A 288,358-nucleotide genomic window follows, 5' to 3' on the forward strand; every position below is an offset into this window, starting at 1 on the left:
AACAGAGGTGCAAAAGATGCAGACCTAGGTGTTATTGAGCCTTCACATATCCCCTGGGCTAGTCCTGTGGTACTTGTCCCAAAGCCCCACTTTCAAAATGGTAAAAGAGAGATGAGGTTTTGTGTAGACTATAGAGGCCACAATACTGTATCTAAAACAGATGCTCATCCGATCCCTAGGGCATATGAGCTAATAGATACACTTGCTCCTGCCAAGTATCTGAGTACCCTTGACCTGACTGCTGGCTACTGGCAGATCAGGCTGTCAGAGGATGCCACACCAAAAACTGCATTCTTCACTCCTAGAGGGCACTATCATTTTACAGTAATACCGTTAGGACTGAAGCATGCTCTGGCAACATTCCAAAGGCTTGTGAATAAAGATCTTGAAGGCCTGGAAGGTTTCAGTGCAGCTTATCTTGACGATACAGCTGTCTTTAGCTTCACCTGGGAGCATCACCTGGTCCATCTTGGAAATGTATTGGATGCTCTGCAAATGACAGGCCTCACTTTCAAAGCCTCAAAGTGCCATATAGGGCAGGCACAAGTGGTTGACCTGGGCCTCTGGTCCCTGCTCTGGCGTGAAACTGGATAAAGGAAAGGGGACTGACCACTCCACTGTCCATCACCACCCAAGGGGTGGTGCCCAGAGCTCCTCCAGGTGGCCACTTGATTCTGCCATCTTGAATCAGAGGTTAGCAGAGGCCCCTGGGAGCATCTGAGTGGCCAGGTCAGGTAGGTGATATCACAGTCCCCTCCTGATAGGTGGTCACCCTGCTAGGTGACCAACCCCCCTTCTTGCGCTATTTAGGATCTCCCTCTTGGGTGGGTCCTCAGACTCGACATGCAAGATTCCAGCAGGACTCCTCTGTATCATTTACTTCATCTTCTGGCCACTGGGACTGCAACTGGACCCTTTATGAACCGACAGTCTGCAACTTCAATGACGACTTCACTCTGCAACATTGTTTCTCCGACTCTTTCAAGCAACTGCAGTATTTTGCCGGCCTTGCACCCTCTGAGGGTGGTAAGTCTTCAGCCTGCACAAGAAGTAAGAAGGAATCTCCTTTGGAGTGAAGTAGTCATTCTCTGCATCTGCAGGCACCAACTGGCTGCGTGGATCTGCTCTACTCCCGAACTGTGCAGATCCTGTATCACAGGTGCTGGTCTGGAGTGGTCCCTTTGGTCCTCTCTATGAGCTTTCCAACTTGTGAGACGGTAAGCCCTTGCCTTTCTTTGCAGGACAGTACCCCTGTGCACCGCGACTCTTGCAGCTACCAAGACTTGTTTGTTCCTCCTCCAAAAGAACTTCAGGCTCCATGTAGCCCCAGCCCACAGCACTCCTTCCTGCAAAGCAGTCTCCTGCCTGCTGCTCCAGCGACGCAGGACTCCCCCTCAGGTGTGCTGAGTGGGCCTCACTGTGACTCGTGTGCCTGCTGCCAGTGGGTTGCCTGTGGGGGCTGCCTCCTCTTATTGTGACTCTTCCAGCTGCTGAGGGTCACACCGGACTCCCCTTCTTGGGTCAAATCCCCAGCCTTGCTGGTCCTCTTCAGCCGTGCAAAACGTCTTCTCTGTCTCTTGCATTTGCCAAGGATTCTTGGTGGTTTTTCAGCACCACTGACCAACTGCTTCTTGACGGCCAACATGGGACACCAGTTGCATCACTCCTAGGACGTCTCTTCATCTCCGGGGCTGCACAGCTGGCCTTCGTCCACCGCCGACCTGGTCCTGCATGCACAAATGGGACCTCCTGCCACTACCAGACACTCCAACATGAACTGGACTTGGCCTCCTTCCTTTGCAGATCCTCTTCTGTCAGGATCTAACTTTGGTGTTTTCCAGTCTTGGTTGGGTCTTGCATAATCCTCTTACAAAGACCTCCTGTAGGTTTTGGGGAAAACCAATCAATCAATCAATCAATTTTTGTAAAGTGCGGCTACTCACCCGTGAGGGTCTTAAGGTGCTGGGATGGGAGGGGCCTCATCCGAAGAGCCACATCTTAAGGTTCTTCCTGAAGATGGGGAGCGATGGGCTTTTTTAGAGGTGCAGGAGGGAGGTTGTTCCAGCTCTTTGCTGCGATGTAGGTGAAGGATCGTCCTCCAGCTGTGGTTTTACAAATGCGAGGGATGGTGGCCAGGGCCAGCTGGGCAGAGAGGAGGGATCTGGCGGGGATGTGGAAGGAGACGGGCAGTTCAGATAGGCTGGTCCTGCGTTGTGTATGGCCTTGTATGTGTGGGTGAGTAGCTTGAAGGTGATTAGTTTCTCGACCAGGAGCCAGTGGAGAATTGACTCAGGTATTGGGGATATGTTCTCAGCATGCGAGGTCCAGGATGAGTCTGGCAGCGGTGTTCTGGATGCGTTGTAGTTTTTTTATGTTTCCAGTTGAGGTCCGACATAGAAGGCGGTGCCGTAGTCGAGCTTGCTTGTGACTAAGGCGTGGGTCACTGTCCTGTGGAAGTCTGCTGGGATCCATCTGAAGATCTTCTGAAGTTTGCGGAGTGTGTGCCAGCAGGAGGAGGCGACTGAGTTTATCTGGCAGGTCATGGATAGGGAGGAGTCGAGGATGATGCCTAGGATGTAGGCATGTCTAATTGGTGTAGGAGGGGGCGCTGAGGGATGTGGGCCACCAAGGGTCATCCCAAGCTGAGGTGGCGTTTCCAAAGATGATGACCTCAGTCTTGTTGGGGTTGAGTTTGAGGCAGCTTTCTCTCATCCAGGTGGCGACGGCCTCCATTCCTGAGTGGAAGCTCTTTTTGGCCGTGTCCGGATCTTCGGTGAGGGAAATGCTGAGTTGTGTGTCATCGACATATGACACAATGTTCACACCGTGGCTGCTGACGATGGCTGCAAGAAGGGCCATGTATACGTTGAACAGTGTGGGACTCAGTGAGGTTCCTTGGGGGACTGTGCAGTTGACTCCTGTGAGTCTGGATGTGTAGGGCATGAGTCTGGCGCTCTGAGCCCTCCTGGAGAGGAAGGAGTGGATCCATTCCAGGGCTCTTCCGCAGATGACTATGTTGTGGAGTCTGGTGCGTAGAGTGCTGTGGGAGACCGCGACGAAGGCTGCTGACAGGTCAAGGAAAATTAGCGCTGCGGTGTGGCTGCGGCCTAGGAGTAATAGGATGTCGTCGGTGGCTGCCAGGAATGCTGTCTCCATGCTGTGGTTGCTGCGGAAACCGGACTGGGGGCTATCCACGGAGGTTGCTGGTCTCGATGAAATTCCATAGTTGTGCATTGATTGCTTTCTCCAGTACCTTGAATGGGTAGGGTAGCAGCGAGATGGGCCGGAAATTTATTTGTTCTGATGGGTCAGCCGAAGATTTCTTCAGGAGAGGGCATATTTCTGTCTGTTTCAGGTCCTCGGGAAAGATGCCAGTGTTGATGGAGGAGTTCATTGTGATTCAGAGCTCGGGGCGATGGAAATGCTGGCTCTGATGTATATGTGGTGTGGGCAGGGGTCCGTGGGTGCTCCGGTCTGAATGCTGTTCATGATGCTGATTGTTCTCTCTGTGGTGAGCATGGACCAGCTGTGGATGGTCTGGGTGGGTTCTGGTGGGTTGGGTTGGTTGCAGCTTCTGGTGCCAGGTTTTTCCAAGAGGAAGCTGTCATAGATGTCCTGGATCTTGCAGTGGAAAAAAGTGGCGGGTTTGTCACAGAGGTCCTGGGACAGAGGGATGCTGGTGGCTTCGGACAGGGGATTTGTGAACTTGTTGATGATCGAAAATAATTCCTTAGAGATGTGTGTGGATCCTGGAGTGCGTCCTTCCTTGTGTTCTTGATGTTCCGGCGGTGGACGGCGGTTGCGGCTCAGAAGGAGGCGAGGTCTTCACTGGTTTGGCTGTCCCTCCATTTTTTCTCTAAACGTCTGCGGGTACGCTTTGATTCTTGGAGTTTGGTGGTGAACCAGCTGGCTTTCTTAGGTATTCGTTTGGCCAATGTCAGCTGGAGGGGGGCTAGAGTGTCGGCATTCGTTGATCCATGCATTGAGATTACGTGCTGCTGTGTTGGCGTCATCAGAGGGAGGAGGGAGGGATTTGGCGAGAGATGATGTGAGTTGCTTGTTGGTGATTTTGTTCCATTTCTTGTGGGGGGTCCTGGAGGTGTGGGTATAGGTGCTGGGTGCGGTGATTGTGAAGTGTATGCAGTGGTGGTCGATCCAGTCTGGGGTGGAGATGGTCTCAATGGTGATCCGGTTGCTTGAGGTGAAGGTGGGGTCCAGTGTGTGTCCTGTGATGTGTGTGGGTACAGAGACCAGCTGTCTGAGACTGAGGGTGGCAAGGTTGTTGAGTAGAGCAGTGGTGTTTTGTTCGGCGCCGTCCTTGAGGTGAAAATTCAGGTTGCAGAGGAGAAGGTAATCGTCTGATTCGAGGGCCTGGAGGGTAGCGATGTCTACAAAACCATCTATGATTGCTGGGCGGGACTGGGTGGCCTGTACACCAGGGTGCCGCTGATAGAGGAGTTGTGGTTGAAGTGGACCAGGAAGTGAAGATGTTCCATGGTGGTGTATTTTTATTCTGGGACGGCCTTGACACGTAGTGAGGACTTTTGTACGATGGTGAGTCCTCCGCCCGGGCGGGAGGGCCGGTCCCTTTTTAGGTTGCTGTATCCGTCGGGAATGGCGATGGCGATGTCTGGTTCCGAGATGGGGTTGGTCAAGGTCTCGGTAAGGAAGGCAATATCCGATCAGGCAATGTCGATCAAATCTCAGAGTTCAGTGGCGTGTTTGTGGAGGAAACGGATGTTCAGGAGCAGGCAGTTGATGGGGTTGTGGAGGATGTTGGTATCTCCTTGTGTGGAGAGTACCTTCAGCTTGTTGAGGCTGGCTCTGAAGTTGCAGTTCCTGAAGGTGAAAGGTCCGTGGGTGTCGTTGGGGGAGATGGTGCAGCAGTTGCTGAGACGTCCAGTGTTGAGGCGGAGGAGGGTCTTGGCATCGTAACGAAGGCTGGCCAGGGGTGGTTTAATGAAGATCCAGGGTTCCTGGCGCTGGGTGCAGTCCAGGCGCTGATGGACGCAGATGGGCTTGCCTTTGGCCCGTGAGCAGTGCTCCTGCTGGGGTTGCCATTAAGGAGGGGAGGGGGTTGGTGGAACAGTCAGCTGGGAGGCGGGAAGTCGTGAAAGGTTCTTTGCAAGGAAGGAGGGCGGGGCCACAGGGTCCGGAGCAGCGCGGGAGGAGGGCAGAGGAAAGGAAGGGAGATACATTGAAAAGGAAAAACAATTGAAAAAAGCCATAAAAAGCAAGAGTGAAAGAGAGAAAATATTTACTTGTGATGGCCACTAGACCACCCGGGAGGAGGTGCAGGGACGAGCCTGCGGATGGAGGAGGGCCTCGAACTGAGAGTCATGAGGCTCTCAGTTCGTCCCAGGCAAAAGGCAGAGGCAGCAGCCAGAGGAGCTGGGGAGGGCAGCAGACGCTAACCAGAAGGTCAGTGCAGTTGCCCTCTCACAGCACTGCGGTCACCATTAAGAAGGGGAGGGGAGGTGGGGGGAGCGGTCAGCTGGGAGGAGGAAGGGCAGAAAAGGTGCTTAGAATTGGGTGAATGTGAATGGCTGAACAGTTGAATGCACAGTAGGAATGTACTTATCTATGCTCTTATCACCCGACTGCAGGTCCTTCCTTTAAAGAAATCCCAATAAGAATAAATGTGCAGGTTTTCAGAGACACACACTGAGTATCCCATCTTCAAGTGGGACACACAGCCTGGGACTGGGTCTGGAGGCGGTCTCTCTTTTTCTATTCCAATTCCCCTTTCCCCCTAGCGGATGCAGGGTTCAGATAATCATCTAAAGTCTGAGCACGCATCTGTTGGAGGGAGTTGGGTAAAAGGCATCTGCTCCTTTGGAAGTTTGATTTAATGGGTAATCTTCTGACGGATTTAATTGACTAAAAATACTTATTTCCACCTGAGCAGAATGGCTGAAGGTTTAGATTTTAATGCCTTGGTGGCACGTATGAACGAAATGATAAAACAGTTAACCCTTACCCTAGATGAAAACAAAAACTTGAGAGGGAAATAAAAAGACCCCATGTTGAGACCCAACAGCTCATGGACAAATTAAATAACTTCACTTCTGGGAATACCGCAGGGAATTGTGGGGTTTCAGGTAATACCTTTCCTACCTCTACCTCGGAAATATCCACACAAGTCATTCATTCCATCTCCCCTATCATTACCCTGGCCCCACCTGAACGTTTTAGTGGAGATCTTTACAAAGCGCAGATATTTTTAACACAGTGCTCCTTACATTTCCTTTGTCGTCCTGTTATTTTTACAGAGGATCGGTCAAAAACAGCGTTCATCTTGTCTTGTTTCAGTGGAGATTTGACTTCATGGTCCATGCCTTTGGTGTCACGAAATTACCCTTTATTATATGATTTTGAAGTCTTTAAAATCAAATTCCTTTGAATCTTTGACCGCAGAACAATTTCACAAGCCACAGATAATGAATTACTAGACTTAAAACAAGGTAATAGGGATTTGGGGCCAGATGTAGCAACTTCCCAAATTGCGACTTGCAATTTGCGAGTCCCTGCGACTCGCAAATTGCAAGTCGCAATTTGGGATGCAGAAAGGTGTCTCAGACACCTTCTGCGAGTTGCTATGGGGTCGCAAAGACCCACCTCATTAATATTAATGAGGTGGGTTGCAATTTGCGACCCCATAGCGAGTCAGGGCACTCACGGGATGGAGGCCTGGTGTAGTCAGCAGACCTCCATGTCCGTGACTGCTTTGAAATAAAGCAGTTTTTTTTTTTCAAAGTGCAACCCGTTTTCCTTAAAGGAAAACGAGCTGCACTTTGAAAAATAAACCGAAACCTTTTGTTTCAGTATTTTTCAGGGCAGGTAGTGGTCCATTGGACCACTGCCTGCTCTGAAAAATTATTTTTTGGTCCAGTCACAAAGGGGAAGGGGTCCCATGGGGACCCCTTCCCGTTTGCGACTGGGTTACCATCCACTTCAAGTGGATGGTAACTGCGAATCCATTTGCGACCGCTTTCGCGGTCACAAATGGAATTGCATACCAGTGCGAAGCGCAAATAGGAAGGGAACACCCCTTCCTATTTGCGACTCTGAAATGCATTTTGCGAGTCGGTTCCGACTCGGAAAATGCATTTCTACATACCAGATGGGCTTTAGCGACTCGCAAACGGCGTTTTTCGCCGTTTGCGAGTCGCTAAAGCTTTCCTACATCTGGCCCCTAATCTCTTATCTGGCCCAATTCAACAAATTTATTGTGGTGGAGACTGGTTGGCCTGAGAGCAAAAGGGCTGTGTTTTTTTACTGAGGTTTCCAAGAAGAACTAAAAGATGCACTAGTCCAAATTCCAGATCGACCTACTGATGTGTCAAAATTAATTGATCTACTTTTACCGATCGATCAGCGTCTGTTTGAGAGAAAAGCTGAATGCAAGAGAGAATTTCATCCTATCCCACCAAGTTTCGATAGGAGTAAAGTGGAAAGTATTAAGACCTCCGAGACACACTCTTCGGAAAAGCCAATGCAAATCTGCAGTGTTAGAGGTCCCCTGTCTAAAGAGGAAAAGGACAAGCGAAGATCTAAGAATCTATGTCTCTATTGTGGGTTGTCTGGGTATTTTGTAAAAGAATGGCCAAAGAAGCTCAAACAGGATAATTCAGGGAAAGAGAAAATTCATTCTACCAAGAGAGTAGCCCTGGTTGACTTACAACACCAACCAGCCCTTGAAACCCAACTAGTGTGAAACATCTTACAGTCTGCTTCCCCTCATCTTACCATCTCTTTCGACCTCATTTTCAGAGAAAAGAAGCTGCAAGAGGTTTCAGTGATGACTGGCTTAGGCCCTAACGGAAATTTCTGCGACATCCAGTATGCCACAAAAATGGGAATACATTTTGTAAAAAAAAAATGAATAGCAGAGCCTTTTTGTATGGTGGATGGAACAAACTTGTCTTCAGGTCCAATCACAGATGAAACTGAACCTATAGTTCTGAAAGTTCATCTAGGACATCAAGAAAAGATATCTTTAAATCTGATAGATGCTCCTCAATTTTAGCTGATCTTGGGCTTACCGTGGCTTACGGAACACAACCCTGAAATTAATTGGGAAAAGAGGACTGTCCAATTAAATTCAAGTTACTGTCAGAAGCATTGCTATGGTCCTCAAGAGATAAATAGTGCACCATCTCCCGCTCAAGTTTTAGCTACTAAATCCAATGAGGTTTGTGCTCTGGAAAAGGTTGTCATTCCCCCAGAATATAAAGAATTGTCTGCAGTGTTTTACAAAGCAGAGGCAGAGAAGCTATCTCCCCACAGATCTTATAATTGCAGGATCAAATTTGAGTCAGGTGCGAATCCACCTTGCAGTAGAATCTATGCCCTTACTGAAAAGGAGAATAAGTTCCTAAAAGAATATTTGGAAAAATATTTGGCAAATGGTTTTATTTGTCCCTCTCAATCCCCAGTCTCTTCCCCCCTTTTTTTTGTCCCAAAGAAGAAGAATGAAGAGTTAAGAACTTGTACTGATTATAGAGCGTTAAATCAAGTTACGGTGAAGAAAAATCTACATCAAACTAGATCTTCGCAGAGCATACCATTTAATTTGAGTTGCTAAGGGAGACGAATGAAAAACGGCCTTCCGCACCCGGTTTGGTCTATACGAGTACCAAGTGTTGCCTAATGGGCTATGTAATGCGCCGGCCGCTTTCGAGCACTTTGTGATCGATCTTCTGAGAGAGTTTTTTGATCAATTTGTAGTAGTCTACATTGATATTTTAATCTTTTCCTAGACTTTCCGAGACCATGTAGATCACGTAAGAGCAGTTCTAAAGAAATTGTCGGAAAAGAACCTATATGTGAAGTTGGGAAAGTGTGCGTTTCATGCGAAGCAAGAAGAATTCTTGGGATTCGTCTTATCAGAAAATTGAGTTTAATAGATCCTGCTAAAATTCAAACAATCCTGGATTGTCTTTCTCCTAAAATGGTGAAGGAGGTGCCAAGTTTTATTGACTTTGCCAATTTATACCGCAGATTTTTAAGAGTTCTCTAAAAAGGTGGTCCCCTTCACAAAACTTTTGAGAAAAGGAGTACCCTTTCATTGGTCAACTGATGCTGAAGAATCTTTTGAGTTCCTCAAAACAGCCTTTACGACAGACTCAATCCTTCTCCATCCTAACCCTTAGGAGCCATTTTTTGTGGAAGCTGACGCCTCTGATCAAGTGATTGGTGGTGTATTTGTTTCAGAGGCACAAGGAAACAGGTCTGCTTCACCCAGTGGCATTTCGATCCAGGAAATTAACTGATTATAGAGCGTTAAACCAAGTTACGGTGAAGAAAAATCGACATCAAACTAGATCTTCGCGGAGCGTACCAATTAATTTGAGTTGCTAAGGGAGACGTATGGAAAATGGGCTTCCGCACCCGGTTTGGTCTATACGAGAACCTAGTGTTGCCTTATGGGCTATGTAACGCGCCAGCCGCTTTCCAGCACTTTGTGATCAATGTTCTGAGAGAGTTTTTAGATCAATTTGTAGTAGTCTACATTGATGATATTTTAATCTTCTCCCAGACTTTGCGAGACCATGTAGATCATGTGAGGGCAGTTCTAACAAAATTGTTGGAAAATAACCTATATGTGAAGTTGGAAAAGTGTGCCTTTCATGCGAAGCAATTAGAATTCTTGCGATTCGTCTTATCAGAAAATGGAGTTTAATGGATCCTGCTAAAATTCAAACAATCCTGGATTGGCTTTCTCCTAAAACGGTGAAGGAGGTGCCAAGTTTTATTGGATTTGCCAATTTTTACCACCGATTTATAAAAGAGTTTTCTAAAAAGGTGGTCCCCATCACAAAACTTTTGAGAAAAGGAGTACCCTTCCATTGGTCAACTGATGCGGAATCTTTTGAGTTCCTCAAAACAGCCTTCACGACAGCCTCGATCCTTCTCCATCCTAACCCTTAGTAGCCATTTTTTGTGGAAGCTGATGCCTCCTATCAAGTGATTGGTGGTGCATTGTCTCCGAGGCACAAGGAAACAGGTCTACTTCACCCAGTGGCATTTCTAGCCAGGAAATTAACTCCTCCTGAAAGAAATTATCCAATTGCTGACAAAGAGCTATTGGCAGTGAAGGATGCCTTTCAGAAATGGCTGCATTATTTATTAGGGGCACGTCATGTAGTCACTGTGTTCACAGATCATAAGAATCTTCAGTTTTTAAAGTCTGCTAAGAAATTTACTCCAAGGCAATTGAGATGGTCCTTGAACTTTGCAGATTTAAATTTTATCATTATCTATCGACCTGGTTCTGCCAATGGTAAAACAGATGCGTTATCAAGAATGAATAATATACCTGGAGCCGGAGAAGCTGAAAAGATTCCAATTATTCCAGCAGACAAATTTGTTTGTACCTTATAATTTTCCAAAATAAAAAGGAAGGTTTGAGAATCCATGTCTGACCAAGAAATTTCAGATTGGGCCAACAAAAAAGAAGGAAGAAGGGATTTAGAAAATCTTCATTTTGTTGAAAATGCTTTATATTTGCCAACTTGTGAGTTGCAAGAACTAGCGCTACAAGCATGTCATGATGATCCTTTAGCTGGTCACAAAGGAATTTTGAAGACTTCCGAAATAATTAAGAGGTATTTCTGGTGGCCTGCCACGATACCTCAAATAAGACAATGCGTTCAAACCTGTGATAAATGCATTCGGGGAAAAACAACACAATTAGCTCCTGAAGGTGAGCTTCAGCCTCTTCCCATTGAACCATATTCCTGGCACACCAGTACTATGGATTTGATTATAGATTTACCTTCAAGTCAAGGTTTTGACACAATCCTAGTTTTTGTAGATACCTTTTCTAAAATGAGTTATTTCATCCCTCTGACGAAGGTTCATCGAGCCTCAGTTAGCACAGTTATTTTCATAGCACATAGTGAGAGCTCATGGCATTCCAGTGGTTGTAATCTCAGATCAAGGTACCCAATTTGTTTCCCAATTCCGGAGGGCCTTTATGAAACAACTTGGAATAGACTCATGTTATTCTACCAGTTATCATCCGGAAACGGATGGACAGACAGAGTTACCCAGGAGATAGAGCAGTACCTACGCTTATATCTCCTGGACCAAAATAATGATTGGCCAGATTTCATTTGGACATCAGAATTTGCATACAACAATGCTATTCATGCCTCCTCCGGTTAGTCTCCTTTCTATTTGAACTCTGGGAGGCACCCAGACATTAGCTTAGGAAGGTCGGGAGGCTCGGTCTCAGCTGCAAATAAATTCAGTAAGAAAATTCAAAAGTCCTACCAATCTGCTAGCGAACACTTGACCAAGGCAAAGGTTTCTTACAAGAAACATGCAGACAAAAAGAGGAGAGGCAACCCTGGTTATTGCGAGGGTGAGAAGGTCTGGCTATCCACTCGACATTCACATTTTAAAGGGAACAAACAATTCCATCCTAGATATGTAGGACCCTTTAAAATAAAGAAAATTGTAAATCCAGTAACACTCAAACTTGCCTTCCCCCCTCAGATTAAGGTTCATTCAGTATTCAATGTCTAGCTACTTAAAGGAAACCCTCCCAATGTTAGAACAACCACCCCTCCAGATCTTATCCAAGTAGATTCACATTTAGAATATGAAGTGAACAGAATTTTAGACTTAAAGTTTAGAAAAGGAATATTATATTATCTCATTGATTGGAAAGATTTTGGCCTAGAAGAAATGGCCTGGGAAGCCTTCCAAAATGTGCATGCTCCAAGGTTGATACAGCAATTTCACGACATTTTCCCCAACAAACCTTCTGCAGGAGGGAGTTTTTTGGAGGGGGGTACTGTCAGGAAAACTATTGCCAGCGTTGTTAAATTCTTCCCTCAGCAAAAACAATTCCCCTTTTCCTTGTACCAACGTTGGTTGCAGCGGTGTGCTCCCTCCCGGTTGCTATTACGGAGGCTGTTCTTAGAACTAGCTTCTTCAGGTTTAACTGCCACTCAAGATGGTGAATGCAAATCCTTGTGAGGTCAGCGCTCTAGAGTTTCTACCTTAGTCTTGTGCTGAAGCTTCCCTCCAGCTGTTTCCCTCTGGGAGCCCTGCACTTCAACTGTCATCTTAAGGAGAATGAGCAGTGTTCCTGAGGCGCTTCGTTTCATAGAGAATCCTTCCAGTTTTCAGTAATTAATTCTTTTTCTTGTTAAGGTGAGCACACCAGCTGCTTTTTCCCTTTTGAAGAAGCTGAATGTTTTCCTTCTTCCAACAACTGGCTATCGGCTATCTGAGAAGAAATCATTTTAGCCTCATAGAACTTCAAGCAACTGCAGTAAGGAATCCTTTTGTATGATTTCCAGACTTGCCAATATATAAATGTACATATATATTCAAGAACTCTTTACTTTGAAGACTTGCAAACCTCAGTGCTCAGACTAACTCCTAGAGACTGTGATTGAGAAAAACTGAACCTTGAGAAGGAATTTTAGTTTCCCGTTAAAGATATTAGTAGTTTGTATATTTGTGAACTTTTGAACTGTTCTCCAAAGAACCTTGGAAACCTCTGACTTCTTGAGGAAAGAAGATATTAAGTTAACATTGTTCTCTTAGAAAGAGGCTAGTCTCTCAAAAGATCCAGGTTAGGAGAACAATAGAATTGGGTGAATGTGAATGGCTGAACAGTTGAATGCACAGTAGGAATGTACTCATCTATGCTCTTATTAACCGACTGCAGGTCCTTCCTTTAAAGAAATCCCAATAAGAAGAAAGGTGCAGGTTTTCGCAGCCACACACTGAATATCTTATCTTCAAGTGGGAAACACAGGCTGGATCTGAATCTGGAAGTGGTCTCTTTTTCTATTCCCATTCCCCTTCCCCCTAGCGGATGCAGGGTTCAGATAATCAGTTAAAGTCTGAGCATGCACCTGTTGGAGGGAGTTGGGTAAAAGGCATCTGCTCCTGTGGAAGTTTGATTTAATGGGTAATCTTCTGACAGGATGGGGCACAGGTACTTACCTCTGCTCTCCTGGTAGCTGGAGGTCACTCACCTCCTGGGGTTCCTAGTTCCTCCAGCTCCCTTCTACTGATTCCACTTCCTTGGGTGGGTGACTGTCTTTCACATACCACTTTCTTAGTATATGGTTTGGCCCTCCCCTAGGGCCCCTCACTGTTTGCCTATACTTTTACCAATGCTTATTGCTTTCTATGCTCTTTACTGATTGCTAATGTATATATAATAGTGTGTTTACTTACCTCCAGTTGGGGGATTGCCAATTCAGTATCTAGTATTTGTGTTACTATAATAAGATACCTGTATTTTTGTAACACTATATGGTTCTTTCATGTGTGATAGTGCTGTGTGACTATAGTGGTATTGCTGAAGCTTTGCATGTCTCCTAGATAAGTCTTGGCTGCTCATCCACAGCTACCTCTAGAGAGCCCTGGCTTCCTAGACACTGCCCACACTTCACTAATAGGAGATACCTGGACCTGGTATAAGGTGATAACACCATAGGTGCTCACCACATACTAGGCCAGCTCCCTACACTAGGGACACCCACAGGTGCCACTCTATTTACATCTTCAGTTGGGGTAGCAAGGTAGCCCCTGCTCTAATTGTATAGCTGGTGGAAGTAGTCATAGTATTCAGTTTGTCTGCCCTGGCCAACCATTGTCAATTTTGCTAGACGTCTATGCCTTTGACATGATAGCTCTGCTTGAAATTTGGGAAAAACCTATTTCCACCATCATTACTCTTTGCTGTTTCTCATACTATTTTATTGATAGCATGTGTTAATCTTCTCCAATTGCAAGGAGATGAGGAGCCATCTGTGACATGCAAATCTGGAATTTTGCCCACATAATTAATAGAAAACACCAATTTCCATATGATTGAGCTTAGGTCTGAATAATGCAGTGTGAACCCCCAAATCACTCACCTCCAGCTCAAAGTCTGTGATTTCCTTTAAACAACTATTTATTTATCTCCTACACCCTGGTGGGTAAAGGCATCTAACGTAAGCAGATAACAGGCATCATGCATTGCACAGTTTGGAAAGCAACATGGGTCATCTGTCTTCTACATATTAGCATCTCAGACAGTTTAGTATGGTGGAGCATCAATGCAATGTATTCATGGTGAAACAATATTCCTTTTAAGGGGTGCAAATTAAATCACATAATTGAAAAAGTTCTGTGACATTTGTTATAAGATTAGTAACTTTAGAGACAACAAACATTTGTATCAGACCTAGGCCCTAATTATGGCTTCGGCAGTCTGCTGCAACCAGCATATCACCAGTGTTGGCTATATGCTGGCCGCCCTGTTAGGAGTTTTCCGCTGGGCCAGTGGAAAACTCATCACAACACTGAGGCCGACTTGTAATCGAGCCAGTGGCAATGTTGTGGTGCGTCAGATGCAACAGCACCCATCGCGCATTTCACTGCCCATAATTCAGGCAGTGATAAGTGCGACGGGGCTGTCCACAGGGTCTCTGCACTGCTCATGCCAAGTCCATAGGGGCTCCCGAAGCCTCCTTTGCAAAGGCTGGCGGAAAGGGGACTAGTAATCCGGTGCTGGCGGTCAGACAGTGGCCCATCTGCCACGATCATAATAGAGCGGTCGGACTGCCATGTCCACGGCGGTCCACCCGCGATCATGAGTGTGGCGGTCTTGAGACCGACACACTCTGAATGAGGGTCCTAATGTTGAGGAATTACCTCTATCTCCTCCAATTCCTTAAGGAGGGAGTAAACTTTTGTCATCTGATTTTCCTGACTCAGAGATATCCTTAAAAGCACTTCCAGACTCTTTATCCATGAAACCACTTACAGAAATGTAAATATTGAAAATTTGGTCCCAGTTAAGAACACACAGTTCTCACCAGATGTGAGCAAAGTGCAGGGTACATCAAAAAGTTTTCCATATAAAACAATATTTGTCCTCTGTGAATGTTATTCCTAAAATGTCTGTCACTAATTCCAGGAGACTGACAGTATAAACAGTGGAGGACATGATAACCATTCCAAGACCTCATCTCATGCTTTCACATAGTCATTCAACAAGCAACATTAAAAAGATGTTTGGAAGAGAATGTATAAAAATACCCTGGTCTTTCTGCAGATGTAGTTATTACCCGCCAGTTTTCCTGTTTGATGGTATATTGAGGACATAAAATGTGACAATTAAGATGCCTATTTAAATATACGCAATAATGTGGTACAGCACATCCTCCCTTTAGCAATAATCTCATCACTACCATTCTGAACCCCATAGCTGACATGCTGCTTTGCTGCCACTTCAGAGTACTAGGAGATCTGAATACTTAAATCATGTATTTCTACGTACTGCAGTGCTATTGTTTTATATACACCGTATGACACAATGTATAGCAATATATTTTATAATTAAATATGGATTTTGTTTCTGATTGATTTGAAGTATGCTTTAACTTCAAATATGCTAGTTATGTTTTATGGTTCTAGTACGTCCAGAAGACATTTTATTGAGAGTAGTACATTTGTACATTTCTGTATGATGTAACCTTATTGCATGCATTGGCAATTGGAAGCTGGATTTGGGAGAATAATGAGCTCAATATTGTGTTCATGAATGATATCTTCTCAATCCTGCCACCTGCTCATTAGATAAGGTTTTGATGAAAGTAACACGTTTTTGTCACAATTACATTCCACAGAGTTGTAATGAGATAAAACATATATAAATTGTCATAAAATGCATATATTTTAGCATTATGTTTCGAAAGACCATTTTTAGGGAGAACTCTAGTCAGTTGAAACGACAATGGTAATGAAATTATTTTCTGCACTGCTTGCTATTTTGCATTAAGCCCAAGGGAGACTTTGGGCTTCCTGACATGTTGGGCCAAATTTACTAAGGACTTGTCTTGTCCTTTTATGACCAAGACACCACAAGACAACTTCAAGTCCTTACATGGTACTTACAATGCCATGCAAGGGACTATGGCAATGCCTTGAGCGACTTTGAAAAGAAAAGTAATGCAACACAGCATGTTGCGCTGCATTCCTTTATTTCATTGTGGCAGGCATTCCTTGGGTGAAGAATGAACTTTACTATTTGTCCACTCGTGGACTTTGATGCAATCTTCGACTTACTAAAGTTTATAAACTTGGGATTTTGCTAAAATGGTGCACCTACCACAAAGAGTTGTAATGAGGAGAAGTATCTTTAGTTCTCCTCAGTATTTCCTCTTTTCAAATCTGCTGCATTCTACAGCACATATAGAAAGAACAAATTAGCTCGAAGAATTGTTATTGTGCATGGTGAAGGGTAGCTTCAATTGGCACTAGGCAGCCAGCGTTAGGAGGGAGCAGCAGTGCACCATATTTTAGTAGATATGGTGCATTTCTGTTCTCTCCATTTCACACAACACAGCGAAGCAACTTTGCTTTCTGCCCTGCATTGTGTGAAACATTAGTAAATATGCCTCCCTAGTATTTTATTTTTAACAGATATAACAATAGTGGGTTAGGAACAGGACCAGACTCATGGTCGTGATGACACAGTTCAATAGTGTGGCCTGCACAAACAACAAACCGAGGGGCACAGGTCTGCCTGTGAAAGACAGAATATCTGCGTCCTTTTAGCAGGGATTAGGGCCTGGGCCTAGTCCTTTTCATAAGGGAAGGTGGGTGGCAGTTTCGTGAAAACAATGTGATGAAAATATCAATAAAAATGAACATAAATAAGTACATTGTTCTGAATGATCATTTGATAACAAATGCCATTGTGACAACATTTTATTTTACATCTTTAATCACCAACGTAAAAAAAAAAAAAAAAAATGTTTTTAACAATATATTTTAAAAGTACACACATTTTCAATCAGAAATAATCTCTCTCCAAAAATAGTGTCCCTTGGCAGTGCAATGCAGTGCTCAGCTTCATTTTTAAAATTTTTCTTGAACCCAACATTTTGCGTGATCCAAATGTGGTGTGGGCCTGGTGGATCCTTGACTTGGTCCAAATGTTCCCTGCCTCCCATAACAATGGTAATGAATATCATTTTTCTGAAGATAATAAGGTGGTACTCGGGTACAAAATGCAACTTAACTTTTGCCATGAAGTTATACATGCACATTGATTAGAAAACTTGGTCCAACTAACGTAAGATTTATTAATTGGTCCACATTTATTTTCAATGCAAACACACACATGCACAGATATACATACACAAACTCACACATGCAAAACATGTAAAGTCTTAAATTAGGTGCAGCTCTTAGAATGCAGCATGACTTATTAAAGGAGGATTTTCCTCATCCCTCAAATAGGCATTTGGTAGGACATCTTAGAAAAACAGGTGTTAAACTGTGGTTGAAAGTACAAATATCCCTTTAAGATGAATACAGCAGCGGCTCCTCCACAATGCGGAGGAGCGCTGCTCAACTGGCTCAGAGCCAGCAGCTGCAAAATAAATCTATATTTTTATACTGTTTTATATTTCAGCTTTTGGCTGAGCCAGCATGTGCAGGGAAGGGCGGGGCTGGGCCATGGGAGGGGGGACGAAGAGTGGAATGCACTTAAGGGCGCTTGTCAGTTTGGCCGGCCGTCTTAGGTTTCATCAACCCATCTGCATTTGACAGCCGGGTTGGAGAAACAGCACAGACTCGCTGTGCCTAAGAAAGCAGTAAACCAGCCCCCTCAGGCCAATCACTTTGCTGCTCTCATGCGTGGTAATAGCATGAAAGCAGCACTGGGATTGCACAGGGAGTCTCTGAAGCTGCTGGGACCAGGAAGAGGAGTGTGAGGCAGCCAAAAGCACCAGGTAAGTTTTATTTTTTTAAATTATTATTTTTTTTAAAACATGCGCTCCCCCACACCCTTCCACCAGCCCCACTACTTTTAAATTGCATTGGCCGCCACTGGGAAAATGTACATTTGCATGGCAGCATTAAAATTCCGTTGTCATATAACAGTGGCACTTTTTATATAGAGATGCCGTGCACCAAAATTATCAACTTTAAGTTCAATGCCTGTCTTAGAAATGTACTTGTTAGAGTTCAGTGCCATCTATATGTATAGGCGTACCCACAAAATAAACAGCAAAAGCATGTATTTCCCCTGACATCAGAATGGTGGCCCCAAAAACATAAATTGTTTCTTTCATGATCACGGATGTCGAGCTTGATGTGATGTGAGGAATGAACACTGGAAATGTAAGGGTTATATTGCTTACCATAAGTGGCCAATTACAAATATTGTTCATGTAGCCATAACGTTCCTTTTGATAGGATTTGAAAGTGAAATTCTAAGGTCTGTAATGAAGCGCTGTGTACTGGTCATACGCTTTCTATAACTTTTCATTTTTTGTTCATATTTGTAGTTCAGAATAAATTAATTGTGTACCAAGAGAGGTCAACGTCACTCAGAGGCCTTGCGAGCGGACCATTAATGGGTGTGATGTTTATCGCGCATGATAAAATGCGACGACCTGGCCAACTCAAATTTTATCAGGTGCGATAGATACTACCCAATTATGAGATTTTGGTGAGTAACAAAACAGTTTTGGTGCTTGCCTCACCAAAATGTTTATGTTCCTGTAAATAGCAGACATTTTAACTCCCATAAATACTAGCACCCCTCGCCTGCCGAAATTCATCACAAAACTCATAATTGCGATATGTACAGTAACAGGAGTCATGCACATAAAACATGTAACAGGGCCGCTCCTAAGTATAAAACTCGGATTTAAATTGTGTGTATAACTTTATAAGTAAGCCTTTCAAATTTGCACATCTTGACCCAATTCTTAAAAATACTTTTCGATAACATGAGGGCCAATCGAACCTCAGTCCCCCTCACACCCATGGAATAGCGAAGGGGCACTAAAGATAGTATGATTGAAAGGATTTCATTTTCAGGGCATGCACCAACGTAGATTCGTGAATCAGTCATTTACATTTGTGATTCTCCCTTAAAGGATTTTGACCTATAAACATGCCACTATAGTAGTAACTGACCCACAAAGATGTATTATTTTGTGCTTCAAATGGAAATATAGAAGTGAAGGTACTCACTATTTAGAGTAGCTGTTTGCTCCTGAGAAGTGCTGGTACCCTCCTATTAAAAGTATCAAAGCAGTGCTGAGAAGTGTAGATACTCTTCCTTTCAAATTAAATATGTGTAGGTACACAGTGCCGAACAGTACTTGCCCATTTAAATCACTGTGGATAATACTAACTATTTATTTGGGGAATTTAATAAAAGTATAAAGGACTTACACTGTCCCCTTCAAAGTCTGAGGTAAATTTGTTCAATAGCTTTTGTTCTATGCTTGAGCAAAACACCTGTGAAAGTTTTAATGTTCACAAAAATATACTCGTTTTCAGACCCCCTATAACTTTGTCTCGCTTCTGAGCTTTGACTAAGCCATGTAAAATTTGGAAAAAGTTTCCAAGGTGGTCAAATGTTTTTCTTCTACAAATTTCCATGTAGAATGGAAAACGGGCCAATGCCATTATCCTCCAAAAATAGTTTTCCTGCGTAAATGTAACTTAACCATAACTACATTCTAAAACGTTTGATACAAGGACACAAGCCAATACATTTGCCGCTATAGAACACTTGGTGCTCAGAATATTTTTAGTCTAAAGCTCGTGAGAAATGTTTTTCATCTAAAATCATTATAAAACAATTCATCGAGATGGACTGAGAAGTGGGCAGTGTGCACTCTTTAAACATTCTGCGCACACTTATTTTCCGGTAGGGTTTCCTAGAACAAATAGGACACAAAACACTACATTGATGTCCTCGACCCCAATGTTGATGTCACTAAAAAAGAGTCATCATCGTTGTCAACTATAGTTACATGCAAGAATCCAGCTTCCCGTTGCATTATCCACAAATGCCTCAAGGCAGTTTCTAAAGAATTTGTAAGAGGCTGCTGAATGCTACAGCATGTACTGCAGTATTTGCCTGAAAAGGGTACCTAACAAAATGAAATGGTGCCTCTGCCTTCCACGCTTCATTGTATAAAAGGTTTTGGTTTTCCTTCTTCTTGCACAGGTGGTGGTGCCACACCAGGGCTGTAGTACATTTTATTGATTCCTGGTGATTCTGCTTGAACCGTAGGCCTTAGGCCTGTCTCAAAGTCTAATGATGCTCTAGGTACACCGTCCTCCTCGGGGGCTTCAACACATTTCTCCTTGTTTTGCTGAATGTTCCCAACAAAGCTATCACAACGACTCTGGTTTTCCTCTTGCACTGGATTTCCTACATTGTCATCAGTTGCTCCTGCGGTACTCGGTGCTTCCTGGGAGTTCTGAGTCACGTAAACAACAATTATATCTCCCTTAAAATTCATGACTTGTCCACTTGAAATGAAGGTAGAGTTACTATTTCCAGTCACGTTGCCTGAAACGAAAATTAGAAAAAAATCAGATCAGCTGTTTACAAATGGAGCATTTACTGATCCCAGGCAGATATATAATCCAGGTGAGGGTAGCATTTTTAGTGCTTGCCAGAAAGTACCTGGCACTTCAAGAGTAATACTGCTACTTCGTGTCAGTGTTATTTCGATTGCACAGTTTGCATGTCATTGACTTGATTGCCAAACAGGAGTTCTGAATCCCAGAGTATTCCTGGATTTCTGTCTGTATGTTTTATGGTTGATGTTTTGTGTGAGTGTTGTTGTATCAAAGGTTCTTGAGTCAGCCAGTGCAGAGCTCAACAGAATCAACAGAATTTAGGTAATGAGGTTAAGTGAATGTGAGATAGTCCACTATAGGAGGCTGGACAAGTAGCAGGGCCTCATTACGAGGCTGGCAGTTACAAGACCGCCAGCCTTGCGGTGGCAGTCAGACCGCCGCAGCTGTGGCCTTCCGATCGCCACATTATGAGTTTGGCGGTCAGACCTCTATCCGACCACCATCTCCGACAGGATCCTAGATCCTGATTGGGTGAGGGCGGTCTTGATTGAAATCCACCAGGACGGCACTGAGCTCATCACCACCCTGCTGATTACAACCTTGTTTTACGCCAGCCTTTTCATGGTGGTTTCCCCATCATGGAAAAGCTGGCAGAGAACAAGTGCAGGTGGGCCCCCTGCCCAGCACCACCGGAATGCGCACTGTCTTCATTGCAGACAGTGCACATTCCGAGGGTGCAGGATGGCCCGATTTGTGCTATGAGATACTCGTAACACTGTTCCCACTGGTCACTCCAGCAGGAATGCTCTATTTCAAGGTCTCTGCCAGTCAGCCAAGTCAGGCCAGCGGAAACCTTGTAATGGTGGTGGTGTCCTTCCCATGAGTTTGGCAGCCCCGTGTTGGGACTGCCAAACTGGTAATGAGCCTTGTAATCAGAAGTAGCAGCAGAGAGGGTGTGAGGCAAGGAGCCACAGTTAAACATTGTTAGCTGCGATAACAGCCTTCATGCACATAGCTCTTGGAATGACTAACATTATGAGGCATATTCACAAACTGAATTTTGTAGTACATTTAGTAGTACTACAATAGTAATACTAAAGTAAAATAAAATATTATTCACTAACCCCCAAGTGTAAATCTCCACCGCCACCTCTCCCATCTTTTCTATGTGGGTATCCTCACACATTTAAGTTTACTACTTACTAGTAAATGTGAGAGGGGCCAGGGGGAGTGACTGGAAAAAGAGGCATACTTAATACCGAATGCAAGGGACTTAGGGAGGAGTTAGGAGAGTTTTAAAGAGGGTTAGGGAGGGGTTTTGAGAGCAAGTCCATTGTTACTCACTAACTTCACTTCTAAAGTCAGTACAGCCAAAAACGGATCCAAAAGAACTAGTAAATTATTCAAGTTTAGAGCTGGAGTGAGTACAGCATCACACATGGCCAGCGACTAATACTACATCACCCTCCCATTGAAAATATTCGAGGTAGGGGTCTTAAAGTAGAAGTCTATAAAAAATAATGTGAAATTATAATATTTAAGATAGTTACAAATATGAATAAGTATAATTTAATGTTAACAAATCTAAAAACAAGCATATTTATTATTTATTCCTAAAATGTTTTAACAAACATTTTCGCGTTTATAAATGATTGTAAAATTAAGTTTCATCAAAACTACTTGTAATTACTACTTACTTACTCTTAAGTAATTCTATAGATCTCATTTAATTATTAATGAATAATAAACAAAATTTAGGGCCTCATTACGTGTTTGGCAGTGAGACGAGCTGACTGCCAAACTAGGGGGATGGATTCCACCACCATCGGGGCAGGGTCCGGGTGGGTCACGGTATTTTTAGTTTTTGGGGGTGGGGGGTCGGGGTGGTTTAGGTTTAGGGGTGGTGAGGGGGGGTCGGGGTATTTTTAGTTTTAGGGGTGGGGTGAGGGGGTCGGGTATTTTTAGTTTTAAGGGCAGAGGTGGGGGGTCAGAGTATTTTTTGTTTTAGGGGCGGAGGTGGGGAGTCCGGGGTATTTTTACTTTTTGGGGGTGGGGGGTTGGGGTAGTTTAGGTTTTAGGGGTGGGGAGTAGGGGTGGCTTTAGGTTTTAGGCGAGGGGTTGGGGGGGTCGCAGTAATTTTAGGGGTGGGGTGGGGGTTGGGGGTTCGCGGTAATTTTAGGGGCGGGAGGTTAGGGGGTTTTAGGTTTTAGTGGAGGGGTTGGGGTAATTTTAGAGGCGGGCTGGCAGGTTGGGGTAGTTTTAGGTTTTAGGGGTTGGGGTAGTTTAGGTTTTAGGGACGGGGTGTGGGGTTGGGGTGGTTTCAGGGGCAGGTGTGGGGGGTTGGGGTAGTTTAGGTTTTAGGGGTGGGGTGGGGTGTTGGGGTGGTTTTAGGGGCAGGGGTGGGGAGTCACGGTAATTTAGGGGCGGGGTGGGGGTCGCTGTAATTTTAGGGGCGGAGGGGTTGGGGTGGTTTTAGGGCAGGGGTGGGGAGTTGCTGTAATTTTTAGGGGCAGGGGTGGGGGCCAGGGGGGTCACATGCTGGAACCATGCATGCCGTTCACTAATGCCTTTACCAGGAATGCCTTTGCAACGGAAAATTGTTGTTAAGGCATTCGTGGTAAAGGCATTAGTGGTAACAACACGGTTGTTGTTCCAACCGCATTGTTCAGGCATGTGTGGTTCCAGCATGCATTGTTCCGACATACATTCATAAAAAATATTTTTATATGTTTTTCTGTTAAAGATTTTTTTTTTGTACTTTTCCCTACAGTTTCTCTTAGGGAGACTCCACAGTCATGGTGTAAATGCCCCCCTATAGTAAAGTAGAGGGAAATTAAAATAGTTTATTAAACTTTATAATAAATCATTAAAAATTGGTTTATGATGAATAGTAATGTAAATCATTTTTATGGATGTATTGTCAATTTAAAACAATAAAATATGCTACAGCACCAATTTCTTAATTTTGAATTAAATCTTTAATTGATTTAAATTAAATACAAATAATTTACAGATGCTTAAATTAAAAAATACATTTCCACCGAAAGTATTTTTTCAATTAGGAATTATAAGTATTAAATGTAATGTATAGCATTAAATAAAATTAAGTTAATTACATTTTAATAAAAAAAGAGATTTATTTGTAATGATAAAAAAGGTTAAAATATTTTATAATTTAGCAATAAATAGGTTTTATTTTTATTTATTTGTTAACATTACACTTTATTTATATTTTTACCTATTTTAAATGGTTTAATTTAATTTAACATTATTTTCTATGGGCTTCTGTTTTAAAGCCTTAGCACCATTATTTTCTCTAGGCGGGTGTCGCAATAACAGTCGTTAGCAATGTGTGGTGTACCGTTTCTTTTTTGGCAGAGGTTAGAGGCATGCACATCTACCCTTTTTTAGTAACTTAACATTCAGATTTTGTAAATAGTCAAATGTAGAAATGTTGCTGAAAATAATAACAGTAAATTACAAATATAAATTACTTACACTTGTAAATTCCCTTTTGAATAACTAATTCAATTCCCTCCTTAAAGAGATCAAAGATTCCTACCAACCTTATGTGTGTTTTCAGTGAACCAACTTCACTTCTTCAGCATGAGTGCTTGGATGACAGGAAGTCCCTGTGTATTTTAGAAGAGCTACCAGGATTCCACCTATTAAACAATACCCTTATTACAGAGTTAAGTGCCTTATTACGAGTCTGGTGGTCCGAAGACCGCCAGCCTTGCTGTGGCTGTCAGACCACTGCGGCTGTGGTGGATTGACCGCCACACTACGAGGTGGGTGGGCAGACCTGCCAATCTCCAGCCGTCCCAGTGGTACTGGTTGGAATCAGCCAGGGCAGTGCTGAAGTCGGCACCACCCTGCTGATTACAACCTTGTCTCCGGTTGAACTGACATGAAAAGGCTGGTGGTGAACAGGTACAGGTGGCCCTGCCCTTCCCGTGGCATGTGCAGTGCAGGAGTACCCCTGCCCAGCACCCTCGAAATGCGTACTGTCTGCTATGCAGACTGCACATTTTGAGGGAGCTGTTGCCCCCTGCGTGCAGCAGAATTGCCGTTGGCTCTATTTTGAACTGGCGACAATGCTGCCACCCCTTTCCCACTGGGCAGACCGGGGCCCAATGGGAAAGTCATAATGGGGCCTGCAAGGAGGTCGCCAGTATAGCGACAACCACCCAGTCATGAGTTTGGCAGACGTGTGTTCTCAAGCGTCAAACTCTTAATATGCCCCCTAATCACTTAAGATTATGAAAATGGATTTGAAAGCATTTCACGAATGACTAAAAGGGGGTGGATGAATGTAAGACACTTGAACAGGAATAACATAAGAGGGCCCTCCAAATACACTTAACAACAGAGGCACCCTTTTGAGAAGAGAAAAAGGAACTATTATTTTGTGTTAGAACAAATTTGTGACCATCAAAGGTGGGTCAATGAGACCTAAGCTCTACAGGAGACTCATTCTGTTTCTCTTCTGATCTGGATTAAATATAAATGTAAATTAAATGTGTTACCTGTATCATATTTCACTTATTCAGGAGAATGCGAATAATGCAGACACCACCTGAGGATAGTACAGTGTGAGGTTGTGAGAAAACAGGGGTAATTGCATAGGCCCCCTAACTTGTTGCCCCCATTTTCACTTTTTGCTGGTGTTTTCCTGACTCTGAGGGTGCCCTGTGTACTGATAACGACTCCCAGGGCCTCTGCTCTGTGTAAAATGAGTATGCAAATTAGGCTAATTATAATTGGCTATGTCAATCTACCTATAAGTTCCTAGAATATGATAGGGCATGTAGGTTTAGGCACCTCAGCATAAAGTAGTGCACCTATAGGTGAACTGTTGAGGTGCCTATGGTCATTGTAAAGGCAGGCCTGTCTTGCTGGCTGCTTTTAAATTAAAGTTATATGCAAATTCGACTTTGGAATTAAAAGTACTTCCAAAGTCTTAAGCTCCTTATTTTTAAATATAAGTCAACCCTAAGTGCCCCTAGGGTTGGGGTGCCATGTAACTATAAGCAGGCACCTTATAAAATATGTTTTATAAGCCCTGGTGAGATAAAATAGCCAAATTCCTTTTTCCCTCACTGTAGCGAATGGCCTCTGTAGGCTAAAATGGGGAGACTTTATTGTAACTAACAAAGTCCTCATAAGAGACAGATACCTTGAGTTTGGTATCAAATGAATAGTTATAATAAATCCCACAATTTGCCATAGTTGGATTTAATATAACGATTTGAGGTAAAGAGTTTTAAAACTCTACCTGAAAGTTGCCAACCTCAACTCTGTGGTGCCCTTCTCTGATTGGCCAGCCTCTGGCAGCCTGGCCAGGATGCCTTGATGAGGTGTGAAGTGGCCTGGGCTGAACACAAAGGATGTGCCTGGGGGAGGATATCTGCCTCAGCAGATGGTGAAACAGGATGGGGGGAGAGCAGCCAAACTGATTTTCAAAGGCAGGAAAGGGCATTTGGAGCAGCACAGGCCCTCCCCCATTTCCTGCACCCCCAGACAATTAGGTGCCTCCTTGATTAGATTAGGAGAGGGGGGAGGATTTTTACCCACACTTCCCAGGACGTGGTCATCCAAGTGGGAAGGAGCGTGCCTGTGACTGGACAGTCAGACCCGGTGTTACCTCATGGGTGGCCTGAACTCTGGACTTTGTCCCCGTCCAGTGTCATTGGAGTGCTAGTTGTTTCTTTGTGCTTGAAAACATTAATTATTTAAAATTCATATCTCCGGATCTCCTTATCCGATTTTGATTGTTTTGGTGTCATTTCAAAGATACAAATATAATCTATTTTTTATTATATTAAATTGGTATTGGATTTTATTGTGTTTTCTGTTTTACTTATTCACTGTTTTGTGATTTTTAAATGCTTTACACACTTGTCTCCTAAGTTAAACCTTGTCGCTCATTGCAAAGCTACCAAGGGTTGAGCTGGGTTTAATTTATTGAGACTTGACTGGACTTAAGTGGAGATTAATGGCCTATTGATACGTGTAGGTACTTACCTGTCCTTACCAATAGTCCACTTTCCAACAAAGGTCTGTTTAGTTTCAGTTGTCTGATTGAAATGTATTAAGCGAATAAATGTTTTATACTCAATGAGATGGTTTGGGCAGTGGTTTATTTGGCAATACTGTGCATCTTAGCTCCTTTATGATTACCCCCACTCTATTCCTTCCTTGTTACTCCTCCATTGTTGCCCTAGTGGAAATTGAGGAGGGTGGTTTACTAACTGCAGCATAATCTTAAATTAAACAGCGATAGTGGTGATCTTTCTTGCAGTGTTGATCTGGCAGGACATGGGGGACATCTGCAGCGAGTGCATAAGAGCAGCACTCACTGTCCGCAGAATAGGACATGCTCAACAGGACTACATTACCCAGAAACCTCATCTGCCAAGAGTAGGGGTAAACCAGCTGCAGATGCATAAGAGCAGCACTCGTTGCCTGCAGAGCGGAAAGCGCCTTGGTGTGTATCTGGGCAAAGACTGAACCAAGAGCTGGCCAGCCTGTGACCATCCGCAGCTGGACACGGCTGGCCCCCAATCTTGGTTCAGCAATAAAACTCCACCTACTCTGTCACTTTGAGGTTTGGGGAAAAGGAAGTCTAGTGCCCACCCAAAAAGTGGTCTAGGTGAAATGCCTAGGTCAATAGTGACATTTTTAACTAGTGCTATGAGTGTCATTGATAGAGAGATACTGAACACTGAGGTGAGATTAGAATATGTCCAAATGTGGTGGTTGACACACTGGGGGGAGTGCTATTTCTATGAGGTGACACAGAATCCAGTAAACTAGTGATTCAATATGCCTTTGTAGCCAATGAGCATTGATCTCCTCTCAAACCGTTCCCAAAGAGTTTACCTCCCTCCGTTTCGCTCAGAACCCACCGAGATCATCTGCGGCGTACCCCAAGGCTCATCACTCAGCCCGACACTCTTCAATGTCTACATGAGCCCCCTCGCCAACATCGTACGCAAGCACGACATCATCATCACCTCCTATGCCGACGACACCCAACTTATACTCTCCCTGACCAAGGACCCCACCAGCGCCAAGACCAACCTACAAGAGGGTATGAAGGACGTCGCAGATTGGATGAGGCTCAGCTGCCTAAAGCTGAACTCTGAAAAAACGGAAGTCCTCATCCTCGGCAACACCCCGTCCGCCTGGGACGACTCCTGGTGGCCCACGGCCCTCGGCACCGCACCGACCCCCACAGACCACGCCCGCAACCTCAGCTTCATCTTGGACACTCTTCTCACCATGACCAAGCAAGTCAACGCCGTGTCCTCTGCCTGCTTCCTCACCCTCCGCATGCTCCGCAAGATCTTCCGCTGGATCCCTGCCGACACCAGAAAAACCGTGACCCACGCCCTCGTCACGAGCCGCCTGGACTACGGCAACACCCTCTACGCCGGGACCACACTCCAAAATCGCCTGCAACGCATTCAAAACGCCTCGGCCCGCCTCATCCTCGACATACCCCGCAGCAGCCACATCTCCGCACACCTGAGACACCTGCATTGGCTCCCAGTCAGCAAAAGGATCACCTTCCGACTTCACACCCACGCACACAAAGCCCTCCACGACAAGGGACCGGAATACCTCAACAGACGCCTCAGCTTCTACGTCCCCACCCGCCTCCTCCGCTCCTCTGGCCTCGCACTCGCTGCTGCCCCTCGCATCCGCCGCTCCACGGCGGGTGGGAGCTCTTTCTCCTTCCTGGCGGCCAAGACCTGGAACTCCCTCCCCACCAGCCTCAGGACCACCCAGGACCACTCCGCTTTCCGGAGACTCCTAAAGACCTGGCTGTTCGAGCAGCGATAACTCCCCTTTTTCCCCTAGCGCCTTGAGACCCGCACGGGTGAGTAGCGCGCTTTATAAATGTTAATGATTTGATTTGATTTGATTTGATCTTTAGAAATCCTTTCACAATCCAATGCAGCCACAAAAGAGGCTCCGCCCAACCAAGTTAAAAACAGGAGGTTAACAGTTAAAAATCTAGATAAAGGATTAAGACACATAATTATATAAGGTTGTAAAGTTGTAAGGTGGCTTTACAACTGGCTAAAGATAACTCTAAAAAATTACAGTTTAGCCCCAAATCTACTGAAGATTAATTAATTGTTGCCTTAAATTAAGAATTAGTTCAAACTACAATGGATTTAATGATGTCTAGACTTCAGGTAGTTGAAGATACTGCAAGCACCTGTCTGGACATGTGTCAAGAGATAAAAGCAATGGTAAAAAATCAAGGGAAGCCACAGATGTCTAACCAAGATGAAATATGTGTGCCAGTACTCAAGCAGAGGTGTGACTTGCCCATGTTCTGTGAAATAGGTTCTGGCACACAATATGAGGTCTCCGAGTAGAGCAGCTCAAACCATGCCCCACACCCCAATTGTACGTCCATTAGTGCACCTGGTCATAGAAAATAAGAAATTGTGGATCTAGCACCACAAGCAATGCCACATATAACTGTTTTGAAAAATGTCCCCCCGTTGAGGCAAGATCAGCGAGATTCCTGGGGAAATTTGAAGAACAGATCCATTCACTGGGTATTCCAGAGTGTAGGTTTTATATACCAATTATTTGAAGATGTCAGCATGGTCCACAAGGTGAATTGGGTGGGTAGAGGATCTAATGTTGATCAAGGGGACTGTACAGTAATGAACTTTAGAACACCTAGTCTTGTTTAAACACTCTTGCACAGTTTGGTCTCCCTTTCAGCTAAAAACTCAAGAATCATGGCAGTCCCACTTTGATATTTCTACAAACCCACGGATTTGTAATGGTTTGCCCAGTAGCTGAGTTCCAGAGGCTGGGGGGTTGCTATCCCCATAATTCCCACCAAGAACCAATTCTCTCCCAGTGCTCAGCTCACTAATAAGGATGAGTGATAAACAGTCAAACTGCGTGCCTTTTACATCCTTACCAACAATACAATGGGATAATGAGCAGTATCACTCAAGCAACACTTTAACACACAGGTCTGGTCAACTGATGTCAAAGGCTTAAATGGGGGAAAGCATGGCAACACATATGTCCAAGACGAATATAATTAATATCCCTGGTAAATATAAAATCGCAGATAACCTTGGAGAGCTAAACAAGTACAGTTTTATGTTTTGTAATTTTGCAGTCCTTACAAGGAAAACTCAAAACCTAGATTGGTACATGTTCATTACCAGGTACAAGATAAGTTGTTTATAGGAAACGTGGTATTTGATCTGCCCTCACATAAATGGTTATATGACATTCTCCACCCCAGCAATACCTTCAGTTGCAGGGAGAGCTAAGGGGGAGGTGGGGTAATGTTGTTCCCTGGTAGTGTGACATATAAGAGCCTGGCTTCTCAATATTGGCTTTAGTGTGCAATGGAACAGTCAAATCTACATAATTAATTCTTATAGCATTGATTTTACCACAGAGAAAGCTAATGTGATTGATTACATTGATAGAGTTATGGATATAATTCACACTGGAAAACGTGGTTCTGTGTACATGACTTGATGGGAGGGACTTCAACACCCACTTATGCTCACTACTGGCAAAGGAAGTCTGTGGCTACGATGATGGGTTAGACAAAGAGATGACACACTTTTCACATGAGAGGTATGGAGAGCTGATCAACAACATGATGTCTAAATATAATACGGTATTTGCTAATGACATGAGCATTCCGTATGCACCCCTTGGACACACCTTTTGAAGCAGAGGTTGTAAGACCACAATTGATTATCTGTTAATTACTAACACAGTGGGACATCGGGTCACAACTTTAGGACACACACAACATGGATTAATGACCATGATGCCCAAAGTATTGAAGTCATTCCTTTTGTTATCAATGGAAAACCTAATGACGTGGAACAAGCCACAGATGTAGAACTAGCCTCTGCTAAATGTTTGTCTACAGTGATGTATGACGTGGGCATCTGAAGGCATGTCAAAGTGGCCAAATTATAGTTGGCTGAGAACGTGTGTTTGAGAAATATCTGTCAGTTCCACAATGTACTTCTAACTACCAGTGTCAAAGGGATCTTTTGGAAGATTCTATTAAGATTAACCCAATCCTTCTGGAGCATAGGATCTGGCCAAAGGCTGAGGCCATTTTGAACAGAAAGTTAATCATAGACTGCCTAATATTAGATCGATGTGGGAAAATTCCTTGGGTTAGTCACATAAAGAAATTCTGTTTTAGATTGGGAAATCTTCAATGAGCCTGCTTCCTTAGGTAGTGTGGGAAAGGCAGAATTAAAATCTATGGCACTGAACATGTTGGAGGAAGAGCCGTATAATAGGGTGTCTAGGAAACATAGTGTAATCTATCATGAATTGTTAATAATGGCTTTCAATTTTATTTGGAAAACGTGTGCAACGTCCTACAGATATGTTATAACAAGATTAAGGTGTAACAATATTCATCGATTAGTATATTTTCTGAAAACAAATGATTGGTCACCTAGGCTTCCTAGGTGCCCATGTGATAATATATCAGAGCAAAGCACAGAGCACTTTACTCTTTTTTGTATGTATTATGATACCCAGAGTAACTGTTTGATTTTACCTATATTGTGTGAGTACAACTTCAGACGCTACAAACCAGTTATGATCTTTCGCCAGAAATTAGATGGCGCTCCATGACTCTTTCCGGAAAGGAATAGCAATTAATTGATTACTAAAATATAGATCATGGAAACTATGGAAATGTATTAACATAACATGAACATTTATATTTTTTTAAACTTTTTATATTTATCTTAGTGTATGATACATATTATATGCTTTTTAACTTTACGCTTTTTCACTTATTAATCTGATTGTATTTTGTGCCTTTATGATCTTGAATACAAAATCAAAGAAAGCTATATTTGAATTTGATTTTGGTGAGAATAGGTTTTTCAGAAAGCTGTGCTGTCAAGCCAGACCTAAAACTGGGGTTATTAGTGATCTAAATTACTATCTTCTTTTATAGATAATTAACGTGCCCACTATGGCATTTTTTCATATTTTTGACTGAGTTAATCACTTGGTTCAATACAAACCTTGGGTCTATACTGAATACATTTCAGGGTTCAAGGAGAGTTATTCCATGCTCCACAACACTATGGTGGTAGCTTTTGGCCATAAGACCACTCAAGAGTGACGTGCCTCTTCTACATCACACTTTTATGAGTTTCAGGAAGGTAATTTACTGTGTGTACACAATGCTGCTATGGTCCAAAATGCTGAAGTTAGGTATTCCTAAGGACTTGTTTACCAGATCTCCAAAATATACTGTTTCTTGTCTATCTGGCAAAGACAGGCCAGTTTCAAAGTAAGAGTGTCAATTAGAGGTTGATGAGTGCCCCGTCCACAAACCTTTCAGTTCTCTCACACCATCGAGAGGTGGGGGTGTAACTGGCTTTCTGCCAGAAAAGCCTCAGTTGACTCAACTGGTGGAAGCTCTTGACTCAGCAATTCATCTGTCAAAGGACAGCTGGGTTACAGTGACAGTCGTAGTTATGGCGAGGTGACCATCACTAGATATCCCTGCCCTGGAGCCCCGTGTGAGGCATGGAGGATTTGGTCAAGGAAAACAATCATTGACCATAACAGGCAAAGCGTACCTCCCTACACATCTAGGCCATGGTTGTTTTGCTTTTGGAAAGAAAATTCTACAATGAAAGAAAAACACAAAATGCTGAGCGAGGCCAACAAACACAGAGCATCAGCTTTTCATTCTTCCCTGCCCGAACAGCATCAGTCACACCAGCAGATAATATGAAGGCTAAGAGATCCTAACCATGCATGGTGGAATCTCTAAATATGGAAGGCTATCCTCCATAGGTAAGTGGAGGCCAGGGATGTTTGCGGCCTGGCGGGCCATCCACTGAGCCATAATTAAGGCACAAGACATATTGCTATTCTTTGAATTGAAAGGGATGTCTGCCTGAACCATACCTATGTGACATATTTCTTTGTTCTCTTGACTCATCCCAGACCCAAATTTCCTTGAACTGCCCAAACTGGGCAATCAGCGCATCCATAAGTTTTGTTCTGCAAACAGTTATCTCATGTTTGATCAGACAGCAATGACTGCACAGCAAGCTTTCCATACATTAGCTGTGTATGTGTTAAGTCATATGCTGAAGTCAGATTTAGACAATACCCAAGTCAGGTTGACGAAAAGACATGCTTCAAGGGGCACTGGTCAGAGCACAACAGATACCTAGTGGCTGTTACTATCAAAATTATCTTGAAATCATAATTAATAGCAAAATTAAATCACATGTGCACTGTATCAAATGCTGAGGGTCCCCTATCATTGTGACTCTACCGTAAAAAGCAACTGTTTGAAAAGTCATTCCAATACTGACCTAAGGTTATCCTTTTTGGTCTCCTGTGATTAATACAGCAATTGGCAGCTTCTAGGCCCAAGATGGTGCCATTTTATGGACCTCATGCACTCTCCTCTGCAAAATCCATCATGGGCACCTCACTCCAAGTAACTTTAAATTGATATTTGCAGTCTGTCCTGTTCCATCAGACTCTGTATTACATTGGACATTGGATATTGAAGGATCTGGATAAAGTGGAATAGGTTCTTAACTTGGATTAACCCATTCCTTTCACAATTTTATGTTCTTATTCAAGGGGTCCAAGGAACGTCTTGGGTATTCAGTCAAACATCTGTCTAGTCAAGTAGATTTATTGAGATTTTAGTTGAAGAATTCTTATACACTGTGCTGCTCAAAACTTGATAATATTTCATTCATGTATCTATGTGATGACATTTTAAATCACCCAAAATTATTAATGTACAGGGTTTTAAAAAATAAGGGGTATTTTTACAAGCCCCTTGCACCACCAGTGTGTCACTTTTTTTGGTGCTCTGCGGCCCAAAGTGCAGACCCATATCTATGAGGCCACAAAAAGCCACTTTGTGTGGCTTTTCACAGCCTTCTGAATTTGGTGTAGGGCAATGCAACGCAAGTCACTGGTTGCCTTACACTGCGTCAGGGGGGCATTCCATGGGTGTTGTAGTGGGTTTTCCCATGCAACATCCATGGGTTTTGACGCATTGCCAGATTTACAAAGACGTGTAAACCTGGGAATGTGTCAAAACCCTCCTCCTTGTTTTGTCTTCTATGTGTGCTGCATTGTGCAGCACACACTTCCTGCACAAAAATAATCCTGCCAACAACGCAGACACCCTTGCACCATGGTGCAAGGCTGTCTGCATTTGTGGGAGACATCAAATTATGCACTGGCACTTGCTGAAAAAGAGTGCCCCGATTCTTGTAGATACGGTGCATTCCTGGCCTTTCAAATTGGTGCATGGAAGCACAGCAAAAAGATGTGCAGCGCTACCCTACACCATTTCTTTTAGTAAATATGCCCTTAAATGTACAAGTTGAGGCCCAGATTTTGCATTGGTGTTGCACACTTTTCATGCACAACCCCAATGCAAAATTTCATTTGTTGAATCTCATAATGTGCTTAAATGTACTTATGATAGATCTGCTAAACATGTGTTTGAGGTGTTAAGATCTAATATCACTTATTGTGATATTACTTCTTGTGAAGTCAGGGGTTGTGATGCCACTTCCTGTGATGCCACGTGTGCTCTCACGCACCATGATGTCGCGCACTATGATGTCACTTACATGCTGCCTAACTTGGTTAGTACCCCACTTCTGTTTTTGGGACATGCGCCCTGGGATCCCTTAGATATATATGTATGTATGCTTTTGGGAAAACTTGACGCATGCTAAGACTAACGCTATTTCAACGCCGAACCTAAAAATGCAACATCTAGTTGTATAAACTTTATGCCACTAGGTGGAACTATTGTCTTTACAAATTGCAAGTTTTGGGCTTGACGCGCTTGGGCAGTCTTCCTTAAATGTCTTTTGTCTATATGCCCGGATCGGGAGGTATTTTTAGCGCGATGATTAGAAACAGCATTTAACACGAGAGAAACGTTGACTCAGTGGACCAGCTAAGAAAATAACTGTAGCGTTTATATGAGCTCTGTCCCTGAAAGATAATCGCATTATTATATCTATTAACAAAAGCCAACTTTCCGATGCAATGCTAAAAATGAAAATCATGCAGACCGGAAGAAGTGTCATTACGACGACGGCCCCGCACCTACATGAAGAAAGTGCACCACAATATCTCTGTCCAAAAGTAAATACAACCTAAAAATGTTTCATCGGTTTAGGAAAAAAACATGAACATTAACCATGTTTCAAAGTGAGTCCAATAAAATATGCTCAAAAACGAAGGTCTGACAACACCTGGAAGCGTAAAGCATAAGGTGCATACGTATATTAGCAATACTCTGGGCCATTTTGCTACAAACAGGTGTGGGATCCTGTTTTATAGTACTTACGGATTACTCCTCACAAGGAAACCAGGAGTACTACAAGAGTAATTCAGAGCAAAGTCCAAATTCTCCTCAGAGTGCACACCATGAGAGGTGAATCTCATCTACACAGAGACGCCTGCCTGCCCCTCACCCTTTATGTATTATTAAAGGAGATCCTCTGCTATAACTTCTTCCCCAACGTAAATAAGTGTCAATACATGCCCATATGTCTTGTATAGATCAAACAGGAACTGTGCTCGTAACACGCAGGGGCAGCTCCTCCATATGGGCAGAGGAGCGCCGCCCCCGCCAGCAGCCACCGCTGCAAATCTTTTCACGAGGAAGGGATGATAAACTGTGTTTATTATTCCTCCCTTGTGAAAGGGGCAGGGCCACGTGGGTGACAAGAACAGGGGAGTGTACTGTGCACTCCCCTCACTGCGCATGTATGTTTGCCCGGCCGTCTCCGGCCGGCCAAACATACATGCACAGTAGGCTGTCTCCAGCCCGGCAAGCGAGAGCCTGCACAGGCTCCCAGTCTGCCTGGGAGCGTCCAGCCAGGCCACTCCCAGCCAATACTGATGCTGCTTTTAGCAGCGTCAGGATTGGCCGCAGGGCAGACTTAGAGCCTGTGCCTGCAGCCTTTAATGGAGCGAGGAGCAGCGCGGCGCAGAAGCCGAGGTAAGTTTTTTAAAATTTGATTTTTTATTATTAAGGGACCCCGTCATCCCCCCAAACCCCTCCACCCCACCCCCCAGGAATCCCCGCGAGCCTGCGACTGGTAACACATTCTGGACTTTGGAGAGCAAGAATGCAGGGACTGCAATCAGTAACACTTGTAGGGTCATGCATCCATATTCTGTATCACAGCCTTTACTAACTGAAAAGATGCCCAAGCAAACCAGGGTTACAAAATCGTAGAGTACAGAAGTCTAAACAAATAAACAACGACTTAAGTCATGAGCCTCGTCCATGAGACTCACCATTACCATCAGAAGCTGTTACGACGAACATGAGGCAAAGGCATAAAAAGTCTGAAGACTGAGCACTTAGGGCCATATGTACTAACACATTTTCCCATAGACATAGAATGAGTAAAACCCTTTGCTACATCTGGCCCTTAGTGCACATACTAGAGCAGAAAGGAGTTGACCTTTGATTTCAACAAAAATATCTCACATCACAGCCCAGGGGCAGTCGGGACCACAATCCGCGTTTCACAAGAGGCTTGCAGCTTTTTGAGGCTCTGATGCAACTCTCAAAAAGTGATTGCACCAGGAAGAACAACAACCTCTAATTAGAAAAGGGGAGTTTCAAGAAAAGAGGGACTGGCACAACACTCAGATACTGTAACTACTGACACTGGAGACTGAATGAGAGGTCATTACCACTGGTCCCAAAACTGCTCACCTAATCCTGCCAGGGGTAAAACAAGCGGTCACGGTCCAGCAAACGAACAAACAATCAGAGAAAGCAGCAAGGTGAAGTCACAGTACCCACACTCAGTTGCATGATGGCCAGAAGCAACGCTTTAAAAAAGAACAACAAGAAAAGAGAGGATAGGATACCTGTAATCAAGAACAACATTATTCAGTGCCCAGTCACCAATAAGTCCAGGGCAAGAAATGCTCCTGCTCAAAACCAATTATATTAAAAACAATGATACAATCTGTCAATGCCACTGGAAAGCAATAACCTAGGTGCAGGGAACAATGAAACATAATCCCACAGAGACAATATAACTTCTCTCAACAAGAAGATAGAAATTATAAATTGATTATCAGTGAAGTACATTGGATGCCAAGTTTAGTGTCAAAGAAGGATCATTAGACATATGACCTACCATATGGAACTGCCCCAAAGGGTTAACAAGACCCATGATAGTTGTGTTATCCTAAATCATCTAATATCAAGAAACGCTCAATATTACATATCGAAAATAAAGAAGTTAGTCCATCTGTCTCCTGTATGCTAAGTGGGTGCTCTGAACATGTTACTGAATTCACTTAATGCTCTGGGTTCATAATACGAAGATAATCTGCTTAAATCTTCTGAGATCATTGGAGAAACCTGGATGTGTGCACATGCAACACCAAACATGGTTTCAAAACAACAGAACACTGTCTGTACCTGCAAATTATAGTGATTCCCTGCTGGGAGATCTTCATCCTCCTGTGGACTTGGTAACATGCATCACATGGCCTGCCAGTACCTGCAGCAACACTTCAAAGTTTCCAGGTGGGTTAAGGAATCATACATTTCTACCTATCACTACCTAGTCACACTTCCTACATTCCTGCTTTGTGCTGGTTGTTGTCTAGAAAATTGAAGACCTGGGCAGAGTCTGTCTGCTACTGGTCAGAGAGAATAGACAAAAGCCCAACTGGTTTATAGCCAGCTGCTTCCTCTCCCTGGCATGTCCCCTACAAAGACCTGGGAAAAGGGAGCTTTACCAGAATAGAAGACTATTGTCATTTTACATGTTTCTGCCTCTTTGACTGGCCTAAGCCTCCCACCAGCAGCACTAAATAAGGATAAATATTAACATCATTCAGTCAGAACTTGTACTGTATCTGGACTTCAACAGGGTGTTTGCACCATTTCAGAGAGATATCTAGCAATAACAGGACCAAGTTGGTTGATCCTGTCCACACCAAGGCTAGGTATCAAATGTGGAAATAGTCTGCTGCTGCGCACTGTCCTACAACAGGAAGAAGCTGGACTCCTTATTGTGGCAATGAGGATAAAGATAAAGAGTCATTTGACAGGAGCTAGTGTGGAGATCGTCTTAAGTGACTGAACTACCCAGGGGGCATGAAGACCCTGCAGCCTAGCTGGCCAAAGTGAACCAAGAACTATCTAGATGAGTGAAGGTTGAGGACATGCAGAGTTGCATTCTCGAACTGAGTGTGTGGTGAGCCTACATCATCCATGACATACCCAACAGGATCGCTTACTCCAGGAGAGCCTTTATCTCTCTACTTCCTGCTTCGTGGACCACAAGGGTCTCTACTCTTCATCCAGGGCCTAATGGCTGGCTGGCACTAGTTGTTCTGATAGTGAACCATTTAAATAGCATTTGAACAACCCTTACCATTCCAGAGTTATTGACATCTGAAGATGTGATGCGGCTCTAATGTTAAATCATAATTCTCTCCTCCAACTAGTGTAGTGCACCCAGTCATATGGGTGCAGGACTCAATTGAAAATATTGGTAAATATCAACCAGTCGTGAAATAAGGACCCCTGAATTTGTCCTTATGGGTGCTTGTGCTTATCCAGCAACCATTACTTCACGGAATTGGGAGAAGTTAAGCTTCTAACTGTGAATTTAATCTTCGGTAGATACTTACCACCGTACCCCCAGTATCCCTGATGAACTGAAAATTCAGACAATATTTGAATAGGCTATTACCATGTTATGAAATATTTTGATCTTGGGTGGCATCACTGTACCAGTCTGGGTTGTGAACATTGGGCTTACTGATTTTTAGGATGGCCTGTTGAGAAAGCAGCAATACCTACCTCTCAAGTTTTGTGCTGAGGGCCACCAAACCTAGTACAAAGGACATATGTGTCATAATAAATTCCATGCTTTCTATCTTCTGTGTGTCTTATTCCTCTGGAACCACCGAACTCCTGAAGGCTGCCAAGAATATCTAAACCCTTTCCCATAAGCCAACCTTGGCCATAGGTCCCCAGACTATTTGATGTATAGCATCCTGCTGCGTGAGCACTATAGTAATTTTTGGGATACTATCTCACCCCCGAAGATGATAAAATCCTCCCTTATTTTAGTTGCATCAAACCTTTCCTACATATAAATAAATACTTATTTTTCTAACCTGCATTGCCTGATGTCACTAACAACCAGAGGCTAAAAGCCACAGCCAAATGTTAAAGAAAAGACACTCCTCTAAACCCTAACAGTAAACAAATGCCTCAGTGGGCAAACAACTGCCTGAAAGACCTGTGGATTGGGTAACAAAGTCCTTCTGAGAAGGTGCGTCCCACTTGCTTACCTGGGCTGTTTTGCACCTGCTGCTTATCGACCGAACTAGTGCATAGCACACAGACTTCATACTCAGAAATAGTAAGACAGATGCAAATTAAAATGTAGAGTTTGCACCCTTTGCTGACATTGGGTAATTCACAATTGTCATGTTTTGATTAATTGAACAAGAGGGCCCTGAAGCCACTAAAGAGCTAAGAGTAACCAAAGAGGAAGCTACTATCCCTCTTGGCTTTTTGGTATTCTGGGATGGTGTTCTTTGACTGCCCAATGAACTGTAAATATGTGTGACAGCTTGAAAGGCCAAGCAATATTCAGATGGGCTGTTGGATAGAGCCTGTCAGAGTAGGGACACCAGACTTCCTGACCTATATAGAGTGGAGGGTCTGATGGTTTGTTTTCTGTCCACCCTGCCAGATATAACCTTGTGGTACCAGACACAAAAAAAAGAAAAATGGACATCACACTCAGAATACTCCAGGGTGTGTGGGTCATTAGATTTTTGTCCATCAGGGTAGCAGATATAATGTGCTCTACCACCCTGACTGACACCGAACAAAGTTGAAATCAAGCCGTAAGTCTCCTTTCGGAGTACCCTAACAATATCTACATGCGCCCATATTAAAGAGGAAGCCCCCGCCACCCGGATAGCACCAAGATTAGAGAACAGCTGCATCTAAGAGTATTATTTATTTATTATGTGAATCAGGCCTACAGTGCTTAATTCTATGCTATCCTAGTGTTTTCACGCACTGAAATGCTAATAGTTGTAATTTGAAAGGATACTGTGATGTAACCTCCGGTAAAGTGCTGCGTTACTGTCACCTGGCCATCATAAAATGGTAATAAATGCTATGTATATACTAGTCATTTCTGTGTATTAGATCACATATCTTTTTAGGTTAACATGCGTCAGTCTCTAGTGAAGTGAGCACGGAAATACATCAGCAATAGCTATAAGAAATCAACACAATGAATGTTACACAACTAAGAAGACATCGATTTCCAATATTTCTATTGACATTTTTCTTCATCTACTGGTACCCTTATCCTGGGACTACAAGAGGCCAACCGGACTGACCCCTGGGAAGCATTTCCAAAGCTCAGATACAAGAGAAAGCAGGATCTAAGGCCTCAGCCCTTTCCCTTCTCTGGACGTCTTTCAAGATAGCAGGGTCTCTGTGTCAGTATGTGGAGTGCTAAAGTCCCAACCAGGGTCTGTCTTATTAAAAACACACAGGTCACTCTCCTAGAAAAAGAATCATGGCACTCTCTGACCACGTACCATCCTGCTGTAAGTGGAAACACCTTGGTTGGAGGGAAAGACCATCAAAAAACAACTTTTTTATAAAAATGCCACCTATCGTGGCCCTGGTTGGCCTTTGTGGTGCCTGTTTGTTGTCCTTCTCTATTCCATTCTCCCACATTCCAAGAAATATAGGGGTAGATTGCCTGGAATTCACCTCCCTTTGCATTTGTGCCAGAGAGCTTCTGACAGTCCAAGCATGTTGTTCATTCCCAGAAATGTATTTCACAAATCAATACTACCAGCGGAGAAGTCAGAGAAGTTACAACCTGACAGAAATACGGTCTAGGTTTCCAGACAGAGAAAAGCAAGTTTTATTCAAATCATCTTTGCAGTATATTTAACACAACTATTTGTTACTCAAAGAACTAGACTTACACTAATGTCAAAATAGGTTTTTAAACGTGTATACAATGATGTCCTTCGACAGGTGCTTCCTGCTCTTTCTTGCAGCAGTGTTGGGCATCACTGGCTAGAGTCATGCTTTTAAAGTCACTCATGTGAATGATGTAAACTTATGTTGCAGCCCATCTGTAATATTTGACTTGTATGCCACTAGTGCAAGTGTGGTTGACCACCCTTTCAACATGTTTAGGGGCGTGGTCACATGCTCTGGGAACTGGTTAGCAGTTTTGAAATGCTTGAAGTTAAAATGTGACAATAAATCAAGTCCAATGAAAAGAGAAAAGCAGAGACCTCTAAGTGAATACCTCACAGGGGGTCTTATGATGAGAAAAGGTACAAATTTACTCACATGCTGGATCACAAATTGTCAGCATTTGGAAGTGATAATAGGAACCATCTCGTTTCGGAAATAAGGGCAATTTAGGAGTTAATGCAAAGCACAAATTAACCTCCAAGGTGAATCCAGAGTGTATGCTTGGGATTTAAGGACTCATTAAAGGTTTGATCTGGTTAGAATTAGTAAAAACAACATGATAACTCCTACTCTCAATTTAGAGATTTTAACTACAGTACAATAAATTTAAAGTTTTTCTAAAAAGCCCATGTGTTCCTAAACAAACACTTCACCCATTTAAATACTAAATCCAGATGCCCACCAAACATTTTTATGTAGGCTGCACTAGTTTACGAAACCTTAAAACAGATTGAGGATTTTTTAGAAAGCTGAAAAATCCATAACAACTTTTTTAACTATTGCTACGTTTTGCAAACATTTTGAAAGAAGCATTAATTTGTGTGACTAAAAACTGCCACTTTTTAAAACTATTCTTAACATATTTTATTATATAACTAACAATTCAACTATGCTAATGTCCCGAAAAAAACATTAAGAAGAATACTCATGTTTTACTAACTTCCAAAGAAAATGAGAACCGCTTAACTAACAATTCTAACTTTGAATACATTTTAATAAGAGTTTTAATTTACACTAAATTTATTTAAAACGTTCTACCTAATACTTTTAACTTTATAAAATATGTAAAATAGTTGCGCAGTGGCTCTAATTTTTATGTTTATGTTTTTTTTTTATCTGAATGCCAATTCCATTTTGGTCGTGCCCTATCCCAAGTTTCCTCCAAGTTTGTTGGTCACAGGATTGTTTGCTGGCAGTTAATCCTTGGACGTTTCTCTCTTTGTGGTCAGCATTTACTATGACTATTTAAATGACCTTGGATCTTATGATTTCGAAGTCCACTTCAGGCATGTATGGCTATTATCATTTCCTCTGCAAATTGTGTTTAATGAGTCCATTCAAATCCTGGTCTGTTGCTTTATCACGTTACATAATTATCATTGTTTGCTGGCCTGTTATGGTGGTCGCTACTCCTTTCACATGTTCAGTCAGGTGTTTCTTCCTTGGCTGCAGGTCAAACACATCTCTGTAAATCTCACTACCAATCTTGCAGCTTTCCTATGTGTATGAAGGAAATTCCCCTCCAAGGAGCACCTGAGGTAATCTTGTGACTACTGACATGCAGAGAGATGAGTGGTCTATCTGGTCCTAAAGTGTAGATGGTGTGGGAGAAAGCAACTTATTACTTCTTCAATCAGATTGATTCACTGGGGGTGGACGACCTTTCTGTTCAGATCAGTGGTGTCCTGCCAAACTTTCTTTTACATATATTTGTATAATTTGTTGATGTGCTTTTAATGTGTTTCACAGTGCTGGATAGTTCCAGACATCGCAACTGCTGAAGGTCGGAGCGATTCTATCTGCCAGCGTACTTTGTGGTACAATGATGAATGGTGAAGTGTTTTTGTGTATTAGGGGCAGATTTAAGAACCCCTAGTCCCTCCTTGCGCCACATTAGAGTCATTTTTTAAATGTTATTGTGGCTCAACGAGGCCAAAATCGCTGCAACAATTTTACAAAGTGGAGAAATGCATGCTTTGCACCACTTTGTAACACTTAACGCTACATAATGCCTGGGCCAGGCATAATGTATGCAAAGGTGGCATTCCCCCATTGGGTGGGGGGGGGGGGCGAAAAAATGGCGCAAAGAAAGGTAAGAGATTTCTTTGCGTCATTTTTGTTTCTGCACTTGAGCTCAGAGCAGGCATAAAAAGGGGGCACACCACTGTTTACAATGGAGCCCTATGTGCTGTTCAGGGTTAGCGCCAAAATGTTGGCGCAATCCCTGAACAGTGCATCAATAGCGTCAAAAATGTTGATGCTATTGCCCCCTACCCTGCACCATGGTGTGCCGTGTCTGCACTAAGAGTCGCAAGGAAAGTGGCAGGGCACTTGGTGCAGCGCCACTTTTCTTAAATCTGCCCTGAGTTTTTTCTCTCCTTTATGGCAACACTTTCCTCTTACGAGTGGAAGGCTCTGAAGGCTGTGCTCATTCGCTTTTGGTAGCAGTTCATTTATGTCCATTGTATAACTGATTTAACTATCAGTCATTACATTTCCTTGTTACATACCTTGGTATACATTCTTCCTCCTATCCCAAAAGTAAGCTGTATCTCTGGCCATTATGGTATTCATGGGTAGCACAAACATACATTTTTGGATGAGAGCACTGTTATATATGTAGGGAAATAAGAGGAGTAAGGCCCTTGTTGCTGAATTTAAAGGACTAGCTTGTTTGCCTTCCTGTTTCCTTTGTTCTGTTAGCTCTCAGAGAGGAAGCTTAGGGCTGCATTTATTTACTGTTACCTTCTTTAACTAGAGCATACATATACTATTTAGATCAACCAAACAGGAATAATGAAGCACAAAAAAACATGCTTTGCTTTTTTGGACTGGTTTGATATCAGACGAAGAATACAAATATGTATATTATGCAAATTAAAAATTAATAGCAAAATATAATGGTGGTTACAAGGAGAATCACAACCAAAGTAATGTAATATTTGAAGCAGCAAGTACATTTGAGAGCTGTATATTAGGAACACGTAAAAACTGGCTAGTGTGGGCACTACTACAAGAGCAAAGAAGGAGCTTTTGATTCGAAGGTTAAAGAAATGGTTGTCTAACGTCGAGCATTCCAAGTGAAAGCCAAGGGGAAACCTCAGGCTGGACACCTCCCTTGTGTTCTTGCAGTTATTTTACACAGTGTGTGGTCTCTACAATTGCCGCTAAGTTCAACTCGGTTACAAAACCCAGAAAGGCAGCCAAGACTAACAGTTTCCAGGGCGCAAGCTTATTAAAGTATTTTGAGTCTGTCTGGGGCGTTTCCAGTACCCTCACTGTCATTCATTTTTCCAGATGACCATAATAAAAACATATGTAGTTATATATTTCAGTGTCTGAGCACTGGAAGAAACTTTTAGTCAACTCGATATTCAGTCTGGAGATTGACAGGAAAACCCATGCAGTGGAAAAATCTTGCAGAGTTAATCAACAAGTGTCCTGCCCTCTGTGTAACCTTACTGGGCCTCGACTGCTCCCACAGGAAACCAGGAAGCAGTACCCGACCATGGTTCTCTTATGGTAATTCAAACACGGCTCAAAAGAAACGTGCATTTCTTGTACAGAGAAAGATCATTTTCTCTGGTCTCTAAAGTACAAATATTTCTGGAAAGAAACACTATTAGTTACCCCTAGCAGTGACTTTGATAGCCTTAGTCTCAGAGGTCATGAAGACAGATGAAAACATAGAAAATACAAGAGAATCTAGAAATGCTCTTTATTTTTGTTATTTTCCCTCCTAGGCTTTTCATTACTTCCTCATCAGCTAACAGGAAGCTGTTACAAGGAAAAGCAGGGGACAAATGGTTAACCTTTTAATGTTATCAGGGCCACATCAGCTATCCGTGACATTTTGATGAATCAACTTCGTTGTGAACACCATATATGGCAATGTTTCCAAACCTGCAATTTCAGTACTTACCAGAGGGGGTTGGAGATGCAGAACTTGAGCTGCTTGAGGTGCTGCTTGAATGGGAGGTGCTCCGTTTTGTGCTCTGATGGTTTGTCTCAGAACTGTCTTGTCTCAGGGACTTCTCTCCGATAACATTGGCAGAAACACAATCTGGCCCACAGACATATCTGGGGTTGTGTCCATGCTCAAGCGCTTCACCACTAATGTTATTTCCAATGTCAAAATGTTCTATCTCTTTACTGTAAGAGTCCCTTAGCAGAAGATCATAGGAGTGGCAAGTGGCAAGGTTAACATAGGAGGCACCTAGGGCTGTGCCTTGTGCACCTTGAAATGCTCCCATGGAATTGCAAGCCATCTGCACTGAACTGCCTGAGGAAGGATGAGCATAATCGGCTCCACAGGAATGGTCTAAGGTATGGCTGTCTTCAGAGTCAAAAACACATTCTGTGCCCATGAAGCACTGGCTGAAGCGATCATTCTCCCCAACCTCCAGTGGCTCAGCAAAGGGAGGTGCAGACTGATGCTCCAGCTGGCTGTTGGCAGCCGTGGACCAAAAGGACCTCTGATGGCCACGATCCACATACTCGTCTTCTGTAGGCATGTGCTTACGCTGGTCCTCGTTGGACTCGGTGGATGAGGATAGTGGAACATCTTCTTCTGACTCACTGTGACCACTCTCAAGCCCTGTATCACTGCTCAGGAAATGCCCCTCTAAGCAGCACACGCCTTGCTCACAGAAACTTTTGTCATCCAGTGTTAATAGAAGTATGCCATCAGATAGCTGGAGACAGGTGTTTTCCAAATGCTTGTTATTAAAGTTACTGCAGTACTTGTCCTGAAACAACACACAAACAAATCAAAACATAACTAAAGGGACAACGCTTACACACTTTTCAGCGTACGTTAACTACAGCTCATACTATGGTGCCCCAATGACATGTATAAAAGCTGAAGACGCACACTGATCACAAGTGTTCCACACCTCAGTGCATTCTGGTAAATCTGTCGAAGCCCTCCTTAGAGTATTCTGGTAAAGGCTGTTCAAAAAAGTCCATAACTCTTAGTTTTTTTGTGGTCGCTTGAGTGTTGAAGCGCAGCCAATGCTGGCTGGCTGCACTTTAACACTCAACCCACCACAACTAAAATTGTGAGTTAGAGGCTACCTTGGACTGCCTTTACCATAATGCACTGGGGAGGGTTTGGACAGATTAATGACCAGTGTGCAACCTTATGCCGCAAAAACGTAGTAAAATAGCCTCATCTTAAATATGTCCCCAAAATAATTTTAGATTTTAAAACAAGAAGAAAGCTAAATTCTAATTTTAGTTTTAAAAAGCACAGCTAATTGTACATACATTTGCAAAGCGATTTCCCTCATTTTTGTTGAATTAAAGTGAGCAAAGCACATTGTCTACTACAGAAAGATTCATATTTATTCAGTTGTATATTATTTAAAATATTAAAATATTTTCTGACAAAAAATACATTGTATTTTACCCTACCAATCTTGTGACCTGTCCTTTCTTCTCCAGTTCTGTTTCTTTGCCTCCAATTTAAAAATTAAAAACACAGACTAAAGGGAAAGGATGGTGGCATGTTTATTAAAGTAACTGAGGCTGAATGACCAAGAGAACAGAAGACACTACAGGGAATAATTTGACCTCACTGCTACACACTCTGTCCGCCATTCCTTTTACAAATATGAAGGTTCTGATGTTTAAGAAAGACATTGAGAATGGGTATCAGCAGTAAAAAGTTGTAAGGTTAACCAAAGATGTTACCTAGAGCCATCTGCCCAAACAGAGCACTGGCTCCAGAGCTTGTCTGACAGATCACATTCATAAGAACACGTCTCTGATTTTGGAAAACCTTTGACATTATCTCGGCCGTAAATAAACAGGCACAAGTGTCCGCTAGCGGAGGATATCTCTGCACAGGGTAATAACAGAGTCTTCATCTCAGGATTTTGACCATCAAGACTAATAGTCTATCTGATAAACATATAGGTTTGGATGGCTGGCATGGACACAAGGCATTCCTAACGTTAAAACTGTGAAAGGTCTTTTTTGTGCCAAAAACCGATTAGGGAAAAGTAAGCAGCAACCGTTCCTGATGTATCAGAAGTCCAAAGAAAAAACAGAGAAAGAGAGTCCGGGGCAAAAAAAAAACACTGCAGAGGGCTATGTTATGTACAGGTACGCTATTTATTTATTTATTTCCAGTAGTTTGGATTGAACTGCTCCATAACTGCAAGTAAAATATGCGTTGAGCAGACTAGACCTCTAGTAAAGGCTACTGCACAATCTCTGAAACACTTTTCAAATACCAGAGTGGGTGGGCTACGGATGAAACGATGCAGTCAATTAAATGAAAAATAAACTTTTTTTCAAGTTTCTGTTTTCAATAAATCTAGAAAGGAGTGACTGGCAGGACTAGCAAGATTTTACAATCAGGAAAAATCAATGTCCAGGGAGAAGGGCACCGTGTTAATTTTGTTTGCCCAGAAGCTAATGAAACAAGCATTTGCAATGCAATAGGGTCCCGCATTTCTCCGAGTTAGAGCTGTCAGCAGTAGTAAACTTCCAACCGGATTTATCCACCTTAGCCACTCACGTTATAAGTCTCTCCTTAAGGAAATGTATACTTGCTGCTGGTAACTTACTGGATATTCAGCACTATTATCCTTGAACAATTCCAAGCAACAGTAGGTTCAGCGTAGATTAAGACCTCAATTAGCAGTCTGAAAATCTAATGGATGGAGGATAAGGTTCAGAACCTGCATGCCCTGTTGATATAAGTGATCCAGTAATTTAGAAGAATATCAAATTCTTGTAAACCATAGCATAGTCAGACACGAAGGAGCAAACAGGATGATTCTGTGTTAAGACCTGTTAGAGTTACCTTTGGGATTATGGCTTTTTGTGGAAAGGCCAGTGCTTAATTTGTGCTTATTGTTTCCGGTCCTGAGCACCAGCACTTATTTTTGAGGGCCGGAGCTTATTCCTCTGCCTCAAGCATTTGCTGCGAGCAAGAGACACATATGGGAAAGACGAAGGAAGAGAAAAACGAAAAAGCGTCACAAAGGGAGAAAGTAGAAAGCTGCAGAGTGAGCTGAAGGGGCAGGGAGTGGCTTTATATGGATTGAAGTGGCCCGCAATGGCTTCCCTTGGGTATAGATAGGGAAATGTTTCATTGTGTGAAGGTTCACTTAGCTCCAATTTAGAGTTATCTATAGAGTGGCAGTGCTGCACCTAGAGCAAACTTTTTTTGAGAGTGCTGGAGTGGCTGGATGGTTCGGCGGACTCATGACTGGCCTGGCAGTAGGCCCACATGACTTACTACAATAGCAATCTCTAGGGCACTGTTGTATTATTTTTTCTAGTACACTGATAGGGCAGATGTCTGCCCCAATGTGGCAGATGACTCTCTGATCCAAAAAAGAGTTACTCAGACTAAAAATATGAGACATGTGCGTGTTCTCTCTGTCAGATCAACCCAACCCCACATTTTACTGTTAACACCCAAATGGCCACCCTAACGTGTGTCTGGGTTACTCTGGGTGCAAAGGTGCGAGCCACTACTCGTATGTAAGTACAGGAGACAGCTGTGGGAATCTGCAATATGTTGATGTGACTGCACATCGGTGCTCAGCCCAGACTCTATTTGTTGCTTCTTTACTTACATACCACAACCATGTAACCAAGACAGCACTATGCTATTCTCTTCCCTTGACTTTGACTACTAGCCATGGAAAGCACGAGCCTTCTAAAAAGCAAACTATTATATTGCTTTCTTCACCAGGATTCATGATTCACAAATACAAAATAATAATGGCAGGTAAATTGTCATCATTTATCAGATCGAGAAATGGTTTCTCATACCTTCTCTCCTTGGCTGCAGTATTCATGAAGCCAGCGCTGCAGGGTAACTGTGGTAAACACATAGAAGACAATGAAGCTTAGCAGCCAGCCTTTGGCAATACGGACATTTTTCGAACTACAACCACACCCTCCTGCCGGCACCTACAAGTCTCAATTTATTTTAATAGGCTGTAACATTGAGAACAAACCAAAATATTGACTTTCTACATTTCTGAAAATGCAATTTACTTAGTCACTCCATTTGTGGTACATTAAGGGAGACATCAAAGCGCTATGTAACTTTACCATGCGCTAGTTACCATACATCAGCTGTCCCACGCAGATGTGTGTGTGGGGGGCTTTTTTTTAGTGTGCAAGGATGGGTAGAGATAAAGGGTAGTAAAGAGTTTTTTTAGGGTTCACAAGGTGTGTATATATATATATATATATATATATATATATATATATATATATATATATATATATATATATACTCACTGAAAAGCCCAAAGGTAACAGGGACATTATAGTTAGGAAATAAAAATTAAAAAGGCATGGAAATTCACTTAAAAACACAAAGTTTACAGGAACATAATAGTTATGCTCACATTTTAAACGTACCAAACCATAGCAATTCACCTGTTTTAGTAAGTTATTTCAAGTAACTATAAGTCATGCCCAGCGGTAACTATGACATGCGCCTCTGCCATGCACAGGCTTTTCGTCCAAAACTTAACTGCAAATATTACATTGATATTATCAATGATTTATCAAAGATGTTCTGAGTGCCATAATTTGTGGGGCAATTAGCAGTGCATGGTGAGAGCGTGAGTTATAGTTAGCTTAGGGCAGGGGTTCTAGTTACTTGAGATAACTTTAACAGGTGAATTTCTATAGTTCTGTACGATTAAAATGTGAGCCGAACGATCACGTCCCAGTAACCTTTGGCTTTTTAAGTGATTTTTTTTTTTTTAAATTCTATTTCCTAATGATAACATCCCTTTGTTTGTTTTTTCTCAGTGAATTTCTATGTTTTTTTAACGTAAGTAATTTTCATTACTATATGTTAATCCAACCACTGCTGCGCATGGCCTTTGGCCGAATGTGGCGACAGTTGGCCACCAGACCTGCAGTCAACCCCCTAAAACCACTCAACTTTGTGCAACACACAGCTATGCGTGGTAGGGCTGCCACCCTGCGCAAGGCCTTTGGCCATGGACAGTTACAGTTGGCGCAGGTCCGCATTGCCCCCCTCCCCTATGGATTTCAGCCCCGGGGACCCCATCCCCTGGGGCTCAGCCTTCAAAAATTTGTTTTTGTGGTGGGGGATGAGGGGTCACATGGCCCCCCTCCCCTAGCTGATTTTGGCCCGGGAGATCCCATCCCCCAGGACCCCAGAATCACTACTATACATTAATCCAACCACTGCCAGGCACTGGGGCCAACCCCTATAAACACCTAACCCCATGCTGCACATGACCGGGGGGTTGGTAGTAGGGTCTGAGGCCATCCCTTATAACCTCCCAACTCTGCGCTGCGCACAGCCTTTGGCCATACATAGGGGTAATTGGTAGCAGATCTGCATGCCCCTCTTCTCATGGTTGATCTTGACTCCGTGGACACCTGCGGTCCCAGCCGGCTACCCACCTCCTGTAGGAGTGACCCCATCTCCAGGGGCCTTGCCTAATTATTAATTTTTTGGAGGAGGGGGGACATGGCCTCCCTCTCCAGGGACAATCTAATCCCCAGGGACCCCATCCCCCAGGGCCCAGCCATGTGACCTAAGTGCCCCCCAGGGCACCCAGTCACAATGTTGATAGCCGCAGGGGGAGCCTGAAGGCACCTGCGGTTCCAGCCGGCTACCCAACTCCTGCAGGAGATGGCATTGCTGTCACAGAGAGGGAGCTGCTAAGGCCACTCCTCCTTTGTGAGTCCAATGCTTCCTCTATTTCCCTGCCTTCATCTCATGGGCAGGGAAACAGAGGAAACCTCTGCTCACAGTAAGGCAGAGCATTTACCACCAAGAATTAAAAAAAATGCTTTTTTGCTGTGCAATGTATCTGAATGGGTGTACCCACACTGGCCCCTTTACTTTTTTTAAATCTTTTTTTCTGAGACTCAGGTGAAACCAAGTCCCAACATGGCTGCCAACACTTCCTTGTTGAAGTCTTGGCAGCTAATCAGATCTCAGCTTGAGATCGAGAGGGTTAAATATGTTTTTTATTTAATTTCTCAAAAACTACTGAACGGATTTACATCAAATAACAAAAAGGTCACTTTCTGGACCAAGAGCTACCTTTCTGCCAAATTTGGTGTCATTCTGTCCAGTGGTGCAGGCGTAACTCCTGTTCAAAATCCTTATGGAAAAATGCATGGGGAAAAAGCATTTTGGGAACCCCCTTTTTTCTTGGTCCCCGCTTGACGGATCAATCCAAAACTTTCCAGACAGATGCTGTACACAAACATACACACACACACATATATTACCTACTGGCGGTCACCACTAGTAGTTATAGGTAGGACCTAGTTTCTATAGAAAAAGTGTTTTTTGACTTGCCTATGTCTTTGCTGCTGCTTAACAAATCTTCACAAAATTTTCCCAAAAAACTCAACAGTCACCTCAGCTCCTGTATGGAAAGTTTTAGGGTGATCCGTCAAGTGGGGGCCGAGAAAAAGGTGGGGAAGGGGGCAAAAAAGGTGTGTTTCCATTGTTAATTTCCATTGTGATTTTGAAAAGGTCTACAGCCCGAACCACTAGACGGAATTGCACCAAATTTGGCAGAAAGGTAGCTCTTGGTACAGAAAGTGCTATTTTTGTGAAATTTTAATGAAAAACCATAGTTGTACATATATACAGATGCGAAGGCTTTGCAAATCCTCCCGATCTCGTGCTAAGATCAGATTGGCTGTCAACCCTTCAACAAGGAACACCCTGACCCCTTAGCTCTGGTGTTGGGATCGCAGAGGACCCTCCATCCAGAGAAAAAAAGCACAAAAAAATAATAATTGGCGAGAGCCACGGCAGATCCACTAAAAAAAAAAAAAGGAGCGGCCTTCGGGTTGGCCGGGTCACCCCTCCCACACACAGCCCTGGGGACAGCCATCTCCCTAGGGGTTCAAACAAATAAATCACGGGTCCCCCTGGTCCCCTGGTCCTCCTCAGGCCCAGGGACCACCACCTTCCTGTGGCTTCAATCTAATGTAACGCGAGGGTGCCCGGCCCAGGGACTGCCATCTCCCCTGGGCTTCAAATAAATCAAACGTGGGGGCCCACCTGGCAGAGCAGAGTGTTTGCTGTGACTTGGTGGTGCAGAGATGCAGGCAGGGAAACAGAGGAAACTATTGTTCTCACAGAGAAGGAGCTGCATGTATAGTAGCTATCTCTCTGTGACAGCAACGGTGGCTCCCAGAGAAGACCTGGAGCCAGCGGAGACCGCAGGGGCCTTCATGCTCCCCCAGCTGTCCCGTAAGGTGGCATGGCTGGGCCCTGAAGGATGGGGTCCCCAGGGCTGAGATTAGGCTGTGGAGGGGGGCTATGCAACCCCTCTCCCACCACAAAAAATAAAATGTTTAGGCCAGGCCCCAGGGGATGGGGGCCCGGGGCTGAGGTCGGCCCGGGGAGGGGGACCACATTGCCCCTGCCCCCAAAAAATGCAAAAATAAAATGTTTAGGCTGGGCCCTGGGGAATGGGGTCCTGGGGCCAAGATGGGCCCTAGGAGTGGGGCCATGTGGCCCTCTTCCTCAAAAAAATACATATATTAATGCCAGGTCCTGGGAGATGGGGTCCCCAGGGTGGATATTGGCCAGGAAGTGGGGGGCCACGTACCCCCCCAAAAAAGTTTAGAAGACCAGGCCCCGGGGGTAGGGTCTCCAGAGCCAAAATCAGTTGGGGGAGGGAGAGCCATGCGGACCTGTGGACCACTCCAGCTACCCATGGCCAAAAGCCTTCCACACCGTAGGGTGGGTGGTTAGGGGAGTTGGCTGCAGTGCCTGGCTTCTGGCCCTGTGGGAAGCCCTACCACACATCACCGTGTGCTGCGTAAGGTTGAGTGTTTATAGGGGGTTGGCCGCAGACCCTGCGGCGAACTTCAGCCAAGGACAACCAAAGGCTGTGTGCAGCCTTGGTTGAATTAAGGTATATTAAGGTAGACAATTACTTTGCGTTAAAAAAACATAGAAATTTGCAGGAAAAAAACCAAAGATTACAGGGACCTAATAGTTAGGAAATAGGATTAAAAAAAACATAGAAATTCACTTAAAAAACCAAAGGTTACAGGCTCGTTATAGTTAGGCTCACATTTTAAGGGTACAAACCCACAGAAATTCACCTGTTATAGTTAGAGTTATCTCAAGTAACTATAACTCATGCCCTAAGGTAACTAACACTCCCACCCTTGCCATGCACTGCTAATTATCCAACAAATTACAGCACTAATGACAATTTTAATAACATCATTGATAATATCAATTTAATATATGCATAAAAGTTTTGATGAAAAAACTGTGCAATGTTGGAGGCGCGATTTATAACACATGTAACACAGACAGATGCAACGCCACTGTTATGGGAATCCAGAGACATGGCAGTTAAAACAAGCAAAGCAACCTTGGCCATCAGTTTCACCAAGCAAGACTGATGAACTATGATTCACAAGAGGCCAAGGATTGAGTAGGTCATGCTAGCCTTATTTCCTCAAGAATGGCAAATAAATAGAATATTATGCTATATGGATTGTGCACTGTTGTTCTATAATGTGCATAGGTTATAAAAACAGGCGCTGAAACAGATCCTCAGCACAATCTGACTACATAGGCTATGGATGATTATCTTGATGATTAGGATACAGTGCATTTATAGATGTGCAGAATTTAGTATACTATTTTTTACCACTGTGAGTGTGAGAAGAGGCCATGACTTTGTCATGATGCTCCCCCAACATTGATAATAATTAGCATATTACACTCAGTGCATTGTGTTTTGAACCCCCCTTTTCTGGTTTTGCTTCAAAGATCATCCCAAAATGTTCCAGGATGAAGCTGAGGTAGATGAACTTTTTTGGGGAAAAGTTTTGTGAAGATTTGTCAAGTGGCACCAAAGTTATTAGCACTGGGTTCTATATATATATATATATATATATATATATATATATATACAGACACACACACACATACACACATAAAGACATTCTGTCATTAGTTTTAAAATGTCCGCACTTGAGCACTGTACCTGTCAGTGTTTTAACTCTCTTCCTGCAGCAGATGAGGACCACAGTGCTTGCTGATGCCACAGTGGCAAAAAGAAGCAAAACAACTAAAATGTGGATGAGCGTATATCCTTCTGTAAGAAAAAAGAGGACAAATATGTGAAATCCAGCAAACTGATCTGCATCCTGGTATTGTACGGCTCTTGGCTAATGTAGTTCGCCATTTTACTAAAGTCAATCATATTTATTTCAAGCATTATATAAGCAATTTTATTGGCATTTTCAGAGATTACATTCACCACAGCGAAATCATTACAGCCATAACAGTACACCGGCATTTTCCAGTAAAAGAAAACTTGTAATTGGATAGAAGGACAGGCTCACACCAACAACATACATGATGGACTATATCTCGGGTATACATATATTGGGCCGCTGATTACGCATAGGTACTCACTGTACTGTTATGTTCAATTGTTCTGTTGAAGGTTTCGAAATCCATATGGCCTGATTTAGAGTTTGGCAGATGGAGTACACTCTGTAACGGTAGAGGAGGGCATAACGTCCACTATGTTGATGGATTACTGTGCACAAAATTCAGAGATCAGCGCCAGCTCAGAGATGATCTCCGTACCTTGATAAAAACCACCGACATGGCAGTTCCTGTAAAGGTACAATAAGTTTGGTGAACAGCCACTGTCAGTTTTGACAGTCATTCATCAAACTTACCCAAAGTTTTGTTTTTTCAAAAACTGACTGTCAAACTGGGAGTTTGTTAAATAACTAATGACCCCATTACCCAGGGAAGATCTTTCCCTAGGTGTGTGGATTATTATTATTTTTTTTTCTGGCTGTCGCTGCCAGACCTCACCAAGAACCACAAATATCTCCTTAATGCACAATGTCATCTAAATCTAAAATTTTACTAACACAATCTCCACCATTCATACAATAGACAAACCTTCATCCGCTTCACACCATTCACCCTAAATATGGAGAGTGGTGTAATGCCCTTTATTGGATGGTACCTACTCCCTCGGACCTTGGGAGGAACCTTTCTATTGTAAGAGGCAACCAAGGCTCGTTAACGGAAAGCTAGCCATTTTCCTTACCCTCAATAGGGCGGGCTGACCATTGGTTTGGTATACAGAGTGCTCTGTAACATTTATGATGGGGCAACATGTCCGCCAAACTCTAACTCTACCTATTTGTGAAGTCATCCTCTGGTCTTATAAATGGACCTTATATCAGCATATACCAGTCTGAGCCACTAAACTATTCCACAATCACAGATGCCTCATTCTTTTTCACAGTGATGCACATTTAGGGCCTGATTCTAACTTTGGAGGACGGTGTTAAACCGTCCCAAAAGTGGCGGATATACCACCTACCGTATTACGAGTTCCATAGGATATAATGGACTCGTAATACGGTAGGTGGTATATCCGCCACTTTTGGGACGGTTTAACACCGTCCTCCAAAGTTAGAATCAGGCCCTTAATCACAAATACACACTTAAGTACAGTTGATTCCCTTTTACATTGCAAAATATGTTGTATTCCGTTTCTTTTAACATATTGTTTTGGGCAGTGAAGGGTTTTAGCATTACTCCTGGGGGAATTTACTTACATTTAAAACCGGATTGTGTAAACATTCAGACTGCATTCACTGCTGGCAGAGCTTAGGGTTGGCTGGTTAGGTATTGTAGCAGTAAGGGAGTACAATTAGTTATTTTCAACATGTGTTGATCTTGGCATTTAGAAGTATTTCTGCTAAATGCGGTAAGGGCAATGACTGTGTTACCAGCACACAGAGGCGTAACACAAAATAATGGGGCCTCCTCCATAATGCCAAGAGGTGCCCCTAAGTCTCCCATGTCTCCCAGATATTCACAGGCTCTAGGTTGAATATGAGGGTGGAAATTTAAAGTCTGCATGGTTCTCTGCTACGGTCCTGGCAGGACTGCTCCACCACTGCTAGATGGATATATTTGTATAACTCTTGATTTGTTGTTTGTGGAATACAGAGGTATATCTGTCTCATGGGCGTTATGCCAATTCTTGCCACACACAAGTTATCAGGAACACATAGGGCCTGATTCAGACCCTGGCGGTCACCGGCCACGGGAGCACCGCCGACAGACCGGCGGTGCTCCAAAGGGCATTCTGACCGCGGCGGTTCTGCCGCGGCCAGAAAGGGTAAACCGGCGGTCTCCCGCCGGTTTACCGCTGCCCTTGGAATCCCCCATGGCGGCGCAGCTTGCTGCGCCGCCATGGGGGATTCTGACACCCCCTACCGCCATCCTGTTCCTGGCGGTTCGCCCGCCAGGAACAGGATGGCGGTAGGGGGTGCCGCGGGGCCCCTGGGGGCCCCTGCCGTGCCCATGCCAATGGCATGGGCACGGCAGGGGCCCCCGTAAGAGGGCCCCACTGTGTATTTCAGTGTCTGCCTAGCAGACACTGAAATACGCGACGGGTGCAAACTGCACCCGTCGCACATGCCCACTCCACCGGCTCCATTCGGAGCCGGCTTCCTCGTGGGGAGGGGTTTCCCGCTGGGCTGGCGGGTGGCCTTCTGGCGGTCGCCCGCCAGCCCAGCGGGAAAGCCAGAATGGCCTCCGCGGTCTTTCGACCGCGGAGCGGCCATATGGCGGTTCCCTCCAGGCGGGCGGCAACCGCCGCCCGCCGGGGTCAAAATGACCCCCATAATTGTCATTCAGGTTTCACCAACTTGTGATGCTGCTGATGGTGTTCCCATTCATCAGTAAATGATAGTAATGCAGACATCGTTTAAGCCCCAAATTGGTTGGATTCATCTCCTTGGCAACCTCCGTATAAATATTTGTATTTGCATTTTATATAAACAACATACATTAAAGTGTAAGATAACAATTGCGTTTGTTGCGAGCAGCAATTTCACATACACAGATCTTGGAAGGCAGTGAATACAGTCTACGCCAATTGGCTTGGAGCGAGTTTAGTGTACCAGCCAGCTAGGGTATCATTTCCGCCGGTGGGGGAAGTAGGTTGGCATTCGAAATCAAAGTCTCAATGTGAGGCGTAAAGTGGCAGGACACAGGAGGCAGTATTAGCACCGTAAGGTGCTGAGGTGGGGTTGTGGGCCCTTTCGAAGAGTTGTAATTGTGAAAATGCTACTGAAGCGTGCCAATGAAAGGTAAGCTCTATGGAGGATATAAAACTGTATAAGTTTCAGCTGAGCATTATGGGAGACTTTCTGTAGTAATTCTAGCACCTAAATTCATTCCCTCTCATGAAGGGCCCTGCCAAATCCCCCCTCTCAGGTTTCCCGTGTGGTTTCTTATAACACCAAAGCGTTATTAAGCCAAGAAATAAGCATGCAACCCATTCCCAAGGTATGCTGAGAGTTCATCAATTAGTGCGTGGGTGGTTCCGGGTCCTCTATGGACCAGGTCCATCTGAGGATGTTCCTCATCAGTCCGTAAGTAAGGAATCAGCTGCATTAAGATCACAGTGTTCCACTAGTTCTGGGAAATGCGCAAGGTGCCCAATCAGGATTGAGACGTTGAATGCCTGATATATTGATATATTTCCCGTGAGGGTAGATGTCTCTTTCTAGTTGCAGTCGAAAAGGGGTCAACGACTTGCTGGCATGAGAAGGATGAAGGAGCAACTGTGCCCCATAGTGATGAATTTTTACTAATTATTTGCTTTGCTTTGGGTATGAATATATATGTTGATATAGGTATTTGTATCTTTGCATGTATATATTTGCTGTTTATAGTTTGAAGATTATTTGTACATGTTCTCACTTTATTGCTGCACATTTTAAAGGTGCACTTTCGGTTGTACTGACCTTCCTTCATGAGCCTTGCAAAGTGATTTATTAAATGTCTTCTTCAGACTAAGAAGCGCATTCCAGAGATTCTTTTTGACTTTTTTCAGTGAGTGTATTTTTGCTCAGTCAGCAGTAATGCAAAACACATTGGTGTAGTCGGCTGAGTGGAAGGTGTTATAAGTTGAAAGTGTACGTTTAAAAGTAAAAATATGTTTAGTAAGAAAACTAAAGCATCTGCTTCTAAAAACATGTGTGGACAGAGTGTTTTTCAAATTCCTGGATGGCACCTGACACCCTGTGATGTATTAGCTAATTAATTTTCACATTTGGCTGGTTTATCGGAGAGTTGGGATGAATGTTTGAATGGAGCAGAACCAGCAGATATTTTGTCTTGCTTAAGAAAAGTACTGGTTGAAGGGAATTATCTTTCAGTTCTTGGCAGACGGGGGTGGATACTTTTGGCTGCCTACAGAAAAATGCATGAAAAATGTAAACAGTTAGAAAAGAAGTTTGTTGACTCAAAAAATACTGCAACCATGTTATCTTGTCAGAATAAATTATTGCAAGATAAGGCAGACACGTAGCAAACCATCGCAGAACGTGCTGCAATCAAAGTAGCTGAAAACAAATATCGTAAAGGTAGAGGAAGGATAAATCAGAAAAAGGTTAATTTAGTCACTGCTATTGCTGGTTGGACTGGTGCCCAGATTTGTCTTGGGATACTAACATTTGGACCAGCAGTGATCTTTCAAACTCTAGTGATGAGGAGAGTAAAAAAGTTGGGGGACAGGGGGACCTAGAGGAGCAGAATGTGGTGCGTGCACAACCAATATTTAGACAAAAATTGCAGCACACACCACAAAATCCGGCGGGATTGACATGAATTTCTTAGAAGATTACACACAGCAAGAAGTCAATGATATCATAGATAGATTTAAGCAACAGGTGGGAGAGTCAGTGCTTACCTGGATGGTAGTCAGTACTTACCTGGATGGTGCGATTGTTTGATTGTGGCACTTTGGGTGTAATGCTTGATACAGGGGACTCTTCTAAATTCTGTACTCTAAGCACAGACCTCCTCGTACAGGAACAGTTTAGATGTTTTCAGGGTCCACACCAAATCACTCTGCTGCAGTTGGCATCTGAGGGGTGCAATTACAAGTACCCTACAGAATCAGATTGGCCGCCTAATGATTAGCCCTGGTATACCTTAAGAGATGCAATGCAGAGACTTAAAGAGGAAAGTACGAAAACTGCCATCTGTTAGATGGACGACTTGCTGTCTCAGTGCGCAACATAATTATTTGCCCTTGCTCCGCCAGCCTACAAACAAGTAATCATGACTCTCCAAATTAATCAGACAGGGCAGGCTTTAAAAGACGTGTTAGAGGCTGTCAGAGAGTTAGGGGATTTAGGACAATGGGATAAATTCAAGAGATCTTCAAGATCTGAGGGTCGCACAGATAACAGCACAGGGTCCAGGAGAGACATGTTTACAGCGTTACTAAAAGATGGTGTCAAGAAAAAGCAGATTGATGGGATAGATACCAAAAGCTTGTTTGTGGGAGATGTACCGTGAAAGGAGTTTGGATCATAAGGAAGGCAGCAGAGAGGTAAACAAGCAAGATAACAAACGTGAAAAGCAGAGCCAGTCACAGTTATCAGGGGAAGGAAAAGAAAGGGAGAGGAATGTTTCCTCACGAGAGAGGGAGGAAAACCTGGAGAGTGACTGCTTAACTTTTGACAACAGGGATGGGGCGAGCCTGCTCGCAAATATGAAAGCATATATCCAGACCTCACTTTGGCAAAATTGACAGGTTTAAATCAGACTAGGAAACTGGCCAAGCTCCGGTACAAAGTTGGGCTTGTCAAGATAACAGACCTCATGTTAATTTAGAAATACATTGGAAACACAAAAATGTGCAAAAAGTACGAGCCTTAGTTGACTCCGGGGTGGAGGCCTCTTTGATTTATGGAAACCCTAGGAACTTTAACAGACCGCACTACACCATCACAGGGTTGGGGGGAAGGCAGACCCCCGCTGTGCAAACCACCGTACAAATGAAAATAGGGAGAACACCAAAAAGAGAATATACTGTGCTGATAGTGTCTCTTTTAGAATACATATTGGGAACTGATATTTTGAAAGGAATTACTTTGTATCTAGATGATGGTTGCTATCAATCTGGAACAAAAAGATACATTTCAGGGGCAGCCATGAGAGTGGGTCGTTTAAAATTTCCCCCAGTAAAGGTGCCCCTGGCAACTAAATTAATTAATTTGAAACAGTACCGTATTCCAGGAGGGCAGGATGATATAAGTGAAACCATAAAAGACATGATTGAGGCTGGTGTGATAGCTCCAACTACTGGTGAATAGAACAATCCCCTCTGGCCGGTGAAATCACCAGACGGCAGTACAAAATGACAATTGATTATCACGAGCTGAATAAACATACACCCTCTTTGACAGCCACGGTCCCAGACACTATCACTTTGATTGAACAAATACAGAAACGTACAGGAACCTGGTATGCCACCATTGATATTGCCAATGCGTTCTTCCCTATACTTTTGGTGCCAGAATGTGATGAACAATTCTCATTTTCACATGGTGGAAGACAGTTTCGTATGTCATCTTTGCCAATGGGTTACATACATAGTCCCACTATCTGTCACCGGCTGGTGGCAGAGCATCTGGATGAAGTATCTGTCATTCCAGGAGTGCAATTGACCCATTACATTGATGATGTGATGATTCAGGGCGAGACAGAAGAACTGGTGCAGATTCAGTTGGAGAGAGTGGTGGAACTCTTGCAGAGTAAGGGGTGGATGATTCACACAGATAAAACACAAGGACCATCTCAAAATGTGAAGTTTCTAGGCATTCAGTGGAATCAGGGGCACAGAGAGGAATTACCACAAGCGAAGCAAACGATTCTCGAGTTTGCCACACCCCGCACTAAGCAGGAGACACAGAGATTTATTGGGTTGTTTGGTTTTTGGAGACAGCACATCCCTCATTTGAGTCAGATCTGGGCCCCGCTGTACAAAGTGACAAGGAAGAAACCTGAATTTGAATGGGGTGAAGAGCAGCAATGTGCTTTTGATTTGGCAAAAGAAGTAATTCAACAGGCTTTAGGCTTGTGGCTAGTGCAGGAGGGAGACATTGAGTTACATGTCACTGTTCAGGGACAATATGCAAATTGGAGTATGAGGCAAAAACAAGGCAGGATGAGGGTGTCTCTGGGGTTCTGGACTGGAAAACTACTTGACTCTGGGGAACGCTATACTCCTTTGAAAAACAGCTTTTGGCCTGTTATTTGGCTCTAGTGGATACTGAGCAAATAACACTAGGTCACAATGTATTTCTGAGACCTGAAATACCAATCATGCAGTGGGTGTTGAGTTCACCTAAATCCCACTGTATAGGACATGCACAAGAAGCTAGTATCATACACTGGAAATGGTACATACAAGACAGGGCTCGGGTAGGACCGGCAGGCTCTGCAGCCCTACATGAACAGGTGTCACAAGCCCCTGTACAGGATGAGTAGAGGGTGCAGGAGGTACAACAGGTAAAAGAGTCACCAGTGAAATGCGGTGCGCCATTTGAAAACTTGTCTCCTAAGGATAGGAAGCATGTATGGTTTACTGATGGTTCATCCAAATACGTGGGTACCACAAGACATTGGAAAGTGGTGTCATATAATACAGTTACCAAAAAGTTGTTGACCACCACAGGAGAGGGGAAAAGTAGCCAATATGCAGAGTTGTACGCTGGGTATCAGACTCTAAAGCAAGAGCTGCCTGGAACTTGTCATATTTACACATATTTGGTCCACTGCCAATGGGTTAGCAACTTGGCTTCCCACATGGCATGCACATAACTGGTTTATCCATTCAAAGGAGGTGTGGGGCAAAGAGTTGTGGCAAGAAATTTGGGAAATGCTAGAACAAAGCACAGTTACTGTCTATCACGTGGATGCTCATTGTCCCATTGACTCATTAGAACGCTGGTTCAATTCCCTTGCAGATGACAACGTCAAACTCTGAGAGACAGAAGTGGCAACACAGAATTCTGACTTGATGGCTAAATGGGTGCACCAAAAATGTGGACACCTGGGAGAAAAAGCCACTTACAGGTGGGAAGAGATTAGAGGGATGAACATTCCCCTAGATTTGCTAAAAACTCGGATTTAGCAATGTCCTATTTGTCAGCACACACAACAGAGTTCTGTCCCGTAATCAGTCAAAGGTCAACTGGGGAGAGGAAGGTTACCAGGACAGATATGGCAAATTGATTACATTGGACCACTACCGACTAGTCGCGGGTGTCAATAATAACTTTATTGGACACTTACTCTGGGTACCTGATTGCTGTCCCTTATAAACGTGCCACTCAGCAAAACACCATCAGAACTTTGGACTTGTTAATGTTATACTATGGAGTACCACTCCAGGTCCAGAGTGACAATGGGTCACACTTCAAAGGCAAATTGGTGCAGGACTACTGTTCTCTGCACAATATTGAGTGGATTTATCAGATCCCTTATTATCCACAAGCCTCAGGACTGATTAAGGGAATGAATAGCTTACTGAAAGCTCTGTTGCAAAAATTATCTGAAGGGACTCTAAAAAACTGGAGAGAGCATTTAAATGAAGCCCTCCATATTTTGAATAACAGACCGTTAACAAATGCTGAAATACCCCAGATGTGAATGTTAACTCCATCTTTGCAAATACAACCACATGTAGCCACCAATAACATCACTTACTGGGAAATAAAACCTGGAGCTTTAGCTCCTTACAGAGCCACACCCGAATCTGCAGGTCTTGCCGTACATGCTTTACAAGCTTACAGACTGAAACCACGAGACATGGCACTGCGTGAGACAGTGTTGGAGTACAGATTCCCCTGGAGCATTTTGGATTGATTGCTCCCAGATCTGGGTTGTCCCTCAAATGTATTCAGATTTTAGGGGGAGTGATTGATGCAGATTACCAAGGAGAAATCTAAATTATTCTGTTGAATAGTGGAGAAGCTGATTTTTTCATACAGATCGGTGACAGAATTGCCCAGCTTGCCACAATTCCAGTGTATGGAGGATTGGTGGGAAAGGAGACCGACCCAGCCCTTCTTACTGTATGTGGGGAGGGAGGTTTTGGTTCAACTGACAAAAACCCTGGTGCTAAAGTGTGGGTGGAATCCCCAAATGGCCCTCCAGAACCTGTAGAAATGATAGCAAAGGGCCCCAATAATGGCCTGCTGATCATGAAACCAGGAAAGGAAAAATGGGAACATATACCAGCTGATAAATGTTATTTGCGAGAATGATCATACTTGTTTCTTTTACTGATCATACTACAGCTTGCCTTTGCCTTGAGTGTGCCGTATGGTCTCCTTTTGGGTGTGTGTGTGTGGGGTCGGGAAAGACCTAACACCCCCAACTTCCACTTAAACCTGACTGATCGAACACATCGCGCAACACCTTTACTGCATCTGAATGACAATATTTGGATTCATTTGGTTCAGACCATGCTCAACAGATCTGACTTCTGCATGGGTGCTATGAGAAGCACTGTGGATGTTTTGTCAACGTGTTTAATCGCCATACCAACACCAAGAAGCATTTTGTTCGAAATTTTTAATGCCACTAACCAGGATAAAGATGTGCAAGAACATGATGTGGAAACCCACTTCAGTCCCTATGAGTATTGCAGGGACTGTCAGGAAACAACCGATGAGAAGTGGGACAATCTCACTCAGATAATTACATACAACAGTACTACCAGTGACGTGTGTTACTACATGTCCTGCAATTCTTGTGATGTTGGAAAATGCATTCAATTGTGTTTAGAAAAGAAAACATCAACTTCTCAAAACATACCGTGGAGACACAGAGTTTTGTGCTTTTACCAAACGAACAACGGTGTAAAAACATGTCAAATCACAAGGCTTGTCATCATCTAGTGACTGCTGCCAGTCACATTAAACATGTTAAGTTGCCAGTTGGCTGGCTGTTCTTGTGTGGAAACCTTACTTTTACTTTCATTCCTGCTAAAATAACAGCTGGACCGTGTACTTTTACACACCTGGGATGTTTCCATCTAACTCTATACTTATTCGCTATCCTAGAGACACTATGCAATTAAGTGACGATTGTGATTCAGATATTCAATTATTATCCCAATCAGAGTATCTAAGCTTAAGTCTTTCTATTGTAGGCGTGCCTGGTTTAGCTGTATATAATACCAGAATGATCAATAAGTTAGCATGTCTAATGGTTAAAAACATTAACCATACTTCTATTGCTTTATCTGAATTTGTATTAGATGTGCGTGGTACTAGAAAAGCTGCATTACAAAACAGGGCTGTCATAGACTACCTGTTGCTAAACACAATCATGGTTCTACTGAATTTGAAGGCATGTGTTGTTTTAACCTTTTGGACCACTCTACATCTATCCAGGATCACATTGACACACTACATACATAAGTGAAAGGGGTAAAATAGGAAGAGGATCAGGGATGGTGGTAATGGTTGTTTCAGTGGTTACCTGATTTTGGACAATTACGTAAAGCTTTGGGTGGAATTCTTGTGGTATTAGCTCTTATTATATCATTTTGTTGCTGAATACAATGTATTCCTAATTTGCTTGCAACGATTATACCGAAAAAAGTTGATTTTAAACCTATAGGGTATACGAGCCATTGGTCAAAGGACGGAGTGTAGTGATATTTGTGTTTTGACCACTGACTCTATGTCACGCCACTTTGCACTTGGCTTAGCTGTCGACCGTCACATTAGCGGTCACAAGTTATAGACTCCATTTTGTATTCAGTTTAGCCTTAGCTTCACCGCTACGTTAAATATGCAAGTATTTGTCTGTAAAAACATGTTATGCAACGTGTTTTCTATTCTGCCTGTTCCTTCTCACCAAAAGGCTAGGAAATAACGTGGAGGAGTCAGTCAGTCAGCAAGATAAGTGCCATATAAATTCTTTGAGAAGATTGTCCAAAGCTCGGAAAAATGTCCAGGGAAGGAACACCGGGAGATTGGTGAAGTGGTTAAGTTAAGAGGTGAGGCAGCATTAGCATCGTGGTCTCCGCTAGGTGCCCCATTACATACAGAGGGAGCATTTGTCATAATGGACCCTATGCAAGGAGACACCCATCCCAGTGGCTTTGGCTGTAAAATAATATATCATCAGCATACAGTGAAACTGTGTGGAGTCTGACCAGTGGGGGATCTCCCAGTCTCCTCTATCCTGCCACATCCAGATTAGTTGAGGTTCCATGGCATGTGCAAATAGGAGGGAAGAGAATATGCAATCTTGTCTGGTGCCTCTATGTACTAGAATGAGTGCTGTATGTGCCCCTGGAAATACACCCGGATCACTTTGGCCCTCATTATGACCCTGGCGGACAGCAGTATTTTGGAGAAAAGTACTGCCAACAGGCTGGCGGTACACTTCCCCAAAATATGACATTGGTGATTTGGCTCAAGTCAAACTACCAATGTACCACTCCGTCCGCCAGGGCGGTAACAGCCGCCAAGTTGGAGACTTCAGTCTCCAGCCAGGCGGCCATCACTGTCCCACCCACGGGAGTATGACCCTGCCTTCCTTACTGCCACAAAAACCATTGCTTCCCTGTCACTGATAGGGGTCTCCCCCGCCCCCATCTCCCTCCCCAGATCTCTCCCACTCCAGACCCCCCCACGACATACACGCACATTCACGCACCAACATACACAAGCATACACACACTCATACCCACATTCACCCACGCATACATACATACATACATTCACACACACATCCACACCCACTGACATACATACAAGCACGCATGCATTCACACAACATACACGCACACTCACACCCATTCATGCACACACGCATTCCACACGCCACACACCCGCATGCACGTACACCGAAACATACACACACACCCCCACACACAGCACCCCCCTCCCCTGTCGGAGCACCCGACTTACCTGCTTGCAGGGGTCCTCCGGCAGGAGACAGGATGGGGCGCTGCTGCCAGCAGCAGAGTCCACCAGCAGAACACTGCCAGGCCGTATCATGGGTCATGATACGGTCTGCAGAGGTCTACTGGCGTGGCACTGCTGCTGGCAGCAGCGCCACCTTACTGCCGTCCGCCCCCATGGGCGCAGCCGGAACTCCGCCAGCTTTCTGATGGAATTTCAGCTACGGTCATAATATGGCGGGCGGTAGGTAGCCGCGGCGACGGTCTTTTGGTGGCCGTCGCCGCAGCGGTAGGCGTTTTTTACCACCAATGTCATAATGAGGGCCTTAGTGTACATATGGGAGTCGAACCAACCATATCGTGGAGGCTCTAAATCCAAAACTATTCAAAGCCCAGAAAAGATAGTCCCAGAGTAGTGTGTCAAATGCTTTGCCAGATGAAGTGCATTGCCTTAATAATTCTATACAGATGTTGGATATTCAGGGAAGTGTTTCTCCAGGGGACAAATCCATTCTGATCAGCATGGAATAGCTGTAGGATCACTCATTGGAATCTATAAAAAAGAGGCAGGGTCAGTAGGTGCCCGGTCTGGCTTTAAGATCACAGTCAAGATAGCCTCCCAGGGAGAACCAGGGAGGCAAGTGGCCTTCAGAGATTCATTATCTATCACACCCAGCTGAGGTGCCAGGGTAGCAGCAAAGATTTTATAGAACTCGTCCTGGAGACTGTCTGAGCCCAGTGCATTGCTGCTGATGGGTGCATCAATCTTATCACAGTCAGTCAGCGGCGCCGAGTAAATGCATTCCATCAACAAAGGTGGCTATCATAGGCAGGGCAACATCAAGTGGTGAGTTATAGATGTTTCAGTAGTAATGATGAAACATATGGAGAGTAACTTGCTGGGAGTATGTGAGTGCCCATTCTGCACCTTGAAGTGCCATCGCTTGTGTCTATTGCGATTCCGATCTAAGTAGCCACACCAATAGGTAGCCTGATTTGTCCCCTTCCGAGTGTGCGAGGTAGGCAGAGTATTCAAATATAAGTGCCAAATGACTGCCCAGATGAAGCATCCATATGCAGATGTATTGACAAACAAAGATTCCAAAACCTTCTTTGGTTCTTTGTGCCATTATTGAAGGTGACATTTTTATTTTCCTATGCACTTTTTTTTTTTAACTAGAGGTTTATTTTGAATTAAAGGCTATAGTGGCGTACGCTGGTAACTGATGTAGACTTTTATAGATGTGATATGCAACCTTTACAAAGGTGCCACCAAAGCCACCACAACTGTATTTTGAGTTGGAGTTCTTTTTACATCAAACTTACTTAAAAAAATAAAAGCCCATCAGACTGCTGATGAAAAAATTTCAATTTATGCACATCTGCAGCATCTGATTTGAGACAGAGAGTGTGTAGATCCAAGTTCCTACCAGACAAGTAAATGACAGGATGATTCCATACACTTCATCTAGAGAGTTCCAGGAAAAAATGCTATTTATTCTTCCTCTGCCACTGAAATATCTTCTATGGGCTGTACAGTGGTTAACATTCTCTGAAATCCAGCACAGTCCACAAAGTTATTTCTAACTGATTTAAAGTATGTGCATTCAACAGATGCCTTAACGGCACACACTGATAAGATTCTCTAGTCAAAGTATGTGTTGCGAGGTGCCATGATAAGACAATATGACAGGATGTAGGTGAAATGGCCAGCTTCTCTTGTCAAAGGAAGTGTATAGTCAGGATAAAACGATATGACAAGATGCACATAATACTAATCTGCAATGCTCCACTTCTCTATTCAAAGGGTGTTTCATGATAAGACAATGTGAGAGGGTGGCCTTAATTCTAATGTGCTGCTCTCTTATATATACGATGCTCTAATTTTATCTCAATGGATATATCAAACAGAGAAAGCCTATTTAGAGTGTTATGGTAATGAATATTTGAGGGAAAATGTGCAGAAAACAGATTTGTGTGTATTTTTGTCCTGAAACCGGAATTGCAGATAAGTGTTAATACCACCCTTCTTCTACCATCAGGACTTAGGGGGTCATTCTGACCCCGGGGGGCAGCGGTTGCCGCCCGCCTGGAGGGAACCGCCATTTGGCCGCCCGCGGTCAGAAGACCGCTGGGGCTATTCCAACTTTCCCGCTGGGCCGGCGGGCGCTACCTAAGGTAGCGCCAGCCGGCCCAGCGGGAAAGGGGCCTGCAACACTGAAGCCGGCTCCGAATGGAGCCGGCGGTGTTGCAGGTGTGCGACGGGTGCAGTTGCACCCGTCGCGCTTTTCACTGTCTGCTAGGCAGACAGTGAAAAGCATGCTGGGGCCCTGTTAGGGGGCCCCTGCACTGCCCATGCCATTGGCATGGGCAGTGCAGGGGCCCCCAGGGGCCCCAGGACACCCGTTCCCGCCATCCTGTTCCTGGTGGTAAAAACCGCCAGAAACAGGGTGGCGGGAAAGGGGTCAGAATCCCCATGGCGGCGCTGCTTGCAGCGCCGCCATGGCGGATTTGGGCAACCGGGGGAAATCCGGCGGGAAACCGCTGGACCCAGTTTTCTGACCGCGGCTTTACTGCCGCGGTCAGAATGGCCCAGGAAGCACCGCCAGCCTGTTGGCGGTGCTTCCGTCACCCGCGGCCCTGGCGGTCTATGACCGCCAGGGTCGGAATGAGGGCCTTAGTTTATAAAGCAATAAATGCAGGGGCACAAATTATATTTTAGGAGCCCATTGTCAGTGCTGCTGAATGCAGTGATTACAAATACAAGACTGACTACTCTTCATTCCATCTTATGCAATCCTTCCTCCCTTCCCGTTTTAAGTTTCATGTATTTCTCTCATGCCTACTAGAAAAGGAAGGTAGGCAAGACATACAGCTACATACCATATTTTTATGACTATTGGTGGAGCATTTTCATCCTTCACATGAATCAATGCTCATTGAGATGGATGGATCTTTGGACCCAATAAGTGGTGTGGTAGAACTGCAAACACAATTTCAATACAAATCCATTTAATTTAAACAACAATGACCAATATAGCCACAGAATTAAAACTCCACTGAGAAATAAAGTTATGGGATTCATTACAAACACTAGCTCTAAGTCATGTAGTCTATTCTCAATACCAAATTATAAAGATACATAATCATCAAGGGTTGCCTAAGGCAACAAAATAGGATCAGGCAAACTAACTTTAACAAAATAAAAATTCAAGAAAAAACATACATATTATTAAAATAATTATCTGAAATATAGAAATCATGTGCTTCTCAAAGCTAGCAATCATCAATCAATTCAATTTAACAGATTCATAATTTAGGCTGGGCAATGAAAAACCCTACAGCTAGTTAAATCAAGGGAATACATTTGTGGGACGAAACACATGTGGGCAAAAGACAAACCACAAAAAGGGCAAAAATAATTTAGAAAAAGATAACCTCAGACTGCTAACTAAGATGGGCAAAAGTCTAATAAAACGGAAAGTGTCTGCATATTAGAAGCTCGATCAAGAGTCTTCTGAAGGGGATTAAAAAGATTTCTAAACCTCAAAGGGACATCTCAAGGGGAAAAGCAGAGAGGAAGATACCTCTCCAAGTGACTCAGCATTCAGGGGCTCTTCATCAGCACAAGCATCTGGGATCAGCAAGGTGTCTGTAAGCATCAGGGCAGCATTTGGAAAATCTGAGCAAAGTCCAGCTGGGCACGGTCATATCAAAAGTCACAAAGCTTTCTGATTCGCTAAAGGTATCAGTCCATGTCACATTAAAGGGGCATCAACCAATAATGATCGATCACACAACTCCAAGTTGAAACATATGCATTCTTTCCCAAGCTTTCCATAAGAACATTTTCCATCCATGTGACTCCACACAAGTTTGAAACAATTGTATACAATATCAGTCCATGCTCCACAATATTCCACTCCTAAGGGTGATATGATACATCCTCTCTATGCTCAAACAATTGGGTCTTTTACCAAAATCTAGTCTTCTCTAGGGAACATAACCTAAAACAAAGTTCACGTTAGGAAATGAATGAGCATTCTAACATGGCCACAAAATGCAAACTGTGCAGGCCTCACTTATGATAAAGTAAGAAATCATGACATTACATTAAATTAATACATTGTAATAAAACACGTAATACACAAACGTATGAATTCAACAATAATAAAAATTAATATAAATAACACATTTCATTTTCAAAGAAAGAGCTTTGTTAACTCATTTCATTGAGTATAACAGAGGAGTGCATTTATCTCATTTTTGTACGCATTTTAATTTCATTAACCATTAAAAATTAGATATTCTTTCAATATGCACTGCTAGTCTAGAGTCTAAATCACATTACAATTTAATCTTTCTAACATGTGATTTAATTCAAATAACACCTAAGTCAAACTCTGAAATATAAACAAATGCACATTTAAATTGCATGCCGGTGCTGCTTCTACGTTTTACTATTAATACTGTGATTAACATAAGTCATAAACTGTCACATTTTGATGACCTTTGCGACATGAGGTGCTGTACTAAAATTTAGACTACACCACTAACCATATTTCTATGCTTCTTCTGACAGCCAAGGGAGGCACAAAAGTACTTTAAAATATGTTATTTTTATACATAACCAAACTTCTATCAATCCTGTTGAAAAGGCAGCAAAGCATTGCAACACACTTATGCCTAATGAAAGTAGCCGTATCTTTATGCTTACTCCACAAAGTGAAGGGGTGAATCAGAATGACCCCAAATACTGAATGACTAGGTAATGTACTATTCTAATTCCAGTCTTAGGGTGTTTAAAGAAAGAGTATTTAAGACATCAGAAAATACACTTCCACAAATAATCCTAAATTAAAGGTAGAATTACAAACTTGATGTCAAATTGGGGGATTATTCTATAACTTCCCATCTCATTAGAAAGAAAGGACAGATATGAGTCATGAACAGGCTGAAACTTCAACATAAGGGCAACACTGACTTCCTTAAGTGAGGGGGAAGCACCCCTTGCCCAAAAAGCGTAACTGCAGCCACATTTACGATGGAGTTTAAACATCTTTTTATTACTCTCTTACTTTATATGGTTGTTACTGGGCAATTAAGGATGTCAGAATTATTTTGAGTTGGGGTTCTTCTTTAATTGACAGGTGACACGTACCTGTTAATGTCGCTGCAGTGTCCGCTGTTGAGTTTGCTTTTTCACAGACTGCATCAGAAAAACTGGTCCCAGAAGCCCTCTGTGCCTTTCCTAGCTCAGTGCAGCTTTCAAAACAAAGGAACATGGTGTTAAATAAGTTTATGTTACATAAAAACATGGCTTCAGTCAGGTAATAACCTTTTCTTTATTGGTTATTTGTACACATCCCAAAGGAGTATAGCAGCATTTACCCAGTGCATAAAATAAGCAAGTAATACCAGGCCAATAGACTGGCACTGCCTTTTTGTCAGTTCACACTGCCAGGGGCACTATTCTATGAAACTGTTCTGTGGCCTTATCAGCAAAGAGTGTGGGGCATGGAGGTTCCATTCAGCATGGTGGTCATGTGGGGAGAGTGCTGGGTATCATTAGCATGAAGCCCAGTTACATGGCACAAGGTGCACTGCAAGACCCAGAGGCAAAGAGCATGGCTCTATCCTCTATTGAAGGCAGGATCTTTACCTGAATGCCCAGACTGGACACCCTGGGAGTAGGGTATATGTAACAGTAGGGGTAGACCATGCAGGGAGGATCCATTGGGTCGCATGACTGGATGTTGACCTATGGCACTGGACAGAGAGGGAAGAGTGATATTAGCTACACCAAATGGGTGGCAGCTGCAGAACAGAATGGGCTGTACTTAGCAAAAAGCACGGGCCTCCAAGACATGACCCAAGATGGAGGCCACCAATCTGTGAGCATCAACATAAGGGGCTAAGAGACCAAGCAGATGGGAAAGAACACTGAAATACAAGAACAAAAGAAAAACTGCCTCCGCAATTCTATGTACATGAAATTACAATCATAGACACTTATGGAAAAATTTGACGGCTTCTGTTGTTTCAGGAATTGCAGATATGCACTTGGACCTGAAACTAAGATCTCAAGAATGAAGGCACTCTTGCTAAAGGTGTGGGCCATCGGTGTTGTGGTCACCACACGAGCATGGTCATCTCATCCTCATATGTCACTGGCCACCAATCTAAGATGGTTGGCTGTTTAGGTCATCAGTACAGTATATACATATGCTGAAACCAACAGAAGCTCACTTCCTATACAGGGCAAATTGAAGCAGCACATTGCTTGAGCACTAGCCCTAAAAACCTACAGTGAATGTTATGAAGCTATAATACACTGGAGCCTGCAAAACCTGTACAAACGCCTGCCTCTAATTTCTTTATCTTACATGCGTTTCTGTAATCCTTGTATAAATACCCATCTCTAATTTCTTCATAATGTGAGACTTGTGACACAACCAGTCACCTCTCTATGAAGATTCTACACATTCTGGGCTAGAGTAGTTTCAAATCTGACATTAAAATGATTCTAAAATATTCTGGCAACAAATACTCCACTACATATTGGTGTGTTTAATTTTGCACTACAGATTTGTCGTGTTTGCAAACATTCTATCTCTTTCATATGAACAAACAACACACTAAGGATTTAATCAGTTTGTGGGAAGGGAGCTAGTGTGTCAGTGTATTATAAGGAATAAAGTACCCTCATCATACACTGTAAGGATACTGAATATCACCCGGGAGTTCCTTGACCTTCAAAAGAAAACCTGGACTTAAGCCTTGTTCCTCTATATGCAGAGTCACTGAAATTATACAATTCTGCGGCCACAGCATTTTTGCATAATTGTAGATTTGTTGCATTTAACACATAATCCATCATCTGCTGCATGATCTGCAGATTTTAACAAAAAAATATAAAAAATCGTTTCTAGCTCAAATGGTTTGACAGTTACTAAAAACGCAGTGACGCTTGTTGCCGCTCAGTGAAAGGCCCTATGGAAGGCAAAGGTTGATTGGTCAACTTTCTTTTGATTATTTCTATATCTGAGTTTTAAACCAGTACTAATAAGGTACAACCAGTGCCCAGGCAGTGTTAACAAGCATAAAAATGACAAAATAATGAAATAATACTATCAACACGTGCTGCACAATGCCACATTATTTACCTTTTCTTGCTGCATAATGTACTCACCTCTGCTGCATGATTTGACCCCCCCATGCCACTCCTCCCCGCGCATAATTCCAGTTGCCCTGTCTCCATGGTTACAGGAGTCCTCGGTGACTTGTAGTATCATTTTAATACACAGTGTCAATGTAGATCAGATCCAGATGGACTCAGCATATTTTGATCCATAGAATATGTATTCAGGTCTAAAAATGCACCTTGCTACCTACTATGGCAGGGAAGTTCATAAAAATGACACTGGATTTCTCCTGGACATACAAACTCAGCTGCAGATTGTCTAACTTTATCCTTCAAAAAACAATCTATGTTATTACTGAAGATATGTCATCTGCCCCTGCTGAGTTTTGTACAAACATTCGGGGGTCACCTTCTAGATTATATGCATCATGTTTATGTCTGTGACATATCTGCGAATTTCTACTGAGCCTGTATTTAGTCATAATAATCTACGCTCATCTATCTCAGGTGACTTATGAATTGTTGTTGTGGCTGGCATCGGATTTGTTATATAAGTGCTTTTTACTTTTTTGCAAACACTACTAAAAACACGTTTAATAAAAACAATACAAATGCTCTTACTTTGTCCATGGCTGACACTTTTCAATAGATGAGTTAATACTGGAAAAGTGGCCCGGGAGGCATGGCTTGCATACAGTGTCTGTGTCTCTCCCTGCTACAGGAGAAACAGAATGAGAGGAAAACGCATTAACTAATGCATCTCTGTACACATTCTATGAGACAATGTTAGGCAAAAGAAAAAGTATTCTGCTAACAGAAATCCACAATCATCAAAATATTTGGTACACCTTCATGTACCTCGGTGAAAATAAATGAGGGTTGAACCTTTTGCAGTGTAAACTTGTAGTGTACCTAAGAAGGACTAAAACAACTTGTCTTTAAAGGTCATCAAAGCATGTGCCGAATTAGCACTGTACGTTCAGAGACTATAAAAACATAAATTACAAAATTTAAAAAGCAAATAAACAATTATAGTTGGGTAGGCCAGACATCCAAAATGTGCAAATGAGCTTAACAAATTTTACAGAAGGATAACTTTAATTATATAAAGAAAGATATGCATTATGCACCATTTCTCCAGCAAAATACAGTCAAGATGTAACCATCAAAAACAAAAAAAAACAGTGGACCAATTATAATATCTAGGGCTGGACTGGCCAGCTAGAGGATGACAGACCTGAACCTGTTTTGCTTTTTTGGAAAACGTGGATTTTCCAACGTTGATGGTGTGTTGGCTACTACACTGGAAGAGTCATATTTTTCTCAAACCAGGGTCCGAATGCTATATGAACTGATTCTAAGGCACCTTGACAAGTTATTGGATGAATCAGTAGGAAGAATATTTCACCTGACGGTTGGCATGTGGGCACGGGAAGTTAGTAATCACTAACGACTGTCACAACTCACTGGGCATGGTCACAGTCAGTGCTGTCGGTAGTATCTAGGGCCCAAAAGTAACCTATATATATGTCACCAGGGAATACGCTGCATAGGGAACAATTATGTATCTGCATTAGAAGCAGCATTCAAGTCATTCATTGGAACTTGACTGCATGAATACCTGCAACAAGGTCCAAAACAAATTAGTCAATCAAGCATGATACACTTTCGATCAAATGTCTAGATTTGGATTTAAGCTATTCCTTTCATGGAGTAAGTGTTTCTAAAGGTGTTAAAGATGCCATGAAGCTATGCCCGTATTTAATTTGCTCATAAAATGCTGATAAATTTAAGTATCTTTGGGTGGGGAATAAGTTGGCACGTCATAAAAAAAAATCTAACTTGATAGAATTTGGCTTTGCTCACTTTGTACCACTTCATGAACAGCGCCCCACGTCTGTGGAGTGTATTCTTTGACAGCTCAATAATGGAACATTCTAAACATCCATCATATGACATGATCAGGAGAATGTTAGAAATACGTTACTGAGAGGTATTCACAGGGCATGCTGACATCAAAGTCCTCGAAAGTTATGTATACAGAATAGTGCCCATGTGATTGCTTGTATTGAGCTGAGAGACGCTGCTGATGGGATACAATGTGTGTGTTCTAAACTCAACATACAAAACATACAAACAAACAAGAGTAATCTAACTTTCCCTGATAGGCACCTGGGTACATATGTGTATGCAAGACAATAAGTTCACTATGGACTCATTCACAAGATATATCTCTTTAAGAGACACGAAACTGTTCAGTGCTGATAATACTTGTAAGGAACTATAACACTAAATCCTTCAATCAAAACAAACATATTTTAATAAATCTTCATAACATATACAATAGTCAAAAAGTGAAAAACAAATGCTTGGTGCCTCCAATGATCACACAAAGACATGCAACACGGATTGCGATTCAAGCTGTGCACTAGTAACAACCAACCAAGTTCAAATCAATCGGGCTGGGTATTTGATTTAAATCAATTTTCAAAGCGCAATCCTCCAGTTAATGTAATGGTTCCTTGTTCGTTTGCAGTAGTGTTGATGATGTTTCAATTTAATTACCAAATGATCATCATTAGGACAGTCAAAATCTTTCGACTAAATATTCAGATTAGTATCTTGATTTTTACAATAGTTTAAAAAAAATATTTTTTGTAGGAAAAAAAATCTTACGAGGTTGATGAACTCCAAATCCAGGACCACATTCAATATTTCTTTTACAAAATTCATAATCACGATTCAAGTGATATCCTGGAATGCAAGCACACTTTCTTTCTAAAGTACTGTTTCCATGGCTTAACACCACTAGTCCTTTACCTAGAAGGGAAATAAAACAAATTGCTGTTATGGCCACACTCTTATTGCATACAAAGATGAATAATATTTGACTAATCCTAACTTAATCAATCACTGAGCTATTTTTTAAGGCATGCTTTATTCATGAAAACAAATAATCTTAAACACAATTGAAAGATTGATGAAATAGTGTGGTACCAGAATATCGTCTGACATAAATTTTGTGTCCTAAAAATCATTAACAAACTATAGCTCCATTGGAGTTAAAAAAAAAATCTACACCAAATAGAATAATATTTAGGCCATCACATTTGAAACAGGCAAGATTTCCGGCAGTGATATTCTGACACAAAAGTGACATCCTTTCACCAAGGGAAGACACAGTAAGGTGCTAATTCACTAAATATGAGAGAATGTGAGAAACCTCTGCAACTTAAATTTACTGTGATAATGTGACAAACATTTTAGATAATCACCCACAGGAGACAGGTTCGCACAGAAACTGTCTTGCGGAAACAGGTAAAATGCTGGACGAGAGTGAAATGTTTTGCCATGTGAAGAAAGTGAAGGCTATTCTTCTTTTATTGTATCATGAAATGTGTGCTTCTCTGCTATCTTCGATACGCTCTTATTCCTGCCTTTTGCAGGAGCGTGTTGCCTTGGAAAAAAGGTCATGCAAAATACTGGTGAATAAACTTTGCATTGTTGCACAGTATTTGCTGTATTAGCAGATTGTACTCAATACTAATTTTAATCTGCAGGCGTGATTGTCCAGGCCTCTCTTTCTGGTCAAACTAATCATGTTTTGGCTTGCGTAAGATCATCCAGTGTACTCAGAAACAGATGCAAATTGAGTCTTAAATGTGCAGCTTCATGGCTTCTGGCCCAGTTGAAAGAATTTTTCCCTTTTGCATTGATGTTTGATTAATTTCCTTCATAAACAAGAAATGTTATTGAATATTATGTTTGTGGTTTTTGTGCAGAGCATGATTTATATGAGATTGTTCTGCAGGTTACCCTGCTGAACGACATTAGAGAAAGTCAAACATTACATTTAATATTGGCCAAGTAAAATGAATTGCTTACAAGGCATAATTTGTGAGACAAATAGTTATAGCACTCAGTCCTTTTATCTGAACGCTTTGCATGTAAAGTAGGAAACTTAGGACCTGATTTAGATCCTAGCAGATGGGCTACTCTGTCACAAACGTGACGGATATCCTGTCCACCGTATTATGATCCCCATAGGACATAATAGGATTGTAATACAGTGGATAGATTCCTCTCTGACAGGATCTAAATCAGGACCCTAATCATTCAGACTTTTGTTATTTAGGTGCTCATTCTATCACCAGCGGTAAACTAATATGGTAACAGGGTATGTGGAATTATGAAAAGAACTGCGTTCATGTTATATCTGGTGCAATATGATTTTGAATTCTGCAATGTGGGATGAGGATAACACTGCAAAGCAGCATGTTCTCCCCAGTTCAGGGCTTTAAACCCAGAATGTTCAGTGTTTTCCACATACAAATTCCAGCACTGATTACCTAGCAAAAATTGTTCATAGGGAAAATCAGCTTGGTGCGTTAAATGTCAAAAAGCTTCAAATTCTGTTTATGCCTGAGTTGGGATTTCCATAACTTTAGGATTGAACATTACCACCTCAAACTATTTTTTTTCTTGTACCAGTACTTAACTTGCATGACCGCCTAACAGGCACCACTTGATCTGCATAAAGGAAAAGCTTAATCTTCTCCCCATCAACGTTCACCTCTCCTTTTACTTATGCAACCGATCAAGGGAAAGGCCCACTATGCTTCCTGTTTCTTTTATCTCCTTGCTGTGGACAGACATCATATGTGCCTGGCAGGTTCAGTCTTGAAGATCTAGCTTTAATGCTTGTCAAGCCACATGTAATATTCCAGAGCTGCAGGGCGCTCTGGATGGTGGCAGACTTTGATCCTCTCTGATCCTCTGGTAAGTATGGCTCTAGAGGAAAGGTCTCATTCCTCAACCTGTCGGGAGATGAAGGTGATGCACTACTCACTTGTACATTTCTCTCTTTTATTGTAGAATCAAGTAGTCCCTGTGAGGGCAGAAAATGTTGTCACCAAATCATACCTCAACAGACAATCATGGACAAGTTCACTCTCTCTGGTAGCTCTAGCATAGGAGATAGTCAATTGGGGAGAAATATATCTGATGTATCTTTCATCAACCAATGTTCAGGAGATGGATATTGTGGTCGTAGATACTCTATGCAGAGTATTTCCTCCTTCCCTCAACATTGTTCTGCTCTATATATATGCAAGGATACAGGCCAAAAGTTTGGAACCCCTCAGGTGGATTTCATAGTCCGCTCATGAAATATACTTCTGCCAAAGTTTCTATAGATACCCAAAAGAGGGTTGTTGAGGAATGGACGTGATGACATTTGTATGCCTTCCTCTCCTCAATGCAATCCATTTCATTTTCATTAGTAGCCAGTGGATTTCATCTTTCTAGCTCCTTTTTGGTCAAGAATGGTTGATTTTCATAACTCCAGGTAATGTCCAGGATTCCAGAATTGGTGTTTATGGTACAACCATGCCCGCAATGCAACCACTTTCTTCCTCTTGTGATATGTTAGAGGGCGTGTCTGTCGGCCTCGCTGTTGAGAGCAGAGGTCTAAAAAGATTGAGACTTTCTTCTTCTGTATCTCTGTCAGTTCAAGAATCTCAGCTTCAATTTACTAGACACACTTGCAATCATGAAGGGGCATCCATTTTTTGACTGTGTGCTGAAATATTTTTAGATGCATCTAATTGTAAGCCTAAGTGGGTAATGCAATTCCTGCAAAGTGGTTTCAATAGTTTTAGCTTTTTCTACTTTGTGTGTTCCAAGGAGTTTAATTAAGTCAATTGGAGCCCCAGGTAGTTGGGCGGGTAGAGTCTTGATAAAATGGAATCACTGGTCAGTGGATTGCTAAAAGGTTTTTCCTTGCTTTACCCTCCCATCAAATCCACGGTTCCCTCTTGGGACCTTCCTTTGGTACCTAAGGCATTACAATCACCTCCTTTTGACTATCTCTCTGATATAAACCATGAACATCAGACTCAAGTTATTTTTTCTAGAAGCAATAACATCAGCACATAGGTATGTTGCACTGTGTTCCCAGTCAATTACACTCCTGTATTTGAGGATCTTTCCACACATGTTTATTCTAAGATTAGGAACAGGTTTTCATGCTTTTTACCAAGAGCAGGGAATATTTCTTACTTCATCTTTTTCATCTGCTTCTATTGCCAATGAAGATCCTTGCTTACATTGGGTATGGCAAGAGCTACTCAGATTTATCTGATGAGATTTTAGGATTACAGACAGGAGAACCTATCTGTAATCTTTGGTGTGTTTTGACATGGTCTTAAACCTCAACATTGAGCAGATGCATTAAAACTTTAATACGCATGGAGTATGTGTCTCAAGATTCTATTCTGCCAGGATCCTTTCAGGGCAGGTCTACATGAGGACTGGCTGTCTCTGGGCAAAAACATGTGAGCCTCTGTCAAGGACGTATGTAAGGCAGCTACATTGGGTCTTTTGTTTCCCATTACAGGCTGAATGTAGGACACAGTCAATCATTGGAATTTGAATGGAAAGTATTAGCAGCTGCTATTTACTAGATGAATGGTTTTATCCTGTGTGTTTGTTTCAAATGACTATTGAATTCTAAAACGTTTATTGCATCAATTAAGAGCTGTATTGTTTTCTAGGAATTGCGTTGCTATGACTGCTCTGGTACATCTTACAAGTAAGTGCTGGTACAAGACTAAGAGTCAGGGAGGTAATTACTTGATTACTTACTGGTAATCTCAATTACTCTTCTTAATCTCTTCTTATACTTGCACTTGCATTGTACTTGCATCCCTCCCTCCTTTCCCACTGGCAAACTTGATACGTGATACTTTTCCCTCCATTTATTACACATCTCTTAGATATGGAATAACCCATCTGCAGCCTAACTGAAGTTGGCAGTTGGCTTTTGTGTATACCTCCCAGACAGTATCACAAAGTGGGACTAGGTGTTGACAGGATGGGCCAGCCTGACCTGATGGGAGAGAATATACAAACATAAATAGAGTCACACTAGTCTTTTGTGATTCCAGACATTCTTGGACCAGGCCAGGGGGAAGTACATTTCGGACCTAGATGTGGGATGGATGTCTAGAAATCTCTCCTGCTTCAAAGTTGCCACCAGGTATAAATATTGGGCTTTGAGCCCCACTCTTCAGTACGCTCCTGGACTTGAGGATACTACAGAAGAAGCACTGTCCTTCTAGCATAGGAGTGCTCTGTTGCCTGAGGCAAGCCCTGCTGTCTAAGAAAGAAGACTGGACCTGCTCCCTTCATTCCAGGCTACCTGAACTGACCCCAAGGGTCAGCTGACTGACCTCCTGTTCAGAGTTACAGTTCCAGAGGCCTCCCTGCAACTGCCCAGCTGACCTTCTGTATTGGGCCTGCCTGGACCTGCAACTGGTCCTGCCCAAGCCCTGCTAGCCTCTGCTGAAATGAGTTCCTGGTCCTCAAGAGGTGCCTCCCAGTTTCAGGACCCTTAGTAGGTATCAGTTGCACTCTTCCTGTGTGGGAAGGGAGAAATCCTGATGTTTTGGGCTCTTTGCAACTGTGAATGGGCCATTTTATGCCAAGATCTTGCCGCCTGCGATGACTGCTAACGCAAAGCTTCGGTACCCAGCCTGTTCTTCATGCTACACGACAGACCATCAGCAAAGTTTTGCTCATGGCCTCCTCCTGTGGGCTCTTTGTGGCAGACTTTGATAAAGTAACTATATCAGTAGCAATACCTTGTCTCTGTATCCGGCCCGTGCTCCATCGTGGTCAGCTTGAACTTGTGACTTTCACATTGTGTCACACGACCAGATAATCAAACTTTGTGATTTTAGGTGCTATGCCTAATTAAATCTTTTTAAACTGCATATCTTCAGTTCTACTAATTGGATTTTTATAATTTTGGTGTCAAATAATTTATTCAATTTTACTCTGCTTTCTAAATTGGACTGGGATTTGTTTGTGTTGTGTTTTCACTTCATCACTGTTTGTGTACTGCATAAATACTTTACAAATTACCTCAGAGTTAAGCTTGACCACTTTTGTACCAAGCAACCAGAGGGTTAAGCACGGGTTACCTTAGTGACTTATTATGGTTCACCCTGCCAAGGACTGCAGCTGCTGCTTGAGAAGGGCTCACATCCCCCTCGTACAACAACCCAATTTATCACACCTGGAATTCACTGTTTTTTATCACCTGACCTTCAAACTGAATAATTACTTTTGCCTGTACTTCTCAACCAGCTATGTGTTTTCCTTTACCTTGAATATACATTGAACTGTGAACTGTTTCAGGACTGTACTCTTGAGACCCCATGTCCACACCTCTCACCGTTTCAATTCTCAATGGAGGGTGAGATTGAGTGGTTTAGGAGTCTTAGCTCCTCATTGTAAAGTGTTCTGTTTTCAGGGTGGGCTAACAATCTGAAGTTCAAGGGAGTCTATGTGAGACATATCATTTGTTTATAGACTGGAGATAAGTCAAAGGAGGGTGGCACCCTTTAAATGTGGGTGAGATGGGGGGAAGGCATTTTTTTCACCGTAACCACTGGCTTTCTTTTTATCTGTGCCTTGCATATCTTGGATCTTCCATGCAATTTTGTACATGTCCATGTTCACCGCTTCTGTGTTACTGATGTATTTTTCTGATGTCATATTTGTGGCATAAATGTGTGCCTTTTTAGGTTTGGCATTAGCTAAGATCTTCTGATTTAACAAAAAATACATAAATATATATATATATTCATTCACTTAAAAGATTAAGATTACAGGGACGTTATAGTTAGGATTGTAGGATCAGAATTTACATGCACAAAACCATGAAAATCCAGCTGTTAGTTATTTCAAGTAACTATAACTCGTGCCTCAAGGTAGCTAAACCTCACGCCCCCACTATGCACAGTTTTAAGATCAATAATTTTACTGCAAATGTTGCAATGATATTATCAATGATCTCATAGAAGATGCAATTACTGATGTAATATGTGGGGTAATTAGCAGTGCATGGTTAGGGTGCGAGTTATAGTTACCTTAGGGCACAAGTTATAGTTACTTGAAATAACTCTAACTATAGCTGAATTTTTATAGTTTTGTGTGTGTAAATTCTGATCCTAACTATAACATTGCAGTAACCTTTTTTTAGTGAATTTCTAAAGTTTTTTAAAATGCTAATTCCTAACTTTAACGTCCTTGTCACCTTTGTTTTTTTTCAGTGAATTCCAGTGAAGCCCTGCAGTCAAGCTCTTCCATCCCCCTTGCATACAACCCCACACCACAAGGGAAGCACAAGGCAAAGGCACTCAAAAAACAGGGGTAAAGGCAAGGAGAAGAAACATTAAACAGAGGAAAAAGCAAAGAGAAAGCAATGAAAACAAGGGAAAAGCAAGGAGAGGGCACTCACAAAACAGAGAAAAATCAAGGCGAAAGCAGTTTAAATGAGGGAAAAGCAAAGAGAGGGTACACAAAAAACAAGGGAAAAAGCAAGGAGAAAGCAGTGAAAGCAATGGAAAAGCGAGGGGGCACACAAAAAAACGGAGGAAAAAGAAAGGAGAAAGCAGTGAAAACAAGGGAAAGCAAGGAAAAGGCACTCAAAAAACAGGGTAAAGCATGGTGAAAGCAGTGGAAATGAGGAAAAAGGAAGGAGAAGACACACAAAAACAGGGAAAAAGCAAGGAGAAAGCAGTGAAAATAAGGGAAAAGCAAGGAGAAGACACTCAACAAAATGTAGGAAAAAGCAAGGCGAAGACAGGACCAAATCTGATGCAGTACCATGGGAAGCACTGGGTCTTTTTTTAAATTTTTGCAGCAGATTTTCAGATCCACCATGATTTTGATGCAAACATTTAAAAAAAAAGGTTTTTGGCCTCAGGCATGGTCCCCGTGGAACCCCACCACCAGGCCTAGGGGGGCAGGGTAGTCCTTTCCTGCCCCCTTTGTTTTTTTACTTTTTATTGGAACTCGCCTGGGTCTGAGTCCCAAGATAGCTGCCAGCACGTCCTGGTTGAAGTGCTAGCTGACAATCAGATCTCAGCATGAGTGTGGCAGATCTTAGCATGAGATCTGCCAGATCTGCATTCCTGGATATACAAATTTATTTTTTCTTTAATAACTCCAAAACTACTGAACAGATTTACAATAAATTACAGAAAGGGCTCTTTCTGGATCAAGATCAAGCTTTCTGCCAAATTTGGTGTAATTCCGTTCTGTGGCTCAGGCTGAAGTTGTGTCTAAAATCTCTATGGGAAATAAAATGGGAAACACACATTGTTTGACCTCTCTCACCTTTTTCTCAGCCCCCGCTTGATGGATCATCCTGAAACGTTTCATGCAGAACAAGAGAAACTAGGGCACTTATTTGGAAACATTTCGTAAAGTTTTGTGCTTTTCCTATGGAAACTAGCTCCTAGCTATAACTACCTACTGGTGACCACCAGAAGGTGATATATTTATTTATTTTGGGGACTGCTTTCAGCCAGCCCACTTCATTTCTTGGTCTGTTCTTGTGTCATTCCCATTTTCTTGGAGCAATGTGTCAGCCCACTTCAGTCATTGGCTAACTTCATTGTAACAGCATTCTGCTCTTTCACAAGGGGCACATCCACACACAAAGTAATTCCCTTCACCTCCAGGGACTACTATGGCAATGTGTGCTTTTGAGAATAAAAAAAAATGTTTTGCTTTTAGGAATTTTTAGGCCTTGCCTAAGACAGAGCATGAGCTGTCACTTGTGAGACATTTTGTTAGCTTACAGGGGGCTTAGAACCCACATGGGGGCTTAGAACCTGCCCATTCCTTACCACTGATTAGCTTATTTGTCACTTTCAAGTCCTTGCTTCTCTTTGGTCAGAATGTGTCGGCTTCATTTACTTTTCATGTGTTTACTCCTCCCTCCGGAGGTTGGTCCACGTACTGCTTTCTTGTTCCTGTGTGTATCCTTCCACTGCTTGCACTTTTGTTGCTTGCCCCATCACTGTTGCTTGCCCTGCCCCTACCACATTGTTGAAGTTGCCCTTTCCATCCCACCTCATCCCGCGTTTTGTTGCTTCTTCTGACACTCACACTCCTCTCCTGCACTGTGTTGCTTCTCCTATCCCTCCAACCCTTCTTATACATTGTGATGATTCTCCTGTCGCTTCCACCCACCTCCTTCATTGTATTGCTTCTCCGGTCCCTCTGATGTTGTGTTGCTTCTCCCATCCCTCCCAACCCCCTCTTGTGTTGTGTTGCTTCTCCAGTCCCTTCCACCCCTTCCACGTTGTGTTGCTAGACCTGACCCCCTTCCATGTTGCATTGCTTGCCACAGCCCCCCACAACCAAAGTGCAGGCTACATCATAGCACTTTTTTTTCCTAACGTTCAGCTATGCTGCACAGCATAGACAAGATCTATTGGCTTCTCCAATGTTTTTTTTAAACTTCCAAAAACCAAGCAGCTAATCCAATAATACAACTGTGGAAAAAATCATGACAAAATAAAGCAAGTACTGAAAAAACAAAACTCTGGAAGCCAAGATCTACTGGCTATGCCAATGAGGGCCTCTTTGCAAGCTATGGGGCTGTACTGGTCTTTGTACATTAACATAGTTAAACAGATCTACATTTGAACAGAGGGTAGTGGTTTGGAGAGCATGCAGCATAGCTAAACGTGGACAAAAATGCCAATGGGGAATCGTTGAGTGACCTCAAGGTACAGAATTGTGAGTGTATGTGAGTCATGCCAGCCTAGTACAGTCCACTCAATTTCTCCATTAATTTGTCAGAGTGTACCCATGCCACTAGTTGAAAACTGTGTGAGAAGCAAGTGTGGTCAGGGGCTTCCAAGTGTCTCTACGTATAGACACAGGGGGAACAACTCAGCATACAATTACAATTGCTCCTGACAAAAGACCAAGTCTGGAAGCCAATGTTTAAATGTTGGCGCTCTCCCACTTCCCCACCTACACGCCTCCAGCCGTTTCACCAATATTAGGCCAGGAACCATGAATTTACTGTGCAGTGCAGCCATGTCCTTCATGAAGCCAAGAAGGCAGACCGAAGGGGTACAACTGCACCGGTGCATTCACCATACCGGACAAGGTGGTAGTGACCTCCCTCAAATACATACGAACACTAGTGCATGACCAGGCCAGATGGAGGAACTCTTACTCGGAGATGCTGCATCAGGCACAACAGTCATCATCATGTAGCCCAAATGTGTATAGATGCGCAGGGGTGCAGTAGAGGTGATCATTAAGCTATAATCTATATTATTAAGATAACTGCTGGACAAGATCATGTTGGTCTGGTCACAACTAAATTCCTGCATATCCTCTGAAGTTTCCCAGCCCAGTTCAGTCCCTTGAGAGCTTCCATAGTCTTCTCCTGAACTGTCTGATGAAGTGAGGTAATGAAGTGAGATGCTGGATGAAAAAGGCAATTCGGAGCGTGGCCAATGTTGTAAAATAATTCGGGAACTCAGGGAGGGCAGCCTTACAGTTGCTTCTGAGCCTATGATATGTAAATGTGTCTTAAGGTGAGATAGAGGAAAACTTCCAGGAATCTTCTAGGAATTCTGCTAGTGACAGAAAGGTTTCCTGCCTATAAAGACTGCCCTGGGTAATCAAGCCCGTTCATCGAAGCTGGGATAGCACCACTTGCTCATGGGTTACTGACAGCAGTTTTCCATCAGAGTGGGAGGTCGGGGAAGTAAAGCATGTTCTTTCACACCCTTCTTCTCAGTCTCTCCCATGCCTAAATCGTGCAATCAACTGTTGGCATATATTTAGTAGGCCTACGCATGAGCAGTTTAAAGAAGGATGTCGGGCACCAGGGTTTTATTATCTATCTCTACTGCCAAGTGGGGGAGGAACCAGTGGAACGGATAATGTGCCTGGGCACATAAGTAGCAGAGTTCCATGAGTGGGGCTCCAAATCCCTCACTGTGGAATGGCAAGGTGTTTCCCATTTTGGCCTAGGCCGTTTCCCATGCCGGGCAAACCAGCTGCCACTCGAGTGCATAGAAGAAGACCATAGTTAGTGGAATGTTTAAGAATAGGTACAGCACTTTTAGTAGGAGAACCATTTAGATCAGTCCTACGCACTCTGCAAATGATAATGGAAGCGAGATCCATCTTATGATCTGGTCAGTAAGGGTGTTAAGCAAAGTACAATAGTTTTTCCGAATTATCACATCCCTGACTCACTGGAGTCAACTGCCAAGATATTTAGTCTCATCTGCACAGCATCTGAGAGGAAAGTCCAGTGTGAATTGTGTTGTGTTGGCCTTTAAAGGGAAGATCTGTGATTTTCTTCAATTTCTTAAAGAGTACCAAACCAAATAACTTCTCTCAGTTATTGCATTTAGACTCGCACTTGGTTCATACAGGTAGAGGCTGTCCTGGTCTTTGACACCCCTCAACACCACTGTTTTGAGATTCTGTTTCCTGTTCATAGCCTGGCCTGGTCTATCGAGGGGAGACAGTGGATTCATATCTGATTCCATGTATATTTGGACTTTCCAGACATTATGAAATAAAATGAATTATCCAAGAAATAATAATATTTAAAAAAGTGATCTCACAAGGAAAATGTTCATGGCAAATTAGAGAAGGAGTGGACGAACATTTTTATAAACAGGTTAGTAAAATTGCTCATGTGACTCATGGGATCAGTGTGGTGCACCCTTCTCCCTCACTTACAAGTAGGAAAAACCTTAACAGAAAGTTCAGAACATTTCAAGGCCATGATGTCCACAAACCTCAACATGAAAGAGAGGCCAAGAACATCATTTATGATAAACTCAGTCAGGTAGAATTATAAATGAGTCTTTGTGAGCTACATCAACCAATTTTGCCTAATCCCTCTACTTGGGTATTAAACAGCAAAACTTCAGTTTACAGATTTCAAGGCATGAAACCAACAGCATATTTTGGAATCTGGACAGAAACCAAATAGTTGCCCCAAATTCGGGCAAGCTGATTCGATGTTCAATCAGACCTAAAGTAAAGACACCTAAGAAAAACAATAAAAATCCCACTCATGCATCCTGCTCCCCATGACTCTTGCATGCCTTCTCTATTCTTCAGCACACCAAGCACATGGAAATCCCTCGCAGTAGGAAACAAAAACATCAACAGCCAAGAACAGTTTGATTTCACATCATAACAGTTGTTTTTTTCTTCGCTGAATTGGCAATTGAGGAATGTCAACCATTCATATTAAACAGACCAACTGAACAGTGTTCACCATAAGCCAAATATCTAAATGTTGGCTACATTTCCACTGATTGTCAATGCATTACTTGTGTAAACACGTGTTGATTTGTCACGGTATCTAGTGCAGTGAAGTCTGATTCTCACTTACCCGAATCACACAGTTTCTGCAGCCAACATTTTTCCTCTTCGTTCCAGACATCAGTATATTGATCTGCACCGCAGGGCAAACACACTGTGTCAGAGGTGGAAGTGCATTTCGCAGACATGTACTTTCCTAAAAGGAAGGAAGAGGAAAAAGGTCGTAGTTTGCACAGAAACAAAACCAACAAGGAAATTAGCTCAAAATAGTGGACTCTATGGCCCATACTTATAGTTTTTGTGTAGCATTTGCGTCATATTTTGACTCTAAAGCGGCGCAAACTTACAAAATACATTTAGGCCCATATTTAAATTTTTTGGGCACCACATTTGCAGCACTTTTTGATGCAAAAGCTGCACAAACTTACAAAATACAATTGGGGCCATATTTATACTTTTTGACGCAAAACTGCGCGAACGCAGTTTTGCGTCAAAAACTTTAATGTGGGCTAATGCCATTTCTTTGCGCCACTCGTGTGTCAAATTTATACTTTGACGCAGGGTGGCGCAAAGCACGGGTTAGAGTCTTTTTTTTTTTTACTCTAACCATTTTGCTGCATCGTAAAGCAAAACGATGTTAACGCAGAGAAAATGACTCTAATCCAGTTTGCGACATCGCAACCCTGATACGTGCCATTTTCCAGAGCATTAGCATAAAAAAGCGGCGCAAATGCAGCAAACAGTGGTAAGGAGCCCCAAAATGGATCCCAGAAGCCACGAGAGACCCCAATGAGACCCCAATCAACCAGGAACCAGCCACGAGGACACAGACAAGACCCAGGAGAGGGAGGAGAAGAAAAGGAAGTGTTGTTTCAGTGCAGAGGAGCATGAACTACTGGTCAGAGAGGTGACGGAACACCAGCATCAACTTTTTGTCACCTCAAAATTGTCAATTGGGAGGAGAGAGGCATTTGGCAACAAATTGTCGACAAGATCAACAGTGTGACAGAGGTCCATAGAACAGTCACGGAGTGCAAAAAATGCTGGATGACTGCAAGCGCAGGAAGAAGGAAAAAATGGCAAGGAACAGGAAGGCAGCACTGCAGGCTGTAGGTGGGAGTTCAGCACCGCAGGAGGCCCTGGACGAGATGGAGGCGATGGTGGCAGCTGTCATCCCAGAAGAGATCATCACAGGAATCGCAGGACAGGACAGCACAGACTAACAGGAAACAACACATATGCAGGGTAAGTTGCATGGGGGACATAAATGCCTAAATGTAAAATGCAGGCAGGGGGTGGTACATACCTACTACACAATGCATGTCAGCCATGGAAATTAGGCAGTGGAAAGGGCAAAGGGGCACGGGACGGGTGCATGGGCTGTGCAGGGGAAACCAGGGGCACAGCACAACACAACACCAACAACCTTTGCATGGGGGTACTCTGCCATGCCAAGACTGTTGGAATGGCAAAGCTAGTCCAGGAGGGTAGGGTAGAATGTAAAACTGGGCTGCTGTCACAGGGCAGCTGGTATTGTCACAACATAAACTAGGGGACAATTTCCAGTCTCAGGCCATTTCTGCATGTGGCATTTACCATTGACAACAGTTGCCACTGCCACCTGTGCTGTGTGTGCTGGTCAAGTAGCAAATGGCAGTTAGGTGCCCATGGAACAAACACACCCAAACTAGAGGGTTCAGGGTGACAACAGGATCAATCCCCTTCAATTCCTAACAAAGTGTAAATCCTGTCAAATGCTCATGTCCATAGGCTCATAAACATCATGCAGTGTTACTTACATTGTGAAGTACACAGCAGTAATGTCATACCCATGCTGCCCATTCCAGGGTCTACAATAGCTCCAATGCCACCTTGCAACATCTCAACTATCATACTGCTAAGACAACAGCATTGAGGGGGTGGACATATGTGTCTAGATAGCTAGTGAAACACACCCGCACAGTCATAAGAGGAAATGGAACACTGCCTTGCCCATCAGTGCAATCCAATGTAGCACACATTGGCAAACATCAACATGCCACACTACCAATGCTGACACCTGTATCGTGCCATGCCAATGCTATACATGGTATGTGCTAGTTCTCAGCAACGTATAGGTGCATGTAAAATATCAGAGACTGGGTCAGTCCCATATTTGTTATGTGTGGTGAAAGTGGCATCAGAACACCTGCAGCCATTGCAAGGCCTCACCATGCTAATGGAAATAGAGGGAGGGTTGAGTAGGACAAGAAGGTGGCAACACACAATTTGGACAGAACCTACATCTAGAGGATGTGATGCAGACAATTCCTCAAACTGCCCACACTACATGTGACATGCAGGTGGGGCATAGGCCTGTGAGAATTCTAATATTAATGACAGGAACAATGAACAGGAACCAAGATTACTATGTCCCACTAATAGGAAGTCACTGATGTCACATTACAACTGCCACAACACAGACACACTAATTGTACAATATCTAATTGCAGAGGACAATGGCTCTCCTATGGATATGCCTGTCCTGGACTTCCCTGATGACATGGATGACGAGCTGACAACCATTAGCCAGCAAACCCTCCAAGATGTCCTTGGAACCCTCCAGACCCCACCTTCACTCGCAAGTAGTAGCACAGATTCAGCATCCATCACAGAGGACCCGCCCACCACCCCAATAGTACGACCTGCCAGCTCCAACAGAGCTGAGGACTCTGATGACACTGGTACCACCTTTGAGAGGACAGTAGTGGGAGTACAGAGGGAGCTGGACAAGGAGGTGCAGGTGGGGATGCAAAATATGGCAGCCAGCCTTGAGGGGATGCGCATGTGCATGATGTCATCCGCAGAACAGTCAGCAGCCATGCAAGTCCAACAATCGCTACTGCAATTACTACAACAGTGTGTGAGGGATTTCACCACAGCAGTTAGGGAGTTGCCAAAACACCTGGCATCCCAAACATTTCAATGCGTGCACAACTGCAATCATGACCCCCTCAGGGCCGACCTGGCTGCCTACCACAGCAATGTAACTGCTATACTCAATAACAGCAGCTCTTCCTTGCTGCAGTAATGCCCTTAATAGCCCCACAGTTGGCAGCTACCAGCAATTCTGAGTCCACTTCGTCAAACAGTGAAGTGTGTGTTGCCCCCTCAAACCCACCACCACCAAGGGCAGAGGAGACGACACACACATCAGAAGATGAAGACGTGGAACAGATCACCTTCAGCCGTAAGAGTGGGCTGATAACTATGTACAAGGGTCTGGATTTTATCATCATCTGTGCTGCCTTTTGCTTATTTCTAAAGTTAAAGCATCACAAACTGTATAATGCTGTGTAGAAATGTATATGTCAGGTCCAAAGTATCTACAAGATGAAACTCGATGTGGCGCACATTCCCTACAAGACAATCATTATGTATGTGACATATGACTCTGAACTTTAATCCCACACCCACACCATACAGCAGGAAAAGATGTGTACCAGTGTATGGACAATAACGTCACCTGGGAGTACAATGTAAAAAATCATAGGTGTGATTTATGTATACTGAACTTCATAAGATTATGACACCACTCAGTTTCTCAGAGTTCACATGAACATCAGGCTGCAGACAGACGTCCCACAGTGCCCAAGATTCCATCACAGGACTCAAACAATGACAGTTTGAAAATCACACCGACCTTTACAACACATTGGGAACCACAGATATCTTGAGTGGTGGGTGCAATGGATGGCAGATGCATAGAGAAGTATCTTTGTTGTAGCTGCCAATGTGACAGCTCATTTGGAAGTGGGAATAACCATGTCAAGAATGGGAAGTGGATGCAGGATGGAACACACAGGCAAACACAAATTTGACACTGTACACTCATGCAAAGACCCTGATCCCCAAGCATATGACACATACTGTAAAGGAGTACAACAAACTTTATTATATCTGTATGAAAGGAAACTTAAACTAGGGGAAAGACCTAAACTAACCTAACCTATCCTAACTATACATTACCCACAACTGGCCCTAACTACCCTAAGCTAAACTTACTTACCATATATAACTAAACACTCTAAACATCAAGCTCCCACCCCTCTTATATGACGGGACATGTGTAGGAAAACATATTCTAACCTAAACACATACTAACCTATCCTAAACAAATATATATATGTTTTAATTTTTTTAAATATATTTTTTATTTTTTTTATATTTTTATTTTTATAATACACATAAACCCCAACATCATCATCCACCCACCCACCCACAAACAAACATGTAATAATATAACTCCCCCACCCCTAACCCACTTCTCCTAAATAAACTAACAGCCTACTCTAACCTAACACTAAGCCACCTAAACCCACTAAAGAAAGGTACTAGGAAAGAGGATGGACGGGACGGAATTAGGGGTGAGGATCAATAAATTCACAGATTGGCCCTCCTCAGGATTTTCCTAATCCCTCGCAGTCTCCTGCTATTGCGGGCCACCTCCTACTGCAGAGTGTCCATGCGGCCACCATACGTTGCATGTCACGTTGTAGGGTTCTGAAATCTGCCATGTCCATAACTACAGCTGGGGTGGTCTGAGTAGCAGTTTTAGCAGGTGCTGGTGCCATGGTAGGAGGTGGAGGTGCAGAAGGTGCTGCTTGTGGGCCTTGGGCTGATGAGGTCGAGGGACCAGCTGGAGTGGCTGACATCCCAGTGTCCACTGTGGTTTGATTTGTTGCGGTCGTGGCAGTTGTGGCCAATGCTGGCCCACCCTTGGCTAAATGTCCTCCATGCTCCTGTGGCTCTCTCATGACGATACCGCCTAGCCATTATACGGAACCCAGCCTCCACATCGAGGATGTGTCGGTACCGCACTGCCCGCCTCTGAAATTCACAGATTTCCTGGGCATTCATGTTGGCAGCTGTTAAAATAGAGACAGGCAAACATTAGTGACATCATTGTGTGATACATGTAGAGATGATAATCTAACACTTCCTCAAAAATAGCACATGCAGTCCAAATCACAGTACAGACGATAGAATGTCCCTGAGAAATGACATGCCAACGCACCCTCTCCATCAACTATCTTAACAGCACAGCAATGCACAACAAGGTGTGTACTTAATTAAATGATCTGTGCATATTTGTAGTGCTATTAGTCACATAACAAATGCTGAAAGTACTCAACATGTGCCAGGCTGACTAATCCCTATCTTCTGGATCAAATTCCAGGCACACCTGTGATCTGTAAATCATAAAGGGACATTGTAGTTTGGCACACATGAATGCTTGAATTACATGTCTGTCATCTACACTGTGACCATCACACCTAGCTACACATATTTTCTAACCCTATGCCTCGGGGGGATAGACGTGCAATACATATTTTCAGCCATCAATGACAACCACAGAGCTTTGTCCAGCTGTACATGGATTTAGTCAGTCCACCACAGGTAAGGAGGCCTGCCAAATAGGATTGAGTCAACCATTGGACAATCACATCTACATTCATGTTTCTAATTGTGGAAAACCATCAACATCAGATCTCACAGACACATTTCCTGAATCAACCACATTGATGAAAGCACCCATCTGGCCTTGACCTGCATGCACGCCTATGACATTTCACTCAAGTGCCACGTAAATGGAGTACAACATGTAGAGCTAGATGCTATGGGACAGTCACCCATACAGTCCTACCTGATTATTACTTAACAGGGATGCTCAGGTTGGTGTGAAAAACTGATGCATCACTGTTCTGTGTAAATTAGGGTATGACTTGCTGACTAAATTATGACACTGGCCACCTCCAAATCAATTTTTGGAGTACATGTGGCAAGAAATCACCTTGTTCACCTGCCCATGCCTATTGCGCAGCACTCGACTCCCAATATATGACTCTCTGCCAGTGAATGTCTAACTCTTCCATGGCACACTATGTCAACCTCCAGTCAAGTCACATATCAGATCACGTGCCCGCTCATCATATCTTGCAATGAGTCCAACACACAGAAGTCAATCATACAACAGCTGCAAACACAACACAGGATAAACAAATTAACACTTACTGGATAGATCTGGGTCCTCGAATCGAGCCACTTCACTGATTGTGTAGGAGGCTGGTCCACCTGTAAAACATGGAAGGCTGATATGTGCTCAATGTCTGCTCACTTTACAAACCTTGGAACAACAAATCACCGTGTGTGACATTTTATATGATAGGGCTGCACATCAGGCATGAACACACCCCAACAGACATACCACTGCAAACATGCATTGACAGTGATAGACACACATATGCACACATGCACTGGCCCTAACAATCATGTGGTGCCTAACACAATTACTCAATTTTGTGCTTAATACATTCCAGAGGGTACTCCATTTCATCTTTTGTAATTGGGAAGACACATGCAATGCCACATTCCTGGTGCACTGCAATACCAGTGACTCAGGTATTGTGGCTTGTGCATCAAGGGACAATGAATAACTGTGTGATGGTCATGTGGGTTGATTTGCTTTCTGGAAATATTGTGCTTTCAGTGGTCCATAATAGCTGTGCCAGTGTAGTATGTAGGTTACATATGCCACATTGGCAGTGTACCCTAAGCCATATATGCCCCCTATGACAACATGATGGCAGGGATCCTGTGTGTTACTTGATGACCATGTTACGCCAAACATGGATTGGCGCTTTTCGGATTCAAAACAGCAAGATAATGTATACTGACAGTGTCTTAGTTGATCTTCGTTTACAGAATGCATGGGCGCAGGTGTAGTCATTGCACCTGAAATGTGTTACTCTGGGCCCTGGTTTCCTATATCAGGTATTGTAAATCACACATTTCCAGAATCAGCAACTTAGAATTGCCAAGTTGGGTGATCAGTGGTAGTACAAATGAACTGGCACTGTCCGCTAATAAAAAATGGGGTAGCAAATGTCCTACTTCTGCAATCATGATGAGGTAGGTCTCTATTTGAAAGCACCTTGGGAATGGCGGCACTCACAGGAAAGCTGGCCTGCTGATCTTAGCAGACCACCATGTCTGTGACTGCCTTCATACTGAGAAGTTAACATTTGTAGAAATGCTGCATATTTCAGCAGGGGTGTATCTAAAGTAAAATAGCAACCTATTTCTTCATTAAAATAGTATCATGGAAGCAGTGAGTGGTCCCATGCACAACATCATGCTCAAAAATAGTTTGTGACCATGCATTCACAAACAGCAGGGATCCCATGCTGACCCTTTTACTTTAGAAAATGGGTTGGCACCAAAGTGACACAGATAGTAACTGCACTAGCTCAGTCCCAGCAATTGCGCCCAAGCAAAAAATGTCAGTGGGCCCTGCTACACAATGATAGGATTTCTACGCCTACTCCGAAAAGCCACCAGATGTACCTGTTTTGTGCTAATGCAATCTGGTAGCATAATGGCCCATTTGGGTTTGGCCATGAGAATGATTATTTGTCCAGGCGTAAACATACAGAAACAGTGAACTTAGGGCCAGATGTGTAATTTATTTTGTGTTGCATTTGCTTCATGTGTTGATGCTACAGCTGTGCAAATTAGCAAAATATATTTGAATGTAGCAAGTGTGCGCTACTTTTGCGTCCAGAAATTACGCAACGCAGCGCAAACAAAGTAGAAATAAGGGCCTAAGATGATAGTAAGGTTATGAAGAGCTTGATATATATGGCCCTGAATACTGTTCGGACATGTTTCCACAAAACTGGGACTACATTGTTTTGATGTATTACCATGTGAAATACATCCCATTCCTGGTACACTCACAGGCCTTGGTTTATACTTCTTTTGCGCCGCATTACCATCATTTATTGATGCAAAGCGGCACAAAATTACAAAATACGATAGTATTTTGTACGTTTGTGCAGCTTTTGTGTCAACAAATGACGGTAATGCGATGCAAAAAAGTATAAATCAGGGCCACAGTTTGTTCAACTTGCATTCCACATGTCCACAAACATTGCATGCAGCATGTCACAACATCTGCTACTGTTACTTTTAATGCATATGCGGCATTTTTTTATGCATATGCGTCATTTTTTACACGTATGCATCAAAAATTCTGTCTTAAACTGTGCTTGAGTCATTTTTCTAATTTTAACATGCATGCTGCCTATAACTAGACAAAGATAGGATGGTATGACCTGCAGTGTGTGTTCTAGTGTTTGGGCACATGTGGCAGACCTTACTACTGCGGCCCATAATACTCATGTTGTTTTGCATGATTAGCTTTCTTAACTGATGCAACAGCAGCACAAACTTTGGAAATAAAATAGGATTTTTCAAGTTTAAGCAGGTGCTGCATCAATAGAGGACAGCAAGGCTACACTAAAAAAGATTACAGGTCTTACCGACAACCAGGCTGTGCATTATGGGACCTGAAGTCCATGCAGACTGATGAACTAGAACTATGGCATGTCATACTGAAGAGGGACGCTCACAAGAGTCAGAATGTGAGTCTGGGTGAGTGTAGATGATGATTCTCAGGGTACAGATAGTCCATTTACAGCACCCCTAGAGAAGGGTGGGCAGAGACTTAAAACATGGCAGTGGCAGGACTTATTACCTGGGGTGGTCTGCGCAGGGCATGTCTTGTGAGCAATGCTTGTCATACCTGGGGCACTTGTGCTATCCATTTTCAGGTTTGATGCACTTCTTTTCGCACATGCTCCTTGCAGAGATAGCGGATGTCACACTTACTGCTGTCAAGGGTCTGGTCATACATTCCTATTAACAATGCAATTGCACATCCACTGCCTAATGTATGATGCACTTTTTTACCTTATGATTGATGGTGTCTTAGTGGCGTGTCATATGCTGCAATGGACCATGTTGGCAACATGGATGTGTTTCATAGCTGTGGTCCTATGATATTGCCCTTCAAATGTGAAATAGACAGGATGTATTTCATAAAAACTGTGTGTGATGTTTGCGGTACATTCATACCCATCAAATGTGATGTGGCATCTGAAGTATGCAAATTTGTCTTTCTGCAATGCTCCATGAGGCAATACTCTGATTATGATTCCTAGAGATCATAATTACCCAGAGCATATTTGAGTGATGAAATGAGGTGTTTGATTCCATATCATAACAAAGTGGTGATAATGACTATAGTTAGAAAAAGTTTTGTACTATCTGTTGTCTGCGACGCATTCCTGCAGCTGTTAGGCTGTTCCCCCTCATTTTCCCGCACAGCATCCTCCTCCTCTTCAGGCATTTTTGTTCAGGTTCATTTAGGGGAATGTTTCTCCTCACACAAATGTTCTGCAGAATGGCACAGGTCAAAATGATCTTGCAAACCATTTCTGGTGAATATATGAGGCTGCCTCCGGTGATGTCCAGGCACCTGAATCTGGACTTCAGGATGCCAAAAGTCCGCTCAACTATGGTGCGTGTCCTACGTTGCGTCTCATTATAGGCACACTCTGCTGCTGTGCTTGGGTTGGCAAATGGGGTCAAGATCCATGGCTCGATCCTGTAACCCTGATAAGCTGAAAAAGAAAATGCGGGTAAGTATTTTGTTGTTGGTTGCACCGTGATTGTCACTTTGAATGGCAGTTATCTTGTGTCGTCTGTGACTCATATGTGTTTGTGGTTGTGTGGGATCCTAGACTTCTGTGATGTTCTTTCAGCATTGCGTTGTTTGACTAGCAAAAGTGGTGTTTGGCTGATTGACCTGATATCTGTGGTATATTTAGAAACTTGCAGTTCAGTGTCTATCTCCCATGCGTTATGTAGTGAGAACTATGTGTCTGTGTGCATTCACTGGAGGTGACATGATACTTCCACACACACAATAGATTCCACTGTGGTGGTAACATGGTGGCACTATATGGCCTGGACATCCCATCCAGTTAGACGCATGTAATTGCAGGTGAAATGCAACAGTGAGGCCCTCTGATGTGGCTAGGTGACAATGCACAACACATTTCCATACGTTGGCAGCACTGAAGTGCTCAGTATTGACAATGCACAATTATCCCATGTGTGACAAGTTCTCTGCAAACCTATTTTTGTTCCCTCACTCAGTTGGCTCATGTGCAACCGTGCCCCTACACTACTGAATTTGCTCCAGGTGAGCTGGCTAACTTGGTTGTGGGGGTGAAGGTTCTATTGTAGGAAGGTCCATCTCCCTGTACATTCTGTTATATATATGGGGAATTGTCTCATTCAGTATGTGTAGCAGTCTACACTTTGCATTAGTGTCACATCAACATGTATTCAGAGCACAGTCCACTTCCTTATTGCTAGCTGGCAATGTCAACCCAGGAGTGATGTGAGATGTTGGTACTGCCCCAATAATTCCATGTCACCTTCATTTGAGTCAGCGTCATCATGCTATGTGTCTCATGGTGTTTGACGTGCAGCAACACACATTACACACCCCTTACACAGGATGGGTTGCTTGGAAGTTTGTGGGATTGAATGTAGCCTTATGTGATATTGAATGGTTCATCTTCCAAATTGTACTGCCTGTTAAGGCCATGTCATTGTCACTGTGTGGTTTTAAATTAGTCCCTTGTGGCTCTAGAGTGGCATCTATTGTTATTTGCAGCTGTCATTTGTCCATAGGTGTGGATCCCATTGGGTCAGGATAACAAACATGACTACCAGTGTCACACCGTAGTGTCTTCCTGCCCACGTGTCAATGTAGTGGTGTATGTCTTGTGTGTCCTACAGGGTTGCTGAGCTGTGTGTAAATTACTAGGTTTCTGTACTTACCAACAAGAAGGCCATTGCCATATCGTCCATCCTGGAAGTGCCGATTGATGGTGCTGTGGCAGAAGATGAAGGAATCATGTACACTCCCAGGATACTTTGCCATGATGTTGGTGAACAATCCCTGGTGATCCATAATGGCCCGCACATTGATGGAGTGTGTGTGCTTCCTGTTGCGGTATAGGTGCTCGGTTGCAGCAGGTGGCACAATCTGGACATGTGTGCAGTCAATGGCAACAAGCACGTGCGGGAAGCCATTAATTTGATAAAACCCCTGTTTGGTGTCCTGCTGCTTCTGCTGAGTGTTGGTGAAGCTGATGTGGCGGGGTCTGAGGGAGATGATGGCATCAAGTACCTAGGGAAGGAAGGCGGAGAATGAGGGCTGTGAGATCCCGGCAACCATGGCACCAGTAGTTTGAAATGAGCCACTTGCCAACATGTGCAGGACAGCTAGCAGCTTGGTCTCTGGTGGAAAAATTTGGAGTGTCTGCAAGCTGGCTGCTAACTGTGGTTCAATGTGGTGCAGCAGCTGCTGATTGAGCAATGATGTTGATTGTGTGAGTTTTCCTTAAGTAGTGGTGTGTTTGCCCCATTTTAACGCCTGCCCTGACCTAGGCGTTCAAATTTGGCGCTAATCGGGATTTGCGTCATTTTCCGGCTCCTCCTCCCAACCATGCGCCATTTTTGCCCAGTTGGATAAATATGGTGCACGGGTGTTTAGGAGTCTTTTTCTTTAGGGGAACGCCTACTTTGCATCTCATTGACGCAAGGCAGTTTCACGCATCCAGAAAATGACACACACTCTGATATTTTTACGTTAGACGGGTCTAGCATCAAAATATAAATATGGTGTTAAGTTTGCGCCGGATTAGCTTTAAAAGAAATGACGCTAATCCGGCGCAAAGGGAGAATAAATATGGGCCTTGGTTTGTAAGTTTGCGCCGCATTTACGTCAAAAAGTGACATAAATGCAGCACTAAAAAGTATAAATATGGGCCTTATATTTTGTACGTTTGCGCCTCTTTGCATCAAAAAATGACGCACATGCGTCGCAAAAAAGTATAAATATGGGCCTATATTACCACATGGAATATGAACAACAGAACTGACGCACCTTCTGCAAGGACCCATTCTGAGTGCCAATAAATTCTGCAGGAAGATACCTGGTCTCGAGTTAACGATTCTAGTCAGTATTTCCCCATGAGTTCAGAGGGATCATGAATTAATCTCCCCACAAAGGGGAATAACCATTTTGACCTTGAATTACAATGCCCTTTAATGCACTATTTCCCTGATTACAGGAGGATTCACTTTGTATAGATGCCAGAGGTGGAGAAGGGACAGGGCCGTCGTTCCAGGGAGAGTTAAGGCATCTGAGAGGCAGGAAAGCTATGGTCTCCCTCGGGACAGGGAGGCATTGTCTGTTCCCCTCTGTGATGCAAGTGAGGGATGGAATGTGCCTCTTTCAGGTGTCCCTGCCCCATTTCCAACCAGGTGTGAATCAACTCTCCGTAAAATTGGATGTGCAGTTTCCGGACCTCGTATTTTCAGGTCTGGTACCACAGACAACTCGTAGTTACCCAGAGAAGTATTTCCTGGGACACAGCTTCAGACAGCTCATAATGGGGGCCGAAGCATTTTCAATAGCCAGTGCCTTCGCTTTTGCAAGATAGCGAGTGTAGCCCTTGTTACTGAAATTTGGTGTGATCTGTAGGTCCCGATTTTAAATACTGGTAATTCAAGTCAGCCCTTTATCCTTCAGAGCTCAATCAATTACTAAGGACAAAACTGAGCTACGTAAGCATTAACATTATACTTTACTGGTTAACCAATAGTAGGAGAAAAGATTTGAGTAGCAAAAATAGACTCAAACCCCTCAGCAAAACATTTGTGAGAAATATTAGCTTGGATCTGCATGGAAATTATAGGCGGCATTGCCAACGTGGCCGCACTCTGAAACAAAGACAATGTACCACTGTCCAATCCACGGTTACAGCACAACAAAAACAACAGCCCTGAACTCAAGGAGAAGTTTCTCTCAAGGCCCAACAAACAAAGTTGGGTAGTTGCTGGAAACAGATCGTGCTTGGAGGAACTTATGAGAACAGATTGGATCTTTTTGTCTAAACCAAGAAACAAGTGCTGGAAAAGCAAATAGGTTTTGCCTATGCAAGACCTATTGGCCTTATCAATGTTTTTTAAAGATGCTGCACAGCAGCGCGGACTGCTGAGCAGCAGGGCTCAAAGTAAATAAGAACAAAGGGGCAGATTTAAGAAAAGTGGCGCTGCACCCAATGCAGCGTCACATTCCTTGTGCCTCCTTAGAGCCCCCCCACTGCCACCATGTGTGCGCCGTATCTAAGATACAAAGCACCATTGCACAGGGTAGGGGGTAATAGCTTCAACATTTATTATGCTTTGATGTACTGTTCAGGGTTTGGCGCTAACCCTGAACAGTACCTAGGGGCCCACTGAAAACAATGGTGTGCCCTCTTTTAACGCTGCTCTAAACAGGCATTAAAAGTGCCGACAAGATGACACAAAGAAATCTCTCCGATTTCTTTGCCCCATTTCCCCCCCCCCCCCCCTTGGGGAAATGACCCCTTTGTGTACATTATGCATTGCGCCACTGTGTAAATATGGTGAGGGGCAAAGGCCACCTATGCGCTGCCTTAGCATAAAAAAATTATGCTAAAGTGGCACTAAAGTGCCGCTAGGCCCTCTTAAATCGGGGCCAAAGTGCTATGGCACAGCCAGATTGACGGAGGGGGATTATTTTAAAAGAAAGGATGACCAAAGGAGGGAGGGTTAAAAAGATTTGATGGTGGGAGGAGGGTGGGGGCAAAAACGGTCACCTTTGAAGGCTGTGGAAGGTTGACCCAACTGGGAGCGGGAGGACAACAACACAAGAGACAACAACAACACAGAGAGCAGGAGGAGTGCAGGGGTGAGGGAGAGAGACTGCAGAAGCATGCACTCTCAAAGCATGCATGCCAAAAAGTACCAAAAAAAGAGTGTCTGCAGGAACCTCCAGCCAGTGGAAGGGCCAAGTACAAGACATCATGGGAGTCAAATCATGGTAAATTAAGGTAAGTAATGGACGGGCTCTAAGCCCCTTGCAAGATTTTTTTTTCTTTATAAGAGATTTTGCCAACACTATGCAGGCAAGTCCTAAAATGGCAGTGGATGAAAATACAAATCTCACTCTAGCAAACTGTTAACAGTGTTGGACCGCTTCACTGTTAATTAAACTCCAGACATAGGAAGGCAGGACCCCTCACTTGGCCATAAAGTCATCTGTAGAATATAGTCTGTTTTTACAAATATGGCTAGAAAGTGGGGAAAAAACTGCAAAAGCAGGTCATTTTTTCCTTGGAAAGAACTAGAGTGTAATCAAGGTGGGACTGAGACAGAAAATAGGCCAGTGCATCAAAATAAAAGCAGCCCAGTTAGTGAATCAGCTACCTAACAAGCTATAGGAGACTGCATGAATTTGTGCTTGGTACAGGCAACGTTTGTGGTTGTATCAGGAAAATAAACAGTAAAAAGGGCCCACCAGTCCATAAAACAGGATCACCAACCTCAAAAAACTTGGCCCACACACTGACCTATTAGACCAGCCCATTGGGCACTGCCTGATTGCTCTATAGACCAGTCCGGCCCTGAGTGTACTAGAACAAGATGTACCTGAATCTCAGTTCTGCGGATGCATGCGCAATGTGAATATCAGCCGGTGCAATGCCTTTGTAGTTCCGATAAGGTGCACTGACAGAGCTACGCATAAGTATCCCTTATGCAGCCGATGCATGTACACTTGTGAATGGAAGTGCATTAGCAGAACCTTGCGCTAATCTACATCCTGTATCAGTAGGTGCATGCAGACACGTTGGTGGAGATGCTTCAGCAGAGTTATTCACAACTCAGGGCCACATCAGCAGAAGCAAGCACAAACGTGGGAGGGCAGAGAGGCGAGGTTACCCCAACAGAGAGTGGGAGGTAGGTAAAGAAGAGGGACTGCAGTGCTAAAACATTTTTGTTTTTTTTAAGTACCTGCAGGAGCCAGTGGAAGGACACTGGATTCAGAAACCTGAACATGGTCAATGCTTCATGGCAGGGACAAAGACTGAAGCTGAGGAGGAAGCCGGAGGCGAGGAGGATGCACAGACCAACAGGAAGAAAGGAAACAAGAGTGACTTGGGAGCCAACAAATGTTAAGTAAAGCTAAGTAATGGGCGAGTTCTTCGTCCCTTTCATGAGATGTATTTTCTTTGCAAGAGATTTCACAAGCACAGCACAAGCGCTGTGCATGTGAAACCTAAAAAGTGATCTTCAACATTATCTTTACGGTTTATAGACTTATATTAAAGTCATTAGAAGAAAATTAATTATTTTGCTCGCCTACCACCACAGTGAGAAAAACAAAACAGAGGTGGGGCAGCGTTGGACTTGTCTTTCGAGCAGTCTGGCACTGCTAAATGGGAATTCCTGAAAAGGCCAGTGAATTAGCTGTTTTTTGGTCTTGTGGACTGACGGGAGCAAAACAAGACACAAAAGTCAGTCTAACACTGGGTGGGGGAGGGGTGATATTCAGACAAATAACTTTCAAGTGCAATAACTGTAACATCTAATTTCTCCGGTCATCTGCCCTTGCTTGATTTCCAATTAGTCAGGCAGATATAAGAGAGGTGAGAAAAAGGGGCAGAATGTTTACCTAGGTTTATGATTGTTTTGCATGTATTTTTTGCTACGATGTATTTAGGTTAATTATGGATTATTGAACTCCCCTACAACCCAAATTCTGAAACCTTTATAGGCTCTACTGGTATAGATTGATAGAATGTAACACATAGGGAGGGGTGAACCGGCTGGGTAGGTTGAAGTATTTGCAGAGCCACTGATACATTTCTTTAATTAAATAACCCTTCCTCAAGTGTTTACAAGTTAGCAAATAGTTAACATAGTTTTGAGTCAAAGTTTAAGAGGACAATCAGATAGGAATACTAAGTACAAATCAAGCTATAACAGTTATTTTAAGTAGTGAGGATTATTCAGTTCTAGGCCTTGTCTACAATGGGGGGAGGGCATGTTTATCTCATGTGCAGGAGCAACTGGTGTTCATGGGCACAATGGGCGTTGCCCTGCCAGCCTCCGGGGAGAGGCTAGCATAGGGAAAAAAGCATAGAGCAGTTGAAAAGAAATTACTGTTCTGAGACAGTGTGCTGAATCTCCTGGGTCAACTCTAGCGAACTTTGCAGATGTCCTTACTGCACAAGCACAAGCCAGGCGAGGTTTTCTGCGGCCTGCAGGTACAAGCTACAGCAGTGACATCACTTAAGAGAGAGTGCTCAATTAGAATGCCATTGATTCGGATTGCTTTTGGGGCGTGTGTGCAGTGGCCCTGGGAAGAGATAGCAAAGCTCCTTTCACTTCAATGGCTGGGGGATGAGGCAGACCGATGAGAACAAGAAAGGAGTGGGTGGCAACAAATTGTTGATCATCACAGAGGGGCAGGCTGTAGGAGGGAGCATGGGGCTGATCTCCTCGCAGTATTACATGTTTAGCACTGCATTTGGTTTCACTTTGAAAAAAGCATTATGGAGATGAGCATGACAGAGTGCTTCCTTATCTCAATTCCTTGGTTACATAGAGGCCCAAGAGAAGGAAGGAACTAGCTGCAGACAACAATTGCACTAGAGAACTAAGAGGTAAGTGTGCAATTAAGCTTCAACATGAGTGGCATCATCATCCCCCACTCCCCTACAACCTCAAACGTTTCTCTTCTTTAGGAGATACAGGAGCTGGAGCTTGATGGGCCTTTCTGTCTGCAGCTGACAGACAAAGGCTCATAATTAACTTGGGAGGGTGAGTGAGTGAAAGGAAGGATGGGTGGATGGATGAAATGGTAGATGGATAGATCATAACTAAATGAGTGAAAGGATCTTTGTAGCAATGGAAGAGTGAAAGGAAGGGAGGATGTATGAGTGAAAGAGAGGGTGGATGGATGGGAGAAAGGGTGAATGGATGGATCATAACTAAATGAGTGAAAGGATCTTTGTAGCAATGGAAGAATGAAAGGAAGGGAGGATGTATGAGTGAAAGGGAGGGTGGATGGATGGGTGAAAGGGTGAATGGATGAAGGAGTGAAAGTTTGGATTGATGGAAAATGAGAGACAGGATGGATGGATGGGAGAGTGAGTAAAATGATACATGTATGAGTGAAAGGGTAAATGGATGGATGGAAGGAAGGATGTATGTATGAGTGGAAGGCATGGTAGATGTATGAAAGGGTGGATGGATGAGTGAAAGGGTGAATTGAATGATGGATGAATAGACGGATGAGTGATTGAAAGGATGGATGACTGAGTGAAAGGGTAAATTGATGGACGGATGGGACAAAGGGTGGATGGATAGGTGGGAGGATGGAGGCTGAGTGAAAGGGTGGATAGATGGATGAGCCAAAGTGAGGATGATGGATGGATGGATGGATGGAGAGAAAGGATGGACGGATGAATGGATGGATGGATGGATGAAAGGGGGATGGATAAGAAAAAAGATGGATGATTGAGTGGATGGATTGGCTTGAGGGATGGGTGTCCCTAGACCAGTGGTGGCTCTCCTTTATGGGCTCCACTGCTACACCACACCCTCCTTGTTTTATGGTCCATTTATATTGGTATAATATCAAAAAAATATGCAGGCCCGCTTCGGGTCCAGCAACAAACTGAGGCAGCTAGTGACACTGTTTGATTACTGACAGATGCATAAACATGCCTGCACCAGCCATCAGAGATACTGATCAGAGATGGTGACATTTTGGCACTGTGAGCATGTCTGTGTGACTATGTGTGTAGGTTAAAGTCAGAAAGAGTCAGCAAAGGTGTGAGTCAGAGTGAGTGCGAATGAGTGACAGTAAGGATGAGTATGTATGAGAATGAATGTGAGTGAGTGAGTGTAAATGAGTGTTTGAGACACAGTAAGACAGAGTAATTCAGAATGAGTGAGAATTAGTGGATTTGAGTGAGTCAGAATGGGTCAGAGCAGAATGAGTGAGACTGTGTGAATTAGTGAGACAGAGTGAGTCAAAGTGAGACAGTAAACTTAGGGGGTTATTTACAAGAGGCCTGCACCACCAGAGTGTCAGTTTTGTGATGCTTTGGTGGCACAGGCCTCTCAACCATATCTATGAGGTGATGCAGAGCCATCCTGCATGGCTTTGCATGGCCTCATAGATATGGAGTAAGGCAAGGTAGTGCAAAGCGCTGGGTTAACTTACTCTGCGCCAAGGAGGCATTCCATGGGTATTGTGGTGGGTGTTCCCAGGCAATACCCATGGATTTTGACGATCCCCCAGATTTACAAAGTCAAGTACATCTGGGGCAACTCCAAAACCTTACGCCTTCCCAGAGCAGGTGCAACAAGGAGAAATGTTTTGTTTTTTCCTCATATTTTCCTCTTTCTGTGTGTGCTGAGTTCTGCAGCACACAGGAACGGGGAAAATGCCTCCATGGATTGCTTTTGTGCAGGAAGTTGTCCCTTCCTGCACAAAACTAATCCTGCCAACAAAGCAGACATTCTTGCACCATGGTGCAAGGGTGCCTGCATGGGCGCTAGGCACCAAATTGTGCACCAGCGCTGAGGGAAATGACAGGTATGCACCGTATCTCGTAGATATGTTGCATTCCTGTCCTTTCAATTTGGTGTAGGGCATTGCAGCAAAAAGACTTGGCCGGTGCCCTACGCCAAATCTTTGTGAATGAGGTCCTTTGTGAGAGTAAGTACGAGAGAACCCTTCAAGAAGAAGCTCATTGGAATTTGAGCCAAGGATTACGCCCCACCACTTTTCTTTTAAACTTCACCAGCCACCACTGCTCATATGAGCATGTTGAGGAATACATTTGGGAGCCTGAGTCGCCGCACAGTAAGAACAGACCTCAAAGAGCCTCACATGAATTAATCTGGTATTGAGACAAATGTAAGTTCGGTGGGTACAGGTACGTGACAATTTGCAGTATTTGAATATGAATATAGAATGAGAACAGGCCAACATCAGTTGCAGCTAGAAAGCTCAATTGTATTTTTCGAAGGACCCTTTTATATTGTGTTCAGCTTTTCCCTCTGGGTTCCACCCATCCAGAGAAGGTCTTTAAGGATACCCTGCATTTTGCAAAACCCACTCCCGGGAATTTCTAAAAAGATATATTGGAAGTATGCGAAGACTATCATTTGGACTAGACCCATGCAACCAATTAGAAGGAGGGGAAACATTTCTGAGTTACCATTGCAGCCCCGTGTTCTAGGAGAGCTTGTAGACTGGCTTTAAAAATACAATCTTTTATGTCACCAGTGTGCATGCCTAAATAGTAAATCCCACCACAGCCCAAGTGCATGGAATATGAGCTACAGATTTCCTAGTCACAGGGGTCATTGGTAATAATGCAGACTTGGCTGGATTTATTTTGAGACCATATTGATGACCAAGTGGCTTCTGCTATTGAGAGGATGGCCTGGGTGGGCTGGAAGTGACTGGATGGACCTAGTCTCTGAGCAAGAATGGCGTCAAAACCTCTCAACTAACAACATCATGCACAGGTGTAGCAAAAATTATGCCATGGTTCCCAGTTCTCTTCTCTGGATGCCTCAAGACATTGTGCCAACAAAGACAGTTTTCATTGTTTTCAAAGTTATACTGTTGCACCCCACAGACCTTAGAAAGTAATTCATTTGTCTTGGAACTGTACGAGGCTAAATCATCCATAATGCTGAACCTTCTTTCAACCTCTATGATATGATTACTTGGGTTGTCTACCTTGTTGCTGGGATTGGTGAGTGGAGCTGCAAGGTCATTCATCCTATTTAGGATTGACTTTAAGCCATTTGTGATTGAGATGTAACATCATTGATGCTACATTTGGGATGCTCATTATCGTATCAAGCAGAATCATACTGGCACACAGACAACAGGCTAAGGCAGCTGGATGGTGTACATTGTAAATATCAAACTCAGAATATCAACAGTATTAAACATCAAGGACAAAATATCAAGAGGAAAATATTTACAGGTAAATAAGTCTATATATAACTCCACATATATGAATTTACGTGGTACATATGTCTTCAGGGTATGTAGATGTGGAGTTAGATATAGTAACTGTACTTCACTATGTGAACTTACCTTTCAATAGTCTGTCCCTTGATATTCTTCTATGTCAATGTACTTCATGTCGATGATCAATAGTACAATATTGATGATGAGTCAACAAATATATTTGGGTGCAGGATAGGCACTCCAGGGTCCTGTGAAACCCAGCAGCAAATTGGAGGCTCCCTCTAACAAGCAGCTGACCATGATCCAGCTGGTGTACAGGATAATGGTTGGTGTCATTTCCGACAAGAGTCACAACTGGGAAATCAGGAAGAAAGACCACCCTACTGTGTGATCCTGTAATCATCTGGTGGCCTCCTGCATCCCAGAGGAAGGTACAAGACCCTGCCATTCAAGACCCGTCAAGGATTGGAAGACCAAATAGCAGGTGCTTGTATAAAATGTGATCAGGACATCGAGTTCACTTCTGTGAGCAACTGTGAGTGAGAATGCATGTGTCAGGCAGCCTCTAACAGCAACAATAATCACTCCCAGGGGTTTGGAGAAAGTTCTTGGCTACCACTGCCTCAGTATTCCTTCCAGTTTCCAACCAAGTTACAGCAGAGGCCAAGAGATGAACCCACTCCCTAGCCTCCAATTACCCCATGCCTCTTGTATTGCGTCCAAGGCTACATGGTGAATGCAACAGACACTTGGTGCTGTTGCAACAGCAGGAAACAAAATCCATGGTTCCAGTGGGGTCTAAAGAAAGGGGCTTCAGTTCATCCTCCTGCATTATAAGACCATTGCCTCAAGAACAAAGAGACACAACATTAGGGGATCCTCCCTTACTCTCCCCCAGGCCCTGCTATCTTGTCTGCTGGATCCAGGGTCAAAGGTAAACCATCAATGTTGCAGAGCATCACTGTGGCAGGCACAGTACATGATGAGTGCATCCAGTTTGATTCACTATGCCAAGTCCAGATCTGGGCCTACTCTCCAAATGCAGTGGATCTTGGCAACTGCATGGGTCAGGGCACAGATGTTCAGGTCTGGGCCTACCCTGCAAATGCAGTGGATGTTGGCAACTACATGGATCAGGGCACAGACGTTCAAGTTCTAGAGGTAGGGCTCCTACTGCAGCTTTCAAATTGGTGCCTGGTCACTGAGCCATAGGCTGGGAGCATGGCCAAGCAGAAGATGTCACTTTTAACAGACTTTCTCTGGAGACTCCCAGACACATACAGTACCAGTCTGCTGACAACTATTTCAGTGATCGGATGATGGTAAGAGTGCCCCTTGAAGAGAGCAGTGGCTATTCCACAATGTTGTGTGAGTATGTGTGTAGCACCGGCCTCTGACATCTCTCTGAGCTCTGCCAGATGCCACTGTACTCAGAGTATCCTAATACACTGATATGAGGATGTGAACTGATATTTCAAGATTTAAAGTTATCTCTCCAATCCCAAGGCCCAAGAGTGTTGAAGTAAGTTCAGCAACATTATAACATTATAAATTATAATTGTGAGCTCCATCTTGCCAGGATTACTTATTTTTGACAATTTTCCAAAAGGCAGCCGGATAAAGCCTTGCATATGCATGTGTATGACATAAACTATATGCTGAAGAAAGAGAGCAGAAGTACATCCCATAAGGGGGTGTGCCATAAGGCAGCATGACTAAGATATGGATATGAAGTTGTGTGATCAACAGAGAATAACTATACTCTGAACAAAAGGAACAGTAGTAGAACCTCTATGGCACTCCACAAGAGGATGTACCTTGTCTTTAGGGGATTATGAGACCCTATGATCACCTGGACCAACTTCTTCCAGGAAGGTGAGGTGATCTGTAATTTATTACATCCGTTCCTGATTGGAGATATGGCCACCATAATATCTCATCAGTGGAAGTAAAAGTCAGAAGAAACAGTAATGGTATGTGTATCAAATTGAGCCCTGTACTTAGACCAAAGGCAACCTACTATTGCCGATGACACAGCATTCGCTCTTCTAAAAGTCAGTTCTGGCAGGTGGCGAGGTTGAGCACCTGGGGATGAAGTGACAGACCACATCTCCTACCTAACGCACTTTCATTATATTGTCATTTATCTTTTGCTAGCATCAGTTGCACACTTTATTTATTCTGATACTCAGTGCCTGAATGCTACATGACTAACAGGTTTAATGGTAAGTCACTGATCACTGCCCAGGGTGCCAGTTTGTTCCAAGAAGCTCCATGAGGCCAGCTAGAATCCTGCATACTATGTGCAACTTCTTCTCATCTTTTTTGGAAACTTAAGCTATATCTGTGGATAAATTACATTATACTGTGGCTATAAAACAAGCTGACTCATTGAAAAATCTTTCAGACACAAAAATGTATGTTGCCTATTTTGTCATCGCAGCGTTGGCATTTTTTCATTCAAGAGGATAGATAAATAGTCCAGAGCAAAACTGCTGTTGATCAGCCAGAGGCTTGCAAGAGCAAATGTCACTCATTATGAGTAGCCTCTTAATTGTAATTGTGGTGTTAGAGTTCTACTTGTTATGGAACTTGAGAAGGGCTCTAGAGTGTTTGGAGATAACTGACAGTCACAATTGTTAGTAATTTGGAAGGGTTCAGTGAGAGAAGAGGACATGTGCCTGCCCTCCAGTAAACTACTCACTCTTATCGTTGTGTACTTGTTGTCTTCACAGCTTGGCAAAGAGAAGCTTGCCTGCTGTGTGCAGACAGGGTCCCTGATCCTCGGCACTATCAGTGTTCCTCCAGCTGCCCAGCATAAGCAGAGATGCAATGCCCTTGGGTCCACACCTAAACATGCTACAACCGCATGCTGCATCCTTTCTTGCTGTTTTGGTGAGGGTCTGTCTATTAAAAAGGAGTTACGATATTGATGTGCTTGGGCACACACCATCTGGAGCTCCTGTGCTGTTGCCACAAGCCTGCTGTTGCCACAAGCCTTCTTGCCCACGTGACCTGATGTGTGCCCTCATATTCTGTCTTTGGAATCCTTCACACACTCACCAGACCACCCGAGCGAGGTCACTCAACAGGTTCTATGCCATGGCCATTTTGGATTGGGTTGCGCTGTACCATTGAACTGATGTGTTGTATTTTGGACTCGCTCTCAGTGAGCGCACTTACACAAAGTGCATTATTACACCTACTGGGTTCCACATTGCGAACACCTATATTTGGCACATTATCAGAAACTTACACCAATGGTAATGCGCTCACCTTAGAGTTTTATTGGATGTGATGAAGCATTCACCTTGATTTGATGTTCTATTCTTTGGGGTTTTTCCGCTGTAAGTTTTCAGGTTAAGATATTGTATTTTACATCTAGCTATGTGTGCCCAAACATTTAGTCTCACACCCAAGCTACCTCTTAATCCTCTTCTGTGCGAGCCACAAATGAGATGGCTAGAATAGAAGACATATTTTTATAATTATCTATCTGCCATAGAAGATAAAGGGTCTGAGGATTTTTCTCCATCCCGGAGAAAAGGTTTTTCTACATAGGTTGTGCCCTGAGGGGTTGCATATTTATATTCAGATGGAAAAGAAAGCTAGGACTAGGGTGATGTTTTAAGTCCTGCTTTGGATGACCCAGACCTTTACTCTCAGCCTACTGTGTGTGCAACCATAGACAGGTATATTTTTTTCCAGAGCTAACAAGGTCATTTTGACACTTTGGAGGATTATGTGTCTGCTCTTAATAAATTATCTATATTATGTATATTTAGTGCCCTACATGACAAACGTATAAGAGAGTAGATTATTACGCACACTAATAATCCGAACCGTCAAGCGAGGTTGTGGGTGAGTGGAGATGCTTGTTATTGTAAAAAAGGCTGAGTTGTCCAAAAGATGAGCCAAGGCAGCTGTCAACTCCAAGTAAAGAACATGGAACTGTTTGTAAAGGTTCTGTGGGTTCTTCATCTTCAAATCCTAAAGGGGTAATATGAGTCCAAAGCAAAAAATGACAATTGCACTCACACAGAATAACAATTAGGGAAGGATAAATTGCATTGTTGTTATAGATGTGGCAGCAAGGAACCCTTTGCCAGAGATAAAATATGTCCTGCTGTTAAAGAGAAGTGTTCTTACTGCAGGGTTATAGGTCACTTTACGAAAAAAAATTGCTCCACAAAATGAAAGGATTTACCTAAGGTATCTGAGCAATCTGAAGAAGGGATTGCAGAAAGTTATGAGTGGGTGTTATGTATTGGCTGTCCTATTCTGCATTTAGATCAGAAATCTAAAGACAAACCAGGGTGTAACATGAAGATTGGGCGTGTTGACATAATAATTGAAGCAAACTCTGGTTCGCCTTATACTTTTTTAGACAAGATGGGGTGGAATGACAAATTTGCATGTAAACCTCACCATGGTGGGATTAAGGACCTTCAATTTTGAATTTAAAGGGAGGAGGAAAGTAAGAAAGTTGTATGTGGGGAAAAAAAGTCCTTCTGTGCTACGTTGGATAGATCAAAGGGCCCCAGCTGTAGGGAACAGGCTTTGTTTATAAATGATTCAGAATCTGGAATTGAAGGTAGGGCGAAGAAATAGTTTCCCAACTTATTTGGAACTGTGGGGAAACTGGAAGGAATTTTGCACAAGACTGTGCTCAAGGAAAATACTAAACCAGCAAACCATAAGGTAAGGAATACACCAATGAGTATGTGAGAGGAAGTGGCTAAGAAGTTTGAAAAGTTGGAACAAAGTGGTCTCACTGAACCTGTAGCGTGTGCGGAGCGGTTAGTGCCCCTTATAGTAGGTAGGAAAGCCAATGGACAAATCAGATTGTGCATAGACTTGAGGGACTTAAATAAAAACATTGTGGTGGATAACTTTCTTTTGCCTAAAATCACTGAGATATTGGCTAAAACTAAGGGCCTGAAGTAGTTTTCTAAGACCTTACCTCAGCTTATCATCAAATACCGCTCCACCCCTCTAGTAAAAATTTGACTACTTTCATCAACTTTTTGCTTGTTACAGGTATGTGCATATGCCTTTGGGTTGGCCTCTGCAGCAACTGTATTCAAAAAAACTGATGCACAAGTTGTTCAAGGACATTATGGGAGTGACATTTTTAGGATGACATTTTGGTCACAGGCAGAAATACATGAGAACATAACAAGAGACTAAGAACAGTTCTGAAAAAGTTAGCTGAGGTTGGGTTGGCTGATTAATGGAAAAAATGTAATGTGAGATCAATTACTTACTTAGGACATGAAGTTAGTGAAACTGGTATTTCACCCAAGAAGGATATTGTGGAGTCTATAATGGATGCTCCTGAACCCACCTGCAATGAGGGTGTGAGGTCTTGCACTGGACTAGCTAAATTGTATTCTGAACTTGTAAGTATAATTGCTGAGAAAACATACAGGTTAAGGCAATTTTTGAAGGATAGACAGGAATATGTTTGGAATGTGGAACTACAAAAGTTTTTGATAATAATAATGAGGAGATTTGTACTCCTGTCCCTATACAAGGATTCAGTGTGTCTTCCCGCAGCATTCTGACAACAGATGCGAGTGGTAAAGGATTGGGTGTGGTGTTGAGACATCAGGAAAGGGAGTGAAGGGTACTGTGTCTTTTGCATCTACATCCTTATCCTCTAATGAAGAAAAGGATTCAGTAATCGAGAGGGAAATGTTAGCATGTGTTTGGGCCATTGAGAAGTGTATCCAGTATTTGTGGGGAACAAGGTTTTCCATAGGACATCGGTTTAGTTTTGACTACCAAAGGAACTCTGAGGCTATTCCTCAGATTGCTAGAATATCCCTAAAACACCTAGATTACACTTATGATGTTGACTATTTGCTGGGGGTTAGAAATAGGGTCACAGGTTACCTTAATAGTTCTCCAATGTCCTGAAAGGGCATTAGTTCCAGTGACTGGGATGAATACTGATAGGCAACCGTGAACAATGACTGTGAAGCCATCAGCAAAATATGGCGAGCTGTGTGAGGCAAGGAAATTTGTTACTAGTGGCTGGCCATGCAAGAGTAAACTTTCAGAAGTTTGTCAGATGTTTTGGGAGTTAAAGGATTAACTATCTGTGTCAGACAGAGGATGATGAATTGAAAGATACATTGGCCTGGGCACTTGCAGAATGGCTCACTTATTTATTTCAAGGACATATTGCTAAACTTAATCAAGTTTTTGAGTCCTACATTGACAATTTAAATACTGCATACATGTTTCTAGTTTTTATCATGATATCTCTTGCATTTTTGTAAAAGTTATATTCATTTTACACTGTTGCACTGTCTAATGTTTTTTGCATTTATGCATTTTTGAATGTTAATAATAACTGACTGATGTAAATAATTACAAAGAATAAGCCTCCTGAACACATTCATTTTCTGGCACATCGACTTCAGTAAACTGTATATTGGGATGTGCCAGTGCTTCAGTGCACCATGAATCTTCTAGTCAGCATGCCAAGTCGAATGGCTTTTTCTCCTCCACTTTCCATTGCGAATCCTAAAATTAAACTTGCACTTCACTGCGTCATTCTTAAGAGACCCGGCTTTTGGGCAGTGCGACAGGTGCAGCTGCAACAGGCACTGACCTCGAGGGGGCACTGACCTCACGGGGGGGAACTCTGTTGAGAAATAAGTTACAATTTAAAAGCACCTGCTGCAGAGTCAGTGGCGTGTCAAAACCTGAGGGCCCCCCCCTGCAAGATATGCTGAAGGGGACCCCACTGCAAAATGTCAGTAAAAGACTCTCACACATCACCCACATTAAAAATAAATTAAAGGAAAAAGGTTCTTAAAACAATCTGTTTAAGACTTATTCAAGATCATCAGGGAAGACTCTGCAGAACAGAGCTCACTCTCTATCAGGCGTCCACCTAAAAGGCTGGGGCTCTGGGCCAGAGCCCACTTTGCCCATGCCTTAAAATGTCACTGGCTGCAGGGATTCATGGCATGTTCTGTCTGTGTTTCCCTTTTTCTAGGTGGATCTAGTCATTGGGAATCAGGGAGACTGGATGAACTTCCACATACAGTGTTTTTAGTACTGCTGATTGGGTTGTCAGCTATTTGGAGGAACGTTCTTTTGCAGATGGGTATTGTCAAAGGTCCAATGTATGGGTATCCACTGGATATTCCTTTGCAGTGGTTGCATTACTAGCAATTCCAAACATTTGCTTCTTGTTTTCAGTGGGGCACTGCACTGCTGTTCCAATATAGTTGGTGTATACCTTATAAACTTGGATACCATGCAATATGTGTCCACATTAGAAGCATACTGAAAATCAAACCTCCTTAGGTCATACCCATGTGTACCTTCTCTATGAAATAAACTATCCATCACATGTGAATAGCTACCTTCTAGATTCTTCCCTCTTCTATCCCTCCATTATTCTATATAGTCAAATTAACAGACTCACATGTCCACAGCTCAAATTAACTCATATTTCCCAATACTAATCCACCACCAGTCCTTTTGGGTTCTGGGGTAGTGTGATACTCGCCAAAAAGCACTTCAAAACCTCGTCAGGGGTAGTAAGCGCTATATAAATACAATTACAATTATCTTCCTGTCCTCTGAGACTCAGTGGATGGTGGGCACTACCCTAGGTCAGTCGTCTTACATCCTCCCAAAGAAACATAAATATCTCTCCTCTACCTTTCTCTCCTTCTCTCTCCCCTCCCGTAGCCCATCCCTTTTCTCCTTTTCTTGCTTCTTGCTTTATAAGCATCTAACCTACTGGCTGGCAAGATTTAAAAGGGCTGGGGCATCCAGGTATTCTGATATATCTCTGGCTCTCAATATACATGGAGAAAATAATGTTTTGTAGCCAACTACGGCTTACTAGCACCTCATAAATGGAGGCTTTTAGCATCATCAAGCTCTTTACAAGACCCGTATTTTTACCTCTATTGTAGGGCCAGGTGCCTCTCAGGGCATATCCTCAATCATCCAGGCGATCAGTTTACAGACCAGAGTTTTAGACATGTGTTGTTATGTGGGTAACTTTGATGTACTCCTTGAATGTATAAACAATTATGCTCTGTTTCTATGATTTTTTGATACTCCATTAAAATGTATAAATTTAAAAAAAAAGCCTGAGGCAGTATTTCAAAATATTTTATCAAATTTGACAACGATTCTCTCTGACAATGTTAATGATTTTCAAATAAATTGCGGATACGTTTTTAAAAACGTTATCTTGTCTCTTAACTAGGTGAGCTCAGCGAGGACAGACGCTGTGAATGGTGCATAAGGGCAAAAGCTTGCTTCAGCTTGAATTTTCCACATTGACTCAGACATGAAAAGTGTCTCATCATCTTTTGGAGCTGTTAGTTCTCAGGAAAAACGTGACCTATAGAGGGATATCAGGCTTCTCCCTATCATTGCAATGCACATTTCACCAAATGTCAGTTTGTGTATAATCATGAAAATGTTTAATCTGCAAGTATGAATCACAAATGCATGTGATTTTCCCCCTAAAATATACAGGGAATGGAATTAGCTGACTACATAGATAAAGCAGCCATTGTAACATTGTATTTTACATTAGTAAATTGATACTCCCTATGGTAATTTTGTAAAAAATGTAATGTTACTCAACCATAAGGAAAATATTAAGATCCATATTCAATGTTTGGAGGGGACAGAAAATCCTCCACTTTGTAGCAAGAACTACACATAAAAACTGTGCAGTAAAATCTACCAATTTGCCCACCAGGAACAATATTATGGATTAAATCCATCTGGTGAATTCTACACTGAGAGTCCCTCCCGAAATTGGATTGATTTAATTTTCCTCTGAACTTTAAATAAGACCCTTAATCATCTGTTTTACCATATCTACATCGCTAAAAGTAAATATTTAACAATACTCTTTTACTCCATTTGCCCTATTTCAGTGGAAATATTCTGTTTCAGGCTGTGTTCCTTCCTCCTTCCTATTGCATTCTTGTTCTCAGCCTCCAAAACACTGAGCAATCTCGAGAGACCAAAACAGGGGGGAGAGTGCGTGTGTGTGTGGGGGGGGTTGAATGTCTCCTACATTTGTGGATAACAGAGAGCACGAAATGCAGATTATTGCCTCATTATGGGTCCGTTACAAGCAATTACATTCCTTGTGCCCAAATTCTGTAGGCTAGCAGCTCAAAATTGCATTAATGTTAAACCGAGTTGCACAGTTAACATAGGCGTCCATAATCTAGCATAAGAATGAAGACCTACATCCCTAATCTTGGAAGCCTTTACCATAAAATACTGTTGGTTCCATGACCCTAGCTGTGCTTTATGAAGTGTGAGTAGGGTGTTATTCTCTATTTAGGGTCAGTTTGGGAAAATCCTTCCACTTGAATTTCCCTCTTCTGAGTCACTGTCAATCTTCAAAAAAGATCCTAAGGAATACATATTTTAGGTAATGCAACTCACATTCAGACTAGTGTGCATGTAATAAATGTAGTAAGTCAATGATTCAGTCAGTCACATCCCACAAGTCCATGGTGAGTAATATTCACTCTATGGAGTATGCTGTGTATACAGCTCCAGGCAATGCTTAATTTGTAATTAAATTAGTGCCAGGGTTCCTGTCAGGAGGTCACTGCAGCCTGCAATTCCCAATGCCCCTACCAGTGCTGCCAATGACAATACCAACACTCCTAACCATCGCACTCCAACAAATGTGGCAATTCAGACTATTTCAGGCCCCCAAAGCTATACAAATGTGTTGAGAGATATAAATTAGTAGTTTTCGATATACTTTATATATAGTTAATAAATAACTGTTGTTGTACTCATCTCTAAATTAGGCAGGGTGCGGGGAAGCATTTCAATTCAAATGACATTCCTTGTCCTGCTCCATCTGCTTTATTGGAGAATATTAGAAGGTTAAGGCTTGCCTACACTCTAGTTCACAGATTCAAAGGTTATGCTTCAACACATTTCTCCAGTACTGTTGTGGAGGTAATGCTACCCATGCACACAAAGCAGCCCCTGGGACTGCCAGATGGAACTTACTGGCCCTGACCACCTACAGGGCACCACCAGTACTTGATGTTTTCTGCGCATGGTGTCCCATTCATAATCCGGCAGACTGCTTGGAAAAAAGCAAAAAAGGTTTGCTTGTAGTAGCCTAACAAGTGGCATAAGAATGTGAGCTGAGAAGAGGCGCTTACAACTTGGTATGCTCTGTATACACGAATAGCATTTTTACCAAGAGTATAGAAGAGCAGTAGAGTCTTCAGCAATAGCTTTGTGGTACTAAGTCTTTTCACAACACTATGGAAAATGAACAGTGTAGCCACTTTGTCAAAAAGAGGCATGCATCGTGGTCAGTCCTCAACAAAGGGGCGGTCTTTATGGCCTCTCAGCATAGGAGCGACCTTTATGGTGTCTGATGCTTAGGTGAAGACCATAGATTGCGCAATTTGATTATATGTATTTCCAGCTATTTTACACAATGGCGTTCAAATCAGGTCCAGGGAGGCTTGATTAATGCCAAAATTTATGGGACACCACTGACTGTGAAAATTAGTTACAAGTAAATTAATTATATGTGAATTTATCTTGTTGACATTATTCTGGATGTTTTTGAAAAGTCATAACGTTTGCATATTTTAGGTTATAAAACTCGTAAAACAACATAGCTATTTTATTTCACTGACACAAATTAACACACAAATTATCACTATATATCAGCTTTTTCCAATATATATTTGCTCAATCATGCCAAAACGTAACTCAAACTTATATAGTTCATGTTATTTTCAGCTAAAGAAGCATCTTTTTCACATGTGAGATCCAGAGAAAGTCTATGTGATGGAAGAATTTATACCTTTTATCATAAAGATTCTAGTGAGAATTTACCACTGATTTACTTTTGATCAGGAGGTGGGCAATTCCTTACCAGGATAACTGCTTTAGCAATCTTTTGTACACCTATCTTTGCCCATAACAGCAAGGAAGTATATGTCAGGTAATTTCATCTTCGTACCAACAAATAGCACAGAGGTGATCATAGGTACTAGGGAGGATCCAGGCCCTGTCAGAGGCCCAAGAAAAACCCTCATGCAGAACTTTATGAAACGTTACCTCTAGAGGAAATAGGAAAAATCTCATAAATATCCCAATTGATTCTTTAAAGCAGAGGATAGGTAAAACCAAACTCATGTTTGTTCAGTGAGTAAGAAACAGTTAACATATTGCTTAGAATATGAGACAATATCAATTTCAGATGAAAATCTGAATAAGGCTTGTGGACAGTCTCCTATCAGCAGGGACATATAAAAACCAAGCTTATGTGTGAACTGTCACACTTCTACAGTGCTTAATGACCTCTGGGCCTCTCATCACCAACACAGTGGTAGGTGTCATAAGGGCTAGGTGGTACCAAGCAATTGTTCTTATGGTGATCTAATAGTTATTCAGAAGACTTTAAGGTGATTTTGCCATAAAAAAACTAATATCCTTGTGGCCAAAGGAGTTGCCAAAGAATGACTTTCATCCTACCGATCTGTTCTCAGGGTGTAGGACTCAAACCAGGGTCTGTATGTTGGACCACTGCCAACTTGCGCTTTGTAGGTTTAACAAAGAGAGTGGAGAAGACCGTTCAGGTACATAGCAGATTCACCTTCCTTAGACTCAAACACTGGCCCCAGCTTAATCCGTTATTAAATAGAAAACCTAAGTACTTACAAGATCTTATCTGTTCTAACTTTTAGCCAATCAACTTCTAACATTCAATCTCAATTAAAACCTCTATTTTGATTTTCTATTTATTAATCGTGATCCATTTCTGTACAGTATTTAGAGACAATGTTTGTGCCTTCTACATTCGGAACCTGGAGGATTCGACATTGTGATACATAAGCAGGTTTACACCTTTTATGTGGACCCTGATGGCTTTTGGACATGATGAGAAGAAGCTCAACTATTCATAAACTAAATAGCAGTGTGGCATTTCTGTATTTGATACAAGCATATGCCATTACCTTGAACTATAAGGTTATTTCCTTTACAAGACTTACCCTGGCCAATTGTTTGGTGGGGATTGCCTCTACTATACTGAATAATGAAGGTGTAATATTTTGGTATGCCAGATTATGCCATTGATGGAGTACATTCAATTTATGGATATATGTGGAGGCTAAGGGCTAGATGTAGCAAGCCTTTTGCATGTCGCAAACTGCGAAAAACGCAGTTTGCGGCATGCAAAAGGCTGAACGCGATGCTCATCCTCAAATTTGGGGATGCGACTCGCAAATAGGAAGGGGTGTTCCCTTCCTATTTGCGACCGCATCACCATGCTGAGTTGCTTTGTGACCACGAATGCGGTTGCAAACCAACTCGCAGTTACCACCAGTGTCACACTGGTGGTAACTCATTCGCAAAAGGGAAGGGGTCCCCATGGGACCCCTTCCCCTTTGTGAATGCCGATAAAAATATTTTTTCAGAGCAGGTAGTGGTCCTATGGACCACTGCCTACTCTGAAAAGAACGAAACCAAATGGTTTAGGAAGTTTTTTCATTTTGCAACTCGTTTTTCTTTAAGGAAAACGGGCTGCAAAATGAAAAAAAAAACTGCTTTATTGAAAAAGCAGTCACAGACATGGAGGTCTGCTGACTACAGCAGGCCACCATCCCTGTGAGTGCAGGGACTCGCTATGGGGTCGCAAACTGCGACCCACCTCATGAATATTGATGAATGGGTCTTTGAGACCCCATAGCGAGTCGCAGAAGGTGTCTGAGACACCTTTCTGCATCCCATTTTGCAAGTTGCAAATTGCGAGTCGGTCAGACTCGCAATTTGCAAGTCGCAAAATGTTAGTTTACTACATCTGGCCCTAAGAGAGGTAACACTAATACTTATGGGTGCTGCTGGACTTAGCTCTAAGAGTAAGCCTGTCATATAATATTTTGGCTCCAACTTTACGGGGCTGGATCCAGTAAAATTAGAGAATATGACTATGGATGAGATTTATCTTCCACATTAAAAACAGAGGCCCGTTATGTTTCTTTTTAGGATTCGGGGGCATGACAATAACGCCTACCTCACTACTGCTCTAAAACACTTACTGAATACCGATGTACACCAGAGTGCATATAGTCTATACAGTTCTAATGCAGAGAGCACCAGATTTGAACACTATGGAGAATTCATAGTAACATCCTGCAACCACTTGCTTGACGGAACTTCATAACAATCTCTAGCTTCAAGAATAATTTTAAATATTTCGTCTAGATTAATTTTAAAATTGTGTGCCTAGGTGTTTTTTGTCATATTTCGAGCAATGTGTAAAGATTGACTGTATTTGGGGAGATGTACAAAGGTACAAAAATACTTTATTGTTTAGGTTAACAAAAACCATAAAAAAATAAAAACAATGCTAAAAGACTGTACCTAAATGACAGTAAGCTCAATTAATAAAGTAAATATCTAAATTGATTTAAAATCAGCAAAAATCATCATTAGAAACCCCCTCTTCAGGTACATTAAAAGCACCACTGGAGATCCACTCCTCAGTAAAATAAACCTGCAGTGTATATCAACTAAAAGGTTTCAGGGGATCTCCGAATTATGTCAAAGATAATTTGTTTAATAAGGAGGGCTTCACATGCTGAAGTCTGATGATCTAATCAGTCTTGGGGAAAGCCGCCGGAATAAATTCTCACGTAATTTTACTGATTTCATCAATCTGCTGTTAGGCTGTGGGCCTGATGCAAAGATAATCTGATTAATAAAGAGAGTCTCATGTGCTGGGGTCTGGTGATCCAATCAATCTGTGGGAACCTGTTGGATTAAATTCTAACATGGTTTTATGAATTTCATCAATTTACAGTTGCACTGTGGATCTGCTAGATCAAGTCCTTTTATTATAGCCATTCTACAAGTCTGAATGCCCCTTACAATAAGATTGCTTTTCAATAAGGAAACACGGACACGCTTTCAACATCAGGCAAAAGCAAACCAGATGATTAAAATACTTTTTTGCAACACTGCATAATATACATGTAGTTGGGCCCTTGTATTTCCAGGTGGGTTGGTCAGCCAGGGATGGAAGAATACTGAATCAGGTTGCCATCAGTTTCCTCTTCAAATGTTCTGAAAACTTTGTGCTTAAATATGTGGCCGGTGTCAATGCACCATATGATTGCAAGATCATCCAGACATGGGAGCATTTGATCAGCCTTTTTTTATTGTCTAGGAGAGATTGCACTTTAGGGATTTTATTTATTATTTGACAACACAATGAAAATGGGAGGTTTTTGTTCAACAGGTCAATTGTATTAGTTGTTTTCAGTGCCATTCGCAGATATTTACTACGGGTGGATTGATCGTCCGTAGCCAATGCCTGCCAAATGGTATTATTTAATGTATTGCCCCGGTTTGACCAGATCTTATACCATGTTTTTATTGAGTTGTAACTCCTACCAGAGCTTGATGCATAAGGCCAAATTCCAGGTGTACTTGGGCAGGTGAAGCACTTTCAGAGAGGCCAAATACTCTTTTGTACATATATACTAGCAGCCTATCTGACTATGGCGTCTTTTCCGTGCATGACAACGCTTGAGTACGCCACTGTTAGTAAGAATTTAGCTGACATGACCGCTTGTAATGGCTTGCAAGAGAGACCTTCCAGCTTCTTTGCTAGTACACAGAAGGCATGGATCAAAGCATTATCTTTCTTGATGACATACTGCAAATTTGGTTGGATGGCGAATCTGTTGTCTATATAAAGTCCCAGATATTTATAGCTTTGAACCTCCTCAAACTTTTCGTTGCCAAACTTGATATTTAGAGGAGGGCATTGGCCATTCAAGATTAACATTATTTTCGTTTTCATTGCGGTAACCTTTAAGTTGTTTGTCTTGACATAGTCAGCTAGTTCTTTCAGTGATCTTTGGAGACCCACTCTCGTTTGACTAAATAGGACAATGTTGTCTGCATAGTAAAGGTGTGTCAAACTTAGGATACTCAGACGAAGTGGATGAGAGTTTACCTGATCCAATCTTGCTGACAGATCTGACATGAACAGATGGAATAGGTGAGGAGCTAAGTCGCAACCTTGCTTAAGGCTGACTTCTTTTGGGTTTCTCCTTGATACTCTTGTGCCATCAGCAAAATCAACTTGCATCCAGGTGGACCATGTCTAACAACTCAATGGCTCAAAGCATTCTGTCTGGGAGACTGCTTTGAAGTCAGTGCAGCATAAATACAGCTTCTTCCGCAAGCACTTGCACCTGTCTGCTAGGATGTTTGTGGTGGTCCTGAACCCTCTTCGGGACCCCATCTGATTGAATGGGACTATATTGTTTTACTTGACCAGTCGATCAGGTCTTCCAAAAGGAATGATGTGTAATATTTTGCTTCAGAGTCTATAAGCGCAATCAACCTGTAGTTGAATGGATTTGAGCAATCACCACCTTTAGAAATCAGGTTTATAACTGACCCTCTCCAACTGCTGGGAACTGTGCCTGTCAGGGCAGTGTCTCCAAACAGTGCAGACAGATGAGGTGCACAATATTAGGGTTCCTGTTTGAAAATTGCCAGTGGAATACCATTTGGCCTGGTGCTCCGTCTTTTCTCCCAGCCCTAATTACTTTGGCAACCATAAGGGGGGAATAATATGAATAAAATGATCTAGATGGATAATCATTGTGCATCTCATGCATAATGCATCTAGATAGGTCATTAGAAGTAAGGTATAAGTTACCTGAGCGTGTTTCTGTGTGGCTGTCAGTGTTTTTACTTCATTATCCACTGCATAGCAACTGCTATCCCAATCCAGTTGATCAATGGGAGTTCCTATGGAGACTGTTTAGTTAGATGCGCAACCAAGGCTTCCTCCGAGGCACTTGAGTTATTTATAACCCTTGCCACATAAGTGATGCCATTTATGGTTTCCCACAATGCTCTTGTGTCGGTTTGTTTAGTCGTAAAGAGGATTTTCGTCTAAAATGCCTCTGACTGCTTTCTCCTGTTTTTCCAGACATGTTTTATATTGCTTCCTCTGTTTTTTTATGCCCTCCCATAGCTGTTTTGGAGCATTGGGGTGTCTTGCACACCTGATTAATTCTCTTAAGTCCTTTTTCACGGCATGCGCTGTTCTTGGAAGATTTACTGCCCACTTTTCCACTGGCCTACGTACATGGGTTAATGTGGGTGTGTGTGCTAGCAGTTTCCTAGTACATTCTGACCAAACCTCAATTTGGAGGTGGTTGATTGTGTTGCAAGACTGAAAGATTTTCTATGCACGACTGGACAGGGTTGGTAGTGAGTTGTTTGTCCACCGCATGCATTTCGGAATTATTGTTTTCAGTAAGCCTTTATTGGTGAGTATACTCATATGCCTTGGAGGATTAATACCCATTTCCAGGTGCTGGTATGGCTGCTCACTTCATGTTGTAAATTTAATAATGTATTTCCTCAGGTGCTGCAGCAAGGAAAAAGCAAGAATTGTGTAGTCCAGTACTGAACGAGAGCTGCCGCTATGGTATGTATATTTTGGAGGGACATCATCTAGGAGTCCGCCATTTATCACTCTGAAGCCTAGGTTCTCTAGAGCAGCAACCAATCTTTGCTCATTAAGATCACAGTGTTTGTGTATGGAGACAGACTGGAGGGTGGGGGGCACCACTCAAATGGTGTTTTCTACTTCTAATTGCTCTTCTGTGACTGGTGTGTATATTAAATTAAAGTTAAAGTCGCCCATCACTATTATTTCCCAGAAGGAGTTGAAAAGCCTTATTTTAGTTATTGTGGAAATTAATTCTTAAATAAAGTACACTTTTCCTGGGCATTGGGGTGCGCGTATACTTTGATGAATATTGCTGTGGTTGCTGGGTGGGCCTTCCACGAACTAAACCTGATTATTTGAAAACCTTGAGATTGGGAAAGCAGATGCTCTGAATAGATATTTAACACATATACAGCCAGTCCTCCCCTAGGTCTCCCAAACTGGTACGATCTTGGGGCTTCAACTTGATAGAGGGTATAGCCTGGCAACTGCAGTGGTTCTATTAACCAGGTCTATTGAAGGGCTAATATCTTGTATCTTCTTTGGCCGAGCGCATTTTGCCCGATTGTGTCAGTTCAACTGATTTCCTTTATGAGGTATAAAGGGTGTTAGGCTTGCCATCACCTGTGGCAGTGAACAGGTGTAGAAGACAAATGAGTCCGTGTCATGTGCATTTTGTTGCAGAAAGTGGAACACCTTAAGCCAGTCCTGGCTTTCAGTCAGGATCATTCTGAATGCTGGGATTTGCAGGTTCACAAGACATGGAGTCAGTTGGTAGCTATGTGGATTGGCCATGGCCTGGTCGGTGGCCAGGCAATGATTGGGTGTCGTTGGAAATGTGCCGTCGTTGCAATCAGAAGGGATTTATACCACGTGTTTGCAGACTGTAGGGTGATGGTTATCGGAGAAAACGTTATTGAGTCCGGCCTGCAATCATCTTACCACTGAGGCTTACAAAGTAGAAACTCAGGGCCAGATGTATCAAGCGTTTTTGCATTCGCAAGTGGTGCGAATGGCCGTTTGCGAATGCAAAAATGCCTTTCATTGTGTATGAAAGACATTCGCTATGCAATTTTAAGGAATAGCTAAAATAGGTATTTCTTAAAATTGCGACCCATTTAGAGAATCCAAATTGCGATTCTCTAAATAAGAAATTGCACATAAGGAAACCTTATTTGCGATTTCTTAAGCACATGTATCAAGCTTTTCCTTAATGCAAATTGGGCATTAAGGAATCACAACTACCACCAAATACAAACTTGGTGGTAACCATGTGCAAATTTAAAAAATGCATTAAAAATGCATTTGTAAAAATTGGCATGTTACGCACACATGCCCCTTTGGCATGTGTGCGCCTTACATGTCCTTATATAATTTTTGGGGGGGCAGCAGAGGGGGCATTAGGCCCCCAGCACCCTGGGGTTTTGCATTTCCCAAGCTGAGAATTCCAGTTAGGAATTAGTAATTTTGGAAATGCAAAAAATTCGCAAATATGGGCCTACAGGCCCATAGGTGCCAATGGGCTCAGAATCGCTATTTGCGATTTTTAAGAAATCGCTATTACAGAATCGCAAATATGATACATACCATTTTGCGACTCTGAAATAGCGATTTCTTAAAAATCGCTACTAGAGAATAGCAAAGTGGATTCTTGATACATCTGGCCCTCAGTCCCCAGAACTGTCAGGTGGCCCCCACCCATCCCAGACGATTTTAACAAGTCCATGTGTGACTATCCAGTAGAGGTTTGTTCCCATTCTGTGACTTGTAATCGTGTATACCACATTATGAAATCAAGACTACAGGTCCCAGAATGCAAAGAAAAAAAACCTGGACGAGAGCAGCAAGTCATGCATGCACCTGGAAAACCTAGCAGATGTGTCACTAGCCCTTACCACCAGAGGGACATTATCAGGAAAATGCTGAATCTGTGGCTTAGACTAGTTATCATGTTGATTTCAGGTGTGAGTATCTCCTTCCTTTCTGGTCTTTCTTTGCGTTCTGGATCATACTACTTTACTGTCCCCGTCCCAACAAAATGCAAACGACAAACACTGGACGACAGTACTCACACCTGACTTTATACAAATAAGAGCTCCCAGGGCGAAGGGTGCTTGTGGGCTGAGCAGTCAAAGCCGTATTTCCCGGAGTACAATTAACTTGGGTAATATGGGCGTCTTGTTTGTTGTGGAATAATTTTTATGAAAAACGTTTTTTTTTATGTGGTAAAAAATGATCTACACAAAAATTACAAAAATCATTTTTACACAAGCAGACAAATCTACCTATTCTGCATCTATGCAGCATCGAAGTGTGTGTTAAACGAGTAAGCAACATTTTCGTAAAATACTAATTTACCTGGTTCACATTTCATGCAGCATTTTCCAAGGTGCTCGTACTGCTTTCCCGTTTCACAGGTGTACGTGATCTGCAGAGAAAGTCGTGGGAGCAAAGCAAACACAAAAAAAGATAAGATTTCACAACAGGGGCTTTCCTTCAAAATCCAACCCTCTTTAAAATCAGTTCAGCGTGTCGGAAATCCAGTAAGCATTTAGCACTGACGGTGCAGAGAGTTATGTTGGCCGAAAATCAAAGAAACATTTAAAACATTAAGCATTTCTACAAGACCGCTGTGAACTCCCAGTCTGTACAGATCTGACACAGGGACGTTTGAAGTACCGTTCAACAAAAACAGGTTAAGCAATGTGACATGTGAGGTTCTGTTATTACCTTTGCTCTATTCATGCAGGCCTTCTTGAAGAGACCTTCGCCTAACGCGCTAGAGCACAAACAGGGAGGAATATCTCAATGCACAAAGACATCCGACAATTAACTGGGAGAAGGCTAGGCTAGCTGGCCACAACTAGCCTGGTACTACACGACTTAAGTACTGTATGAGGGTAGCACTGACAGACGAAAGTCCTTCTTCGCTTTTTGGAATAACTGTGAGACACGTGTAGCTATATTTTACTTGAAACCCACACGTATTCAGTGTGCACAGCTCATCATTAGTCATGTGTCCCTCCCTTAAGAAGGCTTCCTTCCTTTCGCACCCGCCCCCACCACCACCACTGAACCCTAGCTTCTCCTTACACTCTCCTTGGAAACATGCTCTGTGGTCAGAAGGTAGAACCCCTGCTTACGACAGTACTTAGCCTGGTCTAGCCCTGACAGTCAAGCTCTGTATTCTCAACCTGGCCACTTCTTTCTTCACTCTTTATCAAAGGCAGGGAGTTCTGCCCAAACCTTTGTGCATTTTATTGATTATTGTGGTAATTGCAAGAAGCCGGCTGACAGGTAAACAGTGTCTCAGCCCCACCTAAAATCAAGTGTGTTAGTCAGCTCAAGTTGCATCGACGTAAAACAAAGCCTAGATTTCACCAACTAGAAAGATTAATGTAGGCACGTTCGTAGTCATTTTGAAAAACAAGAGTAAAGAATAAAGGGAAAGGATTACGCGAAATTTGCAATGTTTTGTTCTAGATAATATTAGTAGAAAATTCTTATTTTTATTTCTTCACAGAAAATGGCGGAAAAAAGTGTGACCCATTGTTTGGGGACAAACGACTTGCTTTGTATTAATTCCATCTAAGGGTGGGGGCGGAGTACTGCACGAAAGAAAGGTGCTATTTTTGCACTACTAGCCCCCAGTAAGATGAGTCTTTGACGCACTATGAGCCTCATTTACGAGGCCCCTGGCGCAGGGTGGCACTGTAAGTGCCTTGCTGTGCCACCAGGAAAGGGCAGAAATGCACCGTATCTACAAAAACAGCAAATTTCTGTCCTCTACCCCTGCTCTGGTGCACAAATTGCTGCCTAGCACCAACACTGGCACCCTTGCACCATGGTACAAGGATGCCTGCAATGCGGGGATGATTGTTTTTGTACAGGAAGGGACACCGTCCTGCACAAAAACAATCATAAGAGGTGTTCACCTCCGTCTATGTGTGCTGAATGCAGCACACATAGAAAGAGGTAAAAATGAGGAGAAATAAAGATATTTCTCCCTGTTGTGTCATTCTCGGAATCTGACGCATCCCCAGACTTGTAAATCTGTGAATGCATCTTATTCCTTCGGGCTCCATGGGTGTTGCGTGGGAAAACCCCAAGCAACACCCATGGAACGCCGCTTTCAGGCAGTGTTATGCGCGAAAGGGGTCCATATTTACAAGGCCATGAAAAGCAAAACTAGGTGGCTCTGCGTGGCTTTGTAAATATGGGCTGGCACAGTGTGCCAGCAGAATGTTAAAAAAATGATGTTCCGGTGGCGAAGTTTGTTGGTAGGGCCTCATAAATGAGGGCCTATGTGTCAGTGCATCCCAGGGTGAGTGAAGGTTAATGGTGGTCATGCTGGAGTTTCGTTCACCTTGAAAGTGAGTTACTAAAGTGTTAGACTGGAATTTCGGTTAGTCTGGCACTGTCAGATGTGTCGTACTGTGCTGCTCAATGGATGAGTTCATGGTTTCACGTCCAAGATGTACCAACTGGAGCGTATCTATCAATAGTGCAGCAGGTGCAATGACACCAAGGTATGGGATGTGTGGACACCACTATTTCCTAATTATAGCTGTTTAAGCTACTAGATCTGAGAACTGTACATCCACTTCCACTGACTGCATCCATGGTGCCCTTGCTATGCCAGTGTGTACACCTCTTCAGAGGAGCAACCAGTGCTTAATTTGTAAAAAAAAAAAAAAAAGAATGTGCAAGAGCCTTCGTCAGGAGGCCAATGAAGCTTGCACCCGCCCATTGCCCCTGCAAGCGCAGTAAATAACAGTACTAAACCAACTATCAACCATCAGTGTGGAAATTGGGTTGTTAGTTCACCAGGGTGTGAGCCCTGGTCAAGCAACAGCCACAATCCCTTGCAGGCTGAACCACAAAAAGTCATCAAATTAACTTACACTCAACCCTGGATAGCTAAAAGCAGTCAGGCTTAACTTAGAGGAAACAAGTAAGGTATTTATGCAGCACACAAACAGTAATAAAGGGAAAACTCAACACAATAAAAATCTGAAACCAATTTAGAAAAATAGAGTACACTTTAATAAATTAAATGACTCCAAAACAAAAATAATCTAATCAGTTGAACCAGAGTTAAGAATTTTTAAAGTTTAAGGTTCAAAACAGTGCCTAAAAGATAAAAGCGCCAACCCCGGATATCTGGTCGCACAAGATTGAGTAAGTCAGATGTTAATGTCAATTGTGATGGAGCGAGGTTTGGATACAAGAAGTGGATTGGGCCCATTAAGAGCTTACCTTTGGATGTAAACATTTTTAAAGAGAAAAATGTCTGAGAAGGTAGCAGTTCAGCGGGTTAAGGCTGCAGGAGTGTCGTCGGAGGGAGCATAGTCATCAAATGTTGGAAGACATGATGCAAACCCATGGTGAAGAATTTTACCCTGGGGCTTGTCGGTAAAATGGAAGTCGAAAATCTCCAGCGATATGAAGCAGAACACTGTAGCCAAAGACTGCTCCATGAAGTCGGACACCCCTTTGTCGAAGGACCTCTGAAACGGATTTGCTGCAGAGAAGAACATAGCGGTAGAAGTTGCAAAGTCAATCCAACCGGTGATGCACCTCAAGCAGATAGGTGATCAAGTTGGTCCTGATCTCCTCCTGGTTCTCTGAGAATTTTTTGGTCAAATTTAGCCTAAGTCCTTTTTTTGGAAAATGGCCATGTGGGCACCTTTAGCACCACAACCAAGGGTCCAGGAGTGTATGGAGACCATTTGGGGGTTTAGGATTCACTCGGGTTGGGTTAAGTGTGGGTTTAAGATGGTGGTAGCCTGTTGTATCCCTGTGCCATGAATAGGAGGCCAACAAACAAGCCCTGGGAGTAACGTCTGATAGTCCTGGGTGCAGGTGTAGATGCAGGGCTCAACTGCAGGACTGGCCCTAGGAGTTCTAGGCAGGCTACAGGCAACAGGACAGCCTTTCCAGTTTTACAGAGTGCACAGCAGATCACAGCAGCATGCAGTCCTCTGAGTCCCTCCACAGGTCCAAAGGTAAACTGAAGAGTGGGTCTGAAGGCCCAATTCTTATACCCCAGTGCCCTTCTCCTGGAAGCTGGGAGAAGTTTGTGGAATGGTTCTTTGAAGTTTTTGGAATATCAGGACTTGTGACCCAAGACAGGCTGCAGGCAAAAAGGGCTAAGGGCATGAACATGCCAACTTTCTAAAAGTGCCATTTTCAAAATTGCAATGAATAATCCGACTTTACCATTAAAGAGGGTTTATCATTACAATTCCATAGGAACCAAACATGACATATCTTCTTCCTCTCAATTAGGAATTACAGCCTATTAAATGTAATAAGGAAGCCCCAATGTTATTCAATGGGAGGGTAAGGCCTCCCAGAAGTGAGAAACAAATTTGGGAGTTTTTCACTACCAGGACATGAAAAACTTTAACATACATGTCTTGCCTTTTATTTACACAGCACCCTGCCCTGTGGGCCACCTAGAGTCTACCTTAGGGGTGACATATATGCAATAAACGGGGAATTTAAGGTTTTACAAGGGCATTTAAATGCATATCAACATGGCAGTGTGACACTACATTCAGGCTGTGATGGCAGGTCTGGGACAAGTTTTAGATAGCTACTTAGGTGGATGGCACAATAAGTGCTGCAGGCCCACTGCTAGCATGTAATCTACCAGCTCTGAGTGTATGGTATGCCACTCTAGAAAGGACTCACAGGTAAATTAAACATGCCAATTGGGTATAAGCCAAGTTGACCATGTTTCAGGGAGAGAGCACAAGCACTTTAGCACTGGTTAGCAAAAAGTAAGGGCAACAAAAAACCAATTCAGCAAAAAGTGGAGGGGAAAAATGCAATAATGTTTGAAGATGACTCTGCAGAGAGTGCCAAGACCAACAATCACACTCCTGCAAATGTGATAATTCAAACTATTCTAGGCCGTCAAAGTTATAACAATGACGTGGGTGGCAGGTTTTAATCATTTTAATGTATATTGAATCAATATACAGTTGTGCCCATCTCTAAATGAGACAGACAGTGCCATCATGTGGTGGCAGATTGTCATCAGTACCGGTATTCAAAATTAAGTATTGTTGCTGAACACCGGAAACCACTGACTCGAATTAAGCACTGGGAGTAAGTAATGAGTTCAGAAATCCTGGCAGCGCAAACATAAAAAAAATATCTGGCTGTATAACTAAGCTTTCCTATCAAGGAAAACAGCGTAATAATATTAAGTCCCACACCCAGATATGTTGAAAAAGAAAGGTAATAAACTTGAGTAGAGGGAAAGCACTGAAGACAAGTGAAACAAAATAAGTAAGGCATACATAATTTAATTGGTCACTTTTTTAATTAACAACTTTATTTTACATTTTAGAATATAAAAAACAAACAGGACACATTGATCAGGACATCCAGCATACAGTAATATGAAGCAATGAGACAGAGGTGGTCATTATGAAAATGGTGGTACTGCAAAATAATGAAGCCAATGAAAAGCAAGTAGCTGTCCATCCACACATCGCCATCTTTGTAGTCCCGACGAGGACGGAGGAGGCAGCCAACAGGCCAGCGGAAAGGTCCTACCGGCCCACCAAATAATGAAACACAAGACTGCCAGCCGTTTTGGGGCGGGAACCACCACCAGGCAAAGCGTGGCGGAAACGAGCAATATAAAAGGACGCACTCACTGGAGGCACACAAAACATGCTGATGCAGACATGGAGAGAGAGTTGGAAATAATGCCAGTGCTGCTCCTTGCCATATACCTCCAGGACCGTGACCGGTGACGGAGACGACGACGGTAAGTACCGCAGCCTAGTACAGATGGGAAGAAAGGGCACAGTTACACACCCACCCCACCCCACCCAACCTGCAACGCACCCCCAACCCGTCCCACATCCCAAGCCAAACATACCATAACAAAATGTACTTACCAGACATAAGCCAACAAAGACCTTCACCAAAGTACACATATGTGCACATCACCCTTCCATTGTGAAACGCTGTACAACGTCACCATATTGTGCCAAAAGCACTACTGGGCACTAAAACTTTCTTTACAACGGCACTACGTCATGTCAAAATAAGGATATTGTCCAGTCCATTACAAATAGCCTGAAGGGCCAAAACAGGGCGAACTTGACTCCCACATGTGCAAAGGGTACTCCACTTGAAAGGTACATCAATGGGGTAGCCAGGCATGTCAGGGAACAGGGGCGGGGGTGACGGGGTGGGGACTTACATCTGGAAGAGGGGGGTGCTTGGGCTTAGGTTTGGGAGGTGGAGGGGGTTTAGGCTTGCTCTTGGAAGGAAGGGGAGTAGGCAGAGGGACCTGGGGCAACGCAGAGCTTCTTCCTCCCTGGGGAAGGGGCACGGGAATGGAAAGGGCGGACGGGGGGGGACTTGGACATGCAAGGAGTGGACTAGGCAAGGAGATGGGCATGTTTATGGACAAGACGGGGTGGGCCAGTGGGTTCAAACAGGTCAACACTGGAGAGGAAAAGCTTCTTAGGGGCAGTTGGAGGGGATTTGTAGGCAGGTCTGGGAGTGGAGGTTGAGGGAGTGCTTGTACCAGGTGTAGATGTGCTGGACGTGGATGCAGGTGCCTGTAAAGTATGCTGATATGTGGTGTGATGTCTGCAAATATTTGAGTGTTTTGGGAGGGGGGGTGGACACAGTGGGAGAAGACTGGCTGCCAGTGTACATGAATGTTGTCTGGGTGTCTGCAGGTCTGGTGAGTGTGCTGCAAGTGTCTGTTAATGTAGTTGTGGTGAGTACAGGTGTGGTATCTGGGGTGCATGTCTGGATGACAGATGTTATGGTGACTGCATGAATGGGGGCAGCAGCAGTGACTGAGGGTGCAGTGTGTGTGGGTGTGCATGTTGAGGTGACAGACAGGGTAGCGGGGGAGGTTGACACACTGGGGGAAGTGGATGTTGTTGTGTGCTTTGGTATGTTCGGTGTGTGCCTGCCTGTGGTGGGAAGTGTGGTGCTTGTGTTTGTCTGTGTGCTTCTTGTGTGTTAATCTGTGTGCATGGGTGTCTGTATGTGTGCTTGGGACGGGTGAAGGGAGTGGGGTGCTGGAAAGGGTAGAGGTGGAGGGAGGGGGGATGGAAAGACCAGGGACACTGGCTGCAGTCAAACAAGAGGCCAGAGCCTGAAAAGACATGGCACCGTGAATGCCTTCCAGGTATGCATTGCATTGCTGCATCTGGGATGCTAGCCCCTGGATGGCATTCACAATGGTTGTCAGCCCTACAGAGATCGTCCTCAGGAGGTCAATAGCCTCCTCCGTGAGGGCAGCAGGGCTGACTGGGGCAGAGGATGAGGTGCCTGGGGCGAGGGAGTTGCCCACCCTCGTGGGTGAGCGGGCACGGGCAACTGGGTAGGGAGCAACTGGGAGGGCGGTGATGGCATGGGGGGCGGTGGAAGATGGCATAGAATAGGTGTGCCGAGTAGGGTCCGCACCACCAGGGAGCTCCTATCGAAGGAGGTATCAGAGTCACTAACTCCATTGGTAGTTGCCTCCTCCGTGGTACTCCCCTCGCCCTCCAACTCACTGGTCCCCTTGGCATCCTTCAACTTTGCCTCCTTGGAACTGTGGGTTGCTGCATCCCCACTCGCCGGTGCCGCTGCTCCCTCACCAGATGATTCTGATGTACACAAAGGACACAAGAGCACAGGGGTGGAGAGACAAAACAAGGGAGAACTTTGTCAAAACCTGAATATATGTACATCTCTGGCTCACACACACTCCCATTCAGGTCACACACTTACACGCAGTACATACAACATAAATCATGATTGTGCCCCTGACTAATGGCCATTACCCCAGAATACACCACATAACCCACATGAAACACAGACCTGATACACTGTGTGAAGTACACCCATGAGAGACCATGCCCAGCCAATGCACTTACAAGTCCACGAGGCCACAAAGCATACCAGATGTCAGAAAGAGGACCCCCCATCGGCCTATAGACACTGCCCAAACTAGTCCTCACACCATCCCAGGGACACTTTGAGGGGGCAGGACTGCAGGAACACACCTGTCCAAGTGCCTGGCACTAGAATGCATGCATACCACAGCACCAAATTACATCCATCTAAGCAATATCACAACAGTGTTGGTACTCACCCCCTTTTGGCTGCTGTGCTGCCTTCATGCACCCATCCAAATCCAGATAGGTGGCAACCAGAATGCGGGCCATTAGGGGGGTCAGGGTCCGATGGGCACCCCTTCCTCGTTGGGAGGCCCTCCCCAGCTGGGCCTCTCTGGTCTTCCTGGCCCAGCGCCTAAGGTCCTCCCAACGCTTCCTGAAGTGGATGTTCCGCCGGTTGTAGACCCCCAGGGACTGCACCTCCTTGGCTATGGCTTGCCACAGGCCTTTCTTTTGATTGGTGCTGACCTGTATGGGATCACACAGAGCAAAAAAACAGACATCAGTATGTGTGCACCAAATACAGATGACATGTCGTTCCCTATGGAACGGCCATTGTTGAAAGGCATGTTATCAACTCACATACAGAACATGCCAGACACATCGAACCCACATGCATACAGGCATCCGCCACAATCACACACATCTACGGATAACAGATGCCAACTCACCTGCTCCTCTGGTCGCCCATACAACTTTGCATACAGGGGTAGGACTCCGTCAACCAGCTTCTCCAGCTCCTCCACAGAGAAGGCTGGGGCCCGTTTCCCTGTAACCCGTGCCATCTCAGGGACCAGAGTCAGGACACAGTGGCACACGCAGTGGAGTACTAGCCTGCACGGGAATCAGGAGTCAAGTGTCTGATGAAATGGCGTAGCTATCGCAGCGTGTGCTTCGTCACCACCGGCAGCGATCATGATTGGCCCAGGTTCCCCACTGACAACCATGTAATCCAATGATCGTGTGCACGGCGGTGAACACCACCTTTTCCCATGACGACTAACACCAGCGGAATGAAGTCACTTCCACTCTATCATACCTGGATATCAGGTGACTGCCATTTTGCTACCACCACATCACCATAGCCTGGACAGAGGCCTCATCCAGGGCCTCACAATCTCCGCCCTTAGTCGCTTGCTGACATGAGTCTAGGATCATCACATGAACCCATCTTTGGAATTGTGTCCACACTGGGATGCCATTATGACAGAGTTAACTCAGCACACATATGCCTGACGGTGTACTTCATACTTTGCATTTATGTGGTTTACCTACATGTCGCACTTACAAAGATACTGTGACATCATGGGATGTAAGTGTAAGTTGACACTCAGATTGTGTTCTTTCCTTCCCCATAGGTACAGAACCATGTGGCGAGGGAAGGCCCCATCTGCTTACAAACCCCTGGTTGATCTGGAAACTATGGAGGAACTTCACATCATTGTCACCTACAGACTCAATAGAGCTATTATCCATGACCTCTGTGCATTAATGGATCCTGTACTAAAACCACAAATCGAAATCAGCATGCCATCCTTACAACTGTGCAAGTGCTAACTGTACTCCATTTTTTGGCTACAGGCTCCTTTCAGGTGACAGTGGGCATGGGGTCTCACAGCCAATGTTCAGCCTCATTCTGTCAAAGTTCCTGGATGCATTCATCCAACACTTGCAAACATATGTCCAGTTTCCCCAAAGGGCTGAAGTTCCCGCCATCAAATCTGGATTTTATACCTTTGCTAGCATCCCCATGTGATAGGTGCCATTGATGGAACCAACATAGCTCTCATACCCCCAGGAGTGAATGAACAGGTGTAAAAGAATCAGAAGAACTATCACTCCATGAATATACAATTGGTGTGTACTGCTGACCAGTACATGTCACATGTCAATGCCAGGTTCCCTGGCTCAGTCCATGATTCCTTTGTCCTGAGAAACAGCAGTGTGCCACACATGATGGAACAACTACAAGGGGACAGAGGATGGCTCATAGGTGAGGGTGTATTACACTGGAACTGTACATAACTGACAGCCAGGCTATATGCATGTAAAGTCAGTTTATTAAGGTCCTGTTTCGCCCACTTTTGCAGGTGATTTTGGTTACCCCAACTTGCAATGGCTCCTGACACCTGTGAGGAAATGCAGAGAGGAATTATAATAAGGTCCATGGACGTACTAGGAGGGTGATTGAGCACACTATAGGTCTCCTGAATGCTAGATTTAGTTGCCTCCATTTCTCTGGGGGATCCCTGTGCTATGTCTCTGACAAGGTGTTTAAAATAGTGGTGACATGCTGCATGCTGCACAACTTGGCTGTGAGGAAAGCTATCCCCCTTCTGGAAGAGGAGGGTGCTGTCCAACCAGCCCAGCAACCTCAGAAAGGGGATTAGAGTGATGGTGAGGAAGAAGAGGGGGAAGATCTCAACTCCAGGACCCAGCTTATCCGCCTATACTTCCAGTGACTCTAAGGTACTGTTCAATGATGCTGATGTATTCACTTCATAGTTTCAGTCTGACTCATGTAATTGGCAATGTGGTATCTATAGTCAGTGACACTGTTAACTGACGACTGAAGTGGCACGTGCCAGGAAACCCAATATTATGTACAGCGTGACATACTTCAGACACTACAGTCGTTTGGATCCCCTCCTGCAATAAAGGTATGATTATGAAAATGACTGGCTAATGCATACACAATCACAATTGATATCTCATATTGACGAGGGACTTACAATTTGAGTGAATTGGTGTATTTATGAAATGACAAAATATACATAATTCATGGGACAGTGATAGGGAGGGGACACATGGTGCAAATCCATACTCAGGTACATATGCTCAGCTGTTGGTAGCACTGGGTTTTGGTCAATGTGGCCATTGGAAGATGGTGTGATGTTTGTGGCATGTCAACAAGGGAGCACAGTGGCACACAAGGGAGACAGTTCAGGGCAGAGTCACTTCCAAGCGCTGGGCTTCGTCTTGGCTGGTGTTTCAGTGGCATATCTGGGTCTGAGGGCACATTTGCGTAGCTGGAGCAGAGGTGCAGGGGTAGGGGTGCTGGTGTCCTGTGTGTCATCTGGCAGAGCCACCAGTCCAGTAGCTGCTGCAGATGTAGAGGGGAAGAAAGTGTCCTGGCTAGTGGTTAGGGCTTGCAGGTGGGTGAAGGACTCAGGCTGGCTGTGGTACTGGTGCTGCAACACCCCTACAATTGAGGCCATAGTGGCATTGGGCTGTTTCCACTGCTCCATGGCCTCCTGGTGGTGTGCTACCTGCAGCCTCTGATTCTGCTCCAAGGTGGACAGGATCTGGCCCATCCTGTCCTGGGTATGGTGGTATGCTCTCAGGACCTCAGATATCACCTCCTGGGCTACTGCATTCATCCTTTGTCGAGACTCTTGGGCCACTGATGCCCTCCCACTACTTTCATTGGGCCCTTCATCATCCTGCCTGTTGGTGGTTGGAGACTCTGGCCTCTGTACATGTGGGCCGCCAGTCCATGGCCGGAAGACACTGGTGTGGGGTCATTTGGCCAGAACTGATGATGGTGGCTGGGAGGTAGGGCTGTCAGTGGTATCCTGGGAGGGGCTCCTGGAGGGTGACAGTCCAGGACTGTCTGATGGGCCAGGGTATTCCTCAATTACCAGACATCCCTCTGCACTCTCCTAAGTGGGGCCTCTGTCTTCAAGTGGGGCGCTGGCACTCCTTGGCGTTTCCGTCCAGGTGGCGTGGGTGGTGGTCCCTCTGGAGGGAATGGACATGTGGGTGTCAGGTACTTTTTTGGCAATTGCTGCACCGCTCCGCCCTATTTGATGCTTATATTCCTCTGTTGTGGCATGCAAGATCCTTTCGTGTACATTTCTTTGCATTTTATGTGGGGGGTGGAGGTGCATTGTGGGTGCTGTAGTGCCACTGGGAATCCATGCAGGGGGTGCACAGGGGACTGGATGAAGATCTGTTTGTGGGATAGTGGGCATGCAGGGTAGTTGGATGTGGGTGTTGTGGACTGGGTGGGATGGGGTCCGGGTGGTAGTGAGAGGGGTGGGGTGATACATCCATTATAGGTGGGGTGACTGTTAAGCTATTGTAGTTGACTTACCCGAGTCCAGTCCTCCTGTGAGTCCAGTGAGGCCATACGGGTGCAGGATAGCCAGGGTCTTCTCCTCCCAGTCGGTGTATTCGGGGGGGTGTAGGTGGGGGACCGCCAGCAGTCTTCTGTATGGTGATGTTGTGCCTGGATGCCATTGACCAAACCTTCCAGCGCAAGTTGTTAAATCTCTTCCGGATGTCATCCCTTGTGCGTGGATGGTTTCCCACTGCGTTGACCTTGTTGACTATTGTCTGCCATAGCTCCATCTTCCTGGCCATGGGTGTCTGATGCACCTGTGCCCCGAATAGTTGTGGCTCGACCCTGAGTATTTTGTCCACCTTGGTCCTTAGTTCCCTATCTGTGAAGTGGGGGTGCTTAGGGGGTGCCATGGTGTGTGTTGTGGGTAGTGTGTTGTGGGTGTATTGGTGAGGGTGCTGTTGTGTGGTTGTATGTGTCACTTGTAAAGGCTTTTGGGGGTTGTGTGTGTTTTGGTGATGTATTTGTGTGTGAGACTTGTGTGATGTTGTGTTCAGTGTATGCGTGTTGTGTTGTCAATCTCCGTCGTGCTATTGGTGATGCAGAGGATTATGGGGGATGTGTGTGAGTGTTTTATAATGTTGTGGATGTGTGACAGGTGTGAGGGTTTCAAAGTTGCCAATGTGTGCTTTGGTTGTTGGTGGATCCCATTGCTGGTCGTGGCGGTCCATACCGCCAATGGTCGTTCAGCATTCACTATCTGCCACGCTGATTTGTGCATCATTATTTGGTTGGCAAGGATTTGTCTGCACAACGGTGGCGGGGTGGGGTGTACTGCCTTTCTGCCTTTGTAGGCCCTGGCGGTGGGTGGAGGTGGCAGGATTTTTGGAGGTTTGACTTTTTGGCATCACTATTCGGCGGTGTGCAGTCTACCGCCAATGGCGGTCTTTTATCACCAGTCGCTACGGCAGTCTGCAGTGATTACTGCCAAGTTCATAATGAGGGCCAGAGTATGTAAAAAGACAGGTATCATTACATACAGCATTGTGCATCATATCACAACAGTAAAGGCACAACAACTTGTCAGGACAGAACAGAAATCTCAAGTCCTCTGGCCATCTACCGGCAGATCGAATTGGCAAGCATAGACCCCCCTAAGGAACAGCCTAGTAGGTGTATACAAATTTGGTCATAAAGCATATCACAGTCATTTCTGGAAAAGAGTGAGATATAATCTAGTTATGGGGAGCTCCCAGCCGACACCGGGGAAGAGAGAACCCACATATCTGTAGACCGAAGCACCCCAGACATTGTAAGATGTACATCCCCCAACCTTCTGTGACAACGGATATATGTAAGAAAAGAGTGCCACTCAGACTCAAATGTAGCTTGTTTATCTCTAAGCACCGCTCCATAGCATAGATATATGCTCCACCACAGGTTAATGGTGGGAGCCTGAGGTTGTTTCCACATCTGTGCAATGCAGAGCCGCGCTGACAATGGAAGGTGGGATAGAGAACGGCCTCTAGGTGTTATGATTGGGACAGCTGTCACCACCCCATGGTCACCCAGAAGAACCAACAAGGGGTCCTGTGGCAAGGTGACACCACTGATATAAATGCTCTGAAGAATCAGATCCCAAAAGGAGCGTTTGCAAGGACAAGACCACCAAGTATGCAGGTATGTAACCCGTTCGTCGCACCCCTTCAAGCACTGGTCAGAACAACCAAACATTCTATATAGGCAAACAGGCATCAGATACCATCTTCCTTGTGTTTAAGACAGACTGGTGTAGAAGATGCTCTTTGCCGTTTCGATCACCATGAGTCCTAGAGATTACAATTCCTAATTCCCTCTCCCATTGTGTCACAGAAGCGCGTTCATTAGCCAGTGTGAGAGCATGAATATAATGGTAAAGTAGGGAAATGCCTTTACGTTGAACATTTGAATGGAAAAGGCATTCTAAGTCAGAGGCTTCCCGTTCCATTGCCCTGCGGGCCTTTGGGAGACTTGCCCAATGCAATGCCTGGGCTATGCGATATGAGGCAGATCTAGGGAGGTCATATATTTCTCGCAGGGAGTTATGTGATCATGACACCTTTGTCATAAAAAGCTTGCATCCTAAGGGCTCTGTGTCTAACCCAGGCATATGAGGTAGGGTGTGTAACACCAGATAGAAAATCCCAGTTCAGCGCCAAAAGTGTGAGAGGGAAGGGTTAGGAGGGAAAAGTTCATCTGTTACAGATAGCTTGCCAAAAGTTGAAGAGACATCATTAGAAGGAGTGGGGGCCCCCGAGGATCCCTCACAAGGGGGAACCACAACGGGACCGCTGAGTAAACCTGCACAACTTATACCCAAGGTTTGTCAGGATTGGTGTTCCAATCAAGAGAGGGACAGATCTGTGCAGTCAGCGTATTTGAATATATGTTGGGAAACCCTAGGCCCTCTTGTGTTCTAGTGCAGCACATAGTCGTCATGGCTACACTTGGGGGTTTATTATCCCAGACTAATTAGGACATTCTAGTATAAATGTACTGTAGTGTTGATTTGGGAATCAAAAGCGGCAGAGTCTGATGGATGTACATAAGATGGGGCACAACATTTATCTTAATACAGTTAAATCTGCCAAGCCCAAAAATCTTTATTTGCCCCAGCGGTAAAGGTCTTTGAAGAGGGCAGTCAGAAGCGAAGGAATGTTGCCCTGATAGAGGTGTGCCGTATATGAGGTAAGTGTAATGCCGAAATAAATAATGTATGTGGCCCACTGGAACGCCACCTGGTGCACTGGGAGTTCTAGATCACCATAAGGGTGCCACATGGTTTTGTATGGTTCACTTTGGTGCTTGAAACTTCTGAAAAGGATTCCAATTCCTTCCTCAACACTGGTAAGGGAGTAGAGGGGTGGGTGAGGAAATAGAGAACATCATCAGCGAAGAGAGCTAGTTTATGTTCCTTGCCCCCTACCTTGATACCCTGACTTTCAGGATTATGCTGGATTCTAGCCACCAAGGGTTCCATAGAAAGCGCAAATATAGATTGGAGAAAGGGGGAAACCCTGGCGAGTCCCGCTTGCAAAGGAGATGGCCAGAGAGAGAATGTTGGCAAGTTTGGGCCTATTCAGAGTTTAGCCAGGAGTTTAGAGAGATCCACCCAGTCAACCCTGTTGAACGCTTTCTCAGCATCCAAAGAAAGGAGAAGCATGGGCTGGCAGGTACGCTTCGGACCCTCCATGAGGGCCACCACTAGACGTATGTTATCGTTAGCTTGCGAGTTACAAATAAAGCCCAATTGTTGCAGGGCTATTACGCACTGGAGGCGTCTGAGCAAGATAGATGTAAAAATCTTAACATTACAACTAAGAAGGGCTACGGGGTGATAACAGATACACCTGGTAGGAGTTTTTTTTGTAGTTTGAGAAGAACCGCAATATGTGATTCCATCATGGTATCTTTAACTGAGCCAGTGGTTAAAAAATTATTTAAAACAAGTGCCAGCAGGTCTGACAAAATGTAGTCAAATGCTTTAGAGAACAAAGCCGGAAACCCATCCGGGTCAGGTGCCTTATGTGCCGGCAGAGCAGAGATAGCAAATCTAAGCTCATCTGGACTGATATCAGTCTCAAGTTGGAGTAAATCCTCACTAAAATCCAGGGGATTATAACTATCCAGATAAGTGTCCTGATGACTTTCTGACAGGGATTGAGACTTATTTCAGAGCTGAATAGAAAGGGGAGAAGATTTTAATTATGTCCGGTGCAGTGTAAAAGGAATGATCGTCCTCATCCCGAATCTCGTGAAAATGATTACGTGTGGAATGGAGTTGTATTTTGCGCGGTAGCAATCTGACCACCTTGTCTCCATTTTCATAATAGGTCTGACCAACATAGAGCAATTTCTTGGCCGCCTCCTTTATTAAGAAGTGTTCTAATTCCCCTCTAGGGTCACAGAGTTCTCACAGTTGGCGGACTGTACCTTGTTGTTTATGGGGTGTTTCTGCCACAGCTAGGTTAGCCCCCAATTCCTGTCTATGCTGCTTAGCCGCCCGTAGCACAGTTTTTGCTGCATCCCATAGGGTTGCAGGCGATATGTGGCCAGTGTCATTGTCAATAATATAGTGTTCAAGGGCGTCCTTTATACTATCACGGAGAGAAGGGTCACGAAAAGCCACTTTGTTTAGTATCCGGGGCATGGGAAATGAGGCAAAGCAGACTCCGGCTCTATATCAAGCCAAACAGGTGCATGGTCTAATAACACTTTTACCCCGATTACAGAGTCTAACAGCTGGGGAACAACTGTGTTAGAGACCAGAAAATAATCAATTTGAGAATACGTTTTATGAACATTGGAATAAAACATATAATCTTGTTCACAGGGGAGTAAATGCCTCCGAGCGACAATCAGGGAGAGGTTGGATAAGCTTAGAATCAGGGCTGCTGGTGAGTTTATGTCAACCTGACGTGTGCCGGAGCAATCCAGACTGGGATCAAGTGTAGCATTTAGGTCCCCACCCAAAAAGATCACGCCTCAACTTGGAAAAAGTGCATCATAGAATGGAGTACTGTCAAAGGTCGGGCCATAGACAGACAGCCGCGTGATTGTAGAGGGTCCAATGGTGCCCCGAACACCCACTAGACATCCCTCTGTGTTTCTATGAGTAGCACTGAGGTGAAATGATAAGTCTATATGCAATAATAGGTCCACCCCCATGTTTTGGAAGCAAGGGAAGTGTGATACTGGGTGGGATACCAGTAGGAACGTAGACGGTTGGTATCCTCCTTCAGGAGGTGGGTCTCCTGCAAGAACGTGACAATCTGTTGGCAACATACCCTAATGGTTAGTGCCCTGCGTTTTACAGGAGAATTGAGACCCTGTATGTTTAGGGTTACTAGGTTAAGTGTCATAAAAACAGTGTAAGAAAAAAGATGCCTGTCTCAAAGGTATTGCTCAAAGATCCTATTGTATTCTCATCGAACTGCTGTGTGTTTGTGGCAAAGTGTCATACAACTGATAAAAACAGATAACTATTACAATAATTAGAAACTAGTCATAGGTGTCAAGCAAACCAAATGTGACTGCCAAGACCCAGCCCCCTGCAAAGGGGGACCGTGTGAGACAACACACCAATAGAACAAGACACAGCATTAGTAAACAAAAAATCCTCCAAGCTAGAAGGAGAAAAGCAGGAATCAGAAGGCAAGCTCCTATGAAAGAAAACTCACCCCACACCCCTCCTATTGCAAATATATGTCAAGGCCACTGGAAGAGGAGGTGCAGCCACTGGAGTATTCTGGAATAGCAGTCTGTCTGCCACCATCAGCCACAGCCTGGCGTAGCCTCGTAGGAAGTCATCAAGCTACGATGGGGCTTCATCATCTGAAGTAGCCTGTTTATGGATCTGGGCATCAGTCTTCTGTTGTTGTTTACAAGCTTTCTTCCTCGCAGATCTGTGATTTGAGATTCTCTATCCCCTGCCACAGTCCACCAAGGAGTAAGTCGTCACCTCCGGAGACATCTCCCAGTCTCGAGAGAGTGATAAGCCAAGTGCTGCACTGGCCTCTTTCGGTGTGCGTGTCACCACCCTCCTGCCCTGAAAGGTAAAATGGAGATGCAAGGGAAAACCCAAGCAGTACGGGATTTCTAGATCCAGCAGGTGAAGAGTGGCTGCCCAGAACTCCCTGCAACATGCCAACGTGTGAGCCGACACATCCGGGAAGATGGAAAAACTGTCGCCTCTGATGTCTATGGGTTCCTGCCGTCTAGCCGCTTGCTTTATCCTCTCCTTGATGTGGAAGTAGTGTACCTTGGTGAGGACTTCAGGCGAGAGGTTCTTCTGCTGTTGCAGGGTTGAAAAACACCCTGTGAGTTTGATCCAGAAGTCCGGTTGCTCACAGTCCAGACCCAACAGGTGGAGGAAGAGGGCTTGGATATGAGTCTCAAGTTCTGCTGGAGGGGCGGCTGCACTGACTCCCCTAACACATATATTATTCCGCCTTGAGCACTTCTCTATGCCATCCAGCTTATCTTGGAGGAGATCATAGTTATTTACAAGTTTCTCTATACGCGATGTCCAGTCTACATTTACCAAGGCCTGATTGGAAGAAGACGCCTCTATGGTTGTTAAGCGGGAATCCAGTTGGCAGACCGATTCATGATGAGGAAGGAGTGCACATAAAGTCTGGGCGGAGCGTATTGATGTCCTTATAAAACTCAGTCAGCAAAAGGTGTCTGTCCCTGTTAATAGCGGGCGTTTGAACATCTGTTGGCAGTTCGACTGATGAGATTAAAGGATGAGCCTCTCCCCCCTGCATTCGGTCTGCAGAATCAGATTTTCAGAGCATGACTTTTATTGAAGAGTGCCAGGGAGCTTTTGCATGATTAGTTGCCATCGCTGATGAGGGAGACCTGTGGGCTTAAACCATGGCGTATCAAAGAATCACTGTCCGCAACAAGGGACCAGAGGATCCGGCAATGACTACTTACAGGTATTGGAGACCCCCACAGTCAGTAACCAGACAAACAGGCAACCAGGAGTTCAAAAGGATCGCAGTTCATACAACAAACCAAAAGTACGCAGTGGTCAATATTCTCTCTAGAGGTATGCAGTGATGTACGGGGGGAAGGCGTAGCTCATAGAAGCCGGTCGAGGCGTAGGCATTATTTCCAGGGTCAGCGGCCATCATAGGTGTCAGAGTCAAAGGAGCAGAAGCATGTTGGATAAGAGTCTGTCCATAACTGGAGAACCTCCGAGCGAGGTATCCTCTAGAATCCCCCTCGAAGGGTTATCTGCGCAAGCGTGCAGGACGATACAGGTCCACGCTCCAGGCTTGCGTAACTGGACCAAAAATAAACCCAATTATCGGGTAATGATTATGAGCCACGCAGCGGGGCACACTATGCCGTTATGCCAAGAAAAAATAATGTACCTCTACAGGGAGTGCAGAATTATTAGGCAAATGAGTATTTTGACCACATCATCCTCTTTATGCATGTTGTCTTACTCCAAGCTGTATAGGCTCGAAAGCCTACTACCAATTAAGCATATTAGGTGATGTGCATCTCTGTAATGAGAAGGGGTGTGGTCTAATGACATCAACAACCTATATCAGGTGTGCATAATTATTAGGCAACTTCCTTTCCTTTGGCAAAATGGGTCAAAAGAAGGACTTGACAGGCTCAGAAAAGTAAAAAATACTGAGATATCTTGCAGAGGGATGCAGCACTCTTAAAATTGCAAAGCTTCTGAAGCGTGATCATCGAACAATCAAGCGTTTCATTCAAAATAGTCAACAGGGTCGCAAGAAGCGTGTGGAAAAACCAAGGCGCAAAATAACTGCCCATGAACTGAGAAAAGTCAAGCGTGCAGCTGCCACGATGCCACTTGCCACCAGTTTGGCCATATTTCAGAGCTGCAACATCACTGGAGTGCCCAAAAGCACAAGGTGTGCAATACTCAGAGACATGGCCAAGGTAAGAAAGGCTGAAAGACGACCACCACTGAACAAGACACACAAGCTGAAACGTCAAGACTGGGCCAAGAAATATCTCAAGACTGATTTTTCTAAGGTTTTATGGACTGATGAAATGAGAGTGAGTCTTGATGGGCCAGATGGATGGGCCCGTGGCTGGATTGGTAAAGGGCAGAGAGCTCCAGTCCGACTCAGACGCCAGCAAGGTGGAGGTGGAGTACTGGTTTGGGCTGGTATCATCAAAGATGAGCTTGTGGGGCCTTTTCGGGTTGAGGATGGAGTCAAGCTCAACTCCCAGTCCTACTGCCAGTTCCTGGAAGACACCTTCTTTAAGCAGTGGTACAGGAAGAAGTCTGCATCCTTCAAGAAAAACATGATTTTCATGCAGGACAATGCTCCATCACACGCGTCCAAGTACTCCACAGCGTGGCTGGCAAGAAAGGGTATAAAAGAAGGAAATCTAATGACATGGCCTCCTTGTTCACCTGATCTGAACCCCATTGAGAACCTGTGGTCCATCATCAAATGTGAGATTTACAAGGAGGGAAAACAGTACACCTCTCTGAACAGTGTCTGGGAGGCTGTGGTTGCTGCTGCACGCAATGTTGATGGTGAACAGATCAAAACACTGACAGAATCCATGGATGGCAGGCTTTTGAGTGTCCTTGCAAAGACAGGTGGCTATATTGGTCACTGATTTGTTTTTGTTTTGTTTTTGAATGTCAGAAATGTATATTTGTGAATGTTGAGATGTTATATTGGTTTCACTGGTGATAATAAATAATTGAAATGGGTATATATTTTTTTTTGTTAAGTTGCCTAATAATTATGCACAGTAATAGTCACCTGCACACACAGATATCCCCCTAACATAGCTAAAACTAAAAACAAACTAAAAACTACTTCCAAATATATTCAGCTTTGATATTAATGAGTTTTTTGGGTTCATTGAGAACATGGTTGTTGTTCAATACTAAAATTAATCCTCAAAAATACAACTTGCCTAATAATTCTGCACTCCCTGTATGTGTCCATTGCACGGTGCTGCCAAGCCGCCGGTACTTGTTAAAATGTGGTTGGTCCAGTTCTTCTTGGGGTACCCATGTTCTTCTCATGTACCACCTCAGCTGCAACAAGCCTCCAAGGGGTCCCAACAGGAGACCAACGCTAAATGCGAAGTATAGGGCGTGCCGCGACTTCTCTACACGGCCCGCCCTGTTCCCACTCAATACCCGCAGCCCACCGTGTTGTGCGACCCTCTGACTTTCTCTGAACCTTGCTGCAGATGTGGCCCATGGCCCCTCAAGATGGCCACCGCGCCTTCAGCCCTAGTGCGCTCCCAGATCGGGGCCGGTACAGCCTTGCGACAGGACGACCAGCCAGCCGCTCAGCTCTCTGCCGCCTCTGCAGGGTTTTATTTCTGACCGTGGGATATTCGGGGCGGATGAGGGACCCCCTCCGGTGATTTTATGAAGGGGAATCTAGCAGGAACCCAGGGGACACAGGTTTTTTCATGTCTCCACCCCGGCCACGCTCCATTAATGCCTACTTTTATAGAAATACTGGTTGCATAGAAACCAAACTAAGGGTCAGATTTACTATTCTTTGCCCCGAAGTTCGTATGTTACAAATGGCAGTGCCCATGTTGTTTACTAAGTAAATGTGTTTTTATGTTAAAAAAGTTCACTTGAGAGCACTACAAAATGCATTTGTGACACATAGCACCAAACCTTTTTATGTTAGCAAAGATGGCTTAATGAGGACAGAAGAGTGCAAACTCTCTCTTAGGACTTCACCCAAAGCCAGATCTAGTACTGTAGGGCGACCAGACTAAAATCCTAGCAACAAATTAAAGCAGGTGCAAGCAATGGGTAAAAGAAAAGTTATGTGACTTTCCTTTGTATAATACGCCTAATTTCCGCACAATTTAATTTATTATGCAATTTACCAATGGGCCAATGTTTTCATATAGAAACTTGTAATGGAGTACACATTTCTCTTCAGACAACACTCACCTGTGCTTGCTTCTGCAATGTGCTTTGCGTAAAACATTATTTTTTGTAAGAGGCATCATCACCTTGCACCTTTTTGAAAATACAGTGCTTAGCAATTTTCTAACCGTTGAACCACTCTATGCTGCAGATTTTCACGGAGCACTGCACAATTCTTTGTAAAATTCGAAGGCAACATTTTTTTGTAACGGCAGAAATAGTGAACTTGACAAGCACCAAGATCAGAAGCTCCAAGCACGGACCCAATTGCCCGTCTCCAACAAATTACCATCTGATTTGTGCAACAGATTGGGTATGTGGAGGTTTCTGGTCAGACCCTAGCCAGTACATACTTGTGTCCGGCTTCAGCTAGTGCCAAGAAACCGATAGGCGAACGTTTTGGAAAAGCTTCAAATAAACCGAATCATCAACATGTGCAATTAAATTTAGAGGCAGATGTCTTCCACATTCATTCCTACTCCTCCTTAAAGTCTCTAATACACAGATGATATGCCCCACCTGCTAGGGGTACCCACAAGAAGGCAGATTCCCCAAACCACCAAAAGACTTGTTCCACTGGCAAATGTGGTAATACTAGAGGTAGACATTCCTGGTTTTAAATATCATCTCCCCACTGACATTATGTACGCTTTGTCCATTTAAAGTTTAATTAAAAGTACCTGATCAGCAACAGCTCACTTATATCCTTTATTATTACTAAATCTATGCAGAAGAAAGAAAGGGTGTCAAGGTTTTTGGTGCATCGCACTTACACCATTCGGATTTTTAAGACATTCAAATACTATGATAGGGTGCCTCCACTTTAGTTAATGCATCATTCATTTGGGTATATAACTTCATGCTAACCACATGCTTGCCCTGGATTAAAGAAGTGATAAAGCCACACGCGGAAGAAATAAAACTTTAGCTACAATGCAACCACAAACAGAGATGGCTGTGGCATGAAACAAATGGGTTGTGTGCATGGATCATTTAGAAAATTGGTTTGAGCAGAATGTGATCGATGTGTGCCTTTTCCGACCCGCATTATCCGAAACATTATTGACTGAAGTGTCTCTGTGGTTACAGGTGGTGGGCACCTACCTTCATTTTTGGGGACCAGGACCAATTTTTCCTCATTCGAGTTTGTCCCCCCAAAAAAGGGATACAAAAGCACCATCAAGATAAAGAGACAGGAAGTGCTGGGTGCTGGATGAAGGACGCATGAGGTGAAATCAAGGCAAGGCAGCATTATTATTGGGCAACCCCCGACATTCAACATTGGTGATTGAGAACATTTCTGGAAAAAAAAAAATGAGTACATGAACTTTTTTTTAAACAATTATACTCTGTTCTACACTCTTCCAGATACAACTGTATTGTCCCCTACTAATGGTGCTTCGACCAGGGTCTCATTGTGGTCTTACACATAGAAACTCAGTAGATACAGCCCTGACCCTTGTAGGCCCTCAGATAGAGATGGTGTAGGAAATGACAAAGGTACAATTAAGTGATTCTGTACTTCCCTACATCTGCATGCCTGAGAAGGACCACGGTCATGTTGAGGAAAAATAAATAAAAAAACAGCCTTTAACCAAAAACTCTCTTCTCTCCGAGCCCTCTCTCGTGTGTTTGCCACTGCAGCTTGTCTTTCAGTGCCCTGCGAACAGCTAACAGGTATGGGGTGCTCTGTAAAAGTTCATCAAACTTAACTCAAGCGCTGCGAACTGAGATGATACTCCTATGTCACGCAAGATCAAGTATTTCCTTAAGAGATGAGCAATTAAGCCATACATTCCCACGGATGACTATAAATAAAATAATGAGTCCGCCATGCGTCCTGCTTCAAATCCTAGTATTTCTGCACTTGTCGGTTTGTCAGTCACAATTTTGACAATTCTGAATCTTAGGTGTGCACTCAGCTACCCCTCAGGCAGAGAATGTTATTTCCCCTGAACATTTGTTGTGTTTTGCTCCTCAAGGTAGTGCTATGGTCTGAAATCTTGACTGACTTAGAAGTCTAACTTCTGAACACAATTCCACATTGATATTTCAAAAGGCATACCTCATATGTGCTGTTTTAAAGATTAAGGTGTTTATAACTTATTTCTTCTCCCATCTATGGGCTTCTAACTGCAATCAAAGAATTGCAACTGACACAATTTAAACATGCACATGATCGTCTGCTATTATACAGGTCTAAGTCACAAAGATTTCACTGTGATTTATTCACGCACTCCAGGCTTACTGAAATCCTAGAGTAAGCCAGGAGTACTACAAGAGAAAGTCACTTCTACTCATAGAAAAATCTTTGTGAATTGGCCATGATTGTATTAAGTTGTAATGTAAACTTTTCTGAACATTTAACATTTCCTGAATGCCTTTTTTAACATTACCAATACTCTAACATATTCTTAGTGCTTTTTCAGGGTAAGGGCCTGATTTAGATCTTTGTGGTAACAGTACTGCCATCAACATTTTGACTGAAAACCCTTCTGCCACTGTGACCGTCTGCCCACCATATTTAGATTTTGGCAGTCCCATAGACAAAAGCCAACATCCGAACCGCCGTCTATGCCATGAAACACCGCCAGAAAGAGAAAAGTGGATGCCGGTGGGACCGCAGCCACCCTTCCTGCCATGCAGATTTGGATGTGCCTTACCGCCAAGAAAAAAGTGGCAGTCCGACCTCCATTTCTGATTGGTGGACTTTGGGGGGGAGGGGTGAAAACTCACATTTTGTCCCTATTCCACCCCTGTTTTTGACTGGACACGACTGGACAACAGCTGCTGCCACTGCTGCCACTGACCCACGGAGAAAACGCAACCACACCATCGCCGTACTCGAAGGTAGGGATATCGCACTGCCAGGGTACATTGGGTGGGCACTGCACGGGAGGTCAGGACCACTGCAGGCATGTACAAGTCACACAAATTTTTAAAAGTTTCTGTGACATGCAGATGTGGGGTACACAATGGTGTCACACATGGCTGGGAACACACTGGCACAACAAGCATTTCACACCTATACACAACTGTCATTGCTGTGTCATCATTCATTGCAAAATGAATGCTGGCACCACAAAGATGGTGCGCTCACACTGGACAACAGGGTCCATGTGTGTGCATTGCAAAGAGGACCTGTATGGGTAGGTTGTGCTATCTGTTGTGTAAGTGAGTCAGTACATGTATGTGTATGTGTGTGTGGATTGGCTGATTGAGGTGGGGGGAGCTGGTGTGTGTGATGTGATTGTGTCTGTATGTTTGTCACTTGCATGTGAGACCAATGTTGTTGTGTATGGTGTGTTGCCATTTGACACATTTAGGCGAATGTTGTTGTTGTGTGGCAGACGTTGTTGTGATGTGTGTGTGTTTGTGTAGCTGAGTATGTAGTTGTGTTAGTTGTGGTCGTGTTATGTGTGGGTGCAGTGTCAATATGGTGTGTATGTTGTGTCATGGACACATGTCACTTTGTTTTCAGCATATACAGGTTGTATTGTTTTGGAATTGTAATGGATGATGGTGTGTATGTGGTGTGTTGTGTGTTGTGTAGTGCAGGGGAACACATATGGCTAAGGTACAGTGTGCGTGTGTATGTGTCTCTTTCCTCTATTCCATAGCACCTCCCATTGTACAAGGTCCATTGGGTCCCTCCGCCGTCTCCCTCTGTCTGCAACCTGTCACCAGTCCTCCAACTGCAGAGCTGTAACATCTAAATAAAGTAGGTGGAATACCATTGATTTGATGGGCTTCTCGGGTCTGCCTTTGATGTGGCTTGACGGTAACACCGCCAAGATCTAAAACAGGCTCTAAATCTGCATTCACTCTCTAAATATTTTCCAAATGCAGCCGAGGTTGCCTTTAATATTTTTATTAAGAAGGATCCCTTAGACCATAAATTATGCTATGTGTTTCCTCAATAACTCTTGCATAAAGTCTTTTGTTCTTAAATTAAGTTCCTCGAGATCTGTTGTTGCTCTCCTTATCACAGCAAATCTATAAGAGAAAAGTGCAGCTGGCTAATTTAATTGGCAACATGGAAAACGCCTTTTTAGTCGAGGTTTTGGCATCTCGCCTGTCAAACAGACCTTTTGCTAACAGTGTACATAGAGTGGCCACAGGCTTTTTTCACAGGAGACAAAGTTACAATGGGTGATATACATTCTGTAAAGTGCAAGTTGAGATCACTTACAGCCTAGTCTGGTTAAGAAGGGGTTCTCCCACCATCTCTGTTTGATTGCTATCTCTTGAATTCTCAAAAATGCTCAACTACAGTTACAGCCGAGCTAGGATGTGAGACCAGTCCAGTTGGCTGTGTGTTGGTAATTATGGGCATTTGGAATACGCTCATTGGTAGGATTGTGTGTGCCAGAAATTAATAAATGTAGAAGTCACAAATGGCACGTACTAAGGAGGTATGATATGGTATCCACTCCAACCATCAACACTCCCTGTGCACCATGCATTGTGATGTCCGTTCTTATCAAAAGGCACGGCTGAGTCTATCAGCTACCGGCACTTTTATATCCATTAACTCTTTAAGGCGGCCATTTTGGAAAAAAACAGTAGGTCAGATTTTTCTTCTACCACGAGAACCTGAAGCAGGCTGAGTGCCTGAGCAACAAACACCATCCCATCATCATTCAATCTCGAACCCACATGATCTCGGCTCAGGCACCCCAACTAATCTTACAGCAATAGCTGCTCTTACACTTGCTCTTTGAACCACTGGATAAGCATATTAGTATGTGTTAATAGCAGAGTCCTCCTGTGGACTCCATTAGTAAAACATGAATGGATCAAGCTTTTGAGGGAGGGAAGGGGCACATGCTTGACATGGAAATATAAAAGTGCAAGTACTAACAAAATACTGCACCTCCGCTAAGAAGTGTTGGTCTCTCCCATTCAAATGAAAGAAGTGCAGGTATTCAGTGGCTATGTTTTCTTTACATAAATGAAGTTGTTTGAGTTTTCTTTTTTAAGGAAATGGAAGATATGTAACTGATTAGTCACAGATTTTAACAAAAGGGAAGAGCGCAGATTGATCTTAAAGAGGAACTTGTTTGTGGAATAGTCAGCCCAGGGTCTTGAAAATGTTTATTTTAGTTTACACGGTTGTGCAATCTGATAGTGTCAGAAGAAATGCGTCACATGCGGCATGTGCTTAAATTACTCTGCGTGTATTCGCCAGTTCTTCAGCAAAATATTACAAACAGACATGAAAAGAGCTGGAAGGGCATTATTAATTAACGAATATTTGGGTGCAGAATTAAATGTGTAGAAATAACATGTGGGCCTGAACACGAGAAAAAAATACATTTATTTTTCAGTACTGGGCTTCCTTGGCAGTTGAAAAAGCACAAGGCAATACCATCTGTAGACTTTAGTTGAGGCATGCCCCATTGAGCACATATTTTATTTAGTTGTTATTACTGACCTATGTTAGCAATGTATTATGAATAATTGTTCATTTTGTTTGACACACTAACCAATAGTTCTGTGTAGAAAAATGTATTCTTTTAACCTTCACATGTTCAATAATGAATGAAATGTTTAATTTGAAACCACAAAATCTATTTCTTTATGAATAAATCAGATAGAAAAGGGCGTATGGGAAAGGAAATGTGATGTGCAATTATGCATTACATTAACCATGTACTTTTTCTCTTCGATTTTTTACAACTGTGTGAACCGCATCCAATAGATAGTTTAGTTGCAATTTTAGAACATGATAAAGAAAATGTTTCATAGCTGCTTTGTTTAGATAGATTAATCAACGGAAGCTGGCCTGTTCACATGAAGACAGTTAAAAATGATTGGCTGAACCAACGGTGGAGACGAAGAAAGAAGTTACAAGTTATGTTGTTCGCTTATGATAAAATACATGCTCCAATAGTAGGAGACGCTTCTTATGACGCTTCTGAAACTCTGACACTCAGATTTGTTTTTGCTCTTTTGAGGGACTTTAGAATAGATACTGTGAGATACTTCTCACACTCACTTTGAGATCCTGCAAACTAGACACATTTTCATTTTGAGTCTCTTAGACATATTTTACTTAGAAACTTTACTGAGTTTCATAATGCTTTCACATCTCAGATTTATGAACTTTTTATGGATTCAAAATAATTGATTATTTATTTTACAAACCATTATTTAGATTAGATTAGGAAATTGAACATGCTTTATGCATTGCTGTCTTTATTATTGATTCTTCTGATCTTTGATTATTAAAAATTGTTTTCTGTCAAAAAAGATGAGATACTAAAAACTGATAATAAATATTCTAAACTCTCACCTAACTCTCATCATTGACTCAGATAAAGAAATGTCATTGATACATTTTGAATATTTGATGTTTTGGATTTGCAGCTCTTCCCTTCTTACTTATGAACAATGTTCATTGCCCAGGGTCCAGTAATAAGTGGAGATTTAAGAGGCAATGCAAACGTCTCCAGATTAACACAATTGGTAGCAGAGGAAAGGTTAGGTAATGAGAAAAGGAGCTGCAAGAATTAAAAAGTGCCCAAGGTAGATACATGCCCAGTTTCCCAAAAACCTGAGTTTAGAGATTGACAGAATGCTGTTCCTGAAGTGGTTGCAGGCAGCAGTGGCAGATTGGTGGATTTCAGTTTCGGGTGTATCAATAGGGTTATGCATCAATATTGTGATGATTATTGTGGTTTGTGAATTGTATTGAGAATTGCCTACTTGTTGATGTTTTGAATTACACTGCTAGCCAGTAAGTGATTTTGTCGAAGAAGGTAAAAAGGCTATCAGAATAAGAAGTAGTCAAAGAACCCAGGACAGATACATAGGTAATAGTTAATTTATGGTATTATTGTCCTCTAAGGTTTCGAAGTATAGGGACAATAACAATTGTTGTGGTTTAGTGAAGCCTGATGCACAAAGGTATCACTACATTGATTAGGTGATTTCCTGCTGGTCGAGATTTCATCATTGTGGGAGTAAAACTCTTTTTGATTGAGAAGTCGGAAGGTGTAAAAACTCTAAAATTCCAGATGTTGATTGTTCTATGGTTTTCTTTATAAGAAGCAAGCAAATACTGTTAATTTATGTAGCTCAGTTTTATAGAATGAAAGCTTTGTGTGCAAACTAAGAAGCTGTAAAGGAGGGTGAACCGCAGCAAGGAGCAAGTTGTTGCCTCATATTGTGCCATGCTGGCATTGGTGAGTTGGTGTAAACGCCGTGCTGAGATTGGTTGAGCTGCATAGAAAGCCACTCAGTCATTGGTTGATTGGATTAATGAGCCGTGCTGAGACTGGAAGAAGGGCATTTTTGAATCTGACAAATACGGAACAGAATCAAAAAAGTTGAAGCTTCATAATTTGTTTATTTGCCAGTTGTTGAATTTAATTAATTCAAAATCATACCTTTTTTTAAGGTTATTAGGAATCTGATAAGCGGTGATTTGACTATTGCTGTTCGGCAGGGTGAAGAGGCACCTCCTGAGACTATGCCTGCATATCATATGATGATTGAGGAAGGGTTACATACATCAGTGTTGCTTTGTCAATGGAGCTAGAAAGCTGAAAAAGAGGGTCCATTGATCTTTCCTAGATATGGTGATTTCATTTGAGGATTAAAGATAGATTACAAGAAATTCTAAGTGAAATGAAACCACCTCCCAGACTCACACAATTTGAACCCTCAGGTGCCTGGGAGAAGTTGGCAAGCAATAGGTATTGAAATAAGTGTCAAAGAGGGACATAAAAAGCTATGCGAAATTATGCAGATGCAGGTTGAGATGAACATAAGCAGAGATGGGGGAAACACATAGTAGAGGAAACTATATTATATCCTACCCTTACAAAAGAGAAAAGTGAGCAGTCAGAAAAACGTGAGAAACCTAAAACGAAAAAGATTAAATGGGAACCAGAAATAAAACAGAACCAAAAACAGATTCAGAAACAGATTCAGAAGATAAAAGTTTGGAAGAATTATTAGCTGGATGTCCAAGACCAAACGTGGGACATAAAGCAAGTGCTGATACAACAGTAAATAATAATGTAACAGTAGCTACAACTACTTTTGATTCAAATGCATATCAGATTATTGGCCAGTTGCAAGCAATACAAGCTGTTGTTATACAACCATGTTGACACAAACAACAATAGCACAGTCTGTTATAATCCAGCCAATTGTGGAACGGTCTTTTACAACACAGCCTGTTGTTCAACAAGTAATTCCCAATAATGTGCAAGCTCAAGTACAAACTTCCCAAACTGTGATGCCCACAGGGGTTACTGCTAAAGTATTAATGACTCCAGCACAAATTACCAGAATGATTACAACTCAGCCAGTACCTGCCCAAATTGCTTGAGCGCCAAATACAATAGCTCAAGGAACTGTTGGAGGTGCTTTAGTGAACGAGTATGTTCTGAGCTCACAAAATTTCCAGACTGTAGCGTGGACACCATCACAGACTATTCAAACATTAGGAGAAGGCAGACAAATTGTTTTCACAGCACAAACAGCACCTGGCAAAATGAACCTGTTAGAAGATGAGATTTGTTTCCCCCGTGGTTTGAAGAAGCTGCCAAGAATTGCACAAAAGTTGAAGGTGTAGAGAGGCCGATTACTAGTTCAGATTGAAATACTAGTTTGGGTTCAGAAACAGAAACCGTCCCAAGATTAAAAATAGAACTAAAAGAAATATTCAGAGGATGTTTGAATCCTGATCATGTTAGTCATGATTAAGAAAAATATTTTTTTACTTGGGCAAAGAAATTACAAGGAGAGCAGCAAGAGTGCATGACAAATTATCGGAATAGGCTAATAAATCTGATGTTGACATCTCAAAAAGCAACCCACTGCAGAAAAGTTTCAAGGTACATTTAAACGATGAGTCAATTGAAAACATGCATTTTTCAAGAATATGAATGCACACTGCTAAATTGGTAAAATGTGTCTTCAGATGGAGTGAATTTGATAAATTAAAATGAATGGGCAAAGAAACACAACAAAAATAAAGAATCAGCAGCAGTTGGGACAAAATGAAGAACATCCCAGATCCCCTGGATGACAAATGTTAGAAATTGGGCTTCTAGCTGGCAGAGGTATGCACCCAGTCCAAGTAGGAACCACAATCATAGTCAGGATAAGTTAGATACACACCTTAAGTTAACCTGTGCTTATCATCTGGAAGCTTTGCCAAGAGAAAACAGAGTTAACTTAGGAAGCAATGTGTAAATTATTTGTGCAGCCCTCAAAACAGTAAAACAGTGAAAACACCACACAAAAATAATCCATACCAGGTTAAAAAAAATAGATCTTAATTTAATGAACAAAACAAATCCAGAGCAAACAAAATCCAACAAGTAGAAGTTGAGATATGAATTTTGTAAAGACTATCTGCAATTGTAGTGCTTAAAAGTTTAAAGCACTAACCGGGTCTATTTGGTCGCACTAGACTGGGATAAATCCAAAGTTCAGGATGACTGCAGTGGAGCACAGCTGGTTTTGGGGACCAACCTTGTTCCACTGAAACAAGGAGCAGAAGAGACAATGTGAAGGTGATTTGTCGGTTCCGATCCACACAGTCAGGGGATGTGTCATCATCGAGCCGCACAGTCATCGATCCTCAAGTAGTGGTGCAGCGTCAGTTTCCTTTTGCGAAGGCGATGAATGTTTGTCAAGCCACACAACCAGGAGAAAGCCAGGTAAGCCGTCCAGGCTGAAAGCAATGCGCTAGTTCCAAGCCGTGCAGTTCGTGCTGCGAAGTCTTTGTACTTGGCATAACTAGCAATACATCAGCGCCGGAAGACGATGCAGCAGTGGTACATCGAAGTCGAGAACTGCAGCACAGAAGAACCCACTTCCAAGGGCCCAGGACTGGATTGGCACCACTTGGCAGGGCAGGCCTCAGAGATGGCAGAGTCCAGGTGCTATTAGAGAAGAAGCAGTTTTTGATGTCCCTAAGACTACGGAACACAAGGCAAGCCAGCAAGCCCTTGGATTCACTTGGTTCTGGGAATGTGGGGATTCAGGTCCAGTCCTTCTCACTCCCAGGCAAGGAGGCAGGTGGCAACAGCGCAGGCACAGCCAAGCAGGAGTCCAGCCAAGTCCAGCAGAGTTCCGGCAGAGTGACAGTGCCTTCAGCACAGCAGTTTTTCATCTGGGCAGATTATCCTCAGGTCCAGAAGTGTACTCATTTGGTAGGGTCATGAGTCTAGTTCTTATACCCAGTGGTGCCTTTGAAGTAGGGGTGACTTCAAAGAGAGGCTTTGAAGTGCACAGAGATCCTCCCTTTCCTGCCCTGTCTCGAGACACACTACAGGGGGTATGCAGCAGTTTGTGCTGGGACAGGCATGACCCTATTCAGGTGCAAGTGTCAGCTTATTCCTCCCATCTAGTCCAGGAAGAACCATCAGCCTGGTGATGAGCCATCAAGATGAAAATGGCACACCTCAGCTTCCTTTGTGTGTGACTGTCGAAAGGCAATACACAAAGCCCAGCTGTCACTCATCCCAGACGTGTACTGGAGGCAGGCTGCAGGCACACAGGGCTCAGGAGCAGAAAAATGCCAACTTTCTAAAAGTTGTAATCACAAATCCAACTTTACCATTAAAGAGGATTTATTAGTACAAGTCAATAGGTACAAAACATGACTGTCTCACTCCTTCTCAATCATGAATTACACTTAATAAATGTATTGAGGAATCCCTAATACTATCCTATGAGAGGGGTAGGCCTCACAGACGTGAAAAATGAATATGGGAGTTTTCAATACCAGGGCATGAAAAACTAAAAAGTATATATCCTGCCTTTTACTTACACCGCACTCTGCACTATGGGCTACCTAGGGCCTACCTTAGGGATGTCTTGTGTATTATAAAAAGGGGGGTTATGGCTTGGAAAGGGGTGTTAAATGCCAAGTCGGCATTGAAGTGAAACTGAACATAAATGCTCTGCAGTGGCAGGCCTGAGAAATTTTTAAAGGGCTATTTAAGTGGGTGCCACAATCAGTGCTGCAGGCCCACGAGTAGCATTTAATATACAGGCCCTGGGTACATATAGTGCACTTTGCTAGGGACTTATAAGTAAATTAAATATGCTGATTGTGGATACGACAACATTATCATGTTTTAGAGAAGTGAGCGCATGCACTTTAGCACTGGTTAGCACTGATAAAGTACCCAGAGTCCTAAGGCCAACAAAAACAGATCAGCAAAAGTAAAGCAAGATAGGCAAAAAGTTTGGGGAAGACCATCCTAAAGCTGTCAGGCCTCAACACGTGTCCCCCAGAGCTGAAAGTAGGGTGAGCAACCAGCCCTTTAGGAGCTCTCATCACTAAGGCAGAAGAACCTAGAGAGGCCATCTGCATTGACATGGACGGACCCCAGTCTGTGTTCCCCCGTAAAGTCCATTCCCTGTAGGGAGATAGACCACCTCAACAATTTTGAATTCTCATTCCTCATTTGCTTTAGTTACCTGAGGGGTCTGTGGTCAGTCTGAATCCAGAAGGGAATCCCAAACAAGTATGGTCTCAACTTCTTCAGTGCCCAGACCACAGCAAAGGCTTCCCGCTCTATAGCACTCCACCTATGATCCCATGGTAGTAGGCTCCTAGAGATGAAAGCTACAGGTTGGTGCAGGTCCCTCCTCATTAAGCTGTGACAGTACTGCCCCTACGCCATACTCTGAAGCATCAATTTGAAATATGAACTCCTTGGCAAAGTCAGGGGCCTTGAGCACAGCGGATGTGCACATGGCTTGTTCCAGGGAGTCAAATGGTTTCTGGCATGCCTCTGTCCAGATCACATTTCTGGGTTGTTTCTCTGATGTTAGTTCAGTCAAGGGGGCCACAATGGTGCCATACCCTTTGACAAGCCACCTGTAATATCCAGTGAGGCGTAGGAAGGCTCTCAACTCTTTCTCAGTCTTTGGGGGCTCCCAGGACATGTTGGTTTCTATCTTGGTCTGGAGAAGTAGCACCTTACCCCCACTTGCTAGGTGTCCCAAGCACACCACAGTCCCCTGTCTTATCTGGCACTTACTGGGCTTTGTAGTCAGGCTACATCTTTCAGGGCCTGAAGCACCTCCTGGAGGCGGAAGAGGTGGTCCTTACAGCTGCTTCTAAAGACAGCAATATCATCCAGGTATGCAGCGCTGATGGCCTCCATCCCAGCCAAGACTTGGCATACCAATGTGGGGAAGGTTGGAGAGGCATTCTTGAGCCCAAAGGGCATTAGCTTAAACTGGTGGTGGCCGTCTGTGGTGGAGAAGACTGAACTCTCCTTTGCTCCTTCAGTAAGGGTTACCTGCCAGTATCCTGAAGTGAGGTCAAAGGTATTCAGAAACTGAGCAGCCCCTAATCTGTCAATCAGCTTATCTGCCTGTGGGATTGGATACACATCAGTTTTGTGACCAAAATGAGCCCCCTATAGTCTACACTGAACCTGAGTTCTGGTGTAGTGTCCTTTGGGGCAGCCGTGGGTATCAGCACAGCAGGGCTGGACCAGGAGCTACTGAAGGGTGCAATCACCCCAATTCCAGCACTATGGAAACCTCTCCCTTGATGCTGGCACTCACTTAGTCCAACAGCCCATTAATCTTCGTTGCTGGGGCACTATCTCTTGTGTTTATGTTGTGGGTACAAAAGTGTAACCCCAGGAGTGAGGGAAAACAGAGAGGAGAACTGACCCAGCAACTGGTGACGGTCCCTCTGCTGTTCAAGAGTTGAGGTAGGGGAAAGTTTTACACCTTCTACTGACCAATCCTTCACTTTGGAGGCTAAGAGGTCAAATAGAGGCTCACTCTCCTCTTCCTGCCTTCCATCTGTCACAAACAGCATGGAGACCTCTCATAATGGGGCTTGAGATAGTTGAGGTAGATAACCCATATGGGTGTCTGGGGTTTTTGAGATCCACCAAATAGGTGGTCTCCCCCTTCTGCTCAACAATCTCATGGGGCCCAGTCCAATGGTCTTGGAGGGCCCCGGGCTCCACGGACTCCATCACCTACACTTTCTGCCCACTCTGCAAGTCCACAAGGCCGCCGCCTGGTCATACCACTGTTTCATTACTTCCTGGCTGGCCTCTATGTTGTCTGAAGCTTGCTTCAATATCTTGACCAAATGGCTTTGGAAGGCCAGCATGTAGTTCACTACATCATGGGGAGGGTTCTTGATAGACTGCTACTACTTTTCCTTTGTCAGACTGAGAGATTCTCTCACAAGATGCCTGCACAGAAGCTCAAAAAGGCTAAACCTAATCCCCTTCTGAGGCATCTCTCTGTATGCAAAAAGAAGGCATGGCAGATGGACGGCCCACTTATGCCTCAGAGCCTCAGGTAGGCTCTTGATCATGACTTTCAGGGTCTTGTTGAATCTCTCAACAAGTCCACTGGTTTGTGAATGATGGAGGTGGAGAACTTATAAGTAACACCACACTCATTTTACAGTGACTCCATATAAGCAGACATGAGGTTGGTGCTCCTGTTACACAGACACAACTTATTTGGGATAACCCACTCAGGAAAAAATCCCCATCAGGTCCCTAGCCACTACAGGTGCAGTAGTAGTTCTCAGAGGTATGGCCTCTAGGTACCTAGTGGCATGATTCACCAGAACCAGGATGTACTTGTAACCAAAAGAGGTTGGGGAATCTTTAGGCCTTATAATGTTGATGCCCACCCTCTCGAAGGGGGTGCCAATGACTGGTAAGGGAGACAGGGTAGCCTTAAGCTTCTGTCCTATCTTCCCACTGGCCTGGTAGGTCATGCAAGTTCTATAGAATGCATCTGAAGACTTCTTCATCTAGGGCCTGTAAAAGTGGGGGACAAGCCTAGCAATGTCTTGTCCTGGCCCAGATATCCTGCCAAGGAAATCTCGTGAGGCAACCCCAGTAAGAAAGACTGGTAGTACTCGGGGTCCATCTGGGCTCTTGCTGTCCCATGTGCCCGTTCCTTGGTGTCACTGTACAGGAGGCTGTCCTCCCAATAAATGCAGTAATTACCAGAGGCATCTCCTGCTGCCTGGTTTTTGGCCTGTTGCCTCATGCCCTCCAAGGCTCGGCACTCCCTCTGAGCCATGCAGAAGTCCTCTCTGGTGGATTCTCCTTCTACCTACCACCCAGCAAGATCCAGTAGTGCACCAAGGGAGACGCTCACCCTCACTTTGGGTCCTCTCCACTGAGCTCCAAGGAGGCCCCATTAGGAGAAGCTCAGGGGCTTTTTTTCCAGTCCCCTCACCCTTCTTTGACATGGCAGCTGCCTGTGCTATTATTCCAGGCTCCAGACATTTTTGACTCCCTCTCCCGGTAGCCATGGACCTGGTGGTAGCACAAGCCCTCTGAGATACCCCCAACATTTCCAGGTGTGACCTGGTCTCCATTTACTTCCAGGCAATGTGCTTTGAGTCATTCCTGTGTCACTCAGAGCTTCCACACCTTGCCCATTGATAGTAACCCATTGCCTATAATAGGTAGTATTGGAGGGCACATGGGTCTTTGGGACCATCTCAGAATCACCCAGGGACACTAGAGTAACCCCGCTAAGCTCCCCCCCACTAACTGGGACAACCCTCTCACCTAGCACTACACTTGCCTCTCCAGGTTTGTTAAGATTTCAAAGGTGTTGTGCATTGATTTGAAAACATTCTTTGACATTGTTGTTCTGAACAATTTGTGGGCTGAATGCAAGTTTGCGGTTCAGTGGCTAGATGCAGAGCCAACAAAAGATCTTTGTACAAATGCACCCTCACCTTTTGTAGTGACTAAGTATAATGTGGTGATTACCTTTCTGAAAGGCAGAGGCCCTCCAAAGGATTTGGAATATGTGAGGTTGAATCAAATTCAACAGGAAGTAAAAAGAGTCTGTGCATGACTATTATGAAAGATTGTTGAAGGCATTTCAGCAGCATACAGGCCAAACGCATCCTAAGCCAACAGATATGGGACTATTTATTTCGTAGGTCATGCTTTGTTTGAGACCTGAGATTAGCCAGCACATATGCCAGAATGTGATTTGTTGGCAGACTAGGAGCTGATGTAGATATTGGTGGATGCGTTAATTCATCACAACAGTGACGGATATCCCGTCCGCCAAAATCTAAATCTCATGGGATATAATGGGAATTAGATTTTGGTGGACGGGATGTCCATCACCGTTGTGACGGAGTAACTCATCTGCCAATATCTAAATCAGGCCTTAAGACTTTAGATGAAGTTCTGAAATATGCAAAGTATTACTATAATGAGCAGAAAATAAAACAGTGAAAGCTTAACGATAAGGTCGTACTAGCCCAAACAAAGTTGGCACAGATCGGTTTTCAGAATCAGTCCTTTACAGGTAATATTGGTGTAGTATAAGGTACTGGAATTCAAGGTGGTGCGCGAGGTGTTGGATTTTAAGCTGGAATGCAAGGCGTTCAAGGAGGTATTCTTGTTTCACTGGGTGGAGGTCGAGGAGCTCTGAATGATGCCAGATACAGGTGTTGATGTTGCTACATTGAAGAAATTGACTCCTTGTCATTTTTGTAACAAGGCGGGCCATTGGAAGCATGAGTGCAGGCTCAATCCACACTGAATAAACAATAATGAAGCGCAGGGGGGAAACCAAGGGCAAATGCAAGATGTACCTGAACAATAAATGCAGGTACCAATGCAAAATCTGGTCCAAATGAGACCAGTCCCACAAGCCCCTATGGTGCAGTAAAATATGGGTAACATACGGATGAATCAAAATCAATTGCCCCGAATAAATCAAAATACAATTCAAATGTAGAATCAAAATGTGATCCAACCGTTTCCAATGTTTAATTACAAGAGCTTGGACTCGAACAAGTCACAATGACGGTGCCTGAGAAGGAAGGCAGATTGCATGGTTGGTGCAGTCTTAGAGGTAGACCATAGTGGACCATTTGTAGAAGGTGGAGTAAACGGCCACCAAGTGTCATTCCTGATTGTCAGTGGAGCTACCTATTCTTCTGTTAGAACAGTGGAAGTTCCAAACCTACCCCTCTTGGGAAAGAAGATCCTCGTTGTAGGTACCAATAAACAAATTATAAGTCCAGTCTCAAAAGAAGTTCCTGTAAATACAGGTTCATTTGAAAAATATCACCAGCTTGTTCTTTACAATTTAAGTCCGGTCCTGTAAATCTATTGGGAAGAGACCTTTTGTGCAAACTAAGTTGTACAATTTATTGCACACCAAATAGGGTCGAATTTCAGACTCATGATGAGGGCACTAAGTTGAAATTGGCTTAACAAGAGACAATAGGGCTTTACCCAATTACAGCAAAAAAATTACTATGAGAGCTAAAAGAGACAGTGAATCCAGAAGTATGAGATTTCACAGGAAAAGATATTGCACTAATAAAAGGTGTAGAAATAGTCCAGATAAATGTTAAACAAGAATGCCATCTTTCCAAAAACACCACCTTATCAAATGAATCCAGGATTAATAGCAGAGATAAGACCAATAACTGAGGATATGCTACAAAAAGGCAAAAAGAAAAAATCGGGAGTTCATGGAATTAACCGATTATGGGATTACAAAAGCCAAATGGCAAATTTAGGATTGTGCAAGACCTGAGGAAGGTTAACAACATTGTAATTCCATGTTATCCTGTGGTACCAAATCCAGTCGCCATACTTTACCAGATTCCATGTACAGCAGAATGGTTTACTGTTATTGATCTTTGCCAAGCTTCCTTCTTGATTCCATTACATGAGTATAGACAGTATCTATTCTCCTTTGTGTTTTGATAGAAAGTATTAGAATGGTGTCAAGATCCACAAAGCTATACTGAAAGTCCATCTATTTTTAACTAGATCCTAAAGAAAAACTTGGAAACACTAATAATGCTCTGTATTTCAATCCTTGTTCAGTATATTGACGCCTACTAGTGGCACCAGAGGCAAGAGAATCTTGCAAACAAGACACCATTGCCTTGTTAAATCATCATGTTGAGAATGAACATAACTGTTCCCAAGCAAGTTGCAATACTGTCAAAGAGAAGCCCAATATTTGGGGCATATTTTGGGGAATGCCTGATTATTCAAAGAACTTTACCTTGTTTTGCAATGAGAGGGAGGGCTGGGCTCTCTCAGTGCTTACTTAGATGTAAGGTGACACGAAAAAGCCTGTGCTTTATTTTTCAGTCACACTTGATCCTGTAGGTGTCGCATTGCCTGATTGTCTTAAAGCGTAGCAGCTGTCAATTCTAGTCTCAAGAGATGTGAAAGCATAGTGATGGGATATTCTTTAACTGTTATGGTCCCTCACCCTGTTGAGGTTTTGCTTACCAGCACCAAAACCCATTATATGGCTAATACAAGATTAACAAAATATGAGCAGATTATTGCTTCCAACAACATAACACTGAAGCGCTGTCAAGTTTTGAATCCTGTTACATTGCTTCCCCTTCCTGAAAGTGATGTATATAGTGAGTTTGAACATGACTTTTTTGATGTCACATATTTATGCACCAAGCCAATGCCTGACATAAAAGGTGACAGCTCATGTTTAAAAACAAGTGAAGGTTCCCTGAGAGCAGCTTACATTGACTGCATAATTGAGGCTTCATGGCTTCAAGGAATTTCCTCAGCACAAGTTGCACAATTGATTGCTCTTACCAGAGCTTGCAGCCTAACAGCCCAAAAGAGAGTGTCTATAGTTACAGATAGTCAGGATGCCTTTGGTATGGTCCATGTCTTTGGTCAGTTATGACCACAAAGAGGTTTTGTAACATCATCTGGTTTTCCTATAAGAAATGGAGAGCAAGTGAAGCAATTGTTGGAAGCTTTTAGGTTTCCAAATGAAATTGATGTTGTCAAATGTGCAGCACACAGGAGCAAGGAAGTGGCATGCTACTGTCCAATTGTGGCCTTTACATTTAATGGAACATTCACAGATAGATCTCAAGAGGACACTGTCTAGTATATGCTGAGGACAATGGCTGGCACAGATGAACAGAGTTGGATCAGAGCAGGATGTGGAAAGGATGAAAACGACACTTGGATTTCAGTGTATGGAAGGCCAGTGTTACTAGCCATTTCCATGGACCTACTCATCTAGGAAGTGATGCTATGATCAGATCATTAAACAGAATTGGTTTAATCCCAAATTTAGAGCCCATGCAAATGAATTGTGTCACCAATGTGTAACATGTCAACAGACAAATGTAGGAAAACGAACACCAGTCACAATGAGCCATGTAGGAAGATCAGGAGGTCGCTTCAATAGAATGCAGATAGACTTTATTGAGATACCTGTTTGCAGTGGGCTGAGATATGTCCTGGTTATAGTGTGCATTCTCTCTAGATGGGCGGAAGCCTACCCAACAAGGAGATATGACAGTCTCACTGTAGCCCGACTTCTGTTGAGGAAATAAGTCTGAGTTACTGCATGCCTGTTTCCTTGGAGTCGGATCGAGATACTCACTTCACTAGTGAGATTGTTAAGATGTTGTGTGCAGCATTGCAAATTAAACAAAAGCTACACTGCAGTTTTCAACATGAAGCATCAGGATTTGTTGAGCTGATCAATGCAACCATTAAATCGAGATTGGCAAAAGTTTGTGCTCCAACTTCTATGAAACGGCCTGATTGATGCTTTACTGATGAGTATGTGAAGTAAATCTGATAGAAAAACTGGTTCATCCCCACGAGATACTTATGGGGAGAGTGATGATATTATCTGATGGTCCTGCAAATGCACTTGTGAACATAACAGATGCCATGGTACTTGATTATTGCAAAGAATTAGCAGATATGGTGCATTCAATCTCTCAACAGGTTGAAGCTGTCACTGTAAATCCACATTAAAAAAATGCCATTATCTCATTCCAGGAGACTGGGTCCTTGTCAACAAGTCTGTGAGAAAGTCCTATCTGGAGCCAAGGTGGAAGGGTCTCTATCAAATCATTCTGATCTCAAATACAGCTGTCAAGTGTGCCGGAGTAACAAACAGGGTACATGATTCTCATACACAGAGAACAAGAGGAAATAGTGTTCCATCAGCCAGAATGGAACAGAGGACCGAAAGGTTTGTGTTCACAGTCAGCAAGAAGAAAGGGGTAAAGATTTGCAAACAGGTGAAGAAATCCAATTGTCACATATCACACAGAGTGGCATTAGAGCTCTTGACAAAGAAAGCGGAGAAACAGAAAATCAAGCTGAAGTGACAGTCAAAATACCTGAAGAACAACAAGACGATTCAAGAAAAGGAACATGTTCGGGATCAAGAACAACAGAAGATGCCCACAGTGCTAAATGGCCAAAGGCTTACAATTGAAAGAAGCTGAAACTAAGTGTGTCAGTTGGATCCATACCGCCGACAATTGATGAAGAAACAGAATCAAGTGGTATAAGTGACACTTAAGATCAACAAGCACTCTTAAGATCCTAAAGAGCTAGAGTACCCTGTCAAAGATATTCTGCATCCGAATGGATATATTATGTGAGCCAAGTGCTAAACATTACAATCTCAGACTTGCTTGACAGGAATAAGGTGTTGCCTGAACCTCCTCGAAACTGCTAAAAGAAATGTAGTTGTGAAACAAATGCATTAAGTGAACTGTTATAATTAGAAATGTGATAAAGTTACTAAAACAAGATAAGAAGAGTACCTTGCCCTCAGGCAGCAGAAGAAGAGTAGAGATAACATTGTAGAGGAACACTATGCAAAGATTGCTGTAAATAAAGCTGCAACAAACTAACCTAAAAGAAGATAATAAAGAACTTCTGTAAACTGAGATAAAGACACTGACTTTGCTGTTACACACATATTGCTTTATAAGATCTAACTCTAGATAAATATGTCTACTTTAACCAGAAAATGAAGTAAGATTATCGTAGGCATTTTATTTACAGTAATAGCTTTATTGCCAGTTGCTATATTATTATTAGTGCATGTTACACCACAAGCAGAGACATCTGTGGATACATTCACTAACACAACATCTAGACTAGGAAATAATGATGATGAGTTAAAGGCTTCTTTTGTAGATTACATGAAGGAATATTATTCAACAAATGTATATTCGAGATTAGGGCAAGAGTATACGAAACCCATTGACACAAAGGACTTATGTATGCACACAAATGCCTTTTTAGCTGATGAACAAGTAGCTTGTCATGATGTTCCTCTTTCCCATGTTATATCATGCAGTATTTTGCTTAGTTTAGTAAATAGACATTTTAAATACTACTTTTCTAATTTGTATATGTTGTTTTCAGAAGTTCCACTAATGAAGGGAATGAATCTACGAGCTAAGGAGAAGGAGACAGCTTGGTATTACTTCAGACCTTTTCTTACTGTAAACACTGTTAAAGCTCATGAAAATAATCTAACTTGCTTAATGAACCCACTAGAAATACCTTTTATTTTAATGACAGAGGAGAGAAATGCACAGTTTGCATGAAATGCATATAAAAAGGAAGATGTTTTAAATGCTCTGTGGAAAAGAGAAAAAGAAGTGATTAGAAAGAAAATGCCTGTTCCAAAAGGGAAATTAGGTAAGCGACAGAAAGGTAAATTGTGTGTGTGTAACAGTAATTCTGAACATTTTTTGAGTTATCAGGAGGAACATGGCAAATTTTAAAAGGAAGATGATCCAACTATACCTGGAGTGTATTTCATTTGTGGAGAGAATGCTTGTTTTAGATTGCTAGCTGATTGAGAGTGAATTTGCTACTTAGGTTTACTTTTCCCAAAGATGTATCATTTACAGAGTCTAAATGCATTAACAATGAGACCTGCACATAGATATTCATGCACTGTAAATGAGGGAATGCAATTAGTGGGAGACATATTCAGAGGTATTACACCAGCAGTAGGAGTAGTGTTAAATGATAAAAAGATTAGAAAGCTTTTAACAGTAGTGGACAAACTATCAACTAGTACATCTGGAGCTTTATTACTTGATTACACAGAATTAGCTGCAATCAGGTCAATTGTGTTTCAAAACTGTTATGGTTTAGACATTTTTCTCGCAGAAAAAGGCCAAGTCTGCAAGATGCTGAAGATTGAACATTGTTGCACCTATATCTCAGACGAGAGTAAGATGATTATGGACTATGCAAGTATATTTCCAATTTAAAGCTTGATATAGAACTTCTAGTGTAGTACAAAGCTTTACTAAGGGAATTTCTTCAATAGGCCACTGGAACAAAGCATCAGGAATCCTTAAAGTTATCTCAGTTCATGCATTAGTAGTAATTGTTTGCTTTCTATTCAACCTAGTAATTTCAAAGACAATAAAGATGCTGTTAATGAAGAAAAGTACTGAGATGAATGAAAGAATGAAGAAAGATTAAGGGGGTTATTACAACTTTGGAGGAGCTGTTAATCCGTCCCAAAAGTGACGGTAAAGTGACGGATATACCACCAGCCGTATTACGAGTCCATTATATCCTATGGAACTCGTAATACGGCTGGTGGTATATCCGTCACTTTACCGTCACTTTTGGGACGGATTAACACCTCCTCCAAAGTTGTAATAACCCCCGTAGACTTAAGTGAGTGCATTTATAAAGAATAATAATGCAGACTAATAGAAAGTGAAAATATGAAAAAGAGAGATTCAGCAGAAGATGAGAGTGAACTCTGAATACATCTGTGAATGTAATTTTGTGATGCTCCAAAACATCAGATGGGTGAATTGGGAGAGTGGTCTTAATTTACGCAAATGTGGTTGTAGAATTAAACATGTAGAAATAACTATGTACGTCTGAAAATGAGAAAGAAATGCATTTGTTTTTCATTACTGTGCTTCCTTGGCACTTGGAAAAGCACAAGGCAACGACATTTGTGGACTTTAGATAAGGAATGCATCATTGAGCACATAAGTTATTTAGTTGTCCTTATATACCTAGGTTAGCAATGTATTACGAATAATTGTTAAGTTTGTTTGAAACACTAAACAATAGATCTATGTAGAAAAATATAGGGCCTGATTCTGACCCTGGCGGCCGGTGACCGCCAGGGTCACCGGCCACGGGAGCACCGCCGACAGGCTGGCGGTGCTCCGAAGGGCATTCTGACCGCGGCGGTTCAGCCGCGGTCAGAAAGGGTAAACCGGCGGTCACCCGCCGGTTTACCGCTGCCCTTCTGAATCCTCCATGGCGGCGGAGCGCGCTCCGCCGCCATGGGGATTCAGACACCCCCTACCGCCATCCTGTTCATGGCGGGAAACCCGCCATGAACAGGATGGCGGTAGGGGGTGCCGCGGGGCCCCTGGGGGCCCCTGCAGTGCCCATGCCAATGGCATGGGCACTGCAGGGGCCCCCGTAAGAGGGCCCCGCAAAGTATTTCAGTGTCTGCTATGCAGACACTGAAATACGCGACGGGTGCCACTGCACCCGTCGCACCTTCCCACTACGCCGACTCAATTCTGAGCCGACGTCCTCGTGGGAAGGTTGATTTGCCCTGGGCTGGCGGGCGGCCTTTTGGCGGCCGCCCGCCAGCCCAGGGCAAATCTCAGAATCACCGCAGCGGTCTTTCGACCGCGGTGCGGTGTTCTGACGGGGTTACTTTGGCGGGCGGCCTCCGCCGCCCGCCAAAGTAAGAATGACCCCCATGGTCTTTTAACCTTCACATATTCATGAGTTCAATTAGTGAATAAAATGTTCAGTTTGAAATCGCTAAATCTATTTCTTTATTAATACATTGGATAGAAAAGGGTATATGGAAAAGGAAATGTGATGTGCAAATATGCATTACACTAACCATGAACTTTTTCTCTTTGATTCTTTACAACTCTGAGAACCAGCATCCCATAGATAGTTTAGTTGCAATTTTAGAACATGATAAAGAAAATGTTTCATAGTTGCTTTGTTTAGATAGATTAGTTGATGGAAGCCGTCCTGTTCCCATGAATATATAAAAAAAATGATTGGCTAAACCAGTGGTGGAGACGAAGAAAGAAAGAAGTTACAAGTTATATTATTCGTTTATGATAAAATAGATGCTCCTAGAGTAGGAGAATATTGACTCTTAGACACTCAAATAAATTTTTGTTCTTTTGAAGGTCTTTAGACTAGATACTTTTGGATACTTCTTACGCTCACTTTGAAATCCTTTAAACTTGATACTTAAATTAATTTTGAGTCTCTTTACCTAAAACGTATTTTGTTTGGAAATGTTACTGAGTTTCTTAATGCTTTCACATCTCAGATTTATGAACTCTTTATGGGTTCTAACTAATTGATTATTTATTTTACAAACCATTCTTTAGATTAGGTTAGGGAATTAAATTGTATGGGACACACTTCATACGTTGTTCTGTTTATTATTGATTCTGATGGTCTCTGATTATTAAAAATCTTTTTCTTTCAATAAAATATGAGATACTAAAGACTGATAATAAATATTCTAAACTCACTTTCAACTTTCATCATTGACTCCCATAAAGAAATGTCACTGATAAATGTTGATTAATTAGTGTTTTGGATTTGCATCTGTTCCCTTCTTACTTATCACCAAGGTTCATTGTCCAGGGTCCAGTAATAAGTGTAGATTTAATGAGACAATACTAGAAAATTATTTATTCCAAGTCTCCATGTTAACAGGGCAAATCTGTCACCCCTTCTCCATGGCTAAAACCTTACTCCCTGGCCACAGATCATTGTCTTTATTTTTTTTAAACAAATTTATACTTTTATTCTTTTCTGGGTTTCTAAGATATCCGTTCTCCCTTGTTTCTTGTAAATATTACTATGAAGATGCCACAGTAACCCTTCTTCGAGGGCATGCAGACAGGACTGCACTGAGCATACAGGTTACTAATGTGGAGGAGTAATGCTCGGGGGTACCCTTCCAGACCCTAGCTATCAGAATATTAGATTAGTTTCTCTGAAGAACTTCATACATAATTTGGAAGCATGTACAGTATGAGTCATTGTGATCAGTGTAAAAAAGAGAAAATATGAGAGTGGTGGTTGTGGGTGAGCTCAAAAGGATCCCCAAAGCTTTCTTGAAGCTTGAAGAAGGCCTGAACATTTCCCTATGCCTGCTTGGTACAACATAGAGGTCATTCTCCATTTTCAAATCTATTCGCACATGCTGGGTCACCACATGGTTCAGTTAACCCTGTATGTGAGTCTGGTTACCAGCAGATCAAATACCCCGTCAAAATCCATGTGGCATATGGAAAGAGAATCTTGGCCTAGGAGTTTTTGCTGCCCAGTTCCACTGTATGTTTTGGAGAGAAGGAATGGAGGAATTATACCCACAATCCACAGATACACTGCATTGTCCAAATAGGTTATGTTATGTATTTTTAATTTAGCGCATGCTTGCTAAAGTTTTTTGTGCAGTCTTTATGGCATCGAGAACTCTGAATCACCAAATTATTGAAAGAAGAAAGAACTTTTCAAGGTCAATACCAGGTTTTCTGAAGTCTTCTAATTTGTATGAGACAATTGTCAATTTTCAAATCAAAAGGATCAGTTGCAGGTTCTATATCCAGGCTTTACTGTCCACACTTTAAGCACTGAGTCAGAATTGATGAGCTCTACTTATTGAAGGTGACACAGGCTTTTTCAGGAGATGCCAGGTAGACAGAATTGCCATAATCTAAAACAAATCTCAAATTCACCTGTGCTCTGGGAGTGGTCCTAAAGCTGAGTAAACTGTAAGCAGCATTGCCAACACCCCCATATTTCACTTGTTAATTTTACTGAAGAAGGAAAATAGTCCTGGAACATGTTTCTAGTGATACACAGCACTGGCCGCACCAGCAATGGTGAATATTAAAGACTTTCAACAGAAATTAGTGTTTTCATGCACTGGATTTACCACAGTGCATCCGGGCTAATTGTGTGCTCGTATGTCAGGCAGTTTGCTCCCTCCTACTTTTGTGATTGGCTCCTTGCTTAGTTACTGAGCTGATGAGTTCTGAGATGCATCTGTGCTCTGGAAATGGTACTAACCCTGAGAAAACTGTGAGCAGAATTGCCTGCACTCCCAAATTGAATTTGTTACTCTATAACAAAGAAGGACAACAATCCTAAAACGTGTGCCTAAGCGATACCCAGCACTAGTTGACGAACAAAGGTGAATACTAAAGCCTTTCAACTGAAGTGAGTGCTAGCATGCAGTGCATTTACTACAATGCAGTTGGGCTAACTTTGTGATGGTATGCCAAGCAGTGTGCTCCCTCCTCTTTTTGCAATTGGTTCCTTGTTGACCTATTGGGCTGACAAGCATTGGGATGCACCTGTGTTCTGGGAGTGGCACTAAACCTTAGAAAACTGTGAAAAGCATTGCCAGAACCCCCAACTTTCACTTGTTACGCTCTACTGAAGAAGAACAGCAATCCTGGGACATGTTTCTAGCAATACTCAGCACTACCTGCACCAACAATGGTGAACACTAAAGAATTTCAAGTGAAGTGAGTGTTATCCTGCACTGCATTTACCACAATGTATCTGGGCTAAATGCATGCTAGTATGCTAGGCAGTGTGCTCCCTCCTCCTTTTGTGGTTGCTCTGTGGTTGCGCCAATCACCTTCCCCTTGGTTAGCATGGATCTCTGCAGATCCACACAGAGAGGAGAAATCAACCCACACTAACAAGCAGCTGTCACAAAGCCACTGCCACTGCAGTGTGTGCCTCATTTGGGGTCAGATGTAGGAACCAGAGGGGTGTGGGTGTCAGAGCCTTGAGGGCCAGTTAGTTCTTTTTCAGTTTGAGTGGGTTTTTCAAAGTCACTTACATGTTAAATATGGATACCTCATTACTCCTCTGCCCCTGAGTAGATGTTAGACGTAGAGGCAGATGATTTGGGGACCATAAAAAACACAAAATTATATTGGGGTAAACTGTGAATAAGGGGGTTGTTTTGCCCCTTAGGGCATAGACAACTCAAGCCTTGCTCTCATTTTCTATATGATGTTACACAGAATGCATTGATATCCACCTGGAATTCTATATGTTATGTATGGCTGACACAGAGAGCTATTATTGTGAGTACCGGACTCCAAAGCTGGTTGTACACTGCTATGAAAAAGCAACAGCGGGAAACAAAAACTGTTCTGGCTCTCAAACAACCTGTCCATTCTGTGTTGACTCTCTGCACCGTTGGAGAGCAGAGAGCTCAGCTTTGAACAGGGAGTGGGCTAAAAGCTGCATAGAGTGCTGTAAGCAGATGTCAGGAATTCATGTATTATTTTTATAATTGAGCTGGGTAAGGAACTGATGAGGGGGTGGTGTGGTTTGGAGAGAGGACGCTAGATTTTTTAAACACATTTGGGTGAGGAGTAGGTGGTAAATTTCAGCAGGTGGTGAAGGTCAGTGGCAAGACATCTGGTGCTTGTTTTAATATTTGGAAAAGCGTGCACAGGCAGCTGCTGCGAGAGGTGTGGGCAGTGGCACAAAGTTGGGTATTTTGGGGGGGAGCATAGGGGGTGATGGCCAGATGGTGGTGGTGTGGAAGGTGACAGGACACCAGGTGTCACATGTTGCAGGACTGAGGCAGGTTATGTATGGCTCCCACATGACTCCTCTACCTCTGCATATTTGTTAAAAGCAGATGCAGATGATTTGGATGTGTCATACACAACATAAAATTTTAGATGGGGGATGTTTCACCTCAGCGGTGCGAGTGATATCATAGATATTTTGAGCTTTGCTCCCGTTGTTTATTTGATGTCACACAGAACTGCTTGGTGACAAACATTCTTGCTATTCAGTGTAACCCATACATAATTCTACATATGTTAGGCTTTGATTGCAGATGGAAGCTGGGAAGCAATCCTCATTAGTGCGTGGGATGATACCCTGTACCATGTTTGTGAAATATATTTTCTGTTAGAAGGTCTAAAGAAGGGTTTGAAAATTAACCTATTTCACGTATATATATATATATATATATATATATATATATATATATATATATATATATATATATATATATATATACACATATATATATATATATATATATTATATATATATATATATATATATTATATATATATATATTGCCTATTAGCGGTTGACAGTAGGTAGTCATAGCTAGGACCTTTTTTTTCCATAGAAAGAGCATTTTTTGTTTTGCCAATAATTTGGGCGCTGCTTGACAAATCTTCACGAAATTTTCAAAGCGTTTACTTTGGTCTATTGAACTGCTGGGTTGAAAGTCTGAGGAAAGTGGGGGGTGCAAAACACTTTTTCTCTATTTTAAGTAAACAGAATTTTTCTAATTTGTGAACACAACTACAGCTCGAACCCCTTACACCACATTCTGCAGAAAATTAGCTCCTGGTCCAGAATGCGTGCTTTTTGCAACTTGGTGTAAATCCCTTCGGTAGTTCTGGAAAAATTAGGGTTTAAAAAATATAGTTATATAGGGACCCGGAGCCTCCACAGATCCAACTGTCCATGGGATGATATCTGATTGGCTGCCAAAACCTCAAAAAGGAAGTTTCAGCAGCCATCAAGTGCTGTCAGTCATCTTGGGACTCAGCTTAAGCCTAGTCCCAGAAAAAAAGCAAAAAAATAAGAAAAGAGGCCAGGGTAGGGACACCCTTACCCCTAAGCTCTGGTGCTGGGGTCCCAGAGGGACTCTGCTAGGGCTAAAAAACATTTTTTATAAATATCAGAAAAATCTGTGGCTCTGGATCCGCAGATTTTTCCAATGTTTATTTTTTTTTAAATGGCAGTTTTGCGCCCTTTACTCTACTCAAGCCGCCGGATGGGCCAGGTAAAGAGGGCATGCCAAAAATAAGGAAGGGGTGCACGGCCCGCCTCCTGGGATTGCTGAAGCCCCGGGGACCGCTACCTCCCTGGGATGAATATTAGATAGCATGAGGGGAGCTGTGTGGGCCCCCGACCCATGCCCGAGGGACCACCATCTCCCCAGGGCCAACTGTCAGTACTATGCAGGGGTCCGCGTGGCCCCCCGCAGCCCCAGGGACTGCTACCTCCCTGGGGATAATGTTTAATTAAATGCAGGGTTGCCACGTGGCCCTCCCACAGCCCTGGGGACGGCCACCTCCCCGGGGCACAATAGTAATGACATGCCGAGGACTGCCCAGCCTGCTCGCAGCCCCGGGGACCACCACCTCCCAGGGGCAAATATTTCATTGAGTGCGAGGGGCCGTGTGCCCCCCGCCACAGTCCCAGGGACCACCACCTCCCTGGGGCAAAAATAAAACAATGAGGTGGTCCATTTTGGATCCCCGGCCCCAGGTACCACAACCTCTCCAGGGCAATACACATTGGAGGGGGAGTGCGGTCCCCTTCAAGGAGCCAATGATGGCCCTGGGGACTGCCACCACCCTAGGGCCGGTCACTGCTATGTCCCAGCTATGCCCCAGGACATTGCTGTTTGCTTTTGCTTGGTGGGAGCTGACAGCTCCCACCAAGCAAACACAAACAAAGACTGTTTCTCTCATGGTCCTGTCACTTTCTGTCTTCCAACCCCTAAGGGATGGAAGATAGAAAGAGACTGTTATTACAATGGTCTCTCTATACAATGACTTGAAAGAGTCAGACTAGCAAGATGTTTGGTACGAATGTTATCATTACGGTTGGATGCACAGCAGAACAGAGTCACTTCTGGCATAGAAGTCAAGGTCTTGTGCTGTCATTCAGTAGGCTGAAAGTTCAAACCGTAGTATTAGTTGGCAGTCTGTTTGTTTACTAGTGTTTTGACTGTTCAACCTTCCTAGTGATGTAGCATTCATTTTTTTCCAATCACATGCATGGGTTGACTGTCATAGGTATGTCTGGAAGCATCACAGTAAGGAGTCACCTATAGCCTAAAGGTTAAGGTCACAAAGCCTCACACTAAGTTGTTCAGAGTTCTGTTCCAGGTGTATCCATGGCCAGTATCCTTCTTTAATTTCTTTTAAAGTTCAAAAGTTTAAGATTCATACTTAAAGGTAATCTCACTCTTTTAAATTGACAAAAACATTATTTTTAAATTTATCAAGAAATATCTAATTTTAAGTGTATCATTCATCAAAGCCTAAAAAAACTCTCGATCTCTCTCCCACTCACTCTCTTTCTCTCTCTCTTTCAATGTCTTTCTCTCATTCAGACCCTTACACACCCACTCACAGACCCACTCAGACCCTCATGAACCCACTCACAGCTCCACTCAGACCCTCATGCACCCACTCACAGACCCACTCAGACACTCACGCACCCAATCACAGCCCCACTCAGACTCTCACACACCCACTCACAGACCTACTGAAACCCTCACTCCACCCACTAACAGACACACACACTTACTGGCACAGCAACTCACAGACCCACTAAGGCACTGACACACCCACTCTCACACCCAGACAGACACTCTCACAACCACTCTCACACCCAGATGCACCCTCTCACACCTATTCTCACACCCAAAGAGACATGCCACGGTCAACTCTCACGCACATGTCCAAAGGCCGTGCGCAGTGTGGGGTTCGGTGGTTGGCCGCAGGGTCTGGCCGTACAGTAATAAAAATTACTTTACGTTAAAAAAACATAGAAATTCCTTAAAAAAAACAAAGGTTACAGGGACGTTATAGTTAGTAAATAGAAACATAGAAATTCAGTTAAAAAAAACAAAGGTTACAGGGATGTTATAGTTAGGCGCACATTTTACATATACAAAACCATTGAAATTCACCTGTTAGAGTCATCTCAAGTAACTATAACTCGTGCCCTAAGGTAACTATGACTCGTGCCCTCGCCATGCACTGCTTATTACCCAACAAATTACCGTACTCATGACATCTTTGATAACATCACTGGTTATATCAATGTAATACTCGCAGTAAACTTTTTGACAAAAAAACGTGCATGGCGGGGGCACAAATTCTAGTTACCTTAGGGCACGAGTTATAGTTACTTGAGATAACTCTAACTATAACAGGAGAATTTCTATTGTTTTGTACGCTTAAAATGTGAGCCTAACTATAACGCCCCTGTAACCTTGGTATATATATATATATATATTAATATATATATATATATATTACCTACTGGCGCTGGCCAGTGGGTAGTTATAGTTAGGACCTAGTTTCCATTGAGAAAACGTTTTTGACTTACCTATATCTTTGGCACAGTTTGACAAATCTTCACGAAATTTTCTAAAAAAAAGTGTGCCCAAGAATCTTGTTGTGCATGGGAGGTTTTGGGGTGATCCATCAAGCGAGGGCCAAGAAAAAAGGGGGGAGGTCAAAAAAGTGCATTTCCCATTTTAATTCCCATAGGGATTTTGAACAGAACTACGGCCGAACAGCTGGACGGAATTACACAACATTTGGCAGAAAGACACTTTTGGTCCAGAAAGAAGCCATTTTTGTTACTTGGCATAAATCCTTCAGTAGTTTTAAAATATTAAAAGAAAACCACATTTGTAAATCTGGAAGCGCAAAGGCTTTGCGAGTACTCCCAATCTTGTGCAGAGATCTGACTGGCTGCCAACACTTCAACCTGGAAACGTTGGCAGCCATTTTGAGACACAGCTTCAGGCGAGTCTCAAAAAGAAACGTTAAAAAAGAAAAGGGGCCAGGGTACGTTTACCCAACCCATCTAGCCCTGGTGCAGGGTCCTCCTACCCCACCAAGGCTTAAAAGTATTTCTTTGTTAAAACCACGGCAGAAGTTGCAGCAGATCTGCAAATTTCGCTGTGGTTTAAAAAAATCTCCTGCCCTTGCTTTTCAATTTGCTTGGTGTGGGCCAGGTCCTGGGGGCATTGCCAAAACATAGGAGGGGCACTGCGCCCCCCCCCCAGAGCTTATCAAGGCCCAAGAGGGCGCCACCTCCCTGGCGCACTGCACATTATGTATGCAGGGAACCCGCGCAGATCCCCCCTGGACCCTGGGGACCGCCACCTTCCCTGGGCAATAATTTTTTTATGTACGTGTGTGGGGCCACTTGGCCCATCTGCACCCCAGGGACCGCCACCTACCGAAGGCAAATGGTATTTAATATATGTTGGGGGCGCTGCGGCCTCCGTGCCCTGGAGGCCACCACCACCCAGGGCCAATAATTTTTTATGTATGTGGGTGGGCCTGCTTGTGTCCCGGGGTAAATGTATGCGGGCCTATGCGGTGCCCCGGGGACCACCACCTTTCTGGGGCTAATGGTCTTTAAGTGTATGTGGGGGGATCAACAGGGCACCCGTGCCCAGGGGACTGCCACCTCCCCGGGGCTCAAATAACTTAAAGGAGGGGGTACATCATGGACCCATGGCCCCAGGGGCCACCATCTTCCCGGGGCAAAATTGATTGAAGGAGGTGTGCCGCATGGCCCCCATCATGAAGCCATGTATGGCCCTGGGGACTGCCACTCTCCTGGGTCCGGCTCCTGTTACCACCCAAGGTGCCCACCCCCAGGATACAGCTGTTTGCTTTTGCTTGGCAGGAGTTGACAGCTCCCACCAAGCAAAAGCAAACAAAGTCCACTGTCAGTAAGCGGGAGCTGTCAAACAGCTCCTGCTTGTTGAAAGCGGAGTTTTCATCTCTTTTCCTGTATGCAAACATGTATGCAGGGAAAAAGATGAAAACATTGCTCCCACAAGCAGGGAGTAGCTATTTAAAAAAGCTCCCTCCTTGCGGGAGCAATGCCGCCATGGTCCAATTCTAATGCAGGTGTGTTTTCTCTGCAGCTCCACCTTGTAAAGTTACCTGAAGAAAACGCACAAGGAAGAATCACATTGGCAAAGTTACAGACACACAGTTCGCTGAAGACATTTCCTCTATGCCCTTTAGGCAGCTGTAGTGTAGGAGAGGCACTATTCATTTACCTATTAGCCAGTACAAAATATTCCAGTTGGGTAGACATTTTGCACAAAATGGTGGCCCTTCTTGAATAAATAGGCATAGCACGAGGCTCATTTCACAGAAATTAAACCTCAACAAGAAGCACTTACAGATGTAAACAAAGCAGGTGCTCAAGTTGAAGCTCCACTTCTGTAAAGTACTAACCATCCAAATTTCTTGCACATGGTAAAGACAAAACAAGTATTTTTTCTCTGAATTTCGACCCTCAAAAGTTATCTGTAAACCCTGAGAGAAGTGTTTGCATTCTTGCTTCTTTTAAGCGCAATATCTCGTGTAGTGACTGTAACAAGCGGGCTCTTTCTTGTCAACTGCTGCTGAGACCCAAACTCCGTGACGCAGGGTTGGGTGGTCATAGGGGGTTGGCCGCATGGCCTGGCAGCCCACCTCCGCCACGTAACGTAAACGTAAAGTAATTAATATTACTTTTTTTTTTTTTTAAACATAGAAACTTACCAAAAAAAACAAAGGTTATAGGGATGGTTTAGTTAGGTTTATATTTTAAATACACAAAACCATTAAAATTCAGCAGTTATGTTTAGAGTTATTTCAAGTAACTATAACTCGTGCCCTAAGGTAACTATAACTATAACTTGCATTCTTGCCATGAACTGCTATTTAACCCAGATATTACATCACTCATGACATCTTTTATAGGATTATTGACGTAATATTTGCAGTAAAATTATTAATGCAATAACTGTGCATGGCAGGGTTATCTTAGGGCACGAGCTATAGTTACTTAAAATAACTCCAACTTCTGAATTTCTATGGTTTTGTACATTTAAAATGTGAGCCTAACTATAATGTCCCTGTAACCTTGTTTTTTTCAGTGTATATATATATATATATATATATATATATATATATATATATATACTGGCGGTCACCAGTAGGTAGTTATAATTAGAACCTAGTTTCCGTGTCTTGGCTTTATCTTTGGCACCGTTCAATGAATCTTCATGAAACTTTCCAAAAGGAGTGTCATCTAGGGTCTTGTTATAAACGTTACGTTTTGGGACGATCCGTCAAACAGAGACGGAGAATAATGAGGGGTCAAAAAAAGTGTGTTAATTCCTATAGACATTTTAGACACGTCTACAGCTGAACTGCTGGACGGAATTACAACAAATTTGGCAGACCAGTAGCTCTTGTTCCAGAAAAGCGCCCTTTTTGCAGCAGTGGTTGGATTAACATAAAGTAATTAAAATTACTTTACATAAAAATAAAATCTTAGAAATTCGCAGGAAAAAAGCAAAGGTTACAGGGATGTTACAGTTAGAGCCAGGCCAAAGGCTGTGCAGAGCAGTGGTTGGATTAACGTAAAGTGGTGAGCCCTCACCATGCACTGCTAATTACCCCACATTTTATATCACGAATAACATCTTTCAGAACATAGTTTATAATATCAATGTAACATTTGCAGTAAACTTATTGAGGACAAATCTGTACATGGTGGGGCACAAGTTATAGTTACCTTAGGGCACAAGTTATAGTTACCTGACATAACTCTAACTATAACAGCTACATTTCTGTGGTTTTGTGCAACTAAGTTCAGAACCTAACTATAAAGTCCCTGTAACCTTTGTTTTTTCAGTGAATACACACACACACACTCACACACACACACACATATATATCTATATTTATATGCATATATATAATTCAGGTCTCAAAACATACACCTTCTTGCCTTGCTACATAGCCGAAATAGTCAACTGCTGAAAGAGTTACCACACAACTTCATTCACCATCACTCCTAGTAAGCATATTTGAGAAATAAAAACGTGAAAAATCAGTGGAGCAACATAGGGCTATACAATTGTTTCATCAGATTTTCTAAACAATCTGATATGTGACAGCACTTGTTTCATCCATTCTACTTCTTTTTTTTTAATAATGTGACATTACTACCTTACAAATTAGTGGTAAATACTACAGTGCAGAATGGGAAAACTGCACACATTACCACAAACAAAAAAATCCACACCAGAGAAAATTAAAGGATTCGCAGAGCACAGTTCCCACAAGCAATAGATATTACACTATAAATACCACACTTATACATACAGTCCCACAAATCACTGCTTGTTACTTAGGTCTGGCTTCAATGTTAGGCCTCAGAAGCTTACCCATTCTTTGTTTTATTCTTTGCATTCAGGGACTTGACTTCGCAAGGGAAAAAAACAGTACTTGATCAGGTATTCACGCCTGGCCAGGGGTGGTTCCTCTGCAATGGCAGAGGTGGGTCACCCCCCGACCAAGAGCCAGGAGATGAGAAAAGAAATGATAGTTCCACTGTTGTTTCATTTTTCATCTGCTGTCTCAGCCAGCAGTGCATGGAGGGGCGGGGCTGGGCCACGGGAGGTGGGGGGAGGAAGGAGAGAGTGCACCACAGTGCACATGTGTGTTTGGCCGGCCATCTCAAGCTGGCCAAACACACATGCGGACTTCGGTTTCTCCAGCCCAGCTGTGTTTAACAGCTGTGTTTAACAGCCAAGCTGGAGAAACTGCACAGACCTGTGTCTGAGCAGCAGTCCGAGTCGCTCACACAAATCCTGGTGCTGCTTTCATGCTATCTTTACCATGCAAGCAGTGCCAGGATTACTGGGGAGTCTGTGCTGGATTCCCAGTGAATGCTGGGACACCACAGTAAGAGAAGCGACGAGCGCGGCGGCGGCAGAGGGTAAGGTTATTTCTTTTTATTTATTTATTTTTGTTCTTTCCTCCATCCCCTTAGTTTCCCACCCCCAGTGAGATATGCAGCCGCTGACGCTGTTCCTGACATGAGCCATCTCTGTGTACTTGCTGCAGATTTAGTAACTATAAATCAATGATTTTATTTATAAGTTGTACTTTTAAATTTCAGTAAGGTACTTCTAATGTGTTGCTGAATACAATGATACATGATGGCATCAGATCAAAGATATGTATGGCGACTCATAAAGATTTTTTAATATAATCAGAGTGCTGTGTGATTGAACCAATGAGAGACTATCTAGCAACTGGAGAGGAAATAAAATTGGTGTTTTATGGAGGAAGCGAGAAAACTGACAAGCTTTTATATTGCAAAATTACCAAACTACCCACACGTTTTCTCTCACCTTTGATAAGTGATGTCTGATGTTGGTTCCGCAGAGCTTTTGCTACTACCTTTGATGTTACAATGTTGATCTATAAGTGACCTTGTATACATTATATAGTGTGAATTGATAATAAGCTAAACTGTAACATGGTGCACTGAAAGTCTATATAAAAGTGCATTCACTGCGTGCCAGTATTGTAATGTTTGTGGTATAGACTTGCCAAACTAAGAAATAATAATTTAACTTGGTTTCATGTTTCCTAATGATGTTAAAGAATAGTAATCAGTGAAACGATAATGAATTTCTTGACTGATGTATATGAAATGATATATGCTAATGTTGAAAATGTAGTTCCCCATCATACTTACTGACATGTATCAACAAGTTATTTCACTTTTTTGCAAACTATGGTAACATTAAAATTAAATGAGATTTATTAATGATGATTTTATATTTGAAACGTTCATATGTTTTTGTTTAACATGGATAAGGAGTGCCCTTTCAATTCTGCTTTAGTTAGTCATGTTAAGGCCTGCTAGACCCCAGCCTCATAGAATGTGAGAAAGTTGTCTTCTTTTTACTAACGTGTCATTTCTTTCAGATTCCATTCATGTGAAATGTTAGTTTATGAATAGATGAGCTATTGTCTTATTCATAGAGAGCCTGAGAAAGTAACCTTGAGGAAAGCACGCAGAGAGCGTGAAATGTGGTGTGGTGTGGATAAATTGTTGCAAAGTTGAACAGGAGAGCAAACATGAACACCTTCCCATGATGGGCTTGTGAACTTGTCTGGATGTTGCAGATGTCTGTCGTATGAAGTGCCTTGTTTGGACAACTAAAATCTTTCGATCCATACGGCGTTACCAATTGACAAATCATCATTCACTTAGGACTTCAATTTACTGTTTCCAATTAGTTGCAGTAGGAGAGACCCCTTGGACTTTAAGAGGTACATACCTCTTTGTCCTTGTCTTGCACTTTCCCAACGCTTGCTGAGAAGACTTGGATTTTTCTTTTACCCATGAGAAAACCCTTGACAGAGCTTCTAAGATGCTGACCCTTTCGCTTTTTAGCTACTTTTTGCCAACTTTAGTTAGCTTCATTTGTCAGAGACGTCATTTTTCAACTTCTTTTGTCCTTTATTTCCTTTTCACTTTTTGTCCTCATGTTTTCTAGCCCAGTACATGTCACGCAGTGACCTGTTGTCTTTGAAGATTTCCCAATTGCTTAGCTAAATATTTAGATGATTTCAGTTTGCACTAATGCTTAGGGGAGTTGGACAACATTTAATTTCCGAGCATCAAGTCCTGCTATTGATATTCTGCAGTCATTGAATGTTTTGTTTGTCTCATGTTAGTCTGCCTAAACTGTTTCTAACACTTTGGTCACCCTATGGTGATGCTCTATCTTTGTAGTTTGATTTGAAAAATTATTTATATTAACTTGAGAATTCATTTGTAATAAAACCCTTTAACTTTATGTCCGAGCTGGGTTTTCACTGTGGGGCCAAACTGGTCATACTGTAAATTAATTGTTGATTGATGGTGGTGTTAACCACTCTTACCAACTGCTTAGGGTGAAAATATTTATCAATCTTGTTTACCGCATACCTAAAAATGATCCACCAGTGTTACTTCATCAAGCTATTTTAGCCTAAAACAAATTCTAAGAATTTTCCTCTGGTTTGTTACCATGTGTTTAATATTTTGCCCTTTGTAAAATATATGCTAAATTAAGCTACTAATTTCGGAAGGCCTAGACGCTGAAGTTGATGGGGACACACTGAAATCCTCTTGATGAAACTTGGATTGAAAATGTGTGGAAAATTAATATCGCCCAGACTCTTCATTAATAAACTGTTCTGGGAGGAGTAATTATGCACCTCAAAATAATATCTTGGAATGTTAACAATTTGGTGGATCATAAAACTGGCTGCATAATGTATGTAGTAACTGGGTCAGACAGTTGGTCATCTTCAGCTCATAAAACATGCCTTAATTTGGTGGCATCAATTTGGTCAAAGTGTTATAGGCAATTGTGATTCAGAACCAGATTCCAACAGTAAGAAAGGGATCCCACATAACACCTGGGTAGTTATAGATTGCTTGTTCCAAATGATTAATTATTGGCCATGATTTCACCAAGCACAAAGCTCTTTGCAGACTAATTTGTGACCATATATCTTCAGCCTTGGACTTGTGAAAATACAATCATTATGGTGTTGCAGTCTTGCTTCAAAGGGAACTTCTGACAATGCACATTGTAGCGGCATACTAGGCCATGAGATCTTAGTTCCTGCCTTGCATTTGTCGATATTTCCCCACTCTCTGTTTGAAGGAGTAGAACCCGGGGAAGATGAATGATCCTCTTAGATAATTCAAATTTCAAGTCAGCTACATAACGAAACATGTACACAGGTTAAACTGAACATAGCTGGTGAACTGACATGGCTGGTTGAGTGCAATAATTGTGTTCTAAATGCAGCCCTATTTTCCATCTACATTAGGGATCTGCTCAAAAAGCTAGAGAGAACTGGAGTGGAGGAGTTTTCCCAGCGTCGGTGTTAACTGCTTATGGCACTGTGTGTTTTTGCTGCTGTTTTTGTAATCTTTCATTATACTGCTTCTGGGCTAAAATATTCTCCGACAATGTATGGATACATGAATCAGTAAATCTAGAAGGTATGACCACAAAAACACATTATGAAGAGATGTGGCTAGCAGTGAAAGAATTGTGACTTTCAGACTTGATGGGTGATGGGCAAATGCTGGGAAAATCGTTCCTGAGTTTGACATGGTTACTGGAGTCTAAATTCTATGCTACAAAACTCACTGTCTTTGACCTGCTGCATTGAAGATATTGCTGGCAATTTGGCACTAAATAATTAAGTGCAAAACTTGGCCCCTTGTCCTTGTGTGGACAGTCGGGTTCCTCCCATGTTGAATGGGTGCTGGCTCAACCCGCCAGTGGCACCCGGCACTGGTGGATGCAGTCTACTAGGTGTGAGAACCCCAACAGGATTGGGGTGGAAGGCTAGGCCTGAGTCCAAAGTCAATACTGTGAAAGGCAGTTTTTCTTTCAGGTCGCAGGGGCAGATCTTAACAATGCATTGAAGAACAATTTACTTTGACTCAGGAGTGTTGCTGCTTTAACAATGTGAAATGTATCTTATTGGTTAGAAGAGAATGTACACCAAGAGTGTGGGGCGAGGTATGAGGGTCAGGGTGAGAGTCCTAATTAGGCTCCAGGATGTCTTCTCCAGAAAACAGATGTGATGCAGCAAACGTAAGGAAAAGAGTAAAGTGACACTTGTAGTTTATCAAATCTTGATCTTTCCAGGAACTAGCAGTGCTGCAGAGAAATGGCATAGAGAATTAGAGCCAAAAAAGAAGACATTTCTGGCCCTTGGGCTGAAGACAGGAATTGGTTTTAACAGCTATACTGAACAGCTATACTGAAAGATGATTAGAGTGTGGTCTAAGAGGTCAGGGTTGGGGTATTGTGCTTTGTTTTTTTATGAAAACACCTTAGTTAAGAACTATAATTGCAAAATATATGCATGACATCCAGGACTAATGACGGGTTGTCAGGATGAGGCTGAAGCTAGAGGGTCCAGTGTTTGAAGGAACTATCACTATGACTGAGTAGACATTACATTTTGAGGTAGTGGTCACATCACAGAATAAATAACTGAGACAGAATATTTTGCTTAATGGCTTCTTTTTCAAACAAAGGGCATACTTTTCTTTTCGTAAATAATTTTTAATAAGTTTTGTGGAAAAGAGAAAAACAAAACAGATGCACACGATTCAGGGAACCCTATTACATCGTCTTCAAACATACAGTTGATGATAATAACCAGCATAGTATACATAAATATCAGCGTTAATGATGTGATGAGTCGAGTGAATGATTGCTGCTTAAGGAAGTGACCCCAGCCACTTCACCCACAAACGATCAAGCTTACGAGGGCACCCTCCGGCTTCATACACCAGTCCACACCCCGCTGCCACCTCAAAAGAGAAGGGGGTGCACGTGCCTTCCAGCATTGTGTAATGTCTTGGTTGGACACAACCATGACCATTCCCAGAAAAGTACGTTCAGGGCTGTGAAATTGAATAAAGTATCTACTTGTCCGTGGGACAGGTTGCTTGTCCTGTAAACAAATCTACTTGTCCCTTTGGTACCATGTAATGCAGCAACAAATTATAGCAGCAATCTCATTATGTAAGAGCTCTGATAATACCCTCTCTGATTATGCCTGGGCTACTACTAAAGTATGGCTTGAATACTTGTAATTTCAATCCCTACTATAGCAACTTCCTTATTTTGCCACCTTTCCGCTGATCTACATACTGGGGCTGAAGGAAGTAGTAAGCAGTAGCTCCAGGGCTGGAATGCCTTTAACTCTGCAAACCTACTAACCTGCATGTTTTAAAGGTTTCACCAGCTCTTCTCTAATCTTTTCCTATAATGAGAAAGGCTGGAAAGGTACTCCTGACAATAGCAGAAGTAGAAGTTCTTCCAGGGTAGGGAAAAAGGTATTTGGAGGGAAAGTGAACTTGTAAACACTCGATAAATTTTCACATGAGCAAATCTACAGATGCATAATTGCTCGTGCTAATATTCAGTTCACAAATATTTTCTAGGAGTACGATTTCCTGTTCTACTTCTGTTAGTTCTTGTGAATTCATGAAAACCACTAATTCAAAGACATATACCATGGGTCCACTTTTGTGACTTTCTTTAAGAAAGTGAGCTTACTCTTGACTGCCTGCCAGAATTTTTGTATTTGTGGGCACTGCCAGACCATGTGGTAGAAATCAGCTCTCACATCGTTAACAAGCAGAGGACGGGAGGGGCATGCCCAGTATAGTCTGGCAGGTGCAAGATAAGCATCGTAGAGATAATAAGTCTGAACCAAACTGAGACAAGAGGACACTGTAATAGTTTGCCACGCCATCAAGGCATCTCCCCAGCCATCATCCTCCAATGGGCTCAGCCAGTGCTCCCAGCGATGTCTGAGATAGGTCAGATCACCATGCGTGTGAATGATCGGTGTCTTGTATATTTGAGAAATACCTCCTCTTCCCATTGACCTCCATGAGCATTTTTGCCTCTAGTGGACTGAACTCCTGTATGGAGTGAGGGGCATGCCACAACTGTAAGTATTTATAGAACTGTGTTAATGTAAGTGTATAGGTAAGCTGGAGGTCCTGAAAAGAGCGTATGTGTGCCCCTGTCCAGATGTCCCTAAGTTTGGATATTTCAATTAAGTCCCATCCACAAAACTCAGACAGCGCTGTTACTTCCCGCAACCAGGTGTAATGCTTAGGGGTGGTTGTACGGTAAGGGTGTTAGTCCAATGGGTATGACGCAATGCTGTCCTCCAGGCTGTTAAGACTATTTTGGTCACAAGAGGAGTATCCCTGGGAATAGGTGAGCCATAGAGTTGGGCCAGTATTGGAGGGAAGGTAAGATATGGGAGTTCAAGCTGGTATGAACTGTTTGCTCACACCCCATGAACCTATACTGTAGTGTATCACAAGAAGTTAGGAGGCCAAATAGTACAGACAGAGATTTGTCATTCCTAACCCTCCGTTCTAGGCCTCATTGGCAGTGTTGGAGTGCTACGTGATGTCTAGTTCAGTGCCTGAGGTACAAAGTCACCGTCTTGTCTAATGTTTGGAACCAGGTGCGTGGCATGAGAACTGATGTGTGGAGATGTATAAAAAACGGGGTAGGATCACCATTTTATATAGGGCGATACGGCCCATGACGTTGAGTGGGAGGGTTTGCCATCTGGCTATGTCAGCACTGACCCGTCGTGTCAGTGGTGTTAAGTTTAAGGACCATGTATGTTCGGTAAGTAGCGCCACCCAAATGCCGAAAAATGTTAAACTCAGCCAACGGATAGGCGCTTCGGCTTGCCAGTCAAACCAGTCTCTGGATGAGGCGAGGGGAACCAGGACTGACTTGGAGGGGTTCATTTGGAGGCCTGAAGCATTTCCAAAACAGTGTAGGAGGTGCAAGCAACTGGGGCCACTAAGTAAAGGAAGACGTTGTCTGCATATAAGCTCCAGCACCACCTATGAACCATAGGGTCGCCTCTAATCAGATGGACCAGTGGTTCAATTGCCAACACGAACAGGAGGAGGCACAGAGGACAACCTTGGCGGGCCCCCCTCTGAATGGGGAACAAATGTGAGACAGCTCCATTGACCAAACCATGTGCCATAGGGTTAGTGTATACAGCCCGAACTAGCCCACAGAAACAGGGGCCCAGTTCCATTTATTGCAACACCAACTCCAAATATCCCCAGTCCACCGCATCAAAGCCCTTTTAAAAAAAAAGTCTATGAAAAACAATGCCAAGGCAGAGGATTGGCTGTGGCGGTGGGCTAGGGCCAGGTGAAGTCGACGTATACAGTGTCTTGTACCACAATTCGGCATGAAGCCACACTGATCTGGGTGTATCAGGGTGTTTAAAACTTTCTTGAGGTGGGCCGCCAGTTTCGAGGCATAATAGTCAGCATATGAAACTGATGGGGGATGAGTTTTGGAATGACCACGATGGTGGCCGCATCAATCTCAGGAGGAAAGGTGCCCACTCAGTCAACCTCTAGATATAAGGCCAACAGGTGTGGAGTCAGGAAGTCTCGAAGGGTTGTGTAGTATTTTGATGGGTATACCATCAGGCCCTGGGGTCTTCCCGGAAGCTATCCCTGTATTTACTGAATCTACTTCAGCCACTGTAAGGGGTTCATTCAGTCGCTGTACTTCCATGCTTGTCAGCTGCAGAAGGGACACATCATGTAGGAATAGTACTGTATATTCAGGAACAACCCTGGAGGACGGTGTATAGAGTCCTTGATAATAAGTGGTGAATGCCCTTGACACCTCTGGAAGTGTGGTGAACGTAATGCCATCTTCCCTGACCATTTCAGGAACAATCCTGGGCTGCTGTTGACGGGGGACTAGCTAGTACAGTAGCTTCCTGTTTTTAGCTCCCCAGCCGTATATTCTCACCATGGAGGCCCACCAAAGATGTTTGGGTGCCTCCATGGATTAGAGACGTATTTCCTCCCTAATCAGGTAGAGAGAGGTGGCGTGCATCCTTATCTCTCGGGTTCAACTCCTGGGCACTCTCCAGGTGGGGAGTTTTAGACACAAGTTGTTTTAATGGTTTGAGCATTTATGCTCCTGTGACCGTATATAGCCTTTTGCAATACCTCTATTCGTAGCTTTACTGGACACCCACCGAGTGCCCCTGGAGGAGACCAAACCTTTGTTGACAGCATAAACCTGGAGCTCTATATAAAGGAAGTGAGTACAGACTTTGGCGGTCATTCTGACCCTGGCGGTCAAAGACCGCCAGGGCGGAGGACCGCGGGAGCACCGCCGACAGGCCGGCGGTGCTCCAATGGGGATTCCGACCGCGGCGGTAAAGCCGCGGTCGGACCGGCACCACTGGCGGGCTCCCGCCAGTGTACCGCCGCCCCATTGAATCCTCCAAGGCAGCGCAGCTTGCTGCGCCGCCGAGGGGATTCCGACCCCCCCTACCGCCATCCAGATCCCGGCGGTCCGACCGCCGGGATCCGGATGGCGGTAGGGGGGGTCGCGGGGCCCCTGGGGGCCCCTGCAGTGCCCATGCCACTGGCATGGGCATTGCAGGGGCCCCCGTAAGAGGGCCCCTAAATGTATTTCACTGTCTGCTGCGCAGACAGTGAAATACGCGACGGGTGCAACTGCACCCGTCGCACAGCTTCCACTCCGCCGGCTCGATTCCGAGCCGGCTTCATCGTGGAAGCCTCTTTCCCGCTGGGCTGGCGGGCGGTCTGAAGGTGACCGCCCGCCAGCCCAGCGGGAAAGTCAGAATTACCGCCGCGGTCTTTCGACCGCGGAACGGTAACCTGACGGCGGGACTTTGGCGGGCGGCCTCCGCCGCCCGCCAAGGTCAGAATGAGGGCCTTTGTCTTGCAGATACCAGTCGTTTAGGGGCCACATGGGTCTGCGATCTGGCTGCTTGGGGCCGAGGCTGAGTAGTAAAAGGGCATGATCTGAAATTATCATTGGAAGTATCTCTATGTGTGTGACAGTACAACAGTCGGGGCGGGCATGAAGACACTGTCAGTGCGGAAGTGTGTGTGATGTGCTGCCGATGTGTGGGTAAATTGCCAATGCCGTGGGTGCCAAGACCGCCACACGTAGCACAATCCCATGGAGACAAGTTAATCAGTAAAGTGATGGGTCCTAGTTTGTCAAATGGTAAATGGGGTTCCTGATGTATCTAGGGCTGGAACTGGGGCCCCGTTAAAGTCACCCCCTATCAGAGTCATACCTTGTGGAAGGTCTTCTATGACCTTAGAGATATAGTTTAAAACAGTAAATAAGGCTACCAGAGGGGCATAGATATTGATCAAGTTGATTGTATTGCCCTCAAGCTGTCCCGTGAGGGCCAGAAAACGACCCTGAGGGCCCCTCAGCACATTGGATACTGTCATAGGAAATGATTGGCACAACAGGATTGCTACTCCTCTAGATTCCTTGAAGCCAGCATGAAACACTCTATCATAGCCTCTGCGTGCTAGAAAGGGGCAACAGTTACACAGAAGATGGGTCTCTTGGAAGAGAAGGACCTCTGGAAGGTATCGCTGGGCAAAGGTGAGAACTGCTGCGCGTTTCACCTTGTCCAGGAAGCTGATAACATTCCAGGACAAGGCGTGCATGGTTGACAGCATAAGGCCTGGCAGCTATTGTTTTAGGTACACGGGGCGGAGTCAAGGGCCGCTTCACTCTGATTTTTCGGCTGGTTGATTACGTCTGTCGTTAGTAGGGATCTTTGTTGCAAATATAGGAGTGTGCACCAAGGTGTATATGTGTGTCAAAGTAGGAATAAAACACAGACCAAGAGCAACAACAAAGTATATCCGAAAAGGTTCTAATACTCCCTCCCTTCCCTATACTTCCTCCCTCAGAAGCACCTGTCAGCCTACAACAAAAAGGTGAAGGGCAAAACATAATATAACACCTGTGGGCAGTAGTGGACCGCTTCTTACTATAGGATATGTTATAGCCTTTGAGTCAAGGTCATGACATTACTGCATTGTTGTGCCTGCTTTTTGCCCCTGTGTTCCAACTCTGTTGCGATCCTTAGAGTGCAGGGCTCCGGGACAGGTCTGTGTCGCTCCCGGCTCCATTGCAAATGGGCGAGGATCTCCCTGGGGGGTCTCTCCTCCAGTGTCAGGTGCAATGTCATCTGCAGCATCTCTAGAGTAGGTCGGTGGCACAGACTAATCGCGGGTGTGAGGGATCAGTGAACTGGATGTTGAGAGATGATTGTGGCTCTGTTTTTGTGAGCAGGTGCACCTTCTTTGTGCTTTTAGTTTGTTGGTGGGTCTAATTGTGCTCATCCTTTAGGACCCCTGCTGGGAGTTCCTTAGTTCTTCCATGAGCCATGTCCATGCACCTGTTGGACAGTCAAAGAAATGAGTCCTGTCTGCATATATGACTTGAAGCCTGGCTGTAAAAAGTTGCCGATATTGTATTTCCATGGCTCTGATGTCTAGGTATGATCGTTGTTGTTGTTGTACGACTTGGATATAGTCAAGAAGGAGTATTACCTTGGTGTCCCTGCAACTGAGGTCAGGTTGTGTACGAGCCTGGCAAAGTAGAGCATCTATGTTCTGAAAGCTCAGGATACATGCTATCACCGGCCTGGGGGAGGCTCCTGGTGGCAGCCTGGGAATTAGGGTCCGATAAGCATGTTCACTGGTAAAGCTGAACTGCAGGCATCCATGTTTTGAACCGGGTTTCCAGGTAGTCTGAAATTTGCTGTGACTTGAAAGTTTCAGAGATGCCAATGATATGCATATTGATGCGCCTAGAGCGATTCTTGGCATCCTCGGCTCATCGATACCGCTCTGCAGTGCGGGCAGTAAGTCGGTCACATGAGATTTCAGATTTGCAACCTCGTCCTCCACTGTGGAAATTCTGGTTTCAGCCTCAGGAATCCTACTGATAGCGTTATGAAGATCTTGGCATAGCAGGGCCACGTCTACTCGCACTTCCCTTATTTTGGTTTCAACTGAAGTTTGGGAATTTTCTATGGCCTACAGGATTGTAGCTAGTTCACCGGAGTGTGAAGCTGAAGACTCATCCATCACCCCCTGGTCCACCATTTCCTGTGGAACGACCAGTGGTATATTGTTCTTTCGAATCTGCAGCAGGGAAGCAGAGCGCCCCTTCCACCCCTTGTTATTGCCCCTGAGGAAGGGGACATCCGTGCGCTGCTCACACGGGCAGTGGAAGGCGCGGAGGATGTCCAGACCAAGTGGGGCAGGTAAGCAGCACCGTTCCTCTCATCCGCGTCAAAGTCAGTCTCAGCCAGCTGGGATTAAGGCAGCAGGAATGCTCGGCTGCAGCTCCGGATTGTCTCTTGTACGTTCGGTGGCTCACAGCAGAAGAGAGGTGAGGGGAGGGAACAGGCCAAGGCCCGGGACATCTGGTGAGGGTTGTGGGGTCGCTCTGGGCCCTTCTCACTAGATATGAGTTTGCCTCTCTTCAGCCGTCTCGGGTCTGCTCATTGCCGTCCCCCACTTCGAATAGGTGCCAGGTCATCTAGGATGGTGTGATTTCCTGGTGAAAATTACTTGCACTGCCTCAACAATTGCATGGAGGGGGCACCAGGCCATATGCAAGGCAGCAGCAGGGAAAACAGGGTGGATGAAAGGGGCTTTGATTGAGGCGGATGACGGAGGGTCCAGAGCACTCAAGAATGCGACCACCATCGTGACGCCTCAAGCCAGGTCCCAAAAAGGCTAGTTTAACTCAATTGTTGAGTACATGAACTTACAAAAGGTCAATAAAAATAAATGTAAAAAATGTAAATTGTGACTTTCCGTAAATTTAAACTTTTAGAACGGAGATTAGAATTATAGGTGCCCGTGCTGGATCTGAAGTATTGATAAATATGTGTAACATTAACATTTTTTATGAACTGAAGAACACTCCAAGACGGATACTACTAAAGTCTGTAGAAATGGTTTAAAGAGGTTTTTGGGGTCTCTCTGTTTTGGTCCCAAAAATTGCCTATGGTACTGAAGGTAAACCAGTACTAACAAACCAGAATTGCCATTAGAGTTATAACTAAAGGATGTGGCTTGAAGACACCCACTAGTACTTGCCAAGTCTATTGCATTTGCTGTGCTTAGACTTGAGACTGGCTCTGTTTCAAAATGAAAAAAGGCTCTTTTAAAGCTCACAGTTTATTTATCACAATGTTTCCAAGGAACATTCTCAGTTAGCAATAATTGTGCATGCTCCAAACTGGAGCTTGCAAAGACTGGCTTAAAAGAGTGGCATTGGAACGGCCTACAGGGATGAGTTTGTGACTGTGAGTTCTTCAGGCACATTTTTAGTAAAAAGCTGACACTCTTTATTACGGAATATACGAAGAACTCAGTTTTAGCTGATTTGCAAACAAACTAAAGGACGTTCCTTATGTCAAAATAAATGCAACTACGAGGGTTCTGCTCTATTGAGTGCTCCTCGTGACTCAGGGAACACTCAGCGTACGCGTGACATTTTAATCGATATCCTTCTGTACTTGAAAATTAGAATTCATATAATTTTTGGGCATGAGACTTAAAAAGCTGCATTCAACTTCCACCTTGTTTTGAACTTTAGAAATGAATCCTTGTGAGTAAAGGAACAACCTGAAAGGATTCCCTTCTAATGAATTTGAAATCTACTAAAGTTTTAATGCCCAGACAACCTTTCTTGAACCTAATTTTTAATTATTAAAATTAGGAAAGGTTTCTAAGGCATGGGGTATTTATTACTCACTGGTGAGATGATAGCGGTTTGGCAAGGATATCACAGGTAGTTTCTGTGAGCAAGGCTTACTGGGGCATATTTAAGAAAAGTGGTGCTGCACAAGGTGCAGTGCCACATTTCTTGCACCCTTTACCGCCTCCCTACCGCCACCATGTGTGTGCCGTATTTAAAATACGGCACTCCATGACGCAGGGTAGGGGGCAATAGCGTCATTTTTCATGACGCTATCGAAGTACTCTGCAAGAATAGCGCCAAAATATTGCCGTTACTCCTGCAGGGAACATAGGGGCCCATTACAAATAACCCCTCTTAACACCTGCTATGAGCACGCGTTAAACGTGTAATAAAAAATGATACAAGGAAATCTGTTAGATTTCTTTGTGCCATTTTTTCGGTCCCTCTAACAAGGGGAATGCCCTCTTTGCATGCATTATGCCTAGCACGGGCATAATGTAGAGCAAAGGGTTACAAAGTGGCACAATGCGTGCATTGTGCCACTTTGTAAATGTGGTGTGAGGATTTTGGCCTCGTTAGGGCCACATCAGCATCATAAAAAATGACGTTAATGTGGCGCAAGGTGGCACTAGGGGCTTATAAATATGCCCCACTTTGTTTAGCACCCTCCTAAAGGTGGAGTGACATGTTCACCAAGAAATTGAGTCATAATGCTGCTGAGCATCTAGTGTTGCTTCACTGTGATATCCCAGACTATTTGCTCTTGGCAGATGCACCTTCTGGTAGCTGAGTAAAAGATTGTTGCATATGGGAAATGTGTCTTAATTAAGCAGATATGCTGAAAAAAAGGTTATCAACAGCCCAGTATGACCGCTTATGGTCATGCATGTATCCACACGTGCTACCGCAAAGTCGAAGTGATTCACCACAGGCTACTTCCACATTCCCCATTAAGAAGTGTGACTGCCTTACTCTGGCAGCCAATACCCATTAAATGCTTTATAACCACACAAATAGTTTGAAAGAATCAGAGCATCTCCTTCCCAAATAACATTTTCAATTTGTTGTGAAAAGCACTGATTAGTGCTAATTTTCCTCCTTAGCCTAAACTTGTAATGTCAGGGCTATCTCACTTGATCAATATCTTGTGACTATAAATGGGTGAGCCAAGCTAGGTTTGAGTCTAACTTTGGCCATACATCTGGCTCTGATCTGTCCTTGTCTAAAGGGACTGACAAGTCGAAGTAGATGTCGGCAGAGCATCCCTGGCTCTGCCTCTTCCGATCCCTAATGCAGTCTTTTACTGGCTGAAAAGTGCTGATTGCGGGGCAAATGATAGAATACATAAAATCTGAACAGTGCTTTTATGTTTTAACCTTTTCAGTGGTGACTGCTGTTGAAATGCCAATCTGCGTTATTGTCTTCACTGAGATGGCGACTTTCTCCAGAAATCTTTTTATGTGTTAAATCTTGACAAAGTGTTGTTATGCTAAATGTTAATCATGAAAGTTGCGGTAGTCAACATTTTATTATAGGTTACTAACACATTATTAGGAAGCCCCTGCATCACAGCTACACAGGAGATTGGATTTGGCACAAAAGATGTGAATTTTCAAAATGTTGTTGGCTATCAAGAATAAGAAGACACTAACCTTCATGCTTAGATACAACTCTCACCATTTCTCATGATCTTATTCCTTGTCCGGACGCCTAGAGAATTGTTTTTTAATTACGTGACCCCATTCTAGAAGTTTTAGATGATTAATATAAATGTGTGTGCCCTGCCTTGGGTAGCTCCTTCCCTTGGCTACTGCTGGGGAGACCTCAGTTTTATCAGCCAGTGATTACATCTTATTTAACGAATATAAATTCAGAGTAATGACGTTTTCTTTGGCACTCTAAGAGTATAAAAAGAAAATACAATACTAGAGGATGGGTGGTAAAGAGGAGAGAGCTGGCAGTGATATTACCATGATACTAGAGGGTCCTGCCTTCCTCTTAGAGTTCGTATGTTTTTTTAAGAAAGACTTCTTACGTAGTGTCAGTTTGAATTTAACATGGGCGAATGTCTTTCTTGAACATGTACTAATTTAGTTCATGAAAGAATTGAAAACATGACATTATCCCTCTGCGCTAATCAAGGCAGAGAAAGAGAGTTCCATCTAGTGACTGAATTTCACAATGAATAACATTAAAGCTGGGCACAATTTCCAACTTTCCCACTTGATCAAATTCAGTGATCCAAGGCAAATGAAACTCTGCCATTGTGCCCTCAATTTCCCTGATGATCAAATTTGAGTGTGCTAATTCATTTCAATGTGAGCACTCTGCAAAACTTCACTGATATGACGTTCCATAGATAGCAGTGTTGCTCCATATATTGCCCATATATGGACCACATATCCAAATGCATATGTCAAACAAGCACCCTGGTTCTATCATGGCAACATCGTCAGGGCACTATGGTGGAGGGTTCTTGGATAGTTGGTTGTGTGATTAGAAACTATGGTATTTTCTCTTTCCTCTGCCTGTTTGTACAGAGTTGATAGATTGTTCCATATGGCTTCCCTTATGTGAACTGCTGTAACTGCTGGACTTGTGTAGAGTGTGTGGTATACATTACATGCATTAAACACTCCGGCAGATTCATTAGGGGTTGGCTCTGCCACAAAAGGCCACATGTACAAGCATTTGGAATTGCGATTTCCTAATTGCAATCCCAAATGTACCAAACTCCGCTGAGTTTCTTTTGCGATTCCTCGTGGGTCGCAAATAGACCTACCTCATTTATATTAATGGGGAAGTTCAAAATTTGCAACCCAAAAGGAATCGCAAAAATCACAGGGATGATGGCCTGCTGGAGTCAGAAGACCACACTGTATTTTGTACGTTTGTGCCACTTTTGCGTTAAAAAGCGGCACAAATGCGCCACTAAAAAAGTATAAATATGGGCCTAAATGTTTCAGATTCATTTTTTTAAAGTAGGCAGTGGTCCGTAGGACCACTGCCTGCTCTTAAAAAAGTTTTTGCATGCATTCAAAAAAGGGGAAGGGGTCCTTTGGGGACCTCTTTCCGTTTGCAAATGGGTTAACACCAATTTCAAATTATCGTTAACTACGATTACTTTGCGACCGTGCTCACGGTCACAAAACAATCATACATACCACTGCGAATCGCAATTAGGAAGGGGCGCCCTTGAAACACCCCTTCCTAATTGTGACTCGACTCAGTAAATAAATTACCAAATCGCAAAACAGCATTTGTACATAACAAAATGCTTTTTTTCTGTGCTCAAACTTATGGAATGTCCTAAAAAGGTTTTGAAGCATAGGATTTTGCCCTGAAAGGGTAGGCAGCCTCTCTGTGCTCCAGTGCTGGGGAAGAGAGCAGTAGCAGGTCATTTTTAAAAAAAATATGGCATTGCATTGCTTTCTTCCCCATGCACTACACAGCGGCGCAACTTTGGTTGCGGTGTTGCGCCAAAAATAACAAATCTACACCTCATGGTCATGATTCCGTTCTCATTCATCATCATGTTTACAGGCAGATCAGGGCAGGGAGCCAAAAACTATCCCGCCTCCTTAATGGTCAGAGCCACTTCTCAAATCCATTGCAGTTTTAGTCGAGTTACAAGAGTTTACCGTGGTTTCAGACACAGATTGCACTGCCTTCACATTTTTCGGAGGCAGCGATCCCTTTTTTCCCTTAAAGTGGTTTGGATTCTCGAACAAATTGCTAGTGTGATGTGCATTATAAAACGTAAAAATTACAACTTGCCTGTTCCTCAAATGGCTTCTATACACTGAAGGGTAAGCCACATAAACAAGCAATTATGCCATCCAAAATAAGTTGATGCTAGGGTGAAGATAGGTTCATGCTTAGAAGGGCAATGGAAACCAACAGAATTGCACGCTTTGCATAATATGCTTGGATGAGACTCCACCGCAGCTAAACGTGAATGCGTGGCACGCCACAACAGGAACAGCCCCGTCCATGGCAGGAGTCAAACATAATTTGCAAGCCTAGCATATAAGAAGGGTGGTGACACATTCCAAGGCTACGTTCATGCTTTTCTAACACGATTGCCCATATGTTTTAGGAAACTCGGTTATACCACTGTAAACGAGCGCAATCATCTTCTGTTTGCAGACACTCCTCCACACTCCATCCCCTCATAGGCACAGAAAAGTGCCATTAGGGCACAGTGCCACAGAAGGAAACAGAAGCAGCGCTGACAAAGGTGTTTATAAAAGGAATATGTGACCGAACAACTATGTCCTAAACAACTATAGCCTAAACCACTACTGCTTAACAACTAAAAAGTCTCTACAACTAAGTACTGAACAACTACTGTCTAAACAACAATTGTGCCTCAATAACAATTGCCTGAACAACTAATATATATATATATTCTAAACAACTAATAAACCATAAAAAAAAACAAAAAGAAAACCTTACCTTAAAATTAGTTGTTAAGGCAATTGTAATTTAGGCACAATTGTTGTTTAGACAGTAGTTGTTCATTACTTAGTTGTAGAGACTTTTTAGTTGTTTAGCAGTAGTGGTTCAGGCAAGTAGTGGTTTAGATCTAGTTGTTCAGGATGTTTCCCTTATAAAAGCCTTGCATCACACCAGATGGGGGCGTGTAACAAGCAAGCCTAGCCATGTACGGTAGAATTAAGGATGTTTTACCACCAAAGATACATAGATACATTCAGAACAAAATGGCCAAAATGGTGACTATTAAAACACGCTTTTTTTTCAATCACGTTGGCTAAGAACTCTTGATGCACAGTCATGGCAGCCCAAGGAGCTCTGGAAGCAGCAAATTGGCCAGCAGACCACCAGAGACCTGCCAGAATGTCCAATCGGCCAGTCACGTCTTGTTATGTCGACTGGAGATAGAGTGATCTGACTGCAAACACATTGTTTTCAGATCTTGAGCCAGTATTCTACCAATATTTGCAGAATCTACTTCAATAGTTACATTGTTCACCATGTCACTATAGCCTTAAAACTTTGCATGAAAAATTGATTATGACATAAAAAGCTACGATAGTTGCCTTTCCTTTCTTTTGAAAGACCCTCTCTTTATTGTACAGTCCTGTTCATGCCTCTTTTCTGAGTACAGCCTACTCCAAGTCACATGCCTGTCTGCCTGAACCTCTATCACTGTATTTCTGCAAATTGCTCAAAACTAATTTCATAACTTACAACCTTTCCTTCTTTGAAACCATAACCTTGCAACCTACCAATACCCTGCAAAGCCTACCCATCCCAACAATCATTTTCATGAACTCACATGTCCCCAAGTGATGAGGACACCTAACTCTTATTGATTTAACCTACCACAAAAGACACTGGAGTAAGTGCATGGAATGGTTTCCTAACAGCACAAGACTAATGTAAATAACCAACATTAACCACTCGATTAACCACTAACTTTGACTTCCTGAATAGCATGTGTCTTGGCACAGGAGCGTCAATGCCTCGCCAGGGCTAGTATGAGCCATATGAGTGCAATTACAATAGAAATGCATATCTCTACTGGCCAACACATATAGGCCATTCAAAATCATACTTTAGAAAACAATGCAAACTTCCAAAACAGGTATGCCAAACATTTCAAAGTCCCTGTGCTTAAAGAGGACTGTCCATCAGCTGACAACACACACTGAACAGCACAAGTTATAACACTTTGTGCCCCCTTAAGACAGCACAGATATGCCTTACAGGCCCTCCTTAATAGTATCTTATTAATGTGATTGGTAATTCCAACCCCAGGAGTTACTGGCTGGCATGGTAGCTGAGTGTGTTGGACAAACAACACCAATACACACTGGGCCACTGAGCATCCTCTAAGAAATGGGGAATAACTGGAAAACACGATTATCACACCTGATTTCCCTGCTGACTCCACATTCTTGTCTGCATTTCTGTTAGATTTCAGGTGTTCTGGGCAGCCTGAGTTATCAGAGGAACTGTCCAGGTCTCTGTGTTGACTGGATTGAAGTCAATTTCATTGGAAACCGCTCATATCATGAGGTCCATAGTCACGTATCAACTCCACCCCCGAACAGTGCCTCCCAGTTAGGCATGCCACACGCTAATGTACAATTGAATGCATTACATAGCTCCTAAAATACATCCAAATTAGCTCATACAAGCCAATACCTATCTATCAGAGTACCCAACACAAAATTACATAATTAATCATACTTATCCATGTGTCTGGCAATTGGCATGCCTTGGCATATAAAATGTATAAGTAACTGTATGCAGTTTTCTGTTCTCAGTCTGCTCCTGTTCCATGTCATGAGACTTCAAGTCTGTATTCCCACAAGTCACTAAACATGACAGTCATTTTACTGAGGAGTGAATATACCGCCAGTGGAGACGTCATCATCACTTTCTGAATCAGACTGAACACTCAGAAACACATTTGGAATGTGACCCACAGAAGGTGCTGCAAGGCCACACTAATGGCAGAATATACTCTATTCAAGTATCTCTATCGTAAAGGCTTTCTAACACAAATCATTCATAACAAATATAAAATGAAATAAGACAATTATAAACCTTCAGGTTTAGTTCATCAGTGAGCTGTCTTTCACTCAACATCTCACAAGTAATGACAAAAACATGTGCTCCCACCATGCATAGTTTTCTCATCAATAATTTCATTGCAAAGGCTGCAGTGATATTATCAATGATGTCATAGGAGTTGTCAGTCATGAGTGAGGTAATTGTAGTGTAATTAGCATTTCATGGTGAGGGCGTAAGTTCTAGTTACACGTGAAGGCACTAGTTATAGTTACCTGAGATAATTATAACTGGAGAATTTCAGTGGTTTTGTGCGTTTAAAACACTGTGTTATGCTGTCACTGAAATTCTCACCAAACTATAACATCACTTTAACCATTGTTTTTTCAATTAATTTCTAGAATTGTATTTAATCTAAAGTACTATTTTGTTACCATACATAAAGCCAACCCCATACCGCACATGGCCTTTGGCCATAAGCAGCATGGGAGGTGTCTGCAGGGCCGGGCCACCATCAGCACAGATCCCCCCATCGTGGAGTCAATTCAGGCCCCAGGGTCCACTGTCCCCTAGTGCTAAAAAATATTTTTAAAGGGGATGGTGGATGTTGCTCCCCTCTCCTAGGATCCCTACCCCCGTGCCTTTAAGGGGAAGGGGACACACAACTTTCTTCCTGAGCCAATAGTGCTGCATCACTATTACTTAAATATAGGGGAGTGGGTGCACAATCCCACTCCCAGAGCCTTACAAGACCCCTGGGACCCAATCACATGGGGCCGAATTCCTTAGAAAAAGGAGGCAGAGAGCTCTGCTGCCCCACTCTCTAAGCCTTAATAGGCCCTGGGGACCCCATCCCCTGGGGCCCAATGTCTTTATAAAGGGGAGAGGTGAGGCCACACATCCCCCCTCACTCAGCCTTAGTAGGCCCCATGACCCTATCCCCCGAGAATGAATGCCATAAAGAAGTGGAGGGAAGCTGTACATGCAGAAGCTTTTAAGTGGATCATGGGTAATCTATAAAGGAAGAGAGGGATAGTCAAAAAGGGAGTCATACTGAAGTACCATAGGAACCATTCACTACTGGTGTATTAGTTCGGGTGTAGCTAAGCCACTCTAGACACAACCACCTACTGAATGCTTTACACTCAACTTTCGCGATCCTAGTTCTTAGACCCATAGCAGGGAAGAGGAATCACATGTGCACCACAAAAACACGTGCCCTCTGTGTATTCTGTGTGTGCGGGCGCAGGTATGTATGTGTCTTTCTGTCTGTCTGCATGTATACAGCTGCCTTTGTGTGTCTCTCAAAATACGTGTCTCCCTCTGTCTGAGAGTGAGTGTGCCACAGTGCATGTGCCTGAGTGTGTGTGTGTACGAGGCTGTAAGTGAACATAACATACAACTTGCTTAAAATGGGATGGGGTATCACCCTCCTAACTGTGTTCCTCTTCGCATTACTTAGGACAACCTTTCAACAAGTAAGCCAACCCTGGGAGCAGTGGTGTAGAAAGGCTGCAACACAGGAAAATGGCACCACCCAGCCTGTGTTTAGATAATGAAATGAAGTAATTACTGGAATCCTCGGGGGCCCTCATGCACCTGGGCAATTCCACCTGTTGCACTAATGACAGTTCCACCGCCGCCTAGAAGCCCCTCGGATAACACTTATTTTAACTCGCTTCAATTGTATTAACTCGTCATTAGCATTGATAGAGCTTTTCTAACGGGTCCTATTTTTCGGTTTATGTTCTTCTTTATTGTTGACGCGGTTTGACGTGAAGTGCATATAATATATAATACTATTTGAAGTGCATACCACTGGGATGGCCGTTTTTTCTAATATTCCTCTTTGCCCGTTGGCATCTAAAGGCTGTGCCCTGTCAGTTCGTTGTTTTAGTGCTGTGAAGTTCCAACCCGGATATGCAAACTACCCACAGGGATGCCGCTCTAACAGCTACAATTTACCGTGCTCTTCGGCAAAACATTCAAATTATTTTATCCTTTCGGTTCTTATCAGCCCTCCAGCTTGGCACGTGTCCCAGTTTTTAAGTCTTCAACAGGATACAAAAGGTCGCAGACATTTCTCTTGGGAATCTGGAACATAGATGCTGTTAGTTTCGCTGGCACACCTGCTGAGGAAAAGGTCCCTTGGAAAACATTCAGAAAACATATTTTGAAAAAAGAAAAGTATGTTTGTCATACAGCACAGTGCCCTGTCAAAGGTAAAGCGGGTGCTTGGGAGGTCAGTTGCTCAATTCCCATGCGGATACCGCAGTTCTTCTAATCCTGGCTACTAACTCACTAATAAATCGTTTGATCTGTGTGCTGTAAATTGTTATAAAATGCATTGTGCCAGAGTAACTATTTTGTGCTTAGGAGAAGGGATTCAGCGCCGTAATGTTCTATTTAGACTGCATTGTATTTGGAAAGTTTGCAGCTGAAATAAAACAAACATCGGCCTCTACTGCAACTTTGGTAGAATTAAAATGGGTTTGCATTATATAAACACACTTAAACCTTCCGCAGGAGTAGAAAGGGGTAGAGTTTTTACAGCAACGTAGATATTACCACTTGAAAGAGCAAGCCCGTTTACACGGTGGTTCAGTTCTGTTAAACTTGTAATCCAATCCGCAAAGGAAGGCTGCAGAGCTCACTACTTTACTCTTATCGGGAGATATAATAATTTAGAGCATTTGTGAAGCGCACACATGCACATAACTGCATGAGGCGCAATGCTAGCAGAATTGCAATCAAGATCAGGCACCTATGTGGGGTAACTACTTAAAGTGTAGTATACTGATTTAAAGAAAAAGCACAGGTGCGGATAGAAAAACAAACCTCTTACCCTTTTGAGGCTCAAAGAACGGTGAGGTGTTTTTTTGAAAGTGAACCTTTCCAAATCAATGAAATTTAAATCGTTTTTGGGATATCAACGAAGTTTTTCGGGTCTGGTCATCTGATGGGAGTCTCTGGAAGGCATTTTATTTGTTTAGACGGAGAAGGTAGCCCAAGGAGGGTGAGGAGGGCGACTTGACAGGCAACTGGTTCCAGAGGCCTCAACGGAGAACAAGGGCCCAGATTTATACACAAGTCACGCAACGCAGGGCAAGTAAAGTTGCTGCGCTGCATGAACAGGAGAGAGTAGAACTCCATCTCTACTAAAAACACTTTCGGCTCCCATGTGCCAATGCAAACACCCGTGCGCCATAGTACAAGAATGTCTTTGTTGTGGTAAGCAGGGTTTTTGTACAGGGAGAGGGTACCTTTCAGTACAAAAACTATACTTTAAGTCCTTGCCCACTTTGGGTGTGTGCTACAGAATGCAGCATACATGCAAAGAGGGAAATGCAAGGAGAACTTACAACGTTTCTCCTCGTTGCATCTGCCTCAAGGAGATGCAGGCTTTGGCACAAATCCCTTTCTACAATTATTTGTAAATTGGGATTTGCATCAAACCCATGGGTGATTGCATGAAAACGCCTATGCACTACCCATGGAATGTCCCTCTGATGCAATGTAACACAAGGCAGTACATTATGCATCTCTGCATTACCTCTCGTTACAAGCCAATGTAAACTGCAAATTCAGTTGTAAATCTTACTGCTACACTTTGTGTTGGTTTTGCATGAAAAATGAACACAAACCCATTGCAAAGTGTTTCTAAATTTAACCCAAAGATTAAAAGCAGGAACAGAGAGGAGAAGGAAACAGTTAGATCTAAAGGCCTTATTTAGAGTTTGGCAGGCAGAAAACACAGTCAAAATGTGGAGACTATCCTGTCTGCCGTACCACAAGTGCAACAGTTTATAATGTACTTGTATTTACAGTGGATGGGACATTCATCACATTTATGACAGAACATCCTATCCGTCAAACTCTAAATAATGCTATCCGCCAAACTCTAAATAATGCTCTTAGGGCCAGATGTAGAAAAGTCAGATTTTGCGAATCAGAAATTGCGAGTCGCACCGACTCGCAATTTCCGATTCGCAAAATCGGATGCAGCACGGTGTCTCAGACACCGACTGTGAGTCGCTACGGGGTCGCAAAGACCCCATAGCGAGTCCCTGCACTCACAGGGATGGTGGCCTGCGGAAGTCAGCAGACCTCCATGTCTGTGACTGCTTTTTAAATAAAGCAGTGTTTTATTTTATTTTATAGCCCGTTTTCCTTAAAGTAAAACGAGTTGCAAAATAAAAAAAATAACAAAACCATTTGGTTTCGGTTTTTCAGAGCAGGCAGTGGTCCATTGGACCGCTGCCTGCTCTGAAAAACGATTTTTGGCAACATTCACAAAGGGGAAGGGGTCCCATGGTGACCCCTTCCCTTTTGCAAATGGGTTACCACCAGTGTGACACTGGTGGTAACTGCGAATTGCTTTGCGAACGCATTCGCGGTCACAAAGCAATTTAGCGTAGCGATGCGAGTCGCAGATAGGAAGGGAACCCCCCTTCCTATCTGCGAGTAGCATTCACAATTTGCGAGTCGGTACCGACTCGCAAATTGTGAATGAGCATCGCAAACGCCATTTTGCATGGCGCAAGCTGCGATTTTCGCAGTTTGCACCATGCAAAATGTTTGCTACATCTGGCCCTAAGACTCCTGAGGGCTTGGAAGGTAAGAGTCTGTTCTGTATTCAGGAGGCGGTTGGAATAGACAGGTATTTTTAAGGAAGGAAGAGTGTTTTTAAACTTTCCTCGAACACATACAGATAGCCAGTGGAAGCTTCCTTAGACTGCCTACAGAACATTGCAGTCTTTACAGGAGGTTGAGATTAGAAAGCGTGGATTTGGGCAATGGCGTCCTGGTCAGCGTCTGCTGCCCTCCCCAGCTCCTCTGGCTGCTGCTGCCTCTGCCTTTTGCCTGGGACGAACTAACAGCCTCCTGACTGTCAGTGCGAGGCCCTCCTCCACCTGCAGGCTCGTCCCTGTGCCTCATCCCTGGCGGTCTAGAGGCCATCAACAGTAAGTATTTTCTCTCTGTCGTTCTTTCACTCTTGCTTTTTTTTGCCTTTTCTCACTCATTTTTCCTTTTCTTTTCCATCTCTCCTCCTTTCCTCTGCCCTATTTCACTCTTCCTTTTCTGCCTTTCTTACTTGTTTTTCCTTTTCTTTTCCAAATCCCCTCCTTTGCTCTGCCCCCCTCCCTTGCCGGTCTGGCCCCTGCGGCCCGCCCCTTCCCGCCAATAAGCATCTTTCCTGCCCTCCCACCTCACAGCTGACCACTCCTGCGCACCCTCCCCTTCCTAATGGTGGCCGCAGCGCTGTGAGAGGGTAACTGCACTGACCTCCTGGTCAGAGTCTGCTGCCCTCCCCAGCTCCTCTAGCTGCTGCTGCCTCTGCCTTCTGCATGGGAGGAACTGAGAGCCTCCTGACTCTCAGTTCGAGGCCCTCCTCCACCCGCAGGCTCGTCCCCGCACCTCATCCCTGGTGGTCTAGTGGCCATCACAAGTAAGTATTTTCTCTCTGTCACTCTTTCACTCTTGCTTTTCTGCCTTTTCTCCCTAATTTTTCCTTTTCTTTTCCACCTCTACTCCTTTCCTCTTCCCTCTTTCACTCTTGCTTTTCTGCCTTTTTTAATTCGTTTTTCCTTTTATTTTCCTTCTCTCCTCTTTTCCTCTGCCCTCTTTTACCCTTGCTGTTGTTCCTTTTTTCACTCAGTTTTCCTTTTCTTTTCCATCGCCTCTCCTTTCCTCTGCCCCCCTCCCATGCTGTTCCGGCCCCACCCCTTTCCCTGCAAAGCACCTTTCCTGCCCTACCACCTCCCAGCTGACCCTCCCCCGCCCCCTCTCCTCCTTAATGGCAGCCGCCCATCTGCGCCCGTCCACACCTGTCCCGCATCCAGCAACAGAAACACTGGATCTCTGTTAAAACACCCCCCCCCCAGGCCTGCCTCCGTTACGATGCCAAGACCCTCCTCTGCCTCAACAACGGACGTCTCAGAAACTACTGCATCATCTTCCCCATGGACCTTTCACCTGCAGGAACTGCAACTTCAATGCCAGCCTCAAAAAGCCAAAAGTACTCTCTACACACAGAGATAACAACAACCTCCACAAACCCATCAACTGCCTGCTCCTGAACATCCACTCCCTCCACAAACATGCCACAGAACTCCGGGATTTGATAGACACCGCCTGACCAGACATCACCTTCCTGATTGAGACCTGGACCAACCCCACCTCTGGACCAGACATCGCCATCGCCATTTCCAACGGATAGAGCACCCTAAGGAGGGACCGGCACCCTCTTATCCCCCCCGCCGACAGGGGACTCGCCATCATACACAAGCACCACCATCGAACAACTTCACTTCCTGGTTCACTCTAACCACAATTCCTCCATCCACGACACCCTGGTGTACAGGCTACCCGGCCCCCACCCAGCTTTCATAGATGACGTTGTAGACAGCGCTACCCCCCAGGCCCTGGAGTCAGACGCCTACCTCCTCCTTGACAACATACATTTCCACCTCAAGTACCATGCCGATCCAACACCACTGCTCCACTCGACAACCTCGCCACCCTCGGCCTCATATAAATGGTCTGTGAACCCACACACATCGCAGGACACACACTGGACCCCATCTTCACCTCAAGCAACCAGATCACCATCGAGACCATCTCCACCCCAGACTGGACCGACCACCGCTGCATACACTTCACAATCACCACACTCAGCACCTGCACTCACACCCCCAGGGCTCCCCACAAGAAATGGAATGAAATCACCAACGAGCAACTCACCTTCTCCCTCCACTGATGCCAACAGAGCAGCACGCAATCTCAACACCATGTATCACTGAATGCGCCAATGCTCTAGCCACCCCGGCTGACATTGGCCAAACGCATAGCTAAGAAAGCCAGCTGGTCTACCACCGAACTCCAAGAATCGAAGCATACCCGCAGACGTTTAGAGAAAAAATGAAGGAACAGCCAAACCATTGAAGACCTCCCCTCCTTCATAGCCACAACCGCCACCCACCGCCAAAAAATCAAAAACGCAAGGAAGGACGCACTCCGAGAGCACACCAACTCCTCCACACCCAACTCTAAGGAACTCTTCTCAGTCATCAATGAGTTCACAGATCCAGGACATCTACGACAGCTTCCTCACAGAAAATCCTGGCACCAGAACCTGTGGCTGACCCACACCCCCAGTACCCACCCAGACCATCCACGCTGGTCCACGCTCACCACGGAGGAAACAGTCCGCATCATAAACAGCACCCATTCCGGAGCCCCCACGGACCCCTGCCCACACCACATATACATCAGAGCCAGCGCATCCATCGGCTTGAGCTCCAGAACACAATGAACTGCTCCATCAACACTGGCAACTTCCCCAAGGACTAGAAACATGCCAAAATATGCCCTCTCCTGAAGAAACCTTCGGCCGACCCATCAGAACTAAGGAATTTCCGGCCCATCTCGCTGCTACCCTACCCTTTCAAAGTACTGGAGAAAGCAATCAACATACAACTACGGAATTTCATCAAGGCCAACAACTCCCTGGACAGCTCCCAGTCCGGCTTCCACAGCAACCACGGCACAGAGACAGCCCTCCTGGCAGCCAATTATGACACCTGATTACTCCTAGACCGCGGCCACAGCACTCATACTCCTCGAACTCTCAGCAGCCTTCAACACGGTCACAGCACTCTACACACCAGACCCCATGACATAGGAATCCACGGAAGAGCCCTGGAATGGATCCACTCCTTCATCTCCGGGAGGACGCAGAGGGTCAGACGCCTGCCCTACACATCAAGACCCACAGGAGTCAACTGTGGAGTCCCCCAAGGATCCTCACTGAGTCCCATACTGTTCAACATATACATGGCCCCTATCGCAGCCTCGTCAGAAGCCACGGTATGAACATTGTGTCATATGTCGATGACACACAACTCATCATTTTCCTCACCGAAGACCCGGGCTCGGCCAAAAGGAACTTCTACTCAGGAATGTAAGCTGTCGCCACCTGCATGAGCGAAAGCTGCCTCAAGCTCAACTCTGACAAGACTGAGCTCATCATCTTCGGAAATGCCACCTCAGCTTGGGATGAGTCCTGGTGGCCCACATCCCTCAGCGCCCCCTCCTGCACCGACTGAGCACGCCCGCAGTCTAGGCATTATCCTCGACTCCTCCCTATCCATGACCCGCCAGGTAAACTCAGTCGCCTCCTCCTGCTGGCACACATTCTGCAAACTTCGGAAGATCTTCAGATGGATCCCAGCAGACTGTCGCAGGACAATCACCCATGCCTTAGTCACAAGCAAGCTTGACTACGGCAACGCCCTCTACACCGGCACCTTGACTATAAACCTCAAAAAACTACAACTCATCCAGAATGCCGCCGACAGGCTCATCCTGGACCTTCCACGCTGAGAACACATCTTCAAACACCTGAGGACCCTCCACTGGCTCCTGGTCAAGAAACGATTCACCTTCAAGCTACTCAACCACACGTACAAGGCCATACACAAGGCAGGACCAGCCTACCTGAACCACTGCATCTCGTTCCACACCCCTGCCAGATCCCTCCACTCTTCTCAGATGGCCCTGGCACCATCCCTCGCATCCGCAAAAACCACAGCCAGAGGACGATCCTTCAGCTACATTGCAGCAAAGAGATGGAACAACCTCCTCCTGCACCTCAGACAAAGCCCGTCGCTCACCATCTTCAGGAAGAACCTCAAGACTTGGCTCTTTGAATGAGGCCCCTCCTCTCCCCCCCAGCACCTTGACACCCTCATGGGTGAGTAGCCACGCTTTACAAAAACTCAGTCAGTTGAGGATGTGACGTAGAATGAGTGGGATAAAGGAGAGGATGTGAGGTAGAAGGTAGAAGAATGTTTCTTATTTCCTTTATTTGGGTAGCTATACTCAAGTCTCTATCTATTTGAAATCCTGTCTACTTGGCTAATTTAGACCAGATGATGGCCTATCCGACCAAGAAAAGGCGCAAGAGCCGAACACAATGTCAGAAGCCACCCAGGCAAGGTGTGTGTCATGCACACTATGGCCAAGATCATGCAAAAGAGCCAGTGAGGGCCAGAATGTCTTTACATAGACACTGAAAGTAATGTGGAGCGGCAACAAATGTTGCAATTTAGTTTTAGTGATGCTAAGAAGGAACGTGATCATATGACTTCCCTACATCATCACCTATGAGAATACCATCATTTTATCCAGATACCTTTGGGGGTATTGGGTTTCCCCATAAGTGTTAAGGGACATATTTACAAAAAAGTGGCACAACACAGCACCACAAGCAAAGTTGCTGCGTTGCATCACACAGAGAGAGAAGAACTGTGCCATACCTTCAGACCAATGGCACGATTCTGCTCTCTCCATCCACTAGTGCACTTTGGGCTGCTTCGAGCCAAAATGTAGGCACCCTTGCATCATAGAGCAAAAGTGTCTATGTTATGGTTAGGATAGTTTTTGTGCAAGAAAGAGCACCTTCCCTCACAACAACTATCCTTTGAGGCTATTTCCTTTTTGTATGTGAGCTGCAGCACACATGCAAAGAGGAAATAGGAAGGAGAAATAAACGTATTTCTCATTGTTAGGCCAACCTCAGGAAGTCGTGCCATTTTGGCGCAAACCCATGTCTACATCTCTTTGTAAATATGATTTTGCATCAAAATCTATGGATGGATGCATGATAATGCCCACAATACCTGAGGCACAGCAATGTGAGAGAGAGTAATGCGCTGCATTACATTACTTTTCCTCACAAAGCCATGCAAAGAGACATGTGGATGGCATTGTAAATACAAAAAGTGGCAAAACCCTGATGCAAAATCTTTGTAAATATGGGTCAAAGTGTCTGGAAAGGAAACAGCACTTTAGTTTTTGAACCTGCTAATTTAAAGTGCCTAATTTCATCCATATTTGAACGTCTGTCAAAACCGTCATCATAGTGTTCACAGAGGTCAAAGATGTGCAGATCGATCTGGGTATCGTCTACATAAAAGTGGAAGGTAGGGTCCCGGGGAGGTAGCAGATTCATCTAGATTTGACCAGAGGTGATCAAGGAGAGCTTCAAGGAGCACTGCTGAAGACACGACGAGCCAGATAAGAGGAGTTCTCTGCGCTGTGTATCCTGGTGTCAAGCTAGAGTGCCTGCAGCCACCTTTCCCCGTTTCCCATGGGTCACAAGAGACATAAGGAAGTAGGTGTGTGGCTGCTTTTGCAGGCTGAGGGACTATTTTAGTAATCCCTTCCAAAATGTTTGATTAGTTTCCAAGTTTCTCTCTGACAAGAGAGGGAGCTATTGAAGTTAAAGTGCAATTGTTAAATAACACATTCCATAAAATACGTGCTTTGTGTGGAAGAATCAATTTACGCAAAGCTTTCACTCCAAAGAAAGCCCCAAGTAAAAAAGTATATCAGAGAAATCATATGAGAGGGACCATGTAAATGGAGAGGTATTGATAGCGTTTACATGTCCTCAACCCTCTTCCTCGTTAGGTAGTGCACAGGGGCTACATTGGTGGTGGTCTAGGTTCTAATTCCAGCTTTGCAACCAAGGAAACAAACACTGGCAAATCCAATAGTCCTTTTTATTAGAAAGGGCGTTTGGGGTGGCATTTTGTTATAGAGCATTTGGCAATAGGTGGGTAATTCTGTGTGTTGCTGATAGCTGTCTTGAGAGAAAATCCAACAAAGAAGCACCATCGGGGTTATACCAAGATGGAAGCTGGGAGTAGGTACCTTATGTTGGAAAAACATTAGCAGAATTAAGTTGTACCCGAAAATAACAGTGTTATGAAAATGGACCAAAAGATGACGTTTACTTTGTAACTGGTAAACTGTAGAGGCATGCACAGTAAAATGTGGTGCCTTAGATACGTTTAGCAAAGTACCAGTATTTTTGTTGCATCTTTAAGAAAGCTATGTGATGCGGATCTTTCCTTTATGGACATGAAAAAAAGACGTAAATCGAGCAACTTGTCTTAACGACAGCAGAGGCAGCAGAGTAAATCAAGTAAATGAAGTATAATACTGCTGTGTCATTATTACAACCAAAGGCATCTAAACAGCATGCATCTGAACGAATAGCCATCAATGTAAATGTTGTGTCTGCAAGGTACATCATAGAACACACATTTGGTTTCTCTTTCAAGCTAAACGTCATATTGCATCTTCAGTTGAACAAACTTCTTGATTCACAATCACTAAAACCTAATGAAAACATAAGAGGCACAATGTAACCATCCATGAAATGCGATGGCCGTGATGAACATCCCACAGAAGCAAAGGCAAACCATGGCAAACATTTGCTGAGTCAAAGCCCACTGTCTCCCTGTACTCTCTCTGTACTTTTTTAATTGTACTTTTTGAAGAATTGAGGACATAACATGAAGCTGTCTGTAGCCAGTCCTAAAAATAATGTGGTTCTCGCAAATCACGTTGTTGTTCTGGGCTCTTGCATCTATCTGTGGCTCAGGTCTTGTATGTGTTCTCTTTGAAGAGAGAATCTGCATTCATGCTACCACATTTTTTGGGTAATCTTGGATTTAAACCCTTCTTTAAATTTACTGCTCATGTACTTTGAATGGAAGTTGCTTTAACTCAGTGATTTTAACAACGTAACTCAAAAGCTAACATATGCGCATGACATATTTTTCACGGTTAATGTTAATCCCTCTGACGTTTCTCAGTATCCTTCCATTTTCATTTATGTTGAACGTAGTTTTGCTTTCTATGTTATATAGGGTGCACTCATCGAAGTTAACTAACAAAATGTTTTCTTTAGGGGCGAGCGCAAAGCACTCAGTCCCTCTTTTAACCTCTCTTTAGGGGGATTTTAACCACGCCCATGTTAAGTCAATCACTTTCCATATTGTTTTCCGTATGGTTTCTGGACTACTTTTTCTCTTTAGTTTGTAGAGCGATCTCGCTCGTTTATTTTTTTTTCATTTAATGTGGCAAGAAAAGTCTGGTTAGGAGTTTACAAGGCTAATGGCTCTAACTCGACGTAATGCGAGACCCGTTCCTTTGCAAAAGCTTGTTTTACTTGATAGTCAGGTGATTTTTCAACATTTTTATCTTGCAAAAGTGCAGCTTAGCTTCTCGTTCTCATTTATAACCACATATAATTTGGTGAACCATCTTGGAAAATTATTTAAATTCCCAGTGCATCAAATTACAATTATTTGTAATGTAAGTCAGTTTGAAAAGCTGCACTGTTCTGTCTTGTACTGTCACAGTTACTTGGCCTTACCCTCCTCTTCAATACATTTTGGCTTCTGTAATCCTCTCCTCCATAAATACAAAACCACGCTTGAGGTGTTCCTGCTACAATAAAAATGTTCTCTGTAAAACATCCCACTGTTCTGGGGGGGGGTGTTCTATGTTTGTGCTATATCAAATGCCTAATAAGTAAAGTATGGGCCTTATTTAGAGTTATGTAGATGGGATAGGCCGTTGCAAACATAGTGGTTTTCCTGTGTGTCGTACTATGAATGCATTACAGCCTAGGGTACTTCTAATAGGGTGGGCAGGATATTGGTTGCTTTTCGACAAAAATTCCTTCCACCAAACACTAAATAAGGCCATATACCTCTACCTCTCAAACCCGGATCCTGTTGCCTTGCTCAAATCTGAAGTTGCTGGCCTGGCTCTTTTCCTTTAAGAAGCTTTCCGCCACATGGCCTGCAAGCAGTATGATTATGACTGCACTTTTGTCTCACCTTTCTTTATACAGGGTATTTGACTCTTCTGCAACAGAATACAACATAGCTTTATATTCCACTAGGAATCGGTATTCCTAACCTACTGCTATGCTTCAGGGTTTATTAAGGTTCCTTCACCAAAGGGCCCACTTGCCTTATGTTTTAGAGTTTATTGAAATTCTTTCACCAAAGTTCACCTTGCACTAGTCCCTGGTGAGTTTGTGGATCGAGGTGATGGTGATTTGAGAAGGTTGACGTGGATTATCCTACTAATACTGCATTCAAGGATGGGACATATGGCAAGTTGTGCACTGCAGTTCAACCTATCAGCCAATGTAGAGACTTTTCCCAGGGTGAGATCAGGTATGCTATGATCTCCCTACTCTCGTTTCTTGCACGGCTTGTGGCCAGATATGTTGAACAGCTGCGGATTAAGGACCATATGGGTTGTCTCTTTGACACCTGGCATTTTGGCTGGAGGCAGAAGAAGCAGTGTCCTGACACTGGGACACATGCCTATGCTAGACGTGCACATGGTCACAGGGTTCCAAAGTTTATAAGAAGAGTCCAAGAGGTGCTGCTGCATTAGTGATCCCAGGAGATGGGAGGATGAAACAACTAAGGTGTGGAAGGAACCCACAAAACTCATGCTCACCAGGTTTGTGCCTAATTCTCAGAATGTGGTACAGGTGAATTCTGTGTTTTTCAACTCTACAACTTTACCCCTCAGTTGAAATGGGAAATAATTGTGAGATTGTGAAGGACAGAATTCCATCGACAACAAAAGGTGTGGCAGAACTAGTGTAAATTACCCTAACACTGGAGGTATGCATATTTGCACTTGGATCGATAACCTCAGGTACATTACAATGTCCTGAGTTTCAAAATAAGCCAGTAGAGGCATATTCCACCAGGAAGAGGCCACAAATCAAAGGATGGGGTAGCAGCTGCCAGAATATTAAATAGAAACAACATACAAGTAGGCCAAAAAACAACTTCCCACCCACCAACACCCACGTGATGTTATATACCAAAGTATCAAGCACCACTGCATAAGGCAACATACACTCCAGGCTGGAACCTGAAGTGATAGTGCAATGAGTGTATTACTATCACACTTTGTGACATCACCAAGTGTCCACAGCACAAGAGAGCATGGTGCTGAAAAGAGGCCACATTGGCAAAGGATACTAAAGAAACAAGCCACCCCTAAACTGTCTACATGATGTTTCAAGTCATTATCAGCCATGCTGTAAAGATTTTACTTTCTAAAACACAGTTAGAGTAGAGCAGTAAGTATCTTGTAAGGCCATCCCTGAACATACAGGGGGGCTAAAGAGAGGATTTTCAACCAATCACAAAAATACCACTTTTCATAAAGAAAAACAAGAATCCAGATTTACTGCTTTCATTCTTCAAGCAGTGTCATTCTTTATGACCCTGCGTTTCTCTAGAACATTATTTTGCATTTACATGAACATTACAGACGCCCCATTATTAGGGCTCGAGCTAATGTAGGTTTTTTAAGATGTTGATAAGTTTACACTTTTTAAAAGACATATCTTTCAGATTCGTTTATTTTTTACCATTAGAGTTTTGTTTGGATCGAATATTTCTCCCTAGAATCCGAATGGAATGAGTTCCAAAATATTCCACTTCTGTGGAGCCATGGAAAATGTTCATATTACGGATGGGCAAGATATCACCAAGCTTCACTGCTACGGATGGACAGAGCTACGGTATGTGCTGATTCTGCAGACGAGCATTTAGGGACATTGAAAGTTTTCATGCGTTTCCTTCCCCCAAACCATTGTTCAGAATGTGTAGGATTTGGTGAAATGTATTATTAAGGGTTTGAGGAAGGGAGTATTCTTATATAGTGTGTGAGAATAAGGAGGGGGGGTGGCGGCGAGAGACAGAGGCACAGCTCTTCAACGGCAGGAATTGCGAGGCAAGAGACACACTAACAAGAAAGTAAGACTGACAGTCTTACACTACTATGTCGTGTGTGGCCTCTCTGTTTAGAAATTAACACTGCAACTAATCTAGGTTCATAATTACATAGCACCCTCTGCATCTCAGTTATTGGCATCTACACTCTGCATATGTAGCTCTATCCATCACCCCCCTCAATCATGGCATTAACTTGACCCTTGTTTGCATAATTTTGTCCAATATTGCCATCCTCACAGTGTACTACGGAAGACGCACTGAGGTGATATTCAACAACTTGGCCTGTTTTTGGACCAAGGCCTACCTTTAAAACTGCCTTTAAGACTTGAACCCAACTAATCTACTCGCCATAACTCAACAGAATAAAGAACATGCATTTGTACCTCATAACCACATTACATTGTCACATTACTTCTGCTAATGCAATATTGAGGACTCAAACCCTAAACTGGATACAGTACACACAAATATAAAATCACACCATACCATCACAAGCCATTTTCATAACTAAAGCACCTGCTTATATACTATGTACGGTCTCCTCCAAACAAAAATTCAACCACCCTTGCCAAATATTCAAAAAAGTGTATTGTAATGCAACATACAGACTTGCGCAGCTGAATGGGCTTCACTGCACATTTGTCAGCCAAGACTTAAGAACGACAGCACCAGAGAAGTGTATTTCAGCTATAGACCCTTTATCCCACTTGATCTGGGGCAGCCAGAAGGTGCTTCATTTGTGCCAGTGTTTGCAGGTGGAAGGCACCTGAACTCATATATTTTGGGGGATTGCAACTTATTTTTCATCATCAGACTTTGAGTCAGAGCAAGAGAGTGTAAGGCTCAAATGGAAAAAGGAGGAATTGAAGGCTAAGAATACAGTGACACAGGCAAGAAATCAAGGATGTTAAAGATCAAAAAAAGAAACAGGACATGTATGAGTGGAAGAAAGAGGTATGAGGAGGATTCAAAACTAGACTGTGTTTGTACTTAGCAATCACAGTATTTGGCTGTATCGGCGACTGGCTCCTAAGAAAAACCTTGAGTTCCAGTACTTATTTTTTATAAATTAAAACACTGGTCCTGATATTCTGGAGGCATGGTATGCAAAGATGAGGTTATGTCTGGAGACAAAGGGCTTCCTGAACCCTACAAATACCTACTGGAAATAATACCTGGGGTCAAGGAGAGGCTGAACCAATGTAAATTGTTGATGCTTACACTGTCGCTGGCAAAACTCAATGGTGTGATGAAATGCCCTCACCGCGAGCCCCTAAAATTGAATATGAGGTTGTAGGATTGGAGGAATCTCTGACAACCTGAAGATTTTTGGTAGATGTGATTTTCTTCCTACCTAGGACAACTCCAGCATATTTTTTTGTATGCATCTTGTCTGATTCAATAGTGCTGTATACGTCCTTTCTATTAACCATTAAACATTGTTTTTTTCAGGAAACATCAGATGCACCATGTATTTTACTGTTAAAAATAAAACAATAATGATCTATATGGTCTCCTACCTACACCGATCAACCTTAATATCACACCTCCCTTGTAACGCCCAAATCGCAATACCCTACTTAATCCTGCCAAGGTGTCACACCCAATGTTCCCCTTTAACACAATACCTCACATCTTACCTGACTCCCAAAGGTCAAACAAATTGTGTTATTCAATCTCCATCTACGACCTCAACAGCCGTCCACCCCTTCCATCATCCCTAATCGAAGCAAAGCATGAGATGCTACCTTCTTCCCTTATCCAAACAACCTATTATACCCTATATCTCTTGCTGCAACTAGACCTAGGTCACACATCAATGCATCCACAATTAGTTAAATATTTCTGTATACCAGAATGTACCTGCATGGACCAGTGTATATGTTTGCCTGGAAACCCCTCCAAGCAGCACCACTCAATTCTGCCTTGACGCCAGTGAAGCTGAATGTCTGGCACAGCCTTCTACTCATACCTTATGGCACCTCCTCGTCCTGTCTTTCAAACCTACAGGGGTGATCTCTGTACCTTGACAGGAATCACTGTCGTGGTTGGTCGTATCATGGCAGAATCATTTTGGTGGACAGCCGTCATCGATTTTGACAGACATCCATAAATCTTTTTACAAACGTTTTGTTTTTCAAAAACAATTTCTTAAAGTGGGGGGTTGATATTGAAAAATGAAAATGTGATGTTCCCCATACCCATGGAAATTTTTCCATGAGCATGGGAGGATCATTATTTACTTTTTCTGTCTCACACCATCATGACCGAAAAAAAGGACAAGACACCTTCCACCCTAAATTGGGCAGGCAGTGTAATGCCCTTCCTCCAACAGCCCCTATTCTCTTGGTCTGTCAGAGGATGCTTTCAGTCGACACAGCCAACGTTAGCTCCTAGGACGAAAGGCTGATTGATGGTCCTTCCGACAAAATAGGGTAGGTGGACTGTCAGTTTGATGGACAGGTTACTCCATCTTGTTTGGAACGGAGTACCTGTCCACCAAACTTTAAATAATCGCCTAGGTCTGGGTTTTACCAGACCCTGTTCTTTGTGCTAGTTTGCGAGCACACATATATTGGTGATTTGTTTGCCCTCTGGTGGCTAAATCGGAAGTGGAGACGGCATTATCATTCAAGTGACATGTGTAAATACCAATAGATTACGATAATCTGTAGAACATCATTAGGTACTCCATTGTCTCTCTCCAGAGCAGCATCAGGGTACCCACATATTACCACTTTTAGCACAATTTTCAGGCTTCTGTTCGACAGCCAAATGGCACACAAGGCACACTTGGTGTGCACTGCTCATGCACCCTTGAAGTGAACAGTGCACCACAGCTGCAGATTTTATAGTACACGTTGACCCTGCAGCAAGAAGGACAGCAACCTTACTGCACTCACCCCAACTGTTTCAGTGTTAAGTTTGCCAAAGTACAGGAGCGCTCCATGCATGTTATAAAAGGCAGCTCATAGAGATGCACAAGCCAGAGGATTAATGGGAAGTGCTGAGCCAAAGCCGAGCCAGAGGTCCAGCTTGGCTCACAGAACCAAAAGACGGACGGATACCTCAAAAAACCATCATGTGAATACTTGCTCGCGTTTTCTTATTCTCTCCTATCTTACTATTGGCTTTGTCTTTCTTCTGCTCCTTGTTTCCATCGCTTGCTCTTTCTCTCTCTCTCTCTTCCTCTCTTTTCACAATTTTTCTCTTTTTCTGTCACTCTTTCATCTGTTGGTTGTGGCTCCACTTTCTCTCTTTTTCACTACCTTGCATTCTTCCTCTTCTATCTCTCCCCCTATCTCTGCCCTCCGTCACTATCTTTCCCTCTCAGTGCCTATGCCTTACTAGGATTATCTTACTGCCTGAGTTTTTCCCCTCTGTCTGTGTTTCCCTCTGCAATTCTTTCTCTCACACCCTTTCTTCTGACCACAACCTTGGTAACCAATCCCCCTGTACCAAGTCCTTCTTGACTAGTATCACTCCCTCTGTGCACACCCACCTCTTTCCCCAGCCCCACTTGATGCAGCAGACCCACAATTTCCGATTTCCCTGGAAACTCCTTGTTACTCAATTGACTCTCTGGGTTCAACGAACCATGAGAATCTGCAAGGTGGCAATTAACAGGATAGCCAGTATTGTTATAAGAGTGCAGAACTAGGGGTGCAAACCTAAATCCCCTGCACCTGGGAACATCTGGGAAATTACTACACAACACATTAGGAGCCAATAATGAGTCTACTAGAAAGGTATCCCTAAAAGGGAAACTGCTTTGGCTGATTCTAAGTGGCATGCTGCACTGCCCCTGGGATTACTGGGCACGAGAACACCAGGGCCAATTTTACAAGACGGAAAAGCACTCATTGATAACGCATACAGGTCCAGGTCGGGGTCTTCGGGAAAAGGCACAAACCTGCCCTATACAAACACCACATGGGAGCCAATTTGTGGTGTTAATGGCCAGAACTCAGAGCAGGAGGTAAATACGAGCAGCAAACTCCACAGAATCTGGGATAATCATGTGAAGAAGAACCCAGCAAACCCTGGCTGCAATGATTTTTCTCCATTCCAGGGCCTCAGTCTCATAATTGCAAGTTCAGGGATGACATTACGAGCCATAATTAGTGCTCCGGTCCCTGGTAATTTAAGTACTCCTGCAGCAAGCAATTCAAATTGTGGCCCAAAGGGGATGGTGTACTTTTATTGGATAGTAATGCGAGTTTGTAGCATGGCCTGTATCATTTAAATTTGACAGTTCCTGGAGCTCTCAGTAAGGCTACTATAACTTTAATGGGAGAGTGCCTCACTGGTAAATATTTTATTTGGAGGTGACCTGCACCTCTACGAACATTGCTATACCTTTATGGGTTAGAAACAGTACTTACCGACAAGGATTCTATGTTTATAAAACAGCACCAGCAGTTCAGCTCAGTACTTTTAAAAATGTATTGGGAGAGTACCAGCACTTCTCTTAAGGCTAATATACCTTTATGGGACATCAAAATGGCGTATCCCGAGGCCTGCTATACTTTTAAAGGGGCAATGTCATCACTTCTTTGCATAACTGCTAGAATTTTTAATGGGACAATACTAGAACTTCACATCAAGGCAGCTTGTGTATTGGACGAATGCTGGCACTCCTCTCCGCACGACTAATACCAACCACCTAATGCGCCATGTCTGCTTTCAGGCTTTAAGAATAAACAGAGGTGCCACTGGACACTGCGATCACTGAAAGGTGGCCCACGTGATAGGTGACAGACACTCAAACAATACCAAAGGATGAAAGACCTCTGACCATTATAAGGGCCTGAGAGGAAGAGACAAAGCTCGGGACCTTTTAAGGCATGTGCGGTGTTAGCAAACAGGGATGAGGATATTTTGAGTGGTCTTCACACTTTAGCTCTGCATCCAAACTTTGTTTTTGAGTGTTCATTTCTGTATTTCATCCCCCAAACAGTGTACAGCAGGGGCTGGATTACCCAGATTACAAATGTATGCAATTCTGTACTGTGGAAATGTTGACCAGACCAAAATCGAGATCTGCACCCACTGATTTGTATATCGTTTTTGCATTTGTCAGTTGGTGCAAATTTAATTTGTAACTGGTTGAGTGGTGCAAACTGGTTTGGGAAATTTGCAAGGGCACCAGTGCTATATAACCATGGCCACTGGAATTGTGCACCAGGGATGACCAAATTATGCTGCAGGCTTCACTAAATGATGGAGGTAAAACAACCAAATTATGTGGCATAGTGCAGCACATTTTGTCATAGTATTAATTATTTAGCAACTTGTGCACGTTAACACTGTCAAGGCAAAGGTTTTACCTAAGTACTGCTAGTTTACCAAGCAAATAAAGCAATAAGCAACTGAAATATTATCAGCCAATCTTTGTAAAAGATCTTCCACTGCGTGGCAATACATGTTGCCGAGTTTTTAGAAACATTTGGGCCGTTTGAGCTAGAAACATATGTTTTGGTAAAATCTGCAGACTATGCAGCAGATGATGGATTATGTGGCATATGCGTCAAATCCATAATTATGCAGAAAACGCCGGGGCTGCAGACTACCATAATCTCAGTGGCCATGGCTATACTACGGGTCATGCTTTCCATCTTTCCTATGACTGAGCTGTGGTTCACCAGGCCACTTAGTGGCCAGTGCTGAAAAAGCCACTAGTGGGTTAAGGCTCTGATTACAAACTGGGGATAAAATTCCGATCTGAATTTGTAGCTCTGTGATAATGGTGTTTGCTGGATGTATTTACTACCTAACCCACCAACCCTCCACACACACACACGTAATCTAAGTAGCTAAGTACGTGAACTCATTTGATAAAAGTAGTATTTAACGCCAGCTAAGTCTGAACAGACACAGACAGGTCAGAAACGCCAGTGAAATGGAAATATTTTTTGGGTGACTGTGCATGTTTACTTTTACCCTACATGAGCCAGCGCTCTTGTTCCCCCTGAGGGCTGTACCCTGTTGCCAAGGTCCCTGTAAAAGACCCAATTTGAAGCATCACCAGGCTGGGAAAAGAGCCAGGGGTGTGCAGCCTGCGGAGGTTCACGCACAGCGAGCGGTTGTGCTCGACTGACCCCGAAACATACACGAGGTAGACAAAAGACGAGAGGTGCTTCTTACCTGTTGTCTGGCGAAGACAATGCACACGACAAGCCACCCTTGAAGAATCCAACGGGATATATGATGGAAAGAAGAGGCCATTTTCAAAATCCGTTACTGTAGCTCAGGAGGTTAAGTACCCACTCCTGAGATCCGAGCGTGAGCTTGAAGCCGTTCTTCAAATCTTGGCAGCCTTTCAACCTACTTAGTCCTGAAAATATGAGTGTCAATTTCCCATGGATGATTATTGCTTAATACACGGGTACTAAGTACAAAGCATTGGGTGAAAGTACTATACCAATTACTGATAGCTGTAGGCTTCTCCCCGCTGGAGTTCCTAGGAGCTGTCATAGAAATCCCAAAATGTGGTACACGCGAGTGTACTGGCCGGGAAAAGTGCCCTGGCTGTCTGTTCCTTAACCCATCACAACTAAAGAGAAACTAAAAAAATAACATAATGCGTGGTCTAGAACACCAGGTAGATAAAATGCACGTCCTGAGAGGACTAAAAGCGTACTTCACTCTCCGTGCTGCTGCACCAGTGTGTTCCTGTTGCTTATCCTTCTCCGGAGACAGCAGTCACTTTTTCTCTTCCCTTTTTCTGCGGCCGCCTCCTCTGGTCCACCCTCTTCCCTTTTTGAGTGCAAGCGTGGGTGGTGGTGAGGTTGGGATGCGGCGAGGGCTTCCGGCGTAGGGCACAGGTCACGCCACCACGGTGCGCTCTGCCCCGTGCTCGCGCCTGCAGGTGCTCGCTCCGCACTGTCCTGTCTGCGGCGCAGCGTGGGAAGCACGTTATCCTTGGCAGGGGTGTCACCAGTCTGTTTTGCTGATGTTTCAGCCTTCTTTTTCTGCAAGATGGGGGGGAACGTATTTACATACTTCCCAACTGCCGGCCGAGTCTACCGTCATTTTCTTAATTCATAGTGAAGTAAGTTTCAACAGAGCTGGAAAACGAACACTGGTTTGTTATGCGCTAAGCCTCGCGGTAACGTATTCCTCCCAATAAGTCATTTTTTTTTTCTGACGGGTTCGGATTATTTTTGTAATGAGCACAATCAATGGGCCAATGTAAGTCGAGAAGCTCTGATGAATCTTTCCCGTGCTAAACAATTAATAGAACAGCAGACAATATTTACAGCTGAGACACTCACTTCAACAAGTAGGGAACAATCTGAATCCACTACCCCAATGTAACCCTCTGGAACCCAAAATTTACGATGGTGGAAATCGGTGGAAAGGGCATAGCACAACTGTATAGGACTCTTGTAATCAAAACACCAAATTCCATGGTACTCCTGATGGACAAACGGGCTGCTGATATTTGGGAACTAGAGGAAGACTGGGTAGATGCCAAAATGGCGACCTAGCTATTAGTGATTCCTGTCCACCTCAGGTTAATTCAATGTAAACACCTCCATAGGGTTAACTTTACCACCACAGACTATGGCTGATGGATCGGGCCCAGACTCCCAAATGCCTCAGATGTGGAGCCCCTATGGGAGATGGGATCCACACTATTTGGAAATGCCCGATCATAAATAAGTATTGGGATAGAGCCCTCTCTAGACTGGAAGAGATGATAAGTTTCCCAACAGGGCAAGACCCCAGAATGGCACTACTGGGAAGATTGCAGGAATGGAATGGTCCCCTGCTCTTGGTGGGGATTGGGTGCATTCTTAACAAAAGAGACATACCTAAACACTGGAGATCTACGGCACCTCCGCCAAACAAGGAATGGCTGAGGGGAAAGGACCACTGCAGAAGAGGCAGTTTATAAATCACACAGCGTCCAAATAAACATACCAGGATATGGGGCTTCTGGAACGGCCGTTTACAGCCGTCAGGTGAAGGGTACTGGTGCTAAGCTTAAGCCTTGGAATGGTAGACTACTTGGGCCTGTCGCTCTGGGTGGTGGTCGGGGGATCCTTGGAGGAGGGTGTAATATGATCTTGTTACACTGTCCTGAGACAGAGCAAATCAGTGATATTGAGTATTAAGTTCCTTCTAAAACTAGCTACATTTCTATATTACAGGGGGAGCAACTTGTATGTGGAGTACACAAAGCTCCTGCCTCCCCATGAGACTTTGTTACAGTTAGGTATTACCAAAGTTCTAAATACGGTGGAGCGCAGGTGTCTTCTAGGTATGTAGCACCTAAAACTTTTCTGCAGAGGTTTTGGGTCAATCTCACAAAGGGATTTATGGGCCATACAAAGAGCCTTACAGGCTGGTCGTTTCTTAATCAGAAGCCAGTGAAGATCAACTCACACTTGTGACACCGAATGAGACTTAGGTAACGTCTTCAAGAGACCGGAAGCAGCATTCTGTAAAAGCTGGAGTTTATTAAGTGTGCCCAAATAAAGACCCTGATATAAAGCATTGCAGTAGTCCAGCCTAGAAAAACACCAGTACAATAGCAACTGATTTTTGTAATTCAAAAGGTATGCAGGGAAAAATCTTCCTTCACATTTTCAAAATGAAAAAAACAAGACGAGGTAATTTGCTGACCTGGTCTTTAAAAGTAAGGATGGCATTGAACATCACCCCTAAATTCTTGACGTTTGGTGCTCAACTAGGAAAAGTACCAAGGGACAAAGGTCACAAAGAAGAGTTCCAGAACGAGGTGCCTTACAAACGAGGAGAATCTAAGTTTTGTCAGAATTTAGTTCAAGACAATTAAGCCTCATCCATTTGGCCATCTTACACATACAAATATTAAAGTCTTGGTGGCTTCCTCAACATTATTCTGAATGGTCACAATAATCTGAGTATTGTCTGCATATGCAATAGTGGAGAAGCCAAATTATTTGGTAAGTTTCATTAAGGAGGCAACATAAATATTAAACAACGTAGGGCTCAAAGATGAGCCCTGGGGAACACTGCAGGGTAATAGGAACAGTATTGACTTTAAATCCCAAAGACAATCCAACTAAAGCTGAACTGCGAATCCCAATATAGGCTAAATGTAGGAAAATGGCTCCCTGTTGCAGTTACCCCCCACTTTTTGACTGATATTGATGCTGACTTGACTCGGAAGTGTGCTGAGATCCTGCTAACCAGGCCCCAGCACCAGTGTTCTTCCACTAAAAATGTACCATTGTTTCCACAATTGGCATACCCCTGGCACACAGATAAGCCCCTTGTAAAAGGTACCAGTGGTACCAAGGGCCCTGCGACCAGGGAAGGTCCCTAAGGGCTGCAGCATGTGTTGTGCCACCCTAAGGTACCCCTCTCCTAACACATGCACACTGCCATTGCAGATTGTGTGTGTTGGTGGGGAGAAAAAGGCAAAGTCAACATGGCATCCCCCTCAGGTTGCCATGCAAACAAAATACTGCCTGTGGCATAGGTAGGTCACTCCTCTAGCAAGTCTTAAAGCCCTAAGGTAGGGTGCACTATACCACAGGTGAGGGCATAGCTGCATGAGCAATATGCCCCTACAGTGTCTAGGTCAATTCTTAGACATTGTAGGTACAGTGTGGCCATATTAAGTATATGGTCTGGGAGTTTGTCAAAACAAACTCCACAGTTCCATAATGGCTACACTGAATACTGGGAAGTTTGGTATCAAACTTCTCAGAATAATAAACCCACAATGATGCCAGTGTTGGATTTAATAAAAAATGCACATAGAGGGCATCTTAGGGATGACCCTGTATTTGTACCCAATCCTTCAGTGCAGGACTGACCGGTCTGTGCCAGCCTGCCACTGAGACGAGATTCTGACCCCATGGGTGAGAGCCTTTGTGCTCTCTGAGGCCAGAAACAAAGCCTGCACTGGATGGAGGTGCTTCACACCTCCCCTCCGCAGGAACTGTAACACCTAGCAGTGAGCTTCAAAGGCTCAGGCTTCGTGTCACAATGCCCCAGGGCACTCCAGCTAGTGTAGATGCCTGCCCCCCAGACACAGCCCCCACTTTTGGTAGCAAGTCCGGAGGAGATAATGAGAAAAACAACGAAGAGTCACCCTCCAGCCAGGACAGCCCATAAGGTGTCCTGAGCTGAGGTGACCCCTGCCTTAGGAAATCCTCCATCTTGTTTTGGAGGATTCCCCCCAATAGGATTAGGGATGTGCCCCCCTCTCCACAGGGAGGAGGCACAAGAAGGGTGTAGCCACCCTCAAGGACAGTAGCCATTGGCTACTGCTCTCTAGCCCTAACACACCCCTAAATTCAATATTTAGGGGCGACCCTGAACCTAAGAAATCAAATTCCTGCAACCCACAACAATAAGAAGGACTGCTGACCTGAAAGCCCTGCAGAGATGATGGAGACAACAACTGACTTGGCCCAAGCCCTACCGGCCTGTCTCCAGACTCAAAGAACCTGTACAGCGATGCATCCATCAGGACCAGCGACCTCTGATGACTCAGAGGACTGACCTACACCTAAAAGACCAAGAACCTCCCGAGGACAGCGGCTCTGTCCAGAAACAGCAACAAAACAGCAACAAGAAACCAACTTTAAAGAGATTATCACTTCCCACCAGAAGCGTGAGTCTTCACACTCTGCACCTGACGCCTCCCTGCTCGAGTTTGGAGAAACCAGCACTTCAGAGAAGGCTCCCAGGTGACTCCAATGACGTGGACACTCTGAGTCGACCTCCCTGCACCCCCACAGCAACACCTGCAGAGAGGATCCAGAGGATCCCCCTGACCGCGACTGCCTGGTAACAAAGTAACCCGATGCCTGGACCAAGCACTGCACCGCAGCCCCAGGACAGAGAGGAACCACCTACCAGTGCAGGAGTGACCGGCAGGCGGCCCTCATCCTAGCCCAGTCGGTGGCTGGCCTGAGAAGCCCCCCTGTGTCCTACCGACATCACCGGAGTGACCCCCGGGTCCCTCCATTGTTTTCAATGACAAACCCGACACCTACTTTGCACACTGCACCCGGCTGCCCCTGTGCCGCAGAGGCTGTGTTTTGTGTGCTTGTGTGTCCCCCCCCCAGTGCTCTACAAACCCCCCTTGGTCTGCTCCCCGAAGACGCAGGTACTTACCTGCTAGCAGACTGGAACTGGAGCACCCCTGTTCTCCATAGGCGCCTATGTGTTTTGGGCCCTCCTTTGACCTCTGCACCTGACCGTCCCTGTGTTACTTTGGGGTTGCCTTGAACCCCCAAAGGTGGGCTGCCTATGCCTAGGAGACTGACTGAGTAAGTGCCTTACTTACCTGAAAAACTAACTATTACTTACCTCCTCCAGGAACTGTTGACGTTTGCACTGTGTCCACTTTCAAAATAGCTTATTGCCATTTTAATCAAAACTGTGTGTACTACTGTTTTAAATCAAAGTCCTATATTTACCTGTGTGAAGTACCTTACAATTTATGTACTTACCTAAAATTTAAATCTTGTGGTTCTAAAAATAAAGAAAGAAAATATATTATTCTACATAAAAACCTATTGGCCTGGAGTTAAGTTTTTGAGTGTGTGTTCCTCATTTATTGCCTGTGTGTGTGCAACAAATGCTGAACACTACCCTCTGATAAGCCTCCTGCTCGACCACACTACCACAAAATAGAGCATTAGTATTATCGAATTTTGCCACTACCAACCTCTAAGTGGAACCCTTGGACTCTGTGCACTCTACCTCTCACTTTGAGATAGTATATACAGAGCCAACATCCTACCCTAAACGATCGGTGAGGATATCATAACTCACTGTGTCAAAAAGCCGCAGACAAATCAAGGAGAATGAAAATCGCCTTCCCATCATTATGATATTTCTGATCTCTTCTGAAGCTCCCGCCAAAGCTGTTTCAGTACTATGGTTAGATCTAAAACCATGTTGAGCTTCATCTAAGAGTTCATAGCTATTCAAGAATTCTGACAGGACGATGTTAAGATGCCTTTCAAGAATTTTGGCCACCATGGGTAGGAGTGAGATAGGGAGGTAGTGAATCAGCAATGTGTATTGCAAATATGTACTGTGCCGGTTACCTGATTTTGGGCCCTATTACGAGCCTGGTGGTCTGAAGACCACCAGACTCGTGGTGGAGGTCGGACCGCGCTGCTGTGGCTTTCTGACTGCAACATTATGGCCCTGGTGGTCAGACCGCCAAAAGAAAGACGTCTGCACCAGGATCTTTGATCTCAACGGAGTCACGGCAGTCGTGACTGTATTCAACTATGGCGGCGCAGAGGTCAGCGCCACGTTGCTGAATACAACGATGTTCTCCGCCAGCTTTTTCATGGTGGTTCAACCGCCATCAAAAGGCTTGCAGAGAACAAGTGCTGGGGGCACACAGGAGGGCCCCTTCACTGCTCTCAACACTCTTGTGGGCAGCGCAGGGGCCCCCTTCTCCAGCTCTATCGGAATGCGCACTGTCTGCTTAGCAGGCAGTGTACATTCTGAGGGTGGTAGGGGAGACCCCTTTGTGATGGCATTGGACTCGGCTCCATGTGAAGCTGAATCCTATGCCACTGCACGTTTTCCACTGGGCTGACCGGTCTGCCCAGTGGAAAACTCGTAATGGGGACGATGAGGAGCCCACCAGCACCGTGGCGGTCTCCTTATCAGGAGTTTGGCAGTCAGGTTTTTCTGACTGCCAAACTCATAATCAGCCGCTTTGTTACCATAAAACAATGAAAAATCTTTTTTTTAAAAAAAGAACAGGCAAAGAGTGAACCGCTGTACAGCCATATCTACAGTACAGAAGGACAGGTAAAAGTAAGCTACACCATCACTGGCGCTACTTAAAAATGTAGCTGTCCTGAAGAGATGTTATGAAAGCCTACTTTAAACGCATCATTGGTATTATTCTCAAAAAGGTACAGACCTCCCACCTGGAGGAACATATTAGATGCAAAGTTAATGAAGGAAGGCTGTGGGTCAAGTCAGTGCCAGATTGGGTGAGTGCCGTATGCAACAAGTAGCAACATGTACTGCAGATATGGTATGGACTGCTGCTCAAGTGTGGGAAAGCCTGTTTCCTTATATCCTTGGCTTGAAGATTGGTGTCGCAGTTACCGTGGTGTCTTAATGATTTGTGGGGTCCCTGCTAAGGTGTATTTTGAGTCCCCCAGTTCTGAACATCTTAGGGCCTGATTATGACTTTGGCAGTCCGTGGACACCATTGTGGTGGCGGCGGTCCAAACACCGCCTCCTTAGCGGTCAAACCAGCAGATTACGAGCAATGCGGTCGACTGCCACACGACAGCCGGCACCATCAGCATCTGAGCTGTCGTGACTGCGGCAGTGGAGACAACAGAGTTCAATGTTGGCTGCTTCGGCAGTGGCACTGCCGGTGGCAGGTCGGCAGGTAAAGGGGCCCAGTACAGGGCTCCAGGGGGAACGAACCCATGTATGGTAAAACAGGGGCCCTTTGGGGCTCCCCTATGCCTGTGAAGTCTGTGGGCACACTGTGTTCCATGTATGACGTGATGCATGGGAACAGTGCACCTGACATGCTGGGGACAGGGTACTGTGGCTGGCATAAGCTGCAGCCTCACTCCCATAGCCGAGGCATGCCACGCCTGCCCTGCTGACACCGCCAGCCCCGTGGGGAACTCATAATGTGGCAGCCAGGAGACCGTAGGCCTGGCACCCTTGAGCAGACATCCACCTTAGCGGTCTGGTGGTCCCACCGTCAAAGTATTAAGCAGGCCGTTGGAATTTATTACCCTTTTTGGGCTCATTCAAGTCCTCATGGTGCTAAACAATATTGAATTACAAGTTAAACCTTCTGAAGTGGGGGCACACAAAACAGCCCAAAGCTCTAAGTGCCTGGTATCTGCCAGTCAACTAATACCAAAAGAAAGCTTAAACATTAATAAAGTCATTTCTTTTTAAGTTTGGATTTAGATTTTTGTAGCTGCAACATTTTACATAGAATTCAGTGTCGAACCTACTTTCCTTGTAGGAAAATATGCTAAGGGTGAATTGGTAGATATTTAGTGGACTAGTGCATAATATTAAAATACGGCATCCGCACAAATGTACAATGGAACAATGCTTGCCTTTACCACACATGCCTTTACCACGCTGTCTTTGCAACGCATATACCATAACCATTCATGTCTCTACCACGCATACCTTTACCACGAAAATGCATGGGATTACATTAAATTAATCATTACCACACATGCCTTTGCTATGCATAGCTTTACCATGCAAACCTTTACCACACTTTGTGTAAATAGTAAGAATTACAATTAAATGTAGAAAAAATAACTGTATATATTTAGCCAAATGCATATAAATATACAGAAAAATATTTTTATGAACATAAAAAGTACAGTTGACCATATGTGGGTAACAGAAAATATTACAATGCAAAACATCACAACAATACGCAAATAAAAGTAATATGTATTACTTTCCTTTCTGCCAGCCTCTTCATGGTGGGGACTCTGCCATGAAAAGGCCGGCAGAAAGTGTGCATTCCAATGGTGCTGTGTGTAACGGCATTGGCCTTGGTTCCCTGAGAGAGCCGAAGCCAATGCCACTGCACCGTTTCCACCGGTCACCCACTCAGGAACATCATAATATGACGTTTCCACCAGTCAGCCCTGCGGAAACATCGTAATACAATGGTGGTGAAGCTGCCAGCCTGACGGCCGCCTCCCCACCACCAAATTGGAGTTCGGGCAGTTCAACTGCCGAGACCATAATCAGGCCCTAACTTTTTCCAACAAACTATGACATTTTAATCCAAATAGGTTTTTAAAACTACCAAATATATTTTAAAAAAACATAATTGCAGCAGAAGTTCCAGATAAATAATGCATAACCTTTACAAACATTTTACTAAAATGTTATTTTTCAGAAAATGGAAAATCGACAAGCTGCATCTGTGCTGTCACACTGAGGAAATCAACTCTGAAATACAATAGTTACCCATATTATAAGGAGAGATTAACTGAAACCAGGAATCATTGGAGGTGTGTTGAGTATTTCTCATCCCGTTGCAAAGGCAGAGTGGTTACCCTCGTAATATGGTTGAAAGAACCACTGGACATAACCGCTCTGCCTCTGCAATGGAGATTGAGTTTATAGAAAATTTACTGCATAGTAAAACTCTATCTGCCACCCCTAATGAACCGTGTGGCTCAGTTTTGAGTGAGGTATCGCAGAACATCCCCTTGGATTTTTGAGTAGTATGCCGACAATCCCCAATTTGAGAAGAATGAGACAAAGAAAAAAACAGGGGAGTAATCCCATGAGAGGAACCCTCAGAACCAATACAGATATGAACATTCCTCCTGAACTTGCTGAAACCTACCAAAAATCTTTCCTACTATATTATAATGAAAACACTCTCAAATTCATACTAATTTTTAGTACCGATCATAATACAGTTACGCTTGAGAATAGTGAAATCTGGACGATGGCTGGAACTTTTAAATCATCATCCCATCCTTTCACCCACATTTATACTATTCATGTAAATCTAAATACCACCACTATACCTTTAATCTATAGTTTATTGCCCAACAAACGTTCCTCAACATATACTGAATTTCTATCAGTTATAAAAACCAAAACAATTAACAAAAGTCCTAGAAATATAATTATTGACTTCAAATGACAAATAATAAATACTATTAATAAAAGTTACCCAGAAACCCCGATTCAAGCGCTTTTTTTTCACTTTCCCAAGCTTTAAAAACCTGTTTCTTTACATTATAACTTGGTCGGGCAGAAGCTCAGTATCTCGAAACCTATGAGGTTTCACTCTCTCATCAGAGCTAACCAGTCTTTTAGCAACGTGATGCCCATGGGCATTTGTGTGCTCTTATAAATCTATTTCATTTCATGTACTCTGAGTCCCAGAGTTTTTTTTTAAAAAAGTAAAGAAATGTCAGAGAGGCTAACGGGCGAAATTCAACAATTTTCGTTGATGGGTGCTTCGGAGTACCTAAAAAATCTTGTGTACATTTTACAGTATTAAAATAAAAAAACTTATAATGACTACTGTCCAGTTTTTACACTCTAAATTAATTAAATTGACATTTTCACAAGTTTTTTAGAATAAAATAAGAAATATAAACTCTATCTGCATAAGTCTTCTTTTTTTAAACCTCTAGTGATTTTCCTTAACTACACTCACCAAGAATCACAAATAATCTGATGACAAAACCAGAACATTCCAAGTTGAAATCCAAAAAACATTCTTTCCTGGATCAAAATCTTTAAAAAAAAAACATCCCCTACCTCCGAACTGGACACCAAAATTTATTTAAAAAAATCAAGTTAGTTAACACAATCTACTTTAAAAAATGTATTTCCCTTTTAAAAATGTAAAAAAACAAAATCCAAATACAATCCTTTTCTTCTTCTTTTGCCTGGAATTACTTCCTGGAGTCAAGACAATGTGTAAAAGACATGGGGCCTGATTCTAACTTTGGAGGACGGTGTTAAACCGTCCCAAAAGTGGCGGATATACCACCTACCGTATTACGAGTCCATTATATCCTATGGAACTCGTAATACGGTAGGTGGTATATCCGCCACTTTTGGGACGGTTTAACACCGTCCTCCAAAGTTAGAATGAGGCCCATGATCCAGAACAATTAAAAACTTCATATTTTTATAAAATAGGTATTTAAAAAACCCATCACCTTTAATTTTCTTTTTCAAACCTATTTTATAACAATAAAACTACTGTCCCAATGTGCGCATATGAAAAAACTTGTATGAGGATCTAAAACAGGTTAAAAAAAAGCATATTACAAACTTTTTGAAATATTAATACCAATAACGACCTCCCTCTATCTCTCTGTAAATAAAGGTCCCAGTTTATATGTTTCAAAATGTAAATTAGTTTCTTCTTACCTGAGCGCAGCACCCCTGTCATCCAATCTTGACCGTGAAATTCCACCAACTGTACAAACAGATGCTAAACCGAGGACATCAACCTGAAAAAGAGACACAAAAAAAGGACAGTTTCTTCCTTTGAAATTAATGGGAAAGTGTGGGGAAATGTTTAAAAAAAATCAAAATTATTAATAAATAAATTTTTTAAAACATCTGGTGTTGTTGAAAAAAATCTAAAATTAATTCTGTTTTGTACAATTCATTTGAGTTTTTTTTTATAAATTGAATATAATCTACTAAAAATAAAATTGTTATTTATTGTAGATTAAAACACACAAAATTAGCAAATTTATAAATATGCTAATAATTGTCACTTTCATAAATGGTGTCGAATATTTTTCATTTTCTAAGTTTACTGTTTTTTTAAATGTGAATTTTCAGAAAATTAATTTCAGGAAAATATTAGTATTATTAGAGTATTAATATTGAAATCTGAATACTATTACATTTCCCCACCCATTGCACCTATATCCCTCACATTCCACTCCTAAAACTTAATTTTTTTATTTTTAAATTAGTTTGTAAAAATTATTTTAAAATAATACAATATTTTTTAAATAGATTACATAATTAATAATGAGATATCATAGCTAATACATGTGCATTAATACACTTCCCCACCCATTATCCCTATATCCATTATATTCTGCTCCTAAAACTTTATTTTGTCATTTTTAAATTAAATCACAAAACATATTTTAAAAATATTACAATATTTATGAAATGGTTCATGGAATACTCGGGTATCAAAGTTGATATCTGAGTATTAATACTCTTCCCCATCTATCAGCCCTCATTCTGTTACACCTCACTCCTAGAACTATATTATAAATACTTTATGTTAATTTGTATTTTATATATATGTTATATATATATATTTGCAAAAATATACACATTTAATTCAATTAAAAAAAACGTAACCTTACTTACCAATATACCTACCAAAAGAGTGTGGTAATGGCATGCTGTAGGCACCACCCTGCGCACAAGGGAGGACATCAGGAAGAGGTGGTCCGGTCTTAGTTGCAAGGTACGTTTCCTGGTCTCCAGGCACCAGCTGCAGGCCAAGAAGATGGGCCTATTGTGACATTTACTGTCACTCCATTCACCAGCCCAGTCTCCACTTGTCCAAAGACTACCGTTTGGAAAATACACTTGCTGGAGGGATAACATCTGTACAGCATGATTAGTACAGGGACTGATATGACTACAACTCCTAGGAGTCACTGTTCCTGTACCTACAAACACTACAGCAGTGATACTAGACATCTGTATTAACAAAGATCATTAGAAGTGGACTCACCTGGGGGCATGACATTTGTACAGTGTGGGTAGCAAACAGAGTGACATATCTGTAACTACCAACAGACCTTGGGTCTGTGACTCCAAGCAACAGCACAGGCTTCACAAGCCCAAATACACCTTTCTGTAATCACTCCAATGCTCTACACTCACTTGGGAGGAAAACATTTGTCAAGTGTCGGGAAGTCGAGCAACTGACATGACTGCCAAGGACAGGAGGCACTGTTTCTGTGACTACAAGCACAAGCCCAGTGGACATTTGCCAAAATACCCCTGTTTGTCAACTCACAATTGAAGTCTACTTATCTGGGAGGATACCATTGGTAAAGGGTGTGTAGTAGAGGCTGACTACAGCTCTCAATAGGCCTTGTTTCTATCACTTCAACAACCAGACAAGTGTACTCCTGCCCAGATACACCTGTTTGTCAAATCCAAAACGCAGTTTACTCACCTGGGGGTATACCAACTGTCTAGTGTGTGACGTACAGGGACTGGGCTGACTACAGCTCACAATAGGCCCTGTTTCTGTCACTCTAACCACTAGACCAGTGTACTCCTGCCCAAATGCATATGTTTGTAGACTCCAAAATGCAGTTTACTCACCTAGGGAGATACCAATAGTTTGGTGTGTGAAGTACAGGGAGTGGGTTGACTCAGCTCACAATAGGCCCTGTTTCTGTTACTCCAAACCACTAGATCAGTATTCTCGTCTCCAAATACCCTCATTCGGTATCCCACAAATGAAGGGTACCCAGCTGGGAGAACAACATTTATCAAGGATGGGAAGTAGAGTGACTTACATGAATGGGAAGGCCAGAAGGCACTGTTTCAGAAACTACAAACACAAACCCAGTGTTCACGTGCCAAGACCCCACTCTTTGTTAAATCCTATTTGAAGTTCACTCACCTGGGAGGATAACATATGTCAAATCTCTCGGATTATAGGGGGTTACCTGACTGCAACTCCCAGCCGGCCCTGTAACTGTTACTCCAAACACAGACAAGTGGGCACTTGTCAAAATACACTTACTTGCTAACTCTCAAATTCACGTTTACTCACCTGGAAGGGACCAAGATACATATCATGCTCAACTCAGAGATGTGTCGGCCTACCTAGATCCATCTTGACATGCTAACCCAAGATGAAACTAGTGAGAACAGGTAGGACACCCTACCCAGTGTGCAAAAGAGTGAGCCCCAAGGCCTCAGGTTGCATCACCAGAATGGTATGGGCAGAAGACACATTCACACTACACTCACCACATGATCACTGCAGTCAAATATACAACAAACTCCTGCCTCTGTCTGCATCTCAATTAACTAGTCTCAAAAAAGAGGGATCAGGAGGAATTATGGTCCAGTGTATATCCTCCTAATGGAAACGTCAAAACATAAGTGATACACTGTCTCAATTAACTAGGCCACAAAATGGCCAAAGCCATATCCTGCACAGACACTGGTAGCAAGATGACACTTCCAGGCCATACTCCAAAGTGCAAATGATGTGCACATCAGATCAGCTGCTTGGTTAAAAATGAATTGGCAATCTTCACACATGTTAAGTCAAAACACCCACTACTATGGTCACTTGGCACGATTGGATCAACTGCAATTTAACTTTGAACAAGGTCTCTGCTTACTGTAACACTAAACTGTTGCAGGTAGATGTCACAATACAACAAGTAACATTGAACGTTTCACATCAAAAGGTCAACCTGCCACTGAGCACACAGAGGCCACAGAGGAGACTGCTACCCCCACCTCACCCCGGAAGAAGCTCTCAGTGGGAGCATCACTCCTGGACTGCTGTACGTTGAGGACGCCCCTGGCTGATCCTGGCAACCTAGTCAGATGGTTACAGTGAGCATCACTGTGCCCACACCAACACCTACCAGCCTGGTTACCACATCTCAGGCAGCCATTCGCCCCGCCCCCCCCCAACCTGTGTACCAAGAACAGAGTCGTCAATCTTGTGCCCCCCAGTCCTGGATCCTAGTTTGTGGCCCAACACTTTGGACAATGAGGGTCCAGAAACAAGTGGAAGTGGACAACCTGTTGCAAGGGCACAGTCCGTTGGGGTGGTGTTTGTGGGGGGGATGCTGTGGGCCAGTGGAGGGAGGCCACTAGGGCTGCCGTCTGACAATACACCATCAGCCACATCTTAAGGGTCTATCACATGATTCCCAAGGCGTGATGGGCAAGGTACTGAATCAATTCCAGTAAACCAAGCAGCTACAGAGGGACATCCATCAGGGCTTGCACCAGCAATGGGAGGACCAGAACACCAACTTGGCCTACCTAACAGGGGTGTTGAGGGACATCAAAACCACCCTGGGCAGGGTTATTCAACATCACTCCACCCCTTCCTTTGGTGCAGCAACACCAGGCCTATTGACCTCGGTGCCAGCCACTGGAAGGGAGGCCATGCCAGGGGCACCACCAGACCCTGCCTCTGTAGTGGTGGATTCTCCCCTCCCCCACACAAGCGGGGACGTCCAGCAAAGAATCCAGGAGTTGCAGATGGCTTGACACCCACCACTGCCAGCAAGTGACCTCTTCCTAAGGGATCTCCTTTGTGTGCCACACATTCACTCTGTTGACTGATCCTGAACCACCTATCTGTTCAAATGAGAGGAGTACTCTGGACTGGTGTGGCATCTACTCAGTTGCTATCAACCACCATGCCTGGCCCCTTCACTTTACTTTTAAGTTCATGTCTGTTCACTGTTTATGTTTTGCACCAGCACTGTAATAAATTCACCCATCTCAAGCTTGTTGTCTGCTGGCTTCATTTCCACTAATTGCTTTGTAGAGATGTAAAACTATGTGGACCATATGATGAGGACAAAAGCTACTTGTGCAAGGAGGGATATTTCACAGGTATACAGTGTCCAGCTCAGGACCATAATCGTTACATACCAACAAAATGAGCACAATTGTATTTTGTCACACAAATACATTTAATTCCAGAGAAAAGCACACAGGCTGTCCATATGTCTGGACTTCTACAAACAAGAATGTGTACCTCATACTGAATCATAGTACATATCCCAAGGTACAGCCCCCAAGACCACAGAGGAAAGGGATTTGCCAGACATTGACCCGTAGAATAGGCAAACAGGGAAGTGGATGATGTCACCAGCTTGAGCCTTATCACATACCACGCCAATGTTTTCCAACACCACATAATCCAAGATACAGACAGATGACAGTGCAACAGTCCCTGATCACAGGCCCCTCATGATCCAATTGCCATTCATCTGGTGGTGTGACACAAACATATGTCAGCGTAGTGACACATGCACTGTGTCCTGCAATGTTGAAACACATCAACAGCCACATATCGGCCATACAAAAAGTGTTTAGTTAATGTAAAGGTAAAATGATCTGTTTGCAATCTATGACTTTATGTGTCATGCCCATATGATGACACACATGATGCAAGTGGCCCATCTGCAGCACATACAACAAGTCAAATGGACACTTCTGACCTTCTAACAAGACAATATGCAAGCTATCTTGGCACAGCTGCATAGCACCCAAACTCTGTGACTAACATTTCCTCAAACAATTTATGTCCACTTAGTCTGTCCTAACAGCATCACAAACCTGCCAATGTCACAACTCTGAAATGCCCACGTAAGGATGTCATGTTCATGGTAACTGTACAAAGACAAAACAAGGAGTATATGGAATCATAACCATGACCCAAATCACAGTTCAAACAAATTGAAAACCATTTGCATTGCAGGGAAACTAACACTAACAAAGCAACATCCTCAAGGTGGGGATGTGTCAAACTCAAATTAATCTAAATGCCTTTGCTCGTCATTGCAGAGTGTTAGCTCCTTAGCTGTTTTGTATGAAACAAACTCCACACATTCTCACAACTATAGTCCATTGTACAGTCACAGTCATATCAGCACAGGACATACTTACAGTCATGAAAAATAGCTGTTGATGAGATCTTCCCGCAAATGACATCTCCTTCCTCTTCGCCACTCTCATCCTCACTTGACATTTCAGGAGTCTCACCCGGTAGCACTGCAGGCTCCCACTCCCCTGGGATGTATGGGATGTCCCTATGCAGGGCAAGGTTGTGAAACATGCAGCATACCACGGTGATCTGACACACTTTCCCAGGTGAGTAGAGGAAGGCTCCATCTGTCCAATCAAGGCACCGAAATCTGGCCTTCAGTAGCCCAAAAGCCCACTCCAGGACTAGCCCTTTTCTTCCATGGGCCTCATTAAAGTGGACTTCCCCTGGCATAGTTGGATCCCTTAGTGGTGTCAACAACCACGGACAGTTGGGATATGCAGAGTCTTCTGCCAAGGAATGGGACATATTTGCATCAATGAGTCCCACACTTCATGATTGTCACACCTGAAATTGCACACACAGAATCAGTACAGACGTGACTTACCAACCAGCCAGGCCATCTCTGGTCGCAGTTGTGACATCAGCTGGGGTATGGTGCTGTTCTGCATAATGAAGAAATCATGAACTTAACCCAGATAATGAGCACAGACGTGAAATGTAGAGATCCACCAAGCAGACTACTTGTACATTGATGGAATGGAAGTTCCTCCTGTTCCAATAGACTTGCGCATTGGCATGTTGTGGCACCAAGCTCAATGGCTCCCACCACATGTGGTAGGCGGCCAAAACCATAAAAGTCAGCTTTCACATTGGCTAAATCCTCATCTCGGGGAAACTGGATATAGGTGTCAAAGTGTTTCAACATTGCAGAGAAGACATCCCTCAACACCGGACACAACATGGGCTGGGACATACCAGCTGACAGGGTCACAGTATGTTGGAAGGACCCTGTGGCCAAGAAATGCAACACTGACATGACTTGTACATTGGGTGGTATGCTGGTTGAACAACCAATAGCTGGCATCAGGTCTGGCTATCAACTGACAGCACAAGTACACTATTGTTTGCCTATGCAAGCGGTATTACATTATGATGTTGTGATGCTCCCTGTCTGCAGCTCTGGCAATGGATGGTACAAAAGAAGGTAACGCTTCCTCCCTCTCCCTGGGTACCTATGTGTGACAAGACATGATTTCTAAAATTAGTCAGTGTGTCCACAGCAATGATTCATGCCAACAATATCATGTGACATAGCATTTCAAACTGCATAGACATAGCACCCAGTATAAATGCCAGCTGGCAACTACACAAGAGTCATATGTGACCCACATGTTTTCACACGTGTCCAATACATGGTATTGAACCAAACTAGGACATTGTGTGACACAATTGCCCCTCGAAATGTGACTGCCTCTCCCAAGTGCAAAAAAGACCGTCTGCAGGGGTGTACCATGCACTCCTGTTAAATGCCACGTGTGCCTGCAACATGCTAATATGTTGTTTGAGGAGAAGGACCCACTTGACAATACAACATAAGGATGTATGTGAGCTAACATCACGTGTTTTTGGGTGTGATGCAGTGTAAATAGTCCAGTACAGCATTTCAGGGTGCCAAAATGGTGGCTGCCTGACCTAGTCCAATGGACATTAGGAACTGCTTGCGACCACCGGCGGAAGTCGTCATGGCAGTAAGCGGTTTCTATCACCGCGGACACTGCCATAGGCTAACGTTGTTGCCTGTGGCGGTTGTGGGCCAATGGCTGTGTCCACCGGTGGTGATGACCACATATGTAGCAGACGTGACCGCCATGTTCTGCAGATTTACGCACTTGACTCCTAACACTGCTGCCAGCAAGACATCCACTACCTGAGCTGCTGTGTACCGCCTCTGGGAGCAATCATGCCATATCCAGCAGGTGATAGGGCCCCTGCGTTCTCTCCAGAGGAGCTGGAGAGGGTAGTGGATGAGGTCCTACCCCTGTATATGGACAGCTCTATGGTGCACCAGAGGAGCAGATAAGTATATATGTGCAGAGTTTTCCCTATACTTCACCATCCTTTTCCTCTGCACAGGCTAAAATGTGGCCATTTGTGGCAGGTTTACTACTCATGTGCCTGTTAGTGCAGTCTGTGTGCCATCAATAGGAGGGACAATGTGCATGTTTTGGTGGTCAGTGCCATATGTAAAGTTCATTCACATTGTGCTGTGTGGGTTTTTTGGTTTCCTAGATTCTTCTTGTGTTGGATTACGTAACTAGATGAAAAGACATTGCTGCCAACCATTGACATGTCTTTCCTCATGGTTGTTGTAAATGTCAGACAACATATGTGCATAACAGCATGAGATGAGCATGCATGTTGTATGAGTCAGTTGTGAGTAAAATGGGCAATGTGTATGGTGCTACAGAGATTTCTTTACACATCTGCCCTTGCTAAGCTGTTGTTTGGAAGGCATATCCTGACTCACTCTGCCCTTCAGGTTGCCACACACACACCAAATGCCAATTTGGTGGTTACAAGATGTACTATCATGCATGGAAATGATGGGAATGTGGTGTCATGGAGGTTCTGTCTGCTTAGCCTGCAGAGACCAGGGCCTGTCAAATGTATCTCCCTGTATGGGTCCTAGACTAGGCTGGAGTAGAGTCACTGTGGCTATACAACTATGGCACTGTGGCCACTCCCTCCATCCCAGCAGATCCTGTCATGTGGGCAACACGAGGCTCAGGTATAAAATCCTGCACAGAATGCCTTATTCCTTTGATTAGATTAGGAATGGATACAAAGGTAAGGTACTAATCTAGTCCACATTTGCACTTAGCATCATTGTCAATGTGTGTCTTTGACTCATGACAAGTCCCTTACTCCCACAGCCCTGCTGTCATTTTCCCACAGGTCATTTTTGTCCTGTGCAGGCTTATTGCATAAATGACCGTCCCACAGTGGAGACAGTGTGTGATTCCTGGGAGGACATGATTTATGACTCAGGTGCAGGGCCGGTTTTAGGGCAGTGCAACCGCACTGGGTGCTGACCTGGATGGGGGGCGCTGACCTCAGCGGGACGCTGTGTTTAGCAATAACTTACAAAATCTGCCATTTAAAAGCACCTGCTGAAAAGTTTCTTGTGCGTCCAGCCTTCAGAAAGCAATTAAAATGTCAAGATAACTCTTGTGATTAATGTTTTTGCAAGAGAGAGATTATGTCCAGTGGCAGTTTTTTCTCACCGTAAAGTGGCACAGAGGGTTAATATGCCTGCTGTAATGAACATAACTAAATTTTATGTGGATAGCAGAGTGTATTAGTAAAGTCACCCTTTACAAATGTTTTAAAATAAATGAAATGCATGCAGACGGTAGTGAGGGAATCCAAGGAGGTGGTTATGGGGTGGGGAGCACCAAAAAAGATTGCTGCACCGGGCTACATGAGAACTGAAGCTGGCCCTGCTCAGTAGCTTGGTCACATAGCAGAAACTGTACAACACATGTCTTTGTTTTTTGAATGCCATCTGTGTAGGATGGACACATATGTCCAAAGGAGTTTTCTGTGGTACAGGTACATAACACAGAAACCTACCTCCTGAAGTGGCATGAGTCTGCATTTGTTAGTCCACATGTCCACACATGGCTACGGTAGACACTTTCTGTACCCACCAGTACCCACCATGCCAGTCCCTTTATTGTTACCCATGTGTAATAGAGGAGTTTGTACTCTACCTATGTTGATGGGATGATGTAAAAAGTGAAACTTACATGAACAGCTACGCAAAAAATGCCAGACTTGGCGAAAGACCCTCCTAAATTAAGGCAAGGACATCATGGGAAAAATGCTGGCCGAAGGGCTATCGCCACTATTTGTTGACGAGGCCCCTGTTATGAGACCTACCTGAGTAGCTAAGGCTTTTTTTTGGTCCTGATGAAACGTCATTGATTCTTAGGGATGCCTGAGGCGTGAAACATGTCGACCTAACAGGTAGGGCTGAAGTCAATGTCCTTTGCATACGTGTGTTTTGTTAGAGTAGAGGAACATTATTTCCCAGATACTCCTCTTGTTTTTAACCGTGACCGAGACCCACCATTCACAATAAACTGGTTGTAGGGTGGTTCCAGAGCCAATTTTAGTTCTTTCTAGCTCTCTGTCTCACTTAGTAGGTCTGAATTATTTCCTACTCTCCTTGATGGCACGCACTCCTAAAAGATCTCCGGTATAGAGCTCCCTCACAGGGGCCCGTTGGGCATTGCAGCGCCAGCCCAACGAGGAGCAAACCTGAGGATGAAGCATAAAATCCAATGGATGTGTGAGGGTTTTAGCTTCTAAAGCTAGAAGTGCCCTATATCATCTCTCTACTTGTAATTTAGGAACAGTGTGCTCACTTATTTACTCATGCCCTCACCTGTAATAGCATGTCATTTGGCATGTACAACTGTAGTAGCAATGAGAGACATGATAGGTAGGACTAGCGTTTAGAGCCACAATGTGAATATCTATGCCCTTGATGGGGACTCATGTGGAAAAGTGCACTGCACATGTGTAATGGGTAAGGTTTGTGCCCTGACTGTTGGCATGCATCAAGGGGGGACTTGCAGTTATGTTGAAATCACATGTGTTTGCATACAGGCATTCATCCACAGACAGACGCCTGGGTTTGTATGACCAAAATGGAGATAGCAATGAAGCATCCCGTTGGGCAACATGTTGGGTGCTATCTACAAATATTTGCAAATCTGTGTGTCTCTCCAACATGCAAAGGACTAATGGCTTCTACTGATGCACTCAGAGTATGTCATTGTAAGGGGTGCCAGAAATTAGTGCTGATTAGCCTGCAGCTTGCTGATTCGTTGTGTTTTGTATTTTGGGGACATTTCTCCCTGCCATATTGCACATGATGCCTACAGTGTCCATTTCCAAGCCGCATGTGGCCTATCTGAGCAAAATTTATTCTATCTCCATGACTCTATTGGGATAAATATCGCTTGGTGAAGTGTGCGTCGTTGATATGTTTCCAGTTTGATATGGGTATTTCCATGTCACCTTTTTCAGGATATTGTACTAGTGTCATCAACATGGCATGATTTTGTATCATCATTTCTTATTGTTGGGTCATCGTGTATATGACAAATAGATGTGTGCATGACATTATGTGGGATTTGTGGAAATGCATTGACCTACTATTATTAGCCAACAGGTTATTGAGGTCTGCTCCATGGGGCAAAGTTTTGAGGGTGATGGTGTCTCCTACTTGTTGAACGGTTATTGTGATAGCACACATGCAGCAATGCAATTGTAGTTGTCTGAGATCCTGGTTTTCATGTGGTCAGCTGTTGACAGTTCAGATGGCATGCATGCATATGGTATGGCACATGTATGGGCCACTTAGGTGGAGTTTTTGTACTGGGGCCTACAAGATATCATGGTAATGTGTGCTAATCAGAGCTGTTGTTCAAGTGTGATAATGGACATGTGATGACCCTATTTCTCATTGTTTTTGCAGCATCAGCACCGGCAAGCGAATGAGACCGGGCATAGCTGAGTGGGGAAGCATCTGGCCACAGGACCTCAAGTCAAGATACCACCGACACAGAGAGACCCAGTGGCCTGGATGGCAAGGGGAGTGCCACGGGGGAGACTGTGACATCATCATCATCATCATCAGATTCTTCCTCCAGTGGACACTCCCTATTGGTGGCAGCGCCATCGGGGAATCCCCCTGTACCATAATTCTCTGCCACACTGTTCTATCACCACCCCGTTACTTCCCATCAAGTTTGCTGTGCCTGCTCACCCAAGAGGGTGAGTGTCTCCTTTGCAGCAGGCACATCTACCCCAGCCCCTGTTACCCCTGCTGCCCTCAGTGGGGACGCTATTGACCTCCTGAGAAGTATCTCTGTGGGTCAGGCAGCCATTGTAAATGCCATCCAGGGACTGGCAAGTCAGCTAAAACAGACAAGTGTACTCCTGGAAGGCATTCATGGTGCAATGTCTGGCCTACCAAGGCCTTTTCAGGCTCTGGCCTCCACACTGACGGCAGCCAGTCACCCCCCACCTCCTGTCCCACTCCACCTCCCTCTTCCCACTACAAACCCCCTTTCTCCTACCTATTCAAAGAACACAGACACATTTTCAGGCATCCACATCAACACACAAGAGCCGCACACACAAACACAAGCATCACAAAACACACTGGCCCGCACTCAAACAACAGACACCCACAGACAAAATAAAAGTCACCACTTTCCCAGGCACCCCACCAGCCCCAGCATTACACACACCACATCCAGCATACTCACAAGTACCACACCAACACTCAGTAACACCCCCACTAACACCCCCACCACACCCTTCATACCTGCAGACACCACCTCAACAAACTCCTAGACATCCACCACAAAACACCATACTCACAGGAACCATTACTGCAGACACACAGACATGCAGCACATCCAGCATACCCGCAGTCACCACCCCAACAGCCACACACACATCCACCACTCTATCCCCCAGGACCTAACAGTCCTCCAAGACACTCAAACACACTCATTCACCCACCCAACAGACACCACCAAAAACAAGCAGACCTCCCAGAAGCACGCACCCACAACATCCACCCTACACAGCAGACAACCACTCCCTCGGTCTCCAAATCCCGACCCCCTTCTGGTGATGGTCCCCATGTCTATATGATTTTTTTTATGTTTGACCTTAACCTTCCCATTCCTGTGGAGGTTCCCTGGCAGTTAGAAGTCAAGTTTGTGCACAATACTGAGTTATTATGAACAAAAAAATTGACCAGCAAATGGGTATATTCTAATTCATTTGGTTATAATAAACCCAAACAGTTGTTGTTTTAATGGGTACACCTTTGTCCTGCAATTCCTTTTCTACTGGTATATTATTGCTGAGTGACTTGTGTTGTGTGCCTACTGTGGTGTGTGTTTCAGCCTGCTTGTTGCTGTTTGCAGTATGTGATGTTGTGGGCAGTGCTGATGACCCTAGGGACAAGAATTTATGTTGAGTGTATGGATATTGTGGGTGCTCATGCAATGGTGGTGTCATGGCATTTTGTGCACTGTTTGTTGTGGTAAGTATTTCATCTTGTGTTGTCCAATGTGAGCATGTATGGTGTTAGACGTGTCCCCCTGATATGGCTTATGTGTTCATCTGATGTATGTCAGCTTGAGTTTTGTTTGTGCAGACATGTGGTATATCCAGTTGTAATAGCTTTGTTTGCATTTGACTGTGCATGTGTCCATTTAGCTGTGTGTACCTTGCAGCTAGTTGTGGTAGATGTATGTTCCATGTAGTTGGAGTTGTATGTGCTTTGTTGACTTGCACATCCACATTTTGCAGATAGGCGTGTTATTTGTCCATGAGATAGATGTAGTGCCATTTCCTGTGCAAATATTGTTTTATGGGCATGCGCAAAGTGATATGTGTCCCAGTGCAGCCTCCTTCCCTGAGTGCTTCTGATGGCCCCACCCCAACTGTGCACGTAATGGGAGCATAGTGATCTTTGTATGTTTGTCTCTCAGTGTATTGGGCATGCCAATGCCCTTCCATTGTGCTGTAATGTGTGTGATGTGTGCGTCTATTGCTGGGTTGTTTAATGGTAGTGGTGTTTGTGTTCCATGCCACATCCATACATATGTGTGTTAAATGTGATGAGAGTCTGTGGCATGTGTGCAATGTGAGCGTGTGAGTTGTTTTTGTATATGTGATGTTGGTGATGTGTGAGAGAATGTTGTGTACCCTTCACTGTCCCCTGTGCCTAAGATGGTCAGACGTGTGTTTTTTGTAGTGTTGATGTGCAATGTGAGTGACCTGTCCAAAGGGGGTGTATTGTGACTGCGTCCCTCTTTATGTCTGTTTCCAGCTGTGTACACTGTGAGATGTGTACTTGATGCCCGTAGCGTGAGCCCCATATCATGTGGTTGACAGTGCAATGATCTGTTGTAATGGTGAATGAGGCAGGTAGGTGTGTGTACTTGGGTCGGTTGTGCCTGCAGCGGTATGGATTTTGGTCTCCTTCGAGGATCAGCAGCAGCAGTAGGATGTGTGTGATGGGCTTCATGGCAGCACCAGATGTGTAAGGCTGCCTGCAGATGAGTGTCTCCCTTAATCCTCCCCGTTTCCGTCTGCCGGGATGTGATGGTTGGACCGCCACTGTCACATTGGCAATGTGCAACCTTGTAATGTGTCCGGCGGCAGCACAGGCTCTGCTGGCCTGTTTATGCTGCCTCGTGATCATGGCGGTCTGTGCTGCCTGGCGGTGCCAGTGGGACCATTCTGGTTTTTATTCCATAGACCCACATGACTCACAATACAGTCATCTGACTGCCAACCTGAGGCAGTCAGACCGCCACTGCCACCATGGTGGTCGATGGACCGCCAAACTTGTAATGAGGCCCTCTGTGGTAAAGGATGTTTCCCTTGTAATTGCAGCTTTAGTTGTCGGACATTTGTGATCATCAACATATCCCCCTTCACTGCTGACGTTCTTGCTGCAACACTGAACAACAAAGAGCTGTTTGAGGATTTTCACTGTTTCATCAGTTAAAATCTGGTAGTTTCTCCTAATTTCTCTTCCCCTGCATTGTCCCTTTGCACTTTATATGTGTGCACATCTATAGCTAGAGAGTTACCTGTGACCCTGCTGAGTAAGAGAAACTGTAATGGGTACAATACAGGAGAAAGCTAGAAACATAGAGAGAACAGTATAGCAAGGGATGTGAAGTAGAAGGAGAAGATGGTAGAGATGATGTAGAAAATATAAGAGTTAAGGAGAGAAGAAAAGTATATAGCAAAAGGTGAGGTAGCCAGAAGGAAAGATAAAGGGAGCAGAAAGAGAAAAATGAAGGTATATATGAAGGGAGGTAGAGAAATAGGTAAAGGTTTAGAGTGAGGTAGAGGGTGGGGAGAAGTAAATGTAGAGAGGTAGAGAAGCCTGGAAGTCCAAGGGATGACGTAGAGTGGGAGGTAATATAGAAAAAGGGGTGAATTAGAGAAAGGGAAAGAAAGTGAGAGGTAGACAGAGAGACTTGAGGAAACACAAATAGATGCAAAGTAGAAAGAGAGCAAAATGAGACGAGGTATGGAAAATGGATCTGGTAAAGAGAGTAGTAGGGAAGAAAGAAAGGTACAGCGAGGTCAAGGTTAGAGAGAGGTGTGGTGTAGGGCACAAACTGGTGTTGGAGAAACATGCATGAAACTGAGTTGAGGTAGAGAAAGATAGCTTAGGCGGTGGAGAAATAGGAAAAAGATAGTGATGTAGAGATCTAAAAAGAAAGTGGTAGATCAAGAGAGCTGGTGTGGTGGGTGTAAGTTGAAATGGAGAAGGAGATCCAGATATATATACTTGTGTCTACATGAGCGAGTGCCTTAGAGAGAAAAAAGATGACGATAGAGAAAAATAGGTGGAAGTAGCGAAATTAAGGTAGCCAGATGGAAGAAGGCGATTAAGGGGAAGATTGAGAGGTGAGGCAGTGAACTAACAGTGAGGTCAATTGAGAGGTTAGGTAGTCAGCAGTGAGGTAGAGAGAGGTGAGGTAGTGAGAGAGATGTGAGATAGAGAGAAACATGAGATGAGGGGGAATGCTAAGGTAGCGAACGAGCAGAGAGCGGTTGAAAAAATAGGTAGTAGAGACATGAAGAGATAAAGACGTCACATAAAGATAGAGATGGAGTTGTTAGATGGAGTAGATGGAGGAGAGGTACAGGGTGGTCATATGGAGTGAGTTACATAAAGAGGAATGAGGTACATAGACAGTTGAAGTAGAGAGAAAGGAATGAGAGTGAAAGGTGTAGAGGCAGAAACAGAGTGATAAATAGATAGCCAAGGTCATAAGAGAGGTGGCAAGATTAAGTCGAGTGAAGTAAAAGAAAGCTAGATGATGTAGTCAAAGGTAGTAGTCCTAGGGATTATGCAGGTACATAGAGATGTAGCGATAGATAGAGGCTAAGAGTAAAGTAAGGTCAAAGATGAGAGGTGAAATAGGAGAGAGAAATGACACAGAAAGATTAATTTTCAATTTAATTTGACATCAACTGCCTGAAATTGCAGGGGCTAAGACTAGGGATGCTAGGTGGGCACACTAAGGCCCTCACTACAAGTTTGACGGTCTTACAACTGCCAAACTCACAGTGGTGCTAAGATATTCCTGGTGGTCCGACCGTAAGATTACAACCCTGGCGGTCGGACCGCCGCCAATGCTGGGATGACAGATCCCGATGGGGTGGCAGCTGTCAGCGTTGTGGTCAGCCACTGTGGTTCCCATGGCAGCAGCGCTGTGCTGATCACGAGTCCACTTTCCACCAGCCTTTCCAGGTGGTTTAACTGCCATGGAAAGGCTGGCAGAAAGCCAGTGCTGGAGGCTACAGGGGGGCCCCTGCCTTGCCCATGCCCCCTACCAGCACCCTCGGAATGTGCACTGTCTGCAGCCGAGGGAGCCAAGTCCATTGCAGTGGCACTGTTTCCGCTGGGCTGACTGACGGAAATGTCATAGTACGATATTTCTGTCGGTTAGCCGGGTGGAAACATCGTAATATGACGGGGGAGGGGGAGGGCTGGTGAGGCCGTCGGTATGACATCGGTCTCATTCCCACAGCTTTGGGGGTCTCCATGTCGGACTGCCAAAGTCGCAATGAGGCCCTAAGTATTTGGTAAGCATGCTCATCTGCCAAACTAGAAAAAGAAGGTGAGTTTTATCAGTACTTTTATTGTGGTAGGAACTGTCTTTGCCCCCCTAATTTAATCAGGGTTTCCTTGAAGGATGTGGACCCTAGGCATTTGCCCAATTCGCCCATGCTGTAAAGCATCTATGAGCAGGTGTGTTGTCTGTCATGTATGCGTGCAGCTCTTTCATAAAGAGCCTGTAGCCACTAAAACCTTTAAAACAAGGCATCTCTCTCTTAAACTCAAATGAAAGTGAGGAAGAATGAGTGAAAATAGGAAGAATATGGGGGCATAAAAGAAATCATTGCACAGAGGCTGGATGGGTAGACCAGGGTCATCTGTCAGGTTATAGATGATATTGAGACCTATGGCATTGGCATGGTTCCTTTACAGGCTGATTTATCTCCTGCTTTTATTGCTGTTAGAAATCAGGATTTCGGACATTGACTAAATCTCTGCTCCCTGACCACTCTTTCATTCCCGTCCACATTTTCAAACCACCATTTTGTTGCACAAGTCCTCCTCATATTGGTCTTGTGAAGAATTGGATTCCGTCTCATCTCTCCCTCAACATCTCTTAAAGTACAACACTGTTCTGGTAGTCCTAGAAGTTTGTTGTTGCATTGTCACTGTAGCTTTCCTTCTTGCCACAGTGAGGGGCCTTATTTTAAATGGAATTGGAATTTTTGCCCCTGGATGTCAGTCTTTCGCAAGCACAGTTACCCATTTATATGATCTAGGAAATTGGCACCTCTGCTTTGAATTACCTTTCCATGTTGTGTTTTTGACATTTGTTATTCTCATTCACAATAGGGTGTGTTGAAGACCAGTAGAAATGCCTCAGGATGGTTCCATTCATTGACTGGTTGGATAAAGGTGGGATGGATTGCTACTCCCATATCAATTGAAAACATGGGAAGCTCAAGGTTGTGGGAAATCACCACTGTTTGTTTTGTATGACCTCCGACAACTAGCATTTGTGTTGGAGCTCTAGGCCTCACTTTTGTGTGTGTACAAGTCAGTGTGATGCAGTGTACTGTCCTTGTGGGCATAGGCGCACTAAGTGGAGAAAGTGTGTGAAGTTGTCTTAGGTTCAATGTTGCATTGGTTTGATATTTGTCCTGGGTGTAAGGAAAAGAGATGATGTAGTGACATGATCCATTTATATATTCATGGGATGAGTGGACATGCTGTTGAATGTTGAGTGTGGATGCTGTGTGAATGTGGTTGGTGCAATTGGATCCTGCCCATTCAGTACGCCCGGATTATTTGCTTTCTGGATCACCCAGTTTTGGATTTTACTGTGGGTGAATCTCACTATATGTGTTTCACTCACAGTAATCATATGGCAAAGGGACTGCGCATGTTTACTGCCTGTGTTTGCCTTTTAAGATAAGGCCGCTGTGACGCAAATAGGGTAAGGAGCACTTGGCTGGTTACGTGTTAACACATGTACATACATGTGAGACCTGCAGTTGTTAGACTACTGTTGTGCATAGCCCAGTAACTGCACACAGGTGGTCTAGCAGTTGGGACTGCAGGGTGAGATATTGACCTGGGGCAGGCCAGTCAGTGTGATTTACTGTTTCATATTCAGTGACACTTTATTATACACATAGGGAGAAAACTGTCTAAGAGTGCAGTTTTGCTTCCCTTTGGCCTAACAAGTCCATTGACATATCAAATGGGGTGGAACATGTGGGAGAAAATTGACTCTGCAATTTCCAAGAGGATTTCTGTACAAATTATTAGTCATCCAGAATTGTCATATTTCCCTGGCTCAGCCCAGGATCAGAGCCCAGGCCTTTTGTCACCTCGCTGTCCCAAGTTAATTATGTTTCTCTCCAGCAGCAGAAACAAAGGCCGCCCCATACAAAGGGAGTAATTACCTGTGCTTCACCCAGTTCCTGATTTGGAAAGGATGGAGATAAAAACATCTGCATTTGTTAATTACCTGCCACACTGGATAAGGGATGGGAACAGTTGAGACCCTCTGAACAAAGTTGGGAGCCCAGACAACTGGAGACAACACAGGAACGGGATCCTCTTTGAACTTTTGGTGGGAAAGGCCCTGGCAGTGGTGTCAGCAATGGGTAGAGCTGAGACCTCAGGAAGTGACTCGTGACTTCTATATGATGCTATGTTAAACTGTCCATGAATGCTATGTAGAAGGGTTTGGGTGGGGTGGAGAGGTGATGTGGCACCCCAGGATTAGCCAGAGGTCCCTGGCTTCAAGAACCTTCTACCCCCTTTAAAAAAGTTTTGCACAAGGGGAAGATGCTCTGTTGGTTGGTGCTGTTTGTGTTTCTTGTTGCTGGATCCTGGGACCGCAACAGTCATAAACAACTGGAAGGAGAAACCCCCTGCTTCCCAGGGTTCAGGACTCTGCCCAGTTGACCCCAGGACCACTGGGTCTCCCCAAATGCCAGTGAGGCTGACGACCAGCTGGGGAAAAGCCCTGGACTTCTGCACCCAGAGACAAAGATCAGGAGAAAAGCTGGTGTAGGGAGCCAGTGAAACCAGCTCCTTGTGAAATACACTTCCTTGGAGGAGAGGTCTGCTAATCGGCTAAATGGGGCCCATGTTACGACATTTTCATGATTACCTCTCTTTTATCGAAAATGGAGCTCTTGGGGCTCTGCTGCATCTCCTAAAACCCTTAAGTGGGCCAAGGTCCATGGGTCAGCACAGGATTTATTTATTTAATTCCTCTAGGGTGGGGCATGGTAGGGCCCCATCCCCAATTCCACTTTTGCCCGGCCCTCATCTCCCCAGGGACAGATGCCAAAATGAAAGGGGAGCACCGTCGTGCCTCCCCAACTTTGGTGGTCCTGTCCCCTGGTCCCTGTGCCAATGTCTGGGGACAGCAATGCAGTTACCACATAGCAAAGTCACCCTGCTCATAGCGGGCAGGGAGAATAGCCGCAGGCTCCTGTGGGCAGTGGACAAGATGCTGCCAGCAGGGAGAGCCAGGGGGGGGAGCCATGGCTGGGCTCCCTGCATTGCCTCCAGCCTGGGAGGCATGTGTTGGGGTGTCCGGAGTGGGACTCTGCAAAAAAAAAAAAACTAAGGAAATCCGAGGCTTCTTAAAGCATCAAGGTTCTCCTGAAAGCAGCAAGAGTGCTGATAATAATATATTCACTGCCTAAGAATGGAACACCTCATAATGCCCTGTGGGACTGACTAATTTGCATGTTTTTCTCCTCTTATGTTGGCCCAACCAGGTGAATAGGGTCACCACCAACTAATCTGAAAAGTGTTATGGAGGCTGAAGGAGTTACAACAGCTCCCCAGAAGTAATATTTAGAAATCAGACCCTACATTATATGGTTTGAAAGTATATAAAAATCACACAGACATGTAATTTTCATATCAAAATACTTTATTGATGTAATAATATTGACAGTGATTACGGATCAAGGTGAAAATGCTTTAGTAACATTAATAAATGCATTTACATATGATTATTATTGATTATTGCATTCATTCAATGTATAGTGTATTTGACATATGGGTTGTTGATCTTGAATCTTTGCCAAGCCAATAAGGTGTATATACTGTTGCATGACCCTTTAGGAGGTCAAAGATGATTATGTAATGCCATCTATGGTATTTTAAATCTGCCTATTATATATATTTGTAAATTAATGCATATATTTACTAGTGTATGTGTAATAAAAGCACTATTTTCTAAGGAAAAAGCACTGACTGGACAATCATTTAGTGACTAGTGTTGTTTGCTAGAGAATAGTGATTATTAGCCCTTACTACATCCCGTAAGTAGGCCTTGGACTGATCTACTTCGCTACCCTGAGATAGTCAAGCTCTACAGTGGAGTGCTTGGTTCCCAGTAAGGGGAAATTGTATTACTTGTGCAGGCCACACAACTAATAGCCACACTCCCTACAGTGGTGATGCATGCAATGCTGTTACCTGTGTGCTGGGTGAAGCCCAGAAGCTGGTTACACTTAGCTGGAGAATGGAGCTTCTGGCCTGGGGATTGTTTCAATTAAAGTCTCAGTTTACTGTCATCAGGGCTAAACGCTTACTGCCTTACGCCTTCTCAGGCCAATGGACCTTTGACATTGATGGAGATGAATCAGGAGCTGTAAATAACATTAAATCATCACAATTTCTAAACTATATCAGTGGATAAAGAGAGTTTGGTGTGAGTTGAAGTGTTTTATTATTCAATTATTTTAGTAAATCATCTTTATTAAAGGCAAAAGGCACAAGTTCAATTTCATAAATCTCAGTCATTAGTTTTGTCAAGTATCATTAATCAAAAATAAGAAATCAATAAATCATCCTTTAAGCATGTTCCTTAAAGAAAATAATGCCTATTCTAGATATGAGAAGGAATCAAAGGTGTCAGTTCAGAAACTCCTAAAGAGTTCTGAAATCCAAGAGAAATCATAAAGCATAAAGAATTGGTAACAAAGTCAGCTCAATAAATCAAATAATCAAAAAAAGCTGAAAGTCTAATTAAGAAAAGTTCCAGAAGCACGGTAGAGTGTCAAAGCAAAGTGGAAGTAATGTGGAATGAGTGAAGGGTCAGTGAGGAAGATTAACTTACTCTAGGAACAGCCACTATTATGAACAGTCAAAATATTGTTGTAAATTTTTGTAGCTTACCCTTTCTTCAGTCGACCAATCAGCTTTCGAGAGCCCATGGGAAAGCATTCACCCAACATCTTCTCAAAGCAACACAATATTATTCAAACAGCAACTCCTAAGACTGCAGCTATGTATTACTGTGTAATTATTTTGTTGAAGTTCTCATGATTCATCCTCCCATTCAAGTCTCCATTCCCATTTGTGAACCATCAGATAAAACCTTGTGAGTAACAAGTCTATTCATTAGCTAACAGTGGTCTTTTTGGAAACAGAAACATTTGTATAAAGGAGAAGAAAACATTTTCACCTTCAATATGACAGTGCCTCAGTTTTTCCGGCCTAGTATATTTAAGTATGATTGCCTAGCAAACTTTTGTATTAAAATTCACGTTTTAAGCATCATACTCTTCACATTATTTAATATTATTTCTTGATAATTTTAAATGATTCTCCAGAGCCTTAGAAAGACCAACCTGAACAATAAATAAAGAACTTACCTCCTACTTGAATGGCTCCAGACTCTTGTATGAGAAATCCGAACTCACATTCCAAAATTTGGCTTGCCTTCCTGTTCTTGTGTTTGTCCCTCTCCTAGAGCATAGCCTCTTTACCATCCTGTTGTTTGGCTGATTTGTGGCCTTTCACTACTGTCTTTTAAGGAACTACTTTTTGCTTAAGCGCGCTGAGATTGCATGTGTTTTCCAGCTCTCTCCCTAGTGTGCTGCTCTCTCTCTACTGTGCTTCCCTCCAACAAAGCCCTCCGCCCCATGCCCTTTGCTGCTTTTTTCCTAGTCTGCTTCTTCTTTTGACCCTGTGTTTCTGCCTCCCTGTGTGCTGCTTTTCCCCTCCTGCCTCCACCTTGCTTAGCTGTTTGCCCCCTGCCCGCTCCTCTTTTGCACCCCAACCCCCTGCGGTCCTTTAAAAAATATTTTATGTACTTGAAGGGTCAGACAGGAAATAGCCATTCCTCTGCATTTACAGAATGCCTTTGGCTACTCCAATTCCATTTTTTTAATTTACTGATTCATTTTGTATCAGCAAATAAAAACGTCACCTTTATCATTTCATATGTGCGCGCAAGCATAGTGACTCATGGAAACGGCTACAAGATATCGCAACAGCCAGTAGCAGCCGGGTCATTCCAACTTTTTTCCCTTATAGCCAGTGCTGTACAGCATAGGCCCAAAAGCGAGATACAAAGATGAGACCTATAGGTCTGCCTATGCTTTTTTTTTGTACTTAGGTATCACAGCCTCATCTGACGTAGTGTTCTTATTTTCTACTTCCAGGTATGTGAAGTGATCATCAACTATGAGTAGCAATTGCCACCTGACTAACGTTCTCCCATGTAGTTCAGAACAATTCTCACAATATGATGAGCAGGCACCCTCATTGTCAGCCACGTGAAGCATTGTGATATTTTTTTTCCTAACAGTGTTCCCACATCTGGACAGACAATTTGTGCTGTTGTTTTGACCCTCCCCAGTTTGCATAAAAGCCAGTTGTATAGCATATTGAGTGAGGGGAGAGGCATTATGATCTGAGGACCTATTAGTATTAGCCCTTCTTCAGTATGGCTGATTAGTTGTGAATATCTTGTACTGTATTGTAATATTTATATTATGCTTACTAACCCTGTGTGGGCGCTGAAGCACTTGCTTACATAGCTACTGCGCTACATTGTGTAGGGTGTATTGTGTTTTTTTTAGCCTGTGTGGGAAGTGCTTCCACGTTGAGCGTGAGGACCACTGAGATGGAGTTATCGTACAATGGGACATAGCTCTTAGCAGTGTGATAGATGAAGAACTGTGGGAGAGGAGTGCAGTTTATAATTTTCAGTTGAGGAGCTCTGCCGGTCCCTTGATGGTACTTCCTATGTTTATAGTCCACTTAGCTGGCTACTTTTCACGGGTTGTCCATTCTGAAATATTTTGTTTAAAGTTAATGATCCTAAGCAAGCATAGGTAACAGGAGAAATGGTGGAGGAATTTGCTGGGATGGACATTGTAGCATTACCACATATCTGATCGTCATTGTGAGATGTCAAGAAGCAGTCATTGTATGTAGATAGTTGGGACCTGCAATAGTGGATTAAAATCCTCCATTGACCAGAGAAATTTGACAGATCACTTCAGTTACTCAATTTCGGTTCAGTTGGTGATGGACAAGTTACTTACCTTCAGTAATGCCTTAGCTAGTAGAGGGTATATTCAGCTGCAGATTCCTTACCTTTGTATTCTCCCCAGCCATCAGACTGGATCTGTAAGATTTTTCATGATCAGTACCCCTGCACACCGGTAGGAGGCATCAATTGGCCCCGTCTGCATCATCAGCATTACCTTCACCAGAAATGACATCACGGTACCTATATAGGTGCCATCCAGGTGTGCCAACGTCAGTTTCTTTTCACAACTTTCCACACAAGAAGCTCAGAGCCATGACATACACTGACAACTGGTGTGTCAAAACTATGATCCTGAAAAGGAACTCTAGCCCCCAGAAATCTGTTCGGAGAACGGGAAGGATGGGTGGGTTGGTGGGGAATGTGCAGCTAGACAGAGTCTCTACCAGATAATGAGTTACCGATGGTAAGTAACTTGTCCATCTGAAGGAGACTTATAGCTGCGGATTCCTCACCTTTAAATAGATATCCAAGCAATATCGTCCCTGAAGGTGGGTCTGCGAACCAATTTCAAACAAGAAAGGCCTGAAGGACTGAACAGCCAAAGTGCCCTTCCCTACGGACCTGACTGTCCAGGCAGCAGGGTTTGGTAAACGTGTGCAGAGATGCCCACTTTGCTGCCTGACAGATATCCAGGACCAGAACTCTGCGTGCTAATGCAGTGGCCGCAGCTTTAGCTCTGGTAAAATGAGCGCACAAGCCCTCGGGAGTTGCTATTTGGCCAGTGCATAGCAGATCTTGATGCAGGGTATGACCCATCTAGAGATGGTCCACTTCTTCACAGCCTGACCTTTATTTCACCCACATACCATAAGAAGAGTAGGTCATCCACACAGAACTCTTTTGTACGATGAAGGTAGAGCGTCAACACTTTTCTTGGGTCCAGGTGGTGGAGACTCTGCTCTTCTTTAGAAGGATGTGGGGATGTGTAAAAAATAGGCAAGGTGATTGACTGGTCTACACGAAAAGGTGTGATCACTTTTGGCAGAAAAGAGGCCCTAGTTCAAAGCACCACTTTGTCAGGATAAATAGAGAGGTAGGGTGACTTAGATGTTAAGGTCTGCAGCTCACTCACCCTGCAGGCAGATGTAATGGGCAAAAGGAAGGCTGTGTTCATTGTGAGAAACCTGAGGGGACAGTTGTGGAGAGGCTCAAAAGGAGCCCACATCAAAAAGGTCAGAACCAAATTAAGATCCCGCTAGGGCATAATGAATCGGGATGGAGGGAAGAGATGAGTAAGATCTTTGAGGAACCTCTGTACAATAGGAGACTTGAACAAGAAGAGTTGATCGAGCAACCCCAAAAAAGCAGATTTAGCAGATAAATAGCCCTTCAGAGTGCCCAAAACAGAGCCTAACTGAGCAAGTGAAAGAATGAACAGTAGGATCTCAGAAAGAGGGGAAAAAAGGAATCAACAGATTTGTCTGTGCACCATGCCACAAATTTCTTCCAACGACAGGCATATGCCACTTTTGTTGGGCGATGCCTGGCTGCCAGGATGACATTATAGACTTCAGGAGGAAGGTCAAAAGCTGTCAACTGACGCCGCTCAATCTCCATGCAAGAAGGCTGGAAGGCGGAGAGTGGACAGGTTCAGATGAAGAACCATCCCCTGATGCTGTGACAGAAGATCATCGCGAAGAGGCGGATTGATCAGAGGATCGATGACCAGCAGCTCAGAATACCAGATTCTCCGTGTCCAGTCCAGAGCCACAAGGATTACTTGGGCCCGGTCTTTCCTGATCTTGTTGAGAGCTCTGGGCAGGAGTGGTATGGGCGTAAAGGCATACAGGAGGCCTGAATTCCAATTAAGACGAAAATTGTCTTTGAGCAAGTGCCACTCTGAAAACTCCAGCGCTCAAAACTGCTGACATTGCACGTTCTCAGTGGAGGCGAAGTGATCGAACCAAGCCCCTCCCAACTGCTGAGAGAGACTTTTCACAACCTCCAGGTGAGAGAGCCTGACAGATGTAGAGCCACCAGGGATAAGCCCTTCTGTTTCAGCCATGTCCAAAGACGAAGAGCTTTTTGACAAAGGGTGCACAACCCCATCCCGCCCTGTTTGTTGCAATACTACATGGCCATGGTGTTTTCTTTGAACACTTGCACTATGGTTCCTTTGAAAGAGGAAGGCTTTCAATACCAGTCTGATCATAAGGAGCTCCAACATGTTGATGTGGAGTGCCGCTTCCACCAGAGGCTAGATTCCTCTGATCTCCACCTCTCCTAAATGGCCACCCCATCCCAGGAGTGATGCATTTGTCACAACTGGCAGGTATGGGTGGGGCAGGGAAAGAATCTGCTTCAGGCCTAGCCGTGGTTATTTAACCACCAGTGCAGGTCTTTTGCAGTTCCCTCTGATATTTGGACCATGTTGGATAGATTCCCCTGGCACTGTGCCCACTGGAGCTTCAGGTCCCACTGCAGAGACCGTATATGCCATTTGGCATGTGTCACCAGCAGGATGCAGGAGCCATGAGGCCCAGCAGCCTTAGAGTCAGTCTCACTGAAATCCAGGATAGAGGCTGAAACATCAGTATCCTAGCCTGAATATCCTGGACTCGCTGCTTGGGAGGATAAGCCTGAAACTGCACTGTGTCCAGAACAGTTCAGATGAAAGGGAGAGTATGAGAGGGAGTCAGGTGTGACTTTGGCATGTTTATAGTGAACCCCAGGGAATGCAGGAGGTTTGCCATAGTCTGGAGATGGGAGACAACTGACTGGGGCAAACCTGCTTTCAACATCCAGTCTTCGAGATAGGGGAAGACGGATACTCTCGACCTCCGCAGATGAGCTGCAACCACCACCATCACCTTGGTGAACACCCGAGGGGTGCTGTAAAGGCCAAAAGGGCACATGTTAAACTGAAAGTGGTTGTGGGCTACCATGATCCGCAAGTAAATTATTTTGGACATGCAGGATGGGGATGTGAAGATAAACGTCCTGGAAGTCCAACGCTACCAATAAGGCTCATGGGTCCAGGGTAGACAAGATCTCAGCCAATGTGAGCGTTTCAAAATTCTTCCTCTTGTGAAGAGATTGAGGGCTTATAGGTCTATGATAATGCTAAGACCCTTGTCCTTTTTTGGGACCAGATAGTAGCGGGAATAACAACCACAGCCTACTTCAGAGACAGGAACCCTCTCTATGGCTCCCTTGGCCAAGACAGCTGCACTGTCCTCACAGAGAAGCGATAAATGATCTTCTGTCTTCCGGTAGTAAGATGGTGACAGAAGGGTAGTCTTGAAGGGAAGGGAATAGCCCCTTCGGACAGTCTGCAAAACCCACCAGTCCAAAGTAATGGATTGCCAGTGAGGCAGGTGATGGTGAATTCTGCCAAAAACTGGGTGTCCTTGTTGCTAGACAGGCAGATTAGGAGTTTTGAGATGCAGAAGTGGGGTGGCAGACTGACCAGACCACTGGCCACCTGACCCATGAGGTTGGTGGATCCCGTGTCCTCAGCCACGCAGAGGCTGAGCAGCATGTGTGGCACGGTGGCTGGACAGTAATTGGCATGGTTGGAAGTCCCTTCTGTAGCAAAAAAAGGAGCAAAAGGTAGAGTGAAGGTAAAGAAGGGCCACTGCGTGGCCGAAGGATCTGGCCATAGCACGAGAATCCTTGAACAACTTGAGTACCAAATCTGCCTTGTCTCCAAAGAGATGAGTACCATCTGAGAGCATGGCCATCAGGGAAGTCTGGTCATCCCTTAAAAAGCCCAATGTCCTCAGCTAGGCATGGCGCCTTAGTGCCTCTGTCATTTAAACTACTCTGCCTAGTGAGTCGGTCGTGTCCAGTCTGCAATGAATCGTGAACTTTGTTGTGTCTCTCCCGTTGGCAACAGCCTGAGAGAGTACAGCCAAGACCTCGTCCGGGACCTGTAGCAACACTTGTGCAACCGCGTCCCACAGCTTGTGGGAATAACGACCAAAAAGGCATGTAGTGTTCACAAACCGCAACGCAAGGCAGGCAGAAAAAAACATCTTCTTCCCAAATGAATCCAGCCTCTTGGATTCCCTATCTGGGGGAGCAGTAGGGAACGTACCTTGGTAAGTGGAGGCTTGGACCACCAAGCACTCGGGGTGGGGTGTTGCATCAGGAAACTTGGGTTCCCAGGTGCAAGCGACGGCAGTGGGCAATTGTCCTATTCACAGGAGCCCCTGTGATGGGTTTGGACCAGGTACCCAGAAAGATGTCCGTGAGGGCATCATTGAATGGGAGTAGCAGTTCGGAGATGGAAGCTCCCGGTTGGATCACCTCTGTCAAGAGATTTGTCTTGACTGCAATCCAGGGTAGTTGATGGTCCAGGACCTCAGCCCTCCTCCTCACCACCATTACATAAGAGGCTCTCTCCTCTGAGTCACAGTATGGAGATAAAGCATACCAGTATCTGGAGATGTGTCCAGTCCACTGGCTTCACCCAAGTGTTCCCGTCAGTCCATTTCTTCTTTGTATGGCTGGTATTTTAAAGGGTCCAGTGACCTCTCCTATTCTTTCCTGAAGCCTAGCCCAGCTGAATAGGGCTCAGGATCCGAGCAAGGAGACAAAGCTCCTGCTGGCATCAGAGTTGGGCAATGCCCCTTCCGGCTGCCTGTAGGAGTTGACGATTTCAATGGGGATGGTGCCGTCAGTGGGTTTTAGGAGCATCAGCATTGGGACCGGCACCAGAGAAGGTTGAGGTGGTACAACCAGACCATTAGCGCTGAGGTCGTAGCCGCCAGCAATGAACCTGATGGGCCCCCTCCAACCCTGCAGGGCCTGAAGGCGTTCCAGTAAGGTCAGATTGCCCAAAAATGAAACACAAGGCCTCATAAAATTCTTTTAGTTGGGCAGGGGTTGCTCTGCCTCAGGGAGGCGTGGAGTCGGCCCAGGCACAGGTTTGAAGAACGAGTCCTAGAATGACGATGCTCTGTCGCATCAGCCAACGGATGAGGGTAAGTCAAAGCGTTTCAACTTCTTACTCTTTTTTCTTGTGCCTCAACTTACCTGATTGCCCCGAGGACTTTGAGTGGAGCGACAACGATGACTTTGGACTTCTTGACCGGTCCTGGTGCCTTCCTCTCAACCGAGACCTCAACCTGCACTGAGTGGTGTGCCAGGCCACCATCAGCTTTGGGGACTGCTCCCTCAAAGCCTTCAGATGCATGGCCCAGCACCCAGAGCATGGCTTCGGGTTGTGGCTGTGTGCCAAACACCACAAGTAAGATAGGTGCGGATCTGTCACAGACATTGCCCCATGACAAGATCAGCAGGGCTTGAAACCCGTCTTCTGTGAAGACATCATCGACACACCAGGAGTGAACTCATAAAGTGACTGAAGGATAGTTGTCTTCGGATCAGCGCTGGCTGGCATGGACAGAAAAGAACGGATGTTAGAAGTTTCTGTCAGATGGGTTGTTTATTTGCTGTGGAATGGCACAATAGTGTGTGATGGTCATGCTCCTCAGCTGTTTTGGCTTATGTGAACGTAAGAGTATCAAGCAGAAAGGGAATTGTTATGCAGTGTGTATGAAGTACGTTCGACTCCCTGACTGCTAAGTGTTATGATACTACTATTAGTGTGGGTTATATGTTATATTTGTACTGTGATTGCATTTATATAGCACCTTCTACCCCAGACGCCATTCTGCTGTGGAACTGAGGGTTAGTCTTTTAGGCTTGAGCGCAAAGCACTCTGTCCCTGGTGTAATCTGCCTATGGGCTTTTAACCACGCCCATGAGTTTGGTTGGTTCGTAGGCTTGCTTTTTACAATTCACTTAATTTCATTAGTGGAAGGTATGCACATGTCATGCCTTTTCCTGTGTTTACCCTCCTCAAGGGCACCGGGCAACTACTGAAACCATACGAGGCTCCTTGTTTCCCATATGGTGTCTGGACTACTTTTTCTCTTTATTTCGCAGGCAGTGAGAACTCGCTGGGCAGTAGTTGAGCGCTTTGCATGGCATCAACCTTGTTACACGGCTAATTGCACTTTTGACGGTTACATGGATAATGCACTTTTGCTGATACGTTTCACTGCGAGCGAACTTCTCTTTCCTTTTGTGGGTCTCTGTCACGCTTCATGGTAGCCATGGGCTCGCTTATGTGAAACTGTTTTACTTTTCAGTTCATGTACCAAGAAAAGTCCGGTTAGGGGTTTAAAACATGAATAGCTCTAACTCGAGCAAACGCGAGAACCGTTGCATTGCAAATGCTTGTTTTAGTTTATTGGGATTAGTTTTGCACCCTTAAATAAACCATGCCAAGAACTTACTCCTGTGTCTATGTGGGAGGCTAAATTAATAGGAGTTAGCTTTGATCTGTAGTGTGGGGAGATGTGTGAAGTCATTCATTGGTTGCTGATTTTAATAAATGAGCTACGGAATATTAGGTACTGTTAGGATGCAGGGTATGGTTTTTAAAGAAGAGGTTGTAATCTTTGAAATGAGGTGTGGGCAATTTGCACATATACAATAATAGGAGTTAAGGCAAAACATAAATGTGACTTAGAGTAGGATGTCCTCAGAGAGAAGAGGCATGCAGAGGATGGAAAGGAAGGAGAGAGTTGTTCGAAAGAAAAAGGTGAGTCCACAATCAGAAGTTTTAAGTAAAGTTCAGTTTTCATGTAGGGTTCTAAGGAATATTCATGATTATGGACTGTTTTTTTCTTGTGGCAGGGGTGCAATACCTGTTAATGTTGAGAAGATTTTCCCCTGTCATTGCTATTGAACAGCAATGTAAATTTTAGTCCATGAAAGTTCGAAATAAGACATCTCAACACAAAAAGTATGAAAGTGATTAATGTAAAATGTAAACTCTCTATTGTCGCCTAGGCTCTCAATATTCTAATGAGACTGCTGGATTTGAGCGGCAGAATCACTTGCGGTGTGGGGGACTGAGTCTGAACCCAGTACAGGTGATACCTGTCGGCCCAATCCACGTTTTGCTCCGGCTAACTAGCAGTGCCTCATCTCCACCCAAGAGCAGGGATGATTGGGCAGCTGAGCGCATGACTCCTCAGGAAAATCGTGGTCACTCATATCGCATCCGTTTCTCTCGTTTACATTAGTCTCACATACACAAGGACAATCAGAGGCAGTATGTTTCAATAAGGTTTTAATGAAGCAACTGCATCTTAGATAAGAAAGCATGTACTGCAATAACCAGGACGATGAAGCATGACAGGATTAAAATTGTGACAAGGAGAATAAAGGATAAAATAGCGCTACCATGTTGTCACTGGAGTCATTTAAATGATTCCTATCTAGGCTATGTTAGAGCACAGCATGTTAATCTCGAGTTCTGCCCTTCAGGTTCCCCTGGGAAGACATCATCCCTCATACATGAGCAAGAGGCCTGTAGTCTACAGAAGCAGCTGTAGTGAAGCGTTCAGCAATCAGCATACAGTTGTGGTCATCTGGCTGGAATCTCCCTCTAACATGTATGGGACACAGAAGTGTTTTTATAATAAAACAGCTGATGTGCTAAGAAAATGTCCCTACGTAAGGATGTGTATGTTTCTAGGAACACCAGAGACAAAGAGCTACCACCTTTACTGGCAACCTATCTTACTGCAGCCTTGATAAAAGCACAGAGTGGAAGAAATGTCTTGTTTAAGAACGCAGTGCTGACCTAGGCAAAGAACAGCTAGATAGAGAAAAATTAAACAAGACGGCAAATGTGGCTATTGTTAAAATAATAAGTGAAGCTGAATAAAATATATCTAGGTTAAAGTGCACAGCGGCAGGCCTGGTTTGCTAAAATAACATATATGAAGCTATAATTAAAATGGCTACACAACACTATGGGGGTCATTACAACATTGGCGGTAAAAGGCGCTTACCGCCGTGCAGAAGACCGCCAATACACCGCCGCCGCGGCGGCATTCTGCCACAGCTATTATGACCCACATCTTGGAATCCGCCGAAATTCAGACACCCACACAACACCGCCACACCAAAGGTCATTGATAAACTGGCAGAAACAAATCTTCCACCTCCACGGCAACAGAAACACGCCCATGCTATTACGACTCACGAATCCACGCGGCGATCTTTCAACCGCGGTATTCCATTGGCGGTACACACCGCCACGCTCCAAATACACACACATCTACAAAACACCACCACATTGGACAATTCCAAATACACACACCTGATACACATACAAACAACACTCCCACGCACCCAATACAATATAAAACACACACCCACATCACCCACAAACCCCTACGCCCAAAAATTAGACACGAAGGCGAAAGAGAGAGAGCACAGAATAGACAACCCCACTACACAGAGGCACACAACACCATCACCCACACAATATCCACGCACAAAACACCACACACCACTACACTCACCACAACCATCACCACATACACCACCCCACACATCACACACACCACCCCATGTCACGCCAAAGACACCCCGCTTCTCCGAGGAGGAGCTCAGGGTCATGGTGGAGGAAATCGTCCGGATAGAGCCACAGCTATTTGGCTCACAGGTACAGCACACATCAATAGCCAGGAAGATGGAGTTATGGCGCAGAATAGTCGACAGGGTGAACGCCGTGGGACAGCACCCTAGAAATAGGGAGGACATCAGGAAGAGGTGGAACGACCTACGGGGGAAGGTGCGATCAACGGTCTCCAGGCACAACATAGCGGTACAGCGGACTGGCGGCGGACCCCCACCTCCTCCCCCTCAACTAACAACATGGGAGGAGCAAGTCTTGACCATCTTGCATCCTGAGGGCCTCGCAGGAGTCGGTGGAGGATGGGACACTGGTAAGTCAATTCGTAACTATCATATCCCCCACCCTACCTGCATGCTATCACACACCCCGACCCTCACACCCTCCCCTATCACTACAACTCCTCACTAATGTACCCATGACACCAACCACCCATCCCAACCCCAAGCCCTGCATGACACAACTAAGCATGGACACCCCTCACTAAAGCATGCCCACTGCACATACCCAGTACACCCCCCCAACCATCACCACACAAACCCACACACCGGAATGCTTGCACTGGGGTACACAAACACCCATCCATTGCACACCATGACACACACACATGCAATAATCATGCTCTTATGCCCCTGCAGGAACACGAAGGACCGTCACCACACCAGAGGGTCCAGACAACACCACTCCACCCCCAGAAGAGGCCCACAGTGACGAGAGCAGCCCTGCCCTACTGGATCCTGATGACCAGCCCGGACCATCGTGGGCCTCGGGACAGTCGGTTCCCCTTGCACAGGCACAGCCCAACACTGACCTTCCACCCTCCGATAACACCAGCACAGCACCCACCCAGCGGGCCCAAACCTCCCTACCCAGGACAGGTCAAACAGCGGTGTGTCCACCACTACAAGCCACCCAGGGTAACCCACCACCCCAACAACAACAGGGACCTGGGGGCAGTGGTAGTGGGCACACGGTCCAGGGGACGGAGGCACAGGAACACAGGGGAACTGGGAGGGCTGCTGTGCGACAGGGGGCGGACAGGCCAAGGGAACCCACTCTCCACGAGGCCCTATCCTCCATCATGGGAGCATACCACCACTCCCAGGAGACGATGGCAACGGTTCTAGACAAGTTGCAGGAGACCCTGCGCCTGCAGGACGAACTGCATTTGGGGTTCAGGGAGGAGCTCAGGACCATCAGCTCCGCCCTGGGCTCCATCGTAGGGGTGCTGAAGGACATACAGACGACCTTGAGGGACACCGTGGCACTCCAAGGGGCCCCTGACAATAGCCAGGACGATGAAATGCCCACCACCTCCGCCGGCGCTAGTGGACAGGACGCGCTGCCACAGGACCACCACACCAGCACCCCACCCCCTGCAGATGGAGGACCACCACGCAAGCGGTCCCTGAGATCCAGGAACAGGACAGAGCAAGATGGCAAGACCCCGCCAGGAAATGAGACCACCCTGATTGTCCCCCAGCTCCACTTCCTATGCCCAGATGGGCAGTGCACCTGTGAGACTAATAGACTGGACTCTGCCATGGACATTCCTCCACCATCACCCATCACCATTTTCCAACCCCCTCCCATTTCTGAGCACTTCAATAAACACCCTTGAAACACAAAACAATCTGGAGTCAGTCTGTGATTCAGTAAAAATGTATTATCAATGACAGTGTCATAATGGGTGTACCATTCTAAAGTTAACATACCTATGTCACACATCACAAGCCCTTGAAGGATGCAAGCAGTTGACACATAGGTAACCACACCTGTGAAACCGTAATGGAAGGGTACAGCTCAGTTACCAAATGTTAACTCAAATCAAAAAACAGGATAGAGGTAGACGTGTGAATGTTAATGTAATGCTAAAAATGAAAATGTTCTCACCTGTGTCTCATTGGAAATATTGCTGTATGAATGACTCCCTGTTGTCGTTGTCTTCTTCATCAGCTGCATCCTCATCACTGTCCACAGGCTCCACAGCTGCTACAACACCGTCATCTGGATCATCCTCCTGCAGAAAAGGCACCTGGCGTCGCAAAGCCAAATTATGGAGCATGGAGCAGGCGATGATGATGTCGCACACCTTCCTTGGTGAGTAGAATAGGGATCCACCTGTCATATGGAGGCACCTGAACCTGGCCTTCAGGAGGCCAAAGGTGCGTTCGATCACCCTCCTAGTCCGCCCATGGGCCTCATTGTAGCGTTCCTCTGCCCTAGTCATGGGATTCCTCACTGCGGTCAATAGCCGCGAAAGGTTGGGGTAACCAGAGTCACCCAATAGCCATACACGGTGCCTCTGGAGTTGACCCATCATATCAGGGATGCTGCTATTCCGCAGCCAGGGAACATAGCATTTACCTGCAAGATGTACTGGTCTGCCAAACAGACCATCTCGACATTCATGGAATGATAACTCTTCCTGTTCCTGTACACCTGTTCACTCCTGTGGGGGGGGACCAGAGCTACATGGGTACCATCAATAGCACCTATGATGTTGGGGATATGTCCAAGGGCATAGAAGTCACCTTTCACTGTAGGCAAATCCTCCACCTCAGGGAAAATGATGTATCTCCTTATGTGTTTCAGCAGGGCAGACAACACTCTGGACAACATGTTGGAAAACATAGGCTGGGACATCCCTGATGCCATGGCAACAGTTGTCTGAAAAGACCCACTTCCAAGGAAATGGAGCACTGACAGCACCTGCGCGTCAGGGGGGATTCCAGTCGGATGGCGGATTGGTGACATCAGGTCTGGCTCCAACTGGGTACATAGTTCCTGGATTGTGACACAGTGAAACCGGTAGGTTACGATGACATGTCGCTCTTCCATTGTCAACAGGTCCACCTGCGGTCGGTACACCGGAGGATTCCGCCATCTTCTCATATGTCCCAGCAGACGGTGCCTACGAAGGACAACAGCGAAGAACCAGTCATTATTCATCCAGGTATGTACCCACAGTCACACACAAGCCTACACCACTCACAAAACCCTTCCTGTATGTGTGTTGAGTGTAGGCCTAGCTATGTGTGACGCAGAAGTAAATGGAGCCATGTGGGCCCCTGAAATGGCGGCTGCCTGACCTCTAAAGTGGGACAATGGGATTGTGGGGTAACAGCGCTGGCGTCACACACCATCGCGGTAGGCGGTCATAGACCGTGGCGCAATGCTGCATTGGTTAACATTGGACCCTATGGGTCCCAGGAGCCAATGAACAGGTTCGCTGGCGGTGATGATGCGCACCGCCGCGGACGTCACCGCCGCGGACGTCACCGCCGCGGACGTCACCGCCATTTTCTATCTGTTCAATCACTAGATACCTGACCTTCGACAGGAGAGGACCTACACTGCTAGTGCTGCTGTGACCTCGGTCTGGAAGCGACGATGGCTGCTGCGTCTGGGGAAAGGGCCCCTGCCTTCACTGCACAGGAGTTGGAGAAACTGGTAGACGGAGTCCTCCCCCAGTACACGCTACTCTACGGTCCTCCAGACCAACTGGTTAGTACACAGGGAGCACGTTGGATGGGCTAGGCCTGGGTGGAGAGGCTGGTTGGAAGAGGGAAGGGGGCAGAGTCCATAGAACATTAATGCATGGGAATGTATGGGCCACATGGCCAGAGTAGGGAGGGGGCCACTCACAACGACGGTGCAGTTGGTAATGACTGTTCCTCTTTCCTTGTTCATGTCATGTAGGTCAGCGCCCACCAGAAGAGGGACATTTGGCGTGCCATCGCCAAGGAGGTCCGGACCCTGGGGGCCCACCAGAGACAGGGCACCCACTGCCGTAAGAGATGGGAGGACATTCGCCGCTGCAGCAAGAAGACGGCGGAGGCTCAGCTGGGGATGGCCTCCCAACGTGGGAGGGGTGCCTGTCGCACCATGACCCCCCTGATGTTCTGGATCCTGGCGGTGGCCTACCCGGAGTTGGATGGGCGCTTGAGGGCATCACAGCAGACCCAAGGGGGTGAGTACAACCTCATTCTGCGGACTTTGCGTGCAGTGGAGGTGTCTGGGTGGTGGAGGTGGGCTGTGGGTGTCCCTAGGCCAGGGCGAGTTCGGTAGGCAAGGCCCCTCCGTAATGTAGGCCATGTGGCACTCCACCCCACCTCAGCAGAGTGCCAAGTCGAGGTATAGTTGCCCCAGTGGCATCCATGTGCGCCGATGTCCACCATTGCCATATAGGCCATATCCCAGAAATTGCATGTGCAGAGGGCAGGAGCACGGCGTAATGCAAGGGGCTGCTGCGTTTGTCTTGTCCACCAACGGTAGCGGTATGCCATGCACTAAAACCCTCTTTCTTCTGTCTCCCCCTCTTTGTCTGCTCTCCCTGTCCTTTTGTACATCAGCATCAACAGGTGGAGGTAGGGTGGCACCAGAGCACGAGGGAGCTGCATCCCACATGGCCATGGAGGGCCACACCACGGACTCTGAATGCACCAGTGGGACGGAGGGCGAGGGGAGCTTCACGTCGGCTACCGGATCACCAAGCAGCGACACAGACTCGTTCGACGATGTGGGCTCCCTGGTGGTGGCGGCACCATCTGTGCCCCCACCTCTACAGGTACAGCCGCCACCTCCCCTACCAGCACCGCCCTCCCAGCAGCCCCTCAGCGTTCGCCCCATGCCCGCTCACCCAGGAGGGTGGGCATCACCTTCGCCCCAGGCACCTCAGGCCCTGCCCCAGTCACCCCTGCTGCCCTCAGTGAGGAGGCCATTGACCTCCTCAGGTCACTCACTGTTGGGCAGTCTACCATTGTGAATGCCATCCAGGGTGTAGAACGAGAGTTGCAACACGGTAATGCATTCCTGGAGGGCATTCATTCTGGTCAGGCTGTCCTTCAGCAAACCCTGCAATCTTTGGCCTCAGCACTGATGGCAGCAATTGTCCCTGTGTCTAGCCTCCCCCCTCCAACTTCCTCCACCCAGACCCAACCTCCTGTACCACAGCCCATTCCAAGCACACCTACCGACCAGCATGCACACAAGTCAACACACACAAGTAGCTCAAGCAAACATAGGCACCACACACACCACAAGCACTCACGCAAGCCTCAGCCACATACAGACACAACAACATCCACTGCCTCCACTCTGTCCCCCTCCTCCTCTTCTCCCTCCTCGCTCCCAGTCTCGTCTACACACACACCTGCATGCACCACATCTACAGGCACCATGAATCGCACCAGGACACCCAGCACCACATGCCGCTCACCTGCACTCACCACCTCCACTGCCATTTACACGTCCCCTGTGTCATTTCCCAGTGTGTCTGTGACGCCCCCTCCCAAAGTACACAAACGCCGGCAATCACTCACCCAACATCCATCCACCTCACGACAGCCTCCAGCACCTGCACCTGCACCCAAAACACCTAAAGTTACACCTCCGACCAACACCTCCTCTTCCTCCACTCCCAGGCCCCCTCCAGCTACCCATCCCAGTATTCATCAGAAACTGTCCCTCTGTAAAGTTGACCTTTTTGCCCCCACACCCCCTCCAATTCATCAGTCCCGTCGTAGCGCCTCAGCCAAAAAGCCTCCAATACCAGTGGTGCCTGTTCAAGGTTTTTGGAGTACACCGGCCACCAGGGCAGGCAGTAGGACCCGGAGCCAAGGCACTGGCAGCCCACCCCCTGTAAAGGCTCCAAAATTGGAGAGTGGACGACGGGACCGTGTTAAGACTCCTGGTGGGAAAAGAACTGACATGGGTTCCAAGGGTATTGGAGAGTCAGCTGTGACTCCACCAAAGGTGGGGAAGGGCCAGAGGAAGTCTGCCCAGACTGTTGTGAGTGTCACGGCGGAGAAGTGCGCCATCATTTCCGGCGGTCGAGACACAACCGCCAGCACCATCGTTACTGGTCCACAGACCACCGCCATAGTCACAGCCCAGGAAGGCCCAAGTATCGTCACTGGTCAGGAGACCACCGCCGGAGTCATTGCCCAGGAGGGCCCAGGTATCGTCACTGGTCAGGAGACCACCGCCAGAGTCACAGCCCAGGAGGGCCCCACTATCGTCACTGATCAGGAGACCGCCGCCAGAGTCACAGCCCAGGAGGGCCCCACTATCGTCACTGGTCAGGAGACCACCGCCAGAGTCACAGCCCAGGAGGGCCCCACTATCGTCACTGGTCAGGAGACCACCGCCACCGCCGGAGTCAGTGCCCAGGAGGGCCCCACTATCGTCACTGGTCAGGAGACCACTGCCAGAGTCACAGCCCAGGAGGGCCCAAGTATCGTCACTGGTCAGGAGACCACCGCCGGAGTCACAGCCCAGGAGGGCCCGTGTATCGTCACTGGTCAGGAGACCACCGCCGGAGTCACAGCCCAGGAGGGCACAAGTATCGTCACTGGTCAGGAGACCATCGCCACCGCCGGAGTCAGTGCCCAGGAGGGCCCCACTATCGTCACTGGTCAGGAGACCACCGCCAGAGTCACAGCCCAGGAGGGCCCCACTATCGTCACTGGTCAGGAGACCACCGCCAGAGTTACAGCCCAGGAGGGCCCCACTATCGTCACTGTTCAGGAGACCACTGCCAGAATCACAGCCCAGGAGGGTCCCACTATCGTCACTGGTCCGGAGACCACCGCCGGAGTCAGTGCCCTGGAGGGCCCCGGCTGCCACAGCCCCGCTGGGCAATGATGAAACGTCATGCCACACACCAATGTCCAGTGTAGAAGACGTCATGCTACACACCAATGTCCAGTGTATAGAACATCATGCCACACACAAATGTCCTTATCAGAACCGCCATGGCAAAGCATCGCTGAACAGGGCAAAGACCGACATGGCAAAGCACCGCTGAACAGTCCAGAGACCGCCATGGCAAAGCACCGCTGAACAGGGCAAAGACCGCCATGGCAAAGCACCGCTGAACAGGGCAAAGACCGCCATGGCAAAGCACCGCTGAACAGTCCAGAGACCGCCATGGCAAAGCACCGCTGAACAGTCCAGAGACCGCCATGGCAAAGCACCGCTGAACAGGGCAAAGACCGCCATGGCAAAGAACCGCTGAACAGCTCAAAGACCGCCATGGCAAAGCACCGCTGAACAGGGCAAAGACCGCCATGGCAAAGCACCGCTGAACAGTCCATTGACCGCCATGGCAAAGCACTGTTGAACAGGTCAAAGACCGCCATGGCAAAGCACCACTGAACAGGGCAAAGACCGCCATGGCAAAGCACCGCTGAACAGTCCAGAGACCGCCATAGCAAAGCACCGCTGAACAGTCCAGAGACCGCCATGGCAAAGCACCGCTGAACAGGGCAATGCACCGGGTAGGAATGAATGGCCCGCCACATCAGGCATCCTTATCCCATGTGCAGCTGGGACAGTGACAGGACACTACCTTTCACGGGGAGACTCATCCAGTCTGGGCACCAGTCCCCCCCAGTACCAGTAGGGACCTGCATCAACTTGAGAGACTGTGGCTTAGCACTCCCCAAGATGGCACAGTGGGCAACCCACCCACTGTAGAGTCTTGAGAGACTGTGGCTTTGCACTCCCCAGGATGGCACAGTGGGCAACCCACCCACTGTAGAGACTTGAGAGACTGTGGCTTTGCACTCCCCAGGATGGGTACAGTGGGCAAGCCACCCACTGTAGAGACTTGAGAGACTGTGGCTTTGCACTCCCCAGGATGGCACAGTGGGCAACCCACCCACTGTAGAGCCTTGAGAGACTGTGGCTTTGCACTCCCCAGGATACATCAATGGGCATGGAGCCCCATCGTGGATCTGGCTTTGCAGTCATCCGGCTGAGGTGCCCCCCCTTCCCTTCCCCCTGAGGTGCCTGTAGTATTTCTATCTGATTGTGGTCAGGTATCGTTTGTGGGCCTTGCCCATGTATTTTTGGACTGATGGTGCACGGACATTGTTATGTACATATCTGCACTACTTCTCGTATTGTATATAATTATGACTGATTTTCACATATATATCTGTATATTTTTGTATGACATGTATATTGCCACATTACAATGTTTGACCGAATTTCATATTGTCTTTTCATTCTTCCAGGGGATTGTGAGTTGTTACTGTGATTTTTGTGAATGCATTGGTGTGTATGTTGTAATATGCGAGGTTGGGGGTGGGGGTGTTTGGTGGGTGTCCCCCTAACTTTTGCCTCCCCCCTCCCCCATGTCGTAGGTGCAGTACTCACCTTTGTCTGCGGCGCCTACGTAGCTGTTGGTCGTAGAAGAGCAGAAACACAAGGGCAGGGAGTATTTGGAGTTCCGGCTCCATGGATTCCTCGTGGGAAATGTTAAGGTGAGCGTTTTTCCATTGCAAAAGCTGTTTCCTCTGTGTTTTTATCCACGGTGAATCCGCCCCGGAAAAGGTGGCGGATTGGTGGGTTGTAATAGTGTGGGCGGTACATTGTCTTCCGCCTGTCTGTTGGCGTTTACCACTGCGCTGCTTGTCTGTACCGCCGTGGCGTGCGAAGTGTTAAAGTGGCTGTCTTTGTTGGCGGTTTCTGCCAGGGTCATAATTCCCTTTTTTTGTCCGCCGGCCTGTTTGCGGTATTTCCGCTGCTTTAACACCGTCCGCCAGGGTTGTAATGACCCCCTATGTGTGAATTAATTAACTGAGTGCTGGGATCAAAGGCTCAGTAAAGAAGTGCCATATGGCCCTGCAATGTTTCTTGAACTTCCTTGTGTGTTTTTTTTATCCAGTGAGTTAGGCGATCATGCAAGCCCTCTGGAGGTGTTCCATGTAGTTTCTTGTTTCACTTTTTATCTGAACTGTTTTTTAATGACTGCAACATCCAAAGTGTTCCCCCTTTCTGAAAGATGGTGGCTACTGCCCCTCCTCAAACCAGACACTGCAATGAGTAGCAGTGGTGGATGTGTGATTCTAGTGTGTGGACCCAAATGTGGAAGAACTTGCTGGCTGTCTAAGATTAAAGGTTTGTCTAGTCACAGTTACTGGGATTCTTTGCCTTCATCATATGTGTGACATGCATGAAAGTTTTTTGTACATGTAAGGGATTTGATGTTCACATGTGGCCCAGAGGGTCAGTTGCAGGAGTGGGTCGCGTGGCTTTGAAGGGGCAGGGCAGTGCCACGCAACCTTTGTGGGGGGGAGAGAATTAATTTAATTAAAAAAAATACACTTACCTTTACTTGCCGTCGCTGCCGCCACCACTGCACCACTCCTCTCCTGCAGGCACAGGCTCCCAGCCTGCCCTGCGGCCAATCCTGATGCTGTTCAGAGCAATGTTAGAATTAACTGGGAGCGTGTCCCTGCTCTACCATGCTCGGCAACACAATGCCGGGCTGGAGAGAGCACAGTGTGCATGTGTGTTTGGCAGGTCCGAGACAGCCAGCCAAACATACATGCGCAATTAGGGGACTGCTCTGTGCACTCCCCTTGTCCCTGTCACCCCCAATGCCTCTCCCCTTTTACTATAAAATGATAATAAACATAGTTTATTATCATTTTGTAGTAAAAGGTTTGCAGGTGCTGCTGCTGGCGGGGGAAGGGGGGTGCAATGGTCCTCTGCTATTGGCAGAGGAGCCGCCACTGGTCAGTTACATTCTGGTGCACACTTTGAGTGCGGCTAGGTCTCCAGATAATTCCTTTTGTCCAGACTATGGTTTGATATGATCGGGTCAACGTGCACATCGCTCAATTTAGGTATTGTGGCCATCTAACATGGCAAAAGTAACAGATGTGGGCTAGGTCTGAGTCTGTGATACACATCTAGGATGCGTCAAAACAGGTCTAATAATGTACTCTTGGCTCAGAAGCCAATAAAGTATGGCTAGAAGAAGGACAGGGTGATGCTGCAGATGCAATCAACGCATTCCCATTAATGCACACTCTTTTAGTTATGTATACTCCTGAATTTTATTCTGTGTTGTGGCATGCCTCAATCAATCTCCTCTGGCCAAGGGCATAAATTATGATACATGCAGCATATATTTTACTCAATGGGGGTGATTCTAACCCTGGCAGTCGGTGATAAAGCGGCGGCCAACCCGCCAACAGGCCGGTGGTCCAAAAAATTGAATTCTGACCCTGGCGGGAACCGCCAACACTGCCCGCCACATTAACACTCCGACCGCCACGGCGGTACAAACAAACAGCGCGGCAGTCACCGCCAACAGACAGGCGGCAGACAATGTACCGCCCACACTATTATGACCGGCCAATCCGCCACCTTTTCCGGGGCGGGAGCACCGCCGATAAAAACACAGCGGAAACAGACTACGAACGGGAAAATGCTCACCTCTACGCAATCCACGAGGAAGGAGGACAGCATGGAACCCGAATTAAACATCCTACCTGCTCTCGTCTACCTGCTCATCTACCACGAGTACGAACGCCGGCGCAGACAACAACGGTGAGTACTGCACCTACGAAACACGGGAGGGGGGAGGAGGAAAGCTTACGGCACACACATATGCGACCCCCCCCAAACTATGTACACACCAATGCAGAGCAACAACTCACAGTGACACCACCCAAACCCCCCAGAAAAATGCAAAGACATAATTAAATTGTGAATAAAAATTTATGTACAAAATAGGCTCTGAAAAGTAATGGTCAACTAGCCAAATAATCAATATCAAAATAAATCCATACACAGTGCAATGGATAACCGAGGCAATTAGTCCTGCACATCAAAAGAAAATCGAAGTGTCCGTGGGCCAAAGTGTAACAACACAAGGGCAAAGCCCACACAGGAGACCTGAGTCCTCTGGAGAGAACACTGCAGGGGCATCTGATGAAAAAACTACAGGCACCTCAGGGGGAAGGGAAGGGGGGGGGCACCACAGCCACATGAGTCCACGACGCCAGATCCACGAAGGGGCCACCATGCCTACTGTGCCATCCTGGGGAGTGCAAAGCCACAGTCTCTCAAGTCTCTACAGTTGGTGTGTTGCCCACTGTTCCATCCTGGGGAGTGCAAAGCCACAGTCCATCAGGTGGATTACAGTCTCCACTGGTCAAGGAGGAGGCATGGTGGGCACAGTGAACCGTTAACAGTGCATGCAGGAAGGGCCCAGCGGAGCGGTGCTTGAGACGGCGGGGCCCAGCGGAGCGGTGCATGAGACGGCGGGGCCCAGCGGAGCGGTGCTTGAGACGGCGGGGCCCAGCGGAGCGGTGCTTGAGACGGCGGGGCCCAGCGGAGCGGTGCTTGACAGGAAGGGCCCAGCGGAGCGGTGCTTGACATGAAGGGCCCAGCGTAGCGGTGCTTGACAGGAAGGGCCCAGCGGAGCGGTGCTTGACAGGAAGGGCCCAGCGTAGCGGTGCTTGACAGGAAGGGCCCAGCGGAGCGGTGCTTGAGACGGCGGGGCCCAGCGGAGCGGTGCTTGACAGGAAGGGCCCAGCGGAGCGGTGCTTGAGACGGCGGGGCCCAGCGGAGCGGTGCTTGAGACGGCGGGCCCCAGCGGAGCGGTGCTTGAGACGGCGGGGCCCAGCGGAGCGGTGCTTGACAGGAAGGGCCCAGCGTAGCGGTGCTTGAGACGGCGGGGCCCAGCGGAGCGGTGCTTGAGACGGCGGGCCCCAGCGGAGCGGTGCTTGACAGGAAGGGCCCAGCGGAGCGGTGCTTGACAGGAAGGGCCCAGCGGAGCGGTGCTTGAGACGGCGGGGCCCAGCGGAGCGGTGCTTGAGACGGCGGGCCCCAGCGGAGCAGTGCTTGAGACGGCGGGGCCCAGCGGAGCGGTGCTTGACAGGAAGGGCCCAGCGTAGCGGTGCTTGACAGGAAGGGCCCAGCGGAGCGGTGCTTGAGACGGCGGGGCCCAGCGGAGCGGTGCTTGAGACGGCGGGGCCCAGCGGAGCGGTGCTCCTCTGCACGGCGGGGCCCTGTTCAGCGGTGCTCTTCTGCACGGCGGGGCCCTCTTCAGCGGTGCTCTTCTGCACGGCGGGGCCCTGTTCAGCGGTGCTCTTCTGCACGGCGGGGCCCTCTTCAGCGGTGCTCTTCTGCACGGCGGGGCCCTGTTCAGCGGTGCTCTTCTGCACGGCGGGGCCCTCTTCAGCGGTGCTCTTCTGCACGGCGGGGCCCTGTTCAGCGGTGCTCTTCTGCACGGCGGGGCCCTCTTCAGCGGTGCTCTTCTGCACGGCGGGGCCCTCTTCAGCGGTGCTCTTCTGCACGGCGGGGCCCTCTTCAGCGGTGCTCTTCTGCACGGCGGGGCCCTGTTCAGCGGTGCTCTTCTGCACGGCGGGGCCCTCTTCAGCGGTGCTCTTCTGCACGGCGGGGCCCTGTTCAGCGGTGCTCTTCTGCACGGCGGGGCCCTCTTCAGCGGTGCTCTTCTGCACGGTGGGGCCCTCTTCAGCGGTGCTCTTCTGCACGGCGGGGCCCTCTTCAGCGGTGCTCTTCTGCACGGCGGGCCCTGTTCAGCGGTGCTCTTCTGCACGACGGGGCCCTCTTCAGCGGTGCTCTTCTGCACGGCGGGGCCCTGTTCAGCGGTGCTCGTCCAGTAAGTCAAGGGAGCCAGACCTGGCCTGGACTCCCTGCTCAGTCGCCCTCCGACCGTGCTGTTGGTGGACCCTTCGGTGACGGAGTCCTGGGCCCTTTGGTGTTCTCCCTAACACCCGGGATGGGGCTTGTGGGCCCCTCCTGCTCCGCGCTCCTGCTGGCTGACTTCTCCGCCCTGCTGCCCTTTCACTCCTTAGATGGGGCTCTCGGGCCCTTGCCTCCCCTAGATGTTGTGGCTGGTGAAGTGGGCGAACTTTGCTCCTTGGGGGCAGCCGTGTCAGTCCTCTCACGGCGGCCCTTTAGTTTCCTGTTCCTCTTGCCTGGTGGGGGGCTGGCTGTCCCCTTGCTGCTGATTGAAGTGTCACTGCTGGCAAAGGCAAAGAACCCATGCACCACAGTGACACTCGAAGCTGGGCTGGTGGTGGCTGAGGTGCTCTTGGGACTCTTTGCAGATGGAGGGGGTGGGTCAGTGGAGGGAAAGAGGTCAAGATTAGCAAGGAAAACCTTCTTAGGACCAAGGTAAAAGGTAGGAGAAGTGGTGATGGGAGTGGAGGAAGAGGATGTGGTTGTAGGAGAGTCAGGTGTGCTGTCTTTGGGTGTAGGTGCTTGTGCTGGAGGCTGTCGTGAGGTGGATGGCTGTTGGGTGGGTGTCTGCCTGCGTTTGTGTGTCTTGGAAGAGGGGGTGACAGACACAGTGGGAGAGGACACAGGGGACGTGTAAATGGTAGTGGGGGTGGTGACTGCACGTGTGCGGACTGTACTGGAGGGTGTGCTGGTGATGGAAGCACTGGCTGATGGTGGTGTGCATGCAGGTGTGAGTGTAGACGTCACAGGGAGGGAGGAGGGAGACAAGGAGGGGGACACAGAGGTGGTAGTGACTGTTGGAATGTCTGCATCTGGGTGTTGCTTGCGTGAATGCTTGTGGGTTCTGTGGTGCTTGTGTCTGGATGAGCTGCCCTTGGGTGCTGAGATGTGTGCAGGCTGGTCTGATGGTGTGGATGGGATAGGCTGAGGAACAGGAGACAGAGACAGGGTGGAGGTAGTCAGAAGAGGGAGGCTGGAAACAGGGACAATGGCTGCCGTCAGTGCTGAGGCCAGAGCATTGAACGATCGTTGATGGGCAGCCTGACCCGAATGAATGCCCTCCAGGTAGGCATTGCTCCCATGCACCTCCCTTTCTACCCCCTGGATGGCATTCAAAAGGGTAGTCTGCCCAACAATGATGGTCTGAAGGAGGTCAATGACCTCCTCACTGAGGGCAGCAGGGGTAACAGGGGCTGAGGTGCCTGGGGCGAATGAGACGCCCGCCTTCCTGGGCAAGCGGGCACGGAGCGTAGGCTGAGGGGCTGCTGGGAGGGCGGGGCTGGTGCGCTGGGTGGCGGCTGTACCTGGAGAGGCGGGGGGCCCGGATGTTGCCGCCACCGCTAGGGAGCTCCCATCCGAGGACGTGTCGCTGTCGCTGGTGTCACCACCGGTCCCCGTTGTGGTGCTCCCCTCACCCTCCGGATCACTGGTGCCCTCGGTGTCTGTTCCTGGTCCCACCGGGGCCTTGTGACTTGCAGCTCCCTCGTGCTCCGATGCCAATTCTCCTCCGCCTGATGATGCTAATGCACACATGCACAAGAAGATGAAGAAGGGTGGGGGGAGAAAAACGAAGACCAGGTTGAGTGCATGCAATGTCAACACCGTTGGCGGAGAGGACAGACACAGGAGCCTCATGCACTAAGCCGCGCATTCGGGGTACACTACTCAGTACTTCTGACTAGGACAACAGGTCTAGAGACGACAAACGCGCACATGTGTGATGCTGGACCATCGATAGCTGTACTTGTCACCCTACAGAGTTGGGGGCCGGGAGCACAGGGCCATGCCTAAAGGAGAGGACTACACTACAGAAAGCGCCCTGGCCTAATGTCACCCACAACCCTCCTCCCCCACCCAGACGCCTCCATTGCGCAGAGAGATAGCAGAATGTGCTGATACTCACCCCCTTGTGTCTGCTGTGATGTCCTCAAGCGCCCATCCAAATCAGGGTAGGCCACCGCCAGGATCCGGGACATCAGGGGGGTCAGGGTACGACTGGCACCCCTCCTAGGTTGGGAGGCCATCCCCAGCAGTGACTCGGCGGTCTTCCTGGTCCCGCGGCGGATGTCCTCCCACCTCTTGCGGCAGTGGGTGCCCCGTCTGACGTGGACCCCCAGGGCCCGGACTTCCTTGGCGATGGCACGCCAAATGTCCACTTTCTGATGGGCGCTGACCTATTTGACATGTACAGGGTGGGAAGGAAAAATTCATCAATTTTCTGCATGTTAGATGCGATTGGCACCCCCTCCCCAACCTTGCCATATGGCACATGCTCTCATCTGTCGTGCGTTGCACTCCTCATTCGCCCCCCACCCCACCAACTTACATCCACCCCACTCCACACAGGCATAGCCCATTCAATGTGCACCCAGTGTACTTACCTGTTGGTCTGGAGGACCGTAGAGTAACGCATACTGGGGGAGGACCCCATCCACAAGTTTCTCCAACTCCTCAGACGTGAAGGCAGGGGCCCTTTCCCCAGTCGCAGCAGCCATTGTCACTTCCAGACCGAGGTCACAGCAGCACTTGCAGTATAGGTCCTCTCCTGTGGATGATCAGGTCTCGAGTGATTAAGCAGATAGAAAATGGCGGTCACGCCCGCGGCGGTGCGTACCGCGGCGGTGCGTACCGCGACCGCCGGCGCACCTCGTCATTGGCTCCTGAAACCCATAGGCTTCAATGTTAGCCAATGCGGCTTCGTATAGCGGTCTTCGACCGCCTACCGCCACGGTGTGCCACGCCAGCGCATTGACCTCACATCCCATTGTCCCACTTCACAGGTCAGGCAGCCACCATTTCAAGGGCCCACATGGCATAATTTGTACTGCGTCACACAGGCCTAGGCCTTGCATTGCCACACATACACGCCTTTCAATACATAGATAATCGTGTGCTATGCATGCTGTGGTGAACGTATCTGTGATTTGCTTGACTCTGTGCTCCATGTTGTCCTTCCTAGGCACCGTCCGCTGGGACTTGCGAGGAGAAGGATGAATCCTCGCGTGTACCGACCGCTGGTGGACCTGTTGACAATGGAAGAACGCCATATCATACTACGATACCGACTTGACCGAGCCACTATACATGAACTGTGTGCCCAGCTGGAGCCAGCCCTGATGTCCCCCATCCGCCAACCCACAGGAATTCCCCCTCTAGTGCAGGTTCTGTCAGTCCTCCATTTTTTGGCAAGTGGCTCATTCCAGACAACAGTGGCCATGTCATCTGGAATGTCTCAGCCTATGTTTTCAAAAATCTTGTCTAGAGTGTTGTCTGCCCTGACGAAACACATGCAGAGCTACATTGTATTCCCTGAGGAGGTGGATTTGGCCACTGTGAAGGGTGATTTTTATACCCTTGGACATATCCCCAACATAATTGGTGCCATTGATGGGACCCATGTGGCTTTAGTACCCCCAAAAGACGATGAGCAGGTGTACAGAAACAGGAAAAGTTACCATTCTATGAACGTCCAGGTGGTCTGTTTGGCTGACCAGTACATCTCCCATGTGAATGCCAAGTTCCCTGGGTCAGTGCATGACGCGTATGTGATGCGAAATAGCAGCATCCCTTATGTGATGGAACAGCTACAGAGACACCGTGTGTGGCTAATTGGTGACTCTGGTTACCCCAACCTGCCTTGGCTATTGACCCCAGTGAGGAATCCCCGGACCAGGGCAGAGGAACGGTACAATGAGGCCCATGGGCGAACTAGGAGGATCATAGAAAGAACCTTTGGCCTCCTGAAGGCCAGGTTTAGGTGCCTGCATATGACAGGGGGATCCCTGATGTACTCACCAAAGAAGGTGTGCCAGATCATCGTGGCCTGCTGTATGCTTCACAATCTGGCATTGCGACGTCAGGTGCCTTTCCTGCAGGAGGATGGTCCAGATGGTGTTGTTGAAGCAGCTGTGGAGCCTGCGGAGAGTGAAGAGGAGGAAGACGAAGAGGACGACCCAGACAACAGGGACAGAGTTATCCAACAGTATTTTCAGTAGCACACAGGTAAGAATCACCCACGCCATTTAACATTTACTGAAAGCCCCCTGCATCTTTACTTTGTGTATTTCCCCCCAGTTCTTTTAAACTGATGTTTGATTTTCCCTTCCCTTTTCAGTGCTGTATGACCCACTGCGTGACTTCTGCTTGGTTAGCCCATGGACTAATGCTTATTGACATCGGTATGTTGTCATCACAAAAATAACAGAACATTATTGATCAGTAATGTGTTATACATTTGTAAATAATACAGGCTGACTCCTGAATGATTTCAGTGCAATGAGTGATTTATTTGTAGTGCTAGATATTGGTACATGATATTAAAATGGTGATGGGTGAGGGTGGAGTTATGTCCATGGCAGAGTCCAGTTCTCGGTCGCACAGGTGCATTGTCCATATGCCTTTGGAAGGATGGAGCAGGGGCAGTTCAAGGTTGGACAGGGTGACACTGTGGGACAGTGGAATGACATCCGGGGGGATATTAGGCTGGCGGGGGTCTTGGCATCCTACTCTGTCTTCCTTTGAGATCTCAGGTTCCTCTTGCGGGGTGGTTGTTCTTCAGCAGGAGGTGGGGTTCTGGTGGCCCATCGTTCTGTGGGGGCCTCCTGACCACTAGCGCCGGCGGAGGTGGTAGGCTGTTCCTGGCTAGTGACAGGGGCCCTTTGTGGTGCCACATGGTCCCGCAATGTGGTGTCTATCCGTTTGAGGGCCTGGACTATGGTCCCCATAGCGGTAGCGATGTTCCTGAGTTCATTGCTGAACCCCATGTACCGTTCCTCCTGCTGTGCCTGGATCTCGGTGAACCTGGCCAGTACCGTCGCCATCGTCTCCTGGGAGTGATGGTATGCTCCCATGATGGTGGTGAGGGCCTCTTGGAGAGTCGGTTCCCTGGGCCTGTCCTCCCCCCCCTGTCGCACAGCAGCCCTCCCAGTTGCCCTGTTTCCCCGGGCCTCTGTCCCCTGGACGGTGTGCCCACTACCACTGCCCCCAGGTCCCTGTTGTTGTTGGGGTGTTGGGTCAGCCTGGGTGCCCTGTAGTGGCGGACACACCGCTGATTGACGCGTCCGCGAGACAGAGGCATGGGCCCGCTGGGTGGGAGCTGTGCTGGTGTTCCCAGAGGGGGTTGGGTCTGCTGTGGCCTGTGTCTGTGTGTGGGTAACCGACTGTCCAGAGGTCCCCGATGGTCCGGGCTGGTCATCAGGTTCTAGGTCGACAGAGCTGCTGTCCTCGCTGGGGGCCTGTTCTGGGGGTGGGATGGACAAATCTGGACCCTCCGTGGCGGTGTGTTGGCGTTCGGGCCCTGCAGGGGTAAAGGAGTATGGTTATTGTTTCTGTGTGTGCCATGGCGTGCATTTTGAGTGCCCTTGTCCCCCAGTGCTGGCATTCCCTTGTGGAAGGTGTTGTGAGGGTGGTGGTGGGGGGGGGGGGTGTATGGGTATGTGCAATGTTCATGCTTTGGTGGTGGCTGTCTATGGTTTGTGTTGGCATTCAGGGGTTGGTGTTGTTTAGGGTGGGTTGTGCTGGTGAGACATTGGCAGGGAGGTTGTGTGCTGGGGGGTTGAGATTGGGGGTGAGGAGGGGGGGTTGGCATGCTGGTGGTTGGGGGGGGGTGAAGTAGTTGAGATTCGACTTACCAGAGTCCATTCCTCCGTGTACTCCAGCGAGGCCATCAGGATGCAGGATGTTTACCACCTCTTGCTCCCATGCTGTGAATTGGGGTGGAGTGGGTGGGGGTCCGCCGCCAGTCTTCTGCACAGCGATGTTGTGCCTGGAGATCATCGAGCGCACCTTCCCCCGTAGGTCGTTCCATCGCTTTCTGATATCTTCCCGATTTCTGGGATGCTGTCCCACAGCATTGACCCTGTCTACGATCCTTTGCCATAGCTCAGCCTTCCTTGCTATAGTGGTGTGCTGCACCTGTGTGCCGAAGAGCTGGGGCTCAACCCTTATAATTTCCTCCACCATGACCCTGAGTTCTTGGTCCAAGAACCTGGGGTGTCTTTGGGGTGCCATGGGGTGGTGTGGATGAGGTGTGGGGTGGTGTTTGTGGTGATGTGCGTGGTGATATGTGGTGATGTGTGCGTAGATGTGGTGTGGGTGATGAAGTTGGGTTCCTGTGTGTGTTGGGGTTTTCTATTGCTGTGCTCGCTCTCTCTATCTCTATCTCTCTCGCCTTCTCTCCGATTTCCAACTAGTGGGGGTTTGTGGGTGATGTGGGTGTGTGTTTTATAGTTGATTGGATGTGTGGGAGTGTTGTTTGTATGTGTCTCAGGTGTGCGTATTTCAAATTGTCCAATGTGGCTGTGTTTTGGAGCTGTGTGTGTATTTTGAGCGCGGCGGTGTGTACCGCCAATGGAATACCGCGGTTGAAAGACCGCCGCGTGGATTCGTGGGTCAGAATGGCATGGGCGTGTTTGTGTTGGCGTGACGGTGGAGGTTTGTTCATCTCCAGTTTTCCGCGGCCCGCTGATGAGGCGGCCTTCCTTGGATGTCGGATTGTTGGCGGTTTCACAGTTGGTGGTCAGAATGACCGTGGCGGTTTACCGCGGCCGCGGCGGTAGAATGGCGGACTTCTGACCGGCGGTAAGGGCCTTTTACCGCCGAGGTCAGAATGACCCCCAATGTCTTGTTGAGCACAGCAGAGTGAATTACACAATTAGTTCAATGCCTTTTTCATTACTTTATACAGTAGCTCTCAAAATTATGGTATAAACATAAATGTTATTAATCATTAATATGTTCTTGTGAAAATGTCTTCTTAGTTAATATTCCACTTCTGATCCATGTATTAAACTAAGCCTCTTATCCCTCAATCCCTCAATGCCCTTCAGACCCTCTGAGGTTCTTCATTAGCAGGTGCATGAATCTTTCCACCAAGCTAATGCAATCACACATAAAGATAATTAAGTACCTAATTGTTCCATCTTGCATGCACTATACAATTACATGCTGCAATTCATTGTACTTGCAGTTTTAGGAGATCTACACTATCTTGGTACCTGTGTTATATTCTGTGTTGTGGCATGCCTCAATCAATCTCCTCTGGCCAAGGGCATAAATTATGATACATGCAGCATATATTTTACTCAATGTCTTGTTGAGCACAGCAGAGTGAATTACACAATTAGTTCAATGCCTTTTTCATTACTTTATACAGTAGCTCACAAAATTATGGTATAAACATAAATGTTATTAATCATTAATATGTTCTTGTGAAAATGTCTTCTTAGTTAATATTCCACTTCTGATCCATGTATTAAACTAAGCCTCTTATCCCTCAATCCCTCAACGCCCTTCAGACCCTCTGAGGTTCTTCATCAGCAGGTGCATGAATCTTTCCACCAAGCTAATGCAATCACACATAAAGATAATTAAGTACCTAATTGTTCCATCTTGCATGCACTATACAATTACATGCTGCAATTCATTGTACTTGCAGTTTTAGGAGATCTACACTGTCTTGGTACCTGTATTATGTTTCTCAAACAGCTCATGTTGTCCCTTGCAGTCCTGCCATTGTGTCTGCCATCTACCCAACACCCCTCCTTGATTTCACGTTTCACAAGCTCATCCACTTTACATGTATAATCTGTCTTTCATGTTTTTTTGTAGTTCCATCATAGAAAAAAAACAGTTCACATTTGTTGTGAAAGTCCCTTAAGTTGTTACGAGCTGCATGACCTGATTTACCATTTGGCAGACATGGTACTCCATCACAAACATGATGGCGTTCCCTGTCTTCTAAACACTCAAGCCCTCATTATGAACAAGGCGGTAAACACTGCTCTGCTGGCGAAGACCGCCGATGAAGATGACGGTAAGTACCGCAACCTACTAAACAAGGGAAGAAAGGGCACAGTTACATACTCACCCACTCCACCCACCACACAACGCACCCACAACGCACTCACAACTCCTCACAACAGCACAAGCCATACACCCCAGAGCAAGAGGTACTTACCCGACACAAGGCCAAGACAACCTGCCCAAAGTACACACGTGCACAACACCCCCCACCAAAAAAACAATGAACCACGGATCCAGAGTGTGCCAAAACCAACACTGGCCACACAAACTTTTATTAAGCTCCAGGAGCAACAGAAGCCCAACAGGAGGCCAATGGCCAGTCCATAGTCCAAAGTCAGATGGGCCCAAATGGCCTCAACTTGACTCCCACAAGTGCAAATGGTACTCCACCTTAAAGGGGCAGCAATGGGGCATGCAGGCACCTCAGGGAACAGGGGAAGGGGGTGGTGGTGACTTAAGAATGGGAGGGGGGGGGCTTGGCTTTATGTTTGGGAGGTGGGGGGGGCTTGGGTCTGGCCTTTGAAGCTGGTGGAGCGGCCTTGGACTGGGGTGCGGCAGATGTACCTGGGCCAGCACGGGGTCTCTTGCTCACAGGGGAGGTAGCACGGGAATGGGAAGGGCGGACAGGGGCGGGCTGTGACATGGGAGGAGTAGACAGGGCAAGGAGGTGGGCACATTTGTGGACGAGACCGGGTGGGTCAGTGGTTTCGTATAGGTCAACACTGGATAGGAAAAGTTTTTTAGAGGCAATCGGGGTGGACTTAGAGGAAGGTGTGGGAGTGGAGGTAGAGGGAGTGGTTGTGACAGGTGTAGGTGTGTGTGACGTGGGTGCAGGTGACTGTACAGTATACTGAGGTGTGGTGGATGTGTGTTGGGTGGCTGTCTTGGAACGTTTGAGTGTTTTGGGAGGAGGGGGTTGGACACAGTGGGACAAGACAGGCTGCCAGTGTAAATGTATGTTGTCTGTATGTCTGCAAGTTTGGTGAGTGTGCTGCATGTGTCAATCAAAGTCGTTGTGGTGAGTGCAGTTGTGGTGTGTGGTGTGCATGAATGGATGTCTGATTTTGTGGTGACTGCCAGAATGAGGTCAGCAACAGTGAATGAGGGTGCAGTGCCTGTGAGTGTGCATGTAGAGGTGACAGACAGGGAGGCGGAAGAGGTGGACACACTGGGGGAAGTGGATGTTGGTGTGTTTGCCTTTGCCTTTGTATGTTGGCTGTGTATGCCTGTGGTGGGAAGTGTGGTGCTTGTGTTTTGGGTTTGGTATGGGGGTGGCGGAAGATGACACAGAATGAGTGGGGCCACTAGAGTCCCCCACCACCAGGGAGCTTCCATCGGAGGAGGTATCAGAGTCACTACCTCCAGTTGTAGTTGCCTCCCCCGTGGTACTCCCCTCGCCTTCCAACCCACGAGCCCCATTGGCATCACTCGACTCTGCCTCTGTGGAACCGTGGGCCACTGCATCCCCACTCACCGGTGCCACAGCTTCCTCGCCAGATGATGATGATGTACACAGACAACAGAAGAAAACAGGGATGGGGAGACAAAACAGGAGAGACACTTGTAAATAGCTGAATGTAGGTACATAACTGGTTCACACCTACTGCCACCCTGCAAATATTCCATCATGCAGCACCTACTGCTGTACACATGGCTATGCCCCTGACTAGTGGCCACAACCCTGCTCTACAGCCATTTCCAACATCACAGAAGGACCTGAAGTACTGCAGACCTGTCCCTTACAACCTAACTTCCCATGGGGGCCATTATGTAAAATGACATCAGTCAGAGTCCCTCCCAATAGACAGCATACATACTTCAGCACACTTACACATCCATCAAGGAGGCATACAGTGGTTTCTGTACTCACCCCCTTGTGTCTGCTGTGCAGCCTTCAAGCGCCCATCCAGGGCCGGATACACCACCACCAGAATGCGGCGCATTGGGGGTCAGGGCCCAACGGGTACCCCTTCCTCGTTGGGAGGACTTCCCCAGCTGGGCCTCGCAGGTCTTCCTCACCCAGCGCCACAGGTCCTCCCACCGCTTCCTGCAGTGGGTGCTCCGCCAGTTGTAGACCCCCAGGGTCCGCACCTTCCTAGCGATGGCCTGCCAGAGTTCCCTCTTCTGATGGGTGCTGACCTATATAGGACACACAGAAAAAGTAACAAAGAGGTCAGACAATGCCCATTAGATACAGCTGGCTATACGTCTCCTATGGGACAGACACTCACAACAGCATAACAGGACCTCACACACGCAGCATGTCATGGATCCCACGACTGCAGTGTCAAATCGTGCACACATGTTTACAGCCATCTACCACCATTACACACATCCATGCCCCCAATCCACCTACTCACCTGTATCTCTGGTTGACCATAGAGCTTGGTGTACAGGGGTAGGACCCCATCCACAAGCTTGTCCAGTTCCTCGGTGGTGAAGGCCAGGGCCCTTTCCCCTGCCACTCGTGCCATTTCCAGGACCAGAGTCAGGACACAGCAGCACACTCAGTGGAGTACCTGAATGCACGTAATCCAGGAGTCAAGTGAAGTTGGGGTGACAAGATGGCGTACGCTCTGCAGCGGTGTGCACCATCACTGCCGGCGGCGATCATGATCCGCTCATATTCCCCATTGACAACCATGTTAACCAATGAATGGTCGCACGGCGGTGAACACCGCCTTACGCTATTACGACAACTGCTAGTGGTATGAGGTCACTTCCACTACAACATTTCTGGATTACAGGGGGCAGACATTTTAGCCATTACTACGCAGTTATTAATTTCTGATTTGCCCGATGCAGGCAGTATTGTCCCCAACCCTCATAGGCATGAACAAATATACATTTACTCACCACAAGAGTCCTGATGTATCATTGAGGACATGTCACTCCAGTTTAACATCCTACTATGCATATGTGTCATCAACTTGTATACCAGCAGTGCTGAATATTTAACATGTTGGGCAGATGTATGTGTGTTCATCACATGTGTTCTCAACTCCTCCTAGGTACAGACCCATGTAGCGAGGGAGGGCCCCATCGGTGTACAGACCACTTGTTGATTTGGGGACTATGGTGGAGCGTCACATCATTATCAATTACAGACTCAACCGTGCTACTATCAATTAACTTTGTGCATTACTGGATCCAGCACTGAGACCGGCTAATCGGAATCAGCATGCCATCCCTACTGAAGTGCAAGTGCTCTCCGCACTCTTTTTCCTGGCCACTGGCTCATTTCAGGTGACTGTGGGCATGGGTGCATATTTTTCACAGCCAATGTTTAGCCTCATACTGTCCAGATTCCTGAATGCATTTGTACGACACCTGCAGTCCTATTTGAGGTTTCCCCAAAGTGCTGAACTCCCTGCCATCAAGTCGGACTTTTATGCCTTTGCCAACATTCCCCATGTGATAGGTGCCATCGATGGAACCCACATAGCTCTCATCCCCCCAGGAGTAAGTGAACAGGTGTACAGAAACAGGAAGAAGTTTCACTCCATGAACATCCAATTGGTGTGTACTGCAGACCAGTACATCTCACATGTGAATGCCATGTTCCCTGGATCAGTCCATGATTCCTTTGTGCTGAGGAACAGCAGTGTGGCACACATGATGGAACAACTACAAGAGGACAGAGGATGGATCATAGGTAAGTGTGTCTGACACTTTTTGGCACATATCTGACAGCCAGGCTGTCTGAAACTGAGGGTTGTCAGTGACAGTCCTGTTTTGCCCACTTTTGCAGGTGATTCTGGCTACCCAAATATGCATTGGCTTCTGACACCAGTGAGGAATCCTAGGACAGATGATGAGAGGAATTACAATGAGGCTCATGGACTTACTAGGAGGGTGATAGAGCATACTATAGGTCTCCTGAAGGCTAGATTCCATTGCCTCCATATCTCTGGGGGATCCCTGGCCTTTGAGCCTGGGAAGGTGTGTAGAACAGTGGTGGCCTGCTGCATGCTGCACAACGTGGCTGTGAGGAAATCTATTCCCCTCTTGGAGGAGGATGGTGCTGTATATCCAGACCAGCTTCCTCTTAGAGGGGATGAGAGTGATGGTGATGATGAGGAGGGGGAATATGTACACTCCAGGAACCAACGGATCCCACTGTACTTCCAGTAACTAAGAGGTACTATTTGATGCTGTTGTTGTCTGTGCAGCATACTGTCGGTATGTCTTATCCTCTATGGGGGTGTTAGGTCTATAGACATTGTCACTGTGACCAGGTTTGCATGGGACATGTGACATGATGGGCAACTTGTTTGACATTTATGTTGGCACCACCCCATTTAATGTGTGGGGTGCCTTTCCTGCAATAAAGATATGAATAAATGATTTCAATTTCAATTGCATGTACACTTCGATTTGATTCAATATACTGACAGGGCACATTTATACTGGTGAACAGGTGCTTTATTTGGTGTCAGGGATGCCATGGTTCTCTTTACAGTGATGGGAGTGGGCTACTGGTGGATTGGCTACATGGTCTCAGCGATTGGTGGCAGAGGTAATGTGTCCATCTGTTATTTAAAAGTTGTGGGGTTGTCATTGCACGGTGGGGATGGTGGTTCAGTGGCACACTTGGGGAACAGTTCTTGTCAGAGTCACTTCTTAGAGGGGGCCTTGGTCTTGGCAGGTGTTCCAGTGCCATATCTGGGCCTGAGGGACCATTTGGGTGCCTTGTGTTGGCCTGTACGGGTTGAGGTGCTGATCTCCTGTGTGTCCTCAGATGGTGGCACAAGGCCAATTGATGCTGCTAATGGTGCTGGCTGGTCTGTATCTTGGTCTGTAGTAGGAGCTTCCTGTTTGTGGGGGTCTCAGGCTGGGTTGGGGCACGGTGCAGCTGCGCACCTGCTATGGTGGCCATGGTGGTATTGAGAAGTTTTCACTGCTCCATGGTCTCTTGGTGTTGGGCTATCTGCAGCCTTTGACTCTGCTCCATGGGGGCCACAATCTGGGCCAATCTGTCCTGGGTATGGTGGTATGCTCCCAGGACATCAGAGATCACATCCTGGGCTGCAGCATCCATCCTGTGTCCTCCCCCTTGGGCCACTGATGCCCTCCCAATGGGCCTAGAACCCTGTGCCTGTGTCCCCAGCAGAGGCCCGGCGGTATCACTTGTACTGGGGCCACCGTCTTCCTGCCTGTTGGTAGGTGGTGACTGTGGCCTCTGTCCTTGTGTTCCACCAGTCTGTGGCCTGGATACACAGGTGTGGGGCAGGTTGCCCTGGGCTGATGATGATGGCTGGGTGGTAGGGGTGTCAGTGGTGTCCTGGGTGGGGCTGCTGGATGGTGACAGTCCAGGACTGTGTAAGGGGCCAGAGTATTCCTCACTGGCCAGGGTTCCCTCTCCAGTGTCTTGGGTGGTGCCTCTGTCTCCATGTGGGGCACTGCCACTCCTTGTCCTGCCCGTCAGGGCGGCATGAGTGGCAGTGCCTGTTGGGGGGAATGGACATGTCTGTTACAATTGCAAAATCGGATGTGGTGCACAGGGCTGGGCTATTTTGTGCAGGTTTTCCACTGTTGGGCCATGCAGGGTGCCTTTGTGGGGTTGCCATTGCATTTTGCTTTGGATGTGGAGGTGCATTGTGGGTGGTGTAGTGCCATTGTGATCCCTTGCAGGGGTAGGTGGCTGTGCACAGTGGGAGTAATGTGGGCCTGTTGTTGGATTTGTGGGCATGCAGGGTGAGTGGATGTTGTGATTGTGGCCTGGGTGAGGTAGTGGTCCTGGTGGCTGTTGGAGGGGTGAGGTGGTGCATGCATTACAGGTGTGGTGGATATGGGGTTATTGTAGATGACTTACCCGAGTCCATTGCTCCAGTGAGTCCCTCAGGGTGCAGGATGGCCAGTACCCTT

General features: G+C 44.8%; 1 protein-coding gene across 1 annotated transcript; it reads right to left on the reverse strand.

The window, feature by feature from the left end:
* Positions 1-16,638: 16,638 nt before the first annotated feature.
* Positions 16,639-220,831, reverse strand: TNFRSF11A (TNF receptor superfamily member 11a). The gene is made up of 10 exons (XM_069219491.1): positions 220,282-220,831; positions 125,230-125,299; positions 86,625-86,750; positions 75,056-75,199; positions 73,001-73,094; positions 70,397-70,500; positions 53,449-53,559; positions 48,242-48,288; positions 44,370-45,195; positions 16,639-20,353 (listed from the first exon to the last, which is right to left on the reverse strand). The coding sequence occupies exons 1-10, from the start codon at positions 220,360-220,362 to the stop codon at positions 19,965-19,967; spliced, it is 1,992 nt and encodes a 663-aa protein (XP_069075592.1). The 5' UTR covers positions 220,363-220,831; the 3' UTR covers positions 16,639-19,964.
* Positions 220,832-288,358: the final 67,527 nt, after the last annotated feature.

Source organism: Pleurodeles waltl, chromosome 2_2, assembly GCF_031143425.1.
Source record: "Pleurodeles waltl isolate 20211129_DDA chromosome 2_2, aPleWal1.hap1.20221129, whole genome shotgun sequence".
Taxonomy (NCBI): Eukaryota; Metazoa; Chordata; class Amphibia; order Caudata; family Salamandridae; genus Pleurodeles; species Pleurodeles waltl.

What these genes read in the sequence shown, in the direction of transcription:
- TNFRSF11A (XM_069219491.1), bottom strand. Translation starts at nt 220,362, where the DNA reads ATGGCCTCTTCTTTCCATCATATATCCCGTTGGATTCTTCAAGGGTGG. An exon ending in GCAGAAACTGTGTGATTCGG is followed by an intron (nt 75,200 to 86,624) that starts GTAAGTGAGAAT and finishes TTTCCCTTCTAG; the next exon opens with GTAAAGGACTAGTGGTGTTA. An exon ending in AAGTGTCAGCCATGGACAAA is followed by an intron (nt 70,501 to 73,000) that starts GTAAGAGCATTT and finishes TTGTTTTGAAAG; the next exon opens with CTGCACTGAGCTAGGAAAGG.